The following is a 288,358-nucleotide window of genomic DNA, read 5'->3' as shown; positions in this document are numbered from 1 at the left end:
AAATTAGTTTGACTTGTTAGTGAATATGAAGAGAAGTATAGTACCAGTAAATGTTTTAGTGGAAGACATGGTTGGAAAATTCTTGTGCAGAACTCCTAAGGCTGAAAAGCCAAAACTAGAAACCTTGCTTGAGGTTTATGAGAAAACACTAAATTGGGTGGTTATGTGTATAAGCCATCTGAAGATAAAAATTTAGATTACATTACACCCCAAGAATACATAGTGGAGAAGGAAGTCCTTGGACTGGCTTTCAAAGTCATTGATATGAAGATTCTAAATGTAGGCCATACCAGGGTCACCAATTGCATTTAGAAAGATTGGAAAGAGAAGAAAGAACTATAGTAATCCATTTTCTACTAGAAGAATATATTCACACTTTACATAATGTTGAAATAGAAGTTCAACCTCAAGCCAACCCTATGGCCGATGTAACTTTCCCTACTAATCAATAATTTATTGACCAAGTGAAAAGAGATAGGTCAGTCTCCCAAGCATTGGATGAATGGATTGAATCTGTGGTCTCTCGCAAGGTTAGCTACATTGCTTACCAAGTTGAAACAAGGTCAAAGGTCAAACAAATGATAACCAATCTAGAATCAAAACTAAGTGTTTGGGTTGAGGAGAAAGAAAAATGGGATGAAGTTATCATTCATATAACCAAAGTCTAGGAATATGGAACATATAAGTTTCTGACAGAAAAACAAAGCTCTAGCACCGATGTAGATTTCATGTACATGTTCAATATTAACTTGGAATGGAGAAATATGGTAATCAAGCAATGCTTGGACAAATGTTCATAACTTGACAAGGGGTTAGATTGTTTGAAGCAAATTCTAAACAACAATGTATAATGCATCAACGTGGAAATCATGGGTAATAAAGATCAACCCAATAAAGATTTGAAGGAGATTAGGGTTGCATGCCAACATAAACTATGGGCCCTAAAGGACATCAAAGAGTTCTCTATTAAAAACTTCATCATTGCAGCCCAAGTAGATTCAATGATCATAATTAGTGATGATCATCTAATGATGCAAAACAAAAAATTTGAACATGCTCTCAGAATGATCGCTATCTTGTAGTTGAGGACAAAACATATGGAGATTCTATAGCAAAAAGATATTGTCGACTTTGAGGTTGCTTATAAAGAATGAAAAGAGGCAAGAGGTAATGCACCTATAAACCAGGGATAGCAAAACAATCTGGTCAATGCAACAAGTAGCTAGCTTAGAACTAGGGGTTGCGGCCAGTAGTTATTTTAGTATCTAAGTTAGCTTTGTTTAGTTCTAAGTTAAAACCTTAATTACTACTTATGGAGTTAGTTTTAAAAACATTTTAAGATTCCTACATGACTATATATGTTTTTATTTTTAATAATCTTGGTATGGATACTCTAGGTATTTTTGTTAAGGGAAAAAATAAGTTAGTTAGAATATTGGTTTTCTTGAATATTTTGATGTCTTGTTTATTGGAATGACTAAATAAAAATAAAATCTTTTGGTTCGTATGATATATCATTTATGAATTGAATTCATATGGTTTTGAGTAATCTCAATTCATTTCTTAAGGAATGTTGTCTTGGTTGTGATGAGTGATAATATATTTACTCTATGAATCAATCTGAAATAAATTATATTTAGCTAAATTGATCCTTTTCATTTTAAATCTACATTATTCATTTGATAAGTCTTAATGCTTAGTATTGAACCACCAATAATTTTGCAATGCTTTTACATAGTTATGGAAAAGTCTTTTTATTGCCTTAGTTCTTCATAGTGAAAAGATCACATGTTATTTCATTCTTTGGAAATAAAAGAGATTATTATTTATCATTTAAGGAAGGAGCTTTGCCTTTAAACCCGGAGAGTTTTTATAAGGAGAACTCAATTGTGGTGTAATAATTTTTTTGTCATATAACTTTATTTTCCTAATGTTTGAAAAGGAAAAAAAAATCACTAACACTAGCAACATCATGCCCTTATCCATATGTAAGAAGCTTGGATTGGTCCTCACACCATCAAAAGGTGCAACTTAGTGCATCTTGATAAAATAATCATCAAAATGGTAGACAAGCTAAAGAATGTTTAAATCTAGCTCATGCAAGAACCTTGGGTGTCCAATGTTATTGATATCCAAGTGGCAAACATCCCTGAAACATAAGGGATGCTATTAAGTTGAAATTCGTCAAAGGCCCTCAACAATTACATCTGTACGAACTTTTCCCACTTATGGCTTCTCTAGAGAGGGGAAGAAAACTAAATCAAAGTTGATAGTAAACCTTGAATGAAATAGACCCTCACTGATTACAATCAAGTAAGTGAAGTCGCCTATGATCAACTTGAACCTGACCTTTATTGGGTCATGGAGACCGTGGATCTAAATTTCATTCCAAGAGGGACATTCCTCGATGAGGACCCAAACATCGTAGAAATGATTCAAGACCTCATTGTATGATTGAAACATGAAGGCCCTCATACAAAAACATGACCCAAAAATGTGCCCTACCACCATGAAGAGTGTGACATTCAATGATGTCACTACAACCATTTTTCGTAGAAACGTTGAGGATCCTCCCTTCCTGTTCAACATAAAAATCTATGAAAAAAATTTGCACAACTATCAGGCTGACTTCAAAGCTTCTCACAACATCATGCCCTTATCCATATGTAAGAAGCTTGGATTGGTCCTCATGTCATCAAAATATGCAATAGTGCAACTTGATAAAATTATCATCAAAATGGTAGGTGAGATAAAGAATGTTCAAATCCAACTCAGTAAAAAACCTCAGGTGTTCATTGTTATTGATATCCAAGGGTAGACATCCCTGAAACCTAGGGGATTTTGTTAAGTCAAATTTGTTCAAAGACCCTCAAAAGTTACATCTCTATGGACTTCTCTTACTTATGGATTCCTTGGAGAGGGTAAGAAAACCAATAAAAGTTGATACTGAACTAGAGACAGAGACCAGTGAATCCCTTGATTGAGCTCTTGATTCATTAAGAGGTTCAAAAGATATTATCTAGAAAGATAATCTTTCTTGTTTGACATAACACATGGGTCTACTAGTCCTAGTCCAGAAGAAGAGTAGAGAAATTAGATTATGTATAGGATTCCAAAACTTGACTAAGCCATCAATGAAAGATAATCATCTATTGCCTTCACTTAACAAATTCTTGCATATTATAAACTGTGCACACATACATGATGTCCTTCATGTATGGGTATTTGAGTAATGTTAGTTTGTGGTGATTGATCAAGGAAGTACTATACATACTTCATAAATTCTTTGGGGCTAAAATTTTTTGCGCCCTATTTTATTTGGATTTTGGGCCAACATGTAATTATTAATTATAACCCTAAAGCGATAAAAAATACTTGTATAAAAGAGCTTAGGGTTAGGGATTGTTTCATTGTGGGTGATGAAAAAATTGGTTCTTGCAGCAGTATTGAGCTATAAGGGATTACAGATTGTAATTAGTTTATAATCACTAGATTGTAATAATATTGGACTTGTCGTTTGGTGGACCTAGCCCAAGGATTGGGTGAGCCACATTAAAACTTGGTGTCTTGTGTTCTTTTCTATGTGATCTATTATTTTATAATATTGTTTATATTTGCATGTAATTGTTATTTTTGTCTAAGTTTAATCCTAACAAGTGGTATCAGAGTGAGGTTGTTTTTCAATTATCTTCTGTAGGAAAGTCTCACAGTTGAGTGGGAGTCTCATGGTTGAGTGGGAGCAATGGCAGACAAGGGTAAGCTGAGGATTGACAATTTTAATGGGTAGAACTTTTAGTTATGGAAAATGAAAATGGAGGACTATCTCTATCAGAAGGATTTGTGGAAACTATTGGAAGGAAAAACCAAGAATTAGGGATCTATGTCAAATGACGACAGGGATCTTTTAGATAGAAAGGCACTTTAAAGCATTTGATTATGGCTAGCACTATCAATGACATTTAATATTACAAAAGAAAAGACGGCAGAAGAGTTGATGGAAACCTGAAAGAAATTGTATGAAAAGCCCTTCGCTTCAAACAAGTTATTTCTCATGAAGTGTTTATTTAGTATGAAAATGATAGAAGGTGGATCTATTGTAGATCATTTAAATAAATTTAATACTATTACTAGTTAGTTATCTTTTTTGGGTATTAATTTTGATGAAGAAATTAGGGCTCTCTTGGTTTTGTGTTCTTTGCCTAAAAGATGGAATGGCTTGGTAATGGTTGTGAGTAATTCTATTTCTAGAGCTAGTACCCTAAAATATGATGATTTGATTAGTGTTATTTTGAGTAAGGAAACTCCTAGGAAAACCTTAGGTGGATCTACATCAGAAAGTTCTTTGAAGGCACAAAATCAAGGTAGAATGACTGAGAGAGGAAGTAATTCTAGATATCGTGGGGGAGGAGGTCTCAATTAAGAGGACCAAACGACTACTAGTACTATGGTAAAACAAGGCATAAAAAGAAAGATTATTGGACTCGAAAGAAAAATGAAGGAGGTAAACCAGAGGGAGACAAGGAGAGAAATTTGGTAAGTAACAACTCCAAAGAGGATGCTTTGCTTATGTCTTTAGAAAGGGTTGATGATTCATGGGTTTTAGATTCTAGTGCTTCATTTCATGGTACACCTCATAGAGGTCATTTCATTGATTATGTTCAAGGGGATTTTGGACTTGTTTAATTGGGGGATAATGAACCCTGTTAGATTATTGGAAAGGAAAAAGTTAAGATTAAGTCGCAGAATGGGAATCATTGGCTATTACATGAGGTAAGACATGTTCCAAGGCTGAGTAGGAATTTAATTTTAGTAGGGCAACTTGGTGATGAGGGTTGTGTAGTTACTTTTAATGATAAAAATTGGAAGGTTTCAAAGGTTGTAGTTAAGATTAAGTCGCAGAATGGGAATCATTGGCTATTACATGAGGTAAGACATGTTCCAAGGCTGAGTAGGAATTTAATTTTAGTAGGGCAACTTGGTGATGAGGGTTGTGTAGTTACTTTTAATGATAAAAATTGGAAGGTTTCCCTTATAGTGGAAAAGGTGTGAAAGTAGACACCTTATATCTTTGTATAGGTCATATTGTTCCTTCTACTTTAATTGTTTTAGAGAAAAATGAATGTTCAGGAACAGTTGTTGCAGTTGAGCAGGGAGAACAAATAGTTACTATAAGTTCTGATACAACGCTATGGCACAAAAAACTTGGGCACATGAGTGAGAAAGGTATGAAAGTATTTCATTCAAAGAAAGTTTTACCAGGTCTCAAATGTGTAAATATGGAAATCTATGAAATTTGTCTGTATGGAAAACAAAAGAGCGTGAGTTTTGTGAAGACTGAGAAGAAAAATAAAAAGGAGAAATTAGAGCTTATGCATACTGATGTATGGGGACTAGCTCAGGCATCTTCCCTTGGTGGCTCTAATTATTATGTTGCATTTATTGATGATGCAACTAGAAAAGTATGGGTTTATTTCCTTAGATAGAAATCTGATGTATATCAAACTTTTAAGAAATGGAAATGCTTGGTTGAAAATGAGACTGGTAATAAATTAAAATGTCTTAGATCTAATAATGATGGTGAGTATTGTAGTCATGAATTTGAATATTATTGCTCCATCAATGGTATTCATAGATAGAAAATTGTTCCAAGGACTTCACAAGAAAATGGAGTGGCTAAACATATGAACAGGACTATAATGGAGCGTGCAAGGAGCATGAGGTTGCATGCTAGGTTGCCCTTACACATGTGGGTGGATTCTATCAATACAGTTGTATATTTTATTAATAGAGGTCCTCTACTCCTTTGAGTTGTGGTATTCCAAAGGAAGCATGGACTAGTAAGAAGGTGACTTATTCTTTTCTCAGAACCTTTAGTTGTGAAGCATTTTCTCATATAGATTCTAAAAATAGAGCCAAGCTAGATGTAAGTCAAAGAAATATGTACGTGTTGGATATGGCATTAATGAATTTGGTTAAAGGCTTTGAGATTTTGAAAATCATAAAATTTTAAGAAGCAAGGATGTCATATTCAATGATAAAGTGTTGTACAAAGATCTGTTGCAGCAACATGAGAAGAAAGAAAATGATTATGTAGTTCTAGATGATACTCTAAAAACTAATGTTCTAAAAATTCCTCATAATGTGCAACAACTACAACAATAAATACCACACACACCAGTGAATGTTAGATGGTCAACAAGGATAAATAGAACTCCAAAAATATTTTCTCCCTCTTTGTGTTCTATTTTATTTACTGATTCTGGTGAACTTGAATGTTATGATGAAGCTACGCAAGTGGATACTAAGATTTAGTGTGAGTCTATAGTGAAAGATGAAATAGACTCTTTATTGAAAAATAAAACATGGGATTTATGCAAGTTTCCTGTAGGTAAAAGGGCTTTACAAAATAAGTGGGTTTACAGGATGAAAGAAGAGGAAGGAGGTAAGCAAAGATTTAAAGCTAGGTTAGTCATAAAAGGATTTGCACAGAAAAAAGGCATTGATTTTGATGAGATATTTTCTCTTGATGTTAAAATGACTTCTATCTTGATGAAGGAGCATCCAGAGGTATAAGGGCAATCCTGTGTCACCCAAAAATGTACCTAGACTTAGTTTCTGTTTCATGTCTTTTCATTTTTGGATACCCATTTGGGTCAAATAAAGTTCCAACTCTCACAGTTCCACTATCAGTGCATTTGAAAATCCTGAAAAAATAGGAGCATGCAATTTGGCCATCATTTTGGTGACCTAGAAGGTGTGAATTGACCAGATAAATGTAATTGTGATTTAGAGTGTTCTAGAAAAAGAATTAGGTCAAAAGGCCCCACGGTTTGAAAGTTATTGCAATTTCTTGGGTTTTGGAGACCCCCTAAGAATGCTTTGAAGTCAGGTTAGGGGCATTAAATGACCTCAAAAAGGGCCAAAAAATGGGGAATATGCATAGATTGTCCATAGGGCTATAGAGTGCTTTGAGAGCTTTCCAAAAATGTAAACGGTTCGTCAATCGGAGCTACGGTTCAAAAGTTATGCCTCCCGAAAGTTCGGTTACCGTTTCTGGATTCTTCTAGAATTGCACCGACTTCTAACGCAGCTTTCGGAACCTTCTATTTGGTCGGTGGATGCCTACTAGCACTTTCTAGAATGTACTCCTAGTCCTTAACCCTCTGGGGTCTATTTAAGGAGATTTTTGGCATTGTAAAAGGCAGTTTGGAGTGGAGTTTGAGAGGAGGTACTGAAAGGAGAAATTATCTCCATATTTATGCTATTGTAAGCCCTTAGGGCATGTTCTGAAGTTTATTTTCTCTGCACTGTTTGTACTAGCTTATTTTCTCAATTAATATAATTTTCCCTTTCAATTGGTTCCATTCTATTCTTGGGTCGTGTCCCCATCAAGTGGTATCAGAGCAGGTTTTCCTGAGTGTGCAGATAGAGCGCCGACTGTGAGGCAGTTTGCACCAAGACTATGTGGTTGTGGGTTCAAGTTAGAAGATGCCTCCATGAAGAGAGCGTGGCAGAAGAGCTAGAGCCATTAATCCTGAGGAGGTTAGAGCCCTCCAAAGGCAGGTGCAGGCATTGCAAGAGGAGCTCCGTAGAGGAGTAAATATTGTCGCTCGTGACAACAGTGAGGATGACAATGAAGAAGAAGTAATGGGACTAGAAGAGGAATTTGATGGAGAAGTTCTAAATCATGCAGAGGAAAGGCATTTTAGGGCCATTACTAAGTTTGGTAAAAGACCCACAATTGAAGTGGGTGTATTTTCAGGAAATCTGAAACCAGATGAGTTGATCGATTGGATCAATGAACTGGAAGAATACTTTGAGTATGAGGATATCAAGGACCCAGATAGGGTTAATTTTGCAAAGGCCAAACTAAAAGCCCATGCCAAAATCTAGTGGCAAGAGGTTCAATTGGAAAGAAATAGAAGAGGAAAGGAGAAGATCACAAGATGGGATCGCATGGTGGACAAATTGAAGAAGCAGTTCATTCCTGTAGACTACGAGCTAGATCTGTTTAAGAAGATGCATGCGTTAAAGCAAGCAGGATGATCAATCCAAGAATATACAGAGGAGTTTTATCGACTCTTGATTAGAGCGGGGCATGCAGAAGCAAATAAGGAGAAGGTTGCTCGTTATATCAGTGGGTTGCGACCTAGCATCTAGGAGGAATTAAGTTTGGTAAGAATGACCAGCGTTGAAGAGGCATGCCAGTTTTCCCTACGAGTTGAAGAGAAGCTGAATAAAAGGTTTGAAGGAAGACAAAGAGGGCACGATCAAGGAGGAAGGGGAAGCGATAGATCATTTGGAGGCTGCAATGAAACCCAAAAGAAAATGAAGATGTGGGTACTAGCAGGAACCAGAGGAATGAGGGTTTCAACTGCTCCCATGATCAAGACTTTGGAAATCAAAGAGGAAGAGGTAGAGGACATGGACAAGGAAGAGGAGGCTTTCGTGGAACCTGTTTCCATTGCAATGAAGAAGGTCATCGTGCCTCTGAATGCCCTCAATGACAAGGAAGGATAGATAGGAGAGCTGAGGGCCAAGCTAGGGTTGCTCATGTGGATGAGGATGCACAATCATCACATTCAGAGGATGCAGAAAGAGGAGAGACCTTGGTAAATGAAAGAGTCCTACTAAGTGGTGAGAATGAACCAGGACAATGGAAGAGTTTGTTTCGTACCAGATGCAAGTGTGAGGATAAATGTTGTGATGTGATCATTGATAGTGGTAGCACTGATAACCTAGTATCAGAAGAGATGGTCTCTAAGCTGAAGCTCAAGAGGGAGAAACATCCCCAGCCCTATCAGATTTATTGGGTAAAAGATGATCATAAGGTCCTGGTAAGTGAACAATGTTTAGTAAAATTCAAAATTGGGAGTTACCATGATGAAGTTCTCTGTGATGTTATTTCGATGGATGTTTGCCATCTATTGTTGGGTAGACCATGGCAATTTGATAGACATGCAATACATGATGGACATGCAAACACACACTCTCTGACAAAGGATGGAGTTCACCACAAATTGAAGCCCATGAAAAAGGAAGGTGAAAAGGTATGTAGCAGTGCTAGGATTTGTATTGTTGATGGAAGGAAGTTTTTAGATGGCATGAAACATCAGCATATCTGTTATGCTTTGATTCCTAGGAAAGATAAAGAAGATAGTAGTGAAATACCATTTGAAGTTTCAGATTTACTAGGGAAATTTGGAGATATTATCTCTGATAATGTTTCAGATGGATTGCCATCAGTAAGGCAAATCAGTCATCAGATAGATCTGATTCCAGGAGCTAGTTTGCCGAACAAGGCTGCTCACAGGATGACTCCTACTAAAATGGAGGAGCTAAATAGATAGGTTCAAGAGCTGTTGAGGAAGGGTTTGATTCGAGAGAGCCTAAGTCCATGTGCAGTACCTGTAGTACTCGCACCAAAGAAGGATGGAGAATGGAGGATGTGTACAGATTCTCGAGCTATAAATAGGATCACCATCAAGTACTAATTTCCTTTGCCAAGGATGGATGATATTATGGACTGCTTGAGTGGAGCTCAGTACTTCACAAAGATAGATCTGAAGAGTGGTTATCATCAGATACAGATTCGAGAAGGAGATGAGTGGAAAACAACCTTCAAGACCAAGGAGGGTCTTTATGAGTGGTTAGTCATGCCCTTTGGATTGACGAACGCCCCAAGCACCTTCATGCGGCTCATGAATGAGGTACTTAAGAAGTTCTTGGGAAAAAATTTTATTGTCTATTTGGATGATATCTTAATTTTTAGCAAGATTTTGGGAGAACATTTACTGCATGTTCGTAGTGTCCTTGAAAGGCTAAGGGAAGAGAAACTGTTAATTAATCTGAAGAAGTGTGTCTTTGCAAAAAGGGAGTTAGTCTATTTGGGGTTTGTTATATCACCTGAAGGTCTCAAAATGGATCCAGAGAAGGTAAAAGCCATCTTGGAATGGCCTACTCCAAGGTCTGCTACTGAGGTAAGATCATTTCATGGTCTGGTTAGTTTTTACAGGAAGTTTATTAAGAATTTTAGTGGCATATGTGCACCCCTAACAGATACAATAAGAGGGGATAGAAAAGATTTCAAATGGAGTACAGCAGCTGCGAGAAGTTTTGAATTGCTAAAGAAGAAGGTAACAGAACAGCCTGTGTTGGCACTTCCAGATTTTAGAAAGGTTTTCCAGGTGGATTGTGATGCTAGTGGCAATGCTATTGGGGCTGTATTAAGCCAAGAAGGTAAGTCTATTGCATATTTTAGTGAGAAATTGAATGATGCAAAGAAGAAGTATTATGTTTATCATCAAGAGTTCTATGCAATAGTTAAGGCCTTAAAGAAATGGAGGCACTATTTATTGCCAAAGGAATTTGTTTTGTATACTGATCATCAGGCATTACAGTACCTAAATAGCCAAGGTAAATTGAATCAGAGGCATATGAAATGGGTAGAGTTCTTGTAGAGCTATACATTTGTGTTGAAGCATAGAAGTGGAAAATCTAACAAGGTTGCAGATGCACTAAGTAGGAGGCAGTTGTTGCTTATAGTAATGCAGGTTAAAGTAGTTGGATTTGATGAACTCAAGAATTTGTACCCTGAGGATCCTGATTTTGCTGAAGCATGGAAAGCTTGTAAAGAGCCTGTTGTTGTAGATAGAACAAAGTGGTTAGATTATTTGATTCAGGATGGCATGTTGTTCAAAGGTAGTCAATTGTGCATTCCAAGGAGTTCCATGAGGGAAAATCTGATTAAGCAGAAACACAGTGGAGGGATGGCAAGACATTTTGGTTGAGATAAGACCATTTCCATTCTTAGAGAACATTATTTTTGGCCTCAAATTTCACAGGATGTGAAGAAGTTCGTACAAAGTTACCAAGTTTTTCAAGTTGCCAAGGGGTTTAGTCACAATACGGGTCTTTATCAGCCGTTGCCTGTTCCATCAAGGCCATGGGAGGACATAAGTATGGATTTTGTTCTTGGATTGCCAAGGACACAAAGGGGTAATGACTCAGTATTCATGGTGGTTGATAGGTTCTCCAAAATGGCACATTTCATTCCATGCCACAAAACTCATGATGTTGTCCATATTGCAGACTTGTTTTTCAAAGAGGTGGTAAGACTACATGGTCTTCCAAGGAGTATAGTTTCTGATAGAGATACTAAATTTGTGGGGTATTTCTGGAGGACATTGTGGAAGAAGTTGAGGACAGACCTAAAATTTAGTTCCACGCATCACCCGCAGACTGATGGTCAAACAGAAGTGGTAAATAGAAGTTTGGGCAACTTGCTGAGATGTTTAGTTGGGGATAAGCCCAAGGGATGGGATTTGATTCTACCACAAGCAGAGTTTGCTTAAAATAACTCTATAAACAGGAGTACTGGAAAATCACCATTCCAAATTGTATATGGGAATAGCCCAAGGACTGCACCAGAATTGAGGAAGATAGAGCAAGGGGAGAGGACAAGTGTTGAAGCGGAAGAATTTGCTGAACATATCAAGCATCTACATGAGGAGGTTCAAGCACACATTACCAAGATGAATCAAGAGTATAAAGCTAGGGCTGATCAAAGGAGAAGACATAAGGAATTCCAAGTAGGGGATCTAGTCATGGTGCACTTACGAAAAGAAAGATTTCCAACCGGTACTTACAACAAGCTGAAAATGAAGAAATTTGGCCCCTGCAAAATTTTGAAGAAACATGACTCAGGAAATGCATATGAAGTGGAGCTTCCAGATGGTATTCACATTTCTCCCATTTTCAACATTGCAGATTTAACAGAGTATCATGATGGTACAAATGATGAGTTGGTGTTAGAGCCATGTCCAATTCCTGCTTCTAAGAAGGAGGAGATAGAAGACATTCTAGATCATCGTGTGGATAGGAGTACCAAAAATAGGCAATATGAAGAATATTTGGTCAAATGGAAAGGACGACCGATCGAGGACTCAACTTAGATTTCAGTAGGTGAGGTTTCCCATTTGGGATTTCCTCTACCATCCATAAAGTGACAGCGTCACTTTTCAATCTACCCTGGGTGTCTGATGCAGGAGCATCCAGAGGTATAAGGGCAATCCTGTGTCACCCAAAAATGTACCTAGACTTAGTTTCTATTTCATGTCTTTTCATTTTTGGATACCCATTTGGGTCAAATAAAGGTTCCAACTCTCACAGTTCCACTATCAGTGCGTTTAAAAATCTCGAAAAAATAGGAGCATGCAATTTGGCCATCATTTTGGTGACCTAGAAGGTGTGAATTGACCAGATGAATGTAATTGTGATTTAGGGCATTCTAGAAAAAGAATCAGGTCAAAAGGCCCCACGGTTTGAAAGTTATTGAAATTTTTCGAGTTTTGGAGACCCCCTAAGAATGCTTCGAAGTCAGGTTAGGGACATTAAATGACCTCAAAAAGGGCCAAAAAATGGGGGATGAGTGTAGATTGTCCATAGGGCTATAGAGCACTTCGAGAGCTTTCTGAAAATGTAAACGGTTCGTCAATCAGAGCTACGGTTCAAAAGTTATGCCTCCCGAAAGTTCGGTTACCATTTCTGGATTCTTCTAGAATTGCACCGACTTCTAACGTAGCTTTCGGAACCTTCTATTTGGTTGGTGGATGCCTACTAGAACTTTCTAGAATGTACTCCTAGTCCTTAACCCTCTAGGGTCTATTTAAGGAGATTTTTGGCATTGTAAAAGGCAGTTCGGAGTGGAGTTTGAGAGGAGGTACTGAAAGGAGAAATTATCTCCAGATTTATGCTATTGTAAGCCCTAAGGACATGTTCTGAAGTTTATTTTCTCTGCACTGTTTGTACTAGCTTATTTTTTTACTTAATATAATTTTCCCTTTTTGTTGGTTCCATTATGTTCTTGGGTCGTGTCCCCATCATATCTATATTGTTTTAAGTATTGTGGCTATTGAAGATTTGCATTTGGAGTAGCTTGATGTTAAAATAGCATTCCTTCATGGTGATTTGGATGAAGAGATATATATGGCATAACCATAGGGATTTGAGGTCAAGGGTAAGGAGAACTTAGTGTGCAAATTGAAGAAAAGTTTATATGGCTTAAAGCAAGCACCTTGATAATAATATCTCAAATTTGATAGTTTTATGCCTAAGCATAGATATAGCAAGTGTCATTCAAAACTTTAAGAGGTTGGATGATGATAGCTACATTATTTTATGTTTATATGTTGATGATATGCATGTAGCTAAGTCTAATATGGATCGTATTAAGGGGCTAAAATGCCAGTTAGCACATGTATTTTCTATGAAGGATTTGGGGGTACCAAAACAAATCCTTGGTATGAAGATTTGTAGAAATAGGAAGAATAGGAAATTGACACTATCTCAGGCTGATTATGTTGAGAAGGTGTCACAATGTTTCTCTATGGAGAATGCTAAAGTTTTCAACACACCTTTACCTAGTCATTTGAAGTTGACTAAGGAGATGTGTCCAAAGACACAAGAAGATGAGGCTAAGATGTCTAAGGTACCCTATGCTTCATCTGTAGGAAGCTTAATGTATGTTATGGTATGTACAGGCCAAATATTGCACATGCAGTGGGAGTCATTAGCAGGTATATGAGTCATCCAGGAATTGAGCATTGGAATGCAGTCAAATGGATTCTCAGATATTTGAGAGGAACATCAAGTAAAATTTTACACTTTGGGGTCTCTAATACTAATTTATAGGGCTATGTTGACTCAGATTTGGCAAGGGATATTAATACCAGGCAAAGTACTACAGGTTATGTATTTATTGTTGGTGGGGTAATGGTGAGCTAGGTTTCAATGTTATAGAAGGTTAATGCTTTATCCACTACAGAGGCAGAGTATGTTGCTACTACAGAGGTAGTTAAGGAGATGATATGGCTTTAGTTCTTCTTCAAAGAATTGGGGCACCCTCAAAAGGATAATTATTTGTTTACAACTAGTCAAAGTTTCATTTAGCTTGCAAAGAATTCAGCTCTGCATTCAAAGACAAAACACATACAATTACGGGACCATTTCATTCGATCTATTTTGGATGATGGACAATTAAATTTGGACAAGATACATATAGATGACAATCCAATAGATATGTTTACAAAGATAGTGACAAGGGAGAAGTTGATTTCCTCTTCAGCTTTGGTTGGTCTTCTAGACTAAACAAGAATAAAAGAACAACAAAGTCCAGGGTGGTTTGATCCAAAGGGAGTCCCATATGGTAGCGGTATTGCTACAAGATTAGTATCCAAGTGGGAGATTGTTGTCTAGTGTGGAGTCTGATCAATCTCCAAGTGGGAGATTGTTAGTTTGTGGTGATTGATCAAGGAAGTATTATACATACTTTATAAATTCTTTGGGGCTAAAAATTTTTGGGGCTTATTTTATTGGGATTTTGGTCTGACATGTAATTATTAATTATAACCCTAAAGTGGTAAAAAATACTTGTATAAAAGGGCTTAGGGTTAGGGATTGTTTCATTGTGGGCAATGCAAAAATTGGTTCTTGCGGTGGTATTGAGCTGTAAGGGATTACAAATTTTAATCAGGTTGTAATCATTAGATCGTAATAATGTTGGACTTGCTATTTGGTGGACGTAGCCTAGGGATTGGGTGAACCACATTAAATCTTGTTGTCTTGTGATCTTTTCTAAGTGATCTATTATTTTCTAATATTGTTTATATTTGCATGTAATTTTTGTTTCTGTTTGAGGCTTAATCCTAACAAGTAAAAACTAGATCATGGTTGAGTACAAAGATCAACTCAAGACAACATTCACCACTAAGTGGGGGACGTTTGCCTACAAATGAATGCCCTTCTCATTGATCAACGTCAAGACTACATTTTAGAAAGTGATGGACATGACTTTTGATGGATTAGTTAACAAATGCATAATCATCTACATGGATGATCTAATAATCTTTTTCAGGGACATGCATGATCATCCTACTCACCTTGCCAAAAATTGTGAGAGATGTTGTTGATTTGATATCTCCTTGAACCCCAAGAAATGAATATTTGGGGTTACTAAAGGAAAGTTATTAGGAAATATCATCTCTGATAAGTGTATCACCATTGACCCTAAAAGAGTAGAGGCTCTATTGAACTTAGAGATGCCTAAACACAAGAGGGAAATGAGATCTTCATTGAGAAGATAATATTTGAAATTTCATCATAAGACTTATAGAGGCTTTGAAACCACCAAATGAGATGATGAAAAAGGATAGTAAAATCAAGTGGAGCCCAAAGGAAAAGCATGCCTTCACCTAGATAAAATGGGCTATAATGAAAGCTCTAGTCTTGGGTAGTCTAGACTATGATCTCCCATTCTATATCTATTCCTTCACTTATGTATTAAACCAAAAGTTAGAAGGAGAGGAGAGAAATGTTGAACTGTGATATTCCACCCTTAAGAAACAAGAATTCACCCTTGTTCAAGCAGTAAATAAATTGTGACACTACATTCTCTGGAGAAAGGTATACACAATTTTGTCAGACCAAACACTTGAATCATTCTCATTAGAGTGAACTCGGTGAGAGATGAGGGAAGTGGATGGGCATCCTTCAAGAATATGACTTAGAAATGTAGCCCATGTGACTAGTATGTAGGCAAGGATTATCAAAAGATATGGCCTACACAAACCTACAAATAGAATGTCAAACTTACACCACAGAATCTCTAACTCAAGTACTGTGGTTTGTAGATTTGGTGTACCTATTGCTACATAATAAATTTCTAGAGGGACTCTAGCTCAAAAACATCAGGAGCTCTAATTATAAAGTGCACATTTCATGATTAAGGGTTGGACCCTATTTTTCCAAAACATTGAAGGCATACAACTCTGGTGCCTTGAACAAAAGCAGACAAGAAAGATAATCAATGAGTTCCATAGACAATTTAGAATTAGACATGGCTCTATCGATGCAACTACTCATTAGATCCTCAAGGTTTATTAGTAATTCTTATTCTAATATCTCTACAATAAAGTGAGGAAATTTCATACATGTAAAACTATTGCTTCAAAAGAGAAGAATCCTACAATGCCCCTTCAGCCTCTTTTTGAGGCTAGACCCTTCACTTAATGGGTATTTGATTTTATCAAGGAAATATGTTGGCATAACTGATCTACAAGTTGTTGATGAAGAAAGGAACTTATGGATTGCATGTTCATTAGTTATATTGTTTGTCTTTGATGTCAAAAAATTTGGCATATTATTTTAACTTGTTACCATATCTTTAGATGGTATATTATTAGGGGCACCAATAAAGAATAGTTAAAACGAACCTAATTAGGTAATAGTTGGAATAAACAATGGAAGCGATGTTAGTGATTAAATGTCTTATCAGACTATCATAGAAGAAAACTTATTGTAGAAGTGAATCTCTTATTAGAGTAGCGGGACAAGTCAAATTAGCATTAGGTTAAGGAGAGGAAGATTTCTCAAGAAGTTTCTACATGAAAGGATGTTATTGTGATCATTGGATCTAGGTTTAGGGTTTGTGATATACTTAAAGAAAAGAAGAAGACATCTAGAAAGTATGATGACTAGAGGAAATGTGGTTGGAAAAAAGGAGAGCTAGATAGAGCTATCGGAGCACAAAAGTGGTAAGTGGGTTGTACTTATATTAGAGAATAAATAATAGTATGTTATTGTATTAAAGATCTTTAAAGGATATGATATAGCAAGGTAGTATAAATTACATATCATTTTGTTTCTAATAACTTATTATTATTGTAACAATTGAAATCTCTTAAATGAGTGGCCTTAATTAGTCTATTGTAAAAAAATTAATAAGGTAGCATTCTTAGATTAGAGTGTTGAAATCCTTTACCAAGGTGACTCCTAGCAAAGTAAAGATCCTAATAGATCTAGAAGAGAATCCTAAAGCAAGGTATAGTTGACAGTGTTTTGTAACCCTTAATTGAGCATGCTCCTAAGAGAGCATATTCCAGAAGAGTATAACATTTGTGGGCATCATTCTCACATTGTGGTTTTCACCAAAAATTGGGTTTCCACGAGATAAATATTGGTGTTATTATTGTGTGAATGTTATTATTGTTCTATGTGATTATAATAGGCAAAATTGAATCTTATCATTCAACATTATAGAAAGTCATTAAAAGTTTTGAATTTGGTGAGTTGGGATTCCCCTTACCCCCACCCTTATTAATCAATCCTATACCTACAAAATAAACCCCAATTCATCTATTGGACAATGTTGCATGCTAACAATGATAGATTATGAGGCCATTCCATGTAAAAAGAACATGAGAAATGTAGTAATCCAATTAATTGAGGAGAACATTGCTACTAGATTTGGGATATCTTTCACCCTCATGTGCAATAATGGTGCAGTGTTCACCTCCACCCAACTCTTGGAGTGGGATTATGACAAGAATGTTACCTTGAAATATTTGAGTGATTACTATCCAAAAGGTAATGAAGTAGCAAAATCAACCAACAAGAACCTCTTAGAGGTTACCAAATATTTGCTAGAGATAAATCCCTTGGACTGGCATCACAAACTTAGGTTCGCCCTTTGGGCAGATCATATTCAAACTTTGGCAGCCCTGGGAACTTGTTTGTTATGCCTAGTCTACAACCAAAATCTAGTATTCTATGTGAATCAACAGATTCCAACCCTACAATTCATGAGGGAGTTTGATGAGAGGGACAACATTGTGGAGGTTGTCCTCCTCAATCTCATTCATCTTGAAGAATAGAGGGATGCAACATTTGAGAATTTTATTATACCCCAAGAAGTGGTCATATGGTGATTTGACAAAAGAGCCCAATACAAGGCCTTTTGGGTTTCAAATCTAATCCTCCTCTAGGACAAGGCCCACAAGAAGAAATAAAAACACACCAAGTTCAAATAGATATGGCTTGGACCTTATTAGATCTTGGAAATGTATGGGGCTAATACCTACCATCTCAGTTCACTAACTAGAGAGTATGCCTTATTATTCATCAACAAACAATTTCTCAAACATTACTTTGAATGAGGAGATTGGACAAGGGTGTACATTCCCCTTTTGTTGTACCATATGTATAGTTTCTTCTAAGTCTCACTTTGGTGTGCCTCCAGGTTCACCCTGTAAATTTGTTTTGCTTCTTTTTGCCTTTGCTTTAGTGACCCTTGTAAATAGTTCGATCGAGTCTTGGTTTTTTTTTTTGGGTCTTGGTTGTTTGTTCTTTTTGGGGGTTTAGGTTCATCTTCCTCCAAGCAAGATGCTATTTTTTCCATGACACTTTGGAACTCAATGGAAATGTGTTTATATCATTAAAGTACTCATTTGCTTACCTTGTGAACTCCCTCTTGCCCTACTTTTGTAATTTAAAAATTGCAAGTATGAACTCAAGGAACAACCAACCTTCATCAAATTTGGATAACTATACTCTTGTATCAAGATAATTTCATGACCAACTAAGTTGCCAAGAAAAGGGGAAGAAAAGAATCCTAATGAGAATGAAATGAATAGATCGATAATGCTCAAACTCGATAAAATTGAACCCTAACTGATATCTCAAGAAATATGTATATTTTTCCCTCCAAGAAAAATGAGAAAATGCATAAGGATGGGATGGTGAAAGGAGTACCCCAACATGAACAATTTAAATTTGATGATTCTAGAGAAAAAAGTGTTGCCTCTCATGCCTTGAAAATACATAATAAGAAATGGAAGAAAGAGAACCTTGGTTCTTGAAATTGCACAATATCTAATAAAAGCATGTACAAAATTTGGTGGGTTGGTCTAGTTTTAGTTAGTGTTTGGACAAATATGGGTCCCAGTACTATGATAACTGTACAAGTTAGTGTTCTAAATTGGTGTTTTGCCCCTTCTCTTTTCTTTTCACTTTTCAGTTCGTGATTTTCTCTATTTTTTTGTCATTCATCCTTTCCTTTCTTTGTGCTTTTAGTGTCCTTTTTATTTTCTCATTTTGCCTTCTTGGGCATTGTTTCACTAGTAATTATTCAGTTTTTTCCTATCATTATTTTGCTTTCCATCGTTTGTTTATCATCGGGCAAAGTTTTTTTGGCTCCACCCTCTTTGGGTGTAGGATAAGTTTTTGTTTCTTCCACAAAATGTGTTTGGTAGCTTGAATTATGGTCATAGGTTAGTGGTTCAAATTCATGGTGCAAGATGCATTCCATAGTAAGAAGGTTTGCTTGGCTATGTTGTTATCTTTTCTAGGTTATGTGGTTTAATGGTGCAAGTTTTCTTCTTTCAATTATTCTAGGTGTTGGCCCTTCTAAGGGGATACTTTGCATCTTAGACACCTTATGGTGCCCATTTTTATGTTTGGTTCTATATGGGGTTAGATCCCCTAGGTTGAGTTGGTTTGTTTGGCTCAGCCAAAAAGTGTAAGGCACACCTTCATGGGTACCTAGGTGGTGGCTTCAACTTTGAAAGTTAGAGTGGGATATGTTATCACTATTAAAATCACACATGTGACCTCAATTCTGATGGGTTAGTGGTGACTCATTGACACTCCACTAGCATTCCTTTTATGGTCTTGGGTTACTGTAAGAGGTGGTTTTTCCCTCTTATCATCTAACAAGATGCATCACCCATCCTTAGGCTAAGTTCCTTGTGTCATTAAGAACAAGTTGGTTGGTATTTTGAATTCAAATGATTGTGTATCATGTATCACATGAGTGAATATTGAATAATAGTCTTGTCCATTGCAAAAGGACAACTCAACATTGTAATCCATGTTGTTGGAGTCCTTATCTGGGCAACACAATTTATGATTCTAACGAAGAATGAATAATGAATATCTTGCAAGTTAGAAACTATCTATTTTGTGCGTACAAGTTTAAATTTTGCATGCTTTTAGGGTTCAAGGATTTCCTCTCCCATGACCGTTGAGAGGTAGTTTTCACACTTCCAAGGTATGGATTACAGATACCATATTTTGTCTTTTACCATGAGTTACTTCAATTGTTTTTGGCTTTCAAGTCTTGTGTTGTCTCCCATATAGCATATTTATCTTCAAAGGGGATAGAAGAACATAAGGTCTTGTATTGTAAATCTTAACCCCAATAAAAATTAATGTGCTTCAAAAGGATTATGGTATCAACGCATGTTTGGTTCTCATAGGTGCTAATGGGTACTGGCTTTAGAGGATCAACAAAATTGTTTAGTTATTAAGGTAGGACAAGAACTGGTGTAAATTGCAGAAGATGGTTGTTTCTTTATATAATACCATCTTCGAGAAAAGACATGAAGATTATTTCCAAATGGTTTTAGGCCAGTTAGAATATCCTCACTAACTAGGTTAGTTAGGGATAAGTAATACCTGCAAAATAATGGTTAGAATGACAATCATAATAAAACTAACTATATTATTGTACCCTCTAATTTAACCCCAATCTCAAGGACATCTCCAGATTGGTCTTCTTAGTTCATTGCTACCTCATTATCTTTTTGAGAGTGCACCCCTTAAGATTCTTCTTGGATAGGAATCCTCTATCCAATGCCAATCACATATGCATATGTTGACATCATCATAATATTCTAGCACATTGATTCTCAGCCATGGTGGATAATGAAGATCTTAATATCTTACATGTTCCATGCTTTGAGTCCACATTAATTCTCAGCCATGGTAGAGAATGGAGATCTTAATATTGTTAGAGTAATTAGATATTTTCTAATTAACTCTATTCTACTTAAGTTAAACTTTAGGCATATGATAATTAATTCTTTTATTAATTATTATGATATTGCAACCTAGGTTAGACCTTTTTGGAGTTTTGATCTCCTTTATAAGGATGATCTGTCTTTGTAATTATAAACCAATTTGTTGTTGATAATAGAATTTTCTCTTTTTGCTCATCAAGAATGTCTCATCTATGGATCTGGCAATTCCAGCCTCCATAGCTTTTTGCTTCCCTCTTTTGTGATAGGTGTTTGCATGTAGGTGATTCCTAGGAGCTGTGGGGTTGATCTTTCATCAACTTCAACATGGTATCAGAGCTCCAAATCTTCATGCCCCCATTTTGTTTGTAAGAGGTTTAGCTTGGTTTTCAGATTTTTGTTTTTCTCTTTCAGAGGGTTTCAGTTTTCAGATTTATTTTGTATTAGATCTGGCGGACCTATTTTTTAGAGCACTATGTACCCAAACGGACATCATCGTTGAGCTCAGAGTGCTCAAAAATTCCCATTTCCATATTAAAAAAAAATCTAGATTGGATGCTATTGAAATTTGAGGCAAAAAAAATTTGCACCTAGGTCGTAAATTGACCTAAGCATGCAAATTGAGGCAGCTATATTTTTAATATATGTTTATTAAAAATATTATTTTTTCTCAAAAATCTTATCACATGTGAATTATTTTTTTGTGGACAAGGTTGCCCACGTGCCTATAGCCTCCTATCATGGGCCCTGTGCCTTTAACCTACACAAATATTTTCTAAAAATATTGTACATGTTTTTTTTTTTAAAACTTAAAAGTGGGTGTTTGGCTATTTGTGGGGCTTGTGCTATTAGCACTAGTTAGCTGTCATAGTAGGATGCATTTATTACAAGAGGCAGATACAATCATGTATGAATTGTCGATGGGCATTATAATGGTTGTTACATTGGTTAGAGTGTCCCTCCATTGTATCATGCAGTACCATTGCTTTCACCTTGATTGAATCCTCATTTCTCTTCTTACTTCTATTGTTTGTGTAGTTTTTATGTTTCCTCTTTGAAATGGACTGAACTAAAAAAAAAAGGTTTCTTTGTGTGCCCATGAATGTGCATTGATTAGGGCCTGGTTCAATTTGTGGGAGACTTTTGGTGGTGAAGCCTTGGAGAATGGCAGGCTTTGTGAGCTTGGATTGTGTTGTTTTAACCTCTCATATGCATCTTCCTGACCTCGGGATCCACATGGTGATCTTTTCAGTACTCCATCTTTTTTTCATGCTCCAAGTTGACTAGTACAAGAGTGGTCTATAGTCTTTGAAGTGGTTTCCAACCCTTTGGACTTTTTTGGCCTCTTCTAACGGCATTGGCTGTGAGTTTACCTTTGAAGCAACTAGTAGTTTCTTTCACAATTGGTGGTTGCACTTTTTTCCATGTGTTTTGAAGGAAAATTTGTTATGAGTAGACTTGTGTGTGGATTGTGGAGTGGATTTGGTCAGGGCAATTATGCCAATGCAAAGGCATTTTATTTACCTTTGATATATGGGTGGGTTTCCATTATCACCCTCCTTTGCATCTAAAAACATGATTGTTTCATGGGGTTTTTGGGGCCTTTCACCCTCTGCCCAAGATGCCACGTTGGCCTTCCACACGCCTTTTTAGGCACCCTTTTTCATTTGCTCAGTGGAATGAAGTATTTTAGAGGCACCTCTAATTATGTTGACCTTTTGTGATGCACGACATTTATTTTAAAAGTTGTGATTTGATTGAACACATGAGTTTTTTGCAACATTTTTTGGAGATTTCCCCACATTTAATGGATAACACATGAGTTTTGTGCATATTTTTTGGGCTTGGTGGTTTAACACTCCTATTCAGTGGTTTGATTTTGAACAACATAAGATTTTATGGGCATTATTTTATCCAATGAAAGTGTTTCTGCTTACTGTACTTTGAGGCATGGTTTTTGGACTTCCACACACACAAGTGTTTATGTTTGTAATGATGGTATTACCTTTTTTGTCTCATCATGATGTGTGTATTTGAAGGCACTTTTTTGAAGTCTTTTAAAAAAATAAAAATAAAAAATTGACACATACTTGGCCACCAAATTTGTTTTTCCAACACTGGCCCTTTGATCTAGCGACAATGATTTTTTCATCATCCTATTTTGTTCCCGGTGGATAGATTTTTTTCTGGCAAGGGTCTTTTTTCAACCATTTTTTTGACTAAATGACCATTTAACTGTCAAATTTGGACTCGTCACTTGCTGATATCAACACCATATCAGCACTTCATCATCAGCCTATTTGCACTTCAAGCTCTTTTTGGACCTACCTTTGCACTTTTGCTCATGTCTCAAGCATAAAGACTCTATTTTCTACAAAAGAGATATCGCCAAAAAGTTGGTTCAAAGCCCGTCATAATGGTACAAGTGCTTTTCATTTTTTATGTCTTTTAAAGGCTTATTATGCTATCAAAGTTAGGAGTTCCATTTTGCACTCCCAGAGACATATCTTGAGCATCCAAACTCTGATTTGAGAATTCTTTATATCCTTGGAAATGTCTTTCAGAGCTTTTTTGAGTGATGTTGGTTGTTTTTCTAGATTCTTCTCTAGGAACATTCTATTCAGTCTTTTCATTTTTGTATTCTAGTGGGGGATTAATTTCGTTGCTTTAGATGATTCATCATGACTTGTACTATCTACTATATTAGTCTTATGTCTCTTCTTGTCCATTTAGACATCATTTCTATGCATTCTTGAAAATGCACTAAGACGAAGTTTCATCTTCCATTTGTATTTCTTTTTCATTTGTTTTGCTCTATTTTTCCTTATGATTCAAGAAGTTTCATCTGAGGAAACTTGTACAAATTATTATATTCTTGGGATTCACTGTATCTTGTGCCTTATTGTACATGCACTACTCATGATTAAAGTGTCATGGAGGGTTAATTTTTTTCTTATGTTTATCATTTTCCTTTGTCTAGTGGGTTTCCCTTATGTGACATTAGCCACATGACATGTCTAAGAATGATCACGTTAGTATACACATATGTACTCTTTTGTGCATCTTGATTGTGGTTCCCTGACATGTAGTTCTTTTGGCCTACTTTTCCAATTGCATTTCACCCCACCCTTGTCTACATTAAGGGGGGTTCTTCTATTATTTCTCATGCTTCCTTGGTTCAATAAAGTGAGCTATGCATTCAGTTTTTGTTCCTATGTACTAGACAGATGCAGTGAATGGATACCTATGCATTTTGGTGAGATGGACCATTTACCATATAGACCTCTTCTTTTTGTTCCTACTTTGGATGCAGTTTGCCATGTTCAATTGATCAGCTCTTCAAGTTTTGGTGTTTCATGTCATCTATATCTTTGAGTTTAGTTGTTTGCCTTTGTGTGCCTCCTTATTTGATGCAGATTACAGTATTCACTACTTGGTTAGGTTCTATTTCAATAGAGGTTATTCAAATCAATAGTTACTTTTGATAGAATTTGCAGTTTCTACATGCTTCAATGGTGTTCTTCATGATCATCTTTTTTTCCTATCTTCTGGGACATTCCCTAGTTTGGAGGCTTCTTCATTCCTTCACTAGTTTCTTTCAGCATGTTTTCCATCTCTTTTTGGAGTAGGATTTTTGCCATGTGGTTTCCTATATTTCTCCTCTTTGTAGAGATTTGGTTGTACTTGGGGACCTCATCAAGCCTTATTGACGAGACCCAAATCTACTTCCTGTAATAGTTTGTAGGTTTTTAGCTACTCCCTAAGTTTATCTTAAGGAGGGGAGTTAGAGTAATTAGATATTTTCTAATTAACTCTATTCTACTTAAGCTAAACTTTAGACATATAATAATTAATTCTTTTTATTAATTATTATGATGCAACCTAGGTTAGACCTTTTTTAGGTTTCAATCGCCTTTATAAGGATGATCTACTTTTGTAATTATAAAGCAATTCATTGTTGATAATAACAATTTCTCTTTTTTCTCATCAAGAATGTCTCATCTATGGATCTACAATTCCAGCCTCCATAGCTTTTTGCTTCTCTCTTTTGTGATAGGTGTTTGCATGCAGATGATTCTTGGGAGCTATGGGGTTGATCTTTCATCAACTTCAACTAATATCTCACATGCTCCATGCTTCGAGTCCATATTGATTTTTGTCCATGGCAAACAATGAAGATCTTAATATCTCACATACCCCATGCTTCGAGTCTCATTAAGCTCCATGGTGTCACTCCAATGGACAAACATAATATTATCCATTTATCATCTGTCCATTCATACAGGGTTACTCATCTCTTGCACTAGCATGATAGCCAATCATACAAGGATCTCACTTCCTACACTGACACTATGAGATTTTATTTATTACTCATCTAATCATTCTTATAGAGATAATATCAAACTCTATACTAACACATATCCATTCATATAGAGATGATTTCCAACTCTACACCAACACTATGAAACTTGATTAATTATTTCTCTTTAAGAATTATACTAATTAATTATTCTTATAATCTCAAATCTTTAATTATTCATCTTTTAAATCAAAAGTTATTTTCCTAACATTAATAAGATAAACACAAACTATCTTCAATAAATCTTTATCCATCAATATACTCATATACACACACACACACACACACACACACACACACACACAAAGAAAGTCATGTAATAAAACTTATTTAATAAATAAGGCAACCTTCTAATTAATAGAATCACTTAACTTTGCATTATGTACCTTTCATGCACTCCTTCCTACAATTTTGGGTTTTAAGGCTCCATAATTTTTGGTCTTTATATTATATATATCTTCTACTTAAGTGGTGAAATAACATAAAATATAGTATACCTTTTCTTACCTTATATTCCTTCATTCCAAATTGTTTTATTTCTTTTCAAGGTATAAAAGAATTATACATTTGTCTTCTTTCACATTCTCCTTTAGTCTACATAAATGGGATATTATATCTCAACTTATTTTATTTTCTATTGGCATAGTACCTTTGTGCTTTTGCAAATTTGAAATCCATGGTGGTGAATGATAAATGGCTCTTTGTTGGTTATACCAATTTGTTCACCTTTTGTTATTTAGTAGTGTGTTGACATATGTGATATAGATATAATGGGAATATCAATCGTTGATATTTATGAATAAGTTTATTTCATTATGCAATGGGTATTTTTCTTCTAATATTTCCTTTTTCATTTGTCATATCACATATTTTGATGTAACTTTGTAATCTACTCGAATATCCTTATTCTCTTCTTCAATGTCTTCTATACTCTTGGGTGCAAGCTTTTATATGTCTAAACCAATCAACGGTCATGACCCAATGTCAATGTGGTGTCTTATTTATGATATGGGTCTTTGTATTAAATAGTGATATTAATATTTATTTATTTCTTCATTTATTAATCTATAGTTATTAGTTCCTGCCAAAGGTAGTATACTAATGGAATCATTCAATGCATTTAAAAATTATTATTATATTACAGTTGGCCAATAAAAATAAAGTATTTTTTAGTAGACTAACTTTATCATATAGTCTTGATTTTTTTCATAATTTTTGAGTTCCACAGATTATCAATTATTTCAAATTCTATTGCTTATGGTGAAAAAAGAAAGAAAGAAAATAAAATTTTGAATCAAAAAATTAGGAAAAATAAATTGAAATCGCCTGATATTATTTTTAAGCTTGTTCTTCAAGGCTCCTTGGCATATGGCTTGTTCTAGAAGCCTCCACATCTAGAATAGGTTCATGAATGATGGTATTTCTTGTTGTTATTGATTAATGTTATAATGGTTGAATGCAGACAGAATGCGGACAACCCCCTGGTTTGTAGCTTTTTTGACTTTAACAAGGGCTTTTCTGTTGCTTAAATTACAAATTCTGACACATTTTTCTTGAATATTTTTAGAAGATTTCCACAACTATGACAAACCATCATTTGAATGGAAAATTTGAACATTACTGTGGGAGGACAATTTTTTTAATTTGTTTACTGTAATAGTACCTCAACATACTCTATTTTGTGGGTTTCTATATGCTCTAAGATTTGCATGATTTAATATTTCAATTTAGGAAAACAAAAGATAATCATAATACCCACCCATCAAGTCCTAAAATATAAGCTGTCGTCTTTTAGAAAAAGAGAATAGAATCAAAATATTTATATAGAAAAATCTTGTTAAAAGAATAAGAACACATGCGTTGATGGAGGGAGTAAAATGGTCATTGAAAGTTTAGGCCTACGGTGAATCATTTTTCTCTCAAAAGACAATTATTTTTTGTTAGAAACATGTTGTGGCTTTTATGCCCTCTTTTAATCTAACACATGGTAACGACTAGCCTCTATCCCATACTCTTTGTGCTGGTAAGTATTACCAATTTACATCCTCACTTTTCACTTTGTAAACAGAATTCATAGATTTGGTTAATGTTTTTTTACTAGGCGAGGAGTTAACAACTACTACGACATTGTAGCTTCTTGCATTGTAGTCTACATCGTAAACGTATTGTGAATGGGATCTAAAGGTCACAATACCCTAGATAGATGTTAGGACATACTCCACTGCTAGACTTGAATCCCAATTACATGATTCCATTGAATGCAATTTATTTCAAGCATTATGTCAAAATAGTCCAAATTCCTTCTTTGTCCTTCCACATTTTGCATATGGATGTCCTCACCCTTAACCAAAGCTCTAATCTTATTAGTGGCATGAATTTAAAAAGCCCATTTTTTGTGTATCCTCATCCAACATCCAAAAACACACACCCCTAACTAATCATTGAACATTTTATATATATCTAGCTAGTGAATAAGATATTATAATTACATATATTCAAATCAATATTACATTCATATGCAGTTGTAAATGGATAATAAAAAATGCTGATGAATTCTTAATATCAACACTACATCCATAAAAATATGTATACATATATCATTCAACTTCTTCCTCCTCCCAGTCATAAGGCTCTCAATAACCTCCACCATCAACACAAATAGATGCAAGCTCAACTATGGTAGCATTAGCTGTATCATACCAAAACCTAGAGCCATCAATGCTTTCTTCTACATCTTTCTTTGCCCTTTTATCTTCCTCCATAATAGTATTCCTATAACTATTATTACTAATACTAGATACCAACAACTTCCTTTTTCCTTTCATATTGGGACTAGAGAGTAGCTATAATTATTGGAGTTGGGACTTCTTGCAGTACCATTACTATGCCTCAGACCAACCTACTTCTCAAACAAAGTAGGTTGGGTACCATCTGAAGGATAAAAAACACTAGGACTCCAGCCTTGGCAGGCTACATAGCAGGAGCAGGAGCACCAAGAGATGACAAATTCAACACATTACTTGGGCCTAAGCAACTATTGTTGCTACCATCATTATTGTTGATTCTTAGAAGGTTACGAAGACAACTAGTATTACTAAACATAAGACTCAATATGCTCAAATCAAGACTATAACCCAATTGGATTGCCAAAATAAAAAACTAGGAAGACTCAAAATACTACCGGAAAAATGCATGTTCTTATATTTTTATTAAAAAATAGTTACGAAAGACTAGAACATCAAGATGAAAGATCAAAGGTTTTAATGATTGTCCTACAAATCTTTATCATCTAAGAACAACCTATCCTTTATCATATATCTCCAAAAGAATACCACTACTTCTTCTCAGTTTTTATTTTTGAAGCACTGAAGTTTGGAAATGATATTGTATGTATTGTATAAAGTTGAATAGTAACAAAAAGAGAGGAAGGGAGGTGACATGTGCTACTATTATTTTCTACATGTGCCAATCTTTCCTATTTTGGCTACTTGTCCACCTGCGGATGCCAAAAAGATGGAATTTGGTGTTATGCATGTTACATACATATGCTTGTAAGGTTTTGGTTAATCTCAAGAACTTGTTTATATGCACCCAATCCTATATGTTCGTGCGTTCTCTCCAAAACCCCAATTATTTTACTATCAATATTTTCAAGTTATTGAAACTAGTGCCTAAGAGTGTGTGTCTAGTTTCTTTTCAATTATTTTAACAAGCCATTTGGTTCACAATTTCATTAAATATTGCTATGTGTCGATATTTCAAGTTTGAAAAAATCCTTATCTAATAAAATAATCAACTCTTCTTTTGTCTATAAAAAAATTAACTATAATCCAACTTGTTGTAGACACCTAAATTTGATTACACCACTTTGGTAATCCTATTTAGTTATCTCTAAAGGCATCATTAATTAAATTCCTATTTAATTAATCATTTTCATCCCCTAGCTAATTAATTTAATTAATCATCTATAGTCCTAATTGATAAATCAAATAACCTATTATTTATCAATTAATCATATTCTTCTATCTAATTTCAAAATCCTCATTTATTAAATAAATCTATTTGATAAATAAAGCCCTCAAATCTAATAACCCCTAAACTATCCTAAACCCCCTTTTTAGCCTAATCCACCCCATACTAACCAAGCTTAGCCACTAACTCACCGACCCTCATTGAATGTCATCCACTTGCATATCTCTAACAAGCTTAGTCTAATCCTAAATCACCTCTAATCCTCTCCCTAACCTTGTCACATTCCCTAAGTAAGCTTAAGACTTTCCTAAGCCAAGCAAAGTCAACAATCTCAACTCTCTCCAAAATATCCCACCACTAAGCTTTGAATGCTCTTACAAAGGCCATAAAGACTCTTACAAGCCCATTCATTGCTCTTACAAGCCATTATGAAGGGTCTTTATGAAGATATTATCCCTTGAGCTTTCTTTGTTGACTCATCCATCCCCTTGCCTCCATCCACTCACCCTGTGACATGTGTCATTCCCTGGTTGGTGCTAAACAAGCACAATCCATGTGCTCCCCTTTGAGTGCATCATAGCCCTCCTTAAGCTTTCATCTCTCCTTGCATCTTAACCCTCCATCCCTCAAGCCCTTAGCCTATAAATTGAATCCCCTCCCAAGCCATTTCGTCACAACCTTTAAGCCAAAGTTATAATGCTAGTTTGAAAACCAAAAGCCATCAACCATACCCTTATAATGCCAAATTGAGAGCTCACAAAGCTACCAATTTTCCATTTACTCATCCCCACGATTAAAGCATAGAGCAAGTTTGAGCATACATACCAATCTTTTACTTAGACTCATCCCTAAATCAAGTGACCATCCTCATTGGGAGAGTCATTCTATGGCTCATATTCTCATTTGAGGGTTTCACTTTGTCTCTCATATATGTTATGATTTTTATGCTAGTTAATGCTTTGTTATCTTAATAGATTAGTATTTCTTGCTAACATATTTCTCATATACATTTTGGCATGCCCAGTGGTACCCCACTATGGGTCATTTAATCATCCATTTCTATCTATATGTTGTTTTTTCTAATAATCTAATGTTTCTTGTTGTTTGAGTGAGTTGTAGGGTGTTTCACTTATTTTTACAGGTTGAAGAGCACACTTGGGAAGAAGACATACCCTCTAAAATCTGAAAACAACCAAAAAATTGGAAAAAATTGGAAAAAATTAGTGCATTTTAGTTTTTTTCGCGCAGTGTCGTCTCTGTAGATTGGCGTCTGCTCCTGTAAACTATCGTCTCCGCAACCAAACTGACGTCTCCACAGTTTGGCGTCTCCACCTAGTCTTCTGCTGTCGACACCACCACTAGACTATCGTCTTCGCATCCTTAACTATCATCTCTGCAGATCAATGCCTCCACCAGATACTCTGTCATCTCCACCGTCGCCTCTAAGTCTTCTGTCGTCTTCGTCGCCGCTAACCTAAACAGTCGTCTCTGTAACCTAAACTATCATCTCCGTCGCCGCCAACCTAAACTGTCATCTCCACAGATCAGCATCTCTGCAGTTTAGTGTCTTCGCCCATTTTTTTATTTTCTATGCCTCCAACCTAAACTGTGGTCTCCGCAGTTCAGCGTCTCCGCCTTTTTCTTTGTCATCTCCACAGATCAGTGTCTCTGTAGATCAGCGTCTTCGCGATTTGGTGTCTGCGCCTGATGAACTGTCGTCTCTGCCTGTCTTTGTTGTATTTCTGTTTTAACATTTTTGTTTCTGCACTTTGTAGATTATTAAAAAAAAAAAACAAATTTTAAAAAAAAAAGTATAAATCAAATTTTAACTTTTGGTGGTTCTATAGAGTAGAGGTTTTTTTAAGCATTTTTACACCTAAGAAAAAGAACAAAAAAAGTTTTAAAAAAAAATTCATAGTTAAGCTTTCCTTCTGGAAGATTTTGGGTGACTAATCAAATTGCTTTTTTGTCTCATTGCAGGTTGGAGCAACGAACCTAATCATGTTTTTTAAGTTTTTCTTGGAATAAACTTGCATGGTTAAACACATTTTTCTTTGAATGAATGTTGCTCAAACATAATCTTGAATGCCATGGATTAAAATCAATTTTTCTTGAAATGCATGACTAAAACAAACAAACTCAATCTTGAATGCAAAAGATCAACTAACCATTACAATATCTCACACTTCAATTTTTGGGCATAAAAAGAACCTAACTCCACATTTTAGAAAATTCTTAAGTTATAAAAACTATTAAAGATGCTTTGAGTGAGTTTGTAGTTGGACTCACCATCTTTAATCACCCATCAATTTAACCATTGGTTGCAATCTCAGCGCCATCTATGGGGATGGGTCTACCTAAGAAGGTTTTAAGTGCTCCACGCAAAATCAAACTCCACTCACTTGGGTTTTTAGTGATTTTTCTAAGTTAGAAAATCTCTTGAATGAAAGTTAGTCTCACTAATACTTCATTTGGGCATTAAAATTTGAACAAATCTTGAAGTGGAGGGCCTCCGAGCGCGTGCTTGAAAATGAGTTTTACACATCTTTGTTTTAGGCTTAAAATAAAATCACACCAACTCTTGAATGCATTAAAGGAAATTAATCGATACTTGACGTGGAGGGCCTCCAGGCGCACGGGTTTACTTTCTTGTTGACCCTAACTCTTCTTCTTGTTCGCATTCTTCGATCAATTTTGCTTTATTGGCGCATTTCAAAGTTGGAATTGAACATTGTCTCCTAAACATGAGTGCTTGCAAAGTCTAGATCAACACACATAAGAGTCAGTTGGTAAAAGAACAAACGTGTTTTTTAGTGCAAGGTCATCCAAGTCTTCTCTCCCCTTGTCGTCTTTTGAGGCCATCTTGGGTGCATTAGATTAGGATCCAAAACCTTGTTTCTCTTTTTAGGAGGCCTGCTTGGGGATTTCATCACCCCTTGGATGACCTCAACTCCAGCGTTCTGGCGGAGTATAAAAATTAGGAGGTGAATCCAAAGACCTCTCTTGGAATCAAGATTTTTGTCACTTGGGCTAAGCCTCAAAGAACTTTATACCCTTGAGAAGTGAAAGAGGAGAAGTGGGTTACCGCTCCTCTCGGCTGTGTGACATCTTTTTTGTTTCATCTACGGATTTGGGCCTCACGTACCTTGGGTATATCAAGGACACCCTAGCTAAACCAACTGTCAGCCTTGTAGACAACCATCTAGGATGTTAATGTGTTTGAAGTGACTGATCGAAACATTTGTAAAACATACACACTCCTTGGCGTAAGTATCACATTCTGAGAATCAAAAACTTCTATCTGGTTGTTCCTATCTATTGCTTGATTTTTTTATTTGTTGAATGAATGTTTGCCAAACATGGTCAATCCTAGCTTAGGGCACACTTACCGTAGTCACTGCCTATTCCAGAAGTTGAACGAGTTGAAGCAAAACAACCAAGATCTCTCAAAACTAAGAAGATTTAGGAATTCATGTCAGAGCAACCCAAACCCAAACAGAAGTTTCACAAAGTCAAACTCAAGCCATCTCAGGCATACCAAGAACTCTCAGCCAAGAGAAAGGAACTAACACCAAGCCCTCGAATTGCCAAACTCCACAAAGCAGAGGACAAAGCTACCGATAAAGCCCTTCAAGATGCCTAGTTAGATCTCACCATCCAACTTAACCAACATCCAGGAGTTAACTCTGCTTATGCTTTAACAACTAGGCATGATTTCTATAATTAGACCCCCTTGTTTCTCCACATCTTCTTGCATAAGCTTCGCTTTAGAGTCATCTTTGTAGGAAAGCCAGCCATCTTTAGTCCTCCCCTTAAGCATTTTAGCTCATCCATCTCATTTAGAACCAAACCATCTAGCCAACAATCTAAAATCTTCACATCCAAGCTTTCAAAATTGTTGTCACCTTGCCAAAAGTTTGTCATTCCTAACATCTTCCAAATCCACCAGCCTCACCAAGGTTATCCCTTTGACAGAGCTTTGTCTAGGGTAATCTAGCTTTGTCACTTGTTATCCCTCATCACCTTGAGCTAAAGGTTGGGATCCACAAGTGGTCAATCTCGTGTTCTTCCTAAAGGATCATCAGTCTATCCTTAAGTTGACACAATCACCACCAAGCTTGCACATAGGAAAGCAGACCTTTCATAATTTGGCAACATATCTTTGAAGTTAGAATCCCCAACCCAATCCTCCTTAGGTTTTTTAATATAGCTTTTCCTCAACCTAGGAAATCATTTGCATAGAAAAGCCTTCCCCTTTTGCATCCATCAGCATTGTTGCATCTCATCCCTAGGAAACTTTCTACATTTTCATGCCACCTATCACTCGCTTAGTGAAGAAGAAGGAAACAATGGAGCCCTATCATTTGGATCAAACAGCATCACTCCCCTTGAGAAGTCAACCATCCTTTAGCCCAGAGAACACCATACCATCACCTACTGACATTGAAGCTTTCATGAACCAACTAGGAAATGCAGTATTGGTGAACGCCATTATAGACAAAAATAAGGAAACAATCATGGCTAACTTTCAAAGGGACAACATTGGAGCCTTCGACTTTGGAAGACCTCCTCCCCTATTAGAGCCATCTCACCCATTGTTTGGACAACTCCCACCACCCATAGGCTCTTATGATTCAAATTATCCTCAATATGTGCCAAAAGAAGAGCCTCAACCCACCCCATATGATCCAACAGACCCAAACATACCAGCCTCCACTCAAGTTGAAATCTCCCTTCCCCAAGCCAATCCAGCCACCACCACTCCACCATTGGTCCATACCACTCCATCCCAAACCCCCTTCACCCAAAACACCTCACCATTCACTCCCTTCACTATTGTTGTTGCTGCTCTCCAACACAGCCTTCCAAATCCACCCATCTCCCAAATCAGTGCTAGCATCTTTGGCCAACCTCAGCAATATACAACCCGGATGCCACCCATGGGGCCAAGTAATCAACCCTTCATCACCCCCAGCTTGTTTACCTCAGCTCAAAACATAATTACATCATTTCCACTAGGTCCTTGGAGCTCAGTGCCATCAGCCACAAATCCACAAGCTACTACCCTCACTCCACAAAGTTATCAAACCCCACAAGCTACTACCAATGTTCTGCTAAGCTCTCAAGTGACCCAAGCTCCTTCCACCACTCTACCAAGCTTTCAAATCTAGCCACCAAGCTATCAAACCCCATCAGTTCCATTCCCAAGCTTTCAATTCCCACCACCTCCACCACCAACTAATCCATTACCTCCTATCACCAACTATTTTTCTATGCCACTTCTAGGAGGAAATCCATCACCACCAACCACTAATTACTTGGCCTCCTTTTCCATGCAAATACCTTCCCAAATGGGGGCACAACCCACCTATATTGGTTAAACTCCTCAAATCCAAAGTCAAGTTCCACAAGCTCCTCGATCCTTCCCTCAAGCTTCACAACCATCTTATACCTTACCTCCACAAAGCAATCCATTTATCCCATAGCCAGTCTATGTTCCTCAATCCCAACCTCAAATCCAATATTAGCAGCAAGCCTCACAACACATGCAGCAATATGTGCCACCTCCACCTCAACAACCCATCATCCACCATTCAGTTGCCCAAGCCATGTACAATCCCTACCAGCCCATACCTCAAAGCCATCCATATTCCATTGCCCCATCTAGCACATACCTACCTCAGGGCACTCCTACATTGGGGGCACCCTAGCCATCATCCATTAATTCAAAATGGGAAGCCATGAAAATAGCTTTGAAGAACATCCAAGAGGGAAATGATCCAAAAACCTTCAAGTTTAAAAATGTGTGTCCTTACGCATTTGATAGAGCCATTACCATGACACCATTTCCCAAGCATTTTGAGACACCCAAGTTTGACAAATTCAGAGGAAAAGGAGACCCTATCACACATATCAAAGAATTTTACATGCACTGCTAAGAAGTGGCATATGATGACGTCTTCCTCTTGTGTCTCTTTACCAAAAGCTTGGTCGGACCAGCTCTTGAATGGTTTTATAAAATCCCCTATGGAAAAATTAAAAATTTTGCTGAATTGTCTGAGGCATTTGTAGCCCAATATGCCCATCTTGTTAAAACAGAGCTATCAGTAGTTGATCTTGTCCACGCTAAGAAAAAAGGTGGAGAAAGCCTTCCTGAATATCTGCAAAGATGGAAAACCCTTACCACCCACATATCTTGCACCTTGCCAGAGTGCCATTTGGTGAAAATGTTTATTGATAATGACCATCCTAGCTTGGCTCACCACATGACCATGAACTGTTTGTAGACCTACAAAGATATCAAAGAGAAAGGAATGATCCTTGAGCAAGGACTCATTAAAGATGGTGTGGTCAAGATTTACAAAGAAGCCAACTCAAATCAATCACATTCCAATGACAAGTCTAGGTATTGGAACAAAAACAAGCATGTTGCAATAGATGGCGTCACTGACACCAGACATGTGAATATTGTTGGTCCTTCTCAAAACCAGTCCAACCCACCATATCAACCAAACAATCAACAAGCTATCAACTACCAATAGTAGAATAACCAAAGTTATCAAAACCACAATCCAAGACCCAACTTTCAAGGGTCTAGCAATGAAGCTAATGCCATCAATGTAGCTGCAGGACAAAAGCCCAGATTCCAACCTACACCTAAAAATTATACACCCCTTGGTGAGCCATTGGATGTCATTTTTGAGAAATTAATCAGGGAAAACCTCATGAAATTTCCTCCTACCCAGCAAATTGACCCAAGCCAATCCAAAGTTGCATGGTACAAAGATAATGAGTACTGCAAATTTCATAGGGTAAAAGGTCACACCACCCTCAGATGCATGAAACTGAAAGATTATGTGCAGGACCTCATTGATCAGAAAGAAATTACCATTGGTGCCCAAACCTCTCCCAATGCAAGCTTACAGATCTATCAAAATGCTTTTCCTCCTCACAACAACCAAAATCTTGGAAAAGCACCTATCCAAGCCAACAACAACAACACCAACAACCACCAGCCAAACCAACAGCATGGGAAGAACAATTACCACACTTCATCCTACATAGACTATGGTAGCCTCATCGGTTGTATATCTGAAAAAGAGCCTTCTGTCAATGTTATCAATATCCAAGGCCCAAACAATGAGTGTGCAGTCACCACTCGAAGAGCGTGATTTAACATCGCAGGCCTACTAGTTTCACCAACACCATCAACTCCATCAAAAAGCCAGTACAATATCTTGGAACACCTTGGGAACATGGCAGCCCAAATCTCCATTTTAGACCTTTTCTGCACCAGTCCTGTGTACAAAAGCATCCTTGACAGTGCTGTCATGGAATCCTGTGTCCCTTCCGATATCAACGCTACTAATTTTTGTAATCTCGTTGGACACCTTTCATCCTCATGTGCCCTATCTTTCAAACCCACCAACATACCCGTGGTCGAGCCAGATCACACCCTTTTGCTTCACATCGCCATCATGCTATCTAATTTTTCCATAAAAAGAGTAATGATAGATAATGGATCAGCCTTAAATATTTGCACCCTAAAATTCATAAAACAAGCTGGGTATACTGAAGCAGATATCATCAATGAGGTTATCACCATCAAAGCTTATGACAACTTGGAGAGAACCACAGAAGGAACTATTTTTCTGCCAATCAAGGTTGGGCCAGTCATCCAAGAGACACTCTACCATGTTATTGATCTAAACCTACCATTTAACATCCTCCTTGGTCGCCCATGGATTCATGCCATGAAAGTCGTTCCATCAACTTATCATCAGTGCGTCAAATTTTTGCATCAAGGCACTGAGGTAACCATCCATGCCGATCCAGAACCCTTTGCTTACTGCAATGCGGTTGAAGCTTCATATACAAACCATTGCCCTGGAATTGATATCGGCACATCCATCGCCAGCTCATCGCACACTTGTAATGACCCAGAAACCATCCTCACCTCCACCATGTTGACCGTGAAGATCAATAACAAAGGTTGTGGAGAGTATAGTATGTCAGATGCATTTTCTATCAGGGCACTCCCACTTGATCCACATGCCCATGGACGATCGACATATCACAAAGCTAAGGAGATTCCACCTCCTCGATACAAACAGTTTGGCCCAAAAACCTTTGTATCCTCGAAAATCCCTCTTCATGAGGAGCTCACTCCAGATATCAACAATTGGTTACATAAGGATGCACCTCAAAGAAATCAAGCATGCCTTGATCACTTCAGCCAGAAGTATCCCTAAGAACATAAGCTCATCACTGACAAATGGAACTATCAGGGTGGTGGTCTAGGACCAGAAGAAAGAGGTATGCAATGCCCCATCGACGCACACAAGTGGGAATCGAAGTCAGGTCTTGGCTTTGGCATACCCACAATTGGGGCCACCAATACGGACGGTTACGCTTTTTTGAACATTCACCACGACCTTGTCGAAATCGAAGACATTCCTGAGGAAGTTGAAAAGAAAGCCTACGACGATATCCCAAACCAAATCTCCCTCTGTTCTCCAAGAACTATCCATCCACCTCATTGACCTACCACTCGCTCATCCACAACTCATAGATTGGGACCAACCAAGCATCATACACATTGATGAGTTCACATCAGAGGAAGCACTTCTGAGATTCATGGGAGCCGAAACTCCTCATAAGCAAACAAAGCTAGATTCTGCCTATATCTACAAGCTAGATCCCAAGGGGTATTTTGGAGAAAATCCCCAACCTAGTTCCGATACACCCAAAACTAGAACTAAGGTGAATCCGAGACTAGCTAAGGTAGTGAAGAGAACCCCTCAGCAAGAACATCCAGAGCCACAAGTAGAACATGAGGATTTAGCATTACCTCCTCAAGATAATCAACTAGAGGTGTCTTCTATTCTAATTGAGGATACTAGAGAAGTCAACATCAGTTCTTCAAAGATCCCTAGAATTATTCACATTGTTGCATCCCTATCACAAGACCAAGCTAACCTCCTCTTTGAGATCTTAAGAGAGAACATTGGCTGATTTGCATGGTCATATCAGGACATGCCAGGACTTGATCCAAAGCTTGTAGTTCATCATCCTGCAGTTGATCCAAAGATCAAGCCCATCAGACAAAAGCTTAGAAAAATGCACCCCAAGGTGGCATTACTGGTCAAAGGTGAATTAGAAAGAATGTTAGCTGCTAATGTTATCCGACCTATCGACTACTCAGAGTGGATCTCCAACATGGTCCCCATCACTAAACCTTCCGGTGACATCAGAATCTGCACTGATTTCAGAGATCTTAACAAAGCTTGTCCAAAAGATGATTTTCCCTTGCCCAACATAGATATGGTTGTAGATCTTACAGCTGGACATGAAATTTTGTCCCTCATGGATGGATTTTCTGGGTATAATCAAATCAAGATTGCAAAAGAGGATCAGCATAAGACAGCATTCACTACCCCTTGGGGAACCTTTTGTTACAACATTATGCCTTTTGGCCTAAAGAATGCTGGGGCTACCTATCAAAGAGCTATGACAGCCATTTTCCATGATCTTATCCATAACATTTTGGAGGATTATGTGGATGATATCTTGGTTAAATCTTGCACCTTCATAGATCATCTTGCTAACCTGGAGAAAGTCTTTGATAGGTTAGCCAAATATCATCTCATGCTAAATCCCAAGAAATGTGTCTTTGGGGTCACATCTGGCAAGCTTCTAGGCTTTATAGTTTCTAAACGAGGTATAGAGATCGACCCCAAGAAGGTCAAGGCTATCTTAGACATGCCTCCTCCTCAGACACTGTGACAGCTTCGCTCTCTTCAGGGAAAGCTTCAATCTGTCTAGCACTTCATATCCCAGCTTGCAGATAAGTGTACACCATTTGCACATTTATTGAAGAAGTATGAGAACTTCAAGTGGGATCCTTTATGTCAACACAGCTTCGATCATCTCAAATAGTATCTCACCAATCCCCCTATCTTGGTTCCACCAGTTCCTAGTTGTCCCTTGATCTTGTACATATCAGCAACACCTACTGCTCTAGGGGCACTTCTAGCACAGCTCGATGACTACGGTAGAGAAAGAGCCATCTACTACATCAGTAGAACCCTAGTTGGTTATGAACTCAATTACACTCCTATGGGAAAAGCTTTTTTGGCAGTTGTTTTCTCAACTCAAAAGCTTCGCCATTACATGCTAAGTCATACCATCCAACTAGTTTCCAAGATCGACCCTCACAAGTATATGCTCTCTAGAACAGCACTTACAGACCATTTGGCCAAATGGGTTATGCTCCTTAGTGAATTTGACATCCAGTATGTGGATAGAAAGGCAATCAAAGGGCAAGCTATAGCAGATCACCTAGCTGATGCACCTCTAATAGATGCATATCCTTTGATCATAGAATTTTCATATGAGCATATATGTCTAATTGAAGAACAACCCCCATGGAAACTTTATTTTGATGGCTCATACACATCTCATGGATTAGGGGCAGGAATATTGTTGGTCACACCTCAAGGAGATTACATTCCAAAAGCCTTCAAGCTACAATTCCCTAGCACCAACAATATAGCTGAAGATGAGGCTCTCATAACAGGATTAAAGATAGTTGCAGAATGGAACATTGTTGAGTTAAAAATCTTTGGTGATTCTCAGCTCATCATCAAGCAAGCCCTAAATGAATATCAAACCAAAGATGAAAAGCTATTACCCTACAAAGAGCTAGTTCATCAACTAACCCAGCATTTTACAAGGCTTCAGTTTACACAAGTGCCTCGAATACAGAACAAAGCCACAGATGCTATGGCTACTATCGGCTCGCTTTTGGAAATTTCCCAAGCAGCTACATAGTATGAGTTTTTAGTCAAGCAGCTCCTCACACCTACCTATGCGAATGAGGATTCAAACCATGTTTGTATCTTGGTTGGTCCCCAATCCCCTTGGTACCATGAGATTCACGCTTACCTTAACGATGGTATCATATTCGCTCACCTCACACATACCCAACGCCAGAACCTCATCTAAAAATCATCCCACTATGTTATCATAGCCAATACCCTATATCGTTGGGGTTATCACGATACTCTCTCTCGATGTTTAGATGAAAATGAGGCCGCGATGGTGTTAAAAGAAGTACATTCTAGACTTTGCGGTGCCCACACGAGTGGTATTGTCCTAGTGCAAAAAATCCTTAGAGCGGGCTATTATTGGCCTACCACTAAAGAAGACTCCTATGACTTTGTCAGAAAGTGTCTCCCATGTCAGCAGCACGCAAATCTTGTGCATGCTCTAGCACAGGATCTACAGCCTATTGCACCACCTTGGCCTTTCGCTTGTTGGGGCCTTGATCTAGTTGGAACTATCACACCCCTCTCATCTGATGGACATAAATGGATAATAACAACTACAGACTATTTCACTAAGTGGGTGGAAGCAGTCCCCCTAGTCTCAGCTACAGGAGTTCAGGTCTCCAAGTTCATCTTTTACCACATTGTTTGCCGCTTCGACATCCCATCCACCATCTTCACCAACCACAAAGGTAACTTTGAAAATCTCAACATGGAAGAATTATGCACTTCCCTCCGCATCCATCACCACTTTTTTAGCCCATATTTCCCACACGGTAACGGCCAGGCAGAGGCAACTAAAAAAACCCTCCTCAAAATCTTAAAGAAAGTTGTCAACGATTCCGGCTGCGATTGGCACCTACAAATAAATCCAGCCCTATGGGCCTATCAAACCTCCCTTCATACATCCATAGGAACAACGCCATACTCCCTAGTCTATGGTGTCGAAGCGGTACTACCTATAGAGGTTGAACTTCCCTCCTTACACATATCTTTGCAAGGGCAAATTTCAGATGAAGAATATAGAATAGCTCGGCTCACCCAGCTAGATCTCTTAGATGAGAAGTGACAACAAGCCTATGATCATCTCACAGTCTATCAAACTCGTCTCAAAAGAAATTTCAACAAGAAGGTGCTTCCACGACACTTTCAGCCGGGTGACATGGTCCTCAAAGAAAACATGAAAGTCCAAGCTGATCGAGAAAAGAAAGGCAAGTTTGAACCTACATGGCTTGGTCCTTATGTTGTCATTGCATCCTTTGGCTCTGGAGCCTATCAACTATCTACACCAAAAGGAGAAGTCTTGAATGATCCTACTAACATCATTCATCTCAAGAAGTTCTATGCTTGAACATCCTTGGTATACCCAGCTTTTGAAAAATACAAAAAAAAATTGTAAAGAGAAATAAGTGTCCAATGGTGAAAACTTGGCAATTCAAGCGCCTTGGATAGGTACCTTGGTGAAAACCTGGTAATTCGGGCGCCTTGTGTACTAAGACTAATCCATTATCTATCACTATCCTATCCCTTATCCATTTACCCACCATCCCATAACATACCTCCTTGTTCCCTTGGTGTTCCAACCAAATATCCAAAATCTAGTGAAGCTTGTAAATACCTCCTGTACAGCTTGTAAATCTTGTACCTCAGCTTGTAAATCTTGTACCCCAGATTGTAAATCTTGTATCATCTCTTGTATCATAGCTTGTATATCCAAATCTTGTCCAAAGCTTGTACCATATTCCAGCTTGTAAATAAGCTTGTATCCTAGTTTGTATCCTATCACATGCACACAAAGATTCCCATTTTCCTTAAGCTTTTCTCAAACCATCTACCTATCCACCTATCAATTATTGCAGACATCCCACCCTTCACCAACATTTCCATCTCACAAAACCAAAACATGAACAACCTTGTACTTTTGTAACATATCTTGGTCTGTCAACTTGTACATCCTCCTTAGCTTAGTACCATTGTACCTATCCAGCTTTCCTGTCAGTTCCTCCTTGATTAGCATCTTGCACACATCGCACAACCCTTGGTTAGCTATTCCAATGCATCCTTTAGCTAGATCTCCTATCGCCAAAGTGTTATCCTTCTTAGTTCAGCTTGCCAGATGCATCACTCATCCAGATCCATCAGCATAGGTGCTCTCCGATAGATCCTTGTAGGATATAGCTTTCCTCATGTCTGATCTTGGTTCGTTAGTACCTCGTCCTACCCATCTCGTTGGCAAACAGCTCTCTTTTGGATTTTCACTTTCTTTTGATTTGGAATCTTTCCTTTTGGATCTTGAAGTATCTTTTTCAAGCAATGTTTTTGTTCCCTCCTCAAAGTTGCCACGATCTTCCATATCATGGTATGCTGCGAATGGGGTAATCTAGGCGTAAGGTCTTGATCAAGTCTTTTGTTTATTTTTCTTTTCTGCTTGTGGGTTACCCAGTGTAGATTCCACTTTGATTCTTTCGAGATTCATGTGTGATGCTGGGGCAATCCTTGCATGTTTGTTTTGAGTCAGTCCGTCAGTCCTCTAGACAGTTGGTGAAAAGGCCTTGATGTTCTTGGTAACCTTGGCAATTAACCAACAGTCTTATAGAAAATCTAGTGCTCAACTACATGGTGGTACTTCTCTTTGAAGTATCCCCCCACTCAAAAAGCTTCAATGGATTCCCTTCATCTCCATTATCCCCCATCCATATCTAGCATCCATCACTCCTACCCCAGCTTGTGCAATCGTATCTCTCAGAATCAATCATCACTCTTAGCTTTAGGGATCCACAATCCTAGTCTTAGGGATCCACCAATCCAATCAATCCACCAAGCCTCATCTTTCGAGATCCACAATCCTAGTCCTAGGGATCTCTGAAACCCATCTTCCGCTAATCTGACTCTTTGAAATCCTGTTGCATCAGCTTTTATAATTCCCTCATCCTTCTCCCTATCCTGGATTCCTTTTTATAGCGCTCCGCTCCTTCATCCTCCCCCCAATCCTGAAAGTCTTAAGTTTATTTACTCTTGTGCCTCTAATTTTTTTTCCCCTTTATCATTCTCCAGTAGTGAGAGTTTGAGCTAATTTAGCCTCTTCTCTTAAGCCACTCTTCGTCCTCCCATCTCGGATTTTTGTATTTTTCAAGAAACCGTCGAGCCTCATTTTCTCTCCCCGTCGCCTTCTTGAGGGTGCATCTCTATGTCTAGTCTCTCCTCTTCTTATCTGAGACTGGGTCAACCTTGTTGCTAAAACATCTTCCTCGTATCTTCTTCATTCGAACTTTTTTGAAATAGTGTTGTCTCAACACTATGTCAAAGAGGGGCAAAATGTAGACACCTAAATTTGATTACACCGCTTTGGTAATCCTATTTAGTTATCTCTAAAGGCATCATTAATTAAATTCCTATTTAATTAATCATTTGCCATCCCCTAGCTGATTAATTTAATTAATCATCTATAGTCCTAATTGATAAATCAAATAAAAAATTATTTATCAATTAATCCTATTCTTCTATCTAATTCCAAAATCCTCATTTATTAAATAAATCTACTTGATAAATAAAGCCCTCAAACCTAATAACCCCTAAACTATCCTAAACCCCCTTTTTAGCCTAATCCACCCCATCCACCCATACTAACCAAGCTTAGCCACTAACTCACCCACCCTCATTGAATGCCATCCACTTGCATATCTCTAACAAGCTTAGTCTAATCCTAAATCACCTCTAATCCCCCCCCTAACCTTGTCACATTCCCTAAGTAAGCTTAAAACTTTCCTAAGCCAAGAAAAGTCAACAATCTCAACTCCCTCCAAAATATCCCAACCACTAAGCTTTGAATGCTCTTACAAAGGCCATAAAGACTCTTACAAGCCCATTCATTGCTCTTACAAGCCATTATGAAGGGTCTTTATGAAGATATTATCCCTTGAGCCTCCTTTGTTGACTCATCCATGCCCTTGCCTCCATCCACTCACCTTGTGACACGTGTCATTCCTTGGTTGGTGCTAAACAAGCACAATCCATGTGCTCCCCTTTGAGTGCATTCTAGCCCTCCTTAAGCTTTCATCTCTCCTTGCATCTTAACCCTCCATCCCTCAAGCCCTTAGCCTATAAATTGAATCCCCTCCCAAGCCATTTCATCACAACATTTAAGTCAAAGTTATAATGCTAGTTTAAGAACCAAAAGCCATCAACCATACCCTTATAATGCCAAATTGAGAGCTCACAAAGCTACCAATTTTCCATTTACTCATCCCCACCATTGAAGCATAGAGCAAGTTTGAGCATACATACCAATCCTTTACTTAGACTCATCCCTAAATCAAGTGACCATCCTCATTGGGAGAGCCATTCTATGGCTCATACTCTCATTTGAGGGTTTCACTTTGTCTCTCATATATGTTATGATTTTTATGCTAGTTAATGCTTTGTTCTCTTAATAGATTAGTATTTCTTGCTAACATATTTCTCATATACACTTGTATCTAAACAAAGTTATATTGTGAATTTTACTTTATTGTTAGATTTTACAAAATGATTTATTTATCACTAAAATTATTTAAGAATGAAATTAAGATTAAAATTTTAAAAAATCAAAAATTTTAATAACATTTTTTTAATAATGTAGATAAGCCATTATAATTTTATCCTAGTCTATCTATCACATTTCTTGAAATTTTTATTTTTGAAATGAAGGAGGGGTGAAAATTTATTCAAGCTGAAAGAGAAACAAGTACAAATAGAGAAAGGGCATTAGACAACCCTATCAAGATCAACCAGGTGATCAAGTTGATGGGACAAACCCATCAAAATTTGAGTCTTATCAACAATGTTCCAATTACACATATGGTCAAAAGCCCACTTCGCCAAACAATTAGCAACACAATTCCATTCCCTGGGAATATGAGTGAAAGTAATAGACTCCAAAGAAGCACACAAATTATGAATCTGGTCCACAATCAAAGCTATCTTCCAATTGACAACTTCAAAATGTTGCCAATTCAATAAATGTATCACCACTTGTGAATCAAATTCATAGATAAGCCTTCTCCAACCAAGGTCACAAGCATTCTTCATAGCATACAAATCAGCTAAGGCCTCCATTAAGTTGTTAGTGTAATGACCTTTATAAATAGAAAACACAAACTAGATATCCCCCTTCCTATATCTACCGACACCACCAATGCTAGCAAGGCTTGGATTTCCCTTGGAAGACCCATCCGTGTTGATTTTAAGAATACCCTACAGAGGGGCACTCCACTTCCCCACCCTATTAATCTTTCGCAAGGGATGTCTACACATCTTTCTTAGCAAATTTCCATGTGAGGGGGGAATATTTAGATGATTATTAAAAATATCCTCCCCTGGTTCCATGGCCTCAGAAGTGTCACATTTCTCAGAAACAGTGTCCCCCAAAGAATGGAGAATTTTCCACCATAAGTGAGGAACCTCTAAAAACTCATCCTTAAAGATACAACAGTTCCTTTCCAACTAGATATGCCAAATAATAAAGGAGGCTCCAAGAGTCCAGGCAAGTTGAAGAAATGAAGTCTTGATAGGAGCCTTACTCTTCCTAGCAAAGAATTATGCCAGTGAGGAAACATGCCAATAGGATTGGTTCCACACATTCCACCAAGAGTGCCAAATATGTCTACTAAAAGAGCATTGGAAAAAGAGATGAGAGATATTTTCTTCAGTAGTCAAGCATAGAACACACATTGAGGGTCCTTGGAAGCCACACTTGCATAAATTATCCACGTAAGACATCACCTATGGACCACCAATCACATAAAAAAATTACATTTGGGCCAAGAAAACTTGTACCAGACTTGCTTCTACTAAGGCATTTGAATGTCCCCCAATGTCTACCAAAGAAGCTTAACATATTTTGTAGACACTAAATATTTTCCAAACAAATCGTCGTTGTTCCAAGCAAGAATATCATTACCAACCAAAGTAGTACACTCACGAGACTGGAAAATCTAAAACAAATCCTTCCTATCCTCCTTAGATCCTTCTAGAGGCCATTCGAAAGGGTATTTCCAATGAAAGGAAGGAGCCAAACCTCTAACACGCGCTATCTTATAAGAATTAACTATGTCCTAACTAGCAACACTAAAATTTTGATAGAGAGCATGTAGCTGAGGATGAGCGGTAAGAATAGGAGGGTGCCCATCCCAAGAGTCAAGCCAAAATAAAGCTTGTGATCCCAAATGACAAATCCAAAAGAGACCATCTTTAACCAACTAAGCTCCAAACTTTAGTGTATTCCAAATCATGGATCCTCTCACTTCCAAAGGAAAGCAGTGAACTTCAACCACATCAATATCTAGAAAATACTTATGGGTGAGAATATGAGCCCAAAGTTGATGTTGGTTAGTACACCAACGCCAATAAAGTTTTGCAGCAAGAACCTGTCCATTTAAAATAGTTGATTGTAAGCCAAGGTCACCCTCCTTCTTAGGTCTACACACTATTTCCCATTTAACCAGACTCCATTTAGAAGTTGAAAGGTTCCCACTCCAAAGGAATTGATGGGATAGAGCATCAAATTCCTAAAGAAAATACATGGAGCAGCATGAACAAAACACCTGTAAATAGGAAGGGCTTGAATAATCAATTTTAATAGAGTCAAGCGAGAAGCAATTGATAACAATCGATGAGTCAAATGATTAACCTTTTGTCATAGTTTATCAAACAAAACTTGCCAGGAAGATATAGGATGTCTGCCAACAGTAAGAGGAATACCCAAATAAACAAATGGAAGATACCCAATCTGAAACCTCAAAATAGCAGCAATATGCCTTTGAATAGTCTAGGGAGTATTGAAGAAAAAAATAGAGGATTTTTTCTCATTAACTTTATGTCCTGAAGCTGCAAGATACACATCCAAAGCCTACCTAAAAGAAGTAGCTTCCTAAAGATAGGCCTATCCCATAAATGAAGTATCATCCACAAATTGAAGATGTGAAATAGGAGGTAAGCCAGCACCCCATTTCCACCCATGAATCAAACCCTAGTGAGCACGAAGCTTAAGAAAGCATCACAAACCCTTAGCTAGAATGATAAAGAGATAAGGTGAAATAGGATCCTCGTGGTGAAGTCCTCTAGAGGCACCAAAGGGCTCTGAAGGAACACCATTCACTAGAATGGAAAAAGAAGCTAAAGTAACACAACTCAATAAAACTCACCCACTATTGGTAGAAACCAAAGGCCAAGAGGATTTTTTGGAGAAAACTTCATTTGACTCTATCATAAGCCTTAGCCATATCCAACTTAATGAACATAGCTCGCTCTTTTGATGTATGCATAGAATGAATAACTTTAGAAGCAATAACAATTCCATCAAGAAGTTGCTTACCAGCCACAAAACTACCTTATTACTTTGAAATCACAACTAGAATGCATATCTTGAGTCTATCAAAAATCAATTTGGGGATAATTTTATACACAACATTACAAAGAGAAATGGGATGAAAGGAGTCAAGATCGTCAGCACCTTCTTTCTTAGGGATGAGAGTCAATAAAGTACAATTTAATGTACAAAGAATTTTCTTATTCTGAAGGGATTCCTTAACCACCTCCAAGAGATCCATATTTATAATTTCCCAAAATTCTTGAAAGAATTTCGTAGGGAAGCCATCTGGGCCTAGAGCTTTACCTTTATTCATCCCAAACACAACCTCTTCAAGTTCAGATACCAAAATTGGATGAAGAAGAGAATCATTCATAGCATTGGTGATAAGAGAAGGAATGCATGAAAGAATTAAGTTCTCCTTCTTAGCTGTAGGCTGAGAATCCTCAGTAAAAAGGTTAGAATTAAATTGAAGGGCTTCCTTGGTCATAGTAGACTAAGAAGAAATCTTAAGTCCTTCAGTAGTAACAAGAGAAGAAATATACCCTTTATTACAAGGAGCCTGAACAAAATGATGAAAAAAAGTAGTATTTTTATCCCCTTCCTGCAGCCAATCAATGCGAGCCTTTTGTTTCTAGTAAATCTCTTCCTGAAGTTCCCATTCTTCCACATCTTGCATAGCTTGGGATTCTTCCCTGCCAAGAGCCTTTGTAAGCCCAGAGTCCCTAAGTTGGCAAGTAATCACTGCAAGATGATTTAGAGCATTCCTCTTTCTAGATTGAAGTTTCCCAAAGCAAGAAGTATTCCATCTCAAAGATGATATTCAACATATTTAAGTTTTGTCTCAAAGATGAAAATAGTCATGCCATAAGCTAGGCCACCCTCTCTCCACCACTTAGCCACCAAATCATAAAGGGACAAGTCTCAGGGCCACATAAGCTAGAATCTAAAAGAAGGGTTCTTAGGGAGTGCAACAGGAGAAGAAGAGAACTTAATCAGCCAATAATCAAAACCTCTCCAATCAAGAATTTCAGAACTCGTAATTAGGCCACCACCAACCCAATAACATGAAACAAGAAACCTATCCAAACATTATGAGATAGCTTCCTGACCACTCTATCTTTTGTTCCAAGTGAAAAACCCATTTGAAAGCTTAACATCAATAATAGAAAGAACATCCACTTGGGCTTGAAAAAGATCAAAGCAGGGCCAAGCCTAGGCCAACCTCCTCTTTTCTCCTCAAGATTGAAAATAGAATTAAAATCGCCTCGTAAAATCCAAGGAAAATAAGGAGCACAAGAACGCACATACCAAATGTGATCCTAGAGATGAATCTTCCCATGAATATCAATAGGGGCATAAACATTTGTCACAAGAATAGTCTCACTAGAGTCCAAGGTAGTAGCCACCATAGAGATTGAGTAATGATTAGAAATCCACCAAAGGGGAGAAATCATAAGAGGGTCCTAGAATAGAACCAAACCTCCAGAATTCCCTTGTGAACCAATACTTTGATAGTGACCAGCATACCAAATGTGTGGAGCATGTTGATGCATAACCTTAATAGAAACCTTAGTCTCTTGAACACAAAAGACATATGGGGAATGAATTGCAATCAAATCATGAATAGCTTTTTGACGACAAGTGTTATTCAAACCCCTCACATTCCAAGAGAGAATGATCATTGAGGGGTTTGAGAAAATTGAGCATCAATAGGTTTAACAAACCCAGATTCCACCAATAGATCTCTAGTCATTTTTATCTTTTCAAGGTCTGTCTTCCACCCTTTTGAGGAGCTATAAATAGGACTTTTCTTAAGGGGTCATTTTTGTACTCCCAATCTATGAGATGAACCCTTATTATTTTGAGATGAAACTAAAACTTCTCTAGCTAAATCTGCCAAAACAATGTCATCCTGAATTATTTAAAGTCACTTGAGCCTCTTGTTGTCCCTGAATAGCTTGAACTAGTTCTAGTTCAAGAGCTGTAACAACCTCCATATTGACCCCAACACTATTAGAAGTGATCACATGTAAGGCCTCTTCTTCCACAGCTAAATTCTCCAATACCTCAAACCTGTTAAAGCTTACATCTATTTGCCTATCCTTGAATGGCCTCTTCTAACCTCGTCCTTTAGCCTTAGTTTTAACAGGTACTAATCCTTCCTTGTCATGTCCCTGAGGTTCAGCCATCATGGGAGCTTTCTGTTTGTCCTCTTTACCTAGAGGAGGAGGTGCCAAAGAGGGGGAATGAGCATCCTTATGAACTTTAGGGCAATGTCATAGGAGATGGCCATACTCATGACAAAACCAACATTAAAAAGGTAGAGATTCATAATCTAACTGTTGAATCCATGATGAAGATCCCAAACAAATTTCTATTGAATCTGGGAGAAGATTATTTAGATCTATCTCAACACAAATTCGGGAAAAAGAAATCACCTTTTTGTCAAGGGTTTGTGTAGCAACTGTCGTAGGCTTTCCCAAGAGACTAGAAATTTTATGTAAAATGTCTTCTCACTAAAACTCTAGGGGGAGGCAAGGTAGATGAACCCAAATAGGAACTCAAGAAGGCATCTCTTCAGCTGAATTAAAACCTACATGCCATGGTTTAATAAACAATACACCTTGATTATAAAAATATGGGCCACCTTCAAAAACTCTATTGTGATCTACGATATTCAAGAAAATAACCCTAAAATAGCTATTTGCCACAATCATAATGTCCATATCTCCTTCAATCTGTTAGGAATGCTAGATCCAAGCCTCAAGAGTCGACAAAGGAATATGAATACTAAGAAACTTAAAAATTAGAGCATTTCTACTCCAATATGAGACATCTTCTTCCACCAAATCAGGAGGAATGACCTAAATTAGGTGATCCAAGGTTCTAGGAAGACACCCATTAGCCTTCTTCATATTCGGGCCAACACTCGTATAAAATGTATCTACTTATTGAGCAAGCATGCTTGAAGAGGACCCATTATGAGCCTTGTCCATGTGACAAAGATCCACAACTGATGTCATAGAAATCTCTACCATGCAAAGATTGAAACTAGGAACACAAACAAAAACTAGAACAATTGCCAGCAAACTGAAAAAGTCCTCATAGACGCCAAACATAAACAACACACACTGCAAAAAACAAAAAACTACTCTATTGTTGAAACACTTCCACAAAACCCACACATGCAAACTTGCAACCAAGCTAGGGCGCCTCCATCTCACCTCCAAAAATGCACATTTTTTAGTACTTTGAATCCATCGTTATGACGTGTCTCTAGCTTTAGAATAGCACTGACTTTGGGTTACAGACATGCATTCTCATAGGATTTGCATTCATGGTCATGTCATCTATTGGAGGATTGTTATTCACATTCTGGTACCTCTCTTTGAGCTTCTTATTTCTAGGATCCCTTGAAATTTTTATATTATAATTGTTAATTTCTATAAATTATAAGAAAAACTATTACTAATAATATAATTATATATTGATTTTTTTTAAATTAGTAATTAATTTTATTTTTTAATTAGTAATAGGTCAAAGAGCCAAGGTTAATTGTGTTTCAGGGTCCTTGTCTATTGATTAAAATAAAATTAGTAGTTATAACAAAATCAATGAATTTATAATTAGATTTGCACATACACTCCAAATTAATATTACTTGTAGGTTAATATTTGTTATTTTAAAATTTTCTATACTCTATTTTTTCCCTAAGCTATTGGCAGGAACTTTGATGCATTGTGTCTCTTGTTTATTTTAATTATCATTATTTAATTACTTATTTTTAAATAGTTAATAAAATGCTTCAATTTTATTTAATAAATAGTTTATCAAAATAATCATTTTATACTTTGATTAATTACTTCGAATAGGGACGTCGACTATTTGTGATTTATTATAAAATATCAACATTAGAGGGGATATTACAGTTCTACCCTTCCAAAATTACTTGTCCTCAAGCAATTATATTTTATCACAATTAATTCATGAATCTCATATGATTATTTAATTTGAGTTAAAGGATATAATTGATAGTTTGAAGATGGAACTAAGTGTGTGCTTATATCGAGTTGTATGAGAGATTCCATGTTAATCAAATTGGCGATCATAAGATTGATTCTTATTTAGGTGATTGATATACTTCAGAGTGTTGAGGTGGGTGAAATATCCAACTTATTCTAAGCATAACTGGATTGATTATTTCATAATTAAAATATATGATATGGTTGATCTTCATAGTTTCAATGTCTTTTTGTCATAGTTGATAACTAGTTTAATAGTCTCTTTGTGGAACATCAGTATGTATCAAAACCAATAGTTACATGATTGCTCTTAGTCATGTTTCCTACTTACATGGCCTCTTTTGACTATGGAAAATTTCATTGTCACACCGTGCAAGATACTCATCTACAAGTAGGCTCCCTCAAGGCATTGTGACTATATGTTTGTACCCATCTTGGACTCTTACCTTAGAGCTTTTTGAATCATGTTCTTAACTATCTTGCAATCTTTCCTCAAGGCATTCAAACCATGTCCTCACCCATCTTGGAATATTTCCTCAAGGCATTAGAACCCCATGTCCTCACCTATCTTGGAATCTACCTATCTCGAGCGGATTTACTCTACCTCTCCCAACTTGACAATAAATCACTTGTAAGAACTTATATTCATCATTTGTATACTTATGGTTCCAGGTTCATTACCACTTACATTTAATAGTTTCATCATTTTATTGATTGAAATATTTATATTTATACTCACCCTACAAGATGACAAGTTCATAGCTCTTATACCACTAGAATATCCCCACTATCTAGGTTAGTTAGGGATAAGTAATACGTACAAAATAATGTTTAGAATCACAATAATAATAAAACTAACTATATTATTCTAACCTCTAATTTAACCCCAATCTTAAAGATGTCTCCAGATCAGGCTTCCTAGCTCATAGCTAACTCGTTGCCTTCTCGAGGGTACACCCCTTAAAATTCTTCTTGGATAGGCATCCTCTATCCAAGACCAATCATATATGCATATGTTGACATCATTAGAATATTCTGGCACATTGATTCTCAGCCATGGCGGACAATGGAGTTCTTAATATCTCACATGTTCCATGCTTCAAGTCCACATTGATTCTTGGCCATGGAAGAAATAAAGATCTTAATATCTCACATGCTCCATGCTTCAAGTCCATATTGATTCTCGATCATGGTAGACAATGGAGATCTTAATATCTCACATGCTCCATGCTTCAAGTCTCATTAAACTCCATGGTGTCACTCCAATGGACTGACACAATATTATCCATTTCTCATCTAACCATTCATACAGAGCTACTCATCTCTCGTACTAGCACGATAGTCATTCATACAAGGATCTCACTTCCTACACGAGGACTATGAGATTTCATTTATTACTCATCTAATCATTTTTATAAATATAATATCAGACTCTATACTAACACATAACCACTCATATAGAGATGATTGTCAACTCTACACCAACACTATGAAACTTGATCAATTATTTATCTTTAAGAATTATATTAATTAATTATTCTTATAATATCAAATCTTTAATTATTCATCTTGTAAATCAAATTTTATTTTCCTAACATTAATAAGATGAACAAAAATATATGTGTGTGTGTGTGTGTGTGTGTGTGGTCATGTAATAAAATTTATTTAATAAATAAGACAACCTTCTAATTAATAAAATCACTTACCTTTGCATTATGTACCTTTCACACACTCCTCCCTACAATTTCAGGTTTTAAGGCTCCATAATTTTGGTCTTTATATTATATATATCTTCTACTTAAGTGGTGAAATAACATAAAATATAATATACCTTTTCTTACCTTATATTCCTTCATTCCAAATTGCTTTATCTCTTTTTAAGGTATAAAAAGAAATTATGCATTTGTCTTCTTTCACATTCTCCTTTCCTCTACATAAATGGGATATTATATCTCAACTTATTTCATTTTCTATTAACTTAGTACCTTTGTAATTTTTCAAATTTGAAATTCACGGTGGTGAATGATAAATGGCTCTTTGTTGGTTATACCATTATGTTCGCCTTCTGCTATTTAGTAGTGTGTTGACATATGCGATATAGATATAATGGGAATGGCAATTGTTGATATTTATGAATGGTTTATTTCATTATGCGATGGGTATTTATGTTTTGATATATCCTCATTTGTTTTTCATATCACTTATTTTGATGTAACTTTGTAATCTGCCCAAATATCTTTATTCTCTTCTTCGATCTCTTCTCTACTCTTGGGTGTAAACTTTTATCTGTCCTTTTAACCAATCAACAATCATTACCCAATGTCAATGTGGTGTCTTATATATGATATGGGTCTTCAAATAGTGATATTAGTATTTATTTATTTCTTCATTTATTAATATATAGTTATTAATTATAATTATCATTATTTAATTAGTTTTTTTTAAATAGTTTTTTTTTTTAATAAAAGGGGTAAAAACTTTATTGAAGATCAGAAAACAACATTACAAAAATAGCAAGGGACTGAGGTCCCAAGTAAAAGCAAAAGCATCAGACCATCAACATCAACTGTCGCCATTCTTAGCCTTATCTTCATCAAGAATATTCATTAAATCAAGGTGGATCTCCTAGGGAACCAATTCCCACTCCTCAATTCTCCATCCCTCAACATGCTCTAAAGCCCATTTTGCCAAACAATCAACTGCCCTATTCCCTTCTCTTCGGATATGGACAAATGTCACCATTTCCATCAAAGAACTTGCTCGTAAAATTTGTTGCACAACCCTAGCCAACTGCCAACTAACATCAGCCACTTTCTGCTCAATAAGAAAATTGATCAAAACCTGTGAATCAGATTCACAAACTATTCTCCACCACCCCAAAGCATGAACTCTCTCAAGAGCAACTAGAATAGCCAACCCTTCCACCAGGTTGATGGTTCATATTCCTTTGTATATTAAAAAGAGGAAGATCATTGAGCCTAGGGAATCCCTACCTATCCCACTAGTACCAATTGGATCCCACCAATACCAATCGGACCCAGATTGCCCTTTGAAGAACCATCAGTATTGATCTTCAAAACACTATAAGGAGGAAGTTGTCATTTGTCATTCCTATCAATTTTTTGTTTCTCCCGACACCTTCTCTTAGCCCTAGTCAAGGCCAAGGGAGAGCCCATAATCCCCAATCTTTCCACCAACTTCATATCCCATTTCTCGAAAGGGAATTCCACTTCACATCTAGCTCCCACTGTCTCTTGAACCATACCCAATAACCTTAGCCAAATTTGTTACACTAGTCTCTATTCTCCCCAAAAAATCCTTCGGTTACATTCTAGCCAAATCTACCACAATAAGAAGATAGGTCCCACAAACCATACCTCCTGTAAAAAGGATGCCACAGAAGGAGGTTGGCCCATCCCCTACCAAAACTCAATCAAGGAAGAAGCATGAACACAAGGCGTTGTCCAAACATCCCACCAAAAATGCCAAAGTTTTAGGGCAAAGGAGCAACAAAAGAACAAATGGGTAGAATCCTCCTCACTAGCCCCACACATAACACAAATTGAAGGACCGAGGAAACCTCTCTTTCGAATATTATCCCAAGTCAAACATCCAAGCAAAACAATTACATTTTGGCCAAGAAATCTTGTTCCATACCTTCTTCCACCACTGAGTTTCAGGCCCAACTAACTGCTGAAACAATAACCTATTATAGCCAGAGGCTACAATATAGATCCCCATAGGATTAGGGGACCAAGCGAGCATGTCATCTCCCTAGAGAGAGAAACATCTTCTACTAGAAAGGATATTTTGCAACACAACACATTCCTCCTGCAAACTTGCAACTAGCCACTCATTTGGGGACTTCCAACTAGCCAACACCAGCTGACCATAAGGGACAAAAGATTTAAAGTCACTCACCCATGACCAACCAACCTCTAGGAATCTTTGACAAAGAGCCAATAAGTTGGGAAACTGAGAGATAATGGGAGGAAAACCATCCCAAGAATCAGACCAAAATTGGGCTTCCGACCCCCCCCCACCTACAGATCTAAAATAATCCATACTTAATTAGTTTAGCCCCTTTCTTAAGAGTGTCCCATATCACAGATCCCTTACCAACAAGGGGTACCTAGAAATTTCAAGTTGAGGAATCCTCAAGAAAAACTTATGGGAGAGAACCTTGGCCTAGCTCTTATCCCGCTCATTACACCACCTCTAATAAAGTTTAGCAACCGAAGCCTCCCCAGTCACAACCGACTACCTCAAACCTAATCCACCATATTGTTTCGGACTACAGACTGCTTCCCATCTCACCAAACTCCATTTGGAGGACTCCAAGCATCCAACCCATAAAATTTATCTCACCACAGAATCAAGATCTTTTAGGAAGCCCATAGAAGCAACTTGGAGCATGCATCTATAAATGGGCAAAGCCTGCACAACTAAATTAATCAACTGGACATGACCAGCAAAGGATAGCCAACGATGAGTCCAATGGTTAACTTTCACCTAAAACTCATCCAAAATTATTTTTCAAGACTCCTTGGGAGGTCTCCTCACTAAGATGGGAATGCCAAGATAAGTCTATGGGAGGTTACTAATATGAAATCTCAAAGTACGAGCAATCCTTTGCTAAATAGGGCCCAAAGTGTTAAAAAAGAAGATGGAAGATTTTCCTTCATTAATATGTTGCCTAGAAGCAACCAGGTAAGCATCCAAGACCCTTCACAAATTAGAGGCCTCCCTCATTATAGTCATCCTCATCAAAGTAGTATCATCCACAAATTGCAAATGAGTCTATGGAGGTAAGGTGCCACCCCATCTCCAACCTTGAATGAAACCATCCTCCACATTCTGTTTAATCCATCTCCCCAAGCCTTTAGCCAAAAGAATAAACAAAAAAGGGAAAAGAGGATCTCCCTGACGAAGCCCCCTATAAGCCCCAAATAGCTCAGAATGGCTCCCATTAATAAGCACTGAAAAAGAAACTGAAGTTACACAACTCCAAACACATTGAATCCATCCTTCTACAAAGCCAAAAGCATTAAGAATCTGCTGAAGGAAGGACAACCTCACTTTGTCATAAGCCTTAGCCATGTCCAACTTGATAAACATTGCTTTTTCATTTGAGTTAGCCATAGAATGGATGACCTTAGTTGCAATTACAATCCCATCCAGAATTTCCCTACCCGCAACAAAACCACTTTGCTCTTCAGAGATCAAATCTACAAGCCCCTTCTTCAACCTATCCATAATAATTTTAGCAATAATTTTATAGATAATATTGCATAAAGAGATGGGCCAAAATTGGCTTAACTTATCAGCCCCCTCATTCTTGGGAATAAGAGAAAGAAATGTAGCATTTAGAGCCCTTAACATCTGCCTATTGTGTTGAGACTCATGAACCACTACCAGGAGATCAAGTTTGGTGATATCCTAGAATTCTTGAAAAAACTCAATTGGGAAGCCATCTGGACCCGGTGCTTTCCCTTTCTTCATATTAAAAATAACCCCTTAAAAATCTTCAAGCAAGATATCCCTCATGAGTTGTTGATTCAAATCTCCAAACACAAGAGAAGGGATACAAGAAAGAATTTGAGCTTCCTAAAGGGACCCCCCTTACGGGTCCTCTCAAAAGAGAGATTTAAAGTACTGCACCGCCTCCCTAGACATTTCCAGAAAGGAAGAAAGACAGTCTCCCCTATCATTCACTAGTCCAGAGATAGAGTTACTGTCATGTCCCCTTTTCAAATAATTAAAAATAATAATCTTTGCTAAGGCAAGCAAGCTCAAAAAGGTGAAGTTTTGGCAAAAGGGGCTAATCTTTGGAAACTAATGGACTAATAAATAAAAATTATTATTAAAATATGTTTTATTAACCCCTCTTGATCATGAGTTAGGGTTATGCCCTCTTTTAAAGGGATTTGGAGGCATTTTGGGCTCATTCCAGAACTTGATTTTTGCTCATTGCTTTGTTGTTCTGCAGAGGTTGCCAAACTTGTGGAGAAGGAGACCCAAGGATGGGAGTTTGCAAGTTTCTAGGAAGGCTAAGGATGGGAATTTAAATCCATTCCATGTGCAAGCTCACGCAGAGTTTGCCTTTGTTCTGAACAGTGCAAATTTGTGGATTTTTGGGTGTGTTTTTTTGTAAGAGTTTGTTGTTTCCGGTTGAGTATTTCATATCAGTTTGGGTTGCTGTTGTATTTTAGACATTTAGATGTTAAAATAGAGCTGAATATATGTATTGGGTCATGGTTATACTTCTATTATAGACTATTTGTTAGAATCTGATAAGATTAATAACCCAGAAAACTAGTGCAAAGAGTAAATATCTAAACTATGAATGCAAATGATACAAAATCAAAATAGCATCATAGAGTTAGTCTCCAAGAGAGTAATGCAAATGCTGGAAGCAAAATAGCATTAAGAGGATGCAAAAACAACAGATGCAAATACAAGCCAGGTAGCATGCTTATATAGGCTAGGAAGAGGGAGGAGGTGGCAACACTAACCAATGAGGAGCAACCATCTATCGGACTAAAGATAGCAAAGTATCTTCCCAAGATAGCTAATGGATGCTCATATGTAGGAAGGTGACACCTCACAACCATTCACCTAATAAGACATGCTTTATTAACCTAAGCGAGATCATTAAAAGTGTAGGAAAAACCTAGCAAAATAGGAAAAATAAAAAACTACACTAACACCCCCCCATAAGCGAAGCTTAGGTGGATGCTAACCTAGCAAAGCTATGAGAGCAGGAAAATGGGTCCCGGCAACAAGGCCTGATCAGGTACCCAATACAAGAAAAAGAACTAGATGAAGGAAACTAAGCCTCAAATCTAGGAAATGTCCCAAAGAGAGGAACAAAAAAGAGCATGAAGCTGCAAACACTATCAGAAGAAACTGTTGGAACCCCCACCGAAATAGTGCATGACCAGGTAGAGAAGACAAAGTCTGAAGAGCTGATCAATCGAAGAGGTGACGTCCAAAGGTAGGAACGAATGAGTGTCTATATAGTAGATGAACCATCTCACCGAAATGCATAGGTGCCTAGCCACTGCATCCGCCTAGTACATAGGAACAAAAATTGAATACATAGATCACTCAACTGAACCAAAGAAGCAATAGAGCCAACAGGTGAACCCGCCCATAATGCTAAACAGGAAGAGGGGTGACAGGAACACTAAAATGCAATGCCAAAAACATCTGCAAGAAGAAGAATTAGGAACACCAACAGTGCAATAGAAGTACAAGCACAGGATAAAGGGCAGTGTCATCAACACACTGCATGGGCTAATGTCGTGGAAGAAAAATTCACTTAACAAAGGTGGATGAGCACAAAATGGCAAAACATCATGACCCCCCATGGCACTTTATAACTAAGTGCGAGTACAAACAAACACAAGGTGTACAAGATCCCAGATATGCAAAAGCAGGCACTTTATCTCAGTGTGTTTACAGGAAAAGGAATGCAACATAATAGAAGCATACAATGCTCAAAAGTCAGAAAGAAGAGTGAGCCAAAAGAACAAAAGAAGAGATTTCAGGACTTGTAGAATCCAAGTAATCCGCCAGAGTGCGAAAGTGCAAAACTCGAAGGAGAAAGAACCTGGAGCAGAATCTAGATAAAAGACCTCTACAACTAAATAACTCACAGAACCAGCTTTCCAACGATATCTGGTGAGCCCAAAAAAGAGTCTGAATGAGCAAGATATGGCTCCCGAAAGGCAAAATAAAACATCTGGCTTTGACTGCCAAAACAAGCAACCAGACTATAGCAAAAATCAAAAACACCTATACCATCATCTTCGTCTCAGAACCAGCTTTCTGACGCATTTTTCGGATGGAAAAAATACGTCCGTATGCCCAAGTTACGGAAGAAAAATTGATAAGGCCTCCTCATGAAGAGCATATGCTAAAAGTGAAACTTGGGCACAATAATCAAGGAAACATATAGCACCACTGCGATCTACTCAAAAAATCATGCACTTTCAAAAAAAGAATCGCCTCGATACGAGGTCGTATGAGAAAGTTATGATCCTCCGAAGTTTTCAAAACGAGAACTGTGCACAGTCACGGCTGAGAATCTGCAATTTTTGAAGAATTCGTGCATGAAAATCAAAAAACAACTCGACTAGTGGATAGAGCACAAAAAAATAGCCAAGTTCATAACAAGAATCATCAAAATCGGAGTCCGTATGAGCAAGAACGAGACATTTGAAAACTCCATTCAAATCTGCGACTGCCAATGGAGAGGGGTATGGTTGTAGCTTTGCATGCTCGATTCTGCAAAATATACAGCTTGCATGCAAAATCTAAAAGATACCCAGATGATTTTTCGAGGCTGCGAACAAAACTCAAAAAGCATTTTTCTTTCTGATGCACAGAAGATGTTGCTGTAGTGTAAATTAGATGCTTTTAACAGTAAAAAATGGCTCCAAAAATCAAAAAAGACCCCAGCAACCAGAATATGACATGCAAATGCTGGATCAGCTTCCTAAGTCCATCAATGGCATGCTGGAACCTGCAAAACTGATTGAAAACTCCAAATATGCAAGTTGGTTGTCAGATTTGAGATTGAAACCCCAGAGAAAAATCGTTTTTGTCAAAACTTTTTTGATTCTTAAGATCATCCAAAGATGCAAGAGAAGAGCATACTTCATTTTTCAAAAAACTACAATAAATTTATTAGCCCCCCCCCCCTCAAATAAGAAAACTAAAATCTACTCTTGCACATAGAAAAGCTCTGATACCATGTTAGAATCTGATAAGATTAATAACCCAGAAAACTAGTGCAAAGAGTAAATATCTAAACTATGAATGCAAATGATACAAAATCAAAATAGCATCATAGAGTTAGTCTCCAAGAGAGTAATGCAAATGCTAGAAGCAAAATAGCATTAAGAGGATGCAAAAACAAGAGATGCAAATATAAGCCAGGTAGCATGCTTATATAGGCTAGGAAGAGGGAGAAGGTGGCAACACCAACCAATGAGGAGCAACCATCTATCGGACTAAAGATAGCAAAGTATCTTCCCAAGATAGCTAATGGATGCTCACATGTAAGAAGGTGACACCTCACAACCATTCACCTAATAAAACATGCTTTATTAACCTAAGCCAGATTATTAAAAGTGTAGGAAAAACCTAGCAAAATAGGAAAAATAAAAAACTACACTAACACTATTAGTGTTTTTGTGGTGTTTTCGAGCTATTTTGTGTTATTTTCGAGAGCCCGATGAGCATTGTTTTTGTCCTCCGTTTGGGAGTTGTGTAAAATCTATACAGATCTAGAAATGTCATTTTTTAGGTTGTTATGCTGGTGAAATTTCTATAAAAATTTCTCCTTTTAGATTTATTAATAATATGTGAAGCAGTGAAGTTTTTGGGCACTATTTCGGGCATACCCGATTTGGGTTTTATTGAGAAATTGGTGGATCTTTGAAATATTGGTTGTTTGATTTTAAAAATCTGATTAGAGGCTTTAAATATCATATAAAATTAGAAAGGGGACATTTTAGTGGTATCAGAGCTATGATCTTGCCAGCTTGAGGGTTTGTAGAAGTTTGCATGCAACTAAGTGAAAGAGAAAAGAGATATTCGCAGCGAGAAAAGAATAAAGAAATTTTGATCAAACCTCCAGTTAAAAGTAAAAGTACAAAATCCAAGGAAGCAAAAAGTATGGCTGACCCAGATGAGATGGAAAATAAATTCTTCCAAGACATCCAGAATACTCAAAAGCAAACAGTGGATACTTTGGCAGAAACTAGAGAGGCTTTGTGAATATTGATAAAAAAACTGCAAGGAGTTGCATCTACTAATGAGAAAGGGAGCACTTAAGAGGAGCCAAGAAATCTGAAACCCACACCCTCTAAATCAATAAAAACTATTTTCCTACCTACAGATGAGCCACCAGTACCAAATCCAACCCTTAATCCCATGGAAGAGGTTACAGGTAACTTGATTGCATTAAGAGCTACTTACAATGGCTTAGATGATGACTTTCGCAATTTGGTTCCTTTTAGAGAATATGTGGATATGATGAACTCTTTGATGCCCAAAAAAGTGTACAGGAGGGAGCATGACATAAGTGGAAGAGAGCTCAAAAATAAAATAAGCAATTTTACAGCACCTACTTTTGATGGAACAAATAAAATTTCAGCTAGAGCATGGCTACAAAAATTACAGACCTTCTTCACACTTAACCCCATGAAGGAGAGTGATGTTGTTCAACTTGCGAGTCTACACTTGGAAGATGTAGCCTATGATTGGTGGTATCATGGAATGACTACTCAAGGTCATGATTAGGTAACTACATTTGATGATTTCAGTCAAAGAGTGATAGATAGATTTCACCTCAAGGATGATGAAGAGTATTTTAAAAAATTGTCAAAGTTGAAGTAAACCAAATCAGTTAATGAGTATATAGAAGAGTTTCAAAAAGTGGTTGTTATGGTACCTGATGTGAGTGAAAAGAGGATTATTTATCTTTTTCTTAATGGTTTGGAAGATTATGTTAAGGGTTTGGTTAAGGCTTTCTCACCCTCAACCTTATAGGAAGCTATCAAAAGAAGCTTGCAACTTGAAACTTGCGTGCCTATGAAACCAGTCACTAATTCAAAACCCTCAAATATTTGGCAACATAAGAGGAATTTTTAGAAAAAGACTTTTCCAACGCTACCACCGGAAGATGTGATAAATGTGGCAAAAAAGAAGGTAGATGAAGAGACTAGGAGTGAATTATGAAGGAAAAAGCTTTGTTTCACTTGTAGAGAACCATGGATTCCAGGAAACAAATGTTTGGGGAAAGGTCAAGTGCACTATCTTGAAGTTGCTTCAAAATCTGATTCAGCTGAGCATGAGGAATTTCATGACACTAAGGAGGAGGAGGAAGAAGAGAAAGAAAAATAAATCAGCAAGGATGGTACTTTAGCAGCATTATTAGGAGTCCCAAGATACCATCCCTTTTGAATTCAAGGGGTACTAGCAGGGCAAAGGTTGACAGTTCTTCTTGATAGTGGGGCAACTCACAATTTTATTGATGAGGGATTTGTCATGAAAAGAGGGCTTAAAGCAGAAGATTTTGAGGGATTCAATGTCACTGTAGCTGATGGATTCACTATGCCTTGCACACAGGTGGTGAAACAACTCAAGATGAACTTAGGAGATTATGAGTTATGTGATGACTTCTATGTTGTTGGCATTGGGGAGACAGATCTTGTATTGGGTGTTCAATGGTTGCACTCTATTAGAGGCTATTACATGAACCATCAAACTATGGAGTTTAAATTTCATTCCAATGGGAAAGAAGTCTTATTGGGAGGCTTATCAAATGGAGCACCTAAGGTGGTCTCTGCAAAGAGGATGGAGAGGAATTTTCGAAGACAACAAGTAGCATGGTCAACAGGAGTCATAATCCATCCAACACACTCTCCAAAGAATCAAGGTAATTTTCATTTTGAAATTCAAAATATTCTTGATAAGCATAGTATAGTTTTCAATGACTTGCCTCCAGGATTACCACCAGGTAGAGGTTTTGAGCATGTTCTAGAGTTAGAACAGGGTGCCAAACCAGTTATAACAACCCCATACTGCCATCCAAGAGGTTATAAGGAAGAAATTGAAAAAACTATTAAGGAACTCCTGGACATGGGATTCATAAGGCCTAGCTCTAGTCCATTTGCATCATCTGTGGTACTTGTCAAGAAAAAGGATGGTACAATGAGAATGTGTATAGACTACAGGGCTCTAAACAAGAAGACTATAAAAAATAGGTATCCCATACCACACATAAATGAACTCATTGATGAGTTACATGGTGTTGTATACTTCTCAAAAATTGACTTAAGATCAAGGTACCATCAAATCCGAATGAGGAGTGAAGATGTGGAAAAGACCGCCTTCAAATGTCACTATGGGCACTTTGAATTTCTTGTTATGCCATTTGGCCTCACTAATGCACCCACAACATTCCAATCTTGTATGAATAAGTTATTCAGTCAGCATCTTCAAAAATTTGTTTTGGTATTTTTTGATGATATCTTGATTTACAGTAAAACATGGGAAGAGCATCTAAAGCACATAGACACCATTTTGGGAATCTTGGAGCAGCAATCCTTCTATGCTAAGCTATCTAAATGTGAGTTTGGTTTGACAGAGATCCTATATTTGGGACATAATATAAGTTCTAAAGGAGTACAGGTTGATCAACAAAAAAATCAAGCAATTTTGGATTGGCCTCCACCCACTAATCTTAGACAGTTGAGAGGTTTCTTTGGGTTGCGTAGCTACTATAGAAGATTTGCCATGGGATTTTCTCAGCTTGTTGTCCCCTTGACTGAGTTGACAAAGAAAGGAGCTTTTGTTTGGATAGAAGAGGCACAAAAAACATTTGATAAGCTTCAGGAGGTAATGAGTTCATGCCCTGTGCTTGCAATTCCATATTTCTCTTTACCTTTTGTTGTTGAATTTGATGCTTCTGGAGAAGGTATAGGAGCTGTCCTAACTCAAAGGGGACATCCAATAGCATTTAAGAGTAGAAAATTAAATCAATCAGAGAAAGGTTACTCCATCTATGATAAAGAAATGTTGGCAAGCATGCATTGAATTCATAAGTTTAGACAATATTTGGTATGTAGGAGATTCATTGTAAAGACAGACCATAATAGCCTCAGGTTCTTCTTGAACCAAAGGGATTTGAATGATCGTCAACAAAAATGGGTAAGCAAATCACAAGCTTATGATTTTGATATTGAATACATGAAAGGAAAGAATAATGTGGTTGTTGATGCTCTCTCAAGAAAGCCCACTTTGTGTTCCTTAACATCTATCTCTGTTGATTGGAAACTCTCCATAATTTCAGAGTATGCTAAAGATTCCTTTGCCACCAAGATTTTGGATAAGTTAGTGGATGATAACAGGTACGAGGTTGTTGATGAATTGATTTATTACAAGAACAGGATCTTCTTAGTGCCAGGATCAAAAACTAAGGAGAGGATATTGAGGGCCTTTCATGACACACCTTTGCCTAGTCATCAAGGATACTTCAAGGCATACAAGAAAAATCAAGAGCAGTTTTCATGGAAGGGTATGAAGGAGGATGTCCTTAAATACATTAAGGAATGTATGGTATACCAACAAAGCAAGAGTGAGCAAAATTTTCTTACAGGGTTGTTGCAGCCACTTCCTATTCTTGAATAAAAATGGGAAAGTATTTCCATGGACTTCATCACTGGGTTGCCCAAGGTTCAAGGTAAGGATTGCATATATGTGGTGGTAGATAGACTAACTAAGTATGCACATTTCTTTCCTATCACATCTGATTTCAAGGCATCACAAGTGGCTGAATTGTTCTTCAAGGAAATTTTTAGATTACATGGCTTGCCTAGAAACATTGTTAGTGACCGGGATAGTAGATTTCTCAGCTCTTTTTGGAAGGAGCTCTTTCATTTGGCAAGAACTGAACTCACTCCCACTACTAGCTATCACCCTCAAACAGATGGACAAACATAGATAGTTAATAAATGGATAGAGGGATATTTGAGGAACTATGTTTCAAATCAACAACATGCTTGGGTGAAATGGTTGCACCTAGGGGAGTATTATTACAATACATCTCATCACATGTCTATTGGTATGCCTCTTTTCCGTGCTCTTTATGGTTATGATGCCCCTTCCTTTGTTGATCTAGTACTTTTAGATAGCAGAGTACCTATTGTAGACACCTAAATCTGATTACACCGCTTCAGTAATCTTATTTAGTTGTCTCTAAAGGCATCATTAATTAAATTCTTATTTAATTAATCCTTTTGCCATCCCCTAGCTGATTAATTTAATTAATCATCTATAGTCCAAATTGATAAATTAAATAACCTATCATTTATTAATTAATCCTATTCTACTATCTAAATCCAAAATCTTCATTTGTTAAATAAATCTATTTGATAAATAAAGCCCTCAAATCTAATAACCCCTAAACTATCCTAAACCCCCTTTTTAGCCTAATCCACCCCATCCACCCATACTAACCAAGCTTAGCCACTAACTCACCCACCCTCATTGAATGCCATCCACTTGCATATCTCTAACAAGCTTAGTCTAATCCTAAATCACCTCTAATCCACCCCCTAACCTTGTCACATTCCCTAAGTAAGCTTAAGACTTTCCTAAGCCAAGCAATGTCAACAATCTCAACTCCCTCCAAAATATCCCAACCACTAAGCTTTGAATGCTCTTTCAAAGGCCATAAAGACTCTTACAAGCCCATTCATTGCTCTTAAAAGCCATTATGAAGGGTCTTTATGAAGATATTATCCCTTGAGCCTCCTTTGTTGACTCATCCATCCCCTTGCCTCCATCCACTCACCTTGTGACATGTGTCACTCCCTGGTTGGTGCTAAACAAGCACAATCCATGTGCTCCCCTTTGAGTGCATCCTAGCCCTCCTTAAGCTTTCATCTCTCCTTGCATCTTAACCCTCCATCCCTCAAGCCCTTAGCCTATAAATTGAATCCCCTCCCAAGCCATTTCATCACAACCTTTAAGCCAAAGTTATAATGCTAGTTTGAAAAACAAAGCCTTTAAACCATACCCTTATAATGCCAAATTGAGAGCTCACAAGGCTACTAATTTGTCATTACCCATCCATCTCCATTGAAGCTAGTTTTGAGAACCTTGAGCATACATACCAAATCTAAGCAAATAGACTCATCCCTAAATCAAGTGACCATCCTCATTGGGAGAGCCATTCTATGGCTCATATTCTCATTTGAGGGTTTCACTTTGTCTCTCATATATGTTATGATTTTTATGCTAGTTAATGCTTTGTTCTCTTAATAGATTAGTATTTCTTGCTAACATATTTCTCATATACACCTGCAGCAAGTGATTTCGTCAAGCAAAGCCAAGACATAATAAGGTCCCTCAAGGATAATCTACATCATGCACAGAACCAACAGAAGTTGTATGCTGATAGGAAAAGGACTAAAAGATTTTTTGAGGTAGGAGATTTGGTATTTGTCAGGTTGTAGCCAAATAAGCAAAGCACCTTGAAGAGGAGTGGGGCAGAGAAGCTCAAGCCAAGGTTTTATGAGCCTTATAAGATCATCAAGAAGGTAGGAGAGGTAGCTTATGAATTAGAGCTCCCACCAAACAGCAAAATACATAATGTTTTCCATGTATCTTGCCTAAAAAATGTTCTAGGCTAGAAAACCATAGTATCTACAAAATTACCACCTCTTGATGATGAAGGGAAATTAGTTTTGATACCAGAAGAGATTTTGGATACAAGAGAGAAAAGATTGAGAAATAGAAGTATCATAGAGCATTTGGTCAAATGGAAAGGATTACCATTGGAGGATGCAACCTGGGAAGGAGCACATATTCTTGCGCATTCTAACCTTCAATGCTTAAGGACAAGCAATATTTGGGAGGGGAGGACTTGTCATGTCCCCTTTTTAAATAATTAAAAATAATAATCTTTGCTAAGGCAGGCAGGCTCAAAAAGTTGAAGTTTCGGCAAAAGGGGCTAATCTTTGGAAACCAATGGACTAATAAACAAAAATTATTATTAAAATATGTTTTATTAACCCCTCTTGGTTTTGAGTTAGGTTTATGCCCTCTTTTAAAGAGATTTGGAGGCATTTTGGGCTCATTCCATAACTTGATTTTTGCTCATTGCTTTGTTGTTCTTCAGAGGCTGCCAAACCTGTGGAGAAGGAGACCCAGGGATGGGAGTTTATAGATTTTCAAGAAGGCTAAGGATGGGAGTTTAAATCCATTCCATGTGCAAGCTCATGCAAAGTTTTCCCTTGTGCTGAACAATGCAAATTTGTGAGTTTTTGGGTGTGTTTTTTTGTAAGAGTTTGGTGTTTCCGATTGAGTATTTCATATCAATTTGGGTTGCTGTTGTATTTTAGACATTTAGATGTTGAAATAGAGTTGAATATATGTATTGGGTCATGGTTATACTTCTGTGATAGACTATTAGTATTTTTGTGGTGTTTTCGGGCTATTTTATGTTATTTTCGGGAGCTCAATGAGCATTTTTTTGTCCTCTGTTTGGGAGCTATTGTGTAAACTCTATAAAGATCTAGAAATCTCATTTTGTAGGCCGTTATGCTAGTGAAATTTTTGTAAAAAAATTCCACTTTCAGATTTATTAATAATATGTGAAGCAGTGAAGTTTTTGGGCACTATTTCGGGCATACCTAATTTGGGTTTTATTGAGAAATTGGTGGATCTTTGAAATATTGGTTGTTTGATTTTAAAAATATGATTAGAGGCTTTAAATATCATATAAAATTAGAAAGGGGACATTTCAGTTACCATGGCATCTGGCTTTCACAGAGTTGAAGAAAAAAGCTATATTTTTGTCCCCTTCCTGAAGCCACTCAATTTACGCCTTTTGTTTCCAATACAATTCCTCTCGCAGTTCCCACTCTTCCAATAATTTCATAGCCTGAGCCTCATCTTGAAGCAATTCAACTATTACCCCATCCTCCCTTATCCTTCTTGTGACACCATCCAAATCTGCCTAGGCCAATGCCTTTGCATGGAAGACATTCCCATAGTGCAAACAATTCCACCTTTTGAGCTTAAATTTAACATATCGAAGTAGCTTAGCAAAGACATACATTGAAGTGCCATAGCTGGTCTACCTTTCTTCCACCAATTAGAGACCAAGTCATTCAAGGATGAGTCTCGTAACCACATAATATGGAACCTAAAAGAAGGTTTTTGAAGCATTTGAGCTGACTCTGTAGAAAGTTTAATAGGCCAATGGTCTAAACCTCTCCAATCCAAGATTTCAAAGAAAGAAGTCCACATTCCTCCAACCTAGTAACAAGAAATTAGAAATTGATCTAACCTTTCTGCAATACAAAACTCTCCAACTCGTCGATTGTTCCAAGTGAATTGACCATTGCTAGATTTGATATCCACAAGATTCAAGGCATTGATATTGTCTCGAAGTAGTAGTGCAGAAGGATCCAATCTTCCAATTCTGCCACACTTCTTAGCTAACTCACAAATAGCATTGAAATCTCCAGCCAATATCTAAGGATGAAAAGGCAACATGCTACAGATCAACCTGATGTGGGACCACAAAACTTGTTTACCCTGAAGATCAATAGGAGCATAAATATTGGAAAACAATATAGCATCCCCTGTCTCTAGGAAAGTAGCAATCATAGACATGGAGGCTTTATAGGAAATCCACCAAAGAGGCTAGATTTTTTAAGGATTCCATAAACATGCCAGACCCCCAAAAGCTCCTAGAGCTCTAATGCATTGACACTCCCTACTTCTCCACAACCTAGGCATCAAACCTTGCATACTCTCAATAGATAACTTAGTTTCCTGCAGTAAAAAAAACATCAAGACCTTGCCTTCTAACTAACTCATGAACTGCTTTTTGTCTAGGGTTGTTGTTCAAGCCCTGTACATTCCATGATAGAACAATCATTTCAAGGGGCCTGAAAAAATAGAATCCAGAGGTTTAACTGCCCCTGACTCCACCAAATTTTCACCAACTAATTTAATCTTTTCCATATCCTTTTCTCTGCCAAGTTTAACAAATTTCTCTACCCCACCCTTCTTGATATCTTTTTGCAAAATGCCCAATTTGGGAGGAGGCTTAGTCTTTGCTACCAAGTTTGAGCCACTATTCCACCCAATAGACGGGGAATCTACTCCAACTATAGTAACAATGGCCAAGGGTTCCTACACCTCAAAAATCCCCCTTTGTTGATCCACTACCAGTTGCCGACAATCATCCCCAAGTGGATCCATTGAAGAATCAAGAACAAGATCCTCTTGAGCTAAGCCCACTAGCCCTTGATCTGAGTTGATCAAACCCGGGTTAACTTCTTTTTGGCTAAGCTCATCCAAAATCTCAAATCTACTGAAGGTACCATCATCATGCCTTTCTTTAAAAGGCTTCTTTTGACCACTATTTCGATTGCGAGCCCTGACCAGAGAAAATCCATCAAAAGTACCTACCTCATAAGGAGAAATACGCTTCCCTTTATCTATCTTAGGAGGGTTGCTCACAAGCTATGAAGGTTGGGATTCCTGAGGCATATACCATGGGCATCGCCTCTGCAAATGACCATATTCTCAACACAATTGACAATGAAAAGGAAGAGTTTCATAGTCCAAATTTTGTACCCAAGAATAAGAACCTGCACACATCTCTATTGCATCTGGTAAAGGCCTACTTAGATTAATTTCAACACAAATGCATGCAAAAGTCATTACCTTTTTACCCAAGGTTTGGGATGAAGTCCCTATAGGATTTCTAAGCACTAAGGCCAGAAGGTGCAACACATCCTCTTAACAGCATTCCACCAGGAACCTCGACAAGTGAACCCACAGTGGGACACAATTTGGAAGCTCCTCTATAGGGTTAAAACTAGCATGCCATGGCTTGATAAACAACCTAACCTTATTATGAAAATAAGGGCCTCCCTGAAATACCCGGTTGTGATCTACTATGCAATTAAAAATAACCATGAAATAGCTATTTTCCAACAACATTATCTCCATTTCCCCTTCTGGCTCCTAAGTCCTCTGAGCCCAAACCTCAAAAATTTGCAAGGAGACCTTCATCCCCAAAAACTTACAGTATAAGGAGTGTTGTGAATAATACTCCACATCTTCAACAATCATTTCAACCAGAATAACCAGTTTTGTCCTCTCCTTGCACCTCTCGAGACATCCATTAGTCTTTGTAATCCTTAAGCCATTCGATAACCCCAAATTAGCAATTCTAGATTTCAAAACAAACAGATTGTTGTCAAAGGTCTTCATCCCTTGATTTGAAAACTTAGGGCCTAAAGCCACCCAAAAATCCAATTGAGGGCTCCTCACAACGGTCTCACCCTTGACATCATCCATTTTTTGACTACCAAAAAATGGGAGAGGGAGTCTTCCCCCACCATAAATCTAATCTCCTCCTAGTTCCAAACCTGCGCCAACGATCCTCCCATTCCTCACAATGGAGAATAGACCAAGGCCATGGCCAAGCAGATCTACCAGAAACAGTCTCGACTTCCCACACACAACATAGAAAAAACAACATGCACAATAAGCCACCTACTCATAGCTCAACACTCAACCTCCAGAAATATGGCCTAGTCCATGACTCGGTAGGAAGAGCCACCCACTCCACACCTTGCAACCACCAAGCTCTCACATTCGTAGCACTAAGAAGAAACCAAATAGAGCTAGGGCTAGCTCAAGAAGTGGCTCGATCGCCTGTCGCTCATCATTTTAATCATTCATTCGTTATTTTTAAATAGTTAATAAAATGCTTCAATTTTATTTAATAAATAGTTTACCAAAATAATCATTTTATTCTTTAATTAATTACTTCGAATAAGGATGTCAACTATTTGTGATTTATTATAAAATATCAACATTAGAGGGGATATTACAATCAAGTCCCAAGATCCTAATCATGGAAGGACTAGTTGTCAATATAGGATGAGATGCATCCAAGAACGGGAATCTAGGGAAGCAACAAGTTAGCAAATAGAAAGGTGCTCATATATTTGAAACCCCGTAACAAGGAGTCCAAAACATTTATCTTTTTGGATTGATGAGGCTTCCCCTTCTATATCAGATACATCTTGTACTATGACAGAATGATGCATGATAAGGGCCCTACTACATACACAATTTTTAGCATAGGGGGATCCTCTTGGTTTGATTCAACACCTGCTCATAAGGAGCTTCACTTGCTTTCTAAAGCACCCAAACTCTATAATGGGTTCAGGATTCCTTCTTCCCTATGAACTGATTTGGCAAACTTCCATTTCATGGTAGTCGGTTCTCAAGGGTCCAAACTTGAAAGTCTTGGAACTCAAGTCCTTCTACAACACAATCGAATGTTTTGAGATTCGTTCTAAAGCTAACCATCCTTTTTTGTTGTTGGCTTATAGACTTATCAATGATGCAACAACTAGTTAATAATGACAGATAAAGTCCTTTCTGACTATGTGTTTCCCCGTGTACCCAATGCATTTAAGGTTGTCAAAGAAGTCGAGTGCTCTTATCAACTAGTGGGCATCTCAAGGAGATAACTAACAAAGATTTGATAGGAAAAGCATGTAAAGTTCACCATTTAAGATCAATTTTCCCTTAGGAATTCCCCTCTTTCCCTTCCCTGCTCCTTTTCGCCCCTTTCATGGCTATGATTTAAGTTATTTTATTATGAAGATGCTCCTATGTGAAGATAGTAATAGATTGTGTTAATTAAGGTGGCATATGAGTTAGTTAGGGCTAGAAGATATTTTCCTGCTCGAATTATAAATGACTATTTATAAATAAGAGAAAGATCAACCATTCTAGGGTTGGTAAAGTTGATGATTTTATTGCCCATAGTATGGTAACACCTTACTTCATGAATGAAAGAAGTACTATCTTTTATGGAAAATCTTTTTTTCACCCAGTGCTTGCTAGTATTTATAAGTCATATTTTGAGTAAAGGGACCTCAGAGTGCTTATTATGGGATTCATTTACCTTTGAAAATAGTGAGATCTTTCTATTTTGTTGCTATTATCTTCCTTGGCTTGGATAAAACTCAGACTTTATTTACTTTGGTACTAGTTTCATTTGCAACAATTATACATGTGTTAGATTGATTGATTGAGCATGTGTTTAAGTTACCCTACCATTCAAGCATGTATTGTTGATAATAATAGTGCAAAAGTAGAGTATAGGTTGATTAAATTTCTAACCATATAAGCTATTAAATTTTTAGTTATTTGTTTCCTTGGTTTCATCCTAAGATATTTTCCCAACTTTGTTCAAGTGATCCATTGCCTAACCAAACATATAGGAAAATGATGAAGCTTCAACCCACCTTATTAAAAACCAGTCACCTCCTCATCCAACTTTGCCTATTTCTTCACAACCAAGACTTAGTCTACAGGGATCTTGGGAGTGAAAACTTTTTCTTCCCATTCCTTCAGGTGATATTGGTTGAACATTCCAATTTGGTGATAATTATTACCCTGTTGGCTGGATGCAAAACAAAGTCCTATTAAAACTATCCACATCTCTTTTGTCCATATCTATTATCCTATCCACATCCATTTATTCCATGTCGCTTATCTTATCTACATCCCTTTGGTCCATATTGTGTATCTTATCAAAACCTTCCATCCAAATCCCTTACCCTTAATCTTGATTTCCTTATTCATGTCCTATCACTATCCTATCCAAATCCTTTTCTTGATCTTGATTGAAAATAAGGATGTCAAAATACAAATATTTTCTCAACATTCTCTTGATATGATCATTCTTACACCACATGCCAATAAATACACAATATCTTTACCCTATTTTATGATATTGCATCCCTAAGATTGGAAAAAAAAAATTAAAAAAATAATCCCATCTTGTGGATAGTCCCTGACACCCAAATAGATTCCAGACATACTAAGTGAACCTAAGCCTTCATCCATGTACTCATCTAGTTCATCCATCAATCCATATTTTCCTTGCCTTGCTAGACATTAGGGGAAATCTTAGATGTCATGAAAAAATAAAAACATTCAAATAATCATCCTAAAAAACATTCCAAAAAAGTCAGAAAATATCATGAAAAAAAATCTCCAAAAACATTTGAAAAATGTTATGAAAAAAAGCAATCTTCAAATATATTTCGAAAATGTCTTGAAAAAAATCCTAAAATTTTCAGAAAGACCTGAAAATTTGATCAAAAACATCATATATGGTTATGAAAAAATTCTTAAAAAATCAAAACACATCAAAGTCTTTGCAATAAAATATCGCTACATCATGACAAGCAAAAAAATGTGACAATCAAACATCAAATCAAATCAATCAATGAACTTCATAAATTAACAATGGACTCATGAGACCCTCAATTAATCAAATCAAAAAATCAACTCAATCCAATCAATGATCAACAAGGATGTTGAAAAAGTCCTTTAGGTTAGTCTATTTTTTATTTATCTTTCATGATTATGTTCCTATACCCTCAAGGATACCATTGAGCGGTGAGAGAGGCCAAGTTGGTTCATCATTTTTTAATATTTTTTTTTAAGTGTTTCAATAAAATTTTGGGGCAAGGATGATGTAGGGTGAATGTGATAAGAACTATCACACATTTGGCAACCACACACACCCATGATTTGAGATAAGCTAGAATGATATTGAATTGTTCCCTTTCTATTTTTGTTTGTTAATCAAAGATAGTAGTGTTATCTAGATGGTCAATATATATAGATGCACTTCTACCTCTTTCTTTTGAATAAAGTACAATGATGAAAACTCTATGAAAAATATTTAACAGTGACTGAGTACATCACCAAATTGTGACTCAATATATCATCCAAATTTATAGCATAAGTTCAATTCTTCTAAATCATATTTCTTGATTCATTCTTCTAGCTAGTTCATGCTTCTCACTAACATTTCTCGTATCAATTAAATCAGCCAATTCATCAATTTGTTAATTTATCAAATCATTTTGTCAATCAATGATTGTGTGTCTTATACAAGATATATCTTTCATGAAACAATATGTTGTCACTTTTCTTATATAGGGTATATCTTCCCTAAAACTAGACATTGTCACTAGTCTTATATATGATGGGTCCTTCATGAAATCAAACAATATTCTTGTTAACAATCTCTATTAATCAAATAATCATCATTATCTACTAAGACTTCACTTATTACTAACTATTCTTCTCTCTCATCATTTCATCTAATATTTTATATATTTCATCGAGATATCATTCATGCCTTTCTTGCACAAACAATCTCTCTGAGGGGGGATAAGGTCCACTTGCTATCGTTGGGACAAGACCTAATATGCAATTCTTTGATACAATGCGCATAATCACATTATATTGAAGATGGGCAAATGTAAACACCAAAAAATGGACATACTAGCGAATATGCACTTAATACACAAATTATTCTTCCATTAATTAAGGGTTCTTAAATTGTTAATTATCATCTTATTTCTTTTTTAAAAATGAATCTTTACATCATTTAATCTTATGGAATATTAATTAAATAATTAATTTTATTAAATTAATTAACCTTTAATTAATTGATCATTATTGGTTAATTGAATTGAATTTCTAATTTTCCATAGTTTAAATATTTATAAATGATTATTTAAGTTAGCTAATTTATTCCTCTTTATTAAATTAAATTCTAAATTTCATTTATTTTTAAATTATTTTCATCTTAATTTCCATCTTTCTACTTTTATCTCAAGTAATTATTATTATTTTTAAATTGAAAAATCAAATTTATGAGGAAGCATGAGTTTTGAAAATTAGAAAATCCACATAAACAGAAAAAACAAATTTTTGAAAATCCAAAATGCGAAAATATCTAACTTCCCTTTTTCAATTTTTGGAAACTTTATTTCTCCAATATTTGAAAATATCTTTAGATTTTATCCTTTATCATCTTCAATTTAAATTTGGAAACTAACCAATTATTTCTCCAATCTCTTTCATCCTCATCAGCCAATCATGATTTTCCTAGAATAAATTTCAACTATTTGTGGATTTCATAATTTTCTATATATATAACCATCATTCCTTCATACTCTCTCTCTCTCTCTCTCTCTCTCTCTCTCTCTCTCTCTCTCTCTCTCTCTCTCTCTCTCTCTCTCTCTCTCTCTCTCTCTCTCTCTCTCTCTAACTTATGCAACTCTTAAATCAATTGAGTATCAAACCTTTGTCAACTGTCAATTTTCCTATCATTTGGAATCATATCTTTTATCATAGTTATTAGAGCTCGAAATCGAAGTGTTGCTAGAATCACATTTGAGTGCACACTTTATATGAACAAAGAGAAGCAACATAGGATTGAAGGGTTTATTAGTTTGGATGCATTGGTTTGTTTGTATTTTATTTATGATAATTATGCTTTTATTTATGTTGCTTATAGGGTTAAATAGTTTTTTAAGTTTAGTATTCTAATTTAATCAGTGGTACTAACTAGTTTGTTTGAGTCTTATAGATTTCCGCTGTACAATTTACTATTTTGATTTTGTCTTATCGTAATTAATAATATGGCCTAATATTTCGACAATGTAGACTATACATTATTTCAGTGAGAATAATTGAGCTAATCCTTGACTAACGACATTAGAAAAATTGTAAAGTCAAAAAAGAACTCGAGCATATTAAACTTGACATAAGGAGGAAATGTATTCCTGTAAATGTACTAGGAAATTCACAAAAGGATAAACTATACCCCAAAAAATTGAAGTATATAGACTACAACATCATAGAGTGAACCAAAATTATTGTGCCAAATGTAGAGTGGAAACAAATGCATATAAAGATGTGACTAACTTATAAATCTTGACCTTCCAATATCAATATACCTTAATAGAACAAACAATAAAAAAGGACAATCAATGAAATTCAACAATAATTCTACTTTCATAAGGGTTGCAAAGGATTTAGAAAATAAGGCTCAGACTCTTCCCATCCTTTCATTGGGTAATGAGCACTTAACTGATTTCAAGGTGGAAAAGAAGAGAGTTAGACCACTAGGTGTTGAAAAGAGATTGTTTGAAGTGTGGAACCTATCATGGAACAATCATTATTTTGTCACTGATGTCAAACCTACTACTTGTTGGTGAGACATTTGCTTTTTGGTTTGAATGTTATCATTTGATTGATTGATGAAGAGGATTTGAAAAGAAAGCATAACAAGAGTACCTAGTGAAAGGTTGAGTTATATGGTGTATAAAAGGAGCACTAAGACCAAGTAAGACATTGATGATATAATGTATTATTGATCTACTTAAGGCTAAAGTGAATGGTTACTTTAGCTAAGCTAAGAAGAAGTGTTTTCATGAAAAGTGTCTACCAAGCCAGGCCGAGCAAACTTATTTCAGGCTGAGTAAAATTCACCATGTGTCGAGTGTTAGAAAATATAGTAGGTATCGAGCATCAGTAAAACTTAATAAGTGTTGAGCATCAGGGAAATAATAGTGGAGACTGAGCGAGGAAGACTTAGTAGATGTCGAGGAACGTAGTGTCGGCCTAGTATTAGAAGAGTGTTACTACCAAGTGAATAGTGTGGATGTTGGGTAATAGAAAAATGATTTTAATCAAAGATTTGACATATTTGAGCCAACAAAGTTGATTTCTTGAATTATGCGAAGCATGTGGAAGATAAGATTGATGAGCTAGAGGCACAAAATTCAAACTAAACCATTTTGAGGCGAATCTAAGGAAGATTGTAAGAGACATTTCTAGAGGGATCAAAATGGAAAGAGGGAGGATTTGATGATTCTAACCTAGCCCTAAAATGGATGATTGTGATTAAGTGGCAAAAGATCATAAGTCTCTTTATAAGGGAATACAAGGCCAGAAGTAATGAGTGCTACAAAGAGTTTGAAGGTGTTGCTTCATATGGTGGCCAAAGGGATGAATTTGCAAATGACATATAGAGCAAGAAGGCTTAAGGAGTTTAAGGCTTGAAGGGTGAACAAGCTATCAGAGATGAAGGGTATGAATGACAAGCATAATAGAGGATTGAACTAGAGATCTATAATTTGCAAGTGAGTTGTATTTTATTATCAAATCAAGTCCTACGGTTACTTTCTAACTATTGTATTAGTTTGGATAAATCCTTTGGATTAAGGTTGACCTAATAGTCATTTGTAAATCCTTTAACCATGTGACATTCTAATGGAATGTTCTAAAGTCCTCTAACAAGGTTCACTCCTAACATGGTGATATAGATCCTTTAACCAAGTTACATTTAAGAGTGTATATTGTAACCTTTGATAGAGTTGGCTCCTAATAGGGCTCACTTCAGAAGAGTTAAAATTGGTAGCATGTTATTGGTGGTTTTTTTCAACTTGGGTTTCCACATTAAATCCTTGTGTCAAAATGTGTGATTGATTTTGTGGTGTTTAATGTTTATATTTTTGCAAAGTTATTTTGACCTAGGACAGTGACCTAGTAAGTTATGGAATTATTGGATGCATGCATGATATGGATTTATGGATATGAATCTATTAAGTACTAAAACATTTTATTTTTACATTTGGACCTTGGATAACTAATTCACCCCCCCGTCAGTTACTCTAAACATTGCACAATTGTTATTAGAGCTTTGGTGCTTGTGAAAAAACAATTAGAAGGTACTAGAAGCTAAAGATCAAGATGTCCAAAAGGGAGGTACCCAAGCTTAACAAGGATAGTTTTCTTCCAAAGTTTGATGAAGTTGCACCTAGGAGGCCTTGGAGACTTTGCACTATCAACTATAACTATTGAGTATGTAGAAATTACTAGAGGTATGACAACAAAAGAACTGAAACAAAAGAAAGAACACAACCACACAATGTTGGAGATTGCATCTACCCTAAGCTATTATGATTTTGATGACATCAAAGGGTGTAATACTTCTAAAAAGATGTGGGGTGCCCTATACAAGATCTACGAAGGAGATAAGAATGTGTTGAGAGCCAAATATGAAAGTCTTAGAGGTAAGTTCAATGAAATGAGAATGCAAGAAGGTGAGAATATAGTTCACTATTGTGCTAGAGTCAAGTATATTGTTAATGCCATCAGAGGATCAAATGGAATAATTGAAGATGAGACTATGATTAGAAAAGTGTTGAGAACCCTATTGCCTAATTATGCTATTAGAGTCTCTGCTATACAAGAACTGGGATGTACTCCTGGTAATGATTTGACCCTTTAAGGATTGGTTGGTAGACTTACTGCTTTTGAGCTTTCAAATTTTGATAATTTTAAAATAAAGAATATTTAATCTACTTTCAAAGCTAAATTATCACTGAAAGAGCCCAAAGATAAGAAAAAGATTAAGGTTGAACATGTTTATAGTGACAGTGATGTAGATGAAGATGATGTAGAGGAGCTTGAAGCATTATTTGCTAGGGGATTTCACAGAGGCAAAGAGAAATACAAAGGTAAGTTACCTATCATGTGTTTCAATTGTAATGAGGTTGGTCATATTATTGCAATGTGTCCAGAGAATAAGAACAGTAGAAGTGGAGATAAATACAAAGGTAAAAGAGATGAGAACAAAAAAGATTATAAAGACAAAAGAAAGAAGGCTTGCTACATTACTGAAGAGGAATCCAATGAAGATTTAGATGATGACAATGATGAAGTTGTCTACATATTGAAATGAAAGATGATTCAGATGAAGATGAGGTAATTGTTGGAAATATTCAAGATATGATAGGTTACTGAGAGGGGAGGGGTGAATCAGTAACTTCAAAACTTTAAACCAATTCAGCACTTTAATCATATATACTATTCACCATTCATTCATCTAATCTACTGCATATATGAGAGAACAAACATTTATAACAAATGTACATAGTGATTTGGTGACCCAAAAACCTTCCAAATAGAAAGTAAAACTGGGGTGGGGATGATACCCACAAAACTTCGTTACTACAATATGAAGTTGGCCTATTAAGACTTACATTGACCACTTTTGGTGATCTGCCCTGTTGGGAGCACAAAGGACTGCTAGGTCCACCTTGTTAGAGGATTTATAAACATACACTGAAGTATGCACTCTGTTAGGAGATTTATACAAAAGACTGTTAAGTCTACCCTGCTAAAGGATTTACAAAACTGATTCACCTGTTAGGATGAAATAGTGGATCTACTTACAAACTTGATTTGTTGATTAGATCCTTGAAGTATAGATCACCTCTTGTGACTGATGAATCTTTCTGCTCCTTGTAGACCTTGCTGAATACTCTGCTCTTCTACTAATTCGCTTTCATTCTTCTCAAAACATTACATGTCTCTCTTTTATACTTCCATCCATACATTGTAAATGATGTAATACATTACATATATATACCATTCCAATAATTACAATTGCAAGGTTGGCTAAAACACAAGTGAACAAAACATTACTGAGTCGGCCAAATAGTAGAAAACTCGAGTTCTTCAAGCTGAATTGGTGACATTCTAATACTCGGCATCCACTGCATTACTCGACATTGTCATGCACTCGGTAGAAGTAGAAGCTCGGTCCATACTAACCACACATCGTAGGTTGGAACTCGGTAACCATTGGAGACTTGGTAGATATAATGTCACTTGGTAAGAACTGAATTCCTTCGTTTACCTTGATTTCACTCGGTAAACATTACACTTCGATCACTCGTTAAACATTACACTTCCATCACTCGGTAAACACTAGATTCCCATGACACAGTTTGACTGTTTGGTAGATACTGAGATACTCGGTGTAAACTATGAAGTTTGGTAGATACTGTTGGGCTGCACACCCACTCGGTAGCTTCATGAATGCTCGGTATGAACTACTTAAGTGATGAACCTACAAGGTAACCACTGAATGCTCAGTATACGCTGTAGACTGAGTGATGCACTCGATAATCATTCAAAATTGAGTAAGTGTTGTCACTAATGGCAATAATAACTTAATGCCAACATCAACTACATTAGTGTCTTGTGTGAACAAGAGTGACATATGGATCATTGACAAAGTAAGTTAAACTCTCTTGTGCATTATGATTTAAATAGTGTTAGATTTGGTAATGATGCACCCTATTTGATAAACGGAAAAAGATCAATACAATCTAATAGATAATACCATGTGTGATAATTCTTACTCAACTATAATTTTTTGACTTTGTCGCAATTGAATAGTTTAGGATGCAAGGTTGAATTTGGAAACAAAAAGGCTAATATTTATGATGTTGATAGTGAACTCATTGGTAGTGGTGATCATACTAGAGGTAATCTATTTTATCTTGACATGAATGAAGCTACTTGTCTTGTTATATTATTTAATGATGTGTGGCTATGACATAAAAGACTATGTCATGTAAATTTAGATAATTTGGTTAGTATCAATAAGATGAAGAGAGTCAGAGATTTTCCAAAATTGAATAAACCAAATAATGTAATTTGTAAACAATGTTAGTTAAGCAAGATGACAAAGTCTAGTTTTAAGAGTAAGACTCCTATTTCAAATGCAATTTTGGAATTAGTTCATACTACTCTATGTGGACCAATTAGTGTGCAAAGCTACAAAGGTGACAAATACTTCATGCTATTTATTGATGATTATTCTAGAATGATGATTGCTATGTTTTTAGAGAGAAATCTAATGCTTTCCAAATGTTTAAGTGGTACTTGGCTAGAGTTGAGAAGGAAATTGGTAAGAGTCTAAAGTGTCTAAGATCTGATAGAGGTGGAGAGTTTAGATCAAATGAATTTGAAATTTAATATAATGATAGAGGAATCAAGAGGCAAACTTTTGCACCTAGGATCCCTTCATAAAATGGGTAGCTGAAAGGAGGAACAAGTCTGTGATGGATTGTGCTAAAACACTGATGATGGAGAAGAATGTTGCTTTAAAATACTGGAGAGAACTAAGTACAAGTGAAGAAAGGCACAAGCATTACACCTTTTGGGTTGTGGTATGGACACTCACCCAATGTCAAGCATTTCAAGGTATTTGGAAGCAAATTTGATGCTAAAAGTGAAGAAGGTATATTCCTTGGTTATTCCACAAGAAGTAAAGCTTATAAGTGTTTCAATACTAACACTAACAAAATTTTGGAAAGTGCCAATGTGAAAGTTGATGAATATACAAAAATACTTGAAGAAGAACAAAAGGAGAAACCTGAAGATTACAAAACTTTTGTGTACTACTATGAAGGCATGACTGCTAATGATTCTGTAAATCAAGTTGTTAATCAACCAGAATCAGTGACTTTTGAGTCACATCTAATGAATTTCAAGTTGCATTTAGAAGCCGAGCTATAGTATGATGCTAAGATCAGATTATAAGAGAGGAATGTTGAGTTACCTGACAGAGATGTATACATGAGTGAACCCAAGATTGAATTTCTTGAAAGACCTATTATTGAAGAAAGAATAATAGAGCCAAGATTGTCAAAGTATGTCAGAAGACATCACCCTACTGAGCAAATAATTGGTGGAAGAGAAGATGGACTAATGACAAGGAATAGACTGAAAAATGATACATGCTTGTGAAGCATACATGAACCCAGAATTGTGAAGGAGGCATTAGAAAATGAAGACTGGATTAAAGCCATGAATAAAGAAATTGATTAGATTGAGAATAACAAAACCTAGTCACTTGTGCCTAGACAAGAGAACAAGAATGTTATTGGAACCAAGTGGGTGTACAAAAAAAAATTGGATGAGAATGGTGAAGTAACAAGAAATAAGGCAAGGCTAGTTTGCAAAGGTTATGCTCAAAAAGAAGGAATTGACTATGGAGAGATAATTGCCCTAGTTGCAAGACTGGAAGGTGTGAGAACTCTGTTTACTTACTCTGCATACAAAAGATTCAAAGATTATCAAATGGATGTTAAGTCAACATTTCTGAATGGTATTCTAGAAGAAGAGGTTTACATTGAACAACCTGAAGGATTTATTGATCCTAACAATAAGAACATGGTATGTAGACTGCACAAAGCTTTATATGGTTTAAAGCAAGCTCCCAGAGCATGGTATGAAAGATTGCATGATTATCTTGTGAAGATTGGTTTTGAGAAGACTGGTGACAATAATAACCTATACTTAAAGACTAAAGGAAGTAAAGGAATTTTACTGGCTAAATTTTTTGTTCATGATATCATATTTGGAGGATAAAATGCATTGTGTAAGACATTTGTAGATGAGACGATGAAAGAATTTGAGATGTCTATGTTTGGAGAGATTAAATTCTTTGTTGATTTGTAAGTTTATCAAATGAAATATGGTATTTACATCACTCAGTCTAAGTGTGTAAAGTAAATTTTAAAGACTTTTTGTCTAGAAGATTCAAAACCAGTTAGCACTCCCATGGTGACAACACACAAACTATCTGGAACTGATGATTATGTTGAGGTTTATCAAACAATGTACAGGTCTATGATTGATAAATTGCAATATGTAGTGCATAGAAGACCTAATATTACACTAGCTGTTGGGATTGTTGCAAGGTTTTTTGTAAATCCTAAGGATAATCACTTAATGGCTATCAAGAGAGTAATGAGATATCTTTAAGGGATAGAAGACTATGGTCTGCATTATAAGAAAAATGACAAATTTGAATTGAGAGCCTATACAAATGTTGATTGGGTTGGAAATATTGATGACACAAAAAAATACAAGTGGTGGAGCATTTTTCTTAGGAAAGAGACTAGTTACCTGGACTTGTAAGAAGCAAAATTGTATTTCACAATCTATTATTGAAGCTGAATATGTGGTTATTACAGTGAATTCTACAAATGTGGTATGGATTAATAGTTGCTCAAAGGTATGAAAGAGGAAATCACTAAACTTGTGGTAATCTACTGTGACAATACAAGTGCTATAAACATTTTTAAAAACCCTGTGCTACATACAAAGACAAAGCACATTGCAATCAAATAACATTATTTGAGAGAATTGGTTTAGGACAAAGAAGTGAGAATAGAATATGTGAATACAAAGGAATAGATAGTTGATATATTCACAAAGGTTGTGCCTAAGGATGCAGATGAATGTCTAAGAAGTAAGCTAGGGGTGATACCCCTATCTCGAGCTACTTGAGAAGAAAGAGTGGTGCCCTACATCAATTGGGTTGAATGTCATATTTTACAACTTGGTGCAATAGATCTTACCTTAGGATTTGCCTAAAGTAATCAAGGAGTTGACAAAAAAGACTTATAATCACAAGCAAGGTGAGAGAGGGAGAACCTGAATTAATAATATTTGCATGATAAGATGATAAGTCTTTATCAAAGAGGGAGAGATATACATTGAAACAAATAATCTTAAGAGAGGGAGATATACCTGCTAAGGGAGATATACATTGAAACATCTTAAGAAGGAGAATATGCTGATAGAGATTAGAGGGATAGATACATTGAAGTAGATTGACAAAGTTCACATTACCCAATACAGAGGAAGGACACATATTGATAGAGGGAGAGTTTCAAAGGTATCAAGTTTCTTTTTGGTATTGTTGTTGGTATTAGTTTGCCATCAATGCCAAAGAGGGAGATTGTTGAAAAGAGATTGTTTGAAGTGTGGAACCTATAATGGAACAATCATTATTTTGTCACTAATGTCAAATCTGCTACTTGTTGGTGAGACAATTGCTTTCTAGTTTGAATGTTATCATTTGATTTATTGATGAAGAAGATTTAGAAAGAAAGCATAACAAGATTACCTAGTGAAAGGTTGAGTTATATGGTGTATAAAAGGAGTGCTGAGACCAAGTAAGACATTGATGATATAATGTATTATTGATCTACCTAAGGATAAAGTGAATGGTTACTTTAGCTATGCTAAGAATAAGTATTTTCATAAAAAGTGTCTGCCAAGCCTAGCTGAGCAAATAGTGTAAGCTGAGAAAACTTAGTTCAGGCTAAGCACAATTCAACATGTGCCAAGTGTTAGAAAATATAGTAGGTGCCAAGCATCAAGAAAATAATAGTGGTGATCGAGCACGAAAGACTTAGTAGATGTCGAGCAACCCAGTGTTGGTCAAGCATCAAAAGACCATTATTTCCAAGTGAACAATGTGGATGTGATTTACAACAAAAAGTGTTTAGTTGAAGATTTGATAGATCTGAGCTGACAAAGTTGATTTCTTGAATTATGTGAAACATGTGGAAGATAAGCTTGATGAGATGGAGGCACAAAATTCAAGGTAAATTTTTTTGAGGCAAATCTAAGGAATATTGTAAGAGAAGTTTCTAGAGGGATCAAAATGGAAAGAGGGAGGATTTGATGAATCTAACCTAACCCTAAAATGGACAATTGTGATTAAGTGACAGAAGATCATAATTCTCTTTATAAGGGAATGCAAGGCTAGAAGTAATGAGTGTTGCAAAGAGTTTGAAGGTGTTGCTTCATATGGTGGCTAAAGGGATGAATCTGCAAATGGCATACTGAGCAAGAAGGCTTGAAGGGTGAACAAACTATCAGAGATGAAGGTATGAATGCTAAGAAAAATGGAGAATTGAACCAAAGATCTCTATTCTACAAGTGAGTTGTATTTTATTATCAAATCAAGTCCTATTGTTACTTTCTAACCATTGTATCAATCTGGATAAATCCTTTGGATTAAGATTGACCTAACAGTAATTTGTAAATCCTTTAACTAGGTGACATTCTAATGGAACGTTCTAAAGTCTTCTAATAAGGCTCACTCTTAACAAGGTGATTGAAATCCTTTAACCAAGTCACATTTAACAGTGGGGTGAACCCACAATAATGGGTTCCACTTTAGTGGGACGAACAAAAATGAAAAAAAATTGCAAAATGGGAAGTTGAGTTTACCATATGTTCACGCGAACATACTTATTATGTTCGCGTGAACTTTTTTTTAAATCATGTTCGCGCGAACATATTTCGTACGTTCGTACGAACATATGTGATAAATATGTTCGTGCAAACATGATAAGCATGTTCGCGTGAACATACGTTCACTCGAACATGGTAAACATGTTCGCGCGAACGCCATGTTCGCACGAACATGGAAAATCACAAAAAAAAAACCTTTTTTTCTTTCTTTTTTTGTTCTTTTGACTTCCATAATTGTAGGAGAATGATCTTCTACTGTAAAATAAAACATGTCAAAATGTGCTGCTCGAAGTAAGCTTTCCAATGACTATAATTTTAATACATAATTTAATCATTAAGACTTTCAAATATGAGTTTAACTCATTATAGGTTCATTACCAATTGAACATCAACCAACTTTGACACCTTGGGAAAATTAGTAAATTAGGTCAATTTTTTTTTGAAAAATATGGAGGAACTGGCTTATTGAGATACCTTTCTATTCAAAAAAAAAAAATGGTTTATGATAAATTGACTTCAAATTATCTGTGTCAAACATAACGTATGTCTGAATTACGGTTCATGTCACTTCAAAACTTCATAAACTATACAATAGTCAACCAAAATAAATCAAACCAAATGCATCCTCTGGATATTGATGTTACAAATCTAGCGTTGAAAGAATTACTTCATTATCATTTCTAGAAAAAAATTTATGTGTGTCAAACAGACTATCACTTTTTATAATATTGAATTTTGTTATGTACCATTTTTCGGAGGAGATAAAAAAAATTGACCTAAATAATATTTTTTTTTTAGATTAAAAAATATGGTTACAAAGTAGGAACAAAGTACTCAAAATCACTAGTTTATGTCATCTTGAAATTATTTATAGTTTTGGAGATATAGTCACTTGAGTGTGACATTTGTTGCAAAAATATTGATTTCAGTGTCAAAATTGGTCAAAAAGTGGAACCCATTATTGTGGGATCACCCAGTGTGTATTGTAACCTTTAACAAGGTTGGCTCTTAACAGGGCTCACTTCAAAAGAGTGAAAATTGGTAGCATGTTATTGGTGCTTTTTCCCAAATTGGCTTTCCACGTTAAATCCTTGTGTCAAAATGTGTAATTGATTTTGTGGTGTTTAATGTTTACTTTTCTGCAAAGTTATGTTGACCCAAGACAATGGCCTACTAAGTTATGGAATTATTGGATGTATGCATGATATGGATACGAATCTGTTAAGTACTGAAAAGTTTTATTTGTACATTTGGACCTTGGATAACTGATTCACCCACACCTCTCAGGTGTTCTAAACATTCCAACACTAGGTTCTAGTAATTTGAAAGTTGGCTAGAGAAATTTTTTCAAAACATTGTCTAGGTGTTATAAGAGTTTGTAGGCCCCCATAAATACCTACTCATGAATATAAAGTTCTCTTCTTACAATATGAGAGGACTAGAGTCCTTAAATAGGAAATATAGAGTGAAAAGGTTTCTAGATCTCCATATAGGTATGAACCTCCTTTTTTTACAAGGGATCAATATTTTCCTCTTCCACCTTGATATCAATCCTAAGTATATTTGGTGGGACATTCTAACATTCACTACTAAGCATTGTAAAGGTAAAGGGTGTGCTACCATTTTGGTTGGGATGAGATATAAGAAGGCAATCTCCAATTGGGTTTTTTCTCCATGCAACATGGTAGTTTGGGAATTTCTATAAGTCAAAGACATCTCCTTTGGTGTTTGTTCCATTTATGCCCATACTAATTACAAGGACATAATAAAATTTAGGATGTGGGTCTCACAACTTGAGGACTTACCTTGCATCATTATAAGAGACTTTAACATGGTTGAGAGGCCTCAAGACAAAATTGGAGTTTGAAAATCTGGTTGGAAAGGTGGTGAAAAAATCTTTTGGGACAAAATGATTAACAAGGTCAATTTATGGGATCCCAATGTTGGAAATAGAGTTGATAATCAAGGATTTTGGTACACTTGGTGTAGCTATCAGTAAGGGAGGATTAAAGTCTATTGTAGGCTTGAATGATTTTGAAGACACAAAATTATTTAGGTTTAGCAAGAGAACATGTGGCAATTCTACAAAATTTTCTCTTTATTCTCTCTCTAATCATCACCCTATTATGGTTGAGATCACTCATAAGGATGATGACTTTTCATTAGGACTAAATTTGATTCCTTTGTCTTGATTGTGAAATTATTAGAGTGTGAAAAAGTACAACACACTGTCTATATTATTAAGCAATTCAATTCATAGTCATAATTTCAAAAACTTGTTGACATCTAGCATCTAGACACAGTATCTTGGAAAAGATTCTTTCAAGTTGTACAAAAGAAGTTACCAAGGATGATATTATGATTGAGTCGATACTTAATGAAAAGTTAGTGTTTGCAAAAGAATGCCTACAAAACAATCCCACCGATTTTTTTTTTATCGCATTAGACCTTGCTCATGTGCTAAGAACACTTTGAGGATCATCCAAAACAACATTATTCATGGGGTAAAATAAGGACAAGGATTAACTAGATTAATCATGGAGAAAAAATGATCTAAATAATTTATCCAATCATTAAAGAGGAAGGAGGTCAAGGAAATGATTGATAATGTATGGGAAGAGGGCACCAATATTCGATTTCTTCTTTCAAATTTACAATAAATTATTTTCTGAAGAGGCAAGGAGTAGATATAGGAAATGGTAGAGAACAAATCAAGTCTATTATTCCTAGGAAAATTAGAATGGAGGAAGTTCAGATGTTGGGAAAATATAGTACTCCAAAAGAGGCTAGTAATGCAACCATAATTCTAGGAAATGACAAAGCCCAAGGTCCTGATTGGTTGCTTGGAGAATTTCATAAACAAAATATTGTATAGGAAATGAACTTCTCAAAGTTTACAAAGAGGATATTTCCAAAGTGGTGCACGTCTGTGACAGGAAGACAACCTACAATATGACTAAAATGCAGGGCACAAAGCAAATATCAAAAAGTTTTGAGTTTAAAATCTAAAATTTGAAATGTTTGTGTGTGTGAGTTTAGAGTTTTATGTTTTAAAATAAATGTCCTTTTTTTTGTGGTGGAAATGTTTAGGTGGCATTCTTATAAGCCTACCCAACATTATTCACTTAGGACTTAGTATGAGTTTATTTTAGATTATTTTGGGTGTGTTAAAGGTTTCTAATTTTTGAAAATGTTTATGGGAAAAATCAAAAGGAAGAAAATGATGAATATTCCTAAAGCACCATGTGTAGGCATTCAAAATGTAACCGCCACAAGAAAGCTATGATGGATTTTTGGGAGTTACATTAGAAGATGAATATTCCTAAAGCACCATGTGTAGGCATTCAAAATGTAATCGCCACAAGAAAGCTATGATGGATTTTTGGGAGTTACATTAGAAGGTTTTTCAAAAAGAGAAAGAGTGCATATTGTAAGAGAGATTTTTGAAGAGAGATTTTTGGAGAGAGATTTTTTTTGGGAGAAAGTGAATAGAATGAAGTTCTTGAGTTTTCCTGTTACAGGAAAACCTAGTTGTAATGCAGATTTGAATGGGCAACATCTTCATGTGTTGACCCTCATTTTATTAAATTTCTATGCATTTGCTGAAATTTGCATTCATGCATGTGAAGCCTTAAGTCGTGCATTTGATTTTCTAAAGGTTCTAAAATCCCTCTGCATCACAATCAGGGTTTGGAAAAAGATAGATATATTTTAGAGAACTCGATCACCTGTTGGGAATCTATCAATTGGGTGAGGGATTCTCAATAAAAATCATGCATGATGTTAATATACTACGAGAAGGCTTGTGATAGAATTGAGTGGGTATTTATCTTCACGATGTTGGATGGATTAAGATTCCTTGAGCAATTTCAACATATAATCACAACTCCCCTGAATAATGCTAATGCTAGAGTTGATATTAATGGCTATTAATCTAATCCTACAATGCTTCCTAGGCCCATTAGGTAGGGATTCCCTCTAGCCCCTTCTCTATTGTCGTTGCAACATATGCTCTCTTCTACCTCTTAAGCGATGGTTTTATACGCTTGAAGGTGCAAGGAATTAAGTTTCCTAATGGATAGGACCTCGTTAATGTTCAATTTGCTGATGACACTGCTATATTCTTCTTCTTGACAGAGGATGCTAACCTTAAAAGGTTGATGAATAAATTGAATTTATTTTGTCTTGCCTTTGACAAGATCATCTCCATTTCTAAATCAATCCTTTTTGGATGGCATGACAATCTTGTGAAATATATTGATAGTGACAAACGAAGAAATTTAACAAAAAAAATTATGACATCCAAATTCACACAGCCCTCTCATTAAAACAAATATCTCCTCACAATTTTTTTTTATAGTTTACTATTTTGTATTTTTATTTATGTATTAATAATCTTCCAATATATTACCCAAAACATATTTTAATATTAATATAATAACAAGTGCACCTTGTTGAAATTGAAAAAGTACTCAAAACAAACACATATCGTCAGAAATAATCGTGCCCTCTCGCCACGAGCGTAGTTGCTATTTTGCCAAACCTTGGCCTGAACCCTAAACCCTTGTTTTGGATATCTAATCCAATTAAAAAACCGTGAGGTTAAAATCTACTCATGGTAGCAAGAAACGTTTTAAGAACTTATTAAAAAGCAGCACTGTTTTCATCTGGTCAGGAAGGGCGTTGACACGGATTGATGTTAATCTGATCTCACACGACCAGGTATAATTGGCCCTAATTCTGTTGACCCAAATTTTCTCCTAAAATTGTTTTTTCCCTCCGAAGCATTCGAGTGCCAAAATCTACGGTCTCTCTGCAAGTATGTTCAGAATTTGCCCTAAAGAATTATAGAGATGTTGGGTGTCATAAATAATCGAAAGGTAAGCTTTGGCTGATTTCGGTGAAAATGGCAGCACGGATACATATCCAATTTTAAAAATAAACTAAATAGTAATGACATAGATTTTGTCTCCTAGGATTTGTCCATTAGGGTTTGGATGAAAATTCTTTCAATTGACGTGAAAAATCCCGGCGCTAATTATTCTTTAAAAACAAATACGTTGGGTTTGGTGGACATTTTTCTCCAATTGAATTGACGATATTGTTTGTGCGTTGAATTGAAATTGCAGAGGCTTATTGCGGTTGGAATGTTGGTCTTTTTAATCGTATGAGGGGCTATCGTTTTTTAAAACCAAGTAAGACGTCATCATTGAGTTTATTCTTTAGTGGTAATGTAAATGTTTTTTTTCTGTGATTCCTTTTATTCCTTTTTACAGATTTTCAGAGGTACATATGTATAATAATTTGAATATCTAGAACTCCCCCAGCTTCTGTCATTTCTTCGTATTGCCAGAAATTACACACATTCATCTCAATATATTGTTGTACAAAGAAATAAGAAAACCAAATGCGGAAAAATAAATAAAGTTTGGTTTATTCTTTCTTGTAATTGATACTATCTGAGTATTAATGCCTAAATGAATTTATATGCAGAACAGAAGAATCTTAACATGAGATTTATCTTACTTTGAGAGATGTTGGGAAGCGTGGAAGGGAAGGTGTGGGCCATAGCCATTGTTGATTCATAACTAGTAAGATATCAGGAGTGAAAAGTATTTGTAGAGAAACTTGCCCAGTTCAATGCAAAAAATGAGTTATGATACGCATAGCGTCCAAACCAGCAAACATCTACCAAGGCAAAACCTGCCAGCAAAACACAAATTGACAAATTATCCATCAACAACATTGACAAAAATAAGATAACGGTAACATCTACCAGAAGGGCTGCTCGTTGAAGTAGCTGGCAGGGTAAGCACATTTGATATCGCCAGAAGTTGATCATGCTGATTGTCCGTACAAAAGCCAAATCCTATTATTAGATATTCAATCTTGCAAGCTTTATATAGAGAGTGAGTCTCAGAATCTGTAGCGCTGGCGTCTAGCTTGCTGATGAAAGCCTCCAAGATGGAGACCCTGGCATGAATCACAGTTTTGCTCAATCCATCATCCCCCAAATTCTCTTTGATGTATAAACACAAGGGATGCAGATGATGACCGGAAACACCACCACTGTAGGGTGAGACCCTAGGGGAATAGTCATGATGCATCTTGCAGAGTGTGCCAACTCTGAATGCAATGAGATAGCATGCAGAAATCTTTAGAGCATCACACAAATCAAACAAGCCAATAAAATAAGTATTTCCATCGTTTAAAGGAATGAGAGAGAACAAACACTAGGAATGATCAATTTTTCAGAAAAAAGAATCTGCCCAATGTAGAGACAAAATATATTCCCTAATCTTTAAAGAGATTGCTTATTTTAATAGAGAAAGGATATTGACCATTACCCACTTTTGCCAAACAGTCAGCCACCTATGCTTTGACCAATTATTTATGCTTCTTAACAAAATTTGAGAATTATTAGGCATCCCTTAATGATAGTAAAGGAAAACTCCTTCACCTTCCAGTTTCTTACAGCAGATAGCTACAACCATCTTGAGACCTTCATCATCACTAAAAATTCTGCATGATTGTTCAATTTTGCAATCCTGGAAAAAGGTTCCTCTTCAAAGAAAGAGGTCTGAAGGGGAGTGCACTGTTATGTTTTATGCCCAGAAATTAGATAAACAGCATAATAAAACTAAAAATAAAATGTACAGAAGACACAAAAGATTTATCTTGGAAAACCCTTCCACTGAAGGGAAAAACTCAGCCTCAGCAGCAAAATATCTCATTTATTGATGATAAAAAATGTACGAATACAAATCTCTTCACTTGATTGAATTACAATATACCAAGCAATCATATAAATAGATTGCATAAGACTCTTCATCTTACACACGAAGGTCTCTTTGAGTCCCAAACATAAGACCCTTCATATTTCCACATATTCAACATTTCACATTTCCATTTGCATGCCTCTCCGCATGACGTATGACACATGTCTTTTTGCATAATATTAACTTAAATTTAATCACAAATATTTCTTTCAGCTGAAGGTGATCATAACAGTCATAACAAACATATTTCCATTTAAAAGAGCACTCCCTCTTAGCAAGAGAGAGATCTTTAGAAGGGCAAACACACATAGCTGCAACCAAAGATGATAAATTCACATCACATAAAACATGTTATCTCAGCATAACATAATTCACCATAGTTACCTCACAAGAACATAAAATGAAGTCACACATATGACTTCCATGATGCCTACTAGGCTTTTACCTCAAAACTTCTTTTGGAGAAGAATACATTTCCACCATGCCTACTTGCAGAGGGTGGTCCACCATACCTTCTCGCAGAGGGTGGAACGAAGGCGTTCACCTCAAACTTCTCCGAGAGAACTACTTGCAGAGGGTGGTCCACCATACCTACTCGTAGAGTGTGGAATGAGGGCTTTCACCTCAAACTTCTCCCAGAGAAGAATATAATAATCATTGAGATTTTCTCTTAACAGACTCCCTCTCAACAAGGACAACTTTAAGCACCATAAAAGGAAGTTAATTCCTAGTGATTTACTGACACACAAGCTTTGAAAAGGGTTAGACATCTCCCTCTGCTCTGAAGCTGAATAGTCTCTCTTTAAGCATGATCTTCCTCTTTTTAATGAAGATAATGTGCCACCAATTTAGTATCAAAACTGCAAACAATGTTGCAAAATCTCTTACTATCCCATTGCTCCCAACAACTAAAAGAGATTTATAAAGACTCATAAGATCCACTTATCATAGAGATCAAAGCAAAGATATACTTTGTTTTATAAAGATTTGCAACATCAAGTTAGTTTAAGATTGCAACTAGCATTCTCATGTTCATTAATCTCCTATAATCTTGATGCTTTCTATAATTAAAATAGAGATCAATGCTCTATATTATTTCTAGTGATATAACAAAAATTCAAGATCTATACACAAAGAAATAAACATAGATTACTTATCTCCTTTGAATTTGTCCAATTTTCTTCATTGTCGACAACAACCTCTTGCTATGGATACTTTTTCAATTGGACATGTACAACTTGCCATTTAAGGCACACCCGACCTATGTTCAATCAACTTAATCCAGAGACGTCAATCACCTTGAATCTAAAAAATGAACTTCTGACTTCAAACGATGATCACTTTTATATATTTCCAAGTCGTGGTTGGTAATTGCACTAGCAGGTATCAAATTCATCACATGCACCGTTGATAGTTGCATGAAAGTCTTAGATTATTTGACATTGTTTTGATTTCTCCTGAATCCTTAACCCAAGAAGGAGGCTCATATGCTCCTAACAAAAATGAATCCATCAAGGTTCTTACCATACAATTTAGTGCCTTGATTAGAGCGGTGCATAGCTTTCTGCAATACTTGTTGGAGGTGTTCATCCTTAAGCTCAACAAACCATCGACATGAGCCTTATTAATATTGGGAAAATCATGGACAGCTTGTATGACACATTGAATCGATCCTCATTATTGAGATAATCCTCTACATTCATAAAATCCTCTCATTCGAGCTGAAATTCAGCAACTGGAGTAGCATCACGATGAGGATGATTCTCAAAACTTATCCTTCTCAATATAATGGTGCTCCCATTTGTGGTCATCTCCGAGTGTTCACCCTGCAATGCAATGCCCTACTGCCACCATTGTGAGCTTCTCTTCCATTCCAGATGACTACGAGAGCTATCAAGCCCAAAAGTAGATATACAGATGGGGCCTTCATTCTATGCAAATTTCTCTTTGCTTTTGTCTATCTTTGGTACCCCAAAATGTGTAGTTCTTTGAGTTATTTCAAGGAATGGTTTCAGAGGAGTTGTGATTAATTAAAGAGGGTCTGTATGCATGATTTATCCGTTGACGAGAGATAGATGAGTGTGCTATTGAATCTCAGATGTTGCTGCAAGATCTTCTTTCCTTAGCTTCAAGTGGTAAAAGGAGGAATTCCCTAGTTATAAAAAAAAAAAAAAAAAAACGATGATTTTATGTCATATGATGATAGGCACAACAAGACGAGCAAAAGAGGAAAGAAAAAGATGCACGACTGTAGCTGAGAGAACGAGAAAAATTACACGTTGATAGCACCTACGAACAAAATGAGAATAAACAGAAGATTCGAGAATGCACAGTTGTGAATATTCATAATGGCATAGAAAAGAGAGGCCACCTCAATACAAAGACTTCTCAATGCATTTACACCAGAGACGATGATGCTTGACGACCAACATCAAGAGAAACAAAAAGTTTTTCGACAAGAATCAATCAGCCATCTAACATTGAACCTTCTGATAATTGAAAAAATCAACCCGTCAAATAGAAACCGACTTTGCTCAAAGTCCAATCAACATAAGATTGAGTGGGTGGCACGATTGAGACATCGCAATATATACACACACACACACACACACACACACACATATACCATGGGTTGAAAGATCCACACCGATTCTATTATTTGGGGTTTATTATGGTTTTTTAGCAACATTGCCAATTGGTCCGACCCAGATGTATTTTATTTGATCAATGTTAATTCAAAACAAAGGCATTGACAACAAAAAAATTGTTCCTGTAGGGAATTTGATTTAGTGGTTCTTTTGTGGCACAACTGGTGGTCTTCTCATCCATATACGTAGCACCTATTTATGCGAGTATTTGGAAACCCCATTTGATGACAATCATGCTTGTTCCTGTTCTATTTTTTCGTGTTTATCAAAGAGCTTTGATTCAGAGATACCCTTGGCTTCAAAATCCGACATGTCTCAATCGTGCCACCCACTCAATCTTATGTTGATTGGCCTTTGGGCAAAGTCGGTTTTTATTTGGCAGCTTGATTTTTTCAATTATCAGACGGTTTGATGTTGGATGGCTGATTGATTCTTGTTGAAAAGCTTTTTGTTTCTCTTGATCTTGGTCGTCAAGCATCATTGTCTCATAAGATTGAGTGGGTGGCATGATTGAGACATTGCAAGATATATATATATATATATATATATAAAATGAAAATCACATGCTGAGACACATAAGCAAATGAATAACTTTTGAAAAAGACGAAGAGCTAAACACAAAAGCAAAAATCCCAATTCATTGCTGATATCTAACCTAGCTTTGATACCATGTTAAGTTTTATGCCCAAAAATTAGATATACAGCATAAGAAAACTAAAAATAAAATGTACAGAAGACACAAAAGATTTATCCTGGGAAAACCCCTCCACTTGAAGGGAAAAACCCAGCCACACCAGCAAAATATCTCTTTTATTAATGATAAAAAATGTATGAGTACAAGGCCTTTTCACTTGATTGAATTACAATATACCAAGCAATCATATAAATAGATTGCATAAGACTCTTCATCTTACACACAAAGGTCTCTTTGAGTTCCGAAAGTAAGACCCTTAATATTTCCACATATTCAACATTTCACATTTCCATTTGTATGCCTCTTTGCATGATGTATGACACATCTTTCCGCATAATATAAACTTAAATGTAATCACAAATATCTCTTTTAGCTGAAGGTGACCATAATGGTCATAAAAACATATTTCCATTTTAAAATAGCAGAGATAAAGATCTCTATCGCAGCTACAATCTTCAACATGCACCACCAATTCAGCGGCAGCTGAGCATGGGTTGTTTCCTGGGTTGCGTCTTGCAGTGCCACTGAAATGGTTACCAAGAGGCAGCTTGATGGTGGAAAAGTTAATTGATTATGTCATTTAATTGGAGAGGAAGCAGTTCTTTAATCAATATTAGCTGAGCTTAATTACTGAAATGAATAATGGTTAGAGCCAGAGGTCTCCCACTATAAAATTAACCTTAATCTGAACATTTGTGGGAAGAAAACATGGTTACAGATGTAGGGTAATGGGTGCAGGTATTGGGATGGGGATGCCAGTGAAATTAAGGTTACATGAATAAATGAATAGAAGTAGAGGTATGTCATTTGTAATTGTAGTCACCAAAATTGTGAGCGTGGGGATGGGGATTTCATATACTGGAGCTTCGGGTAACTAGAATACATTGTTGTTGAAATGAAGATTTATTTTTGCAAGAAGTAGTAGCAGTTTCGCTATAAACATTTAATTCGAAGAGTACTATGTTTTGATCAGTATTCTCTTTTATATTTCTATCAATTCATAAAGAAAATCATTACAATTTCACACTGATTTTTATCAAGCCCTACAACCTTAAAATCCCGCTCTGCGTGTGCCATTTCCCTGTGTCAACAGACAGCAAAAACCAACTTTTGAAACAAAACTTAAAATCCCGCTCTGCATGTGCCATTTCCCTGTGTCAACAGACAGCAAAAACGAACTTTTGAAACAAAATGCCGAGTGTTTATAAACCAAATCCTGGACAATTCTTTGGCATGTCAGCCCCCATATTGCGAAATATATTAGCAATTTTTGTTTTACCCCCCACTACATAACCAGAGACTATCAAAGGGGGATATACAAAACTGCCATTCAAAATGGGCAACTTTTACAGTAACAGAACCGAGACGAACAATTGATATTATACCATTAAAACTACATTTACCTATGACAGAAAGAAACTATACAGAACATTGAACAAGCCCTATTTTTTCTCCTTTGCTGGCTTGACTGGGCTGTCACCTTGGAAATCCCAGCTTCAAACTTTGGTGCCTTTTGATGTGAGTTTTGTTTGACTACAACATGCAGAATCAAATAGCCAATATTTCGAGATGAAACATCATTTACTCAATCCTCTCTTAATATAAGGTCATCTCTCATGCTAAGCTGCAAAGTACGATAACAAAATGACTTCAAGGTTCTCTTTAATAATTTAATTGCAGGAACTTGCTCTTTGAAATAATGTGATTTGCCGGTAATCACATAGGATACATACATCATTCATTCAATGGTTATCAACTCTTGCGCTTGTAAAGACTTAGCTTCACAATGTGCAATGACAATATATTTGGTTTTCCAATCTCCACTTGAACTTAAACTTAAAGTTCTACTTATAACTAAGAATGAAATTAAGCATGGATGACTTGGACTTTACAAAATGCAATCTCGGCAGCAACTCCACCCATCTTGTCTAGGCTTCTAAGGAACACTCAAATGGTTTTCAAATTGATATCTCCTCCCCAATCACATCCAATGGTTGCAAACTAAAATATTAACAACAATTGAAGTTAAGTGCATTAAATCACTGGCTTACCACACAAGACAATCCTACCATCAGCAAGAGGCTAGATAACTTTCATCCAACTAACTACTTGAACATGGAAATAACTCTAATCCAAGCCAAAGATTAAGGAAACCATGCAACTCCCCAAAGCAATATTAAGTAATCTACCATGAAGAACCAAAAATGAGTTATCCCTTACGTTGATAGCAATCAGAGCAACAATTTGATCAATTCTCTTCCTTAGCTATGAACAACTTCTAGCGTAGCTCTCTTGCTTCTATTCTCCTCTTCGAATGATTCTAACTTTCTTAACCCCTCACAAATGAGAAGGCCTTCGCCTTTTATAGTAGTCCCAATTACAATGAAGCCCCAAAAGCAATTAAAGGTCAAGGGCCGAGCTTCATCCCTACAAACCCTAATTAGGTTGCCAAATCTACAACCAATTATAAGAGGGTTGCTGGTGCTTAGAGGTAGGGAAGTTTGCTGCCAAACAAGATGTAATTTGCTGCCCAATTATGAGGAATTTTGCTGCCTAAACCTAAGACTTTCGCTCCGTTATTCTGACAAATTTTCTGCCTTCTAGAGCAGAGAAGGATGGTGTAGATTTAATGTTCAAATGATTTGAGGAGGCCTCCCTATATAGGTGATTTTCTAAGTCCTAAAAGTTGCATCTTTTAGAGGGCCGACCTGGCTATTTGGGCACAAAAAAACAAATATTCAACCCCTTCCTAGTGCCAACTTGCCTTGGTTTTTCTTAGTTTCGAAATGGCTTGCAATCTAGGGCGCAAATCATGAAGTTTTGGTTCCACCTGCTCTTGGGCAGTGCTTTCAATCAAAAGCTTAGAATTGCCTCCATTCAATTTGATCTGCAAAGCAATTAGTCTGGCTCCTCTTAGTTTTGGAATAAAAATGCAGTTAGAGACTGAATTTGGGATGGTTTAGGAGGTTGGAAATTGTGGGAGTTTGGGAAAAATTGTCCAAGGAGGGTCAGATTTTGACCCTTCTTGGGCAATCCTTATCAAATGGAACTTCAATCTACCTGTCTAGACTTCACCAATCAGAACTCAAAACAAATCCACATATAATATTTGGGGCAAAAAATGCAATCAATACTGAGCTTAGAACCAATTTGCATGTCAGATTTCTTGGAGTTTTGTGGATTAATTCTCAAAACAGGTTGGATTCTGACCTATCTTGGGCAATCCAGCCCTCTTGAAATTTCAAAGTCATCAAACCCCTCAAAACGCTTCATTTTCTAAGTCACTTTTACCAAATTTTACCAAGACTAAGGTAGATTTCTTGAAACCTTCATTTCTTCCGTTAGGCCTGCATTAAATGCTACTGGCACCTTAGATAATCTGTGCACCATCTGATTGCCTCCTCTTAACACGTGTAATTCTGAACTCTTTAAAGTTTTTAAAAATTTGTAAATTTATTTAACGTGTTTATTAATGTTCCAGCCAAGAGCTTCTCCTTTAATTACTGCATTGACAATAATCAGTGAATCACCTTCCAAATGCAACTGTTCTACTGATAATTTCCTTGCTGTGTAATAGTGTATACAGCCAATGCCGCATGCACCTCAGCTTTGTTGTTTGTTCCTTCCTGAAGTTTTTTGGGTCCAATTGCCACTATACTCCTGAGCTGTTCCTTTTCACAAACCCCACTCCAGATGGCTCTGGATTGCCTTTTGAGGCTCCATCGAAGTTCACTTTTATCCATCCCTCTTCTCGTTTGGCCCATTTCAGAGACTGGATTAACCCAGCAAGGCGTGTTAACAGGCAAGAGAACTATTTTAATTCATGACAGATATGTTGAAACACAACTACCTTCAGTATAATATACCCGAACATTCCATTGCACTTAGAGAATCTTGTCTCATCGTGATGTGGGCTGCTGTAATTATTCTATTCAGCGGGCAATTAATCTTGTGGGACTTGAATGTAAGTCATTATCATGGTATTAGCCTCATTTTTTGTGCTAGACCATTTCCTGTGGCAAAATTTCAAGCAAATAGTTGTTTTTATCAGATGCCATATTATTTTTTGCTGATCAGAATATCAGAAGGACTACACTGTGGCAGTTACAACATGTAAATCTTTAACAGATTCTAAGATACCTTAGAGAAAAGAAAGTGAAAAATACTTATTCCAGGCTTCTCTGCCAAATTAAATATCTAAGAAGCATGAGTTATAAGAGATGATATGAATACTTTTTATGGAGATCACTGTTATCTTCACTGCCCTTCTACAAGCACCTTGTTCAAAGTGCTTCCCAAGTTGGCTTTAGTCTATAATGTTACTTGAAGTTTCTACAACTTGGGAATGGAGGGATGCACCAGTGGGATGTTTAGAAAGTTTTAGGAGGATCTCGGGACATAAGTGTTTAGTTACTCTGAACTTTGAATGGTACACTACTAATGCTTTATAGGCTGACTGAAACCAGTTCTTTATCGTCTAAAAAGTAACATGTACTTGGGAAGTAGTTTACAATCCAAGTTATTGAGCAAAATCCTAAAGTACCTATCGTACACAGAAGCAACAGATTTTTGTTGATTTTGGAGGATGCTGCAAATGTATTTGCACTGCCATGTTTTTGATATGTGTGTTGTAAATAGCAGCAACCTCTAATTTATAATGAGCAAAGCCTAAGAAAAGACACATCCCTTCATTGGACATGTCTATTTGATAATTAGATACTAATATAGTAACAAATAATAATATCTCACATAATAATATTTTATATTCGATAATTAGATATTAATATAGTAACAAATAATAATATCTCACATAATAATCTATATATATATATATGTATATCTGCACTTTAGTCTCATAGTTTATCCAATTGAAGCTACCAAACATCAACACTCCCTCTTAGCGAGGGAGGATGAGCACAAGACATATATTACATCATTCGTAATATTTGGAATGCCAAATTTTGAGGATATCTTTGATCAGAAGATATCCACCATTTTGATATCACATTTGATATCATGAGCATTGGTTGTCTTCCAGAATATCAACACATGATATTCACCAAAAATGTAATGTCCTCTTTTTGGGACATTAGAGGATTTTCAGATATACCCTTTTAATATTAATTTTTTTTTATGAGAGTTGGAGTAAAATGGAGCAATTTAATATTATAAGGGGGGGTTGTAATGTTCCTGATCCACTATCTGTGCATTTGAGAAGCCTAATTGAATGCCTGTTGAGTTTCTGCCCTAGCAATATGAAAATAGCAGATTTGAATGGCCACCGTATGGTGTAGCTAGGTGAAATTACAAAGTTGTACGGTAATGCTTTGATGCTGTACAGTTTAGTCAAGAGTCTGTACCATAGTGAATATGTATGCTGAGGGAAGAATCAATGTTGAATTAAATATCCAAATGCAAATGCACATAGATAATATAGAGAAGGTATGCCAAACATGAAATAGTACTTATGTCACCATGAATTATAAATTGAATTTGTAGACAAAGGTGGTGCTCGAACTTGCCAAAGTTGAGCTAAGTAATACACCAACGGAATAGGGTGAGGGCTACATCCCACTGAAATTGGAGAAGCCAAGTAGGGAAGATCTTTCACTTCTGAAATGGCGAACAATATAGAACTCCAACAGGAATTCGCAGAACAGAGAAATAATCCAAATCGCATCCTAAAACAACTTACAAGAAGGCCTTATAAAGGGCTTTGAGGAAACTTCCCGAAGGATTACAAAAAAGCCGACAAGCCAATGAGTTAATATAAAATAAAATAAAGAGCGGCCCCTTTATTAATTAAATCAATTAATTAAATAAGCTCTTGTGATATTATAGGACCATTTAATTAATTAACCTAAATAAATATTTTATTAAAAATTGGGGACATTACAGGGGGCTAAAGGTCAAGGAGGAATAAGATGAAAAGCTAGAGGTAAGTTGAAGAGTCATAGGGGAATAAGACGAAAGCCAAAGGGGAGTCAAAGAGTCTCAGTTCGTGTATTAAAAAGGGAAAGAGGCTCATTTGATGCTTGATTTATTATTCAGATTTCACTTTCTCTCTTGAGAGAGTATTTGGAAAGCTTCAGCATTCAGCTAGTATGAGGATGTAGCCCCTGATGGCGGCAGACAATGGAGCAAACCCATTGTCCTTGGAGACGTCACATCAGGTGTGTTGTATGTGCTTACAGGTTCTTTTCTTAAGTTTTCCAATCTAACTGTAAAGCTGTATTTAGGATTGGATTTTTGAACGTTGGTTATTGTATTGCTGTTGTATAATGCAATAACATGTTTGAAGGAATTTAATGAGAGTTTACTTGTTTAATTCTGTTCGTATGTAATGTATATTCATATGCTGGTATTCTGAATGTTATTTTGGGTAAGAATGAGTAAATATCTGTTAGGGATATTTCAGTGGTATCAGAGTTGGTTTTTCCTGCTAGCTTGAATGGGTTATGCATAACAAACATTTACAAAAATTTAGGAATTGATTCATATTTCTAAAGAAGCAGTGAATTTTTTTGTCAGCAAAGGTTGAGAAAATTTGTTTGTGCAAAGAAAATTGATGGTATGGTATTCTTGGAAGATATAGTTCCGGGGAATTAAAGATGCCTATTTGTCATATTCTTAACATGCAGGGATATTTCAAGTAAGGCAAGCATCTTGTATTTTCAACCAGAGTAAATCGGCCATTCTAGCAGGTATTGCAGAATCTAAGAAAGAACACCTCTTTGAACATGAGTTAGGAGAGAATAAAAAATGGGATTTCTAGTTCTACAGGAAAAGATTTTGTGGAGCTTCCAAAGTCGAGTCAAGTGGAAAAGTTGAATGATTTTCAGACTGACTTGCTCAGAGTGGAGGATTAAAATGTAGGAGTAGATTTAGACAAGAGAACCAAAGATATAAGTCGCATTCATTCACAAATAGATCTAGTGGAGTTTTTTTTAACTCACTTAAGAGGAGAACATGGGGATTTTCTTAGTTCTAGCACCGTTCTTCCATAAATGCAATTAAGAAATTTCTCAAATCATTTACGGTAGTTTTGAGCGCAAGTGCACTGGTTTGATATTCTCTTACACTTCAAGTTTCGACTATATCTGAGGAAGTAAATTATTGGAGTCAATACATTATTTACGGTAGGGTCAGAAGAAGAAAAATAAGACAACAGGCATTACCCTATAGGTTCGATTTGCATTTATATGATTGTCGTTTAACCAAGGGTTGATATCGGGATACAAGAGGAAGACATTCAGGTAGTTGCGACGGCCTTTCTATAGGAAGCATTGGTAGTATGGGGAAGTTCGAGTCTCTCAAAGACTGATTGGAATAACTAGGCCTTTTCACGGGATTGACTATCACAGCAACTAAGGCCTGACGTTGCCGAGGGATGATTGAAGGTTTGCACATCGCCCATTTCTATCTATCAACAGAGATTAGCATCTATTAGGTTTAACATTGAAGTCTGACTGTCAAAGCAGTGTGGGAAATATTGTTTGAATATATTTCCGTAACTCGGGTTTTGCAATTCTCTTGAATATTGACATACCAACATTTAAAAGCTTGCAAACAAATAAATCCAATATGTGGAGCCGATACAAATTATAAAGAGTTATTGTGCCCAGCTGTTTGGACGGAGTGGTGAATAATCGACAAGTTTTAAAAAAGAGCCACGATTCACTTTTTCAAGCAGTTATTTGCCGCGTGGGGGTCTATAGGAGTGGGAAAGTAACCGATAAGAAACTTGTCAATAGATGTTGGTTGAGGTGCTCTATAGAATGACAAGTCTCAAAGTTAAAACACATAATCAGGCATAGGGAATGCATATCACGACTCCCACTTTAAAATTGACGGATAATAAATTTTAAGGCAGACTTTGTTAGAGGATTGGAATTACATGGTGGGAAGAGGCTATAGGGTGTTGCTGTGAATGCAACGAACTCCATAGACGTGTTAGTAAGGACTTTCTGTTTAGTTACAGGTCAGGTGTAACCGTAGGTTTGGTGTCCCAAATTGCAAGACACGTGATGTGTGATTAAGGTTAGTGACTTTGTCTTGCACATTGGGAACTTGATGGCGATCTTGCTGTGAAAACAAGAACTATTGGCACATTTGGGTATTTGACATCGAAATATTGCCCAAAACAGTCAAAATATTGAGAAAGTGATTGGGTGGGCTTGGAATCATTATCTATCCAGCTATAGCACAACACCTGCAGTAAGTGGTGAAAGTCTTTGTCTTCCTCAGGAGAGTCTAGAAATTGCTCTCTCAAAGCTAAAGCGGAGGAGTTTTATATTTGAAAAAACCAAGCTTGCCTATATTGGGCTCTATCTGGAGTTCAAAAAGGACAAAACATTCTACAATACTTTATGGTACCAAAACCAAAGTAACGAGAATCGGAATTGTATCGGAATCGGCATGGCCGAATCGAATCGTGAATCGGGGGTGAATCGCCAGTGAATCGGCGATGAATCGGCAAATTTGAAAAAACCCTTTAAATGTAGAGATTTTAACAATTTAAGACTTATTTCATGCACCCTTTATTGAATATAACTTAAACACACTATAACATCATCAAATAGAAGTTGAAACTTAACATATATAAACATGGAAGTTTGTGTTTACCACATGGGGTAAAGAGTTTTTATAAGACAGCTTCACATCCAACACCTACTCCAAGTGCTTCAAAGCATATCACCCCTCTCGAAAGGCTTGCTCTATTGTTCTCTCCACCACAGACACTCCATGCCTACAACAGCTTTAGGTCTCATCAACTAGCGAGACTTCCCACGACTGATAACTGCAGCGACTGGGGGTCTAGGGGGCAACGCCCCTAGCGGGGTCGAGGGGCAGCGCCCCCGTCGCCAAAACCAAATTTGCACTCTGAAACCCACACAAAACTATATGGAACACGGTGTTTTTGTGATTTTCTTTTGATCCCACACTCTTTCTGGGAACCGCTAATGTTTTACTACCTGATTATGTCTTTCCCTTCCCTTGGGCATCATCCGTTATTCATTCTAAACATTTTTTATTTGTCGTCGTCTTTTTTTTTTATTTTTATTTTTTTATTTATTTTAATAACCTATGGTTCTTCTTTTCTCTTCTCCTCTCTTCTAGTCATGCTTAACAATTAGAAGGCCCTTTAGGGTTATAACAAAGAGGAAAGGTAAAAAAGAAAGCAAAAAACATAAGTGATTTTTTTATTATTTCCAACTAAACATGCATGCTGTTGCCAGCCGATTTTTGGCGATTTCTAATGGCGATTCAGGCGATTTTTTGAGTGAATCGCCGATAGATGCGATTCAGGCGATTCACCCGATGAAATCGCCGATCACGATTTCCGACTCCAAAAAAATCGGGGTGCATGAATCTGATCGCTGAATCGGCGATTCATGTGATTTCAGCGCGATTCTCGTTACTCTGACCAAAACTATTCAGTCAAAAAATCAAGTGAATATTGTTCCAATCGGGTACATGTGTTCATAAACAAGAATATAATTCGCTCCAACGTAATACGATACAATTGAAGAAATTATAACATTTGTAGTTACCTAGTCATATGTAGCCACGAGAGATTAAAAAGAGTCAAGTAAATTGTTCACACAACACTAAAAGTGGCCTCGAAAGGGAATATTTGAAAGTTCCCTTTTAGTTTTGGGGATTCATCGCATGTTGGGACAGACACCCTATATGTGTGTCTCTGCAGGCACCAGTTTAGAAGCAAGATTGTTTGACATTTTTCATTCAGAAGTTTTGCACCTCACCTATAGCAGAAAGTTCTTCAGTTCTTGTTAGCGTTTAGTATTTGTGGGGGTTTGCCAAAGCCATCATTACAGTTGGGTGATATTCAATTTGGAAGGATTGATGAATTTCGAAAGATTGCTGAAGACATATTCCTCAAGATTTATTAAAGCTGATCACAGTCCTTTTCTAAGATGTTTACAAAGAAGTGTTATTTTTTGTAATCTGGATTAGATAACTACCCCAACTTTGGATATATTTAGTATTCAAAATCCATGAAGTCATTCTGGGTGATTAGTGAGTGTTGGGATTCATAAATATCATTGTGATTCTAAGTTTATTAGATAACATTGTGGAGTTTAGATTCGAGAAAATGGAAAATCTAAAAAGAAGTGTTTTTTTAGAGGAATTCAACAATACATTCAACAATCCTTCGTGAAGAAACTTGTAGAAAGAAAAGCCATTGGGTCGGCTATACGTACTTGGGTTGCAATTAGAATGAAAGAAGTCTCCAATGATGTTCTCTCCAAATTGGAATAGAAGAAGCTTATTTAACCAAGGTGGAGCAGGCAGATTACAAACTATTAAATTGGACCTTACAACCTGCGATGGTGACCTTGGTCCAGCCCAGGTTGATGGAGCATCTAGATAAACAAGTTAACCTTGTGGTTGCTTCTTGCCTCAATGAGATTATGCGAATAACATCTCCTATAACAGCTTACAATGATGTGGTAATGACAAAAGTTTTGAAGTTGATAGCAAAGAACTCGAAGGGCTCACAAGTTAAAGGGATTCCTATGAGGCAGGTACAAATTTGCTCAACCCGTGAGACTAATGGTACACCCAATCCAGTTTGTGGGAACCGTAATGACGAAGAGGAGGCTAAAGAAATTCAGACCAACACAAGGAAAAATGTAGATAAGAGGATTTCAGCTGTAGATGATGTTACGCAGGGTGTAAGTTTCTATGTTGCTGAATGAGAGGTAACCATTGACGAGTAGGTTGATGAAGTCGGTTGCACACAGGATAGGGACTTTGTATGACTTGTCTTTATGTGCAAATGATAACCTAACAACACTTTGGCCTATGCATGCAAGTCAAGAGAATGGAGGAAAGAAGGCCTATGATCTTGATAGGTGTGATGAACCATGTATTTCTTATGCCCATGACATAAAATTAGAGGAATATACTGAGTTGAAATTGCAAAATGATGAACCACTTCAAAAGGACAATCATGAAATGCATACCTTAAAGAACTAGTTGAAGGTTAATGAAGATAGAGTTGCGACATCTTTGGTACATTATGACAACACTCACAAGATGGTTGAGGATCTCTACAGGAAGGCACAAAGGGAAGAGAAAGGAGATTGGCCTGTTGCTAATCTGCAGGTGGTCAAAACAACCCTTGAATCTATGAAATTAGATTACTTATGTTTGCTTTTCGATGGGGATTATACTCTCAAGGATGTTGGATCCTATATCGACCAATTGAATAAAGAAATGAATGAGATTAAGGAGCTCAACAAGGAGCTTAAGTATGTTCGTGAGGCATTGGTTGATACTCAATTTTCTCTTCAAGAAGCGGAAAATCAGATTCAGAGCACAAATCATTTTAGGGAACATGAGGATAAAGAGATGCAAGAATTTTTCCTAGAGGTAATTGATGAACTTGATACCATTCAATAGACATGATTTGGATAGTTGCCCCAAGCGACCAAGTTTCAAAACTTCAAATCACATTCAGCTTATAGACAACCCTTTGTTTGAGGTAGATGCTGTTTGGATTTCCAATAACCCACTTTTTGAGGTAGAGGAGAGAGTTCCCACTTTTTGAGGTAGAGGAGAGAGTTCATCTTGATTTTCGGGATGAGGATGACCTTGACTTCAAAGATTTGGAGCAAGCTACAGTTCTTAATAGCGAGCCTTGGTGACATGATTGGTGTGGTGAAGTGACTACTTCTGCCCCTCTCTCGTATAACTTTTACATGGTTTCGAATTCAAACTTATATATAGGTTGGATGGATTTCTTATTTCAGCAGTTAAACAGGTCTTGGTGGAGGTTTGAGGAGAGTTATGTGTTGATCATAGGGAATGCTTTTTCAGCTTCATTCTTTCTCACGACCCTTATGTATTTAGGGATTCTTTTGAGTGATGATGGCAATATTATCTTTTATGCGCCCTTGGTGTTGATTTCAGTTTTTGGGCAGCTCGTTTCCTACATCATCTATTTATGATGCGTCGTCATCGCCTACTGGGGTATACATAGCTTCTTGATACATTTTTATCTTATCATATCGGTTGGTTATGACAAGAAGGTTTTGGGATCCGGGTGTTGATAGTATGCATTTATTGCTTATTGAGGAGTTGGTTATAGTTCTGCTCAGTTTGAGACTGGATGTGAGGATGGTCAGAGTTGTACAGTCTATAGGTACAGTGATATTTCATAGGTTTATAGGGGATCTATGGATCTGGTTGATGGATGGGTTGCAGAGTGACACCTTGCTTCGCAGTGTGGCCAAAATTGTTTTCAAATTGGGCTACAAGGCTACCTATAGATTCGTATGGGATCTTGGTACTAATTGCTTGAGGACAAGCAATTTTAAGGAGGGGAGATTTGTAATGTCCCCTTTTTGGGACATTAGAGGATTTTCAGATATACCCTAATAATATTAAAATTTATCCATGAGGGCTGAAATGAGATGGAGCAATTTAATATTATAGGAGGTGGTGGGGGGCGCTAAAGGTCAAGGAGGAATAAGATGAAAGCCAGAGGGGAGTCAAAGAGTCTTAGTTTGTGTTAAAAAGGAAAAGAGGCTTATTCCTGGGGATGCTTGATTTATTATTCAGATTTTAGTTTCTCTCTTGCAAGAGTATTTGGAAAGCTTCAACTTTCAGCTAGTATGAGAACGTAGCCCCTCGTGCTGGCAGACAGTGGATGCAAACCCATTGTTCTTGGAGACATCACATCAGGTGTCTCGCATGTGCTTACGGGTTCTTTTCTTAAGTTTTCCAATCTGATTGTAAAGCTGTATTTAGGATTGGATTTTTGAAAGCTAGTTATTGTATTGTTGTTGTATAATGCAATAACATGTTTGAAGGAATTTAATTAGAGTTTATTGGTTTAATTCTGTTTGTATGTAATGTACTTTAATATGTTGGTATTCTGAATGTTATTTTGGGTAAGAATGAGTAAATATTTGTTAGGGATATTTCACCAAATAATCTTGAGTAATGTTTTGCAAAATATCAACACTTGATATTCTCCATTTGAAATCACATGAGTATTGCCCTTCTAGAATATCAACATATGATATTCACTAAATACTTGAGTACTGGCTTGTAGAATATCAACATATGATATTCAACATGTACTCAATAAGTTTTGATATGACATTTGATATCACGAGTATTGGTCTTCCAGAATATCGACACATGATATACACTAAGTACTCAAAATGGTTTGGTATCATATTTGATAACATGAGTATTGGTCTTCTAGAATATCGACACATGATTTTCACCAAGTATTGAAAAAGGTTGGATATCACATCTGATATCATGAGTATTGGTCTTCCAGAATATCGACACATGATATTTACTAAGTACTCAAAAATGTTAATAAGGTATGTGCACACGCATTCTCATAATGCGTACCATATAAACATCCACCATGCAAAGTATAATCTATCATGATTTGTATAGACATTGTAAGATACCCAACATAATAGAAAATTAAGTTATGGTAAGATCGTCACTTTTCAATAACTTTTGCAAATACAAGTGATAATCATTTGGAAGTCGTCACTTCCTCATGATGTATACATGGGTTAGGCCCAAATAGTCATGAAGTACATTCATGAATCACAGTTCTCTTGACTACTACAATTTATTGATCACTGCAAAATCCATCCCAACATGGTCTACTCCCTTTGAATCAATACGACCAAGATCAATGAAGGTTGATTGAACCATATTCTCTATTTGCTCCTGTTCTTTCAAGGTTGGTTCTAATGAAATTTCAATCTCCCTCTATATCTCAATCTCCCTCTTCTTGCAATAACATACCCGGATGAAAAGATCAAGGCAAATAACTCTTATAGCACATATAGAATTTCAAATAAGAGGTTGACAACAAAAAGTAATAAGGACAATACTGCAGATGTAGTAAAAATACTTATCTGATTATTTTTATTATTTTCAATATAACTTATCATTATCTCCTTATACCATGGTTACCAGGAGACCCGTCTCCCCCCTAAAAGTTGTGTCTCAGAGACTTTTCGCATCTCCGGAGACCTCAAAAAAGGTTGGAGACATGAAGTCTCCTGAAGTCTCCCTGTCTCCTAAACCAAAAACTGAAGTCTCCCCGAAGTCTCCTGATAAAATATAAATGTAAAATATAATATTAAATAATTTTATATATTTTAGCCCTCATTTTAATGTTTATAATGCAAAAATTAAGACCATTGACAATTTAAATGATTAAATCATTTAAAATATTTTATTTAATAAATTAATAACTTTAAAAACATTAGAAACACTTTAAAAAAATTATTTTTATTCGACAATTTAAATGATTAAATCATTTAAAATATTTTTGGAGAGATGATTTTTTGGAGAGCATGATAGCTGAAGACCTTGAGATGGATGATCACAACCTTGTGGAGTAGATGATAGTACCATCAACATACTAATACTAGATATATTTCTGTTTTTTGTTTATTGTACAAAGTGTTCATTTTTGTTTGCATATCGGCAATTCAGCATCAAACTATACTTTTTTGAATTTAAAATTTGAATATGTAATGATAATCTCAGCGATTATCAATCTGATATGATGGTGATCATATGCAATATTCGAAAAACAAATATGTCTATGAGATACAATATTGTGATCATGTGAGTTTTGAAATCTTTGACTCTGAGTCTATTTTAATTTTTAATGTGACATTACTATTATTATTTACTTTAGTCTTACAGTATGACTATTTTCAAATTTTGTTTTTACTTTTAGTATTAGACTCTTTAAACTATTAAAAAAAAATTAAAAAAAATTTGCCGTCTCCAAGTACCCCCGTCTCCTATTTGAAAAATTGCCGTACTGGTACCAGTACCAGTACCAGTACCAGTACCGGAGACCTCGAAGTCTCCCCGTCTCCCGGTGATCTTTCCTTATACTAAGTTCTACTTAATATCCTTTAGAGGTAGTATCTCTAGAAATGCAAAACATAATATTTCATTTATATTGAAATGCAATCATAAGAATAAAATAACACATACATACCGTATACTTACCTTATCCCGCAAGAATTATGTTTGACCTATTCCAACCTTGGTCTTTCACATGCAACAATAAGATTTTTCCTTTTTAAGTTCATGTCCCATCCAATTCTTGTCTGCTACCCGCTGATGTCAAGGACTATCAGTGCTACTTGGTTGTTGACAGGTTGAACTTACCCTCGTCCTCCACGCCATCTCCAACATGCCTTTTGCAGGCTTTCACTACACTCCATGGTGGTAGTATATAATCCATGTCCAATTCCTCTATTTGTTTTTGGGCGGACCAATAAGATCACCCGTTATAACTTAACTCCCTCCTTCACATATTATGTGTGGAGGCTGTCATGGTCAGAGCAATGGGATTTCCCCATTTTAATTTCATTTGTGATTGGTGTCCACGTAGATAGTTGTCCCAATGGAAAATTACTATCTCTGATTGATGTACCTATTATATTTGTATGCCTTCCATCCTGAGCTTTGCCATAGCAATACATTGAACTATTCTTAAAAATGGAACCAGTCAACAATTACTTCATGAGAGCTTTGTATAAGACCAAAAGTAATTGTATTATTTCAGGAATTTTAATCAGCATGACAACACTATAGACCTTTGCAAATGATCTCTCTGGCTTCTAAGTCTGTGAGATTGAAGTTTTGTCTAATACTTGATATCAGTTACTTCAACCTATATGTTATCCATATCTCAGTCTTTGTATATTGTTTGAAATACCTTTATTGTATTCGGTGCTAATAACTCTATCTAGTTTCCAACATGAATATCCACCTAGGTTATTTATTTCAATATTGTCTTTATTCTTTTGAAACTATCTTGTAGCAGCAACTTATGTGCTTGACATCGGAGGTCACCCAACCAACCAAAGGGTCTTTCTTTGTCAGATAGGGATATTGATGCTACCATATTCATCCTCTTTTATCCGATTATTGTACGGTCTTTCTATCACCCTCCATCAAGGTTTGTTTGACAATTTTAAGAGTATATTCAATATGTATTTTATTACTCTCCTGTTTGATCCCTTACGAATCAAATGGGTCTTACGTAAACTTGTGTGGAATGCTGAAAGGTAGTTTCTTTCATAAACTCATACAACCATGCTATTTGAGGAATTAGATTCCCAGAGGTTCGAACTTGGCTCTGATACCATGTTGATTTTGGAGGGTTTTTCAAATGTATTTGCACCGCCATGTTTTTGATATGTGTGTTTTAAATGGCAGCAACCTCTAATTTATAATGAGCAAAGGCTAAGAAAAGACATGCCCCTATTCGATAATTAGATATTAATATAATAACAAATAATAATATCTCACACACACACACACACACACACACATATATATATCTGCACTTTAGTCTCATAGTTAATCCAACTGAAGCTACCAAACATCAACAATTTTCACCATCCATAGTTAAGAAGTATATAAATGAGCTTTTGGTGAATGTTAATAGCAGAATTTAACATCAACTTGTCAAATCATACTCCATGATTTGTGATCTAAGTTGCCGATTTGGGTTCAAGAATTGGACTCGTGGATTTGTGATTTTTTTTCCTATTACGATTTGTAAGGATTCATGGGCGTGTGTGCACGTGTTGTGTGTATATATATTATATATTCAAAAAATAGAAGAGAATCATACATAATTCTAAAACTAAATCATTTCATACTATGAATCTATGATGCTTGACCATTCATTAATGCCAAATGTCTAAGATCAACATTATGATACAAAAGAGAATCATTACATCGAATTTATAAAAATGCTTTTGACTTATAGTTCAATAATGTTTGAAACATGATTCAATAATCATGGAAGTGTTCTCAATCAGCAAATGGATTATCTAAAAATGTGGATCGCTAGGGTCTTCAGTGGCTGCAACTAATAAGTCCTCATCATCATTTGAACGAAAACTGATTCCACTAGCAGTAGAGGGTGCCGTGTCATCCTTATCATCTACATCAAGTGGTGTGGCTTTAGCAAGATCTTGAATTGTCATATCCAAGTCAACAGATTCAGGTGCCACATCCCTAAGCTTCTCTGCCCCCTTGTATTTTTGGATCCTTACGTGATAGGAGGTGCAAGTTGTTGCGAACAACCATTAGGTCTTTAGTTTTTTTTGGAATCTAATTGGTTATGCTTCACTAAGTGGATAAAGAAGTATGTACTCCAATTTCACTCAATGGCGGAACAACTAGCAACTTAGAAGTATGTACTCCAATTTCACAGTCCCCTCTCATCCCGCCTGACACTGCCTGCACCCTTACTCGCTTCCGCTACCCTGACAGTGATGTTGAGCTCTTTTCCTACCATCTTAGGAGACTTTTGACACTTGCCAGTTTTAGTGATTCATTTGCAGCCTCCGACATGTTTGATACACTGGCTTCTGCTATTTGGGAGTCCACTCTCCTTTCTATCTCTCACTGCTCTCCTCCTTCTCTAAGGTCTAAGCGTCGGAGTACTTGTCCTGTGAACCAGTGGTTTGGTGTTCCATCACTATATTCACTTAGCTTTTGAGATTCAGTCCCTTGCATTCACCCACCTCCGTTTCTCCTACGTTCGTTTTCTTCGCCATAAGAAACACTCGTTTGTCGCTTCTCAGTGTAGATCCCTTTGCTTCATGCTTATCCAAAACTCCTAGAACTTTTGGCGTACCCTTTTCTCTCGCAACCCCCCTTTTGTCCTTGGCTTTCACTCCCTAACCTCCCACACCACTATGCTTTACAATATTCCAGGGCAGCCACCTCTCCATTCCACTCCACCTCCCTTTTGTCCTCTGTTCACCTCCTCCAGTATTTATGAGGCCATCAGATCCATGAGATACAGTCGGGTGGCTGATGAAGAAGGTTTCTAGGTAGAACTTTTCAAACTTGGTGCTTTGGTTCTTGGTTCCTATCTTCCTACACTCTTTAATAGAGTTGTTTGTACTGGATTTCTTGAGTCCTAGTTGCGACATGTGATTTACCCTATTCATAAGTCTAGGATTGCTTCCGACCCTGGCAACTATAAGACTATCATGATCGGGCATACTTTTGCCAAACTTTACGCCACTGCTTTGAACACTATGTTGTCTAGAGAGCTTGATCGGAAAGGGTGCAGAGCTAGAGGTTAGGTGGGTTTTCGGGCGAACTACCAGATTGTGAATCATGTTTTCACACTATGGGCTATTATTGAGGAGGCTAGACATCGCTCCGAGAAGGTCTACTGCTGTTTTGTGGACTTTCACAAGGCTTTTGATTTTGTCCCTAGGATGGCCTTATTCCAGAAACTCATTGATTGGGATTTCAGATATGTTGTTGACTGCTATTATGCGCTTGTATGAGAAGGTGACTGGTTGTTTCAGGACTCCAGAGGGCTTTTTTGTTTTGATTCAGAGCACCATTGGGGTGAAACAGGGTTGCCCCCTTTCTCCCACACTTTGTGGGTTATATATTGACGAGCTTGAGGATTTCCTTGCGAACTCCTTACAGCTTGGGGATGGATGCTATCTTCATCAAGTTTTGATTTCCATTTATTTGTTTGCTGATGATGTTGTTCTCTTGGCCTCCTCCCGACAGTTTGTAGAGACTCCTTGATAATTTCGCTTCTTCTTGTCATCAGCATCAACTCGTAGTGAATCTGGCCAATACTCGGGTCATGATCTTTAATTGTTTGAAGACCTCTCACCTTCATTTCTTCTTTTAGGGTTAGGAAGTTGAGATTACTTCTTCTTACATGTATCTCGAGGTGAAGTTTTCAAGATCACGCTTCAGCTCGAGACCAGCTATTTAGTCCAGAGTTGCTAAGGGCATTAGCTCTTTGCCCATGCTTGAGAGACACTGTTTCAAACACCATTTTCAGGACATTTCATTCAAGTTGTCCCTCTTCGACTCCTTGGTTCGGCTGACTGTTCTCTATGGCTTGGTGGTTTGGGGACCTCTTATTGATTCTCATTGGGCCTCTATTGAGCGTGTTCAGACCTTGCTTTTACAGCGTATCATTAGATGTCATAGACTCATCCCCCACAACATTGTTTTGGCGAAATTTGGAGCTCATCCTTTCAAACTTGCGGCCATTTTTGACTTGATCTGGCTTCTCCATCAGCTTTGGGGCTTTGCGGATTTGGCTGTTGACTGGCACAGATATTCTTATTTGGCTTATTGTTCTTCTGTTAAGGTTATGACACTAGCACTAGATCTCGCTGTTGGTATGTGCAGACCACCTCTCTCTTGAGTTTGATTGGGATTGAGATTGATCGTCTCCCTCCTTACCAGTTTTTGTTGGATGCTCTGGCTCACCTCCTTCGTCAGGAGTTGAATGAACATGTTAGACAAGATATTTATGGATAGTACATTATTACTACCTAGCGTAATCCTCTTGGCGGATTACGTCCGAAGATGGCGTTCTATTTTGAGCATTTTCTTGAGATCCAGAATGGTATTATTGTTCGCCTTGCTTATCTTTGTCAACGTTGGAGTTATGCTTTGAGATTTTCTTTGGGCTCTTTCAGAGTTGGCTCTCACCATCTTCAGTTCAGATCAATCACCATATTGTTAGAGAGAACCACATCTGTTGACTGTGTACTTTATCTGAGGTGGAGACCGAGACTCACGTTATATTTCACTACCCTATCTACTACGAGATCAGAGGGAGGTTTTACTGCCTATTCGGAGATTGCTTTTCTCTTTTAGCATTCTTTACTTATATTGACCAGCGGTGCCTTGCACTTTACCTACGAAAGGCCATCCAACTCCGAGAACATACACTGCAGTCACTCATACCTTAGGGCCATATTTCTGACCAGCTCATCACCGCCTTTTTCTCTCCCCTGACTTCTACACGGGGTGCGAAAAGGCCTTCCAACACTATTCACTCCAAATCAGTCCGACATTGTACCAATGTCTCCAGAGAACAACACCCATCTAATTGTTACCGACATGGATCCCTTCTGATCGTTTATGGCTCTACCCTTTTGTGGCTGACTTCTTTGTACCAAGCAAGGATCCTTAATCCTTACCTTTGTTTTTCTGGTTGTGTTTAGTGTTATGTTTCTTGTTTGGCACTGTTTGGTGCACTTGCTTTGGTCATCTCTTTTGTTTTAATGCTCAGTCCCATAAACCCTTATGGTTTTTTGTTGGACATTAATATCATTATCTTATCTATCTTATCTTGTCTTATCTTAATGGTTGTTAAAAAATAAACATGACACAGATGGTAGTATTGAGAAATATAAGGCTAGATTTGTTGCTAATTTTTTTCACAAATGGAAGGCATAGATTATGAGGAAATCTTTGCACCTGTAACTCATTAGACTTCTATTAGAACAATTGTGGCTATTGTAGCATTAAAGGGATGAAAATTTCACCGAATGGATGTTAAAACAATATTTTTAAATGTCATTGAAGAGAAAGTTTACATTGAACAACTTGAATGGTTTGTAATCTATGATAGAGAATCACATGTGTGCAAGTTGAAAAAAGCGTTCTATGGCCTTAATCAAACTCCTAAAGCCTGGTATGAGAGAATTATAACTATCTCCTAAGTTTGGGTTTTCAAACAAATGCTGCAGATCCTAATTTGTACTTTCAAGTAAATGGTAACAAAGTGCTGATTCTTGTGCTTTATGTTGATGATTTATTCCTAATTGGTGGTGATGATCTTATCATTAAATGTAACAATGAGCTCTCTTCAAAATTTGAAATGAAAGGTCTTGGATTATTGTATTATTTCCTTAGGCTCGATGTATGGCAAAATACAAATGAAATTATATCAAGCCAAGGTAAATATGCACTAGATATCTTGAAAAGATTTGGTATGTTGGAGCAAATCAATGGTTACTCCCATGGAAGCAAATCTGAACAAATCACACGAGGATGCAACTGTTTCAAATTTGGTTGATCCTACTATATATAGGTAGCTAATTGGTTTCTTAATGTATTTAGTTAATACAAGGCTTGATATTTGTTATGCAGTAAATATATTGAGTCAATTTATGTGTGAACCAAGTCAAATTTATCTTGTAGCAACCACACATATTCTTAGATATGTTAGGATTAAAAATTTCATTAGATGTTGAACTGGTCCTACAAGGCTTCTCTGATTCAAATTAGGTAGAGTGTATGCCTGACAGGAAGAGTCCTTCAGGTTGTTGTTTCAGCTTGGGCTCAATGATGGTTTCCCAGTGCAACATGAAACAAAATTGTGTGGCTCAAAGCACTGCTCAAGTAGAGTATGCGTCATATCCCCATTTTAAGATATAATTCTAATGATAATTAGATAATACAATATTATTAAATAATTAACGATAATAAAGTTATATTAAAATATAAAAATAGGAAATAATAATTATTTAATCTAAATTATTAATTCAATAATATTTACTATGATATTTTAAATAATTAAAAAATAATAAAATTTTAATGAGTAAATAAAGAAATAAAATTAAATACAAGAGACAATATTGTAGAAAGTATGTTAACTTTCTAAATAGAATTCAGTAATAAATAATAAAAATTACAAATAAGTAAATAAATAATATAAATTAACTAAATCTAATGAAAAGTCTAGAGATGTTTAACAAATAGAGACGACTCCTTAAAATTAAAATTAAGACATCAAAAGGGAGGAGAGTTTATTTTAGAGAGAGGGAAAAAGAAGAGGGAAGAGAGGAGTTGAAAAAGGAAAAATGGAAGTGGACAGTGCTATGAAGAAAATAAGGAAGTGACGTTTTGGAAAGGTATCAATGATATTGAAAAGATGCGAACCTTTGAAAGAGTCATAATTATGAATAGTTGTGACTCTTCAAAAATATTTTAATTATAAAGTATTGGGACTTTTCCAAAGGATCTTAGCTATGAAATGTTGTGACTTTTTGAAAGGATTATAACTATGAAGTGTTGTGACTTTTCAAGGATTTGTATTATGAAAAGTTGTGATTTGGAAAAGATTAAACAAAAAAGTTTATTTTGTCATTTTCTTATAATTAGAAAAGGAAGAATTTTGGAAAGTAAATATAGAGTTGAAATAATCTAGAAGGAATAATTCATTGAAGGGCTGACTAAGGATAGAGCCACATGGACCAAGAAAAGAAGGTAAGAAAGGTATATTTATGGATTAAATATGTTTAATTATGTTTATGAATTTAAATATATCAATGAATCATACTTGTAGATAATATTGTATTAACCTATGGGGTTAGCACCATGGATATTAATGAGACTCAGCATGGAGCATGTGAGATATTAAGATTTCCATTGTTCGCCATCAAAGCATGGAGCATGTGAGATATCAAGATCTCCATTGTTCACCATGGCGGAGATTCAATGTGCTAGAATATTTTGACGATGTCAACATATGCATATGTGATTGGCCTTTTATAGAGGATGCTTGTGCGCTCCTAGGAAGATGACGAGTTAGTTATGAGCTAGGAAGCCCGATCTAAAGACATCCTTAATATTGGGGTTAAATTAGAGGGTGGAATAATATAGTTAGTTTGTTATCGTTGTGATTCTAACTATTATTTTGCAGGTATTACTTGTCCCAAACTAATCCTAATAGAGTGTAATAACCCCAATAGGTTATAACTTCTTCAAACACCAAAAAAATCTTTATACTTCAGTTGTTTGACATTTCGTCAAACACTTTGCAAGCAAGCTCTGATACCACTGTAATAACCCTCTTCAAATCTGCCCTCAAAAAATGCTGATGAAAGCTCAAGGAATTTTATCAAACAATTCACATGCAAGGGACGTATGACTGATATAGTTTTTCAGCTGGCTTTAAATGACTCTTTTTCAATTTGCATCAATGAGAATCTTGAGCTAGAAGACTCCAAATGGACTACACAATGGCTTAACATGAGTGTGCTACTAATTTTTGACAATATTCAGTGCATATATATGATCTAAGCATGAGAAATGAACACCTACAGCCAACTGACATTTTTACAAACAGTTGGTGTGCAAACTAACTAGCTGATAAATAATGATATTGAATTGCTTAAATGACACCAGCAACTATCATCTTCTTAATTTGCAATGAAATTTCTAATACAATGCTCATGAAATATGGCCAAGACTTTGGCATTTACATGGATTACAAAATGATAGTGCTAGTATAATGCACACTTACAGCTGAAAGCTTATAACACCCTAAAAAAAACAATACTAATAAAGGAACCTGGTTGTAGATGGCTGTAATAATTTTCTTCAATGCTGCCTCTTTTGTTTTGCTTTTCCGATTTGCTTTTTCGAACTGCTTTTTCGGACTGCTTTTTCGGCTTGCTTTTTCGGTTCCGCTTTTTCGGGCTGCTTTTTCGTATCTGCTTTTTTCAGACTGCTACCCTATTGAATCTCAAGACCATATCTTTCAACGGCGTCAAGATTTTCAGCTTGAAAGGATTTCGTCCTTCAAACTATTGAGACATAATCTCTAGAAAATTTTTCAATTTCTTTGATATTTCCAAGCATACTTAAAAGAAGCTCTTCCATTTCTTTTATAGTGTTCTCACAAGGGCTCCATCCTTCGTTTTCTCAATGTGGGATAAAACATAACTCCTTTTATGTAACTTATGTCTCCAATGTGTTATAAAATAAAGGGGACTCTTTTAATTTAAATATTTCCCACAAACTATAGTCTATGCATTAATAAAGTTAAATATTTAAATTTAACTTTATAAACTAGCTTTATCAATGCATAACAAATTTTATTAGTGATAAACAAGTCTTCTTGTCGATTTTAAACAATTACCATCAACATACCGTTGCCACTGGATGTCCGCCCATGCCCAAGATGACTTACTATAAATAGTAAGTATGCCCAAAGTTGCCTCAAAACCCCTCAGAAAGACTTGCAACTGAAACTATCTAGGCCAAATGGCCTCTAAGTCCCTTTAATGTCCTGGTTAGTCTACGGGACCGTGGGGAAATAGGCTAACGACATCATCATGCTATGAATGCTAAAAAGGGGACATTACATAGTGGAGGCATTACAGTGGTATTTTGCCATCTTGTAGGGTTAAAGAGGATCTAGAAGAATAATTTATATGAAAGGGCAATGTAGAAAGTTAATGACTATTAGAAAGCATTCAAACATATCCATGACAACAACCTAAGAATTTGGACTAAAAGAAATATATATTTCAACTTAACAAAATAAATTATTTTAATTGCTTGAGGACAAGCAATTTGAGGAAGGGTGGATTGTCATATCCTCATTTTAAGATAGAATTTTAATAATAATTAGATAATATAATATTATTAAATAAATAACGATAATAAAGTTATATTAAAACTAATACTAAAATATAAAAATATGAAACTATAATTATTTAATCTAAATTATCAATGAAATAATATTTACTATGATATTAAATAATTAAAAAATAATAAAATTTAAGTGAGTAAATAAAGAAATAAAATTAAATACAAGACTATTGTAGAAAGTATGTTAACTTTTTAAATAGAATTTAATAATAAATAATAATAAATACAAATAAGTAAGTAAATAAATTATATAAATTAACTAAATCTAATGAAAAGTCAAGATATGTTTAACAAATAAACACAACTCCTTTAAATAAGATATAGAGTTTATTTTAGAGAGAGGGAAAAAGAAGAGGGAAGAGAGTTCTTCAAAAAGGAAAAATGGAAGAGGAAAGTAATATGAAGAGAAAAAAGAAGTGACTTTTTGAAAAAGTATCAATGATATTGAAAGGATGCGAACTTTTGAAAGAGTCATAAATATGAATAGTTGTGACTCTTCAAAAATATTTTGATTATAAAGCATTGAGACTTTTCCAAAGGATTTTAGTTATGAAGTGTTCTGATTTTTCGAAAGAATTATAACTATGAAGTGTTGTGACTTTTCAACGATTTGTATTATTATGAAATGTTACGACTCTTGGAAAAGAAGAAATAAAAAGGTTTATTTTGTCACTTCCTTATAATTAGAAAATGAAGAATTTTGGAAAGTAAATATAGAGTTGAGATAATCTAGAAGGAATAATTCATTGAAGGGCTGACTAAGGATAGAGCCAAATGGACCAAGAAAAGAAGGTAAGAAATGTATGTTTATGGATTATATTTGTTTAATTATGTTTATAAATTTATTTATATTAATGAATCATACTTGTGGATAATATTGTGTTAACCTATGGGGTTAGCACCATGGATATTAATGAGACTCGAAGCATGAAGCATGGAGCATGTGAGATATTAAGATCTCCATTGTTTGCCATGGCTGAGAATTAATGTGCCAGAATATTCTGGTGTTGTCAACATATGCATATGTGATTGGCCTTGGATAAAGGATGCTCGTCCAAGAAGAATTTTAAGGGGTGCGCTTTTGAGAAGACGACGAAGTAGCTATGAGCTAGGAAGCCCGATCTTGAGACGTCCTTAAGATTGGGGTTAAATTAGAGGGTAGAATAATATAATTTGTTATTGTTGTGATTCTAACCATTGTTTTGTAAGTATTACTTGTCCCAAACTGTAAGAATTTGCCTTAGGGCAAAATAACACCAAGATTAAGAAGCTCAAGCACTAGCACAATATGGACCAATAATGTATGATCATAATAACAATAATGAGAATATCATATGTGGACATACACACTAGAAGTGCCTATATATAAAGCCATCTAGAATGACTAGGAGTTAGCAAAGTGATAAGCCTCACAACTACACACGTCCACCAACAGTGGATTATCCTCCATTGAGCACAAAAGTTAGTGCGATGATGAGAGGATAAGAATACTGAGGTGTATTTCATAAAGAGATGTTGTAGACACCATGTGCTTAATTAGAGTGCGGACAATTGTGTTGTCTACATGACAACTCAAATGATTATACAAACTTCTGTGTTGTCAACAAGACATCTCATCTAACTATGCATACTTCTAGGTGTCTATATTAAAATAATGCATTTAACCTAAGTAAACTTAAGTAAAGTGTAATAATAATTAATTATTTACACTAACACAAACTAACCCTAAGAGTGGGGACATTACAGTATGTTACAACTTGTATGGTTGCAAAGACGTTGTGTGGCCTCACAAATTACTTGGTTGTTTATTTGGACAACTTGCTGAACCTATATGGTTATGTGTGATAATCAAAGCTATGTAAAACTTTTAAATAATTTAGTTTTTCGTGACATGACAATTATTTAAGGGATATAGTTCAGAGAAAGGTTATTGAGCTTAAGTGTATCTCTACATAAGAGTAGGTTGTGTTGGTTCTTAAAACCGTAGATTGGAATCCTACGAGCTTTGCCTGCTCGATGCTGGGATATCCAACTGGTTAAGGCCAGCTTGATAGAACTGGATAATATAGTCCAAGTTCCCTGCACTTCCGGCTTTGCAAAACCAAGGCGGATGTACTTGATCCTAGACGAAACACTTATATCCTAGACACTTAAAGCAGATCAATTAGAACATGAGTACAGTAAAAGTTTTCCAAATGGCAAGAATTAGAGGAAAACTTTAAACTTGCAATTTATGAACTGAGAAGAAAAGTAAATGATTGAAGTAATGTTTAACTAAAGAATAAATATAGATTAATACAACATATGAATATATTAATTCCTCTAATGGAAAGAAATGAAACAATTGCCAGCATATGGATTATGAATCAGGAGTAAAAGACCAGTGCCTAATTAAATGGGCAATCAGAGTCAACATTATAAGCTGAGATGTACAACTTTATAAAGTTCAATATATTAAACTATAAACAATTTTAATAATTCAAATGCGATGGATCAATTATATACGCAATTTTAAATGACTCTAAAATGCACTTTAACTCCTGTGGAGACAAATTAGACATAAACATGGAAACAATAAAATATTTCACAATATTTACGTTTATCAAATTGAAAATGCAACAATGATCCAATCCACTTATCCAAATATTAAAATATTTATAGAAAATAAATAAAAAACATTTACAAAGGACACAACTTAATAATAATTTAAAACTCCGAAATATAAAATAAATAATAATGCCGAAATAAAATTACAATAGAGACATTCCTTACAGAAGATCCATCTATTACGAACATATCTGGACCGCACAAAATCACTCACTAACTCAAATCCACGGGCTTAGTTCAAAAGTCCATTTCTCCACCAATTGGAAAAATATAATATATCATAATGTATACAGTAGGTAAAACTTAAAAATATGAATAATGAATAATGTCATAAGTCTCCCTTTGTTTTGATTTTACATCATATATTTATAAGGCAAAAAGGGGTATCGGTTTCCTTCCAAAAATCGCACCCCTTCATAACAATTAACTAACCTATCATAAACACAAAACTTTAGTATAATTTCTGACTTAGCGATTAATGTTTGATGTGCTTTAAATGATGAAGAAGCTTAATTTTAATGGTTTAGCCACTAGTGGAACAAATTGATTTCCCGTGCTCCAAATCCGCGAGGGCTCCTTCTTCCAACGTGCATTTCCACAGACACTTGTTTCCTTCTTAAATGCATATCCATCAGCGCTGAAACGTGTAGTAGAAAATCCTTCGGTGTGTATGCAATCCAATCTCCTATTCCTCTCTCCCGCATATTCTTCAGATTTTTGTCTTTTATCGTTCTGTACATTTGCAATGCCTGGACTTTGATTCTTCAAATCCACGCAAGCTTTCTGCTATCAAACACGTCCTGCAACAAATGCATAATAACATTAGATAAAGTTTATGCAAATGATTGGCAATTGACACAGATTCTATGTTCAGGCGGCTATCCATTATTTCCAAATATCTCTCCTCATCTCAAGTACTGGCAGATATCGAGAGATGTATGAATGACGGGTTAACATTATGAGAAGGTTGCGGTCATTATTTTATGTAAGAACCCCAAATAGGCTCTATGCTGATCACTGTTTGTTTCCCTGGGTGTAATGATTGTTTTTGGTTTGTTTTTGAATGTTTTAAGCTGTTTTTGGGTTTTTGAGTTGATGAAAAGAAAATACAAATATTGAAAACTAATCTTACCTAAAATTATAACTCAAATCTGATTATAATGCTAATCAAATTCATTTATTCAGATGGCTCCTAATGTATGTACAATACTTATTGCTGGAAGAATACATTAAAAACATCATCATTAATAGTTGAAAACCTGATTTTTGTCTCCAATACGCAACCACGCTGCTGGTTGCTTCCTCTTTGGGCAGCGCCTATCAAAAATCGCAATATTAATTGTAGCTGCTGTTATAACCCCTTCCAACCTGTAAACAGATTCATCCAATTCTTTCCTACTAAAACACAATATTGACTCCAGAATGAAGTCAACTCACAGGCAAAATTCAAGTGATATTTCACACCCTCAAATTGCATCAACTCTGAAGATACTACGTTCTCCACAGTCTGAATTCTTCTCAAACTTGTAGAAACCCTTGTTGCCACAACTTCAAGAAATTTCACAAGGCAAAGTTTTTAAGCAATTCTCATAACCTGCTCTTGAAGGAAGACAAGGTTTGTTTATAAGGACTCCTCAACTCCAGAATGAGTCTCCACGCTCAATGTGGGATAAAAGATATAATAATAACATAAAAAATGTTATTACATTAAAACTTAGAAAACCTCTTTTAATTTTTCCATAAGCTTGGACCCACAATTAATTGAAACAATGACCCCTTTTATGATATCATGATCCTCACTTAAGTTATATATTATAACTTAACAATATAGGCTCAAAACAAATAATGTTTATTTTAACTAAATAAACATTAATATCTCCATTATTACTCAACATTTTTGAATGTCGTTTGGACTGGGAGCTAACATGATAGAACTGCATATGACCATACCCCTTTTCTAAAAATAGCAAGGGTCTATCTTTATAACTCTAAAACTGCTAAAAATAGCCTGACCAAGCCAAACTCAAAGCAAAACTCATCATAAACAAACTCTGGCAACCCAAAAGAGTACTCTGCTCTGGTCCTTGGAGGATCTCCACACCAAGGTGACCCTCTATCCAATCTTATTAGCCTACGAGGGTCTCTGATAGGCTAATCACCAGCTAAAGTGATGTCTCTAGCTAGAAGGGGACATCACAGTCCGCCCTCCCTGAAATTGCTTGTCCTCAAGCAATCTCAACTCTGGATGCTGTAAAATCTCCTCGCTCTCCCAAGTGGCATCCTCTACCGGCAAATCCTTCCACTTCACCAAATAGTCTCGGATGGTACGTTTCCTCAAGTTCCTCTCTCTAAAATCAATGATAGCCTCCGGTATCAAAACAAGTTTTCCCTCATCATCCAGGGGTGGTAGTACTGTAGAAGGCACAATATGATGCCCTAGCGCCTTCTTGAGGCGTGACACATGAAAAACATTGTGCACCTTGCTCTCCGCCGGCAAGTCTAACTCATAAGCCACCTCTCCCACTTTCCTGATAATCCTAAATGGACCATAGTATCGTGGCTTGAGTTTCTCGGCACCACTCTTCTTGAGAGTGGATTGACGGTAAGGCTGCAACATAAGATACACCATGTCTCCAACCTCAAAAGTCCGCTCAGTCCTCTTCTGATCTGCATACTGCTTTTGCTGATTTTGTGCCTTAGTTAGATTATCCTTGAGAGTCTTAACAAGGTCTTGACTGTCCTGTAACAAATCCCCTGCACTGGGCACTCTACTGTCACTCAAAAGCAGATCCATAAAATTGGGTGCCTCATACCCATACAGGGCGATAAAGGGTGACATCTGAATAGACATGTGATAAGTGGTATTGTAGCAATACTCACAGAGATAAATCCACTTTACCCATGCCCTTTGTTGCCTTGCTATATAATTTCTGAGACATCCCTCCACCCATTTGTTTACTATCTCTGTTTGACCATCTGTCTGAGGGTGGTAGCTAGTACTCGGAGTGAGCTTTGTCGCACACAACCTGAATAGCTCTGCCAAAAGTGACTCATAAACCTGCTCTCTGTCACTTACAATGCTCCAAGGTAAGCCATGTAATTTGAATATCTCTTTGAAGAACAACTCTGCCACCTGTGTAGCAGTGATCAGAAAGAAGTGTGCAAACTTTGTAAGGCGATCCACAATCACATATATGTAGTCCCTGCCTTGGGCTCTAGGCAGTCCTGTGATGAAGTCCATAGACAAACACTCCCACTTCCTATCAGGAATCAGAAGTGGCTGAAGTAAACCGGCTGGATAGGAGTGTTCTTGCTTATTTTGCTGGCAAGTGGGACACTCCCTAACATACTGAAGTACCTCTGCTTTGAGCCCTTTCGATTTGAATCGCTCTCTAATCTGTCGGTATGTCTTGTAGAAACCAGGATGTCCTGCCATAGGTGAATCATGAAAAGATTTCAAAACCACCCTCCTCACTACTGATTCTGGGACCAAAAATATTCGTCCTTTATAAATGATGAGCTCATTCACAAGGGTGTATCTGCTATCTGAATAGTCCCATCTATGAATCCAGCTGCCCAAGTGTCCTTTGCATACTCTGCAGGGATCAAGTGTCTCCAATACTCCGATATGTCTGTCAATAAGCTCAAATGGGGCCTACGTGATAAGACATCAGCAACTACATTTTGTGTCCCCTTAAAATATGTAATGTCAAATTCATAAGACTGTAACTTGCTCACCCACTTTTGCTGCCTATCATTGAGATCTCGCTGCCCCAAAAAGTGTCTTAGGCTATTATGGTCGGTTTTGATACAAAATTTGCTACCTACCAAATATTGCCTGAATTTGGCCAAAGCATGCATAATGGCTAACATCTCCTTATCATATATGCTGAAGCTCCGCTCTGGCCCTCTCAATTTCCTGCTCTCATAAGCAATAGGGTGCTTCTCCTGCATAAGCACCGCTCCAATGCCCTCTTCGAAGCATCACAATGTAGCTCAAAAGGTTTGTTGAAATCTGGTAATGCTAACACTGGACAAGAAGTCATCAACCCCTTAAATTTTTCAGAACACTCCTGTGCCTCAAGAGTCCACAAGAAAGCTCCCTTTCTCATCAAATCTGTCAAGGGTGCCGCATGTCTGGATTATCCATCCACAAACCTCCCGTAGAAACCACATAGTCCTAGAAAGCCCCTCAATTGTGTAAGGTTCACCGGTGAAGGCCACTCCACAATGGCACGAATCTTTTCAGGATCCATGCACACGCCCTCTGCACTGATGATGTGACCCAAGTACAACAACTCTTTCATGCCCAAATCACACTTCGACTCCTTTGCATACAAGGATTCTCTGTCCAATATACCCAGCACCGTGTCCAGGTGAACCAAGTGCTCCTCCCAAGATCTACTATATACCAAGATATCATCGAAGAAGACAAGTACAAATCTCCTCAATTGAGGATGGAAAACCCTATTCATTGTTGCCTGAAAAGTAGCAGGTGCGTTAGTTAGCCCAAATGGCATAACTACAAACTCAAAATGGCCACAATGATATCTAAAGGCTGTCTTCTCGATGTCCTGCTCTCTAACTCTGATCTGGTGATAACCTGATCTCAAATCTATCTTTGAGAAGAAGCAAGTTCCATGAAGCTCATCTATCAACTCATTGATCTTGGGAATGGGGTATCTGTTTTTAATCGTCTTCCTATTAAGCACTCTGTAATCAATGCACATCCTCAATGTCCCATCCTTCTTCTTTACTAACACCACTGAAGAAGCAAAAGGAGACTTACTTGGTCTAATGTGGCCCATAGCAAGTAACTCCGTTATGGTTTTCTCAATTTCATCCTTCAACCTCTTCGGATGCCTGTAAGGTGTAATCATGATGGGCTTAGCCCCCTCCTCTAACTCAATGATGTGCTCAATACCTCTGTCTGGTGGTCTACCTGGTGGAATGTCATTGAACACCTTAGAATGTTTAACTCTAAGCTCCTGAATATCAGGAGGATATTCAATCTTATGCTATCCCTCCTGTGATGGCATCAACATGCACTCTGCTGCCCACTCTACCTGATCATGTCGAATCAATCTAGCCATTCTACGAAAAGAGACCATCCTGAGATCACTGTCCCTGATTGCCTTAAGAATATGTGTCTTCCCATTCACTTTAAACCTCATCTCCATCTCCTTGAGGTTAAGAGTGAACTCACCAATATCGTGCAACCAACTCATCCCAAGAACTATAGTTGTATCTCCCATAGGTACAACATAAAAATCTGCCTTAAAGTCATAATTGTTAACTTTCAATGGGAGTCCAGTGATCCTACGATCACATTTGAGGACATAGCCATCCGCTACCCTCACTCTAATTCCCCCAAACTCCTCTGTTTGTATGCCACGCTTCTCCACCATCCTAGCATCAATGAAATTATGAGTGGCACCTGTATCAACCAAGGTTATGACTTGCTGTCCAGCAAGTACTCCTCTCATCCGGAATGACCCTTCTTGCTTAATACTAGTGAGACGAGCTTCCCTAAGGTGCCCATCTCCTTCCCCATCCTTGGACTCCATTTTAGACAAGTTTTCAGCCTTGTCTTCCTCTTTTTCACCATCTATTTCCTCTATATCGGACTGCTGATCTGAATTATCTGATTCCTCATAGTATGCCCACATAACTCTGTTAGCTTTTCCCTTTGGCCTAAGAGGACAATCATGGTTTGCATCATAAGGTCCCTTACAGTAGAAACATAATTTTTTCTTCCTCAAATCATTTAATGTTTCCCTGTCAAAAGGTGCTGGAGTTTTATCTTTAGAATCATTTTAAAAATCAGTCCTCTCTGGTTTTTTATAAAATGGTTTGTTATCCTTACTAGAAGATGCTCCTTTGGACTGAAATTTGTTTGTTGGGACTGCATGTTCCATGCTTCTTGCCTTTTTCATCGCTTCCTGTAAAGAAATAGGATCAAATGCCTTTATCCAACCTCTCAGTGGTTCGTATAGGCCCTCAATGAAAAGAACTATCAATCTATGCTCTGAAATGTTTGGCACCATGATTGCCAACCGCTGAAATTCACCAATGAAATACTCCAAGTTGCCTGTTTGTTTCAGTTGTGCTAAGTCCTAGAAGTAAATCTCTGGATCTTTCTTGTCAAATCTTTCAACCAACCTATCCACGAAGTCCTGGTATTCTGTCACCTGGTTATGTTGAAGTGTTACCATACCATGGTACCACCAATCATGTGCTATTTCTTCCAAATGCAAGGTGGCATATTTGATAGCTTCAATCTCTGTCATTGGCCTCAGTGCCAAAAATGTGTCAAGCTTATGAATCCAAGCTTGAGCTGTCATCTTACCATTTCCATCAAATGTAGGCATAGTAAGCTTGCCTGTAGCCCTCTTCAGCTCACTATTTTGACCTCTAGGCCTCCTATCTTGTCTGAGTGACCTGTAATGCTCTCTCCTCTGATTTACAAAGCGTTCAAAGGTCATCCTCTCCCGAACCTGCGGAGCTAATAATTCCCATCATCATTTGCAGCCATGAGTGCATCTGCAAATATGGGGTCTCCTGTCGCCTCCTCTACCGGAGCTTCTTCTAGCTCCTCCGGAACAAATGTAGGGCGTGTAGGCCTATCCGCTGTTCTGGAATGGGTCCGTTGTGGTCTCTGATTACCTGTAGCACTCCTGTTATCTCCCTGTTCTTCCGGCTCCCCATTTTGTCTAACAGGTGGGTTCATCCTTTCTTCCATAGTAGTGAGTGCCTGTAATGCCTGTGCCATCTGTTGCTGCCCTGTAACCATAGCACGGTAGAATTCTCTGGTATCCTGATCATCATTATTCCTCCTGTTTCTAGGTGGACTACCATCATGCCTCTCTTCCATATTTTCAGTTTCCTGTAACTGTTCTCTTTCAATCAGAGCTCTCTTACGAGTATGGTACCTGTGTGGTCCAATTTCCAGTGGCTGCATATGACTCCCCAAACCCTCAGGATGGCAGGAATGAGGCTCTGATACCAATTTAAGAACCCCAAATAGGCTCTACGCTGATCACTGTTTGTTTCCCTGGGTGTAATGATTGTTTTTGGTTTGTTTTTGAATGTTTTAAGCTGTTTTTGGGTTTTTGAGTTGATGAAAAGAAAATACAAATATTGAAAACTAATCTTACCTAAAATTATAACTCAAATCTGATTATAATGCTAATCAAATTCATTTATTCAGATGGCTCCTAATGTATGTACAATACTTATTGCTGGAAGAATACATTAAAAACATCATCATTAATAGTTGAAAACCTGATTTTTGTCTCCAATACGCAACCACGCTGCTGGTTGCTTCCTCCTTGGGCAGCGCCTATCAAAAACCGCAATATTAAATTTCTGATTTTTAATTCACTGTAGAGCTGTACTGTTCACAGCACTGTAGCTGCTGTTATAACCCCTTCCAACCTGTAAACAGATTCATCCAATTCTTTCCTACTAAAACACAATATTGACTCCAGAATGAAGTCAACTCACACGCAAAATTCAAGTGATATTTCACACCCTCAAATTGCATCAACTCTGAAGATACTACGTTCTCCACAGTCTGAATTCTTCTCAAACTTGTAGAAACCCTTGTTGCCACAACTTCAAGAAATTTCACAAGGCAAAGTTTTTAAGCAATTCTCATAACTTGCTCTTGAAGGAAGACAAGGTTTGTTTATAAGGACTCCTCAACTCCAGAATGAGTCTCCACGCTCAATGTGGGATAAAAGATATAATAATAACATAAAAAATGTTATTACATTAAAACTTAGAAAATCCCTTTTAATTTTTCCATAAGCTTGGACCCACAATTAATTGAAACAATGGCCCCTTTTATGATATCATGACCCTCACTTAAGTTATATATTATAACTTAACAATATAGGCTCAAAACCAATAATGTTTATTTTAACTAAATAAACATTAATATCTCCATTATTACTCAACATTTTTGAATGTCGTTTGGACTGGGAGCTAACATGATAGAACTGCATATGACCATACCCCTTTTCTAAAAATAGCGAGGGTCTATCTTTATAACTCCAAAACTGCTAAAAATAGCCTGACCAAGCCAAACTCAAAGCAAAACTCATCATAAACAAACTCTGGCAACCCAGAAGAGTACTCTGCTCTGGTCCTTGGAGGATCTCCACACCAAGGTGACCCTCTATCCAATCTTATTAGCCTACGAGGGTCTCTGATAGGCTAATCACCAGCTAAAGTGATGTTTCTAGCTAGAAAGGGACATCACATTTTCATCCTCCTCTTGCGTTTACTGCAGTATCATCCCTCCCTGGGAATTATTGCTTGATAGAGAAAGTCACAAGACATGGAGAGTCACGGCATAGATGTTATGAATTTTATTGCGTAGATATTCAATTGAAGGCTCCATCCTCTCATTCCTTGTCTTTCCTGCTGTCCCAACCTTATTTAAATCTAATTTATGCTCTTGCATCGCCCATACCTGCATACTTATTACTTGACTTTGTTGTTATTGCTTCTCTGTATGAGTCTTCACATTCGATACAGTCTCCTGTTTAATTACTGCTGCTATGAAGCCTTCAATAACATCTTTCTTTAATTTGCCACCGGTAAATGTACAGAGGGTGATGTACAGAGGCAATATGCTTATTTCATGAGGTTTTGTATATACAAAATCTGCAATACTGAGATGAAATCAGGAAACTCTCCAATGTCTGTGCTTGCTGCTGGGTGACTGGGAACCACTTCTAGATTGCTTGATGCATATTATGAGTATGAAAACTCTGCTGTATTTCTTTTTTACTGCTAGCTGTGACTGATGCAAACTGATTGCGAAGTCTGTAGTCTTCACTATCTTGTATATTTAGTGAATTACAAATCTACTTGAATATGTTGTGGAAGAAGATTCCATTCATCGTGAACTGGAATGATTTTTGATGCAAAGTCTTTGAAGCCTGTATATGAAATTTGACTATTTTTGCCTTCATCATTGTTTATCTGATATAAACTTTGAGATATATTGCATGACCTTCCCAGTATTGTAACTAACATCTTCAAATTGAATGCTTGTAATATGAATTACCAATAAAGAATATGCAAGAAAAGATTACTGAATAAATACTGAATAGAAACAGCAAGCCTGGATGTGTGAACATAAATTTCTGTATCCCCCTTGTTCCAAATTTTGATATCTGCTATGTCATGTTTTCTTTTTAGATTACTGGTTCACACAACTGGAGACTTTACACCATCATACACAGACCTCAACAGAGAAGCACCCTTGATTGCAAGGAGAACAGAGTGAAATCTTTTCTACGAAATAGGTTTTTGTATGCCAAGATATGCTTTTACAAACCTTCTTCAATCTCCAAACGTATTTTCTAAATGGAGACTCTAAAATTAGAGTTCCATCAGGTTGTAGACATTCTCAGCAAGCCATTTCCATGAGTGAAATTTGCTGCTACAAGGATACGCTTGGTATTGTGGAGAATGACACTCTTGCTAAGAAAGAATGTCAACTTCAACAATTCATTTTGTGCTTATTTCGCTCTCTGCCAGTATGCATGGTGAATCAACCCACTGCAAGTAGGTATGGTGGAAATGCATTCTTCTCTGGGAGAAGTCTGAGGTGTAAGCCCTTGTTCTACCCACTGCAAGTAGGCATTGTTGATCCACCCTTTGCGAGAAGACATGGTGGAAGTGCATTCTTCCTTCAGAGAAGATTGAAATGCAAGCCCTTGTTTCACCCTCTACGAGTAGGCATGGTGAATTCACCCTTTGCAAGTAGGCATGGTGGAAATTATATGTGTGATTCCATGACATAGCCTTATGTTTCACACTCTAGGAGTAGTTACGGTGAACTTTTTTATGAATTTATTTATTGTTATGATGAGATAACAATTGTTTATTGCTATGATTAGATAACAATTATCTATTGATGAGATATCATTGATGCTTATTTGCTGCAGCTACTTGCTTATGTCACGAGATGACACTCTGGAGATCTCTCTCTTGCTAAGAGGGAGCTGTTGTGATGTTTTTCATCAGTTCATATTGAACCTTTGCATATTCAATGTCGTTTTGGCATATATTTTATTTTGGCATCTCTAATTTCCTCTATCGTCTTGTCTTCGTATGTGTTGGTGCACTCTAGATTTGCCTTAAACATTTGCTTGCTCAGTCGACGTTATGGCATTCTATATTATTTGTAGTCTTTGGTGTTCTCCAGCTCATCGATATTTCACTCCTAGCAGAGACGACTTCTTACCTCTCAACAATTACATTTCTCTTAGAGTGTTGACTCATTTACAGTTGTGTGGTTTTGACTTATGTAACACATGAAATGATTTGAAGGAAACCAATATGTCTCTTCTTGATATATTGTATTGTGTGTAGGGTGTAATTTTTTTTTTATGGCATCAGTTGTCATCAATATTATCATTCAATGTGAATATCTCATAATTTTTTAGTTTTGCAAATTAGACGTTTTCTATTGTTGAGGTCGGGATCAAATACTAAGGGTTTATTCATTGTTTTTTTCTCTGCTTTATGTACAAGCAGTAAGCAAGTTTTGTTAATGTTTAGCTTGGAAATAATGATAAACAATAATAAAGAAAAAGAAAGACACAAGAACTTATCCAGGGAAAATCTTTCAACTTGAAGGGAAAACCCCAACCACACCAGAAAAATAATAAATGTTCATGTACAATGCTTTCCACTTGATGCCATGCCTAATCACACAAGGCATACATACATAGAATTGAAAGACCCTTCACTTCACAATCAAAGGTCTCTTCAATTTCCAAATACAAGACTATTCATATTTCCAATGCACAATGCTTTGTATGACAAGAAGCCGAACTAGAGTTATCAAGAATTCCTCCCTAGGTAAGAGGGAGTGTTGATGTTATCGAGCTATGAGCAGTCTTCTTTGAGCCAACATAAATAACATAAAGGTTTTGATGATGCAATTGATAATATGATTATGATATTGACAAAAATTATATTATATATATATTGTATTAAATTGAAAATATATTTGTTATGTTAATAATAATTTTATTGTATTCAATTAATTATTGATAATAATATTAAAATTATTATATTATATATATAATATATATTAAATTATATAATCATCCTTTAATATGATTATTATGAATGGTGGTGTCCCTTGCTGATGGGGCACCACCCACGTATATGAAGGAATTATTTTTTCCTCAAATAGGTATGATAAGAAAGAAAAATATAATCTGAAAATTTAACATGTGCCTAGAGCGGGCTCTCCAAGGCTTTTGTGGTTTCAGAAATATTCTACATACTATTAAGTTTCAAAAATTAATACTTGCAAATAACAAGATACATTCAGAATATTTTATATGTATGGAATAGACATAGCAAGTTATATTCAAAATATTTCATATCTATGGTATGCAATGTTTTGTGGATAGATAGTGGCTATTCAATATATCTTCATTGGCTGAAGGCAATGATGTCTTTGTATTCATCGATATTGTGCAAAATAATTAAGGAGTTCTATATTATAAGCCATGAATTAAGTATTGGTGGACTGCTGCATTATTTCAAAAATTATTATGAAGTTGAGGTTTGAGAGTATTTTATTATAAACAAACAAACCATCTATCAATTGATGATTTATTCTAAAGCGGAGGCGTGAATATTTATGAAATATTAATGCAAGGCTATGAAGATTTCAAACTATTTTCTTTGTGCTTACTTTAACGAAGATCTACATATTCGTAAATGTTTTCTAGCAGTTCTAGATTTGAAGTTCTAGCAGTGCTCATAGACACACATCCAAAATGTGGAATCATATGCAATGCCAAACTACAACATTTCTCATTCTCTTGAAATTGTGCATGAAATGAGTGGAAGTTAGGAAAGGCAGATGAAGTATTTGACAAAATGTCTCAAAAATATGTCGAAGGTATGCTCTCTCATGGGACACAATGTACCTAAATTGAACAAACTCAATTTTTTCAAATGACAATAGAAACTTTAAATCAAATTTAATCTTTAGGTATAATATTGGTTCATACTAGATCTTAACAACATACTTTTAGTCAGATCCAAATGAGAATAGCCTTGGAATAGGGTATGACCATCCATTGAGAGATAATGATATGCAAACTGAATGAACGTTACAAACTTTTAAGGAAGGCTATTAGAAATTTGTATTTCCTCTATCTTCACATAGATTTGTAGTCCACAAGGTGAAACGATAGTCTAGAAGATAATGACGAGCATATTAACAATCAATCTCCATTACTTGTTCCCTCTATTGCCATTACTAGCCCACGACAACCAGTTAAAACAAAGAATGAATGAAAGTCAAACAATCAGACTTTATGGAGCATTGATTGTATCTATCCTTCTATTATTTCCTCTTATGCTAAGAACTCAAGTATAAAGACCTGTATAAAACAATTGGACATTTGAAGAACTCAAGGAATATAAGAACCCATGGGATAAAAAAAGGAAGCTTTGGTTGTCGCATGTAGAACTTTGTCCAGCTACATGTTGATGGTTTTCTTGATAGATCACCTTGGGAGGTTCCGAATTCAACTGCTCGGTTTCTTGTTCATAATTGTTTATTGCTTGGTTTAGCTCTTCTTATTGTGGTATTTTTGGCACCGCTGGGAAAGTTGGTGTTGTTATTGGCATGTTTGGATTGATGTATATTGTAGTGCAACCCAAGCATAAGGACTCGCCTTACTTTGAAAAGGGTTATTGCACTGAAGGAGGAGGCCTAAAGGTAGACTCTATTGTTTTTGTAGTGGCTAGGAGTGATAGGTCGAGCAGTACTAGGTTCTTTTTTTGTCTCCATTTGTTGGCCGAAGGTAATAATTCAAAGATTCAATAGTGAACAACATTCTTAATTCAATTTGATTCTATAAAGGCTCAAACTAATATCTGAAGAAAACATTTCTATGTGGACGACATATGTGATATCTACTTGGCAAATCTATATATTTGAGATATGATTCATATTCTAAAGGGTATTATTATTGCCATATATGCCTAGCTGAAGGGTTAAATTTATTAAATATATGGACTAGTTGCCATGTAATCATTAAATTCTTGAGGTGTAATGATTTTGAATTAATTCTTAATGTGATATCTATTACAAGGTGTGCAAAATTATCATCTTTGAAGTCAACATATTGTTCCTAGCTGCTTAGGTTATGACCCTTGGATGTTGATGAGATGTTGCTCTTGAATAATGAGAGAAGTATTTTCATTGTCTTTTGAGTACTACTTTATTTTCTTGTTGCAGTCAATCTCTAATTTGTATCCCTATATGTATTATAAGAGCTATTTGTCATGTTCTTTTCTTTTGTCCCTAAGGATGATCTTGTAGGAAAAGAAGAATGGTGCATTAGGTATATGCGGAGGCGTTTGTGCAGGACTCGATCTTATGATAGTATCTCCAAAGTGATCTTGGATCTAGCACCTTTAGCTACATGCGAATCATGTCAGGTAATAAGAGACTCTTGGATGATTGGGACTATGTGAGTAAGGTATCTTTTTTGGCAAAGGGAGCAATTAGAGCATCTACTTCAGTTGACTTCTGAAGATCTTGATCATATTGGTTTAGAGTGAGTAGACAATGTTGAAATGACTTTTTTAGTGACTAGGAAATTGTAGCAGTCAGAGGAATATGATTCATGAGATGGAGTCTCATGTATGTAGGTTAAAATGTCTTTATGCTAACGTCTAGATCGGGATATTTCTAAATAGATGGTTACTTGTTGGATTGAGGATCATTCAAGAGAAGAGTTTGATGCATTGTGATATTGCTATTAGAATATAATTGTGTAGTTTTGAGTTAAACTCATTGACCCATGTTTCATGAGTAGTGATTCACACGAATCGATCTCTCATGAGAATAAATGGAACACTTAGCACTCATTAGATCTAGGTGATGCTCACAGAGGTGAAGCACCGAGATTTCTCGGGAGGTCACCCATCAATACTACTCTAGCTTGAGCCCGCTTAACTATGGAGTTTCCTCCATGGATAAATCCACTATCTTGCAACTCATTTGCAAAACTTTCACCAAGTGTTGTGCCTTATGAACTAATCATTAGAAAGCGCTTAAGCTCATCAATCAATAAGTACGAGATATTTTCCATAGAAAGTCAAATTGTGATATTGCTATCAGGATTTAACTGTGTAGTTTATGAGTCAAACTCATTGACCCACGTTTCGTGAGTTGTGATTCACTCGAATTCGTATCTCATGAGAATAAATGGAACACTTAGCACTCATTGGATCTAGGTGATGCCCATAGAGGTGAAGCGCTGGGACTTTGCGAGAGGTCACCAATCCTAGTACTATTCTAGCTTGAGCATGCTAAACTACAAAGTTTCCTCCATGGTTAAGCCCACTCTCTTGCAACCCCATTTGCAAAATTGTCACCAAGTGTTGTGCCTTATGAACCATTCATTAGAAAGCCCCTTAAGCTCATCAAAAGATAAGTAGAAGATATTTTCCATAGCTCAAATTGTGATATTGCTATTAGGATTTAACTATGTAGTTTTTGCATCAAACTCATTGACCCATGTTTCATGAGTAGTGTTCACACGAATACATCTCTCATGAGAATAAATGAAACACTTAGCACTCATTGGATCTAGGTGATGCTTACAGAGGTGAAGCACCAGGAGTTCCAGGCAGGTCCCTCATCCCAGTACTACTCTAGCTTGAGCGCGCTAAGTATAGAGTTTCCTTAATGGTCAACCTTGCTCTCTTGCAACCCCACTTGCAAAACCTTCAAGTGTTGTACCTTATGAACCATTCATTAGAAAGCCCCTTAAGCTCATCAATTGGTAAGTAGGAGATATTTTCCACAATACGTCAAATTGTGATATTGCTAGCAGGATTTAATTGTGTAGTTTTTGAGTCAAACTCATTGACCCATGTTTCATGAGTAGCGATCTACACGAATCCATCTCTCATGAGAATAATTGGAACACTTAGCCCATTTGCAAAACCTTGACTAGGTGTGGGACCTTATGAAGCATTCATTAGAAAGCCCCTTAAGTTGATCGATTGATAAGTAGGAGATATTTTCCACATCAAGTCAAATTGTGATATTGCTATCAGGATTTAACTGTGTAGTTATTGAGTCAAACTCATTAACCCATGTTTCATGAGTAGTGATTCACATGAATCCATCTCTCATGAGAAGATTACCACTCATTGGATCTAGGTGATGCTTACAAAGGTGAAGCACTAGGACTTCTTGGGAGGTCACCATCCCAATACTACTCCAACTTGAATGGGCTTTACTATGAAGTTTCCTCCATGGTTAAACCCACTCTCTTGCAACCCCATTTGCAAAACCTTCACCACTTGTTGTGCCTTATGCACCATTCGTTAGAAAGCCCCTTAAGCTCATCATTTATAAGTAGGATATATTTTCCACAACAAGGAGATATCTTAGCATGGAGGAAACTCCGTAGTTAAGCACACTCAAACTGGAGTAGTACTGGGATGGGTGACCTACTAGAAAGTCTCGGTGCTTCACCTCTGTGAGCATCACCTAGATCCAATGAGTGCTAAGTGTTCCATTTATTCCCATGAGAGTTGGATTTGAGTGAATCACTACTCATAAAACATGCGTCAATGAGTTTGACTCAAAAACTACATAGTTAAATCTTGATAGCAATATCACAATTTGACTTGCTGTGGAAAATACCTCCTACTTATCAATTGATGAGCTTAAGGGGCTTTCTAATGAATGGTGCATAAGGCACAACACACGGTGAAGGTTTCACAAATGGGTTTGCAAGTGAGTGGATTTAACCATGGAGGGAACTTTGTAGTTAAGTGCACTCAAGCCGGATTAGCAGTGGGATGGGTGACCTCCCGAGAAGTCTTGATGCTTCACCTCTATGAGCATTACCTAGATCTAATGAGTGCTAAGTGTTCCATTTATTCTCACGAGAGATGGATTCATGTGAATCACTACTCATGAAACACGGGTCTATGAGTTGTGGAAAATATCTCCTCCTTATCAGCTTGATGCATCCTGTGTGAAAGCCATGCAAGTTGAAGAATTAGTTGGTGAAACATGTCTAGATCAATTTCTTTGAAGAGGAAGAATTAACATTCAGAGAGAGTCTAGTAATCCATTAGAAGCAATACTGGAGGAGGAGGTTAGAAGGTTGATATCTGTTTTAGAAAGAGCCTGCTTAGTGCATTTCTTTGAGACAGAGAAATTGTGGTATCAACCCTTGTAATGTATTCTTTTTGAAGACTTGAGGTGTAAACCCTTGTACCACCCTCTGATATGGTTCATAGTGGATGTCATGTGTGTGACACCATGATAACACTACGTGAGAAAATCCGTGGGGATTTTCCTTGTAATTGTGAAATGAATATCCTTGTGAGGTAATGATCTCTCAACGATAAGACACTAGTACACTGTTACCTTAGTTGTGAGGTGATGATCTCACAATGATGGCTAATTCTCTAAATCCATTATAGTGGGTAACTGTAATGTCCTCATTTTTCCCAACATTGGAGTTTCAGGGATTAGCCTATTATTGTGATCCTCGCAAGCTAATTATTGTGGATAGAGGGTCTTTTGTGGCAGTGGCTTGGCTTGGGATGGTCTTTATCTTCTCCACATTTCAGTTAGCTACATTTTGGTCTTTGTTTGGCTCATATCGGAGTTTGTTTGGGCTTAGTTTTGTGGACTTACTATTTGTGGTAAGTTGGCGTTGATTGAGATGGATCCTTTATATTTTTGGAAAGTGCATTTGGTCACATGGAGAAATAATAGGTATGACTCCTGTTTCAGATGACATATTTAAATGATGATTATTTTGGGAGTTATTATATTTTTAGTGGCCAAATTATTATTAATTATTAAATGACTTATTATAAAGTTATAATTTAACTTTATAATTTCACTTAAGTTGAGAGTTGAGTTATCATGGGAAAGTGTCATTTATTAATTAGTTAAGCCAAGTCAAGTGAGAGAATCTAAAGGAAGCTTCTAATTAATGTTGTGCAGTGAAGCTTCTTGAGTGAAGACACATTTTGGCAACAAAAAAGAATTTGGAGGTTATAAATATAAACCCATTTGTTGAGAAAAGCACGCTTGAATATATATTTGCTTTTGTTGCCTTTGTGTCTTTTCCTGAGTTTTGAATTGTGAGCCCTTGCTGAAGTATAAGGGTTAATTCTGAGAAGTGGCAATTCACAGCCGAGGTATTGTGAATTAGATTTGTTAAAATTATTAATCTTCCATTTTTGTGTTACTGTTGCTTTGGATTAAGTCTTTGTGCTGGGAGTTGTGGCGGATTAAATTCTGAAAATTGTGAAGCTTGAGATTATTGGAGTCTTCCTATTGTATGATCTGTGGCTGGAAGACATCTATTGTGGGAAATTTAATTACATAACCGCCAGCAAGTTGCAAGTGTTTGATCTGAAATCATTGCGAGGAGTTCTGTTGTGCATATCGATGTGATTGGAAATAGAGGCTGATACAAATCACATTTGATCCCTGTGTTTTATAGACTAAAAGATTAATCTGAATTTGTGACTGGTAAATTTGCATTTGGGTGCCATATTTCTGCATGTTGTTGGCGTCTATTATAGCTTTGTCCTGGAGCATACAGCTTCTGTTTTTGGTGTCAAGCTGAAGGGTTTTTTTGAAGACATTGATTGATTTGTGGAGGAAGTTGAAGAGTCTCTTTACATTCTGTGAGACTGCAAATTGATTTTCGAAAGTGAGTGGGAAATATGCTGTTGCTTCCCACTAGTGGCGTTGGGTATTCTTGTTTGCATTTGTCAATTACTACAAGGCTGGGCAGCATTTTATTTTGAGTCTGTAATTAATAACAAGCTGTGAGGGTTTTCCTTTATCAGCCGCCGGTGAATTTGCAAGACAAGCGACCATCATTTTGTACTTGCAATCTAAATGTTGAATGAGCAAGCTGCCTGTTCTGATCAGCGTCCAGTTGCTACCACCTGCGATTTGACATCAAGGAAAGAATATTGCTTGATTGGCATTAATGCGGAGCAAAGGGGTGACTGAATATTTCATTCAATATTGTATTCTGCAAGTTGAAGATCAGATCGAGAATCTGGACTGGAGAACATTGCTATTCAGTTTGAAAGATCTATTGTATTGCCCTTACAAATCAGGTTTTAAGTGTTGCATTTTTGCTACCAGTATTTTATGCAATTAGATTAAGCAATCATTTTGACTTTCAAATAAGAGAAACATTGTTCAGTTCAATCAGCTTTCGGATAGAGACAAGTTCAGAATTCAATAAATTGGTTTGTCTTCATCATGATTATCTAGAAATTGCCTCTTATCTTTTAATATTTTGGGTGTGTTACTTTGGAATTGAGAAAATTGCGAATTGACAAACATTTGGAGTTCCTTAATATTGTTTGCTGAGTGTTTGACTAAATGCCAAATCTTTGATTAGTAAGGAAAGTTGATGTTTGTTTAAGCCATAACCAACAAGGGTTTTTACAGTAACACATGTGGTGATACCTGATGACATGCCATAATGGTAGATAACCTAAATCCATTATGGTGGATAATGCATGTGATGGTTCTTGACGAGATGCCATAGTGGTAGGTATTTGAAATCCTTTATGGTGGATTACACATGTGGTGGTATCCAATGACATGCCATAAAGGTAGGTAATTCTCTAAACCCATTATGATGGGTAACACTTGTGGTAGTTCCCGATGACATGCCATAATTGTAGATAACTTAAATCCATTATGGTGGGTAATGCATGGGTGTTACCTGACGACATGCCATAATGGTAGGTATCTTAAATCCTTTCTGATGGATAATGCGTGTGGTGGTATATGACGACATGCCACTATGGTGGATATCGCATAAGTTGATATCTAATAACATGTCTCCATCTAATATGAACGCCTCCCTAGCTAGAGAGGGAGTATTGAGGTTAGCTTCAAGAGACTGAAATATTTGATTTAGTATTCGACTTAGATATTTAGTATGACTCATCCATATATCTCTCTCATACCATATCTCTCTCTCTCTCTCTCTCATAAATGGATCACAATGATAAGACATGAAGACTAATTAGAAGTTATCAAGAAGGATTCCTCCCTAGCGGAGAGGGAGTGTTGATGTTATTGTAACTATTGTCGGACTCCTTCAAGCCAACATAGATAACATAAAGGTTGTGATGATATAATTGATAGTATGATTATTATATTGACAATAGCTATATAATATCTATTATATTAAATTTTAAATACAATTATTATATTAATAATATTATTTTATAATTATATTGTATAACAATTTTATATTATAATATATATATATTTTTAATCAGTAAATGGCTGAAGCCTAATGCTTTATATTAATAAATAAAAAGTACAATTTTCTCCATTCAAACGGGTACTAGTAGGAAAGAACGGAGAAGAAAATCTCTAGTCTTGCCCGGGACCTAGGTTCGATTCAATTTACATATGTAAAAGGGGTATACCTCAGTCTTTGATGAGTACAAATATAATCCCTATTTTACATCGACATTGCTTTGAACTTCATAACAATCCATCTTTTCACAAATACATGGATAGATCATTAATTTCTTCTTAATACTGTTTGAGTACTGTAGAAGGTCTTCCTTTCCTTTTATACCGATATCTGGTTTTGATCATTTGAGGTTTATTTGAAATCCGTTGTTGCCTTTTGATTTGTGATCCTTTCTTGATTCCCTGCAACTTAATATCACTTTCAAGCTCTAAATAAACGTCTGTCCTTATATATTAGATTTTACCAGCGAGTTTCATCTACCTTTTTTCAAAATTCATCAATTGAAATTTATTCTAAGACAGATCCTTAACATCGTCGAGTATTGATCGGTGTATGTGCTGTCTAAAACTGTAGTAGTTAAATCATATGCTTTGATTTAAAGTTTCAGATTGTAAATTTCTCCTAATATATGTGATTGTTAATTTAATGCATTGATACGGCTATGAAGTTTTAGTTTGGATTCTTCTTACCATTCTGTTGTCCTGTGTCTGAGTTAGATTAGATAAATTATTCAAAACTGATTAAAAGGTAAAATACAAAGGTATGTTAGCTTATTAACATCTAACTTTAGCTGTAAATGTGTTTAATACTTTTGAATACTTATTGAGGAAACTTAGTTCAGAGATAAAACTTGGGAGTTAAATACTTTACTAGATGGTGTTTCTACACAATCTCATACTGACCTGGTTTTATCAGGGTAATCCTTTTTACAATAAAAATCGGGTAATCCTTTTTACAATAAAAGTCAGGTCAGCTTTGTGGAGATGGAGTTCTGTTTTCCTCTACTTCTTCCTCTGGCAGAATCGCTAACTCAAGCAGACTAGCATCTAAAGAAGAATTCCCATCCCAGGCTTCAATTTCCTCTTCAGCTAAATATATACCCATCCAATTGTTATAATACTCCGGTCGAATATGAGAGAAGATAAACAGAATGGTAAGATTCCTTTTGACAATAGGAAACCATTTTACCAACCTGTTGGAATCAAGGGTTGAAACTTGACACTAATGGATAAAGTGGGAATGAGTTGCCAACTTGCCGCCGGTCAATAGGATTGTCATAATGACAAGGCCAGCATATAAATATATCATTTCTGATACAGGCCACGGCTTTGTCTATGTTTCCAATATACTCTGGCTTGAAAAGCCATTTACATAAGGATACAATATTGGATTTGTCTGATTCCAACAAGCACGTCATGGCAAGGAACAAAGCAGGAATGTATATCGCTTAGAACTTGATACCAATCAATCTTATTAACAAATTCCTTTAGTAAGACCCTGTAGACTGCTCTCTTAATCAGGAAGTGAGAATTCTGCAGAACAGTTGAAATATGCCATTCTGAAATAGGTTCGTCAAATGCAATTTGAGATGAAGGTCCTTCAAGTTTAATGATGGAGTTCATATTGGGAACCTAAGCCTGGGATTCATCGAAAACTGTTTAATAAAGACTCATGGCTATTAATATACCTCGAATATGAAAGATTGAGGAATAGGAAAGAATAGGGGAAGAGATTCTCTAGATTACTCATCTGATGCTATGCTTTCTCAAAACTAAACTTACCATAGGAATATGGAGCGACAGGCGATACAATTATCAACGTTTACAACTAGATCTGAATATTAAAAAAAACACTAAATTAATCTTAACCTGTAATTGGGATCCTCCGAGAACAAAAAACCGCAAATCCATGACTACTAAGCCAACATCAACTGCTTCTAAAATATATAAAGAATTTTCCATTATGAACTTAATAATCAAAATAACAGAATAAGCTAATTAAAGACAAACCTATCTGTTTGAGCACACAATTAATAAAATTTCCAAATAAATCTATGAACTTGAATATTCAAGCATATAGATGTAGCATACCGGTCAAAGCTTAAAACCTAAGTTGCCGGTTTGGATTCCGGTACGGATGCGGGTTCAAAATTTGTTAAATTTTTTTGGGTTGGGTTGGGTTTCGTTTTGGGTTCATCCATACAAAAACATGTTTTTTTAAAATATGTATGTGTGTATATATACAACAATGAATAAGTTCATATATCGCTATGCTAATAGTAAAGCAACATAGCAAAATACACCACCATATCTATACATCAGTTCAATAGGATATTAATTGCATCATTTAGCCATACATACAACATGATACACTTGCTTGATCACATGCATGTAACATATTTCCATATCAAGGGGATAGTTTGAGAATGAAAGGAATAGTCAAAAGATAAGCGCAATTATCGCATTTTTTATTTTGTATTGGTTAGCGGATTTCTAACTAGGCTAGATCAAAAGTTAAGATTCATATTTTAAGCCTTGGATTCAAATTTATCATATCTTTTTGAGGATTCGTTTTAGGTTCATCCATACAAAAACATATGTTTTTAAAAAATATGTATGTGGGTATATATACAACAATGAATAAGTCCAGATAGCACTATGCTAATAGTAAAACAACATAGCAAAATACACCACCATATCTATACATCAGTTCAATAGGATATTAATTGCATCACTTAGCCATACACACAACATGATACACTTGCTTGGTCACATGCTTGTAACATATTTCCATATCAAGGGGATAGTTTGAGAATGAAAGGAATAGTCAAAAGATAAGTGCAATTATCGCAATTTTTATTTTGTATTGGTTAGCAGATTTCTAACTAGGCTAGATCAAAAGTTAAGATTCATATTTTAAGCCCTAGATTCAAATATATCATATCTTTTTAAAAGCGTAAAAGAAATTCCTCTATAACTGTCAATTTGGATGTCACTATCATAAATTTGGATTTGCTCTATAAGCAAGTGTTCATTTTCATTCACAAATGCATAAATGACATATAGACCATCTTTTTTGGTCTTTTAAGTGGTCACTTTAGGGTTGAGAGGATCGAAATGACCAAATTAGCCATAACAACACTTCAAAAAAGTCCAAAAAAATGTTTTGATACAAAATTCAGCCTAGGTTCGGCCGCTGGGCAGCGAATTTGTAGTTCTGCAAGAGAATTTGACAAGGACCAGACTTTGTACAGAATCGAACCAGACTTGAGAGTTGCTGGAGAGAATCTGGTAACTTAGCTTAAAACAAATGAGTCAGAAAAAAGAAATTAAATTCCAAACCAGAAAGTTAAGATAGAACACAAGATACTACAGGACAAATGCTAGCTTAAAACATAACAAGCCACCTAAGGAAGAAGCAAAAAAGTAGACAAGAATCAGAAAGAAAACAGGAAATGGAGAGAAAGAAAGCCCAAGGCCAGAAAATCTTGGGAGATCAATGGACGGAAAAGATGAGGGACAGAGAGAAAGGGCAAAGTGAGAATTCTGTTGAAGCTAAACGCAAAAAAGACCAAGAGGAAGGAAATCGGGGAGAACGGAACAGAGATAAGCAAGCGATTAAAGACAATCAGGCGAAAAGAGATGTGAAACCAAAAGAAAGAGACCGAGCTATATAATTTACAATCGAAATACCAGGAAAAGAATTAGATTACATCAATAACTATATTATATTAATTGTATAATATATTAATTATTGATAATATAATATTAATAATATTAAATTATATAATCATACTTTATTATGATTATTAGTCCCTACTTTATTTATGTTCCTAGATTCCTATGATGCATTAAATTTGGGAATTCAAAAATCTAAGACATTAAGGTTTTAGGGCTATTTATTAAAAAGATAAGTTTTTTTTTCAGAAATTTAAATTTTCTGATTGGACTATAGCAATTTTCCTAGGACTTAATATGTTTTCCAGTCAGATAATATCAAAATAAAAACAAATTTCTGGAATGTTCTATTTCTTTTAAAAAGCAGCAGCATGGGTACATTTTGGAAGCAGTGGAAGCAGCATTGGCCAATGCTGAATCAAGGTAGGCTGAGGTTGAGGGACCAACATTAGCTCTGTATCAAGAACCTCCCACTTTACTTAAGGTGAAACTTGTTGAAGTAACTAAGATCGACTCTGCAAATGTATTTTCATTCCCATTGTAATTGATGATTTTCAAATGTAGATTTGGATCTCATATAAATATGAGAGGAGGAGACATGTCTCTATAGTTAATCACCATTTAGTATATAAATAACTATATGCATAACTCATCTTTAACATATATATAATATTAATATATTAACCATATATGTAATATAATATAATATAATTATATTATTATATAATAATATATAATACATAATATACATAATACATCTTATATTACATATATCATATATATTATATATATAAGATATATAATGCATAATATATAATATATATTATATATATAAGATACTTATCTTAAGGACAATTTATCATCAATGAGGTAGCTTTAATAAACTCAATCCAACAAAGGCTACAACAAAGTCATGTCCCGTAGCTTATTTAAGTCATAGACACACACACACACACACACACACACACATATTCTTATTATTAATATGAGACAAACAATGTTCATATAAATTATGAATACAAATACTCAATGTAATATCACTTCGACTGATGCTATACTTCAACACTCCCTCTTAGAAAGGGAGAAGTAACAAAAACATTTTATGAGACATCAGAATCAAGGATATCTATACACAACATATTATCTGACTTTAACACTCTGAAATAGTGACTCGTCAAATAAAGATTTTCAATTTATAAATACTATCATAAAGTATGTTATGATCTCTAATTGTTTGAAACAATATCTAGAGTAATAAAAATGTTATCTATGATCTCTAATTGCCCGAAGCAATGTCTAGAGATGTCCATAGTAATAACATGAATTTTTTTAACTCATGATCTCTAATTGCCCGAAGCAATGTCTAGAGATGTCCATGATATTAACATGAGTTTGTTATCTATGATCTCTAATTGCGTGAAGCAATATCTAGGGATGTCCATGATAACAGGACTATCATTTGTAAGATTGTCACCTTACAAAAAATTACCTTCTATTTGTTCATTATCATGGTGTCCGTCAAAATCTGGCCTAAAGAACCATGATAATAGGTCTATCATTTGCAAAATTGTCACCTTACAAACAATTACCTTCTGTTTGTTCGTTATCATGGTGTCTGGCAAAATCCAGCCCAAAGAACCATGATAATAGGTCTACCATTTACAAGATCGTCATCTTATATTGGTTACCTATTGTTTATATATGTCAATGAGAGATCGTCACCTTTCATTCCATATCATATGTGAAATAGTAACTACCACGAACTAAGTCATAGGGTGGTACAAAGGGTTTTCACCTTATATTTCTCTCTCATAGAAGAGAGCACATTATAAGGAATTTCCCTTAGAACTTCTCCTCATAGAGAAGATATCATCCACAAAGGATTGCATCTCAAAAATTTCTCTCTCAGAACATCGATCCTAGGAAGTCAGGTCCTCTTTCTTACTTCCTCAAAAACTCTCTTTACCCAGGGATACCTGTTAAACTCATCACTCCCTCATGATATACGTAGGAGTAAGCCCATCAACATCTTGTAGTCACCCACATGTATTTCTAGACTCCCTCTGAGTATCAATCTTTTAGGCTCTAGCATTGCCTTCAAAGAAGTGTCATACTCCCTCTTAATGTAGAAGAATCTCACAAATTTAATCATCAAAGATGTTCTCTTCAAGAGCCTCACTTTATCCATCTTAATCATCAGGGTCTTTGGAACTACTATCATTAGATTTAGTTTGCACAATATTTGGTAGCATATGTAAAGTACCAACCTTCTTTTCCTGTACGAATATCCTCAAACATAAAGAAAAATATCAAAGCAACTAACCTTTATATTTTGTATAGAATTACAAATAAATGAATATATAAATGTAAAAGATATAAGTACTTATCTTCCCATGAGGGTCATGGAATATCTCCTTTTCTAAGGATGGTTCAAGTGAGAATAAAACATTGTCTATTATTCCCCCCACAATGTAAAGTTACCACTCTTATATCATTGAACACTTTCATATCATATCAAATTTGACGATTTCTTTCTAAGTTCCAACTTGCACTTTCATATCATGTACACAAGGGGTAGGTCCATTAAGATCACATAGTTGAATGCATTATAGTCCTCTTTATTGTTACAATTTTATTGATCATTGAAGATTCTATCACAACACGATTTACTCCCTCTGAATCAATATGATCGAAATCACCAAAGATTGACTGAATCATATCATCTATCTGCTCCCTCTCTTTTAAAGTTGCCAAATAACATTCTTGAGGGAAAAGATCAAGGCACATAGCTTTTATAGTATACATAAGAATCTTAACATTAGTTAGGATTCCTACAACATAAAGTTATATTTCTCATTAATAATATCATGATTCACTATAGAAATAATTTACAATTGTGAGAAAATAATTTTACATTTATAAAATGAAAGTTCATAATGATCAAATAATGTATATAACATAATAATCTAAGTTAAATAGATTATCAAAATCATCTTTTCAATAATAATTTTAAATTATCCTTTGATTATATTTACATTAATTATCCTAGAAAAATATGTAAACATAATAGGAAGTAATCTTATAATTAATCATTGATGATATTAAATTAATCCCTATCTCATGGATCAATTATATGAGATCACTTAAATTATAAATACTCCATCCCCATCGTGGCATACTATCCATACACTTGCAAAATTAATATTCTAATTACGTTTATATTGACTTGCTCTAAAATAACACTCAAATAGCTGGTTCACTCTTACCTATATACTTACCTCGTACTGATGTTTATTGGATGGTCACCGTGTAGGCAATATTATATTTATTATTGTGCAGGAAACTTTAAACTCCCGCTCTATCCTTTTGTTTGCCATAATTTGTCTTGTTAGCACACGTCAAGAGGTGGATCTTATTCAACTCCCTCGTTAATACGCATAAATATTCATAAATTGCTTGGTCATATTGGATGGGGCCTGATGGATTAATAGCTTGTATGCTGACTGTTGTATGTTATGTCCTCTGCCCAGAGGGCTAACAATATCGAATGTAGATAATTATCATTCTTTTCCTATAAGTCCCCTCCACCTTTAAGCGTCACCAATACATTCACACCTTTGATGTTTGGACTTTGATGACCTTCCACAAGGAAATTTAGGACTTTGATAGTTACTGGCACGATAATCTCAACTACATGGTCTTTTTAGGAATTGTGTTTGGTGGTTACAACTCCCACTACCATTCATCAAAATTGAGATTGCGTTCTTCCTTGGTGAAGTCGAAGTACATGGCTTCACTGACAATATGGTTCATTGATGTTGTTCCTTCTTCTTTGAAGCCACTCTTGTATTTGCTGCCAACGTGGATATGTGAATGTCCACCTAACCATAGTGATTGAGATGAAAACGACAATCCAGTGAATCCACCAAAACTTACAACCCCGCTTGCACCACACCAGTGATTTTATTGGAACCCCTGAAAGCCATTAAATATAACTAACTTTGGTTCCATTCAAGCCACTACAATACCTCCAGATATTTAATATCCGGTTAATCCTGGATGTCTTCTCCTTCGTCTGATCATTGTTTCATCTCTTCTGGCTGCCGCTTCCAACAGGGTTTAATCGGCTTTCATCACCTCATCTAGATAAAGATGAATCGTGCTATCAATCCTCCTGCAGCTCCTCATATGAAAAACCTAGCTTTTCACTCACTCAGCCTCGATAGCTAGTTTACAGGTCATTTTTGTTAGGGCTCGAGTATATTTAGCCAATGTTTTTCTACAATTGAACCACTCAGAGAGACTTGCAGAAGAAAACCATGAATAGATCCGACTGCCTTGGCTAGGGAAATTATTGTAGAAACAGCCCCATCATTGCTTAATACGGCAAACATTAATTCTCTACTGATATATTCTCTTGTCTAGAATATGTTTGCAATATTCTTCCATGACAATATTAAAATTATCTTTCACAACATGAATTCACATCAATACAAGAGTCCAAATGAAATATTAAAAGCACTAAACAATCACATGCGTAGATTTATTCACATATTGTCAATCTCTGCCACTTTCAATCTTCTTTTCTACATTTGCAGTTTTGGCTCTGATACCATGTTGAAGTGACTAAGATCGATTCTGCAAATGTATTTTCATTGCCATTGTAATTGATGATTTTCAAATGCAGATTTGGATCTCATATAAATATGAGAGGAGGAGATATCTCTTCAAGAGACATGAAGAGACATGTCTCTGTAGTTAATCACCATTTAGTATATAAATAACTATATGCATAACTCATCTTTAACATATATATAAAGATGGGTATGCGGAAGGGGAAGTGCAGACCAATAACAGGAGGAAAGCGTGGATCAACTTCAATGTCAAAACAGCCAAAATGGGAATCTTTAGGGAGGCCATGAATCCCCAAATCCTCGTGGATAATCAAGAAGAGCAGCAACTGGAAGAATTAATTGATCCGGCGATTGTGGCTATTTCGGACAGGGCCAGGGAGACAGGGATGAACCTTTTAAATAATGCTCGCAACAGCATGATTGATAATTTCAGATCAATCAAATGGCTTTTCCATGAGCTTGAGGAGGTTAAAGACCAAGTGAAACACATTGAGGCAACAAAGAAAGGAATGGATGCCAACAGGAAGACGGATGCGGCTGATAGGTTCACTCTGGCGGAACAGAGGATACACAATCTGGAAAACTACAATCACAACCTTGCGAATCAAATGTTTTCCTTATTAAGTTCCATCAACAACAACATCATCTCTCTCATGGGCTGGATCAAAGACAGAGAAATGCACGATGATGAGGATGGAAATGACAGGGACGAGGCCAGAACGGAGGACGACCTTGCAAAGGACAACTCCACTCCTGCTCAAGACCAGGTGAATCAAAGGGCGCAACAGATGGAAGCAGAGGAGAATCAACAGGCCTTTGAGGCTGCTCAGGTGATGCATGATCTGGAGCGAAAGAACGAGGAAAAACTCTTGCTTGTTCTTTTGTTTATTGCTGTCTTTTGGCTTTTTGTTCTGGCTTTTGGCTGAGGCTTTGTTTGTTTCCTTTTCCTGGTCTTTTCTCAGTACTCTTTCCTTTGGCTGGGCTTAATGCTTATTATCAGCTTTTGAACTTTTACTTTTTTGGCTGGGCTGTCACGCTTGTTATCAGCCTTCTTATGTACTGACTTTCGGGTTTCAAGTTCTCTGTAAAACCTGTTTATCTAATCAAAAACATATATATAATATTAATATATTAACCATATATGTAATATAATATAATATTATTATATTATTATATAATAATAAATAATACATAATATATATAATACATATTATATTACATATATCGTGTATATATATATATATATATATTATATAAGATATATAATGCATAATATATAATATATATTATATTACATAAATTTTATATAAGATACTTATCTTAAGGACAATTTATCATCAATGAGGTAGCTTTAATAAACTCAATCCAATAGAGGCTACAACAAAGTCATGTCCCGTAGCTTATGTAAGTCATAGACATACATACATACATACATACATATATATATTCTCTTATTAGTACATAAACAGTGTTCATATAAATTATGAATACAAATACTCAATGTAATGAGTATATCACTTCGACTGATGCTATACTTCAACAAAACCAATGGCACATTCTTTTAATCATTTCCTGGTATTAAGTCGACTGTCACACAAATGCACAGGTTTCCCAGATATGAATATCTCATCCAGCGAATGACTAAAATATGTGAGTTCCTTCAAGCCCCTGTTGGATGGAGTGTGGGTTTGAAGTATATTTGTGTCAGAAAACATCGTAGAGTTGCAACCATGGCACCATACTTTCTGTAATTAATGTCTGCAAATGTTTTATAGAATGGAGGCAACTAGCAACCATTTCTTTTGAAATTGGATCATCAAAATGGTAGTGGAGTGCAGAATCTGATGAAAGTGGCAATTTATGATCAATATCAAAATTTTATAAAGGAGATGCTTCTCAAATCCAGTTTCTGAGATATAAACGTATTCTTCAATAAGCATGGAGTTGGGCTGGGTCCAGACTCTATAGGAGATGAGCTACCAGTAGGCAACTAGACAAGGATGAAGAGAGGAAAGGACGAACCTGCAGAGATGAGGTGAAGCTTATGAAGGAATCTTTATTGCTTGGGGAGGCAGATCCAATTCGGCTCTGGACTTAAGCAGTCAAGAGTTCTTCATAATTTTTTTCAACAACGAAAAATGAGCCTCTAACTGTGAGTCCAGAAACTTTCGTAGGGACTCCACAATGTGACCAATGTTCACAGTGAGAAATATGCCAGGCGCTAGTTGCTAAAAATTAGAGTTGGTTAAAAATAATAGCGACAGATCATATGTGAAGAGGGCTTAGCTTCTACTGTTCTGCACACAAATCCCACGTTAGATCTCAGCAAAAGCCCCCCAAAAAAGGAAAAATAGAGCATGGGAATGAGAATATCTACACGGTCTGGCTAATCCTGACCATTTCTCCAGATTGTTCCATTATTAAATGGAATATAAAATACAAACTTATATTAAATAAAAACAAATTAATACACGAATCTTTTCTAAAAATGTATTTAACTGTAACAATATAGTAATACTTTTTACTAATACTACCCTGTTCTATTTCTTTCTTTATTTTCATTAAAAATTTCGTCTTTGTTATTATAATGAAAATAATAATAATTATTTCATCGTATAAATAAAATAGTGAATGGTTATATATTATATGTATTTTTAAAATAATAACTATTGGTACATTTTAAATATTTTTCTATAATAATTATTTCATAGTTAATAATCTAATTCAATGACAATATTATATTTTTGAAATATTAAAAATGATAGAATTTTTTTAAAGGAAAATATTTAAATAATTTTTTGTTTTTAAATTTTAATATTGAAATGGTTATGTTAAAAGAGGAGTTATTTTATTTGCATATCAATTATTTTCGATGTTACACTAGTGCGGCAGTGCGGGAGGACGTCGGGACGAGTCTCGGGTGTGGGGAAAAAAAGGACTTTAATTTGGGATGGCAGGGGTGCAGAGGACGGGGGTGGGGATGTTGCATAGTATACATTTGACTGAAAATGCTAATTGTGAAATGATACTTCAATATAATAGCAAATATAGTTGAATATATATGACTGAAAATGCTAATTATGAAATGATATTTCAATATAACATACCAAATATTGTTGAATATAGAAAATTGAAATGTGATTCATGAACCATAAGTTCAAACTTGAAACTTGAAAATTTCATAACCATTACAAATGACCATTGAACTTAGTATAGTTATAAATACTAAAACTTTTAAACATAATAATGATAATGATAAATGAAAAATATAAACCATACATAGTACGTTGCCTCATGTAAGTCAAACATTAACTATCAAATTATCAAATGACAAAGATGAAAGATGAAAAATTCATTCTTCAAATATGAATAAAACAAGTTCTCATGTTAAAAAAAACAATTAATAATAAAAGCAATTTTTTTTAAATTTAAGTTTTATTTTTTATTTTTTCACTTTTCATGCAACATGACGACCACGCCCCTCTCGCACCCCCACACCCCGAACACACCCGCGTCCCACCCGAGTGCTCTGAATGGTGCGACAATGTTTTGGCCACGATATGGGTACTCGGGTGCGTGAAGTACCTGCACCTGGGTCATACGTGCACCCAATGTGTGGGGTTTTTGACTCAGGTATGCGCACCCGAGTTATACTGATTATTTTAGAATTGCAATAAATTTAAAATTTTAGATTTTTCTTTTAAAACCTTAAAAATATTCAAAACTTTTTTTAACAAGTATTTAAATATATCATTATCTATCTTTTAATTAATTATTAGTTTTAGGCAAAAGCCTACAATGTATTGATAAATTGCGATCCTCTTCTACTAGAGATTAACACATTATAATAAATAATCTTAACAATAATAATAAATGAATAATAAATAATCTAGGCTTAGACCGATTACCTATTAAAAAAAAAAATTATTAGTTTTTACTTTGTCTCTTAATTACTATTAGTTTTTACTTTATTTAGTTATAAAAGTACCAATTGTTGTCATTGTAGTTGTAATGTAAATAATTTTTGCATTGTTATATAATTTATTATTTGATCAGAAATGAATTTGCTAATAACATAACATGCACTTGGCAAACTAAGTGTCAAGTCCAATTTTCCCATCCCTTTCTAAAGTTCTATGCTTGATGTTAACAAAAGTTTACCTACCAATAATATCCATCTAGAACAATAATTAAGTTAATGCAACCTCCCTTGAGAAGGTAAAAGAAATGTCTCACAATCATAGACTATATAAAGTAGAATTATTAAACAATCTACATAGGATTTTAAGCCCTTGCTAGTCCAAAACTTTCAAATCTAAAGTTAAACCATAGTTTGATAACATACACCTTTTTTTACTATTTGATTATCCCAAACTACGAGTCGTAAAGGAAAAATTAAAGAAAAAGGAGGATTGCCATACAATTCTACTTTTATAATTTTATTATGATGCATAGAATCTTAACTCCTTTTCCACTACTCTTACACCTTAAATTTAAATTTTAAATTTATTATAAGTTATTTGATTGTTTTATTTGAAGTATCGGAAACTATTATCTTATTATTTAATAAATAAGTTAAATTATAAAAAAAATTAGTTTAAATAATAACGAGTCTTTATTTATTATTTTAAGTTTGCATATATTATACATATTCATCTCTAGATTCTCTATTATTTTCCTTAGCTTTAAATTTATTAATATCATCTTCCGCTAGAATATGACTAAATTTTTTTCTTTGTTAGTCCACATTTATTAATATCAACTTCCTCTATAATATGACTAAATTTTTTCTTTGTTAGTTGACTATACTTGTGAAATTTAGTGAGTATTCGTCTCTTCTACTTTTAGAGATCTATCCACTTTATAGTATCATTGGGTTTTCTTTTCCATTATTTACAATTATGATATTATTTTCTTAAGTAGGTTATTCCTTATTCTACTTTGCCTTTCCAAATATAATGAACATATAATTTTCCCATTAATTTATACTTACGTTTGAAATACAAAGTAGATCATATATTTCTCACCTTCATTAAAATGTCACTATATATTTCTTACAATATTATAATTAATCATTTACACATATGAAGAATTCATTTAAAGGAAAACTGATAAAAACCAAAAAGAGGATATAAAGTCACTACACTAAAATAGATGAAAACATATACAACTTGGAAAAAAAAATTGTATATTTTAGTTCTTTTTAAATAATTTGTATTATATATCTTATACAATCTAAATACTTGTAGAAGAATAAGCAAAGAGAACATAGTGAAGCTTGTCAAAATAGGTGAAATATTAATTCATAATACAAAGTGATCTAACATAAGAAATGGTGTAGTTAATATGCTAGATAAATAAGATTATATTTATAAATTTTTGTTCAGATCTCTTTAACAATAGAGCAAACCTAGCTAACCGTTTTTAACAAAAGTTAGGGACACTAGCTCGATCAGAGCTCTTGTTATGAATAGTGGTGTCCCTTAGTGACAGGGCACGACCCACATATATGAAGGAAAAATGTCTTCCTCTAATGGGCGAGATAAGAAAGAAAGAAATAATTGAAAATCTAACACCACTTGATTGAGGTGATTTATTTCTGATTGTGCAATTCAAAGCATTGAAATATTAGATAAGGTAAATCAATTGTTGGTATCTAATGTGTAATGTGTTGATTTATGTACAATTTGGTGGAAGTTTTTAATACATCTGTTAGTTTTTCTGAGAGGATCTGCTGCAAATGTATTAAGCACTGCCATGATATTCAGTATTTATTTTCCACTTTGAAACAATCTCTTATTTATATTGATAATAAATCAAGAGGAGACATGTCCCTTCATTAAAATCTATTCATTAAAATGATAACAACATAATATATAATTTATTATTTAATTAGCTACACACATAAATATATATACGTCTATATATATGTATCACATATATGTAACTTTAGTTAAATCTCAAAGTTTAACCAACTAAAACTACCAAACATTAACACTCCCTCTTAGCTAGGGAGGATAAACACAAGATATATATTACACCATTGGTAATATTAGGATGACAACTTTTAAGAATATCTTTGATTAGAATATATCCACCATTTTAATATCACATTTGATATCATGAGTATTGGTTTCCCAGAATACATGATATTCATCAATTACTCAAATATTTGACATCACATTTGATATCAAGAGTATTGGCCTCCCATAATATCAATGATATTCACTAAGTACTCTGAGTAATGGCCTCTTAGAATGTTGAGATGCAAGACATTCACCATATACTCAATGTTTGATCTCATAATACAAGTTATTGTAAGATCGTCACCTTAGAATAACTTTTGCAAATACAAGTGACATCATTTGGAAGTCATCACTTCTTCATGATGTATATAGGGGGTAGGCCCATTAAAATCACATAGTCACGAGGTATATTCATGAATCGCAGTCCTCTTGACAACTACAATTTATTGATCATTAGAGAATCCATCACAACATGGTTACTCCCTTTGAATCAATATGATTGAGATTGACAAAGGTTGACTAAATTCTATCACCTATCTGCTCCCTCTCTTTCAAGGTTTCCGAAAGATCGACCTCCCTTTGAGTCTCAATCTCCCTCTTTTCCTACAATAACATTCTTGGAGGAAAAGATCAAGGCACATAGCTCTTATAAAAAAAAAAAAAAAGAGAGAGAAACTACAATAATAAATAGTTTGCATTATGATATAAGATCATCCCAATGTAATATAGATAAAGATCTAATTTACAACTTATTGTAAGATCATCACCTTACAATAACTTCTGCAAATATAAATTGAACATATTCCATCTTCTATATGTACTTTTATCTATATTTTCAACATATTATTATTATCAACTCAATGGAAATTATAATACCAACTATAGTTTAATAACTAAGAATTGTTATTATTTATTTATTCGCCTTCTCAAATGCACGAAGCCCTTGCGTGGTTCAGTGTCTTTTCTCTGTCTTTGTTTGAGGGCATCATTGTATAATGTGCAAGTGATACATCTATTCAATGCTTTACATGTGGGTCACGAGGTTTCTAACACTGTAGATATTGGAAAATCTACACAATCGATCTCCTATGTATTGTTGGGTGCCCATCTCCTTAATACCCTTATTTTAGAACTTAGATCATACTCCAAACAGCCGAGAGAACTAGAAGGCGTGAGAAAATTTGTTTAGTCACATCTTTCTTTACTTATTGTACTCCATTACTCGTGGTTGCTTCAATAAAGAATTTTTGTGTTGTTTCTCATGACGACATCGAAGGCATCAAAGGCTCTGGTTGTAGGACAACATTTTCAAACTTTTCATCGTGCCAATAGAAAACCTTGATTTGATGCACTGCTGTCTTAGAGTGCTTGTGCTTGGGGACATAACACATAAATTTAAACAACTTATGTATTTTGAATTTGGACTAATTCCGTCCGTTCCCTTACATCCCGTAGTCATCCAAGGACTTAGGTCATTTGTTTGCAGCTTTTCTCATAACGAAAATGGTTTGCAAGTGACAAAGACAAGTAATCTATCGATCTCAAAAATTGTTCAGATTATGTATAGTCCATTTATTAACCATTACTATATCATTTTTGACATTGATAATGGTCTATTGTCATATAGATGTCCTCAATTCTTCATGTAATTTGTAGACTCTTCCTATCTCTTGTGCCCTTAACAATCCCCTCTACATTTGTAGAACATTAAATTAAATTGCAATTTGTGACCACGCCTATAATCTCCATTTATTCCATTATATATCTCCACCTTCTTAAGCAATATGTATTCCAATATCGTATTCCATACACAAAAGCAGATAATATAAAGGTTGCTACCTTGCATGTTATAATCTCTGTAATTTTGTGGAGTTGAGAAATCATTTATACAGTGATTCAAGAAAATGATCGTTCTCTCCTCTATCAGACCATTGCTATTGAGTACTTCATAGAGATCAACATTCTTCAGTTATCTTGATTCCGAAAAGATTCATCCTTCTCTGATACCATGTTAGTTTTTCCGAGAGGATCTGCTGCAAATGTATTAAGCACTGCCATGATATTCGGTATGTATTTTCCACTTTGCAACAATCTCTTATTTATATTTATAATAAATCAAGAGAGACATGTCCCTTTATGGGACATGTCTATTCATTAAAATGATAACAACATAATATATAACTTATTATTTAATTAGCTACACACACATATGTATCACATATATGTAACTTCAGTTAAGTCTCAAAGTTTATCCAACTGAGGCTACCAAACATTAACAACATCCTTTGCGCATTTCTTTTGCACAGTTTATGATATCGAAGGGTTCTACATGCTGTGAACCTTCTTTAATTCATGAAGTATTGCTGGCTGAAGTATTCCATTAGTTTCTGTGTTTAGGATGCTGCAGGGTAAAGGTCTGAATTCCAAGCTCATGATGTTGATTTTAGTGGACTTGGTGGCCTCTTAATTTTATCTTCCATCAATAGAACTACAATTGAGAACACAAACCAAAGTTAGAAGAGAAACAAACTATATTTCCAAAACTACCAATTTACCAATGGCTCCCTTTTATAATAATTTTAATCATCTTTATCTTATAAGAGACTTTCTATCCATTTCTTCAAGTGGTGAAATAGTTTTATGTGAAGAAACCATGAGGTTTAAATGGAAAGTAAATAATTTTATTTTGGAATTCTTGAAACATGCGTTGAGATAATTATTCATTGTCATATCATTTGCAACTTTAATAAATTAACTTGTTATGTTTGGTTAATATGGGTGTACTCAACTATGTATTCAACATTTGTTGGCTTGTGGTTAGTTGCTAGAAATTGGTTTCCAGTGGTTGTGTAATTGTCATGTTCTCAAAAAATGCTTGTAGTTTGAGAAGGCAATCTAATCGTATACATGATTCTTTCAGGTCGTGGATTGTACAAGCTCTACTTGGAATAACACAATTAATGCTATTCATCTACAATTACTTGGTATTTTCTGTCATGCTCTCTCTATATATTGCAATTGGTAGTGTTATTGTTTGCCAATGAACATTTGTTACTATTGCTTTTAGAGAGTTAGGTTTAATTCATAAAGAAACAACCTATTGATGACTGTACTAGAGATGGACAAACTTAATGCCATTAATCCTCAACAACAATACAAGAAGGCTGTGCGAAGTATTAGATTCTAGTAACCCATTTCTAAAATTACATTTTCAGAGTTTAAACAGAAGTTGGAGTCAAAGTATGAGCTGGATCTGTACTAGAGAATAAAGACATGAGAGTATTTAATTGATTACAAATGTCTCTCTTAACCGAAGAAAGTTGCATATAACTTGCTTATCAAGTTTGGTTGTAGGAAGAAACAATTGAATCACCAGGGTATACCCACCCCCTTTGGATTAGGGTACTTTTCATGTAAGGGCTTTTTTGGAGGACAGATTTGGATTTATGAGGCATCAAAATTTTCTGACTGAGTAACTTGAGCCTAAGATACAACGATAGAAGGTTGGAGTAGAAAGAAGAGAACATAAGAGCGGTAATATTAGTGTTCAAAACACTGAATTCTCTATAAGGATTGAGGATTTTGATGTGTTAATATATTATCTCCCTCATCATATGAAGATGTACAATTGGGAGATGGACATAGAATGGGAGCATGGAAGACAATATGTCCACATTCAAAAGAAAAAATTGATGAATATGACAACTTAGATGTTATTAGTGATCGCAAATTCGGTTAAGTGTAAGCATTTCAAAATTCAAAGAGATAGCAAAGGGGCTACAATTTATGGTGCACAAATTGTAAAACAAAGTGCCACACCAATATAAATTGAACTAAAAAGATGTTCTATGATATCTGTCAACTAATGAGTGACCTTATAATTTGAGAAGCAAGAGCATGTAAGATCTCTTTGCAGGGAGAGCAGTCTAATAATACACCACTCAAGTGGCAAAGCAACAATAGTTGCAATGATAAGAAAGAAAACTAAGGTTTACATCTAAAGTGTGACACACTTTGCCTTCTAAATCCTTTGTGTTTACCTCAAAGATTCCTTGATCTTCTCCTTCTATTCTAGCTTGCCCTTGTGAACTATCCTCGTTCACTTCTCTCACCGTTGTGGTTCTGCACCGGTCTGCTGTTTTGCTCTCTAATTTAGCTCTTTGTTCTTTACTACTCTCTCTGCAGTCACACTCTAACACCAACAACAACAACATCAACTTCAGAATGAAGTTTGTACAATAAATACACTCTTTCCATCTGGGCACCAAAACCCTAAATTATCCCGCTCAAATCTTGAAATCGAAATTTGAATTCCATAGAAGAGCATGTCATAGAATATCCATGACGGCTATACATAGGTGCGTATTAGTAGGCCTGTTCATCATCCTGCGAGTCTACATCTAGACTGTTGTCCTTGTGTCCTGCCACTTCTTCTGTGTTCCTGTCACATCATTCTCTGGTCATTCTTTCCTCTTGTCAGATCCTTGGTGACTCTTCATGGATGATGTGTTCTCTATTGTCTTTTGTGCCTGTCTTCCGCTAATAGCCTCAGCTACACCAATCTCCATGTCTTAAGCGATACACTAGTCTACTGGTGGTTCCACTGTCTTGTGACTCTCCATCCTTCAACAACCAGTTGCTAATCAATGACAACACTTTAAGTCTTTGTGATGCTAAGTATCAGTCATCACCTTTTGCTTGGCTAAATGCCAATGTGACTCTCTAAGTCCAACACGTTGATTGTCTGTAACTGAAAGTTTGATCAGCGTGATAACTTCCCTATCACGTTCATCCCATTCATCCTGACTTGAACCAGTTGAGTAGGACATGAGTCCTTATCTTTTGGATATCTATCACTCCACCTGTATGATTTGTTTGTATTGCCTACTTGTTTTTTTTGTTATAATTTCTTATTCTAGTCAGGCTGTTACATGTTATTTGGTTGAACCCATGAATGCTATTTAGAGTACACGGATACCATCATCCAACATATATATATGTAGCCTTGATCTACATTTTGATAGTGGAAAATATTATGATTTAATGTTCTCTGATATGGTATCAAAGCTAAAATGTTTCTATACCTATGGTTTTGGCTTGTGTATTAATTTTAGATGATACAAATCAGGCCTCTACATTGAATCTGAGTTCTTTCCGTTCATGACCCCTGCTGGCGTTCTCATAAATGATAGGAATAAGGCACATAGGATTGACACTCATTCATTGAATTTATCAGAGCTGAAGAAAACATGGCATAGATTAACCTTATGTATCGGAGCATTCCTCTGGATTGCAGGCATTGAACGACACACTGTTTTCAGACATTTATCTATATCTGCATTCATATTGCTGCGAGGCATTGAAGGTATCAGTTTTGATTCAATAGCCATTGTTGTCTTGTGTACATGTGGGAAAAAAATGCATTTGGTGGTTTTTTGATCAGCTTGTTTGAGAAACTGATCTTCATCTCTCCAATAAGACTTTGCCACCGTCTGGGATAACTGGAGACAACTTTTGATAAAGGGCCTCTCATTTTGTTTTGCTTGGACCTTCTAATTGGTCGGTAGTCATGTGATCTGGTGATAGAGGTTGTTGGAAAAATTAGCTAATTCGTAAAAAAATAAAATCCAAATGACCATCATCAGTTTATGCCTTTGCAAAGAAATTGCAATTGTAAATGAAGCGCAATTGGCACGTGCCATAGAAGATTTCGTTTGAGATGTTATTCTTGGCCCATCTGCAACACATACTCCTGTGGAGCACATGGACAAACCAAGTGGAGCCATGGCACAATTAGGTAGGCAAATAGGTGCAATTTCCTTATTGTTTGAAGAGGTCCTCAAAATGGTTGGGATTAACTATCATTTTTTATAGATTATAGTGGATATGTCATTTATAGTGATTATAGGCTATATTTCTTAATATATTGGACATTTGCAAGTATAAAGTACATCTCATGGGTGAGGAGTATTTTAGGTCAGAGTAAGGTGAAAAATAGTTGACCATGAGTTCTTATAAATTGTTTTTTTTTTGAAAACCACTTTGTAATTGAGTTTTTGTACCAAAGAGGAGGAAAGATGAAATCTTGCTAACAACATGGCAAGTAGTTCTCCAAAATTTCTTTTTCTAGATTCTGAGCTATTGCATTGTAATAATTACTCACTTGAAAAACCAAACTCAAAACTCAACTCGAGTTGGAGAAAGTATGGGATGTGGTCATTGGTACCAAAACATGTCACAAAATAGATGCTGATTAACAAAGAAAAATTGATCAGGCCAACAGAGAGGCCAAATTGGTCATTTTGTTCATAGTAGCTAATGAAGTTAAGCCCTTTATCCATGATTCGTCCACAACCAAAGATGCATGATATAAGCTCAAGATGGTATATGAAGCGAAGAATTAGAATCAGATTCTGAAATTGCAAAGTCAGCTACTGAACTTGAAGATGTAGAATGGAAAACTGTTGGAATCCTTTCTCAAAGGGATTCCGGAGTTGAGGTCTTCCCTACAAGCATTTGGAGACACAATTGATGATGCTTTCTTAGTGCCTATTGTTATACGTGCACTACCCTCCAGATGCAAGATATTTGTGACAACTTTGTATGTCATAGAGGCTACACCCACATTTGAGAAGCTTGTAAATCTTTGTCAAAAAGAAGAGTCTCTAAGCCAAGATCATGATCAGGATGATCATGCAATGGTTACACTTGGTAAAGGCAAAAGGCCTTTGAAGCAGTTCAATGGACCTCCTAAATCTGGTAATTCATCTAGACCACAGAAGAAGTGTCCAATTTATGACAAAGCCAGACATGATGGGAAAAATTGTTGGTACAACTCCTTTAACAAAGGATCATCCAACAAACTTCCTCCAACAAAGCCATTTCAAAGTGACAAACCATGATAACAACAAAAGAACAAGCAAAAACAACAAAGCAATGTTGCTGAAGCAAAAGATTCTCCAGATGAGAAATACATGCTTTTGATCCATGCTTCAGCAGATGGCTCACAATCTACTTATATTTGGTACGTGGACAAAAGAGGTGGTTTCATACATTGAAACCTCATCACAGTACGATTACTCTTGGAGATGATACCACCTTAACATCACAGGTATTGGCGACATCTCTTTGAATTTTGGCACACATAGTTTCAAGCTTGCTACTGTCTTGTATGTGATAGGACTTACCTAAAATCTTCTTTCTGTTCATCAGTTTCTTGACCATAATCTTAGAATTGAATTCGACACAAATTAGGATCGAAGGGTCTGCCCTATCTCCATAGGGCCGCATAGATTTGTAAAGGAGTCATGACACATAAGATCATTAGAAGATAAAGATAACGTTGCAACCTTGACCAGCATTTGGACAGGTTTGTACACTTGTGAAGGAGCATACTTTGGATGCTGGAATTGGAGTAAAGGGAATATTGGAAATATGGCCAAAAGCTAATGTACTATGAATAATTATTATAATTATTCATTATGGCTTAGAGGGGTCACTTTAAGCTATAACATTATCACTCTTAGCTGGTACCTTGGTGGTAATTAATAATTAAGTCTTGAATCTTGGAAATTATGTCTAGCCACCCTTCACGAATAATATTGATGCATCACAACTTTTTGGGAAGGCCTGGGTTATTATAAAGAGGGTAGATATGCATTGATAATTATTTTGTGTTCTTTTCATTGAATACTGAATTTTCTGCAACCCTCAGCCTTATTAGAGTTAAATCTCTCTATTTTTGTTCTCTCTCTTCTATAAATTTACTTCTATTTCTAATGGTGACTCCTCTTCTATGTTTCCATATTCTCTCTTTGTTTAATTTAGAAACTTTCTCTTTCTCTCTTCAGTATGAGGATGAGCGGGCGAGGTGGGTTCGTGAGCTCAATCTACGAGTCCATAGTCTCCCTCCCATTTTCGACCCTCTCTTTGCTGGACGCTTAGTGATCAGATTGGTCTCGCCAACATCATACTGGATAAATGCTGGATTGGCTATGGTGACATCCTTTTCATCCGGTTTCTCACATCTTCAGATAGGCTCTATGCTCTCAGAGCAAAGAGGAAGTTGGTCTCTCTCCCATCTAAGATTTTTCTAGAGGAAGATGTCATGAAGGCTCAGGTTGCAGAGCTGAAACATGCTCGTGGTATTGTGGTAGAGGCTAGATGGGCTGGTAAATGGGCACTACCAACTACTTTGGGACTTCAACGTATTTTTGATGATGCTCTTGGACGATTTTCTACAATGGTCGCCATCTTCTGTAGCTTTGTGAGTCCTCTGGACTTGTGATCCTAAACTGTCTTTCATGCTTTCCTGGATTTGAACTCTTTACTTGTTGGCCTTATTGTGGGGGTGCTAGTGTTGTTGACTATTTCCTCACCTCTCCCTCTTTCATCCCCTTCATCCATAGCTTCACCATCTTACACCATCTTACAACTTCACCATGCTCTTCTTCATATTCGCCTTTCTCCTCATTCATCGCCTCCTCTTCAATCTCCTCACCTCTTTCCTTCCACTACCCGTCTCCTTGTTTGCTTCTGCTTCTTCGACGGTGACAGTGAGCTCTTTTCCTCTCATCTTGCGAGACTCCTTAATCCTGTGTGTTTTACTGATTTTTGTGAGGCCTCATCCTTTTTTGATTTGTTTGCAATGGCAATTTGGAAGTTTGCCATCTTTTCCATACCTCACCATCCTTCACTCTCCCTCCGTAGTAAATGCCGTAATACATGCCCTATGAACCAATGGTTCGATGTTGACTGCAAAGCTTTTCATCGCTCAGTGCATTCCGCTTTTGCTCACCTTTGGTTGTCTTACCTTCATTTTTTTTGATGTAAGAAATGATCCTTTTTCGCGTCCCAGTGTAAATCCCTATGCTCCACGCTGATCCGCAATCCCGAGCTTTTTTGGCACACCCTATTTCCTTGCTGGCCCCCTTTGTCCATCTTTGATTTTTGCTCCCTAACCTCTCACACCATGACTCTTTATGACATACATGGGCAGCTTTATATCCACCCCATTCCGCCTTCTTTCTGTAACTTGTTCACCCCCTCTTTACATTTATGAGGCCATCAGATCGATCCATGAGATACAGTAGAGTGGCGGATGAGGAGGGGTTCCAGGATGAACTCTTCAAGTTTGGTGCCTTGATCTTCAGGCCCCTATTGCTCTATACTCATCAATAGAGTGGTTTGTATTGGGTTTTCGGTTTCTTGGTCCAAACATTTGATTTATCTGATCCACAAGACTGGTCCTACCTCTGATCCTTGTAATTACATGACCATTATGATCGGGCATATGTTTGCCAAACTATATGCTACAAGCCTCAATGTTATGTCATCCAGAGAGGTTGACAGGAGAGGTTGTAGAGCTAGAGGGCAGGCTAGTTTCCGGGCTGACTACCAGACCATGGGTCACATTTTCACTTTACGAGCTATAATTGAGGAGGCTAGACATAGATTGACAGAAGTTTATTGCTGCTTTGTTGATTTTTGCAGGCTTTTGATTATGTTCCGAGGATGGTTCTATTTTAGAGGCTTCGGGTAATTTGGATTTCAGAGATGTTACTAACTGCTATCATGAGATTATACGAAACTGTGGTGGGTAGATTCAGAACTACTGCGGGATTGTCAATTCCGATCTAGAGCACCATTGGGGTTAACCAAGGCTGCCATCGCTCCCCCACTTTTTTTGGTTTCGACATTGACGAGCTTGAGGACTTACTTTTGAAGTCCTCACTCCTAGGTGACGGTCGCTACTTACACTAGGTTTTGATCTCCATTCTTCTTTTCGCGGATGATGTGGTTCTTCTCACTTCTTCTCCAGAGAGTTTATAGAGGCTTCTTGATGGTTTGGCTTCCTTTTGTGATCAACGTCAGCTTGTGGTTAACTTGGGTAAGACTTGGTTATGGTCTTTGATTGACCCGCTTCAATATGAGACTGACAATACAATCCAGAGTTAGTAAGGGTATGGGTTCTCTTGCTATGCTTGAGAAATAGTGTTTCAGACACCATTTTCAGGATACCTCGTCCAAGTTATCCCTCTTGGACTTCCTTGTTCGGTCGACTATTCTTTATGGCTTAGTGGTTTGGGGGCCTTCTCTCCTTGCTTTTGATTGGGCCTCGATCGAACGGGTGCAGACATTGCTTTTACGACGTATCATTGGATGTCTCAAATTCACTTATAGTATCATTCTTGCTGAGTTTGATACTCATCCCTTCAATCTTGCGGCCATATTTGATTTGATTTGGTTTCTTTATTGCTTTCGTGGTTTTTTGGATTCTGTTGGAGTACATGATAGATACTTCTAGCTAGCGTATTGCTCTTCTGTTGCTATTGTGAGTTTTGATACTAGCTCTCGAGCTTGTTGTTGGTATGTGTAGGCATTGTCTTTGTTGAGCTTGGTTGGGATTGATATTGACCATCTCCCTCCTTATCAAATCTTGCTGAATGCCCCTGCACATCTCCTCCCATCACGACAAGAGTTAAATGAGCATGTTAGACTGAATATCTACAGGCAGTACATTATCACCATTTGGACTAACCCTCTCGGTGGCTTACGTCTGAGGATAGCCTTCTATGCTGAGCAACTTTTGGAGATCAATGATGGGATTATTGTTCATCCTAGTTACCTATCTCGACGGTGGTGTCATGCCTTGCGTATCTCTCTGGGGTCCTTCAGAGTTGGTTTTCATCGTCTTCAGGCTCAGACCAATCATAATATTGACTGTGGAGAACGGATCTGTAAGTTGTGTACTTTAGCGGAGGTCGAGACAGAGACTCACTTTATTTTCCGTTGCCTTATCTTTTATGAGATTAGAGGGAGATTTTTTTTTTGTTCCAGGATTATTTTTCTCTTTTAGCTTTCTTTAGTTATAGTGACTAGCGGTGTCTCGCGCTCTATCATTAGGAGGCCACCTTTGCTTCGTGATAGTACTTTATAGTTGCTACTTCCTTGCCAACATACCTTTGATCAGCTCATTACTGCCTTTTTCTCACCCTTATCTCCTTTACGTGGTGTGAAAAGGCCGTCTAGTTCTACCAATTCTACTGGTCATTCTAGGTTTGTTAGACCCCGTAGCAGTGTCTTACGTTAGCAACACTCCATGAGCTCACAGAGACATATTTGGGCTCCTGTCCACTCGCAGTCTTGTTCTTCTGTGACTGATTTCTTTTTGCCAAGGACTCCTAGTCTTTGTCTTGGCGTTTCTCTGTGCCTCTCCCTTCCTCTTCTTTTATATTGTTGTTTTCTTTTTTCGGACACTGTTTGGTGCTCCTGCTGTTGTCAGCTATTTTGTTGTAAACTCTCAGTCCCATAGACCTTTTTTGGTCTTTTGTTGGACATTAATATTATTATCTTATCTTATCTCTCTTTGTTTGTTATAGAAACATTCTTGTGTATACGTATATATTGATCATTCATTATCTCTATTTAATAACACATCCATTATTTTACCATAATATGCTACTAGAGCTATTTTATCCAAAAAAAACTAGGTTGCATGGGTATGCGTACCCACACCCTCTTACACATACCCAAGTACCGGGTTCTCAGTGAAGAGCATCATAGCTAAGGAACTTGATTAAGATTTTTTTTGTTTTGTTTTTTGTTTGCACATTAGCTTGTTGTTTATCAAGCCTAATTCAAAATGTAATCAGTTTGAAACTTTGATAAATTATTGTAAAAACCCTAACTGTCCCCTGACTGCAATACTGTTATTTGAACTACACTTTTACTTACCACCTTTTTAATTTTGGATGCAAAGAACTAGCTGGAGAGAATAACCAACATTTAACTAGAGCCACACCAAGGCTGATTGAAACATCATTGATTTTATTTAATAGCTTGCCCAATCCACAATGAACAAATTAAAGTGAACCTGGTTCCTTTGCAACATTGAAACTAATCTCTTGGCATAGACCCGGATTTGAATGAATTAAAGTATGTTGGAGCTACTCTATGGATGCGATTCAGCTCCTTCTTGCTCCATGTGAATGCCAAGAAGTTGTATATCAAATCGCAGCTTGTCTAGACTGGAACCTGATTTGTTCCAGCAAATCGTACTCACCAAACAGCCGCAGGTCTTTCCTTCTTGTTGGACATTGTGCTGGTACTGCACATGTGGGTGATTGCTAGCTTCCCACATGGCGTGGCAGTAAATGCAAAACCTGTTATGTATGCTGCCCAACTCTGTGGAGAGTGTATGTTAATTTCAAAACTCACTAAAGCCACCAGCTGAACCAAAACATTACATACAAATGTCAATCAGCAACCTCATACCCTATAACGAATTTCAGATTGCAATCACACCAATGTAATTAAACAGCTTGAACCCTTCCAGGCAGCAATATCAACAAAGATAAATATGTCAACAACCACCCTCACAAATGTAGATTGAGCAGGTAGAATTACAATTAAAATTCCAAACAAAGGCGTCTCCCATCAACAAGTGCAGCTCAAACCCTCAGCCAGATTAGAGAGAATATAATAATAAAGGTTGTTCTTCTTAGCTACAAAAAATACAGTAGGAGAATGTTGGCGAATTGTATACTTCAGCACAATTGCTAAGAACTTCTCAGATGAGTCCCTTATGCTTTAGCAAGGGCTCACAAGTTGGAAATCAGAAAAAGTCACAAAGGCACAAAAAGCAAATATATTTTTCAAGCGCGCCTTTCCCAATGAAATGAGCTCTCATTTATAATCCATCATTGGCCAAAGTTTCCTAAAAGACTCCACTTTAGAAATTGTGGAAGTTTCCCAAAAGAACTCAACACTAGAAACTTTCCAACACACTTTTTAGAAATAAACATTATTATAATCACGCAACTTAATAATTAATGAATAAATAAGAGCTCAAGCAATTATTAACTTAATTTACTGCAGGTGACGACCAACTGTCAAAGCCACCCACTGCATTGCCAAAAATAGAAGCTACCAAAAATAGACCTACTAAAAATAGAAAATCTGTAGCTGGGACCCCCAAAACACCCTGTCAGCTCACGAGGGTCGCTATGATGAGCTAACTCCATTAACTGTGTAGACCTGCCAATAACGGGGACATTACAAATACAGATTAATAGTAGTCTTTATCACTGTTCAATCAGAATTTTATCATTTGCAATATGTCATTGTTATATGATTTATCATCTTCTTGTTCATGTTTAAAGTCTGCCTTCTCTGTTATGCATCTAAACATTTATCATATATTATTAGTACAAATGTATAGCAAATCTGGAACTGAAAACAATACAATACATTTGCAAACTCCATCATTGTTCTTGTTTTGAAAAACCATTGTCATGATTCATAATTTCAGATTTTCTATATATATTAAATTATAATTAAGAAAGAGTTTGACATACCCTAGTACCCTCGTCTCCTAGATTGAAAAAGAGTTGTACTAGTACCCGTATCCTAAGTACCCAAGTAGTCTCTGTGCAACCTTGAAATACAATAATTTCATTATTGAGATTTTTCGAATTATTTTTCGAAATAGGTTTTTGAATTCTTTAATTTCTTCAAGGAATTTTAGACTTGAGATTTTCAACATCCTTTGCTTGGGTGTGTTCAAAGTTTTTTCTTTTGCAAGAATTTGTTTTTTTGTCATTTTATTTTTGTTTTAGCAGAGTTTTTTTCTGCAAACGACGCCTAATTCTTTGCAACCTGTGTTCTTTGTTATGCAATCGTTGTTCCTTTGCCTGGCAACCTGCAATCTGAAGTTTTTCTTCTCCAAATCCATGTGATTTCCGTCATGATTTCTGGTGTTGTTTTGGTCATGAGACTTGCAGATTTTTTCTTTTGCCGGCGCTCTAGATTTCTCTCCAAAATGACTAGTTTTTTGCCAGCTCGTTTTCTACCTCTCATTTGTGCAACTCGTCATTATTTTTCAAGAGGTATTTTTGCTTCTTTGCTTCAAATGACAACATCTAAGGGTTTGTAAAACCCTTAGTCTGTGATTTTTGGTAAGAAGTGTTTTTTATTTCCACCAATTTTTACGGACAAATTTGTAATTTTGAGTTTCTCAAAAATGGCTAGGGTTTCTTTCGAAACTCTCACATGCTTGGAAAACGTTTTACAGATTCTTGGTGGGATTTTACGAACCGAAATTGGGTTAGGCTCCATTTTTCTGGGTGCATCGTTTTCTGTGCCCCAATTTTCAAGCTAGCAGATTCAAAATCTAATTTCAGATTTTCTCTTGGTTTTTCAAGCTCTTTTTTGGGTGTTCTTTCATTTTTTCTAGGTCTTCCGTCAATTCACCTCAAAGTTCATGCCTTTCTAGATATTCACGTTATTTGCATAACAAGCGTGTCATGGCATCTCTGACCAATCTTCACTTGGAAGGCAGTCAAGATTCAACAGAAAGAATATATATATATATATATATATATATATATATATATATATATATATATATATATATATATATATATATATATATATATATATATATATATATAAGTACATAGTATATATATATATATAATGTATTCTTATATATATGTAGTATATATTAGTATATATTATATTGAATATATACTTACATATATGTAATATATATTTTACATATATATAAATATATATTATATATATTTGTATTAGAATTGCACATATATTTGTGTAATATATATGTTTATACAATATATATATATATATTACATACATATAGGTATATATACATATATAACATATACTTGTATGTATATATATATATATATATATACATGTATATATTATATACATGCATAGATAATTATATATATATTGCATATATATAAGTATATATTATATAGAATATATACTTACATATATATATATATACACACACCTAGATTTAGATCGCATTTCTTTCTTTCCTTTCTTTTGTTCTCCCCTTCTATTAACCTTATTACTTGCAATTGTGTGGTGCCTTCCTAGTTAGTTCCCCCCCCCCCCCGCTTTAGTTTATAGTTTATTATCATTTCATAATTAATTATTAACTTTGTTATCTTCCATTTGTGCTTTTATTGTGTATCATTGTTGTTATATCATTGGTTTAGTCTCCCCCTTGTTTTAGTCTTAATTTTATTTTATTTTTCTTGCTTTGGGGCGTGTGCAATCCCTCTCTTCTTGGTCTCCTTTATTTGGTGAGCCTGTGCTAAATCTGCAACTTACATTGTTTTACACCTCTTGCTCTCTTGTCTTGATGGTAAATCACGTAGTGTGATTCGAAACGTTGATGAAAAAAAACTTTACACAATCTAATCCAAAAACTCAGTACCATAAGAACTACAACACTTGGAAGCAGAGAATGATGACGATCTTCAAGTACTGTCGCCTTGAGGCACTTGTTTTGGGTATCGACACTTGTCCTACCACAGTCAATGCTACCATAGACCAATATTGCAAAACATACAAAGCAAATTCCATTGCAAACTTTTTTGTTTTGAAGTTAGATTGACCATTAAGGGAGGGTATTCGAGTTACATCTCTATGTTTGTTTCTCTTTCTTCCGTAGATTTACTTCTATTTTTAATGGTCACTCCTCTTCTATGTTTCCATATTCTCTTTCTGGTCAATATGGAAACTTTCTCTTTCTCTCTTCAGAATGTTTCTATTTCTCTCTCTTTTTGTTTGTCATAGAAACATTCTTGTGTATATAGATCATTCATGAACTCCATTTAATAACACATTCATTATTTTACCATAATAAGCCTACCTCAGTATGGTATCCCTGTGCAAGTTGCCTGTACGTAGCTCCAGCCAGCTATTGCTAATCACAGAAATTAACAGGACAATAAATTTAAAATTGAGAGTTATGGTGGAAATCTGAAGTCTCAAAGGGTTCCGTGTTTCTGCTTTAATGGAGCTTTTGATTGGTCTGTACTGAGCAATACATTATTAATAGAAGTCAAATTGTATTTAAGTTTCAGTGTTAAGTGAAGTAATAGAATTTGAACAGCTTATATGGAAGCAAACTCTTCATTACCTGAGATATGAAATAAGTTCCCACTGCTTGTAGCTGAATCGCTGGTTTTTTTTTTGTCCTTATTTTTCTTGATAATCTTAAGTTTGTGCTGGCTTATTTGATTAAAGTCATTGGTAAGAATATTTCAGATGCTGACACATGGACAATCTATGACACCTTGAAATGGGATGCCCACCTTTACATGTGAGGCCAAAAATGCACTGAAGGTGAAACCCAGTTATCTTCCAAATGGTTTGCGAGCTCTCTCACAAGAAAACAAAATCACTAGAAGACGAAATAACAAGTGCATACAAAGTTTTTTAAAACAAACATTAGGAATGCAAGGTTGAAACTTGAGATACTTTTTCCCAACACGTGTCGCCTAGGCAGGTATTGTTTAGGCATGAGACTTTTTCTGGCATTGGTGCAGATTGTTATGGACATTATTCAAGTTTTTAGAGTTTGTGATGTAATTTTTTTATGCAGTTGGGCTTTGGAAGTGATGGATGGCAACATGCAATCTATGTTGTAGTATGTTTCCTATTAACTACAACTAGGATGACAGAGGAAAATTCATCCATTAGTATTTTGGACAAGTAGATATGGGAATTATTATTGGGGACTCTAGAACAAGCTGTTTTATGCTTGCCAAGGATATACGAGTCTAGACCAATAATTTTCTAGAACTTAATTGATTAATGTCTTGCCTAATCTTGCACTACTCCATAGAATAAATGGGTCGAGATAGAGTGGTTTCTCGAGCTTTATCTTTAAGCTTTTTGCTAAGATCCATGTAGCACGGTTGAAGTCCAACTGAATAAATATGAAAGAATGTATTATCAAGTGGACAATGCTCCCTGTCATTGCTCTTAATCAAGATCGTTTGGAAACTATGAGGGTGTCCAACAAACCATGTTGAAGTTGCTGATATTCTTGCTGATTAGAGATTTGCCTAGCATCACAAACTTCTAGTGTGCATTGATAATTTCTCTCTTGTACTCCATATGCACATTGGTGGCCTTGGATAAGTACACAGTCAGCAAAATATCTGTGTTTAAGCCATAGCAGCAAAGTGTTTGGGAAAAAATGATAACCCAAAAGTATGACTTTTTGAAAAATCTGGGAAAAAATGGATTAAAAAAGCATAAAAAAATGTTATAAAAAGAGAGAAAAACAACCTCATTTAAAAAAAAACTTACATGGAATTTCCATAGCATAGATATATATAGAGAAAATAAAATAGAGTTTAACCCATGAATTGTAGAAAACATGATTTTGTTGTTTGTATTCATAATGCTGATTACATTGCATTGCACAAAGTTACTGCATAGTGCATAAATAATAACTAGATAGCTGCAGTTGACGAAATTCCAACTTCAATATAGTTTGTTGAAAGTCAATCTATAACCTTCCAACTATAATATAGTTTGTACAAAGTAAACCTCCAAACCGAGTACAAAGCTCTAAAAATTCAAATGTAGGCAACGATGCTTTTTACTACAAATAGGGCTATGCTAGAGCATTGCAGATTTTGATGATAAAGCTTTTGGTTTGAAGCCTCTTATAAATCATTCAACCTCGTGAGTATCCAAGTTGGCCTCCAGGATCTCAAATTTCTAGGCTCACTTTGCTAAGAAGAGATCATAATTCACAAAATGGAAATCAACTAGTTCATATTGGTCATTTAATAGTGCTTGCAAATTCTATAACAGTTTCAAAGAGAACTTTGTTGAGAGTTTGTAAGGGAAATTATGTGACAGAGGAAGGAATTGCAATGTTTAACTTAATAGGTTTCAAATCAAATAGCTTAGGACAGAGTAATAGGAAATGCTGTTAAAACAGAATCTTACATCTCAAAAGATCATAATTGATGTTTAAATGTTCTCATTGGTAACTATTTAGATAGATTTTGTAAAATGGTAAATGGAGTGTTAAGTGTTTTAAATTTTCCCATGATATAATAAAGACATGCTAGTATAAAAGAAGAGAACTGTGCGAACTACAATATTAGCTATTATTATTCAAGTTAATTTTGCCTGATTGTGTACAAGTGGATGGTGGAGTTAAAAACATTGATGTTTTTGAGTTGAGAATTTGAGAGATTATAGGTACAAATTTCAATGGGAAAATCAAAGCACAGGGGACCTTCCCTTTTAATGGGATAGTTGCTGCATAAATCTATCTGGATTGTTAAAGAGGAAATATACGAGGCTGGCTTTAGGAAGGACTAAGATAAGCATACAAGACTAGGGCATAACTTCTCTAATGGGATGTATTAGTTTTCCTGATACCTTTTTAACATTTGTTGAATGCTACACTAGTATGTCGTAGTTGTTTATGTACAATACACTATTGTTTTCCTTGAAGGCCTTATAAATCCCCATGTAAGTAGCGAGTTTCACTAATTAACAAAGTATTAAACTTGTGGGATGCATGGCAGATTTAAGTATATAACCAAAACAATCCTTATTTTTGATATAAAATATTGCTACAATTCTTTTTTTAGTTTTTATTGTTTTTTATAGGAACCATTCTTTCTCTCATTCCACAACGTCTATAATCTGTTATATAGACAGTTCTGCTTCCCACTTGATTACACTATTGTAACTACCCTACCTACTTATCATTAAAACTTGATGACTGCTAACAATCGTAGGGCGTGCATTTAAGCACCGAGTTTCACTAATTAACAAAGCATTAAACTTTGAATGCATAACAGATTTAAGTATATAACCAAAAAATCCCTCAGTTTTGATATAAAATATTGCTACAATTTTTTTAAAGTGTTTTTCTTTTTTATAGGAACCATTCTTCTTCTCATTCCACAATGTCCATGGACTGTTTTATATACACTTCTGCTTCCCATTTGATTATACTATTGTCACCACCCTACCTGCTTATCATTAAAACTTGATGGCTACTGTCAAATTGAAGCTCTGAATTATCACTTTTCTGTAGCATCTAAAAAGCCAATTTGTCTCAAAAACTTTGATAATCTAAACTGTTACAAATAGAGAATACTGGGAGAGGGGGGGGATTGAATTAGTATTCCAACACTTTTAGCTCAACTAAATATCTCAGTACTTAACCATAAACATGCACAAATGAGTAAACTGAAAAGTAAAATACACAACACCAAGAAACTCATAACACCATGATTTGTTAACTGGGGATAATCCCAGTGGGGATGGTACTCATAAGATATGCACTAATCTTAAAATTCTCCATAAGGAGAGTTGACTTGAGAAGTCTATTACATACATTTAGTACAGAAGTCCTTGTTAGATGACTAGACCTTGTTAAAGGTCTCAACCCTGTTAAGAGTTGTATTACAAAGGAGCTCATTGCTCATACAATGATATACAATCTATGCAATGAGTTATAGATACTCTACCAAAACTGACTGTATTGATATCTTCAATATCTAATTAATCCTATTGTATATTTCACATCTGATTATGCCCATGCAACAACAGATTGCATCTAACCATCAAAACAATAATATACCATAATACATAAAGCTCATGTTTCATATGCATAACATAACCATACTTTGCATTATCAAAGTTCCCTTTCTACATACCCTTCTGATTATCCTGTCTAGTCGTCCTTGAAGATGTAACGTTTTAAACACTTATCCGAAACATGTTATCAAAACTTGCTATCTGAGGGTTAACATCTATAATGTCATCCCTACATTGCCAAGTAATTGAATTGACAAGGCATTTCAATTCCTTAGGCCAAAATGCCCGATCTTTGTTTCATACTTTGTACTCTGTGATAATAACCTGTCTTCATATTTTTATACCAAAAATGCCAACTGATATACTAACACCAGCAAACATAATTACATCATCTACAGACTACATTCTACCATAGTAGAAAATTGTAGCCAATAATACTTATCCAGTGAACCTCGTTGACTAAAATAATACCTTAGCTGACAGTAATTAGATATTATAATTAGGCATTTTTCACATCCAACAAGAACCAAAACTATACTTAAGTCCATGCGACCTTATCTTCTGATAGGCTGCCATAAATGATAACATTTGGGCATTCACATCTACCAACTTGCCAACATTAACAACTTCCTTGGTAGATTGTTTACAATTGAAATGTTACTACTGTTTGAATAGTCAAGATCACAAGAATTCCAAGAAAAAAAATACCTCTCTAGGTTGATATCAAGCCAATAGAGTTTTGTCTCAGTTTAGTCTGGGTTTATGTATATTTAATTTTGGCAAGTATTCTTATAAGGCTTAGGATTTATATACATGGAAACATTAGTACGAGCCTTAGGCAAATCATAGTAGCATGGAATAATAAGAAAAAAATACACATCTTTTTATCATTCCATTTTAATGTCCATATTATCAAACCTGAAAGCTTACTAAAGAACGTATCTCTATTTTAAAATCCTTACCATCTCTTAAAAATATGCCTACTTGCAATTTGCCTTAGCAACTAATGAATTTGGTGAAAGCAATGTACTATTATATTGGCCCAAGGTTTTTGAAGATGTGAACCGGCTCAACCATCATTGCACTATAGATGGTTGCACACAATATGCATCATTATGAACTGTAACATCACCTGAGATAAGGTCCTTGTGCTGATTTTGACTCTGTATAACTAGATTTAGATTACTTACAACACCTTTAGCTTCATTTGTGGGTCGCATGGTGAGGGGCGACTAGGTGCTTAACTAAGGTAGCTGGGGTGTTGACCACAAGGCTGGAGATTGCAATTCAAAGTCTCAACATTGACAGTCACTTTCTTGTCATTTTGTAGGCCTTTAGAGCCCATTTTCTCCTTGAGTATTTTTTATGGCAACACAGCCCACTGGTCCTTTTTCTCAGGTTCTATTACCTGTTATTTCACAGATTTATAGAAAATTCATGTAAGATGACCAGTTGAATTTTTTAACCTTTTAAGTTCAAACAGACATAACTTTGACATATACAGATATTTCTTAGCAAATGATATGTTCAAAAGGCTTTGATTTTTCTTCAAGGTCTATTTTGTAGTTATTTGTCCTTGATTATTCATGCGAACATTGTTGACTTAGAATTTCTATGCATAGAAACTCCACATGGAGAATTTGTTGCTCAGTGTGTTGGTTCCCAAAACTGCAGATTGGAAATCTAAGAGCCTGTCACTTCTCCGATAGGACTTCTCAATCAGTTTTAGCCAACGAAAGGGAATACTTCTCGATTCCTCTACACTTCAGGCTCCGCTACACCTAGGCGGGTAAACCTTCACCTCAAACGCTGATTGTCTGGTTCAAGGCTTTTCTATAGTGAATTTAAACTTTTGGAGTTCTCAGGATGGCAAGGTCCTTGAACTCAATTAAAATGAAAACTAGATGCTGGACAATGGTTGAATGTTTTGTACGATTGAATAATAATTAATTTGATGCTTGTAGGAAGGAAGATATAGATTTTTTGACTTCAATAATAAAAAGACCAGTGCCTCTGCTCATCTGGGCAATAGAGTCAACTTCAGTGAATTTTCATGTACAACTTCATAAAGTTCTTGTGCACTTATACTTCCACCAATTACAAATATTTATGCAATTTTAAATTAGTCTAGATTGATATTCAACTCCTCTGCGAGACAAATTGGACACATACGGAAACAATTAAATATTTCACACTATCTGTGATGATCAAATTTAAATGCTAAATGGCCATGTCCACTTATCCTATATTTAAATTGTATACAAAATTCCAAAAATTAATTACAAAGGATGATTTATCCGCAGTTTAAATCTCCACACCTTTTAATAATAAACAAAGAACATTTTTTTTATTATAAAAATAAAATAGTAGAATTTATATTACAAAATCATAATGAAGTTCTTATCCCTCCGTACAAGTAATATAAAATAATTTCTCCTGAATATGAATGTTTTTCCAAATATTGGATATGTCTTGTTGCTTTACATTTCTCTCATTTTATATCTTAAAAATTAAAGAAATGTGAAAAGTCACTTCCTTATAAAAATAAATTACACTCCTTCCTTATTAGTCACACTAATTGATTAAGGTAGGTATTACCTTTGTTGTTTTGGCTTATGTTGTTATCCGGCCTTCCCCTATATCAAACTATTTCATAAACATTATCACAAAACATAAGTTATAGACTTATATGCCATGATCATTAAAAATCAAATTATGTTGTGCAAGGGCATTTGTTTGAAGCACTGGAAGTGATCAAACGACATCGCAACCTTATCTTTTGCTTCCGCAGGCGCCCAAGGGTGCTTCTGTACAGACATATATGTTTTTACATAATCGAAGGGTTCACTAGCCATGATAATTAAACTGGCGGCATTTCTTCATCTTCAATTCCTGCGATGAATCTTTTTAACAATATCCATATATGCTAGGTGTGTGGAGTGACATCTATTTGGAGCGATTGATACCCGTGCATCGCTATAGATTTTGAACTGCATCTCCATGTGAAACAATATCACCTACAAAAACACCTTTGATCATTAATTATCTATGCAAACCTGATCCCTTGCAGCACCTCCATACATGGTCGTCTTGAAATTTAATAGGGGTGCTTTCCAAATGTACAGCTTCATTAGATTTGTTCATGTGTTCAATTTATACTTGCTTTGTATTCATTCCTGCTGAAGTCAAATTCATACTCTTTCTTTGCCGTGTTTGGAAGTTGACTTCAAACTAATTGCTTATGCTTAGTTGTCCTCACTCTTGCCTCTATAGTAGTTACAGGCTGTGTATGATGTTTTTCGTATCACTGAAAGCTCCTTCTGTGCCCACGGTAACATAATAAAGCTATTTCATTGAATACTCAGTGAACAATACTAATGGATCTGTTCATAGGATCTTCTATGAAGTGATGTTATTGCTACCTTGTTTCTGTGATATCCCTTTGATGTCTATCAGTCTCCTATGCATCATTCATGATTTTATTTGAAAATATTGCAACTGTCCTTAAGGTTTTTGAAATTGGTCATTCACTGTTATCCGTAACTCTGTAACAATGATTTTTCTTCAAATATTCACCCAGGATAAACACATGTTTGAAAAGATCGATATATTATCTGTCAATTGCAGAGATTTCATTGAATCTTCTTAAAACATTAAATATAGCCAATAGCCCTACCACAATTGAATGTATGTTCCCCAGCCCTCTCCATAGATCAACCACCATTGATATGTATGCATTTTGGTTATATCTTTGACTCTTGACATTTTGACATTGATGATGATATATCCATTTCCAAAATTATAAATGGGGCTTGTTTTTTGCAAAAATTAAGGTTCCATCACAGTGAAGGCCTTAAGAGAATTGTTAAAGTCAACTGCAACAACAGTCATGAAGCTAGAGAGTGTATAGAAAGAGTTTATAAGAAAGCTTAGTTTTTCTTGATTTTAAGTTTCATTCATGAGGGTTATAGAGCCTTGAATGATATGGAAAAAATGGAAGGTTTATTTGGAAGTAAGAATAAAGCCATCTAAAGTAGACAATGAATAAGTTACATTCAATTGTCATTTTTTTTCTAAAATTGAGGACGCCATCTCTGTTGTGAACATATTTAGTTTTGTGTTAACAACAGATTGTGGGCCTATGCTCCAAAATAGGAAGTCTGTATTAAGTTTTCATAAACATTTTTTTTACTGTGGTGTTAACAATGGATCTGAACACACTTTTCAAGTCTGTATTTATCTTTTGTGTCTACACTTTCAATGCTACAAGATGTTCTAGGGAAAGCTCATTTGGCACCTTCAATTCTTTTTGTGTGCAATTGTAAGATAACATGGTATGTTGATCCATATTGGAGTATCTAATTATGGAAGTTATCATCATCATGAATTAGTATTTGACTGGAGTTCTAAGCCTCGGCAAGGCCATTGATGTGAAAGCTATAGGTAATTTAATTTAGTATATTTCTATTTTGGTTGTCAGTTAATGATTGTTTCTTTTAGAAACACTGTATTCATATTTCCTTACTGTTATGGAGCCCGTAGGTTAGTTTTCCATAGTTTCAACCTGGAATTAAATTCCAAAATTTATTAACTATTTTTCAATGAAAAACTGTGTAGAATCCTTGAAATTTTAAGAAGTTTTCTTTTAGGTTTAAAAACTGAGGGTTTTTGAAATTGATAATCTATGAAGGTTTCAAAGGTTTTCTTTGTAGATTTAAAAGGTTTTCCTATTGAGTGCCAGGGGTTTTTGTTTCAGAACTACGTTATTTTGGAGGTTTTGTTTGCCTTAGAGGTTTTCCTTGTGTGCTCATAAATAGAGGGTTAGCTGATTGTTTTTCCCCACAAAAAATCATGATGGTTTTTCATTCTTTTTTCCAAAAGAAAATCATGTAGACTTTCTATTTCTTTTTTGGGATTTGCTTGATATTGTCCACAAAAAATGTTATATTTTTGTAAAAAGATTTTTGCTAGATTGTTTACAAGAAATCATGGCCTTCTTTAATGTAGGGTTGCTGCATTTTTTAAATAACAAAGTGTGTTTTCCCCTTCTTTCTCTCAAAACGAAAAGTTAAATTGTGGTGTTCTGTTTTTTAACAAAATGTTTTGACTAATTTTTTCAAATTCATGGTTTCTTGCTGAGTGTTTTGGGTTTTACTTTTTGTTTAGAGGGCTGACGTTCTTGTAAATGTACTAATGTTTATGTGTATTGTTGCTTTTGATAATTTCTGGCAAAATTGTCATTTTTCAAAGTTTTGAAGCTTTTTGAAGCTGATTTCGGTGTCTTTGGATAAAGGAAGGGATAACTTTGTTACCCGACATAATGTTGGAAGGATTATGGTCAACTTGGTCATATCTGGATGTTTGGTAGCATCAGGGAGGGTCTCAATAGTGGACTTATGCCAAAGTGTTCCTATTGATGTGAGTTTTGTGATCACTCCATTGTTTAGGATAAAATATGAAGTATTCAATCCTCTCTTGAACAAGGAAATCTCAAATGCTAAACAGTGTAATAATTGTGTGGTCAAGTGAAGTGACCCCAAAGTTTATAATGCGGACAAGCGATGTGTTGTTGGCCACAACTCAGTTTTACAATGTGATTTGTTGGTAACCACAAAGGGACTTATGCTGTTCATTCAATAGAGTATCAACTATCTAAATATGAATGATTTTGCAATGCAATTGCTTCAACTACTTCTAATCAGAATGTTGGAAAATAAAATGCAAATGTGATATGAGTTTAGGAATCTTAGCTATTTCTATCTCTAACTCAACCAATGCAAGAAACTATTCATGGTGCAGTGAAACTAAACCAATCCTTGCTTTGTTAATTTAAACAACTACACAAGAGAAGGTGCATTTTTCTAAGGGTGCATTGATGATTTTCAGATTTCTTATACATATCAATACCATAAGACATGGGAGCTCACCACTTAGTGTGTTGGTTAAGTGGTGGTGGTGTTTTTGTCTCTACCTAGGTTCAAACCTTTGTTAAGCCATTTTGTGATTGTAGGCTAGTGCGTTCGTTGCTTCAATGTTCTCATAGGCTTGTGTATGAGATTAGGGGACCAGGATCCTCATTTGTGGCCTCATTGGTTCATAGCTCTAGGTCAAAAGCATTTCACATGAAGATAGATGACATGTCATATCAGTGTCACTGATTATGTTATAAAGCTTACCAAGCACTTAATTTAAAAAAAAAACCGGAAGACATACAAATAAATGAGGATGAAATGATTGAAGTTAAGTGCTTGAAATGAGTTCAAACTAATCTTGCACTATTACTTGCAATAAATAAGTACCAAAATAATGAACTTAATGTTTCATCAAGAACCAACACTAAAATCTTTCACCATCCACTCAACATTGTAAGAATTTGCCTAAGGCTAAGAATGAAAATGCCAAGATCGAGAAGTTCAATTGATAGCACAAATGAGAGAGACAAAACAATGTGATCAAATGATTGATTCAAATTTGATCAAATTTACAGCGAATTGAAAATTAATTGAATACAAAATAGATGTGCGTGTTCTTCCATGTCCAACATATTAGTACCTTCTTGCTTTAGACAATAAGTATCTTCATCATCACTTGGCCCACGCCATTCGCACAATAAGTGTACACTATCTTTCACATTCTGACAGTCTCTCCCAAAGTGTCTCCATTCACTACATTGTAGGTGTTGTATGATAGGACATCCTTTGGAGTGTACTACATTTGATTCCATCATTGATTTCCATAACTGCTTTGGGATACATTTTGAGGTTTCAATAGAGTGGGATCTCCTTGTGTGATGAGTACTTATACTTCTAGTCTTCAAATTATATGGACACTCCTTTAATAAATGTCCCGTCACCTAACAAATCTCACAAAACATCATTTTAGGACAACTACCGTTCATTGCCCCTCAATTCTGCACTTTGTACACCATTGCTCATTACTTTTTGGTTCCTTTGTTGGCCTTCAAGTCTTTCATTATTCTTATCATATCTTCTTGTAGGAACTAGATTGTTGTCAATTTGTCATCATCACTACCCTCGGTGTTCTTGTCATCCTCTGTCTTCCTTTGCTCTCTAAAGGATGTCTTACTACTATATCTGGTAAATCACATACATGAAATAACAATACGAATTGTAGTGCATATGAGATATAGGAGTATAATATATCTTTGTTTGCTCGTATTCATTACAAAGAAGAAGACCGGAGATAGTCAGCCAACAATTAGAGTTCATCCCACTATCCACCACTCTTTTCCTTGATGATACACAACACATTTAAAAGAACTAACAGTTGCCAAGAGAGACACAACTGGCAACCCAAAAACACTTACAACTACTTGAAAATCACAATCAATGACAATTAATACATTGACAAATAACCAATATTATCAAACATGACAATAGGTATTGTACATCGACTACAACAAAATTCTTGGGCATCTCTGAAGAGTATAAAATCCCAACCATGTCAACTTATGTTAATATAAAAGTCAATGTTCAAACTTTGAAGCATCACTCTCTATAAGTAGTATGTGTTTTTTATTTTGATGATAAACAAGTTTTCCTTGCCCAATGTTGTTCTTAAGATAGGATCTTAGTCACAAGGTTCAAATTCCAATTCAAGACAATCAATGACAATTTATACATTGACAAATAACCAATATTATCAAACATAACAATAGGTATTGTACATCAACTACAACAAAATTCTTGGGCATCGCTAAAGAGTATAAAACCCCAACCATGTCAACTTATGTTAATATAAATTCAATGTTCAAACTTTGAAGCATCACTTTCTATAAGTAGTATGTGTTTTTAATTTTGATGATAAGCAAGTTTTCCTTGCTCAATTTTGTTCTTAAGATATGATCTTAGTTGCAAGGTTCAAATTCCAATTCAAGTGCGACAAGAATAAACTTTGGATGAAGTTCAACAAGAGAATATTGGAAAAAGTATGACACTAAATTAGTCTTATATAATTTTAAAAAATAATTATGACTATTTAATGTAATCACTATAAAACAACATTAAATTTAATTAAAATTCTGAGTAATAATAATTTAAATATTTACACTTGTCAGTTTTTGAAATTGAGCAATATTATATTATATATAATATATTTGTTAAATTGAATTTAAATACTTGAAAGTTGTTAAATTTTAATTTTTTTTAGTTTAAATGCAAATTGAATATTTCAAAATAAGACATTTTAATTTATTTAATTCTAATATAAAAAATGAAATAAGTTAATATTGAATTTAATAATATTAAATGCTAAATCTTGTAACAAAATATTAAAATAAAATATTATTTGACACTTGCTAAAGTTATAAACTTGTATATTTAAAAATTAAAAATACATATTTTTTATAGATAAATAACAGCCTAAAAAACAAATACCTCATAAAAGGCAAATACCCGATAAAATTTATAAATGAAAGATTCTAAAGAGAATGAATAACAGAAAAAAATCAAAAAGAAATTTGTTGCCTCTTTGGACGTCTAAGAGTTGAGCACTAAAAGAGTTGTCACATGGCAGAGGTGGTAGGAGCTGCACAACTTTACGCTGCTCTGCTTTTAGCATTGCTAAATTGATGATTAGCAGTATTTACTATTTTACAAAACATGACAGCCCAATAACAATTTTTTTTTCCAAAAGCACTAAAACATTGCTTTCTAAGGGCATTATTTCATTAAAAAAATATACCTCTATGAATGTCAAGGTAAATTTTACATAATAACTAATATTCACCTAAGTTGTAATTTCATGCTTGATATGTATTGGACCTTGTGACTAAGGATATTATAGTCTCTTAGTGTACACAACCATAGAGAATGATTGGTGTTACTAGGCTATAGACCAATGTTCCTGTCTTTTCAAAATCCCATTTCTAGAACATCCTTGGAGTTGTTTGCTTGGCCGAAACAATTTTTTTTTCTTTTTCTCGCTAATAGATTTGATTTTATTGAAATGAAAATGGAGGTATATTCTGAAGTAAATAAAATCATCATCTACCACAACAGTTAAACATTTTATTTGCAAACACCCTGACCCTACCATCATCAATCCCTTTTACGACATTAATAGTAACATTTCAAGTTTGACAAAATTTTTAGAAACACAAAAATTGGCATTTTTTCATGTTGTTTAGCCCCGACATAACTACATCATTTACAAAAGCCTAAACCCTTCATAGACATTTGCTTTAACATAAAATAAAAAACAAATCCTACACCAAAGTTGAGATTGATCACTGGGGCCCTTGTAATTTGCTTCCTCAGCTGGTTGGTGCCTTGTGGTGCTCGTTCTCAGAGCCACTTGCCCATTTCACCTCACTAAATTTGGATCCTCCAGCAGCATTTTCTTCACCTCTTGCTTCTTTGTGCATTTGGAGCCACTTGTTCATCTTCACATCAACCTCTGCTATCCACCCACCTGTCCTCATTTCTGCAATATGTTTGTCTAACAAATGAATCATCATCACTAATTTAAGTGCTAACCATCTTTTAAGGGCCTCCTTGAAATTTTGTCTCCTGCGATTTTCATCAAATTTCCACACAAACAGGGCATATTTGGTTCCTTGAATTTTTCCAAGACCACTTTGTTTATCAGCCAAGTTTATCCCCAAACTTGGAATTGACTTCTCAAGTATTTCATCGATGCCTCCAAGGAGTTCTCATGGAACAATGGTCTCGATTACTACTCCAATTATGTCTTTTGCATCTCCAGCTGTAACCCCCACACTGTGATTATTGAAAACACATTTATGTTTGTTCTATGATGATTCTCCACTTAATTAAACATCTCCCCCAAAATGATCATCACACTGTCTGTTAGTCTCTTATCTTCAAAGTTGAACATCTTGTCTATCCATTTCATTGTCATCTGTCCATGAAAAGGAATTTGTTTCTTCGGGAAGGTGAAAATGAAAGCTGCCTCCATTCTTTACTCTTAAGCTAGAACACGTTTTTCAAATAACTCAATAGCTTGTGAGTTATAAGGTTGCATGACGCTTTATCCACAATCGCTTCACTAACACAATATGATGCTGCCAAATAGACAGTCTCTTTTAATGCTCCTGCTTGTTCCTTAAGAATGAAGAGAAGTGTACCCATCTTTTAGCAACTCAGTGGAGTTCTTAGCCTTTACGTTCTCCAAAGGCATAGTGGAGAAATAAAAAATTAATTTCTTATAAAGTCATTAAATAAATTAAAATTAAAAGGTGATTTTATATATAATTAATTTAATTTTCTAGAAGCACAATTAATTATTGTATTGCAAGAGAGGAGTTTTTAGAGTGTCTTAATTATTGGAAGGGGGAAGCTTCTAATAAATGCAATTAATTAATATTTTATTTCCTTTTAGAAGGGTGAAGGAAAAGTATAAATAGAGGTGGGAGCTTCATTGTTTAGCATGGGATTATTGTGAATTGCATTTGGCAAGAGCTTGGAGGTGTGAGTTATAGATTTGTTCTTGGCATTAGAGGACGTCTATCCTCTCGTGACATTCTAGACATCATTCCCTTGGGGTTTGGCCTTTGGAATTCATTGTTATGTATTTGATTTTATTAGTTTGAGAACTAATATTATTTCAGTAGTAGTTCAATCTTCAATGTGCGTAAATTCCCTCTTGTTCATGTCATATGGTTTCAAAATCTATGCAAAAACATTAGAATCTTTATCAGCAGTTGGTTCAGTTTTTGGGCATTTCTAGGGTGCCCATTACAGTGGTATTAGAGCTATAAGTCCTGCCATCCTGTGGAGGTCTTATAGGGAATTTGGGAGAGTCAAATAGAGGGAAAAGTGTTTGACAAAACGTTAAAACACTGGAAACATAAATTAAAAAGGCTAAGCATTTATGTTTGAGCATGCGACAGAGGCTTTATAATTTCCGCAATACCAAAGCAAGACAAAGTAGGAGTTCAGACTTGCAAAGCAAACAAGCCAGTTCATCCGTGCAGAGGGACATACAATCCAGTCATACAAACACAGAGGAGATATTCTTTGAACAAAACAAGAGTATGGGTGACCGAGATGATAGGGATACAGGATTAGGCGGAGGTAGGAATATCGGTTTAGATTAGGATGTAATGTTTAGACAGTTCTTGGGTATTTCCACAGTGCCCATTACAGTGGTATGAGAGCGGTTTCCTGCCATCCTGTGGGGTAGGAAAATATTAATTATTGTCAGATTTGCTGTTGCATTTGGTGTGACCAGCACTCTAGCATTTTCTAGCCATGGACAGACATAGGAGGACGGACAGTTCTAGAAGTCAGTGGAGTAATGATGAAGTTAGTGCGAAGATGAATGCTTTGCAGGAGAGTATGGAGAAACTTGAGCTTCATCAATAGAAATTGAGGGAGAGCTTTTTGGATCCAAAAACAATTGAAAGTGCAGCGAGGTATATGGTTTCTGCTTTTAGAAGGCAGAGATCGAGGTTGCAGCGAAGGAAGTTTGAGTTTTCCGCAACAGGAGTCCTTGACACAAATGTATCTATATTTAGTATGACACCTGCTAGTCCTATCTACAGTGTTGACGACGGACTTACTTTACAGAGACATGTGGTTGTGTTAGTGGCAGCAGAGGATAACGACACCAAGCTTCAGTTGGTTGAGGTGCCCAGAGCTCTTGCAGAGATAGTTGATGCAGCTGTTACCCCTAATATTTTTGACTTTCTCGAAGACAAGATTATTATTGGAGATTTGTATGTGAGATCTCATGGTGTTGCTACAGTGCAGGAGGCAGTTGCTTCCTTAGGTGGGTTCGAAACACATATAGAGCCACCCAACTATGATGTTGGTGATGTGGATGTTCCAATAGAATCAATAGATGTGGGTTTATGCTCTAGTATTATTGATTCGAAATATGGCGTTGAGTCATGTGTGCAGAGTTAGGAGTCCACATATGAGCCTTTGTCAAGGGATGGTGATGCAACAATAGTGGGAAATAGGAGAATGCGAGGATATTGTCATATCAGCAACCACTTTCGTGTTAGTTGAATCATCCAACGAGGAGTTGATCAGTATGTGTGCAGTTGTTGATGTGTGTTCTAATGATGGCACACATGTTGACAATTATGAGTTTTCATCAACAATAGATCTAGTTCAGTTTTCTGTTGTGGCAGTTAGTGTTGTTCCTATGTCCACATATTTTGATGTGGCTACACCTATTGTTGATATAGTTGGCATGAGTGCATATGGTTCGCTGGTAGCTACATCTTTTTCAATGCATGTTGGTGATGATTAGGACTACAGTGCAATATATATTATGTGGGTGGATTTAGGGAAGAAGAGGTTTCATAGATCTTTTACGGAGTTGCCTTCTGGTGACATTCTGACTTCTACATCATCAACGCAAGTTTTGGGTGCTAGGCTGCAGGACATGTGGTTGGTCCTGATGATGCTGGTTTGCAGCTGGTTTAATGTCCACAGGGATATCACATACTACTTCATTTGGGATCCAGGTGGAGGTTGGAGTTCATTGTGTTGTTGGATTGCTTGAGGGCAAGCAATTTCAAGGAGGGCGGATTGTAATGTCCCCATCTTTTAGCAACTCAGTGGAGTTCTTAGCCTTTATATTCTCCAAAGGCTAAGTGGAGAAATAAGAAACTAATTTCTTATGAAGTCATTAAATAAATTAAAATTAAAAGGTGACTATATTTAATTAATTTAATTTTCTAGAAGCACAATTAATTATTGTATTGCAAAGAGAAGCTTCTAGAGAGTGCATTTATTATTGGAAGGGGGAAGCTTCTAGTAAATGCAATTAATTAATATTTTATTTCCTTCTAGAAGGGTGAAGGAAAAGTATAAATAGAGGTGGGAGCTTCATTGTTTAGCATGGGATTATTGTGAATTGCATTTGATAAGAGCTTGGAGGTGTGAGTTATAGATTTGTTCTTGGCATTAGAGGATATCTATCCTCTTTTGTGATATTCTAGACATCATTCCCTTGGGGTTTGGCCTTTGGAATTCATTGTTATGTATTTGATTTTATTAGTTTGAGAACTAATATTATTTTAGCAGTAGTCCAATCTTCAGTTTGCGTAAATTCCCTCTTGTTTATGCTATATGGTTTCAAAATCTATGCAAAAACATTAGAATCTTAATCAGCAGTTGGTTCAGTTTTTGGGCATTTTCAGGGTGCCCATTACAAGAGGGTAATGGTTACTAAATTCAGCCTTCCTCCTCCATCACTAAGTTTCGAAAAGCCTCAATTTGAAAGTGTGACTGCCTCTTTATTCCCTTGTTTTCAGACTCTGTTATTTTGGAGTCTTCTAGGGGTGCCAATTCCTCATTGATTCGATCTATGTAATTTTGTAGATGCAAAGCATGCATGTCTCCTAATTATTGCATGTGTACATCTCTTTCTACATGAAGTTTTCAAACTCCCAACCTTTTTGCTGCCCTAACTGCTTGTCAAGCCACTTTTGCTTAAACAACATTATGTGTTCCATTTACTAGTCTTTCCCCCCACATGCAATTAGATTACCATCCCAATATCAAATGATAACTCTTGCTCCCGAAGGCCTTGGGTTGGCTTTAGAAGTACCATCAAAGATACATTTCCATTAACCTTCTATTGGGTTTTCCCACAAAGCATCACCAACTATCTCAAATGATGGATTAACCCATCTAATCCCATTTACAGGTAACAATATTTCCTATTTTAATGTATGTATGTGTGTGTGTTGTGCTGAGTTTCTAGTACGAGAGAAACAAGAAAATAGTTTTTGATGATCGATTTTTAAAATTTTCCATTATAGGGGATGAAGGGGATGATACAGGGGACAACTATATTAAAAATAGGGAAAATTTTAAGATAATAGGGAATCCTAAATATTCATATGAGAAAAATGGATAAGGCATGCTTATTTACATCGTACAACCTTAACATATAACTTTTGTGTAAAATAATTCAAGTTCAGAGTTTACATTGTAGTCGAAGTCAAATAAATTATCAAAAACATTAATACTATGGAAGAGCACAGAGACATGTTTCCTAGATTTTGGGATAGGTTGAATTATGTCATAGAATAATTTCTTTTTTGTATAAAATTCAATAAATGAAATTGTGTATAAATGTATTTTTATTTGTTCTTACCCTGGATTTTAGCAATGTTTTTCTTTATAAATTGATGTTTGGATGTATAATTATTAAAAATAGAACAAATTGCATTAACAATACACACAACTAAGTGGAATTTTACAAATGTTAAAAATTACATGAACTAAAAAGCAAGGTTGTCCAAATAAAGACATCTAAAAATAGATCAAATAAAGAAAACTAAAAAGTAAGGCTAAATGACCATTAAGTAAGGTTCTAGAAGAACTAGCTAAATTTAGCAAGAATGTTTGTATACTTAAAATAACCTAGTACCTTGTCTTAATTGTAATTTTGTGAACTACCTTGTGAAGACAATACATATCTTGTAGTTATAAACCCTTCAAAACATTGTGTTGCTACTTAGACCCTCCCTAGATCTACAAAATGTCAATCACCAAGAGTAGCCAAACAAATAGAGAAGGCTCTCCCCTTCTTTAGAATGGTTTGCAAGAAGAGACGAAAGACTACCACAGACTCAGTTACTGAGATGAGTCTTCTGCTAACCCTCTCAAAATCTATAAAATCTTTGACCAAAAATCATCACAAAACATCCAACCCGACGTTGGATAACTAAGCTCCTCTTCCTTGTAGATAGAGACAAAGACTGAGAGAAGATGCCATGATTTTGAAGAAAAAATGGTAAACCCTCCAAACTATTGCAGATGAGCAAGGTGTCCTAAAACAAACTATAAGATACCATGATTTGAAGTTTACAAAGCATTCTTGTTTGGAGAAAATAGTAAAAACCCTAAAATAGATTTCACTAACCAGATGATCCTAAGCATATTTTTTTTTGTAAATTACTGGAACCATAAACAATTTTTGAGGAGAAAAATTGACCAAAGCCAAACACAATTTTTGTGGTGAAAATTGATTAAAATCAAATAACTCAATTAGAGAATACAAAACAAATAATTTTTGAGGAAAAATTATTAAAACCTAATAGATAATTTTTGAGAAAAAATTCTTTTACTAAATTATCCATTTCTCCCCTTACCTTCTGGATCAGGTGAACTTCAGATTGATCCTTCGTCTTGGTCTTAGTTCTCCTGTGTGTTTCACTAGGGTTCAAACCTAGTCAAGTTAGTTCCTTTAGGTTGACCCTAGGTCAAACTAGGAAGACCAAGATAGACCAAGTGTGAATCAAGTATAGTTCCATTGAGGAACATTCTATAATTTAGTTCATAAAATAATTATTATAGAATTTCGATAGGATATTTAACATTACAAAGAAATTTTTTTTGAAGTTTATATATGTATTACATCAAATTAAATTATAGACCTCAAGTTTTCTTCTTGTAAATTTTTTATATCCAATTGTTGATAATGACCCTTGTCTGATTAATTGGAAGCTCTCTATAGTGTTAAATCATATTTTAAACATTAAACAATATCTCCAATGCGCGGAGGGAGTTGCAAGCTATTTTTATAACATTTTAAAAGTAGGATGTTAATTACAATCAAACAAGCTCTCTGTACAGTAACAAGTAATAAGCATTTGAGGACTTGGGAAGTGAGGATGCTATTAGTGCAGCTGATACGGATCGACATTGGCATTGGTACTGTTTCTAAATCAACTTATGCCTTTGAGGGAGAAGAACATGAAGATTTAGAAAATCCGTTATATGATAGAAACTTAGTATAAAGTTCTAATTGTTGAAACTCAATACAACGATACTTGAACTCAATAGTAATTTAATATTTTGATGGTTAATAATAGAGATGATGCTATGATTACAAGTTTATAGTGTTTTTGTTGTTTTTCATGATACTAGTGGCATTGTAATCTTAATTCATGTTTTAAATGTTTTTGTACTAACAAGCCCAAACTCCATTGCAAAATTTTGCCATATGGGCGAACTGCTTCTTCAAACCCGAGTTTGAACCCTAACTTGAACAGACAACTTAGATATTAAAATACTCCCATAAGATGAACTGATTAGAATGCATAGGAGGCAAACTCGTTGTCATCTGAATGTGGAGTGGCTAGGGCCTTCTACTATGACCCTTTCTGTAAAGATTTTGCGGTTGCCAATCGTTTCTTGTAATCATTTTAATGTGACCAAACTTTTGACAATAATTGTATTGAACACTCCTTTGAAGACGAAGAGGTTCACCAAATCCATTCTTTTGGTAGAAGTGAGGTGTATTGTGTTCTTGTCCAAGGCTTGCACTGAGAAGGCCAATTGTTTAGAAGAGGAAGAACTTGCACGACTTCCAAACTATTGCTAACATCTATCCTGCTGCAAAAGCTTGGTGCAAAGATCAGAGAATGTTAGAGCAATACTAGGAGAAGTGATATTGAGCATGTCTATGAAGTGCTCATAGGATTGGGGTAGACATTTTGGTGTGATCAATATAATATCTTCTTCCATCTTGTAGAGAATAGTCTGGAGTTGGTTATGTATATCCTTGATTTTTGTAAGATGTTTCTAGAGAAGATTGTTCCCATCATTATAGAAAACAAAATATTCTTCAAAAAGAAAGTGTGACTCTTGTCAAATGTCTCATAAATATTCCTTCAAGATGTCCTAGATCTCTTTAGCTATTTTATCGGAAGGCACTTGAGGGAGGTGATCATTTGTAACTGAAAGTTTGAGCACCATGGCAACTTCCCGATTACTCACTGTTACGCTTGATGGGAACTAAAGTTGTTACACCATGTTTTGTGCCCTAAGGTTAGCTAATCCTCACACTCAAGATTCATGCTTAGCCACTGAGAATATCTTTGGGCTTAAATCCCTCATGGTTTACATTGTAAGAGTAATAAAGTATTTTCTTATTAATTAAATCATGTTGATTTAATTATTAAGTCACTTATTATTTCTAGTTTATTGAAGCTAAACTTTAGGCATATAATAATTAATTCTTTTATTAATTATTATCATGCAATCTAGGTTTTACTCATTAGGGTTTTGATCTCCTTTATAAGGATTGATGTCTTTGTAATTTATTCATTCACTTTTGATAATAGCAATCTATCTTTTTGCTTATCAAGAATGTCTAATCTATGGATCTGAGAATTCTAGCCTCCATAGCTTTTGCTTCTCTCTTTCTATGATAGGTGTTTGCATACAGGTGAATCTTGGGAGTTATGGGGTTGACCTTATATCAAGTTCAACATGGTATCAAAGTGCTAGACCTTCATGGCTTTGTTTTTGTTTATGAGAGGTCGAGCTTGGCTTCCAGATTTGTGCTTTTTCTTTCAGAGGGTTTCATTTTTCAGAGTTATTTTGTATTGAATTTGGGGTGTCGCTGATTTTCGGGACACTTTGAGCCCAAATGGACATCACTGTTGAGCTCGAAGTGCCCCCAAAACCCCTATTTTCATATAAAATTTGTCCAATTTGGACACTTGGAATTTGAGGCAAAAAATATTGCTTCCAGATTGGGCACGTTACCGATGCGACAATTATCTATTTTTGCACATTTCCAGAGGCAGTGATTTTGGGTTTGAAAATTGAGATTTTTTTGGATGCGCAAATCATGATTTTTGGTCATGCAAATCAAGATTTTTGGTCATGCAAATTGAGATTTTTGGGCACACAAATCAAGATGGTTTTGTACGAAATTGACACTTCCCAAGGTAATTTTTGGTGCTAGAGGGCATGCTCTTCGATACATTTTGGCACGGATCCCAAGGCGGTAAAATTTTCATGTTGCCCTTCTAGCGTTTTTTTGACCTACATGTGGTTTTTTGGCCATAACTTGCTCATCCAAACTCTGTTTTTTGCATACGAGATATCACTGGAAAGTTGGTTTTGAGCCCCTCGTGATGGTGCAGTTTATTTGGACCTTTGATTTTGTTTGGTTGCTGGGTTATGCAGTCAAAGTGTGAAGTTCTATTTTGTACTCTAGGAGACATATTTTGAAACATTCTATTTTTTCAGATTCTGCTCTAGTCACATCCCATTCAGCTTTTTGCTTTCTTGCATTCTAGTGGATATCTTGGTTGTTTCAGATCCAAAGATCAATTTTGTTTCTTACGATGATTTTTCAGGTTGTACTATCTCTTGTATCAACCTTATGTTTCTTTTGATCTTTGTTGACATTCTTTTGTAGTATTTTTTGCAAATGTACTAAGATAAAGTGCTATTATTGCATTTTGAGATTTTGCACATCTTTGTATTTTGTTGTACTCTCACTACATTGTAAAGTTTCTTGGGGGGTTTCATGTTGGCCATATTCACCATCTTCCTTTGTCAAATGAGTGTTCCTTCCACGACATTAGCCTTATGATGTGTCGATAACACGTGCCATTATAGGTGTATGTACTTCTTTTGCGCTTTCGATGTTCTAGGTTGTTCGTTCTGTAGGAGATATTGCATTCAGTTTTAGTGTTCATGTCTTACCTCTCAGCATTATAGGGGGGTTATGTTGGTTTTATTGCATTCTTGGTTTGATCGAGAGAGCTATGTATTCAATATTTGATCCTATGTACTAGGCAATTGCAGTGACTGGATACCTATGCATTTCGGTGAGATGGATCATTTACCATATAGACATTCTTTCATTCCTAATTTTTGGAGGCCATGAAGATACCTTCCATCTTTGATTGATCAGCTCTTCAGACTTAGTGTTCTCTACATAAGCATGTTCTACACAGTGGAGATTTTTCAGATTAGTAGTTTGGCAATGTTTACAGCTTCATGCTTCAATGGTGTTCTTCATAATCGTCCTTTTGTTCCTATCTTCTAGAGCATTCTTTCCATCTCTTTTTGGAGTAGGGTTTTTCTCGTGTGGTTTTCTCTATTTCTCTTTTTTTCAAAGATTTGGTTGTGCTTGGGTACCTCATTAGGCCTTGTTGCCGGGACCCAATTTTCATTTCAGTAGTAGTTTGTAGGTTTTTAGCACCTCCTTAAGTTTATCTTAAGGGGGGTGTTAGAGTAATAAAGTCTTTTCTTATTAATTAAATCATGTTGATTTAATTATTAAGTCACTTATTATCTTTAGTTTACTTAAGCTAAACTTTGGGCATATAATAATTAATTTTTTTATTAATTAATATCATGCAATCTAGGTTTTACGTGTTAGCTTTCATTAACTTCAACATACATTACTTGTATCATCCACTAAGAATTGCATTGTATCCTTTGCTTAATAAACATTATGACCATAAATTGTAGTGCATAAGAAAAAAATACAAAAAAATATGCCACTTTATTGGATAGCTAGCTAGTGACATCATTTTCTCTGTCTTCATGTGACCCTTCTATCTTGATCAAACTAAGCTTGGTAGGATGTGCCTTTGTACCCAGTGTTGGAGATTGTAACAGCGATAGAGATCTTTATCTCTTGAAATATGGACATTATTATTGTTATGGTCTCCTTCAGTTGAAGAGGACACTTATGATTAAATTGCAATATTAAATATAAAGACACGTGTCATTCGACATGCGTTGAGACATGAAAATACGTAGAGTTGTAGTTGAAAAGAAAGAATTATGTTTTTGGAAATTAAAAGAGACCTTCTGCTAGAATGCGAAGGGTCTCTCTTTATGTTATATATATCACTTCAAGCGAAAAGCATTGTACACTTGAATTTAATTATCAATAAAATAATCTTTTGTTGGGTGTGGCTGGGGTTTTCCCTTCATTCTTGAAGGGTTTTCACATAATATTTTTGTTTGTCTCTTGCATCTTTTGTGGTTAATTGTTGTTGTTGTTTATCTAATTTTTGGGTTAAAATCCAACATGGTATCAGAGCCACGTTTGATATCTACAATAAGGGAGTGTTAAATTTTGGAGGCAACAAGAGAGATTCTTCATACAAGTGTTTGATGCTCAGTGTTCTCCATTCTATTTTAGTATGAATATTGAGTTTTGGTCTATGATCATTCTTTTCTTGTATGCTTCCTTATTTCTCATTAGAATAGTCTACATATTATTCTAGAAGGCATTACGTTTTGGCTAATGACAAAATATGGCCAACGATCATGTCTTCAATGTTTGGATCTAAAATAGTGGTGTCACTTATTTGCCTGAAATTAGATATCGTTTTTGGTGTAATCTCCATTTTATTCGATAGAGCTCCTTTTTAAACTTTACAGCCTAAGCTTTGGTTAATGGAAGTTTTTGTGTTGAGCTTGATATATTATAGAATTTTGCTGGAGGATTTTCATATCAATTGCTTGATTGATTCAATCGGATCTTATTTGTTCATATCGATTGTATTACTCTGTCAAATTTAAAGACAATGTTTATTTATGAAAGATGTGATCGGGCTAGACCACCATGGTTGGAGACAAGAAAGCAATCTTACGATCCACTCCAGATGGTTTGAATGCTTCTCATATGGATGCTCTTGGATATAGATCATAAATCCAGATGGCATATTTTATCAATGATCAGTTTCTTAGCAGACATGGTAATGGCTTTTGGACGTAAAACACATTTCTTCCAAGCTCTTTCATAACTGATGTCATTGCCTTCAATATGAGTTCTTGGTAACTAATGATGAGTTGCGATGAATATGACAAGAAGTTCGTCACGCACAGAGTTGCGGAAGCAAAGGTTGGACAGGTCTGTAATGTCCCCTTATTAGCATTCATAGCATGATGTTGTCGTTAGCCTATTTCCCCACGGTCTCATAGGCTAACCAGGACATTAAAGGGACTTAGAGGCCATTTGGCCTAGATAGTTTCAGTTGTAGGTCTTTCTGAGGGGTTTTGAGGCAACTTTGGGCATACTTACTATTTATAGTAAGTCATCTTGGATATGGTCGGACATCCAGTGGCAGCGGTATGTCGATGGTAATTGTTTAAAATCGGCAAGAAGACTTGTTTATCATTGATAAAATTTGTTATGCATTGATAAAGTTATTTTATAAAGTTAAATTTAAATATTTAACTTTATTATTGCATAGACTATAGTTTGTGGAAAATATTTAAATTAAAAGAGTCCCCTTTATTTTATAACACATTGGAGACATAAGTTACATAAAAGGGAGTGATGTTTTATCCCACATTGAGAAAACAAAGGATTGAGCCCTTGTGAGAACACTATAAAAGAAATGGAAGAGCTTCTTTTAGGCATGCTTGGAAATATCAAAGAAATTGGGAAATTTTCTGGAGATTATGTCTCAATAGTTTGGAGGACGAAATCCCTTCAAGCTGGAAATCTTGACGCCATTGAAAGATATGGTCTTGAGATTCAACATAGTAGCAATCCGAAAAAGCAAGTACGAAAAAGCAGTCCGGAAAAGCGGAATTGAAAAAGCAGGCTAAAAAAGCGGATACGAAAAAGCAGTCCGAAAAAAGCAGGCCGAAAAAGCAGTCCAAAAAAGCGGAACCGAAAAAGCAGGCCAAAAAAAGCAGTCCGAAAAAGCAGTTTGAAAAAAGCAAATAAAAAAGGGCAGCATTGAAGAAGATTATTACAGCCATCTACAACCAGGTTCCTTTATTAGTATTGTTTTTTAGGGTGTTATAAACTTTCAGCTGTAAGTGTGCATTATACTAGCATTATCATTTTGTAATCCATGTAAATGCCAAAAGTCTTGGCCATATTTCATGAGCATTGTATTAGAAATTTCATTGCAAATTAAGAAGATAATAGTTGCTGGTGTCATTTAAGCAATTTAATATCATTATTTATTAGCTAGTTAGTTTGCACACCAACTGTTTGTAAAAATGCCAGTTGGCTGTAGGTGTACATTCCTCATGCTTAGATCATATATATGCACTAAATATTGTCAAAATTAGTAGCACACTCATGTTAGGCCATTGTGTAGTCCATTGTAGTCTTCTAGCACAAGATTCTCATTGATGCAAATTGAAGAAAAAGTCATTTGAAACTAGCTGAAATACTATATCAGTCATACGTCCCTTGCATGTGAATTGTTTGATGAAATTCTTTAAGCTTTCATCAACATTTTTGAGGGCAGATTTGAAGAGGGTTATTATAGTGGTATTAGAGCTTGTTTGCAAAGTGTTTGACGAAATGTCAAACAACTGAAGTATAAAGATTTTTTGGTGTTTGAAGAAGTTATAACCTATTGGGGTTATTACAAGGTCTCAGAGAGCGAATGGAGACTATTCATATTGCAATTTTTATTTTTTGACGAGGAAGCTCAAGCTATGAATTGGGTTTAATTCAAGATATCTTGTCAGTTAAATTTCCATTAAATCAAATGATTGTTAGTAGGCTTCTATTTTTTTCTTCATTTACCAGAAATTTATTCAAAGGTTTTGTATAATGAAAATAATAGAATCTTGTGATGATATACATTAATGGTATTATTATCTTCTTGTATTGACCAGGTTCGAACTGGAGAAGAAATCTTTTGAATATAGAGACACTATAAATGCGTTCTTGTATTGACTAGGTTCGAACTGGAGAAGAAATATTTTGAATATAGAGACACTATAAGAGCATATGTTTGATCACAAATCATTGAATATCATTTTATGATTTCCCCGTCTGTCAATTAGAAAATATTTGCTGCCTATGCATCAAGCTCGTCTTCTACGTCGTCGGATTGGACAGGCCTGGTGCTTGCGGTTTCAAAACTTGCTCATCCTGTTATCTTTGGCACTATATCTGTGGTGTAGATTACGAGAGTATGAAATTTCTTAGTCAAAGGCCATCTCAATTGTGCACACACATATACTATGCAAATTATAATCGGGTCTTAGTTTTTACTAGGATGAACTTTTGACCTTTGCACAATCATGAATTGAAGTGTTCAAGAAATTATGAGACAATCGATGGGAGACAAAAATTATTGTCTTTGCTAGATTCATCAGGTCATATCGGTTCATCACATCAATTTGGTGCAAATACTTGATGCTACTTTAGACTGTAGGCATGGTATATTTGTTAACCCCAACAAATAATGTAATTAATAATGCTACAAATGTATGTAAAAGAGTCATATTAGTTGTTATGTTGTCATTGATGTCAAAGTCTTGGCTAGACATTATATTGAGTAGAGTGCCATATCAATTTGATTAATGAAGATGATATGAAGAAAGTATGATGAAGACAAAGTTGATAAATATGGTATTCAATGGGCACTTAAATGAGTTGATGGTGATAATGTAATGTTGGTTTGATTGTTTTACAATCATGTAGTGTTGTAATGCATTGAGCTATACAAGCTAGACCAAGTTACAAGGTTAACACCAAGCAGTTGGCTAAGCAAGAGAGAGTCTGGTATTGCCCGAGTAAGTTTAGTATTGACCGAGTGCTATATTTCCCAAGTGAAATGTTATGTTCACCAAGTAAAAGTAAGAACAAATTTGAAAAGATGTAATTTGAGGCCGACTCTTGATCGAATTGAAGAATGTTCAAGAAGTTCAAAGGTGCGAATCAAAGTTGGTTAGAAATTCAACCTCTTGAAAAATGCAAGGAAGATCTAATGGTGGAGATTGAAGAAGGATAAGGATGGACGCAAAGTTCTATCATCCGAGTCACTAGTTTTGTTGTATTTGTTATGAATTTGAGATAGATGATTACGATTAAGCGACAATAATTGGAAGAATATGAAAGCACAAAGACTACTATTTAAGAAGAAGTTGAGCAAGTTTTTGGTTGCTGGTTGGATGCTGATGTTGCTGATATCGTTGATAGTGTTGCTGCTAAAGGAGATCAAATTGCAAAGTTGTTGAAGTTGAAAGTTGAGCCGGTGAACTGAGTAGAGTTGAAGAGGAAGAAAGAGAGAAGTGAATCAGCTAGTCAAGAGAAGAGAGTAAAGAGATCAGAGGATAAAGATCAAAAAGAGACCAAGCAAAAAGGAGATTTGAACAAGCAAGGTAGTGCTATAACTAACATATCATTTGTACAGTTACTTTCTAATCATTGTAGCAGAAAAATCTCTTAATCGAGTGGACCTAACAAGTCTATGCAATCCTATATGGTAACATCGATTAGTGGTGTTTATAAGTCCTTTAGAGAAGACTACTCTTTAGACAAGATCAAGGAGTGGTAAGGTTTAGATGATATTTTGGTATAAATTCTCTAACAAGGTCACATTAAAAATGTGTATGTAAACCTTTAACAAGATTGGCTCTTAGCAGAGCTCACTTCAGAAGAGTAAAATTTTTGGATTACTGGTCCTAGGTGGTTTTTCCCTTTACAGGTATTTCATGTTAAAAGTTTTGGTGTCAAATGTGTGATTGTTGTTATGTTGCAAGTTGATTTACATCTTATTTTCATTTTATTGCTACTCGGTAACTAAGTTAATGGTCGGTAATAATTAAAGTTTATTGTTGTCAGCCGGTTATAACAGAAAAGTTAATAAATAGTTTGGAGTCAAGTGATTGAGTGAGTTAATTGATAAGTTGGATGAGTAGATCGAGTGAATGCTTATGATGATTATGAAGTTTGTTTGCTACTGAAATTGTTTGAAGAGACTGTAGAATAATTAAACATAATTGAATCCTGATTCACCCTCCCTCTCAATTTCTCATTATGGCAAGACAAAATGAGACTACATTTATCTAGAATTGGAGACAATATTACTTACTGGTTGGATCATGAATATGTTGCACCTCCTGCTTCTATGACAGTGGAACAAATTACATAGAAGAGGTACTGCAATAGTTTGATGATTGAGATTGTATTTGCTCTTAATGATGCTAAGTTTGATGATACCAAGAGCTGGACCAATGCAAAACAAACGTGGGACAAATTGACACTCGTACATGGTGGGGATCCAAATCGAAGAAGAGCTAAAGTTTAAAATCTTAGAGGCAAGTATGACGATATGAGAATGAAACAGAAGGTGACAATGTTGCACAGTATGCGAACCGAATCAAAGAAGTTGCAAGTGTAATCAAAGTTGGTGGTGGAATTATCAGTGACTTTGAAGTTGTAAGTAAAGTTCTCAGAACTCTTCTACTTGTTCCTGCTATTAAAGTTTCTTTAATTCAAGAAGTGAGAGTCATGCTTGGTAATGTTTTGACACTTATAGTTTGGTTGGTCGGTTAATTGCATTTGAATTGAGCAATTTTGACAATAGTATGGTTGCAATTGGAAATGCTTTTAAATCTTCACTAACCATTGAAAGCTCAAAGAAAGAAAAGAAAAGTAAGGAAGAAAGTGAATATGAATCTGAAGATGATCTATATTAAACTTCAAGCATTGCTTGCAAGAAGGTTGCCAAGAGGTAAAGGTAAATACAAAGGTAAACTGCCTCTGATTTGTTTCAAATGTAATGAAGTTGGTCATTTTGCTGCTAAGTGTCCTTAGTTCTAACAAAAGTAAGAGTCATAGAAATGACAAGAAAGATTATAAGTATAGGAAGAACATGGTTTGCAAAGACAGGGAAAAATTCATGCTATATTGCTAAAGAAGAGCACATCAAGTTCCAGTACTAATGAGGAGAAAGAAATTGTTGAGATGGTATATATTGCAATCGAGGAAGATCCTAATGGTGAAAGTGAAACTGCCCTAATTCACGTGTTAGCAAGAATGATTCATGGATTATAGATAGTGGATGCTCACATCACATGACTAGTGATTTATATAAGTTTGATAAATTTGAAGAAATTGATGATGGTGGAATTGTCAAGCTAGGTAATGATTTTCCATGCCCGGTGAAAGGTAAAAGATCTCTAATGTTGAATAATAAGATCATATGTGATGATACATACTGGGATAATAATCGTTTGACTGTTGCTTAGTTGAGTAACTTAGGTCACAAATTGGAATTTCAGATTAGAAAAGTCAAAATCTTTGATGATGAAGGAAATCTGATTGGAACTGGAATGCAAACAAGAGGTAACTTATTTTATCTCGATCCTACTGTTGAGACATGCTTATTTGCTAAAGTTGAGGATGACTCATTATGGCATAAGAGGTTTTGTTATGTAAACTTTGAGAACACGGTAAAGGACAGTAGAAAGAAAATAGTTAGAGGCTTACAAGATTTGCAAAACCTGAGAATGCTGTGTAAAGAATGTCAGCTCGGTAAGATGACAAAGTATAGTTTTACAAGCAAAATACACACTTCTAATGATATCCTAGAACTGGTGCATACGAATGTATGTGGACCAATAGGTGTTGACAATTATTATGGAGACAGATATTTCATATTGTTTGTTGATGACTATTCTAGAATGATAACTTTTATGTTCATGAAGGTGAAATCACAAGCTTTTGATATGTTGAAACGGTATAAAGCTAGAGTTGAGAAAGAAATTGACAAATTTTTGAAATGTTCAATATTTAGTAGAGGTGGTGAATTTATGTTTATTGAATTCACTAACTTTTGTGTTGACAATGGTATTAAGAGACAATTATCTGCATCGAGGACACCATATCAGAATGGTATTGTTGAAAGGAGAAATAGATCAATTGTGGATTGTGCAAGGGCATTGATGATTGAAAAAGAGGTTTCTTAGAAATTTTGGAGAGAAGCAATTAGCATTGTTGTTTATACTCTCAATCGAGTTCAGTTGAAGAAAGGAACAAATAAGACACCCTATGAACTTTGGTGTGGTCATACACCAAATGCAAGTTATTTCAAAATCATTGGAAGTAGGTGTTATATTCACAAGGATGCAGGGAATGGTAAATATGATTTTAAAGGTGTATTCCTTGGCTATTCATCTAAAAGAAAAGCTTATAAATGTTTGAACAAAGCTACCAGCAAGATGATTGGAAGTGCGAATGTAAGGATTGATGAGTTTGCAGAAAAGAACAATGTGGAAAGCTGGAAGGAACCCAAAGATTACAACAAGTTTGTGTATGTGTGTGAAGAGGCACTAACCACACTACTTGAGGTACAGGCAAGAGCCACTGAGCATTAGACGGTATCACTAGAGTTACAAAATGCTTTACCCGAGCATCAAACAGTACAACCTGAGCATGAAGTTGAACCCCTATTGAGTGGAGAAAGTGTTGAAAGTCAAAGAACTGAACCTGTATTGGCAAAACATGTGAGGAAGAATCATTCCCCTGAACAAACTATTGGTGACAGAAGTGTTGGAGTACATACAAGAAGTAAACTAAGCGTCGACACTTGTTTGATTGCTGCTTTTGAACCAAGAATAGTAAAGGTTGCATTGGAAAATGAGGATTGGAGAAATTGTATGAATGAAGAGATTGATTAGATTGAGAAGAACAATACATGGACATTTGTACTGCGACCTGTAGACAAGAATGTGATTGGAACTAAATAGATTTTCAGAAATAAGCTGAATGAAAAAGGAGAAGTGGTGAGAAACAAGGCAACATTGGTTTGCAAAGGTTATGCACAAGAAGGAATTGATTATAGTGAGACTTTTGCAGCTATGGTTAGATTGGAATGTGTAAGAACATTGTTAGCCTATGTTACATACAAGAAGTTCAAATTTTATCAAATGGATGTCAAATCTTCATTTTTGAATGAAATACTTGAAGAGGAAGTCTATATTGAACAACTTGAAGGATTCATTGAACTTGATCAAAGGAACATGGCTTGCAAACTAAACAAAGCATTGTATGGATTGAAACAAGCTGCAAGAGCATGGTATGTGTTACATCCCAATTTTTGATCCAATTTAAAATGTTCATGTAGCCGTTGAGGTTGACGTGAAGTCAATCGACAATTGAAATTTGTTATAATCATGAGAAATGGTAAGATGGTTAGTCGTTATAATTTCATATGAAGATAACATGCTAGTTAACCATTACGATGATATTTTAAAGCTATTTCAAATAGTTGGTTATTTATAATGAATTCATGGGAATTGAGAAGGTGGTTAGCCATTATGATCATTCATGATTAATAACTTGTTATGGTAATATGATTTAATTGTGGAGAATTTCCTTGTAGGGAGCACATCAGAGGGGTGGGAGCATTGTTAGAGAAGAATGGGGCACAGGGGCACCACCATCAATGGGCAAATAGGTATGAATCTTGAATCACCATGGCTAAGGATAAATGACTAGGCAAGCAAGAGTGTATGTTGGACAATACCATGAGCTATTTGGACAATCAATAAAATATTAAATATTTAAACATAATCAAACTTTGTACCTTTAAATGGTTTATGTTGGCATTCTCATCATTTCAATATATATATATATATACATATATATATATGCACACAAGTATAAAAGTATGGTGCCTCTATAGTATTAAAATACTTAAAGCTCATCTTTATTAACATATGTATATATAAATATTCGTAAACATTAAAAGGATATGAAGATAAAATAATCTCCCAAGTATACACGTATTTAGACACACATATCCTAATAGGTATAAACTTGGACAAAATAATAATACGATGTCACCATTCGAAATAATATATATGTGCATATATATATGTATGTATGTATGTATGTATGTATGTATAATATTATAAATTATTCTTTGATTAGGAGACCTTCAAAATCTTTCTTCATAATTATAAGTCTCTATAAGAGATGAGAAATACACTTGGCATCTCTTTTTAAAAAAAAATGGTGAATCGAGAAGCCAACTATTTTTTATATAACTGCTACTAAGAGCCGCGACTTCTTCCAAGCCTCTATATTATTTCTGTTTGTTTTCTTGCTTGAACAGGTTTGAGAACCAACCCCGAATTTTGTAGCTCCACCTCCATTCCCTTATTTCTTCTCTTTCCTTATTTCTGCCTCTAGCATTGAAGATGAATCAGAGTTACTGATTTTGTCATTGAATGGTTTTTGATTTTGAGCTCTGCATTTTGAAACTCAAACTTCAAGAGCCAGCTGTTTGAAGTTAAGCAAAGTTCCATATCTTTTGTTGTTCAGGTTATGTGATCAACTTTCCCTAATCTTATTTGATATATGTTATGGATTCGATAGTATAGATACAAGGATAGTATCAATGATTTCTAATATCGATGCTTGATTGTGATATCGAATAACACATTCGATGAAGCTATCTCACTGTGTTAAGTCAGTACCAATTACAAATGTCATGCTAAGATTACCTCTTTGTTTCAGTTGGTTTTCCAGATTCAAGTTTTAATTCTCTAAAGTTCCTTAAGTGAAGTTTTTGAGTCCTAAGAACTGTATTGTGACAGTACTGATTTTATATTATTTTTCCCATCAGCTGAGTTTCAGCATTAGAGACCCAAGACTCATGCAGCTGGTTGGCCAAAAAAGAGGGTGAAGAGGTGAGAGAAAGTTCTGCAAGAATAAGAAACTAGAATCAGATTTGATATAATAATTTTATTACTTTTAAACAGCCATTTAATAGCTCATGTTGTCCAATTCATATACTTTGTTGTCTAGTTGAGTGGTGGAATTAAGTACCAAGATGCTCAATGGTTGGACAAGGTGTTCCATGTCTATTCCGGGTAGGGAGGGCCTTTCTAATTAGAGAAAGTGCGGGGATAAGTTTATGGTCCGTGGTTGGGAGGTTAAGCTCCTAACAATGTTTCCCCTCTTCACAAGATGTTAGGACATGCATCAGACAAAGATAAGTTAAGCATTCAAACATTTATTGGTAACAGGTAATTTACTTTTATTGTGTTTATTCAAGTAGAAGATAAGATGGATTGATTTATATCATTGTTTCAGTTATTTCTTTTAATGAAAGCAACTCTTATCATCAATGTAATTGGCAACCTGTTAGATCGGTTGATCTTCCAACTGGACATGGAATATATTATATGCAAAAGATAGGTTTATCTGATGGATTGTTATTTTAATTTTCCATTTATTTGAATAAGGAATATGAGTGTATTTTCCTAACTGAATGTTATTGCCATAGCTAGCAATGGAAGGAGAAGAGATGATACAATGGTAATTCATGCTCTAATTGATACAGTGGTATGTGATGCCCTAAATGATACAAAATTGATATAGTGGTATTTGTGTTAGAGTAAATAATTAATATTTAATTATTTATTCTATTGCTTAAGCTTACTTAGGTCATGCATTTATTTAATACTTTTGTATTTAATGCATGTAGTGGTTAGTTGTTGACAACTCGGGAGTTTTCTCCTTTTTTAGCATATTCCACTTTTTGTGGATATGTGCTGAGTTGTCAATCTTATCTTCCAGCTTGTTCTACAAGCTTCCATGAGCTCTTTATATTCGAGCTCTCCTCATTGTATTTTCATATCATTGTAATATCATCTCTTATTTTTGCATCCTCTTAATGCTATTTTGCTTCCAACATTTGCATTACTCTCTTGGAGACTAACTCTATGATGCTATTTTGATTTTGTATCATTTGCATTCATAGTTTAGATATTTACTCTTTGCACTAGTTTTCTGGGTTATTAATCTTTTCAGATTCTAACATGGTATCAGTCGTCGCAGCAAAAAAAGTGCCACGTGGCATAGCCACGTGGCAGGTACGAATGATGACGTGGCAGTCAATTTAAATCCTAGGATCTGCTGACGTCAGCATGACGTCATCCCTATGTCATCAACCTTGCATGCACCTCTCCTGATTCACTTTTGGACCTACTTGTGGTTTTTTGGCCATAACTCTTGCATACGGAGGTATTTTTCCGATCCGAAAGAAGCGCCGGAAAGCTGGTTCCGAGACGGAGATTTTGGTACAGGTATTTTTAGGTTTTGATGCTTTTTTATTGCCTGTTTTTTCTGTTGAAGTCCGAAGTCCTGTTTTTGACTCCGGCCTGCATATCTTTTGCGTCCCATGTCTGTTTTTGGAAAACTTTATATTTTTGGAAAGCTGGTTTTCTCGTCTTTTCAGAACTGTCATCTTTTTTCCTCACTTTTGGCCTCTTCTCTTTCTATCATAGTTTTGGCGTTTTTGCTCTATGGTTGATATTTTGAGTATTTTAGGCCCGAGGATTGTTTTCCTGGCATGGTTTGCTTTCTTTTCGGCTGTACTTTCTTTTGGTTCAGCTCTTTTTCATTTCTGATCATTGTAGCTATATTTTTGAAGCATTTTTCATTTTCGCACTGAGACAAATTGTCACTTTTGCCTTCTAGGAGTCATGAACGTTGTTTTGAGTCAGGTGTACTTGCACTATTTTCATAAAGCACCATGGGGGGGATTATTGTTTGCTGTTTTAGGCATTCTCCCTTTGTCAAGTGAGTGTCCCTTCCACGACATTAGCCCATGCAGAGTCAGTTAGACCGTGTCTTTATCGGTGTCTGTACTTCTTTTCCTCTCTCCTCGTTCTTGGTTCGTTTGCAGAAGATTTTGGCTCACCTTCTCAGTTGCCTGTCATCACACCCCGTCTGCATTAAGGGGGGATTATGCTGTGTTCTAATGCATCCATGGTTCGATGGTTCGATAGTGTGAACTATGTATTCAGTGGTTGATCCTACATACAAGGCGATTGCAGTGGCTGGCTACCTATGCATTTCGGTGAGATGGATCATCTACCATATAGACATGCTCGGCTCGTGCCTTCTTCTTCCATGGAGGTTTCTTCAGATCAGCAGTTTGACAGATTTGCGGCTCTTCATGCTTCAGTGATGCTGCTTCTTCATGATCATTCATTGTTCCTGTTTTAGGGGACAATTTCCCTAGTTGGAGACTTCTTCAGCTCTTCACTGGGTTCTTACCTCTTTTTAGGGGAGGGTTTTTCCCATGTGGTTTTCTCTCTTTCCCCGTTTACAGAGGTTTCATTTCTTCTTGCATTGTACTTGGGTACCTAACATGGCTTCGTTGCCGGGACCCATTATGCATTCATCTTAGCTTTGTGAGCTTAAGGCATTTCCCTAAGTTGCACTTAAGGGGGGGTGTTAGAGTAAATAATTAATATTTAATTATTTATTCTATTGCTTAAGCTTACTTAGGTCATGCATTTATTTAATACTTTTGTATTTAATGCATGTAGTGGTTAGTTGTTGACAACTCGGGAGTTTTCTCCTTTTTTAGCATATTCCACTTTTTGTGGATATGTGCTGAGTTGTCAATCTTATCTTCCAGCTTGTTCTACAAGCTTCCATGAGCTCTTTATATTCGAGCTCTCCTCATTGTATTTTCATATCATTGTAATATCATTTCTTATTGTAAATACATTTCTTCTTGTGTTTGCATTATGATGGCTCTCATGTCCGTTTAGGGTTTTGCCCATGCTCCATGCTTTTCCCCTTCTTGGCTTCTCTTTGACAGGTTCGCATGCAGGTGATCTTGGCGTCTTCGGAGTTGGCTTTCCTCAACTCCAACAATTTGATGCCCTAGATGATACAATGGTAATTGATGCCCTAATTGATACAGTGGTATTTGATGCTCTAAATGATACAATAGTATTTGATGTCCTAAATGATACAATGGTATGTGATGCCCTAATTGATATAGTGGCATCTGATGCCTTAAATGATAAAGTGTTATAGCTATTGTTCTGAAGCAGTGTTTATGGATTAACCTGGGTTTTGTAGAAGCATCCCTAGACAGATTTCGGTGTTGAATCCTACAATATGTAGATTTTAAAATTTCGTGTTAAATTCATTAATGGTGTCTTAAATTGTTAGTTATGAAATTTTCTGTTTAACTGATTGTAACCATTAATCTCATTCACATGAACATAAGTGATATAATTGTCTTCCGTTGAATATTGAGTAATAACTGCATTTCTTTGATATGCAGGTTGTTAGTTAAGACTCGGGAAAAGTGGATGTTACATATAGTATTTGGGCTTCAATGTAGAGGCAAGCAAATGTAGAGGAGTGGTCATTTTGTTCCATCTTTCTATAACAATTAACAATTGCTCGTAATTGTTTGAAGAAGGTCTCTTGAGGATGTTGTTCCTTTTCATTTACAATTTGCTTGATCTTCTTAAGCATTGAGTCTATGCCATCATAGATCTCTCCAAGGAAAGGCCTATCCATGTCTACGTACCTAAGCATGATCATAATGGGTGCGGTGAAATCTATGAGATATTCCACATGTTCCCACCAATTTTCATCCAATATCCCCTTCCTTATATTGGTTGCCCTCTCAGTGTTGCTTTGCCTCCATATAACTCAATTGTTGCTGATTACAATATTGTAAGTGACTCTTTTACTTGCATAAGTCGTCTCAAGACGATTACATTTGATGCAAAACGTGTCTCAACAACTTGTAACATAGAGCGAAAACAATACAAATTGTTAGATACATACTTGATAAAATAATACACGTCATTACATAATCAAAAAATCAGAAATTGTAAGATACTATTTAAAAAAAAATTAACTAACTTGAATTCAAGTTTACTTACCTTCAACAACTCCAAACATGAGAACATTATGAATATCCTTGAGTCGCATAATGGTTTGTGATGAACATCTGGATTTCCTCAGCTTCTGCATACACCTCCTTGATCCACTAAGTATTCTTCCCAATCTTTTGTATCATAAGATTGATTGGATGAACTGCACAAGGTGTCCAAATAATATGTTGGTGTCTCCCTTCAACCAACAAACCAGCAGCTCTACAATTCTTTGCGTTGTCCGTTATGACTTGGACAATTGCATCCACTTGTTCAATGGCCTCAATTAGGATATTATCAATAAATGACCCATCTTTTACTTGCCCCTCACAATCCATTGATTTCAAAACATTGCCCCTTTAGGGGACACTTCCAAAACATTGATCAATGGATGATTTCTAGCATATTTCCAACTGTCTGAAACAATTGTAACCCATGTCTCAATCCATGAATCCTTGATGGGCTTTAATCGCTCATCAATCAACTTGACCTTGTCATCCAACAAGGTGGTTTGTACTCTCTCAAAATCGGGACTTGAATACCCTGTAGGTGCTTTATTAGTACTTCTCAACTTTTGCTTGAAATATGGAGAGCAAACAAGATTAAAAGACAACCCATTTGCATACAAGCATCTTGCCGTATCAATATCGGTAGTTACCCTACTCTGATTTTGAAATGCAGTTTCAAGTGGTCCCTTTCTTTTGTGTCCGATGGGTATTCCATTTTGAGAATCAAAGGCAAATGATGTAGTATAGAAGGGGTGATTTTCTATTACAACATCTGGGGTGGATTTCATTCCTTTTGCTCGTTTCTTATTTTTTATTGCCGTCAATGGCATTTTGTCTATGTTCGTCTCTCTTTTCAGCTTGCTCATGCTTTTCAATATATTTTAATACCAATGAATTTTGGCACAGGTGTACTTTTTTTCCAAGAGATTTCTTCACTCTTCTGCTAGGGTACTCACACTAATGACCCACCACACAATAATATGAACTGTTTCTTTCTACATCACAACCTTGACATTTCCAATGGAAGCCACCACCTCTTGGAAGAGATTTTATAATATCCACATACTTCCACAAAGGAGAATTAGATGGGGGGTTCTATTCTTTGTGGGGTATTGGCATTGCCTACTGAGGAAGCTGAGGAAGATGTAGATCCCTTTGAAGCTCCTTTTCCTATGATAAGAAATTGTGTACATATTGACATATTGTTATTGAGAATAAATTTTTAGGGAATATAATAGCTAGATCTTATTGGCCATGAACAACAATTAAACAAAAATAAAAAGATTAAACAAAACATTGAAACAAAAGCAAAATAAAACAAGAACCTACCTCTTCCTGCCATTGTATGCTTGCAAAGATGTAGCAATGAGACACAAACACTTCAATATAGCTCATAATCCAATCTTCCAACTGCTTGCTTAAATTTACTTTCGCTCAATCATCTATTTCCTCAAAAAATCACCTATTCGAACACCACAAATGATGTTAGAAGCTAAAATAACCTATTTACATCCTCTTTTTAGTGTTGCGGAACTCAAACCATTATCAATTTTTTAAATAAAAAACAACATAAAGTCGTCCAACGCCGCAAATTTGCTTGGGGCTTGCCTTAATTTCGATTTGGGTAATGAAATTCACCTGGGTTCAATTTTTTAGAATTTGGGTTTGAACCACCCCCAGGGAATTGGAACCTTATTTTGCCTGAACCAAACCAGTATTTCAAATTGGTTTCAACTCAGGCAGGCTTCTCTGGGCAAAACCACGAACCTGGGTAACTAAGCTAGAACTGAACCAATAGTAGAAATTTAAGGGGTGCACATGACAATGACTGAAACGTAAGAGGTTACCCTGACAAAACTTGAAACGGAGGAAAGCCCCGAGAAGAGTGAGTGATTTCCACTACAATCCACTATGCGCTAGTCAATTATGTATTTTGGCAAATACTATCATTATGTTTATATGGCTTGTGAAACACTAGAATGGTGTCTGAAACCTCCAAAACCCTGCTCTGCATTAACAAACTTTGCAAAATGAGCTTCCAATGAGGATGCCAAGATGGCTAACCGCTGCACAGGGTGTAAAATAGTTTTATGTAGAACTCCAATGTTTCAAGAGTGGCAAAAATGTGGTTTCCCACAATTTGGAGTGCCATGTCCTATCCTTGTACTGACAAAATTGTTGCATGGGTTAGGAGGTGATTTTGAAAAAGCTGTGGGAAAGGCTCTTTAACCTCTTTCCAAAATTAATGCAATTGATGTAATTTTTTCACTTGAATTTTTTTTGACAATCTCTAATGCCCTTGCAAAATCACTATTAAAAATTATTTGTGTGATCCTTTCTCTATCAACCTTCTTTGACTAAGTTGAGTCTACCCATGGTTGACTCACAAACATATGCTTCAAGGGAGTCAATAAACTAGTAATGTTAGAAAATTAGCTGCAGACTTTGGAGCACTAGATTGCGCAAGCTCTTTCCTCTTGATGTGATCTCTAATGAATTGAACAACTCATGGGTATATATATATATATATCATATCTTGCATCTTCTACAATTGTTTTCACAAGTTCAGTGCCTATGTCCTCAATTTAAAGGTCAGGACAATGACCTGTACAAGGGGTCTAATAAAGTGTTCAAGAAGTAAATTTTCCAAACATCACATATGCTGCTGGATTGTCTGTATTAACTTGGACAACATTCTTTATGCCCATGTCTAAAACAGCCCCTTCGAATATCAAGCTCAAATTTCTGCATTCTTTGTTATGTGAGAGGCATCAATTGACTTCACCATTCAAAGCCACTTAAAAATTGATGTGTGTGCGGCTCCTTCAATCTATCTGCCCAACTGAAAGAATTGAGCATCTGAACCTTCACCATTCCACAATTGGTTTGCATCTATAATAGTGTTGTGAGGTCTTCGCACCATTGCTCCATTCCAAGTGGGGACCCCCTCTTTTGTTAATGTTGTAGCTTCAGTCGGATTGAATTTATCTAGGGTTAATCTCCTATGGTTACTAACTAAATATTACTGCATTTAATTAATTTTCAATTAGACACACACAAACATATATTATTGTTGTTAATAATGTCTAATAGAAATTAACTTACAATAACTGTTATTGATTAAGATAGAGACATGTCTCTTCTACTCCTATATATATATATATATATATATATATATATATATATATATATATATATATATATATGCATCTGGATCTGCAATTGGAACACAGAAATAATGGCAGTGTTATTACATTTGCAACGATCTTTTCTCTCAACATGGTATCAGAGCTAGGTTGCAGATGTGAGAAAGTGTTTGAAAGCTGAGAGAGAATATTACTTAAGGATCTCGGTATCAAAGGCATGGTCAGAGCGGTTAATAAGTTGTATGAACTCATCAAACTATTCTCTGCCCCTAGGAAAGCCCTGACATACATCACTAATCCATGCTTGCCATGAGAATCACGAGTTTGAGTTCTGCTCTGCTGAGAATTCATGCCTATGTGCAATTGGACTCCTGAGAGTGCCAATGATAATGAAGCTGAGGCAACTGTTTGTTTTCGGTTGCACTCTATAAGATGAATAAATGGAAAGATACAAACAAGTCAGATCAACTGCACGGATAAAAACATGGGATGATCACAGTCAACAAGGAGGATAATCGATGGGAACATGATACACAAGTCATTGATTAAAGAAACATTCAATCGACATATGAGTATCTAACACAATCAAGAAATCGAACGATCAATAAGTCATTAGGTAAGTAGACATCATCATTTGTTAGTCAACAGACACATTCAATTTTGGACAGGCAGCATGTAATCAGAAGCTAATTAGAGAAACCAATTCCATCGGCGACCCAACATGCATGGATGCCCAACACCAGAGTTTTTGATCATTGACTGTAATAGTATGTCTGCAATATAAGGTTATTGCCGAAGCAATAATAGCTTGTCGAAATAAATATATTGCTATTAGAAGAGAACGATATGAATGGGGAAAAATTAGAACCAATGGGATTCTATTATCAATAAATATTTGTATTTTTGTCAGGCTCCATTTTCCTATGTTTGGCGGTAGTTGCATTAGCATGGAGTTTCATTGGAACATTGGCAGGGAGAATCAGTAACACATATTAATTGTGGAGCTTTCAGAAGAAGTGTTTGCCAAATCGAGGATAAGGTTTGAAGAACGAATGTTGGCAGCAACAACCTCATTCTATGCTTCTACAATGGGAGTGATTGTTTCTGATTAGGCAAAGTCTTCATTTTGGTTGCTAACTATCCAGGCAGTGACAACATTCCTATGGTGACTCCAGCATTGTTTCTGCCAAGCTCTTGATATCGGGTCCAAAGGATACTTATGGATTGTTGCTCCTTTCAGACTACTGGTCATTCCAAATTCACAATAAAGGTAATGGTACATTAGAAATATATCACAGAAGTCAGTGGTGCAAAGAACTCTTCAAAAATCACTCTGTACCTCTTAAAGACAATGATATCAGGGCGATAGGTAAAAATATTGTGCAAACAAATTCTGATGTTGATATGGTCACGAAGAACCCAGGGAGGGAAATAGCTATACATGTCATTGGTTGCATATAAAATTGACAGTACAGTATATGACAGAAATGGGAAAGTTGCGGTGATAAAAATGAGTGGTGGATGATTGAGAACAATACATGATTATTCCTTTGTTGAAGATATATGGTTCATTGCACCTGAAATAGCATTGGAACACCAATATCAGTGATGTATTCAGTAGCTTATATTCTCTAAAGCTCTTTCTAGCTACATGGGTTTACCTGATATCTGCAGATATAGTCTTTAAATATGGCGCAGAGACATCGATATCTAGGAGTTTGGAACAATATCATAAATTCAGTGATTAAGATTCGTCGATTCCAGTGAGAAGCCCATGCGATGCGGATATCAAAATTAAAAAGAAAAAGAAAGGTAGAAAAATAAATAATTTACACATTGAGAAGGAATTCGATATATCTTTGCAGATGATGTACCGAGTCATAGAAATATAAAATACGAATAGACACAGTAATTGATTATTATCGTTGTTGTCTGCAAATAAAATATATTATTAGAGTCTATTTAATATGTTAATGAAATGGATCAATTTGTAAGGTTTGGCGAACCGGATAAAATATTTTGAATAAATGATTTAATTATTTTGGTGGTGAATATGTATGGAAAAGCATTTCTGATGGCTCAATAATAACATTTGATGATGTTAAAATTTCATTCCAGCTATTCGTATTGTCAGCAGTCCAAAATAAGATGTTTGAAGAATAATTGTTTATATTGGTGCTACAATGTTCACCAGTTATTCTTACAAAATATTGGGTATATAAAGATTGGTGCATGTCCTTTTGTGCATACAATTATAGGTATGTAAATCTTCTCTATGTCTGCGATCTACATGGACATATCCGGAATGCAGGGTGTGCAAAATCTATAGGAGTTTTCTGGAGATATGGTTGAAACTGAAAGGTGAATGAATATCTTGTGGCTATAATTAAATCAAACATCTTTCCCACTAATGTTGTTGAGAACAAACAAGTACTACACCATATTCTACTATTGGACATCTTGATGAGTGACATTTAGCGATTTAAGCCTGGAGATCAGTATTGTGAATCATGGGATTCAGAAAAGCATTTTCATGACATCTCCGTAGATGGTTCATTTTAAAGGTGTCAAGAACTAATTTTAATTTATTGTGATTAGAGAATTTGCATGAGCTTTGGCACTCTCCATTTTATAGTAAGACAAGATGAGAATGGAAAATTTATTTTCAAGCCACCAATGGCGAGCTAATGGTAGAAATTGTTGTCAGGACCAAGAATAGTACATGCAAAGTTTAATTTGTAATTGAATTGATTGGAGTAGCAGCCTCATAATAAACTCTCTTCAATGACAATATGATCTTCTTGAGCCCCCCCCCCCCACCCCCCAAAACTTCTTGGTTCATTGTGATTGAGTTCCTTAAAATTTATAAATGGATGATTATCTCTTTTTGGGCTTGATAGTGATTGTAAACTCTATAAAATAGATTATGTGGGAATTTTACGTTGTGGGGGGAAATAATAACCAATGTTCTATTCCCATTATTTGATAAATGCTTACATGGAAACATTTTCTAGTTTGATACATATGGGCCCTTGTTGGAACAAATTTCATCAAGGATGTTGATGTGTAGATAAGTATTTATTATCCTTGACTATTACATTTTTCTACTCATTTTAGTCTCTCTTATTTGGATACGCAATATAAAAGCTATTTGCCTTGATCTTTTCCTTTGTCTCTGGAGATGTTCTTGTAGGAAAAGAATGTTGTTACAGATGCTACCAAATATTTTGCAGATTTCAAATCTTATCTAAAGGAGTTTTGATGATCATAAAGTGAGGCTCTTAAAGATAATATTTTTTATGATTGAGATTACAAGTATCCTTCTATATCAAGAGGGAGCATGATAGTTCATTAGAGGCAACCTTGAACAAAAAGACAGAGTGAATAGAGGATATGTTTCAGTTAACCCGAGGAACTCTGAAATTTGACACTTCATTAGAGGCAACTTTGAATGAGGAACTCAAAAGTTGATATCAGATTCAGAGGGACTTTTGACACTTTTCTTGAAGTAACCTTGACAAAGAGGTCAAAAGGTTAGTTTTTCTTCGTCGAGAAGAACTTCCAAGTGCAACCCCTCATAATGGATTCTTCTATGTAAGAGAGAAGTTTGAGGTGAAAACCGTTGTTCGACCATCTAGGAGCAGCTATGGTGGATCCACCCTCTGACATGGATCATCTTGGATATCATGTGAGTTACTTGGAAAACATCATGAGAGGTGACTATCTTTCATTGATGTGTTTGTAAGGTCGCTATTGTAAGGTGATGATCCTAATAATGGCTTGACCTGTTATCATGATGGACTACATTAAGTTGTCTTGGAATGAGTGAGAGATAATGATGACAAATGTATCATGATAGACTACATTAAGTTGTTGTCCTTGAATGAGCCAAAGATCATGATAACGAATGTATTATGATAGACTACATTAAGTTGCTATCCCAGAATGTGCAAGAGATCATGATACATGTCATGATGGACTACTTTAAGTTGCTGTCCTTGAGATCATGACTGATATCTGATAGACTACATTCACTTGCTGTCCCAAATTGTGCCGGAGATAAAATAACACATCCTTCTAGGATATTACATTAAGTTGCTGAGATTATGATTATTATCTGATAGACTACATTCAATTTCAATCTCGGAGTGTTGCTGGAGATCAGATAACACATATCCTTTCTAGGATATTCCATATTCTTTTGGTAGGCATCATGAACATGATGCTAGTGCACATACCAAGAGAATATAAGTATGATGAATATCAAATGATTGATATTTCTTGTTGAATCATACTTCAGATGATATCGAAAGATAATGTCTAATTTGATGGATATATGTTGATATCGTTAAATATGCCATTCAAGAATAACATATTGAGATGATATCTCTCTATATAGTTGAGAGCATAATGTGTTCTATAACAATCCTCCCTAGCTAAGAGAGAGAGTGTTAATGTTGTAGCTTCAGTCGAATTGAATTAATCTAGAGTTAATCCCCTGTGGTTACTGATTAACTATTATTGCATTTAATAAATCTTCATTTAGACACACACACACGTAAATGTGCACACGTGTGTGTGTATTATTTTTATTTTTTATTGTTGTTAATAATGTCTAATAGAAATTAACTTGCAATACCCATTATTGATTAACAAAAAGACATGTCTCTCCTACTCTTGGATCTGCACTTGGAGCACACATAATAATGTCAGTGTTATTACATTTGCAATGATCCTTTCTCTCAACATCTTTTGGCTTGGCTGTAGGAGTAGTGGTCTTAGTGGGCTCTGGTTTAGTGGCAGTTTCCAAGTCTCCAAGTCAGTGAGATGAGGGTTCGAGCAACTCCTGATGAAGGCATGTCTTCTTGAGAGTCATGCCACATGAAGAAGAATGAAGTCATGAGCAAAGTATCTAGCAATCAGTTAAGTGCCAAAGTAGGATTGAGTTCAAGTCTAATGAATTTAGAGTCTTATTTGACGTTGGCCAATAAGGAGAGGTTCAGGTTCTCACCATAAGGAAAGGTTCAGGTTCTCACTGATTAATTTTTTAACAACATACCAAAATATAGTTTTCAATTTTAAAAACTAGAGTAAGTGAAGAAAGGGTGCAAATTTTCTTGTCTGCAGTTTATGGTGAAAAAATATTTACCTAGGACTTAAAAAACTACTTTAAGATTTTATTGATTTTTGCTGTTCTATTGCATCATGTTTTATGTCATATTACTAAGATTTGGTTGATTTCTTAGCCTTAAAATGTAGTTCTCTTATCCATCTCATTTATTGTCTTGTTTTGATCTCCCATTTTTAGTTGCATAGTTACCAAGTATGCCTATGGCTTGAATGTTTCTTCATACATTCCCCACCTCAAATTTTAATGTATAAAATAAGCTTTGTATTCAAGTCATCGCACTATGGAAAGAAACAAGCTAAATCAAATAAATCAACATTAAAAGAAATATTGATTGGATTCACACACAGTGTCTGTGTTCAATTAGATTCACAAACATATTGCTCAATGTCAAAAATAAACCACAACCAAACTAAATGGTTTCTGGAAAACCATCACAACCACGCTTTGTCCTTATAAGTTGTGTGTTTATGCCTTTGTGAGGTCATTTGAACTTGCAGGACTTTTAAGGAGAGAAACTCATGTCCAAATCTACTCCAAGTTGCATCATTAAAAATTCTTTCCACTACATCAAAATTGCGTGTTCAAAGCATGTGAATGGCATTTTTTCCCACATTTGTATTCCTCACAAGTTTGGACAACGTTAGAGCGAGTTTTACAAGGGTTTTGGGCAAGCTTTCAGTTGTTTATCCCTTGCAAGTTAACCTATGAGTTGATCATGCCTGTTGCAGACCTGCGAGTTACTTGCCGGGTCTTCAATATATGGTAAATTCATAAGGATGTATGCAGACACCAAAACTCTGAGCAAAATTGAGAATAAGAAGAAAGATGCCAATGCACAAGGTCTGGAATAGTCTCAAGCATATACCCAGTATCTCTAGTATAGTCGAAGAACTTGAATTCACCTAAACCCAAGAAAAAGAGCATAGCAAAATTTCCAAAAATTTAGAAACACATTATTTGTAAGATGGTCTTTAATTTTACAAATGTCATAACTAGTTTCCCCTCCATTTCTAGTCCAAAGCGAGTTCAATTCCTATCATAATGTCGTGTGATAATAAATTATGTATCCCTATTACTATTTAAAAAAAATCCTATGTAGAAAATATGGGCCCGGCATGATTCTTTTTTGCTTTTCAAAATCTGAAAGCAGGGGTTGGACACAACACTCCTATTGTAATACAGGGTGAAGTTGAGTACCGGAGTCCTCGCCACCAAACCCAAATTGAGGCCTCTGGGACCACACAAGCCTGCATGGAAAATGCTTAAATGCTTTAAACAAAATTAGCAACTACACTAAAATAATGATGAAAATGACCTTTTTATTGAATGGGCACTCTTTATTTCAGTGTGACCAATTTTTTTATTGAAACTCATGAGTTTTTTGCAAGTGGGCTTCTTGTTTTACTTGTCTGACCTTTGAACACTTTCAAGTTTGGTGAACTATTAGTGATTTTTTCAGCTACGACCTCATAGAGTTACAAAATTGGCTTTTTACATGCCGGGGAGAAAGGAACTGCTCTTTTTGCATAGTGATGAAATTTGATACTCGATTTGGGATGCAGTTTTGAAAAAGCTACAAAAAAGATATTTTTGCAGCTTTTCTCACGAGGCATTATTAAAATCACCAGTGTCAAGGCAAATTTACTCTCTTGTGGAAACTGATGATGCTGTCATATCTCAAAAATTACTTGTGTTGCTTGGGTTTGCCCTTGTCAACATGCTTTTGATCACCTCAAGTCTTCCTCTGCCTTGTAGGTAAGCTTTGGGCACCTTTGACACTGATTGACATTGATCTCCTTATGATTGAAAGTCCTGAAAGTTCTCTCTGCTTTAGGTCCACCTAATCAACTGCATGTTGAACAATGGTCTGTTTTGCAATCTTCAAATTCATGCTAAATTTTATAGCACTTATTTTCAAGATAATGAAATGGTGCCATGTTTTCTTTATTGTAAGGTAAATTTATGTCCTCACTCATTTAAAGAAAATAGTGACTGAAATATATATTCTAGTTTCTTCATGACAATTGGAACATTATTCTTTCCATCCGTCACAAAGGAAACACCCCAAAGCCATAGGCTGCAAGAAGACATGTTCTGAAATTGCTTGGAATATTTTTGTGGTCTATATTTAGGTAAAACCTAATTTACTGAACCTAGTACAGGTGCATGTACCAGGTACAATGACATGGGATTTGTTTTCCTTGAGAATGGTTATGGGTTCAGATCCACACGCACATACACATGTATCTATATGTATAATAAATATATTAAATGATAGAAAATTATATAATATAAAAAGGTGATACTTGTAAATTTATGGTGGAACAGATTCTACATTGAGGAAAAGAGAGTGCATAGCAGATGTGGTGGAGAAGGATGGCAGATGTTTTGGCTAGGTGTTGGAAGAGGTGTAGGAAGAAGTTTTTTATTTGCCTAATGTGATGATGGAATTTACTGCAGGTTTTCACAACTTGAAAGGGCAGTTCTATTATTGGTGTGTTTGATGCAGGAGCATCTTGACTCAAGCAATCTTGCATCACCAAAAAAAGAGAATATTTTATTTTCATTTTTAATTTTTTAGTGTTGAGTGGACCTTCAAGAGCATATTTTGGAGTGTTGAAGGATAAAATGTGTGTTATATCACAACTTGGATTCCATTTAATAAATCAGAGACAAATGGGGTGATTAATGTGGCTTTAAGAGATATTGCACAAATTAAAATTTTTGAAGTTTCAAGAGATCCATTGGGACACTAAATAATTGAAAAAATTGTTTTCTTTGTTTTAATGTCTAGATAAATTTTCACGAGGCAAATTACTTTTGGCATTCCATTCTTGTCTTATTATTTCAGTTCAGGTACCTTGAATGGAGGGAAAAACTGGAGAATATTGGGAAAATAATTAATGGTTTTCTAATTTCCAGTGAAGCACAACTTGGTTTATGATTTTATTCATTTTAAAAATACATATACAGCAGTAAGGTGTTGGATATGGCATTTCAACATTCATGCACATTTTGGAAGCAGAAAGCTATATTTTATTTCATGTTTTATTTGGAGGAATTTAACAGTCAAGGGAAATGAAAGAGCAGATTTGGGTGCCTCACAAAAGTGTGGAGATATATAAAATGCAGTCTCTATTGGTGCTCAGAGGCAGCAATCCTCAGCATCAAGTTCGAAGAAAGGATATGCAGGTAGTTGGAGTGGATTGCTCTAGAAAAGTGCAGGAAATCAGCTTGCCAAGAGTAAGGGAATAGATGACAGAGAAGAATGAGTTTGCAGGTGTTGTTCAAGGCAGTCATGAGAGCTGTAGGATGAAGAAAAAATGAGATTTCAAAAAAGGACTGCAGCCAGCTTGAAAATTTGAAGACTTGTAATCATGACTTATTTAGCAAGCCTTATTGGTTTCTGTATAGTGGATTGGATGACAGAAGGCTGCAAGATTGGGTAGTTTAATAAGATCCCCCAATCTTGTTTGCATCAAGCCATGTCCTTGTTGTGTACATGAACTCTATAAGGTATTGATAATCATAGTGTTTGGAATTCCAAATCATTGAAAATGGTGAAATATTCAGATTGTGTCTGTGAAGCATTGGTTTTACTGAGGTTTTCTAGTATCCCCTGCCACTGGTTGAGTGGCTCTCCAAGTCTCAAGTCATTGAGATCACAATCCAATTTATTTAATCACATAGTTTTTCTTCTAGATGGTGAAAATGAGCTGGCTGAAGTTATAAATGACAAGCCCTATCTGAAATGAGTGTCATTAAGCTTGTCTTAGGATTTGGTTTCTCCTTCTGTGATAGATAGGTTTTGTTTTCTGAATCTGTAAGGTCCCGCCATGCGTATTGAGATGAGATTTGCAAAAGAGCGTGCTGGTTCGTCGTTTGTTGTCTGCACACATATAGATGGCCACTTTGAAACAAAGTGTTTGTAGTTTGTTTTCTGCATGTATATAGATGGCCACTTTGTAAAAGTGTTTGTGGTTTGTTGTCTGCACATATATAGATGGCCACTTTGTAACAAAGTGCTTTGATCTCGGAGGTCATTACATCTAATACTTAGTGCAGTAATCTTCTATGTTTGCCATTTCTTACAAATGACTTTAGTTGCTAGGAGTACCCTTGCATTAACATCTCTTTGGTTCTATTTGTAATCAGAGATCTCGAGTTTATGTGCTAGACAAAATTTTCATTTTCACTGTCTATCACTGGCTCCTATCTCAGCATCATATGATCCACGATGAAATTCTCTCGCTCTTCTGGGGATTGTCATGATTCCTTTAGATTAGGCCTTCATTTTCTGTCATAATTACATTAATTGGGTACTGAATTTCATGTGAAAAGCAAGATATGATTTTATCTGGTTACTTGCACTGTTATACAACTGGTTGCAGTATTATGAGGTGAGGCAAAATATGAAAGTTATCAAAGGCTTGGGAAGAGGTAACAAGTTCCTTCAGGGCCCGTTTGGTTGTAGGCATACGAATTGAGTATTAGAATTAAAAATGAGAATGGGTATAGGAATGGGGAATGGGAATGGAAAATATGTATTCCAGTCTCGTTTGGTTCAACTGGAATTTATTTAAGAATATGTTTGTTTGGTTGTGCAAAATTAGGAGGAAGCAAGGAACAAAGCAGATGGATCAGCAGATAAGAAGTAACTGTGATGAATTCACTGTGATGATGTTCAGCAGATAAGAATTTGGTGCTTCTGTTGGGATGGTGTCATGAGAAAGGAGAGCTCCTCTTGTTTTATGAAAGTGCACTGTATACCTAGCAACCCCATCTGAACCCCACAGATAAAACTCATGCCCTCGGACTTAGCATTGATCCTAGTCCGCTACATTCAAATCCCCATGGCTACCAAAATCTCCTCTCAAGTAGAGTGTCTCGCCGAAACGCTTTCCTGGCTGCGAGGCATTTACATCCTCTGCAATGATTCTGGCATCGATTTCATTGAAGCCATCATAGCCAACCTCAGTGTTGTGGATCTCATCAAAGAGAACGTTCCGCTATGCAAATAATCCTACAGCCAGAAATCATTAACAAAAAAACAAAAAGGTTGACCAGGTACCAGCGGGAAACCATTAACGGGCAGCAGAGAAATGGCGGACAGAGACCCTGGACCTCACGGAATCATAAAATTTGATTAAGTGAGAATGAGAATAGGAAGGGGCCATTCCAATTACAAGTATTTTTGGGATTAGATAAAAGCTCATTTTGGGCTATAATGGGAATATGTAATACTATTCTCCATTCCAATTCCGCCAACCAAACAAAGAATTAAAAACATATTCTAATTTTCAAAACCTATTCCTGTGGTATTCCAGCAACCAAATGGGCCCTCATAGCAATTACAATATTGCATTGAATGTCTTGATGACTTATCTTTACAGTTCACCTTATGTTTAAGTACAATACATTTTCCTCAATCATGTATTCGATCAGAAATTGATTTTCCTAAACTTATCCCTTAGAAGCACAATTTCACTTTATGTACAACCCCTACCAATGATAGTATGTTGGCTGGTCATACTACTGTTTGAATTTTCCTTGTAAGTCATGCCTTATGAAGCTTTTGAAATCAAACTTTATAATGTGTTCTTAAGGTCTCCTATTTTCCAGTTAATTTATTCGTACTACTTAATAAAATTTACCCTGCTTTTCCAGTTTGATAAATCCTGCCAAGAAACAATTGCAACGTCCCCATCCACAACAAAACCTAGGGTTTAGAGTTCCACCCAGTCAAATAAGTTCATATCTTTGACATCATTTATGTTAACAGTTAAACAATAAAAGAAATGTCTAGAAGTTTTGAAGTTTAGAATCTAGACTTCAAGTTCTAATTTGAGAAATCACTTGGCCATCAAAGCCTCCCCTCAACAAGAAAGGACCCTTCGGTAAGCAGCTTAAGATACCTTACCAAGGCAGTTAACAAAATTTCTTTTTTTTTGAATGCACTTATGTTACCAAGACTGTTGAGTGTTGACAAATAAATTTTGCACCATTTTCAAACAAAAAAAATTCAGACAGCTAAAAGCACCATATCCTCATATTGTACAATGGCTGTATGATGGGGGAAGTCACATTTTTTTAATAAAAATTTAAATCAAATTTCTACTTTATATTTTTAAAAACTGCTTTCACAAATTTATATATGCTGGTGGCAACTCATTCTCATCATCTGAATGCCATTTCCTGTTTGCCTGGGCTAGTTTTTTGTATTGCCCGGGCTTGTTTCTTACACGTAGAATGTCTGATCACTTTCTGTTTATCCTGGACACTAACAAATAACTGTATCTCATTTTTTTGAATACTATGTTTATCAGATAAACCACACATTGCTGGTTGTTTGTAAACTGCTTTTCATTGTTACTTGGCTACCTTCACTTTCTGCAACCAATCTCTATTTGTAGTGCTTCGGACTTACCTGTTGATAAATTTATCACTCATTGTCTCCTATAGTTCCTGTAATATCATTTGGACTGTGCTCAGCAGTTTTTAAATCTCCCTCCAATCTTTTATCAAGTCCATTATTTTCAATTGTAAGTTACAGCTGGTGTAAATAATTTTTGACAACAAAACTGTGTACATGGTAGGTGCCAATGAAAGGACATCTTTCCCAACAAAAAAATGCTAATTGCTCAGTTGCCACTGTTCAGTGTTCAGGTTTGAATCCTTCTTATCAATGCAAAACTCTCTTTCGCAGATTGTTTGTGGAAACACTTCATGCTAACAACTTAACCATCTCTTGCATCCTTTATCTGTCTCTTCATTAGTACACTCTGTCGCAAAGGAATCTACTTGAGCTTTAACCTATGGATCTTTGAGTGTAGGAAGATTAGCAAAGTCTGGATTATTACCGAGCTTTGGCCTCTGGAGTGGCAGGGTCTGGATTATTCCTAAGCTTGGGATGATAATTTTTTATTTTAGCGGTGCATCGTTCCTGTAGAACGATGCATACAGTTGCATGATACATATCCTTAACCTTCTGTGATATTCTAGTGCATGCAAGATCTCGTCTTCGTTCCAGTTTTCAGTCTCCTTTAGGATGATAAGAATATATGCATGCAATGATTTTAGAAGTAGACCAATACAAATACTGTTCGATACTGTGTTAGTAGGTGCTTATTCCAATCTTATATTCAATGTGATGGCCTTGGTTCCTGCACCATCCTTGCTGCCTCTCTTGTGCCATGAAGGCTAGTATTTTTTTTATTATTAAGAATGTCTCTATGCAATTTATATAGATAATATAGCATATTGACTCATGAATCCTGGTTTGCTAGGTGCCAATAGGTGCTTTTCCAATCTTACATCCTCTATGATTGCCTTGTTTTCTGCCCCATTCTTTGATCATTTCATGCTCCCACAAGGCTCATCTTTGGGACATTCTTAAATCCTCTTGAATTGCTTTAGATCTTCATTTAATATGCAGTCGGATATTATTTTTTAAATTATTTGTTTTGTTCATTGCTTAAACATTGAAGACATAACACACAAGGGGACCGGTGCATTACTGAAACCTTCTCCCACCATTTGTTTCTCATGATTGTAGATGTGCATATTGGCACGAATGACAGACTTTGAGTGCTTAGCTGATTTTGGGAGGCACCTGGTATTGTTACAGACTATTCCGTAAATTTCTTTTGAAAAATTAGATTTGACAATGGGCACTATTGTTTTTTATGCTAATGTTACATATGATTATCATGATCTTGAAAAGGTATATGTATGATAGAAAACTACTATAATTGTTTTAAAAAATAGCTTAAAATACATTATTGATGCTTAGAGGCTTGTATGCTACTGTTCCTTATTGTATATTTTTTGTTAATATGAGCAGTGTGTGATATGCACATTTAAATAATCAGCTATGAAGCATATCCTTTTTATACTTTTGGTGTTTACAGAGAAAAGTTAGGAAGACATTCAACTAGTTAAGGCTTGAATATTCTGGCAACTAAGTCTCGTACATGTTTTTTTGGAACAGGTTATTTGTGAATCATATGCTCTGCATCATTTACTGAGCAAAAGGTGCCAGAAACCTTAAAGTTCAGTTTACAGTTTTTCAATAGCTGCATTGGTTACCTTCTTGCTATGACCATTAGAAATTGCTTGCACACATTGATGGGTAAGTGTACAATATCAAAAGAAAAGAGCCTGGAATTTTCTAGATGCATTGCTGTCATTGGAAGCAAGTGGTAATCAGTATCTGGTACAGAACCATCATCGACATTATATGATTAAACTTGCTCAGAAACTGTAGGTATGTCTGGTTTGATTGAGGGGCTTCCAGATGCAGTGGCTCTTCAGTGTCTAGCTCGTGTGCCATTCATATTGCATCCTCAACTCAATCTTGTTTGCCGTGCTTGGCGTTCTGCATTAAGTAGTCCTGAGCTTTTCAAGGTGCGTGACAATATAGGAGTCACAGAAGAGCTTCTCTGTGTAAGTGCATTTGAGCCAGAAAATATATGGCAAATTTATGACCCTGTCCGTGAAACATGGATGACTATTCCTCCACTGCCGTCTGAAATCAAGCATCTGACAAACTTTGGGGCCGTGTCTGTTGCTGGGAAGCTGTTTGTTCTGGGTGGAGGTAGCGATGATGTTAATCCGGTGACAGGTGACCATGGAGGTATCTTTGCAACTGATGAGGTGTGGGCATATGAACCTGTGTGTAGAAAGTGGATCAGACGAGCTCCAATGTTAGTTGCTCGAGCAATGTTTGCCTGTTGTGTTCTTGATAGGCGTATCATTGTTGCTGGTGGATTTACAAATCTAAGAAAATCCATTTCCAATGCTGAGATATATGATCCTGACAAAGATGTTTGGGAGCCCATCGCTGAACTACAACATACTCATAATTCTGCATGCTCTGGTTTTGTATTTGAAGGAAAATTACATGTCTTGCATAAGGGCTTGTCAAAGGTACAGATATTTGAGGGCTCTGAGCAGGGATGGATAGTGGAAGATTATGGTTGGCTTCCAGGGCCAATGGCAACTGTGAAAGGAGAGCTTTATGTAGTCAGTAATGGTTTGATTATTCGACAACATAAGAATCCAGAGTCGAGAAGATATATTGCTTCTGCACCTTCTCGTTTGCATAGGATAGGGTTTGCAATGATAGGTATGGGACATGATCTGTATGTAATTGGTGGAGTCATTGGTCCTGGCCGATCAAATCATGTTATAGAGTTACTTTCTGATGTTGATGTTTTGCGCATAAAAAATGAGCGACACGTATGGCATCAAGCAACACGTATGAACCGATGTCGTGGCACCATAGTTGGATGTACTAAATTGAGAATCTAGTTTCCAAAGGAGCTGAGAGCGTCTTCAAGATATAATGTCCACTGTAATATTGGATTTGTGAGTTTGACTTTCAAGATATTCCAGATAGTCATTCATATTCAGTATATGAAGCACAAGATATAATGTGGCCATTCATACAGTGCCTGGAAAATGTAGGTCAATGGGATTTGCATTTGAAATTTCAATGAAGTCTATACAAAGACAAAAGATTTATCTGTTCGAAGTTTCACCTTTGGTATGTATGAACGTTTATACTTGGGTATTCAAGAGGGGAGAATTGTCAGTTTTGCCTTCTTCCAAAGGTTGAAGTCTCACCTCACATCTTCTTGTGTGGTGTTTTTGTTGTCAGTACGTTAAATCACAATGAAAATTATCCAGATCTTGTAGACATAATTTGAATTTTCTAATGACCTTTAATGTCTAGGACTTAATCTTTTAGTTCTTTTCTCTAATATGAGACACTGTACAGCCTTGAAATGCTTTATGAAATCCAACTTTTGCCAACTTACTTTGTTCCTCCTCGACTCATCTATGGGGGGGGCATGCAGTGTACTTAGGTTAACACTTATTATAATTTCAAGAAGATGAAAGTTGAAGCTTCCACACAAGAAAGAAATGTGCTGTGGTTTTGGGGTGCATGATATGTATCAATCTGTACTGTGAAATTTGGAATGGCACTCTGGAGTGTTCTTGTCATGCACTTTTGAAGAGGATTATACCTTTACTAAAGCAAGTGCCCCACCAATCTTAGCCAATGCAAGGTTTATTATAGGTTGCATGATTTTTTTTATGCATCATGTCTGGTGACAATTCCATGGAGAGTGTTATTGTTAACATCCATTCCCACAAAAGCTAGATCAGTTGATTAGTTAAACTTCAAGGGTCTTTATGGTAATTGCATTTGCAGCATAGCAAGCGCCAATTTATATGGGGTTCTCTCTTAACACTGCATGGAGCCACTAATTTTGGTGGTCTGAGTAAGACTTTTAAAGCATGTTTCTGGTTGTGTGGTACTTAAAATGCTCTGAGGATTCAAGGATGAATTCTAATATATTGGGGATGAAAATTCCCTGTTTCAGGCCATGTGTTGTAAGAATTCCCAAATTGCTGCTTGATCATAAAGGGAAAGATCAAGTTTGTGGGGTACAGTGACAGGGAGATTATGTTCAAGTATCTGCAATATATCTGTGTCTCCTATGCTTTGGGAATTTGGAGTCTCAAATAGTGTCTTTCTTCACATTCCTAGTAAAGCAAGAGGGAAAACAAAAAAGAAAACCATCATATAGGAATAAATGTGTGAAATACAATTCTTAATATGCTCCTAATCCTTTTAATTGAGTTGCAAGATTAGATTGGTTCCTTGGTTTTATTTATCTAAATATAACCAGTTGTGAAAAATTCATTTATATTAAAAAAAACATGCATAACAGTTGGTGCTAGTAATTTTATACGATACATTTATTTGTTAAGCTTAGATCTCAATTTTTCTTCTTATGCTGTAAAAAAAACTGACCAACTTGTATGTTAATCATTTACATTCAATCTCTGAAAAACAATTTCACCTCACCGATACTGATAATTTTTTCCTTAATTTATGGCCCTTCAATTATTTCTGATTAAACAAACTTCAATGGATTGATTCATTCGATTGTTCCTTCCGCCTCCCCACCCCCAGTCTTTTTTTATAGAAACACACCGGGTGAGAAACCATATGTAATGGTGCCCCCTTACCCTTATAATAGTAAGGGTAGAGTAGCCATTATAAATGTGATTGGGAATAGATAGGTGAAAATATGTGGCTTTACTCATTTATATTATTATGGTTCCAGTCATGAATAAATAATGATTGCGAAATCAGTCCCTTCAAATAATAGGGGGCTCTGGGGAATCTGCAAACAAGCAAGATAAGGTGATGCGTCAGAATGATGTACATAGGGAGATTCCCCTCAACCTAGTTGAACGGTTGAGGAGGCTGAGCGAGACTTCCCACTAATCCAGTTTTGAGGTGGCTACTATAGTGGATCCAGGAATTCCAACTTCAGATGTCTATTTTATGATTCATTTTGTCCGGGTGTCCAGATATTATAAGAGGCATTAGTAAGGAAAGTATTCATGTACAGTTGAATCCCTGTGTAAAGAAGTAATCTTAAAGAGTCTGAATCATACGCATCGACAGTGATCAGCAAGCTAAACTGCCTGAAAGGCTACTTCAGTGGGCTTTCGAATTTGAAGGGCAAAGGCCTCAGTAAAAAAAAATTTTAAATTGTGACAGATGAGAGTGCAATGGTCACTGCCCACATCCAATTCCATCCCAAAGCACAGTTGTACACCAAGTTTTTCAACAATATTATACATTTCTTTCAGGACTGGTGGGAAGAGGCTTCAAGGTTGCTATGGTTTGGAGCAGGGAATATGGGATTCTTGAGCAAGGAGATATGGGGTTTCAAAGAGTTGCAAAGAACTACGGTTTTGAACCTCAGAGACAGGTCTCGAGCAGGAAACAATGGATTGTTAGGCAAGGAGAGTCGATTTCAAGCGGAGGTTCCAAACATCTAGGGTTTTGAGCTTCAGAAATAGGTGTGCTCTATATATTTTTCTTTCATAGTATTTTGGTCCTAGTTTTTTTGTTCTTTTTGCCTCAAATCTGGAACCAGCAAAAATTGTAAAACATAAAACAAAGCTGCAAAAGCTCTGATGCTTTCTGTATTGAAACTCAATACAACTCTAAACTATCAGTAAACTTCTAACTTACCTAGTCACAATGGAGGGGGATGATGATAAAGACACACCAGAACCTGGTGAGACTCAACTAATTGAAACAACAGTTGGGCACAACATATTGGTAGATTAGACTGAGAAAACTGAGCCACAGACAGGTATAACAGACGTTACAAGAGAATAACTAGAAACTAGCACGAGAATAATATGCGCAGAGAACAGGTACAAAAATTACAATTTATCATGGAAAAGGGTGAATGCGATTTGATTTTAATAAGGAAGGTGGAGGAAGAGATGAAGACGACGGTAGAGCTCACGATAAGGAGCAAAAGTGAGACATCCACAAATTAAAGAAATCCAATCTGAAATGGCCAACATGGAATTAAAAGAAAATCAATTAAGAGAGCAAATCGAAGACGTCCAAGTCATGGATCCAAGTAGTAAGGGGGCCAAAAAATGCAGCAAGCGAGATTGCAGAAAAACAAGGAGACATTTTAGAGGACATCAATGAAACAAAAGCAAATATAATCTTTGAAGGGCTAAAAGATCACGGAGAACATAAGAATATAAAAAAGTTAATAAGAAACATTCTCAGAGATCAATTAGACTGGAATGTAGTAGTTCAACAAACACAAAGGATTGCAAAACATATGAAAGATAATACGAGTAGACATGTTAGGGTTACTTTGAGAAGCATAGACAAGAAAACAAAAAAAAAGACATGTTAGGGTTACTTTGAGAAGCATAGACCCAAAAAGAAAAAAGCAAAAAGGAGGAAATAATGGAAAAAGGTAAAAGCAACAAAAGATAATGGAAAATGGGAAAGCCCAAACTACCAATAAAATAACACATGAGAAATACGAACTCCCCCCCTCCCCCCCCACATGGTTGGTTGGAATTGTGGGGGTTATCTGTTGATATTTGGTAGCTTTAGTGATATATATATATAGAATCATTTGTTAGATAATAATGGATAGACATGTCTTATGAGGAGACATGTCTCTCCATATCTCTATCTTAATATAAATAAGAGTGATATCAGTACCATTGGAAAATATATGCTGTGATAGGCAATTCAAATACATTTGTAGCGATCACTGAAAACTCAACATAGTATCAGAGCCAACTGCAAATGTATAAAGAGTAAGGTTGAAACTGTGGAGAGTTCATTATCAAATTCCTTGACAGACGCTCAACAAGTGTGGATGTTAGAAAAATGAGTCGGTTGTACTGTTGGTTAACAATAGCAAAAACTGAACTTGACGTGCAATTTCCAAAGGGACGCTGGTGAAAAGATCATAAAGAGAGTAACTTTGATAGAGGAGATAAATAGACATAATTGTGGATTACAGTGAACACAAACTAATCCACAGTGAACACATAAACTTAAGTCTTCCAGCCATATTTCATCGGTGCATTAATAGCTCTCTACAGACCATTATTTATATTGTGCAAGTCAAAGATATCAATCACAATTATTCCCCAAAATGGAGATGACTACAAAAGTTATATTGTGAAATGGATATGACTGCAAAAACTATTATTAAGGCCCAGTGAGACACTATGTCGAGAAAGGACGAGAACAAGAATGTCTGCTTTACTCTATTATGCAAGACGTGCTCTAAAAGCCTTGTGGAAAGTTGTTTCCTATTTGAACATGGGGCTTGCTAAAATTCTCTCGGGGCTCCCTTAGCATTTATTTAAAGCAATGCCTATCAAGCTACACATGTGCCTTGCTTCCACTTCACAAAATATACCAAATTAGAGAAAAGATGAAAACACGAAGGAAAGAGATATGATATGATATGATAGATTTTAATGACGTCCACGAGACTAAAGTAGTCTATGGGACCCATGCAATCGCCCTCCCGAGTCAGGAGCCAAACTAGTCAGTTGCAAAGTTTTGGTTAACTTGTCTCTTCTTCTCTGAATTTTGATAATCAACTCCGCTGTTCTCTTCACTTGATCTTCCTCAAATAAATAGTTGAAGTCCTTGTTCTGCAAAATTTTTGTATAATCAGATCTGATGTCGTTGTAAGCCAAGCATTCCATGACAAAGTGTTGCTCTGTCTCCACTGTTCCCATATTGCAAAATAAACATGTTCTGTCTGCCCACTCTTCCTTTGGAACTTGCCATCTACCAGTTTCACATCGCAGCTGATGTGAACTAGTTCTAATTTGTGCCATCGACATTTTTGCTTTCCAGTTAATAGGTGCCCTTATATAGGCCTTTTCATCATGACTAGAAGTGGGATTAAATTCTTTAATGTAATAAGATTTTTTCCTCCCTATGTGTCTTGTCCATAGAATATTGCGAAATTTTTCATTGACAAACTTTTTTATTTCTTTAATGTTATCCGGGCAAGCTTGGATGTTGATATCCCATTTTTGCATCCATTTGTCATTTTGTTTCATCCATGTGCTTTTCCGCCTCACAAGTTTTTCCTCTATTACCAACTTGGGCCAACGATGTGTTTCTAGACCTTGGGTTTTCTTTAAATAGCTTAGCATTCGGGTCAATGCGACGGCTTCTAATGGAAAGGAACCCACCTCCGCCAAAAGGATTTCATACGGAACTGTGGTCTTGACTTTAAGATTGCATGTGAGAAGATTCAATTGTAGAAACTCCTACTCGCAACGAATTGCCAATTCCCGTGGTCTCGAATTTATTCTCAGCCGGAGTTAAATTCATTAATACAAAGTCTTTAGAGCATATGACATCGGTACCTTCAAGTACAATAAGTATTATCCATCGACCATCGACCATCGATGATCTTCATTGATCGTCAATTACAAACTATTATCATCACTCAAGTAAAAGAGCACATAATATTTTCAGTATACATTGAGAGTTGTAAATTGCAAAAATGCCCTGTATGATAGAAGACATTCGAGTAAAATTCTTGGAAATGGTATGTCACGCAAATATGAAGGGACCAACCAATATGAGAATCAAAGACAAGGGCTCGGTAAGTGATGGAAAGATTAAAGATCAAATAGTGAACAAACTCTGCATAGAACATGGAGGGTTGCCATGTGATTAGGGTCTAACATCCCATAGATGGACTAGCATCACGATGCCAATCGATATTATCTACGTAAGTTATATCGTAAGGTATGGAATTAATGTTTAGTGACATTTCAAAAGTAATGATTTGAATATTCAAAATATTATGTTATATATAAGGTAGTCCATGTTTTGATTATTGTAAATGTTATTGTTTACAAATATTACATTGTTATGCATATTTAAATGAGGGAAAATATATATTAAAAATAGATATTTATTTGTATTATACTAGAATGATCTTATATCATTATTCATAATTGTATATTATCTTTGAGAATTATGTTAGGCTCTACGTATTTGTATTTTTCTATTTGTATTATAAGCATTATTTTGGCTTCATCTTTTTATTCAAGAATGTCTTTGCATTAAAAGAGAGATTTATTTTAGACTCAGAGGGAGTTTGACATCTCTTTAAAGGTAACATTGGATGAGTAGTTATGAAAATTGACATTTAGAAGGAGTTTGAAAGTCCATGTGGGTGACTACATAGTTCTAATGGGTCTGTCCCTTGTGTGCATCATGAAGAAGTGATGACTTCCAAATGATTATCACTTGTATTTGCAAAAGTTATTGGAAGGTGACAATCTTACAATAATTTAGCTTTCTATCATGATGGATATATTACGATGTTTATTCAAATAATTATAGATTATACTTTGCATGGTGGATGTTCATATGGTAAGCATTATGAGAATGCTCTTGCACATATCTTATGAGCATTTTGAGTACATGGTGAATGCAATGCAAATTGATATTCAGGAGGCCATTACACAGAGTACTTGGTGAATATCAAATGAGTTGACATTCAAGAGGCCATTACTCAAATTATTGGTGAATATCTTGCAACACAACATTCACGAGGTCATTGCTCAAAGAGTGCATGGTGAATGTCAAATGAGTTGACATTTGAGATGCCATTACTCCCAATATCCTTATATTACATTGAGGTAATATATGGTCATGTGTTTACCCTCCCTAGCTAAGCGGGAATGTTGATGTTTGATAGGTCCAGTAAGATAAACTATGAAAATAATTGCATATATATATATATATATATATATATATATATATATATATATATATATATATATATATATATATATATATATATATATATATATATATATATATATATATATATATATATATATATATATATATATATATATATATATATAATGGATAATGTCTTACGAGGAGACATGTCTCTCCATCTCTACCTTAATATAAATAAGAGTGATATCGCTTCCGTTGGAAAACATATATCGTAATAGGCAATGCAAATACATTTGCAATGATCACTGAAAACTTAACATTATCCCTGGATAAGAGGACTCGAGTTAGAACCTATTGGTTCCCAAATCAACATGTTGGAAAATTCTAAGAGTAAGCCTATCTCTATGTTTAAGACTTCCAAATGACTTGGCCAACAAACAAGAACAAATAAATTAAGGTTTTGACTTCCCCTACACTTTAGGCTCTGTAGGACCTAGGTGGGTACACCTATTCACCATCTTGATCTTCAAGTTGATGTTTTGTTATAGCAAATTGTCTCTCTTATCTATATTCTAGTACTAATCTCTATCTCAAATTGGCATACACTTTTCAAATGGATTGATTCTTTTACTACTTGATTTCTCACTTCTTGGTTATCTTGTTTTTACTTCTATTATTTTTTAAAAATTCTTATAATGGATAGACATGTCTTATGAGGAGATATGTCTCTCCATCTCTACCTTAATATAAATAAGAGTGATATCGTTGCCATTGGAAAACATATATCATAATAGGCAATGCAAATACAGTTGTAGCGATCACTGAAAACTTAACATCATCCCTGGATAAGAGGACTCGAGTTAGAACCTATTGGTTCCCAAATCAACATGTTGGAAAGTTCTAAGAGTATGCCTATCTCTATGTTCAAGACTTCCAAATGACTTGGCCAACAAACAAGAACACGTAAATTAAGGTTTGACTTCCCCTACACTTTAGGCTCTGTAGGGCCTAGGTGGGTACACCTATTCACCGTCTTGATCTTCAAGTTGATGTTTTGTTATAGCAGATTGTCTCTCTTATCTATATTCTACTACTAATCTCTATCTCAAATTGGCATACACTTGAGATCAACCATTTAGCTTGAGATCAGCGTTCAACCTTGGATCAATAAAGGGATGGGTTCCCTTGTCATGCTTGAGAGATAGTGCTTCAGACATCACTTTCAGGACACATTGTCTAAGCTATGCCTCCTAGATTCCTTAGTAAGACCTATAGTGCTCTATGGTTTGGTGGTTTGGGGTCCTTCCCTTTTAGAATTGTATTGGGCCATGATCGAGTGTACCCAGACTCTGCTCCTCCATCGGATTATTAGATGTCACAAATCTACTCCCCACAGTATTATTTTGTGAGTTTGGAGCTCACCCATTCAGGCTTGCAACCATTTTTGACTTGATCTGGTTTCTCCACCGTCTTTATGGTTTTGTAGACTCAAATGAAGGCCAACATAGATACTCTTACTTAGCCTACTACTCCTCAATTGCTATTGCAGGCTCCAATCTAACTACTAGAGCACACTGTTGGTATGCTCAGGCTACTATCCTGTTGAGTTCAGTTGGGATCAACATTGATCGTCTCCCTCCCTACTAGTCCTCATTGGACGCTCCTGCTCATCTACTCCCCTCTTGGCAGAAGTTGAATGGGCATGTCAGACTTGACATCTACAGGCAATATATCATATAGACCTGGGTGGATCCTCTAGGGGGACTATGCTCCAGGATGGCTTTCTACACCAAACACTTCTTAGATATTCAGGATGGGATTATTGTATGCCCTGAGTACTTACACAGATATTGGACACAAACCCTACGTATCTCCCTTGGCTCCTTTAGGGTGGGCTCTCATAGAGTCCAGATCTAGGTTGATCACCATATTGCTAGATTGGATTGGGTGTGTACACTTTGTATCTTAGCAGAGATAGAATCTGAGATTCATTTTCTTTTCAGATGCCCCATATACAATGAGATTAGAGGGAGATTTTATTGTTTGTTGAGAGATTGCAGATCCCTCTCGGATTTTTTCAGGTACATAGATCAGTGTTGCATTGCGCTCTATCTCAATGAGTCCTTACAACTTTGTGACCATACTTTACATCTATCATTTCCTAGGAGTCAGACCCAAGCATAGCTTATTACGACCACCTTCTTGCCCTTAACTCCAGCTTGGGGTCTGAAGCAACCGTACAGTTTTCCTAACACATGCCATTCTAGATCTGTGAGACCCCGCAGGGGACCTCTTTGTCAATGACACTCCTCTTGTAGCACTCAGTTTCGTCACATGGCCTTTGGTAGCCAGATAGATCAATCGTTGGACATTTTCCTTGTGAGGACAGATACCTAATCTTTTCCGTGATGTCTTCTACTTTCTTCTTCTTCTGTTGTGCTTGTTCTTTTGTGGATATAATTTGGTGTTCCGTTTGTTTGCTTTTTTCTTGGTGTAAGCTTCTAGTCCGATAGACCCACATCGTGGTCTTTTGTTGGACATTAATAATATGATCTTGTCTTATCTTATCTACAATTATCTTAGTTTTTGATTAGTTCTTGTTTCTATCTTCCTCCTAGTGCTACTTCTTTGATTCTTGCTTATATTAGTTTCTACTTCTACTGTGATCTGATTGTTATGAATGTAGTTGTACAAGATGGTGCAACACCACCTTCTCTATTGGGCTACAGAATCCCCCTTTCTAGGCCTTATGTATAAGTTGTGAGACAATTTTAAACTTCTCCTTGTGGATGCATTTGTCAACTATCTAAGCCTCAATATTGGATAAATATATATCACCAACACGATTAGTCTAGTTGAATTTAACTTTTCGTAAAAGACCAATTAGATAAGGAACAAATGGATAGCTATTCTTTCAATGACTCGATGCTAAAAAACTATCATCACAACCTACAATATCTCCATACGTGGGTTTAAGATAACAACCATTACCTTGAATGAAATCACTAAGAGCTAATTCAATTAAAAGATTTTTCACAACACAAATGAGAAGAAAAGAAAATGATTGTATTAATCATAAAATATAGTAATGCTTCTAGAAATGGAAATAGATATGTCTTGCTCCCTCTCAAAATATTTCAATTTGAACTTTATAATATATTAAAGTTAAAAGAGGTCATGCTTCTTCATCATGTCTTGTGAGAAACATAACTAGATTAACTAACACAACACATAAACAAGATGAGACTAATCTTCATCCAACAAAGATAAATTGTTGCTAGGTGCTCCTTGTACTTTTGTCCACATGGGTGTCAATATCATAAATGATGTTTTTGGTTTCATACCCCTTTGAATAATCTTCTCCACATGTTGGCAAGATCCATAGCGCTAGCCCCTTGCTTCACACAGTGTCTAAGGTGTTTAGCATTATCTGCTTGCATACTTTTAACCAACAACTCTTTATCTTTTAAGCTTCCATCTTTAGCACATAGTCTAGGCAATCCCATTGCCACAATTCTATCAAATCCTTCATTCTTTGATTCTAAAGCTTCCAAATATTTGCCATGCTTGACAATAAATTTTTCAGGAAGAGAAATCGAAATTGTGTTAGAAGCTTGATTGAGATGTATATCATGCATTCTCATGTCCATTCAATTTTTACCTTTTATGAAGCAGAACATACACTCTCTAAAATTTATAATTCTATGTTTGAGCTAACTATGGCTGATGCTCATCCTACAACTCTACATATTGGATTTTTAACTCTACAACATTTCCACAGGCAATTCCCATGTTATTGTCACTTAAAGTAACATTTTCTAATAACAATCTTTCATTCTCCAATTTGAAAGCATTCCTTTCTTTTACCAATTGTGTGATTTGATCTTTGTATATCTTTGTTATGTTTATTCCAATGTCTCTTGTTACAATTGGACCAATCTACCCAACCTGAGTGTCATTATATGGTAGAATGTTGTCTTAATGTCAATTATCTTTGGTCTTTTGTGAGGGACACAACTATATGCCCTATAAAATATACATTAAAAAATGTGGAAAACATAATGGATTTTCCTAACAATTTAAGAATATCATATTCATGATCTACATCCTTTGTATTGTAAATATGCCAAAAAAAAGTTGCTAAAAAATAATGTGTTCTCACTATCTTTAGATTTCCTTGAATTTTTTCTTCTTTGTCTTTCAATCTTGTTGGGATCTTAGCCAATGTCTTTTGTGAGGAGGATGTAATGCCCATATGATCATAGATTTTTCACTTGGGTTGAATCTCAATCCAATATAAATTTCCTAATTCCTTCAACATTTAATTTATATGGCTTGTCATTACTATGTAAAATGCTATCAAACACAACAATCACACTTATATCCCACCAGGGGAAAACCATGATTCCTATCCCTTGTAACAATTGCCTTATCCTATCTGGTGATATAACACAAATCTCATGTTCTATATCCATTTTAATTCTTTTAACCAATATTACCCATTATTTGGGATATTAGTAGGGATTAAATACCCTAATTTTGTGATCTTAAAATTATATAAAAATGCTTTGAATTCTTCCAATTTCACGAATTGATCATTAGAAACAAAGCACTCCTAGGCCTTAACCTGGCATCCTCATCGAGATTCAACTACTTAGCTACCTTTTCCCTCTATTATGGATTTTCAAGTACTCATCAACTATCATCCTTGGACCTTGTTGAAACTATGAATGTTTTTCACTTTCACCAGTAGATTCCTCACTAGATGAGATGTATTCTAAATTTTGTATTTCTTTCTCTTTTGCTCTTGTTCTTGGTTATATTTTTCCAATGCTTCCCAAACTTTCTGATATAAAACATTTTTGAACTAGGGTTAGAGATTCATTTTCTAAATGTTAATTTTATAGTTCAAATTGTTTGGTATTGGTTTTATAGTTTCATTTTGTTTACAATTTTGATTAAGTAAAAATAGGTTTTGAAAGGACCTGAAACCTTGTACAAAGGGACAAGAAAGATATAACAATAAGAATCTTAAAACAACTGTGGAAAACCACTCGACAAACTAGAGGGACACACTAAGGTTCCCAAAAAGAGAGAAAACAACCCAAGAGACCACAAACCATCAACATTTACATTTTGGTCCATTCTTTTGAGAACGTAAAGACATATCAAATGAATGTTTGGAGGATTTGCATTTATTTCCTTTAACTAAAGTCCAACCATCCTCCACCTTCCCTGCAACTTTTTGTCAATCCCCACTAACCCCCAAAATGCCCACAACAGGAGAACCAACAATAGTGTTCTGAACAGAGTCAACAACAAAATTTTGACTCAAAGTTGTCAAAGGAACAATAGAATCAACAATAGGAAACATATCAGCAACAACCTTTTGTGTCAAAACCATCATAGGGACAACATGCAAATCATTAGAGACATCAACAAAATCCTCATCCAAAGTGAGATCAATATGAGATGAGCTATCCAACCCATCCACACCCAAAGCAACTTTTTAAATCATAAAGTGATCATTTGAAACCCCCAACCATCAAGAAGGTGATTTCTTCGATCTAACCTTATCAGAGGAGCATTGGCCAACAAGATGACCAGTTTTATGACATTTCCTACATCTGAAGGGAATACCTTCATAATCAAGAAGCTGAATCCAAGAATCAATTGAGGAAGCCAACTTCAACATAGTAGGAGCCCCTTAGAGATATCCATCTCCACAAGGATACGGGCATATGTTGTCCTATAGACATTGGAGGAGACTGTATCAACCAATAAGAAATCCCCAAGGGCTTCCCTCACAGCCTCTAAGACTAAGTCCTACCACATGTGAAGGGGAAGATTCGACAAACTAACCCATAGAGGAATCTTATTTAAGGACTTAGTAGTCAAATTAAATGCTAGATACCAAGGTTTGGCCATTAGGAGGAACCTTTCCTCCCAAGAGAAACCACAACACATGATGGCATTCCTGTCATCAACATTAACAAATTTCATAATAAAAAAACCCCTTGCCACAGGGTAGATTTGAACTAAATCCAAAATTATTGGTTCCCAAAATTTGGAGAACCAAGCATGCACATCCGAGAGAGAGGGCCAAAAAATTCTAAAGCAAAAAATAGCAACAATAGCAGAGAAATCATCCACATATGCATTGATCTCGTCAACAATGTCATATTCAAGATTAAGCATCAATAGATTACTTATAGGAATAGGCACAACCGCACAACTAACCATAGTTGGACGAGACCCCTTGCTCAGACAAGAGCATTAGTACCTGCTTCAAAAGTAGCCACATCTGCATAAGAGATAACATATCGATCCATAACAACTTGAGATACATTAGGAAAGGCATCCACGATTGGAGCATCAATATTAGATCTCGTAACAATGATCTTAGCCACAATAGGAAGGGGCACAAGATTCACCCAAACGGAGGAAGCCGCATGAGAAGATGTAGCAGAGAGCTAGGTCGTAGTACCTCTTGTTGGGTACTATGGTGTGTCCCTCTAGTTTGCTGGGTGGTGTTCCATAGTTGTCTGAAGATCCTTCATTGCTATATATTTTCTTTCTCTTTGTACCAGGTTTCAGGTCCTTTCAAAACTTGTTTTTACTTAATCTAAACATTGGTATCGATTTAAGCTTGTCGAGCAAAGTTTGACCTTGATAATATTTAAGGTTATGTTTTAATATGGTTGGGACCTGAGTTGATTCTATGCAATGCCAATTTGTTTGGATTAAGGGAACAACAAAAATTTGACATTTATTAGGTTTAATTTCTTATAGAGTTTGATTAGGCTTAGGATTAGGGTTTGACTTACTTTAGTGTTCAAATAGGATTTGTGTTAGGGTTCAATTTTTCCTACTATAAGGTCAAGGTAAAATCTGGCCTAAGGTTACTATTTAATTTATTTTGATGTTCAAAATTAGTTTTATTATTAGGTTTGAACTTTCTTTACTAGGGGTTTGATGTTACGATTCAGAGTGCCTTAGGTTTAGGGTTTACTTTGATTTATTATCAACAAATAAAGTTTTAAGTTTTTAAGTGTCGAGGGCAAGCTTTTATTTGGTTGGAAGTTTGGATCCTACCTTTGTCTACTATTGGGTTTAGGATCCATTTTAAGTTTTTTAGTTACATGATTAATGCTTTTGTTTAAAGATTATAATTGCAATAGCTTCATAGTTAATGTTGGTATTGATTTTATCTTGTGAAGCAAGATTTGAGTTAGACAATGTTTAAGGCTATATTTTAATATGGTTATGATTTGACTTGATTCTATGTAATGTTGATTTGTTTGGATTAAAGGCAGACCACAAATTTGACTCTTGTTATATTTAATCTCTTACAATGTTTGATTAGGCTTAGGCTTCGGGTTGAATTTACTTCAGTGTTCAAATATTATTCAGGTTAGGGTTCAATTTATTGTACTATAAGGTCAGGGTGAAATTTGGCCAAAGGTTAGTGTTTGATTTTTTTTCATGTTAAAAATTAGTTTTATGATTAGGTTTGAGCTTGATTTAATAGGGGTTCAATGATATAATTTGAATCTCCTTAGTTTAGTGTTTACTTTTGTTTATTGTTAGTGAACAAAGGTTCAAGTTTTTAAGCATTAGGCGTAGGGTTCCATTTGGTTGGGGGTTTGGTTCCATTTCATTCCATTAGGTTTAGGATTTATTTTGATTATTCTTAGTTGCAAGATTAATACATTTATTTAAAGATTATAATTAATTTACCTTCAAAGTTCACATTTTCATTGACTTAAGCTTGTGGAGCGAGGTTTGTGTTTGACAATGTTTAAGGTTATATTTTTATAAGGATTTGATTTTGATTCTATGTAATATTGGTTTGTTTTGATTAAAGGAACAACACAAATTTGACACTTGTTATATTTAATTTCATATAATGTTTGATTAGGCTTAGGGTTAGAGTTGAATCTAGTTTAGTGTTCAAATAAGATTTGTGATAGGTTTCAATTTGTTGTACTGTAAAGTTAGGGTAAATATTTTAAAGGTTAGTGTTTAATTATTTTTAATGTTAAAAATTAGTTTTATGATTAGGTTTCAAACTTCTTTACTAATGGTTCAATGTAACATTTCATCTTGCCTTTGGTTTATGATTTCCTTTTATTTATTGTCCTTGAAAAAAGTTTCAAGCTTTTAAGCATCGAGTGTGGGGTTTCATTTGGGTGTTTGGATCTACCTTTTTCTACTATTAGGTTCATAATACATTATTTATTTATTTATAGTTACAATATTAATACATTTATTTAAATATTATAAATACATTGGTTTCAAAACTAATGTTGCTATTGATTTCATTTTATGGAGAGAGGTTTGAGTTTGACAATGTTTAAGGTTATGTTTTATATGGTTATGATTTGATTTGATTCTATGTAATGTTGATTTTTTTTGGATTAAAGAACCAAGACAAAATTAATATTTTTTAAATTTTATTTCTTATAGTGTTTGATTAGGCTTAAGGTTAGGGTTGAATTTACTTTAGTGTTCAAATAGGATTCATGTTAGATTTTGACTTGTTCTATTGTAAGGTTGGGGTAAAATTTGGCGTAAGTTTATTATTTTATTTTTTTGATGTTCAAAATTTATTTTATGATTACTTTTGAACTTTCTTTACTAGGGGTTCAACATTATAATTTGACTCTCCTTAGGTTTGATTTAGGTTCACTTTTTATTATGGTTAGTGATCAAAGTTTCTTTAGTTTTGTGGGTGGGGTTATATTTGTGACAAAGAGAATAATTGTAAGGATGACCCTTCACCTTACAATAGGCATGCATGCCTATTCTTCACAAAAATGTCAATCACAAGCCCTAGAAGTATTCTCACCCTTCCAAACTACTACCTTAGCATGTCAAGGTGTACTCACAACCCATTCAATGTGTAAGTCCACAAAACTCACTTTCTAACCTTTATAAAGTTGTAAAAAAGGACATCTTAGGGATTTGATCACGTACACCCATTCTTTGACAAAACTTTCATTAGGTTTGGTTTATAGTGGCCAAAAATGTCACGAAATGACATGTTTAAGGACCCCAACTTTTCCTGAAACACTTGATCTTATCAATTTTTTTATTAGATCTATGAACCCCCAATTAGGCCTCCTAATTCACTTTTTGACTCACAACTCCAACACAACTTGAGATTTCTCAAAGTTAACACTAGATTCTAGTACCCTTTTGGCTTTTTTTTAATCAAACCTCCAAGTTTTAGGTCAGGGTGACACTGTTTCATTAGGTTTTCTTTTATATGGTACCATTAGTTACATAGGGTTGCTGATGAACCTTTGTTCTTGACCATTCAACTAGTTAATATGATATTGTAAACTCTTTTAAATAGGTCAAATACAACACAAAAAATCTTCTCAATATGATCAAACCCCTTGATCTCATTCTCCAACCTAATTACCTTACTCTGTTATATATTTATGCCCGTCACATAGAGATGCTAGGTTGCTAGGGCTTGATCTTAGAATTTACCATGAGAAGTGGCAAAAAAAACGACTTTAGTATATTATAGTACATACATGGGCCCTACAATTCTCTAGGTTTTTTTTTTTTTTTTCCAACCTTAGATGCAAACCCAAATCCCATTGTTTGTCTCCAAACCCTAGGTATGAGGGTTTTACAACAAGAAATGGAAAAGTTAAGTTTTCACTCCTATCCTATCACTTCAAACCTTCAAAATTGATGTGAAATGAAGATGAAACAAATTCTTAATTAGATCTATAAATTTTTTTAACTTGCCAATCCCATTGTATATACTACATGTACAAAGAACACAGAAATTGATTCATTGGAATTGGACTTGTAAACAAATGGAATTGGTGATGGTAGTTGTCAAGAAACATTTCACAACTTTTTTAGCATTGCTTCTTGCTTGTGTTGAAATGGGAGTTTAGGAATAGGGTATGGACATCAAGCATAGCATAATGGTTGGTGGTGGAAGCCTTCCTCTCCAATGGTCTAGAATGGGAAGACCTCTATAGAAATTTGACATATAATTAGCTCATATTTAAAACAATATCTAGATTCCAGAATGTCCCCAAGTAGGACAAAATAATTCTCCACATTTGAACAAAATCAACATCTAGAATAAATTTAGAGAGTCCAACATTTTCTCAACATCCAAATATTTCCAAAAAAATAAATTATTGACTACAACAGTGAATCAAATTGTCCTAATAGACAACACAACAATTCTATCACCTTCACCTCAGGACACCTAAAAATGTGAACAACCCTACAATATAACCTATTATATATTATCTGGTGCATACACATCCTCAAGGAAATCACTATACACATATCTTACATCCACTAAATCTTCATCTCTCATGCATTTTTCAAATAGTTTTAGGGCCTTATGCATGCTCTTACATTTTGATGCCTTCTATTTTAGTAGCGATTACATATTCTATAAAAAATCACTTTTAAATTGTAATTTGATGAATGCTACCATGTCATAGAGCTCCCATGTAGAGGATGTGTTAACAAAATGTGGAAGGCATGCACTTTATTTGGGGATGTGCATATTGACTTCAGATTATTTTAATTTTTTATTATTTATAATATTTGATAAAACCAAATTTGTACATAAATAGTATGTGTACCCCTTGAAACTACAATAAAACTATGCAAAAATACCACCAATTATTCCCTAAGAACACTGTAACCCTTGTCACATTTTACTAGCACAATTTGTGGCACCAATATTTTTAGGGTGACTTCCTATCCACACTAAGCTGTATCACAAAAATGACCCTCTTTCCCATCGATAAACATTTACTCCCTATTAAAAGTGTAACTAATCACCCCAACTAGTTCCTAAACTGATTGCAACCAACTGACAACCTCTTACAATCTGAATTTAACTAGTTATATCATTTTTAGAATGTTGTCAAGTTGACAACATAGTTTTCAAATCATCAACTACTTACTGGTACATTATGATTTCAAACCATTAGTCACTTTTTGTTCTTTGGATTCCCTTATAAACCATTTTACATGATTTAGACACTAAAACTTTAGTCTTCTACCCTATTAGCCTTCCTAGTCCTTATTGTTAACTTATCACTATAGGGTTCCTTATGAAAATGGTGAAACCCCCCACCCTGACATATTAGGTCCAAATTATAATCTTAGGCACTAATGGGCTCCATTACACAATTTTAACTCCCCCTAGGAATTTCATAACCTTCAAATGACCAAGCTCCTAATTCACTTGACCCTAGTATTGTTCCTTAGCCTCCTAGAGCTCCAAAACCATATTTGATGTCAAATCAAGTTTAGTTATCCAACATATTTTTGTATCACTTTGGTTTCTTAAAAGGAATATTTGGATTAAAATGGAATGATACTGAATGAACTGCACCTTAAACTATCTTCCATCTTGCAACATTGACATTTTCAATCACATTATTAGTACTAAAATGTTCATTAAATAAATAGCACAAGAGCACCTAGTACTAGAGAAAGGCATAAGAAAACATTAAGGCATGGAAGAGGCAAGGTAGGAACACCAAGTTTAAAGTATGAAGTTATGAAGCCCTTTATGACAATGGGATTAAGGAATTCAAATTTAATAGAAAATGTTTGAATGATTAATATACTATCTTGAGATCTTAAGTGAATTCACTTTGCAAACTAGTTCTGATAGGGTCAACACTAGAGTATGAGAAGATTACGAAAAAAATGAATTGAAATTAATCTAGGAGAGCTTGATGTAAAAATAGTTACCATAAACTCAAATCCAAAGAGAACATGGAACAAGCAATAGGAATGAACGACCACCAATGAATCAACAAGAGGAGACACACATTTTGGAAGGAGAAAGAAAAGAAAACCCCTTGTGAATAATATGAATGAGGAAAAAGCTTAAAGAATTAAAAAGAGAGGAGAAGAGATGGAGCCATTGACTCATTACAAAAACTACATAGTGAGTGTGTGGTGTAAAGAATGAGAGATGCTAATATCTTATATAGAGATGAGATGAGGATTTCTTTGGTAACTCCCATGTGAATGATTTCCACATTCATAAGTGTGTGCATAACAAGTGTCATAATCCTCTTAGGGAGAAATAAACTATTTTCCTTAATAAAGGAATTACTAAAAATGACTTGCCTTCACACATGGACAGGAGGAAAAAATACATAAGGGATACCTCAGATTATCCCATTTAGTAAATACAACCAAGGAAAGATTGCTCCTATGAACATTCATGTTATCAATTAGTGTCCAAAGTAGGTTGATCCGTCTAACAAGTATTGGTCAGTGAATATAGTTACTGAGCCATACTATATTGACCAAAATAAGTGAAGTGCAAAGTATGAAACAATATATACTGAGCTATTCTATATACACTGAACATAGAAATCACCAAGAATATCAAGCATAACCAAGTAGAAAAGTCACTGAGCGACAAAAACATTACCAAACCAAAGTATAATATTCACTGAACTTCACAAAGGATACTTAAAAGTGTAAAATCACACATAATCTTATGTGTAATGATTCCACCGAGTGGGAAAAGAGATTTTTATAGATCAAAGAAATTATTTGGTAAGATTCATTAGTAGGTGTAATTTGATTGTTTATGACTCTAAGGTAGAATGAAGGCCAACAAAATAAAAGAAAGAAAATTATGGAACAACGGGTGATTCTAGATTGTCAATTTCAATCTATGATATATTCAAGATGTTTCCTAAATCCTAATTAGGTCACTAATTGTAAGAGGCAAAAGATACCTATTTAAGGAGCTATAAGGTACAATTTAAAGTATGATGATGATGATGTTGTTATTGGTGCTTCAAAAATTGTGAAGTTATGAGAGGGTTGTACAAGATGTTTTAAGAAGCAAATACTACTGCAGATCAAAGTTCTAAGAAACATAAGGAAGGATTTGTTAAATTAGTCACTAGAGGTGATAGATCATTGAGTAGAAAGAGGGATCTGATCAACAAAGTAAGTTTCATGTATACATATCAATTTATTATTATTCTTTAACTATTGTAGCAAAGAAAATATGAGAAAATCCTTTTACAAGGTAGACTTAATAGTCTTATTGTGAATCTCTTAATAGAGTACACACATAGTATTATGTTACAAAATCCTTGAAAAAGGTAGATCTTTAGAGATCCAATTTTAATACTCCTAACTAAGTCACCAGAAGTGACACTCCATTGTAGCCCTAACAAGGCAACCTCATACTGAGTAGTGAAGGATTTGTGGGTACCATCCCCACTGCAATTTTTCCTCTAACCAAGGGTTTTTGTGTGACCAAATCACTGTGTTATATGATATGTGATTGATTTATGGTTACATACATATGTTGTGATGTATTAGTTTCATCTACTTTCATTTCAGTATTGAAGGAATGTATGTGAATGTTTACCAAGTGAGAAATGTACTAAGGGCTAATAAGATTTAAAAGGATATAAAAGTTTTAGAGGATAATGATTCAAACCCTCCCCTCTCAATATCCTATCCTAAATAATCCAACAATTGGTATCAAATAAATTTCTCTTATTAAGGGGTTTTACCACCTTATAGAAAAGACCTAAGATGTGGAAAGGTATAGGATTGACGAGTCCATTGAGAATCAAAAGATGGAGCTTAGGATGACCTTGAATAAAATCAATAAGATAAAGGAGAAATTGAAGGAGTTATTGAATATAAGGAAGAAAATTACTCAAGAAATGAATGAAATAACATATCAAGAGGAAGTGACTGAGGAACTATTTGATGGAAACATTTCTAATTACTTTGATGCTACCATAGATGATCCGATGGAGAAAATCATAACTTTATCGAGCGAATGAAGTCACTAAAAAGAGAACATGAAGTGCAATCTACAAGGATGTGTGAAGTGCTGGAACAAAATAGACAAGTTGGAGATGAGAAAAGAATGATTGAAGAGGAGAAGAGACAAATCACTACAAGACTAGATGCCAAGGATGAATAAATCATTAGGTTGACCTAGAATCACTATGATATGGTTAATCGACTACACAGTGCAAACCATGAAATATGACAAAATATGGAAGAAATTGTTGAATTGAGAACTGAGAATGAGAGACTAAATATTGAAATCACTTTAGATAAATATGTCAATGAAAGGTTGAAAAGATCAAAGGAGAATATAAGAAAACTGGATGAACAACTAAAAGGATAGGGACGACTAAGTGATACTTTAAGAATTGACAATACCAAAAATTCTACCACCAAGAAAGGAGAATCATCTAAGCAAGATGAACAAAGGAATGTCTACACAAATCCAAAGCCAAAGAAGCCTACATGATATCCTAGTTGAAAACATGGGCACACAACTAATGCCTATAGGAGAAAAACTAGTAAGGTAACTATTACTCCTAAATTTGATGGTTATTGTTACAACTGCAATAAGTATAGTCATCAAGCATATGAATGTAAATACAAATTTAGTCAGTCTCCTAGGAAATATGAGTTTAATGGTTATTGTTATACTTGTAATAAGTTTGGACACAAGTCACAAAGTGTAGATCTCAAAATAAGTCCAATCAGGTACTTAATAGGAAAGGTAATACTATTAACTAGGATTATAGCACAAACATTACCTACACTACATGTGGAAGACATGGTCACATTAATGCTAGCCATATGAGATTACATTTTGGAGGTAGACCTAGCAATTGGAGAAACACAAGAATGACATTTCATCATTGTCATAAGGTTAGTCACCTAAGAAAAAATTGTAGGTACTAAGTATTGACACCTAGGGAAGAAGACACCAAAGGAAAGGGCAAAGTCAATGCTAATGAGATTCATGATTAGATGGGAAATACCTGGAAAAGGAAGATAGAAGAGAGTGGATCATCAAATGTTATAGTTGATGGAACCTCATCCAATAGATTAGGTGAAACCTCTACCACCAACTAAACCATGCAAATAGATATACTTTGATCAGTTAATGACATGGCAATTGCCTTGGAATTGCATTAATATTGTTATATCTGAAATCGGTTCCTTAAATTGCTGAAATTAAGTCCATATCAATAGAATGCATGATGCAATAGGACAATAAAGAAATAGAAGATTATTTAATAGATATGAAGGGTAAGTTTAAATATGAACAAATAGAGATAGGGAATATGATTCTCGATGAGCTATATAATAAAATTAACAAAATATGGCAATATGCATTGATTATTGAAAAATAAACGAGACAAAGATCACTTGCCACAATAATTCTAGAATTTAATGTTACTGAAATCAACAAGGAAATGAAAAAATAGAAGCAAGATTTGTTAAGAAATGAAGAGCATTGTATATTCAGATAGGACAACTACAAGACATTAACAAGGATGGGAAAATAATTTGGAAACAAATCTACAATATTAAGGATGTAGAGGAGGAAACACAAGAAGAGAATACTGAGCACATTGACCTTGATAATCAAGACGATGAATATGATAGTGTTTCAACCCAAGACTTTGTAGATGAAGTACACAATATGGTGAATGATATCATTGGTAAAGAAGAAAATGTTACTATTGAAGATGTTACAGAAGAAGATCTAGGTGAGGATGTGAAAAAGAATGAAGATATTTGTAATACATAAAATTTTACATCAGCTAAGACAAGTCATGCTCATATACTAGGGTACATTCATGTTATTGAACATATTAAGGAGTATACAAAGCTTGAGATGCAAGCCAAGTTATCTAAGGAAAATACTATTCCTATTGGATCCTTACATTCTATTGATGATAATATGCCAAAGGAAGCATATATAAATCAAATAAAAAACCAAGCTCAAACAACTCAAGGAGAAGATATAAATACCAAGAAACCAAATAAAAGTGTTGAAGATGGTAACAAAATAACAAGTGAAGAGAAAAAATAAAACAAAGAAGATGATTCTGCTACAGGTACAAGGCCAGAAGCCCAAGGACCTTCTAGTGAGGGAATTCTAGGGCAAGGATAGATCACTCAACCTAAGAAAGGTACACCAAATCAATGGGAGAAAAATGCATTAAAGCAATTTGATGTTACACTCAAACAATTTTTCACTATATACTATTTATGCCTAAGGAAAGTAAAGCCACAGAAAAGAAAGACAATGATCATGAAAATTCTACACCAAAAAAATATAATGTTATACCTCATGTGGCACAAGTGCAAACTATTTTACTCACTACTATTGATCAAGGAGACAAGAAAAATGAGGATAGAAAAGATGATGCACCTAAATAGATAGATCAAGAGAACAAGGATCCACTACCACCTAAGCTATCGTCGAGTACCATTAGTATAAGTTCCAAGGATAAGAAGAAGAAGAAGGAAATATTGACAATAGTTAGAACCAATTCCATTACTCTTGACGAGGTAATAATCATACTTGATTGGAATAGAAAGAAATTAGACTTCGATGCTCTAGCTGAATATGGAGCACTATGTAGTAGGAAGATTGAGAAAGAAAAATTGAGGAAGGAGAAAAAAAATAAGCTCTATATGACATCAAATATATCTTACTAGATGTTGTTCATGATGTTACTCTTAATGAGAAGACCCCAATACTGGAACAACTAGTACACATTGTTAAAAAGTTGCATGAGCTTGATGTGGATATACATGCAAAGTTACCAAAGAGATCAAAAAAGAAGTTTCAAAATGAGGTATTGGAAAAAGTTGCAACTAAAATTATAGTACAAGTGGAACTTTCCACCAATGTTACCAAGTTGGACACAATAGTCCAAATAATTCTTATTTTATTTAAGAAATTGTGTGATATACCACAACTCACTAAGGACATCACGGATAAATCGCACACAGTTGGTGAAGATATGAAACCAAATGTTGATGTATTAAATGTAGATCCTATTACACCTTTAGTTCATTACTCCTAGATCATATTTCTCACAAGACTTCATTATGAAATTCTACATGAAGAAATAAAAACAAGAGCTTAGATCAATGAAATGCAAGACTTACTACTATCTCATCTTGAGGTAATGCAATGAGATATAAACAAGGAAAAGGATCTCATTGTTGCCCCCCAATTGATCCATTGCAGACCACATGATTGATTTAGTAGCATAGTTAAAGGTGGAAATACAAACTTTGAAGTTATTGCAATAAAACTAGGATGCCACCATGAAAATCATGATGAAGAGAAATCAATTATTTTTTGATCACTTTGGTATAAGATTCAAGCAAATATTTTAATTTTTGAAGTTTTTGACATAAGTATCAAAAAAGGGGGAGGTGCATATTTGTAAGGGGAGTTACATATTTTTGCATATCTATTATGAGTATTTATTAGGAGATATTAGAAGATATAAGGATTGAAAACACTACCTACAAAAAGTGTTTTAAAAAAGATTTTGCAAAACTCAAAATTATGTTGATCTATACGAAGGACATATGTAGGGGGAGTTCTATAAATTTTCATAGAGAATTTTTTTTTTCAATTACTATGAATAATGCTTTTATCACTAATGGAAAAGGGGCAAAATGTTACTCCTATGAACATTCATGTTGTCAATTAATGTGAAAAGTAAATTGATGAGTGCAATAGGTAATGGTCAGTGAACATAGTTACTGAGCCATACTATATTGACCAAGATAAGAGAAGTGAAAAGTATGAAATAGTATACAGTGAGCCATTCTATATACACTGAGCATAGACAACACAAAGAAGATCAACCATAACCAATCAAGAAAATCATTGAGGGACAAAAAAGTTACTGAGCCATAATATAATATTCATTGAGCTTTATAGAGGATACATAAAAGTGTGAAATGACACAAAATCTTATAGTTAATGATACCATCGAGTGGGAAAAGAGATTTTTATTGATCAGGGAAATTATTTGGTAAGATTAATTGATAAATGTGATTTGATTGTTTGCAATTCCAAGGTAGAATGAAGGCTTATAAAATGAAAGAAAAGAAAATTATGGAATAAAGGGTGATTCTAGATTGTTGATTTTGATCTATGATATATTCTAGATGTTTCCTAAACCACAATTAGTCAAATGATCGCAAGAGGAAACATATACCTATTTAAGGAGCTACAAGGTACAACCTAAAGTTTGATGATGATGATGATGATGATTTTGCTGCAAAAATTGTGAAGTTATGAGAGGGTTGTACTAGTTTTTTAAAGAAGGAAATACTATTCCAAATTAGAGTTCTAAGAAGCATAAGGAAGGATTTGTTATATCAGTTACTATAGGTGATAGATCATTGATTACAAAGAAGGATCTAATAGGAAAAGTAAGTGGCATGTATACATACTAGTTTATTTCTATTCTTTAACTTAATAGTAGATAAAATTCTTTTACAGGTAGACTGAGTAGTCTTATTGTAAATATCTTTAAAAAGCACACACATAGTGTTGTGTTGTAAAATCCTTGAAAATGGTAGATCTTTAAAGATTTCATTTAATATTTGTAACCAAGAAAGTCACCATAAGTGATACTACATTGAAACCCTAGTAAGACAACCTCATACTATAGTAGTGAAGGATTTTTGGGTACCATCTCCACTATAGTATTCCCTCTAACCAAGAGTTTTTGTGTGACCAAATCACCATGTTATGTGTCATGTGATTGATTTATGGTTACATGCATATGCCATGATAGATGAGTTTCATTTATTTTTATTTTAGTATTGAAGTAATGTATATGAATGTTTACCAAGTGAGTAAACTACTAAGGGTTGATAAGATTTGAAAGGATATAAAAGTTTTAGAGGATACTTATTCATGAACCTCTTAGGATCCTACCTTTCCTAAATAATCAAATATTTCCTTCTAATCCTAAACAACTTATATCAGAATCTAATACCAAAGATTCAAAGTTCAAATAACATTCACTCACAAAGGAATAATGTAACTTCTCAGACCTATGTATTATGACAATAAGACAACTTCTATATCTAACAAAACTAGAGATGTTTCAATCCCCTTCCTATACCTTCTAAAGGCTATATAGAATTAATTTTTTTTTTACTCAAATGCTACTATCTCTTTAATATCAAATATTTGTATTTTTTTAAATCCATAGAATAACCTATGGATACAATTATTAATATGTTGCCAAAATTTTAGTCTATCCCTGTTAAGCTTCTAGCTTGAAGAGTTTTCAATGCAATTATGTTCAATTTCTTGTTTAGATAGCCCCTAGGTGGTTCTCTTCTCATCAAACATCCTAAGGTTTTCCTTTTGTGTCCTTTCCAAGTGTTCCCTTCTCAACTTCCCCCTTATACCTCATGTGGGATTCTTGTCATTTCATTGCATTAAGGTCTTAAGTGATCTAGGATTGGGAGGGTTGATTGGTTGAGTGATTTCTTGATGAGAAGAAAGTCATACTTTGGTACTGCAATACATTACCTACCTCAAGCACTTGTTTGCTTTAGATTTTGACCCTTTCTATTTGTTCTTTGTTTTTATCAAACTTGATCAAGTGAGGTCCTGAAGAATGAACAATGATGGTATTTGTAGGTGTATATCCAGTCAATTCATGATGAAAAGATCAAGAGAAGAAAAGATATAAAGCCAAGAAACTCTTAGATTAAAGATCCGAAGTTAGAGTTTATTAATATGTAGAGAAATAGAGCTTCATGTGTTTAGTTAATCACCCTCTTGAAGCAAAAATCTTCTAGTCTATTTCCAAACACTAAGATCATATCCTGAATGGTGATGCTATTTTAGATCAAAGGATGTAATTTACAAATGAATAGCTATGAGGATAAAGAAAGAGAATTCATACTCCATTTAGAAGACTCCACATATCCAAAGGACCTAAGCGCGATATTATAAAGAAGTTAAGCTGGGCCCTTGATATGCATTACTAAATGATGAATCCATGATCAATGATTCATCTTGAGGATATATAAGGAAAAGTGGAAAAAACAAAGGGAAATGTTTGTAAGTGTTTTTCTCTTCGGAAAGCGAAGGTCTCAATGGTGCTTTTCCATTTAGTGGAAACATTCAAAGCTTCTTTTCTGGAGGACAAGGAAGGTAAACAATCCTAAGGTTAGATATAAGGATATTCTACAGAGATGCCAAAAAGATGATTTTGATAGAGTTAGTTGCAAAGAAGAGCTTGATATGAAGGAAATAAAGTCTTCGTGTGCTCAAGATGAAGAATTCTTTCTGTGACTTTCATAAGATAAGTTGAGAAATCAAGAGAAAAAGCCTTGTGTAGATGAGAAAAAGGTAAAGTACTCAAGGCAAGAAAAGAGTAGTTCGCACATTGGGCCCTCAAACCAAAGGAAATCAAAGGAAAAGGTAAGTCTAGGGAAAAGCAAGGTAATGCTCCTTCCCCCACACTTAATAGATTAAAGTGCAAGTTTTCTCTCTAGATTATCAAATAAAGAGGGTAGTTCTTAGTAAGCTTAAGTAAAAGGATCTGGAAAGGAAATAATCTCGCTACTACAAGAGATTAAAGTAGATTTTATGGTGGTTAGATTTATGAGCTATCATCTAGATGGAATATGTTTTAAATAGTCATTGATCTGCCTAATTTATTACAAATCTAACTATTATGGTTGATAATTATACATCACTTCATTTGTGTGGTGCCAACTATCCAATTTTTGAATCTATATGATCAGATTTTTTCTAAATGAGGTCTCTCATTCTATAATGGCTATTTTGTTGAAACAATTTCTTTCTTTGTGTGAAGTTATAATGATAGTTAGGGCTATTGGGTCTGATTGTTTAATTGGATTAGATAGTGATCTAAAGAAATTTTTAGATACTTCTTTCAAATTTTATGATATGGGCGACCTACATAGAAGGCTCAATTCCTAGCCCATTCACCCAATAGCCTAGAAATTAAAGGAGAGTAGGTTGAGGCTGCTAGATTTCCCATGGCAATACAGGCTCTAGAGTTAGTAACTTAATGTATTGAAATATACAACCTAGAAACCAAGCAAATCATTTTCCTTGACCAATCTATTTTTCTTTTGGTGAATAAAGAATTGATGCAGTCTACTTTCATAATTCTAGTGAAGGAGTGCTATTGTGGTATTGATTATTCTTCTTCTACATCAATGTTCAATGAAAAGAAGACTTTGAGAAGAGAGGACATGTAGAGAACTTGGTTCCTAAATCTCATTCCAAAAGGAGTAAAATGCCAAGAACCCTTTTTAAAACCAACTTAAAAAGGGAAATTGTGGATATCTTTGCATTGTTGCTAAGATTGAAAGGTAGGGAAGAAATCATGGATTTTTTCTATTTAGTTTAGGCCATCTATGCTAAGGATCTACAAGTTGATTGGGCCCAAATCATATGTGAAGAGCTAGCCTCCTGGCTAAATTTGACAAAATTATTCAAGCAATTTTACATGTCATCAAACCTAATATATGCTTTAGCCATGCATCATCTATGGATTGGTCTTCCTAGCATTAAAGACTATGATGAGAACAATAGGGTATATGAATTCTATTCTCATCTACAATTGGAAAAGAGCTTTGAATAATATGTAAAGGTGAATGATGCCTTCACAATGAAGCTATGTTGAGAGTTGCAAGGGTGCCTTGAGTAGAGATTCTCACTTGAAGCCATATCAATAGTGAGCCAGGTTGGATGCTATTTGATTCAATTTCCATCATTCCCATACTTGAGGATTGGTTCATTTGATGGTTTTCCAAAAAGACTCCCCATATATCTTGAAGATAAAGTAGTTCTTGTTGAATTATCTAGAAAAAATCTAGATGTGAATACCTTATGTTCTAATGTAAAGAAGATATCCGACATCCCTTTCCCAATTGTGGTAGGACCTTATTCTTGTGGCTCTAGGTATGATACCTAGAATTTGGTGAAAGCCTTTGAGAATAGTGTTAAATTGATCGACTTGAAGTTATAAGGCCCCAATATGATCCTATTAGCTTTGTCAAAGATCATTTAAAGCTAGGATATTCTTATAGGCATGTCTTGAATATTGAAGACTCTTGGGCTAGATGTTTTGTTGAGTGCAAAGCTAGAGAGAGGTACTAGTCTAGGCCAACTCTTGGTGAAATTAAGTTATATAATGATAAAATTGATGTTAGTGATATTGCAGATGATGGTTCTTATCTAAGGCCCTTCACTTATGAACAAATCAAGGACACTCCTATGGTGTCAATTTTGCCTGATGGTCCTGTCATTGATACAATGGAAATTCTCATGGATGACATCATTAAAAGGATAGATAAGTGGGTAGAATGGACCATAGAAAGGAAGAAGAGAACTGGAGCCACTAGTTCTGCCAGTGGAGTAGCATCTGGCACAGCTTAGTCATCCCCATCTGCTACTTCTACCATTGTTGACACATCAACATTGTAAGGAAACTCAAGTTCAAAAACAATTTCCTCCACTAATCCCTTAAGGAAAGTATTGTGCAAATTCATATTAAATCCTTACAACTTTATATTCAATATTATGTAAACAATAATATTGCAGTCAACCATGGATTTAACAAATAGATAGAGAAAGAAAACACGTAAACAGAAAGATATGCTGGTGGGGAAAAACCTTTCGATAAAACAACCCCACCCCTCCAAAACTTGCATAATGTATTATCTTCAACACAAAAGGTTATAATACACTTGCAATGCAAGTTCTTTTAGGACACAAAAGACCAATGCAGTAGCAACATACCATACCAACAATACGCTTTCTCTTTCTCTCCAAATTGCAACCTTAAAAATGCTTATATCACATGCTTCCACTTTTAGGGAAACTTCCAAAGAACAAATGTATTAGGATTTTACCATTCTTCAAAAAAATAGGAACCCAATTTTTTTTGGGGTCGATGCCCCGAACCCTATGCATGAGTTGGATACTCGACTGTATAGTACTCAATGATTAATTGCCACATGTCTTAACATCTTCACCCATCATCAAATCTTCCAGAGATAGCTCTTACGCATCGTAGGAATCCGTCATAACCACTTTAGCCATGATCGCATTATACACAATTTATAATGTTGACACATAAAAGTGGAGTGACGCATCAATATGCCAACTAGACAAGTACACTCACACTTAATTACATTATTTGCAAGAAAATACATTTACAAAACAAATAATAAGAATAGGAATTATCCAAGGTTGAGACACCTTATTCCTAACAAATATCAATTGAACCAACACAATCTATTGGTGGAGGTGGAGATCAACTTCATGAAAAGAATATACAAGTCCCTCCAACCTATGGAGGAGGATCTCTTCCAGACATTGGAAAAGTAGGAGATAAAGAGGCAAAGAAAGATATAGATAAAGAGAAGAAGAAATCAATAGTCTAGGACTCGTCCTCTGTACTAGTTATCAACCTAGATGGTGATTGAAGGATTTGATCAACACAAATCCACAAAGCCTTCGAATACCTGCATGCAAAAACCTGTCACAGAAGAAAAAGACAAGAGGAGGCAAAGGGTTTTGCTCTGAAAAATATGCTAATGTATTTTCAAAAATGGAAAAGATTACAAAATACAAAGGAGATCAATCCTTATAAAAGGAGATCAAAACCCAAAAAAGGGAAACCTAAAAAGGAAAAGCTATTTAATAATTACTAATTAATTATTAAATAGAGATGCAAAAGGTGTATAAAGTAAAATCTTAAGAAGGGAGTAAAGTGAATTTAATAAATGAAATTAAATCAACGCTTTACTCTAACACCCCCCCTTAAGATGAGAAACAATGCAGCTACAAAAAATGCAAAGCTTAAAGAAAACTTGGGTCCCGGAAACAAGGCCTGATGAGGTACCCACTAACAACTAAATCTCTACGAAATGGAGAAATAGAGAAAACTTAGTGGGAAAAACTCTACTCTAAAAAGAGATAGCAATAAAAAGAAGGAAGGAATGACTCATCACTGAGATCCCCCAAGGACAACTTCCTTCTTCCCAAGCATAGAATACAGCTGAAGATACTGCGGGGATGCAAAAGGTTTAGTGAAGATGTCTGCAACCTGCTTAGCAGTAGGAATGTACTCCAAGCTCAAAGCACCATCATGAATGAGATGCCTGATGAAGTGCATGTGAAGCTCAACGTGCTTGGTTTGTTGATGCTCAATAGGTTTGCGTGAAATGTGTATAGCACTCTGACTGTCACACCATAGAAAGGTGGGACTATCGGGAGGAAATCCAAACTCTATCATGAACCGTCGAAGCCACAAAACCTTCTGACTAGCTAATACAACTGCCCTGTATTCTGCCTCTATAGATGATAATGTGTAAGCATGCTATTTTTTGCAAGACCATGTGATAGGACTAGAACCAAGACAAAAGACAAAACCAGAAGTAGACTTGCGATCATCAATGTCACTAGCCCAGTCTAAATCTGTGAAACCAACAATGTGATGATCCCCTGATGTGTAGTGAATGCCATAACATGGTGTACCTCTAATATACCTTAAGATATGTTTGGATGCTTGCCAATGACTCTCATGAGGATCATGGGAGAATCGAGAGACAAGTCCAACCGCAAAGGAAATATCAGGATATGTGTGTGTCAAGTACAACAAACTACCCACAAGCTGTCTATATAGAGTGGAATCCACTATAGGAGTAGAGAAAGTGGTAGATAAAACAACACCTGACTGAAAAGGTGTGGGGGTAGGCTTGCAATCAAGCATGCTGAATCTTTGAAGCATATCATGAGCATACTTCTACTGGAGTATGGCTATCTCGTCTAAAGATTGAACAACTTATAGGCCCAAAAAATAGTGCAGAAGGCCAAGATCTATCATCTCAAACTGCTCTCTCAATGCTTGTTGAACACCCTGTATCATGGAGACTGAGCTTCCTATGCTAATGAGGTCATCATCATAAAGCACAAGTATCAATAAGTCAGCCCCATGATGCTGAATGTAAACTATAGGATTAAAATGACACTGTGTGAATTGGGAAGCAAGCAAGAAGGAATCCATCTTCTCATACCAAGCCCTAGGGGCTTGTTTGAAACCATATAAAGACCTCTGAAGCCAGCATACCAATGAAGAGTCCTGCACAAAACCATGAGGCTGCTCCATATAGATCTCCTCATGTAGGTCTCCATGTAAAAAGGCACTCTTCACATCCATCTGAAAAACTGTCCATCCCTGTGAAGCTACTAGAGAGAGTACAAGGCGAATAGAGTTCATCTTGGCAATAGGGGCAAAGGTTTTAGAGTAATCAATACCCTCAACTTGTGTGAAACCCTTTGCAACAAGACATGCCTTGTACCTATCAATAGAACCATCTGCAACATACTTGGTATGGTACACCCAATGACACCGAACCAAATTTCTTCCTTTTGAAAGAGGACACAGATCCCATGTGTGGTTCTTCATCAAAGAAAAGTACTCCTCATCCATAGCCCTATCCCACTCTGAGTGTCTTGTTGCCTATGAAATTTTTTGAGGATCATTAGAAATGGCATCACTCAAAAGGCCACTACCTGCAGTCTGAGAACAAGTACGACGAACATCTATAGGATCACCTACCAGAGGTCTAGCTGCATCAACAGTATCACGAGCTCACTTGGGCACTCGTGGAACATTTGGTGGAGGAGGCAAAGAGGGATCAATCTCAAGATCTTCCTCAAAGGAGGCATAATCCTATAGATAAGTAGATGAAGAACTGGGTAGTGAAGAAGAAGCTGAAGATGGAGGATCCATAGAAGGAAAACACTCATCAAACTGAACATCTCGTCAAAACAAGACATCTTTGGAATCAAGATCAAACAACCTGTATGCTTTCACATCCTCATAGTAGCCAAAAAAATGAGTGGTCGGCTCTTCTTCTCCATGGCTTTCTACTAAGCATCTAGAATAAATGCCCAAGCCTCACTACCAAAAATGCGAAAAGTAGAAACATCAGGCTTGACATGAGTATAAGCCTCCTCAGGAGTCATGTGTCACAATGCCTTATGAGGCATCTGATTCTGAATATAGTTGGCACAATTGATAGCCTTAGCCCAAAATGAAGAACTCATAGCACAAGACTGTATCATACAATTGGCCATCTCCCATAATATCCTATTGTTTCTTTTAGCAACCGCATTCTGCTAAGGTGTATGGGGAACAAAGAACTGATGTTGTAAACCATGCTCAGTACAAAAATCTCTAAAAGACTGATTCACATATTCCCCCGCCCCCCCCCCCCCCCCCCCCAATTGTTAGTGCAGATATGCCTGATTGAAAGACCAGACTGCTTCTCCACAAAGGTCTTAAATATTCAAAATGAATCAGAGACATCAGACTTGTACTTCAAAAAGTACACCCAAGTGCATCTGGAGAAGTCATCAATGAAGGTGAGCACATATCAAGCACCTAAAAAAGATGGAGTGGGAAATGACATAAGATCACTATGTATCAAATCCAATGGTTCCTTAGCACATGTAGATCAACCTGCTAGAAAAGGATCTTTGTGATGTTTGCCAAGTGCACAACTATGACACACACCATCAGTACAAGAGATCTAAGGTAATAAAATCACTAGCTCTTGTGTACTCATCTATTGTAAGTATTTGTAGTTGACATGGCTAAAATGCTCATGCCAGAGTTTGCTCACTGTGTCTGCATGAGCAATGAGAGAAACACCTGTAGAGTCAAAGCTCTCAAAGCCATCGAACTGATATAAGTGAGACTGAAGATCAACACTCCATGTAGCAATAACCAAATCAGGATCATGGAGGCCTTGAATAACCACATCATGTGGTGACAACTCAACTGTCTTTCCAGAGCCTGAATGAAAAATTTGAAAGATAGATAGGAGGTTCGTAGAAATGGCTGGAACCAAGAGAACATCCTGTAGTGAACCACCCTCTAAAGAGATAGTTCTTGAACCTGTGACTAAAAGCTGAGAAGAGTCCCCAACTACAATCTGTGTAGTAACACTTTGAGGAAGTGAGGTAACCAAATCAGGTGAGTGTGTCATATGATGAGAAGCTCCAAAATCAAGAATCCAAGGAGCTAGAGAAGATAATGCGCATGTAGAAAGAGCATGTCCTTTCCCTGTAGGTGGAGGTGGAGGCTTCAGAGAAGCAATACTGGACTGCTACATGGCCTCCTCTAATGCTTCAAGATGTTTCCAACACTTGGAAACTAGATGTCCTTCCTTGCCACACAAATTGCAAGGTTCACCTGTATACTTATTAGTCTTGGAGGAAGACTCACCAGACTTAGAAGTATTAGCCTTTTGAGAGGGTTTTTGAGCATCTGATTTGGGAGGAGGCTTAGAGGAACTTTCACTGCCTGCTAAATCTCTCTTATGCTTCAATTTTAGCTTTGACTTTCTTGTAGATGTCTGAGCTACCAATGCCTTTGTCTTAGAACCAATCCTAGTATCCAACTGTGTGAGTTTTGACTTCTCTCTAGTCAAGCGATCACAAAAGACTTGAAAAGAAAGCATAACAAATCGATTCCCCAAAGCATCTTTGGTGGAATAGAATGTGGAAGAAAATATCTAAAAATTCCCTCGAAGCTTTGAGAGAATCAAATAGATGCACTCAGTATGAATCTTCTTATTTCCACAACTCTGCAACAAGGATCTCTGTTGAGTAAACTTCATCAAGAAGTCATCAATAGTCGGAAAGGAATTCAGTGCAAGTGTTGTAAGCTCTATCTCTATCTGAAGTGCCCTGAACTCATTCACAATACCAAACAAGCCTTCAAGCTTGGTCCACATAGCCAAAGGAGTATTACACCCATCCAAATGAAACTGTAAACTAACTGATACCTGTAATGCAATCAATTCAATTGCCTCATCCATTTTGTTCCGATGTTGCATGACCTCAAAAGGCCTTTGAAGAATAGGCTAAACAACATCTAAACATGACCACAACCCTTTTGACCAGAGAAGCCGAGTCATCGAGGTCTTCCAGGTGTGATAATTATGAGGGGTCAGAAGTTCTAGAGAAGAAGTGATCTCGACCATTTTTTTAGAAAGGTTTTTTTTTTTGTTTTCTGATATACTAATATAATAATAGAAAATAATATAAAAATGCCCTCCACAATGCAATAAATCGAACCCCAACTTACAAATAGATTGTGTAAATGAGATAAGAGCAAAAAGGCTTCAAATACTAATAAAAAATACTTGGTACCAAATACTAGTGAAAAGACTAAGAATTTGGAAAGTTCTCGAAAAGAGCTTTTCGATGCTTTTTTCGGATCGAAAAATGAAGCTATAACGAAGAATTTATGCCCCCTGAAAGATAGAAGGCATCAACAGACTTCAAATGCCAAAATAGGTATCAATCTAGAAAAAAAATCCAAAAATTCCTTCTCCATCATCTCCGTCTCAGAAGCAACTTTTCGATGCTTTTTTTGGAATTGAAAAAGACCCCCGTATGCGAGAGTTATTGCAAAAAAATGACAGGGCCCCCCATTGGCAATAAAAATTATATATATATATTTTATTAAAAAAAATAATTAGAAAAGAACAAGCCACCACAGGCGGTGGCAGAGTGGAGCAGCTATGGCCCTAAGGTGGAGCGTAGCTGGTGCAACACTTTGACAGAGGAGTGGCAGCCCGGAGCAGAGCAGAGGCGGTGATCGGCGGTGGTTTTTAGTGCTGTTGCCAAAAATATGAAAAAATGCCGCCGAAGCCCGCTACCGCCAGTGTCTCAGCCGGGAAATTGGTCTGCCATGCCGAAGGGCTAACAGGATGGAAAACTATTTTTTGTGCATATTTTTTATTTCTTTTAAAATTTTTTTTGATAAAAAAATCACCTCGTAACGCGTGCAGAGGCTGTACGGCCCTGCTGGGCAATTTTTTTTGCCTCCCAGATCAAATTTGCCCAAATTGGACAAATTTTATATGGAAACAAGGGTCTTGACACCTTCTGGATCCATCCATGATGCCCGTTTGGCCTCAACCTGCTCCAAAAATCAGCGACCCCCCTATTTTCTAAAAAAATACCCTAAAAATTCCAGATCTGTTCTAACAAACCCTTGTTCTCCTTTTTCTCCAAATAATGAACAAGCTACAATAGATTTGGCTTTGATACCATGAAGGATTTGATCAACACAAATCCACAAAGCCTTCGAATACCTGCATGCAAAAACTTGTCACAAAAGAAAAAGACAAGAGGAGGCAAAGGGTTTTGCTCTGAAAAATATGCTAATGTATTTTCAAAAATGGAAAAGATTACAAAATACAAAGGAGATCAATCCTTATAAAAGGTGATTAAAACCCAAAAAAGGGAAACCTAAAAAGGAAAAGCTATTTAATAATTACTAATTAATTATTAAATAGAGATGCAAAAGGTACATAAAGTAAAATCTTAAGAAGGGAGTAAAGTGAATTTAATAAATGAAATTAAATCAATGCTTTACTCTAGCAGTGATAACAATCCTCTAGATGGAAAGGAGAAAGATACATCTCAACAAGGTAAAAATCTAGCCCCTTTAATTACTAAAGAAACTACCTTTCAATTTTCTAGTAGGAGCAAGGTGACACCCCAAGTAGTGAGGAAGCTCTTTGATCCTACATCCATATAGTCAGCACTCAATGTCCTTTCAATCGAATCTTGATTGGAAGATACCATTGATAGAAAGAAGAAGAGATGTGAGTATAGTGCTCCATCTAAAGACCTCATTGTGCAAGCAACTCATCCTCAACTTGTGTCAAAGGAGGAAAAGAAGTAGAAGACCATTCTAGTGTTGGCAATAGACTCAATTTATAGACCCTTGCTTCTGGAGATTGCATAACACCAGAAGAAGGGAAAGTTTCATGAATTAACTCCTAATGATTTTTAGATCAAGACAATTGACATGGAAATTCTAGTTCATGACTCTATGGTCAACATGTGGAAATTAATTAATACAAAGATAAAAGATAAGTTGGAGGATTCAAGGTCTGAGAAAGAGGTACTAAAGGCCTCAAACATATAATTGATGGATTACATTAGAGCTATACTTGGAAGTACACCTTAAAGTACATTTGATCCAAATGTAGAGGAGAATATGAACTTATTACTTAAGCTACAACAAGAGAGAAATTTGGTCAAATTGGTCATGCCTGGATGATGAATGCAAGGCCCATGTTTCTCTCCTCATTGAGAACCTTGGAGCTCTTTTGTTAGACATAGATATGTTAAGAGAAACTTTGGAAAATCACTAGGACTCAATGAAGAAGGAATTAAAAATCTTAACAAAGCAATTGGCTTTGTTACAAGGCTAATTGACATGAAGACCAACATGGCTGTAAATCACAGGATACTTAAAGCTTACCAAGAGCCATTGCTTCATTGGAAGAAATCTTTGGATTTCAAATATGAGGGTTTAGTGAAGTCTAATAATGAATTGAAATGTATCTATGATTTTGTGAAAAAGGAAATGGATAAGCTATTTAAATATTTAAAGGTTTTGTATACTGAATCTTATGTCACCAATAACCACTAGCTGGTGGATGTTGAGTGAATGAAGACTAATTTTATAGCATTCATTGAAGAAACTTCTAATCTAGTAAACTTCCAAGTGGCAATGCTTCTGGAACTCACAACATTGGACTGCATCTTGAAGCGTGCAAAATAGAAGCATGCAACATAGATGCTCTACAATGTAATCATAAAATGTAATTGGCCATTTCTAAGAAGGAGTATAAATGTAAAATTTTAAAGAGTAAAAAATTTTGAAAAAAATATTATGTGGGAAAACCCCTATAGTTGGGACTACTATGTTAGAATGTACATCTACATCTTGATTTTGGTGTTCATTTAGTTCTTGTATGGTACTTGGAATGAAATGTTTTATTAATGAAAGACACAAGTGTTGACCTTATGGTCACATCATTTGTCTATTAGTGACTTAGCACTTAGTTAGTTGATTATATTACTATCGAGATCCACAATTGCTATCGAGATTATCATACTACTAGCAGTGTAATTCAAGAGTTTCAGTTGCTATCAAGCTAAGCAGTCAAACTACAACTCATGCTGAGCTTCATAGTGTCTACCAAGCATCTGAGACAAAAAATAGTATTTGCCAAGTTTTATAATGTCTACCAAGATTCTAAGGAAAAGTATAGTGTTACTTGAGCATAGAAAAGTATACCAAGCTCTCCAGTATAAGTGATGAAGGATATAGTGTTAACTGATCCTTGTAGTGTCTACCAAGCTTGCAATGTTAATGAAGTGAATGAAGATAGTGTTGAACAAGCCATGCAGTGTCAATTGAGCAATTCTATATCTACCAAGCTCTTCAATATTCATCGAGTCATTCGGTAATGATTAGTTTGGGCTACTCCAAGTGATTAGTATAGAATGGGATTCAATGTCAATTGAGTGCCAGAGTTTGCCGAGTGTTGACAGTGTTTCCCAAGTGTCAAAACATCACCAGAGTTGTCTTCAGGACCCAAGTTGTAGCAGTGGGTTGACTTAGTAGAGCTTATTGAATTTGGTATTCTAGCCGACTCTAGAATGTAATTAAGTGGATTGGTATATATGTAATGCATTATATCATATATAAACAACAATGTGAAAAAGTTAAAAAAATCATGAGTGCAAAATAAAGAAGGTTACAAGAAGTATAAGGAAAATTAAAGACTTATCTATTACACCAAGGTGATCATTATTATTCAAAGGAATTTCATTCAGAAAAATAGAGTTGTAGATCATAGATCAACCACTAATTCATCCTTTCAAGTGCATCAGTCAAATCCTCTAACAAGGTGGACTTAACAGTCTTATTCCAAATCTCCTAACCTAGTGCATACTTCATTGTATGTTGTAAATCCTTTCATAAGGTGGACCTAATAGTTATTATTGCTCTTAATAGGGTAGATCACCAAAAGTGATAAATTGTAAGCTTTAACAAGCTAACTTTATAATATAGTAATAAAGCTTGTGGGTATCATCCCCACCCTAGTTTTACTTTCTATTTGGAAGGTTTCTAGGTTACCAAATATCATGTCAAGTGTTATGAATGTTTTATTGCTTTTATTATTTCATGCATGCAATTAGATTAGATTATATGGTGGTGATTTAATTGGTGAAGTAAAGTAAAAGTTTTATTGGTTCCTAATTCACCCCCCTCTTAGTCACCTAGTCTATACTACATTTCCAACAATTGGTATCAGAGCTGCTACTTCTCACATCAAAAGTTTAGTAGCTTGAGAAAAGGTTAGAGGCAATGAAAGTTTATAAACTAGATAAAGGTATTGATAATGAAAAGTTGGATCTATAATTGGCCATGAATCAATTCAAGAAAGTGAAGGAGCATCCTGGGTGTAGGAGAAATCTTGCATCACCCCAAAAAAATTTATATTTCACTCTTTTCTATTTTAATAAGGACTAGTAGATAGGGTGGTTACTATTTATGGGAACTTGCTATTTTTAGTAAGTTTTTCATATGAGCTTAGAATGTTCTTATTTTCTATAGAAAGGTTCATTTTAGAGTTGTAAGCCTACCATAAAAATCTAATTGCTTAAGCATAAGTATCAAAGAAGTTATTGTGGATTTTCGGCGGAAAATATGTAGAAAAGTCTTTAGGCTCACCATTGGAGGCCTTAGAGTGCCCAAATGAGGTTTGAAAACCCAACAAAAGGGTACTAGCATAGCTTTGAGCCTATAGATCAGGAGCTAGCATTTCCAAAAAGTGGTTATAATAGAAAATAGGAGAAATGGTTCATGAGTTATGGCTTTCAAAGTTGGGCTACCCGAAATATCTAAAATAATTGTTAAAGATGTATTTGGCTGACTCTATATGTATTGTTAGGGTTTGTCGGCCATAGGTATTAACTTTCAATGTTTAGAACCTTCCTGGGTGACATAAAATTGCCTATTTAAGAAAGGCCTAAACCTTGTCTAAGACAACTCTAGGTGATAGTTTGCAAGTTGTCTTGTAGATTTTTGTAATGAAGATGCCCATGTGGATTAGCATATTGTACTTGAGGATTCTATAATTCTGCGTTTGCAGTGCAAATAAGAAGTCCAAATTTTGTTCTCGCATTGGCTATTTCTTTGTTTTTGTTATGAGTTTATGGTTTGAAGGGGAGCACCTTTCATAAAAAGTTCAAATGAAGTTGATGCATCAATCAAAGATCTACTTGAAAATAATCTTACTCTTCATGAAGAAGTCAGAAAACCAAGAAGAGAAATCCAATTAATCAAAATGTGTGAAAATATAGAACAAATAGACAGAGCCAAAGAAGAGAAGATATTTCTTACTGAAAAGATAGAAGAAAAGAACAATGAAATTCATCAACTATCTCTTCAACAAGCATATTTTGTTGGTCAATTCAATGATGAAAATCAAGAGCTTATCAACTTGAGAATAGAGAATGAAAGATTGTAGAATGATCTCAGCATAGAGAAGAAAAGCAATGAGAGGATGATGAAATCACAAGAAAGCATTAATCAAATGAATGAGAAAAGTCAATTTACACATAAAAGGTAAAGGTGGATCAAGATACATAGAAGAGGTTGAATTTTCTTAGAAAGGATCTCAAAAGAATAAAAGGCTAACTTGTAATCATTGTGGAAAGATAGGGCATACATCAAACATGTGTTTTAGATTAAGGAAAAATCAAGTTTTGAAGGGACCCAAAACCCTTTACAAAAACTAAAGATAAGCATTTAGCACTACTAGGTTTTATAAGGACCTAAAACCTAAACTTTTAAACAAAGAAACTAGGTTTTATAGGGACTTGAAACCAAAACTTTAAACCATATAAAGCAACCAGGTTTTATAAAAACCTAGAACCTAAATTTTTAAATAAGATGTAAAACAAAAAAAAAAAACCAGTAAAACTACCTGGACCAGCAACCAACACACACACTCTGCAACTAGTGCCTACAATAGCTCTTTGATGATATCCACCACCTCTTTACCTGCTTCTATAGTACTTTGGATAATGTCAACTAAAGATAAAATATGAGCCTCAAGAACTTCAATGGCCTTTTTCCTTGTCCTTTGCCTAGTTCTCTTACTAGGTTGACCTAAACTCCCCAACTCCACATTACTTGGAGACATTATCTCCTCGTTACTCTTCTTACCTAGACTCACCGCCGCAACACACAGACTAGAAGTGACCTATTCCATTATTTGACTACTTTTCTTAATTAAGTAATGGAGCTCTTGCTCATATAATTTGATTTTACCAGGGATATTACCAATTTGTATTTCCATTTGAGCTCTCATGGTGCATTCATAATCTATCTTTTTCTGTATAACCCCCATTTTCTTCTTAAGAACCGTAATTTCATTGTAAAGCCAATAATCACTCTAAAGGGAAGCCTCCACTTTAAGGTTAGTAGTGTCAAGAAAGGATAATTTAGCCTCATGAGAATCTTCCTTGTCATCAACAACATCCCTAATCTCAGAATCAATGGTAGTAGTAACTGTATTGATCTGGATATCAGGATTGATATCCTACATCTCTGTCCTCTCCTTTTTTTCCTCTTTACTCAGGCTATTGTCCTTAGTAGCAAGGTCTTTATCCTTGATTTCCATACCAAGTTCCACCTCCATTTTCTCCTTGTTAACATTCCTCTTTGGGTGGGTAGGGTGAGCACTCTATTTCTCTTCATCCTCCTTGAGGGCTTTTGACCCAACATTCGAGTAAGTAATTCTATCCTTACTACCCTCCACATTATCTTTACCAATCAACACCTCTTGGCTCCTAGAATATCCATCAAAATTGGAACCAAGTACATCAAACAAGTGTTGGAGTAATGGGGAATAAAAGTTTAGTGGAAAGTATTATAGTTGCAACAAACCAGGACATAGAGGAAGTGCATGCAAACAAAAAACCAAATTTCAAGGAAAGTGTTTCAATTGCAATAAACAAGGACACATATTCACAGAATGCAAGACCAAGAAATGGGACCTAGTAGGAAAAATTGTGAAAACTATATTTGGTTGGGATTAAAACACATGGTGCAGATGTCACTGCTATGGTGAGTTTGAGTACATTGGAGTAAATTGTATGAAACATCACACAAGGAAGAGAGACACTACAAAAAGATGTTTTGTTTGTATAGAAGTTGGACATCTTGCTAGGAACTATATGAACTAAGAAAGAGTTGAAGATGAAAAGAAAGAAAAGGCCAAAAATATAAAAAATTAGATGAGGCAACAATGGATAAGGAAATCTCATGAGGATGCAAGTCAGAGTCCTGAAATTGTTGACACCCAAGTCAATAAGTTGGGTGACTCAACCACTTCAACCTAGTTCTTTATGGAGATCACTGGAACTATCATTCTAAGAAGGCATCTCATACTAGTTCTAGTAAAAAAGAATGTGATCCATATCAACATTCTAGATACACAAGGATAATTGAGTTAAGATGATAGCTAAAGACCGTACTGAGCAAGGTCGGGTCACAGGACCTTACTGAGCAAGGTTAGGTTGAATAACTTTACCAAGTTAGATGTAGATGCTAAGTTGGTGACTCTATTGAGTACCAAGTTTAGACTGAGTAATGATGTTTCCTACCAAATCAAGGGACCTTACCAAGTTGAAGGTGTCCTATGAGAGATGAAGACTTAGCTGAGTGGTGGACAATCTGTCATTGAGAAAACTATGGTATGATGCATTAATGGAGACTGGAAGATATATTTTTTGTTAAAAAGAAGAAATTGAATACTTTATTTCACTGCAAATTTCTAGAGCATAGAGAGAAGAGAATTCTAAAGCCCCTGAGAAATTCAAATAAATTGTTGTTGAAGTTTACTCTTGTGTTTGAAGCATTACCAAGCAAGAATGGCATCTTCTAACAGAAAGAAAAAGAATGGTTCATAAATGTTGATTCAAGGAGCTGATTGTAAAGCCCCAACATTCAAATTGAGTTTGAAAATCATAGAAGAGCTTGACTCCATTGGAGTGCAATCATAGATTCCTCCCAAGGTACTTCTCATTCATGATATATGGTCATATTATCACTATTCAATCCAAGAGCTAGGAACCCTAGAAATGAACTAGGTGTTCAATGAGTTGTGTGTGGATGTGAACTTGAAACTTGAGCACAAGCATTTGGAGACAAAAGGTTTAATGCATATCCTACATATGCAGAGGGATTTCCAAGGGAAATGGATTAGGTATATCTTAAGATAAGTCCACGATATGCATTTGTGGTTGGATCATCCAATTGCAATCACCAAGAAGATGATTCACAAAATTACAAGGTTTCCAATCCTTAATAAGGTGAAGACTATAGAAACCCTAGGTCATGTTGAACTAGCCAAGAGAACTCTTATCGAGTGGGATGGCAGAGGGATGAAACTAAATGGAGTTACAGACATGGAGATAAAATTTAGCATCCATGTGATTGCACATAAGATATACAACACAAGCCATCTGAACAATGTTCCATGTCAAGTTGTTGATCTATCCTACTAGGTGGTGAAGAATAACCTATCCTTCGACCTTGCCAAGTTGTTGTTGAGCTAGTTCAACAAAGATATGGAGAGCATCCAAGTTTCAAAGAGCAATCCACGTAAGTTTGGATCTCTATTGACTTGTCTATTCTTTTATCTACAAAAGTTTTTTCCTTCAAAATGTACTATGGTGTGGAAGAAGGATACACCAATTTTGTATCAGATTAATGAATTCATAGCAAAATTGGTTGATAATTTTGATAGTATTATAGATGCCTACTTTGAGTCATTTAAGGAGAAAATGCAAAGTAGATATAGAATCCCCAAGAAATTGATGGAAGAGTATGAGAAAGATATCTATTTTCTTTTTGATTGTGACCAAGTTCATATTCAGGTAGTAAGGCCAAGGGTTTCATGGGTTAAGCCTCTAGGATATGAGGTTAACATTGATGACATAAGGAATATTATTGAAGTTCTTATTAACGAGCTAGTATACATGAAGGCATCATATTTTGACACCTATGAGGAAGCTAAGGTGCTTTTGAAATGAAACTTCCTCAAGCCATGAAAAGGGGAAGAAAGAAAGTGGAGAAAATACTTAAGGATTCTAAATCATCCAACTCTCCTCTTATGCCAACTGAAGGAAAAGGAAATGATCTTGAGGAAGAGGAAGATGATGAAGTAAATGCAAATGAAGAGGAACCTAAAGAGGAAGAGCCTCCCAAGAAGAAAGGGAAGGTTATCATAACTAAGCCTAAAAAATTCTCCCATGCTATATTTAATAGGAGGACTGCAAAACCAAGGAAGAAATTCAAGTTAGGGGATGATGAAGATGAAGATGAAGTAGGATGAATTATATTTTAGAAGACATCCCCTACCTTGGAACAAATACTGCAAAGACTTCAAGAAGGAGGAGGTATGACATATTTCAAGTCTCTGAAATATGACACTAGGAGTACACATGAGAAGAAACAAATAGAGGATACCCTAGTGGCTAAAATGAAAAAATGGAAGTACTCTCCTAATGAACTAACCAAGAAAATTCCTAATGTCATTCTAAAGGCAATGGTACTTGTATGGTAAAATGCATCAAATGTTGCATTTAGAAGATAGAGTAAATTGCATTATAGACGATAGATGAGTTTAAAAGTGACTCATGCACATTCATATCTAAGGAGGTTGTGAGTCATCATCTAAAATTAGCCTAGATTTCTTGAAGTGTAAAGTAATCTAGATATACTTCTCCTTCTCCTTGGTTAAGAGCATACCCCTCAAAATCAATTGATCTACAAAAAATGAATTCCTTGCAAATCTTTACACCACTAGGGAGATATACCTTTCAATTCAAGGGTCTCTGATAGACTACTACATTGACCCATTCTGCAATTAACTATTTTATTTTCTACCACACTGGGCATATTAGAAGTCAAGGTATAAACCAAAATCCAAGGAAGACAAACTGTTAACCAACAATTTTTGTTGACTTTATTGGGGAACCTTTCAAAATATCTAAATCACATCTTTCTTGATATTGAAAGATAAAATCTTGTGCCTATTCTTCATTATCTAAGTTATCCTCAATAAGTCTGTCTATGGCTGCATTGGAACAACTTTGAATCCCATCCTTATCGACACTCACACATTTGTCAAGTCATGCCTATTGACCCATGAGGAAAAATGATGTTTCCTCACGAAGGTCAAACCCTGCAATTCAACTTAGCCTTGGCTTTCAAGACAAAAAAGAAGATATAATCAATTAGTTGAATACACTCATCTAGAGAAATAGAAAATACTTAGATGAGTATAGAAGAGTCATCTTTGCATTGGAAAGAGAAGAAACCAACTTTGAGTACTGGGAAGGTGGTTTCTAGCAAAGAAGATTGAGGCAAGCACACCCATTCTGAATAGAATTAGTTCACCCTAGATCCCAAGTATTCCAAGAGTGTTCATGATCAAGGAAAAGTCAATCTAGTATTTGAAGAACTTAGGAAAGATGATTTTCCAATATTAGAAGATCCCTTGAGAAGAGGGAGAGCTTACTCAAGGGACCCTATGTTTCAAGGTATCTATGGGGCTCTATTTCCACCACCCTATCCTACTTCCTTAGGACATAGTTATTTCTCTTCCCCTCCTATCTTTCACACACAAATTCCATCATTGTGTAATTCTCTCACCTTGCATGGAGTCATAGGGCCAATTGTTGTTACCTTCTAGCTAGTACTAGTTATTCTTCCTGCATCAATGGTTGTGCCTTGGGGTAATGCTATTGGCCCTCTATGAATTGTTGCTAACAATGACTTACCAAGAGCCTCCCAAAAGAATTTCCCTAAATTCAATGGTGATGTGAGGTCTTTGCAGATGAAAATATCACTTCTTTCTTCACAACCTATAGTATTGTATGCCCTCAACATGAAGATGTGGCTATAAGAATGTTCATTGAGACACTAATTGAAAATGCAACTAATTTTATTCCAATATTTTCCTATTGGGTGCATCACAACCTGAGATGACATACATAATTGATTTGAGGACCGCTATAAAAGTACAAAAGATGAACATACCTTATTGTCCCAGCTCACTCAAATCAAGAAGGAACCAAGTATTCCTATGAGAGAGTTCATTGCAAGATTTAACAGGTTGGTCAACCAAATTCCTATTACGAGTAGGTCAATTACTGATAACTAGAAGATGTTCTTCATTAGTTCCATGGCTCTAGATATTAGCTTTCAAATCAGAAGAGCACATGTGGTAAATCTCCAAGGTGCTCAAAATTTGGCAATAGAACTAGAAGACAAATTGATAACAACCAAAAAATGGAAGAGAGAGGTGCAAAGTGGGACTTCCACAAGAACTACAACTGGTACAACTAACAACATAGAAGCAATGCTTCAAAAGTTGTCAAATGAGATGATTTCCATGAAAAGGCAAATGGATAAGATAGTTCCTTCATTCTAGAAACCTTACCAAGAGCTATCTAGAAGGAAACATGAAGGAAAGCCTTACAATTACCATCTACTCAACAAAAAATTTCCATTGAAGAAACTCCTAAGAAGCAAAGCATGTGCATATTCCACTTAAGAGAAGATCATGATGGTGACTTTTTCCCTAAAATGAATAGATACAAGCAACTCAATGCAAGTAATGAGATAACAATGGAATAGCCAAAAAGTGAAGATGATTCTTCTGCCCCTGGTGACTCTGGAACATTTTACTTGGAGTGTGAATTAGATTAGGAGAAAGGAGATGACTATTTTTCCACCTTGGATGGAGAAAAAATTATCGTAACAACAAGAAGTGAGAAGAACAAAAGTCCAACAAGCTCAGTTCCTATTCAGAACAATGCTCCTACCACTTCACCAACCATGGCTATTACATCCACCTTCTCTACTTCAAGGAGAGAACAATAAAAAGTGGATCCAAGTGGTAAGTCTAACTCCTCATTTGATATCTTCTAATATTGCAAGGATGCTCATATTCAAGATTCTACCCTACATTACTTAAAGTCTAATCCCACCAAAATGCAAAAAATAGTTGATTATTTCAAAGTAGAGACTAGTAATAAAGCTCATTCCAATAGCAATACTACCATTAGTAATGATCAACCTAGTATCAATGCTTGATCCCCAATTGATGAACAACTAGTCCTACCCATGCTATTCAAGGAAGAAGAATTTTTAGTCCTAGCTACCTCTCCTAGCAAAAAAATGATCAATTCCATGTGTCCTTATTTGTAAATGGTCACAAGTTGAGTATTTTCATAATTGACTCTGGTGCCTCAGATAATGTAATGCCTTTTACTATTGCTCGTGCCTTAGGATTTCCCTTAACTAAAACCATTGGGTGTTGTTACTCTATGGATGCAAAAAAAGTCCCCCTATTAGTTCAAGTTAAGGATGGCCAAGTATCCTTAGTTGCACACCCAACAAAAAGAATGAAATTGACCATCCTTTTGGTTGACATCCCTACCAGTTATGGCATGTTAATAAGTAGGAGTTTTGGTAGGGATATGGGAGGTGAAATTAAACTAGATTGGTCTCATGCTATGTTTCCTGATGGTAATAAAAAGGTCAAGCTTGAACTTGAGGAGAAAACTAAGTTTACTATAATAAAATATGATGATCCTAAAATCCAAATCTTGTATAAAGAAATGGAGTATGAGAACTACATGATGTTTGATAAATTCAATACTCAAGAAGAAGAGTTAGCCCCTCCTAATGATCAAAGGATTTGGACCTTAGAGTTTGATTACAGTTGTGCAACTATTAGATCAAGAGTAGGTGTGGTGCTCATTTCCCCTAAGGGAGATTTGACACAACTTTCTTACAAGTTTTAGCTCAAAAAAAAAAAAAAACATAACACAGTATGAAGAATTACTATTGGGTATCACTGCTGCAAATGAAAAAGGTGTGAAAATCTTAGAAGCCCAAGGCAATGTAGAACCAATAGTAAGACAAGTCCAAAGTCAATATACTATGAACAACCTAAGACATGGTAACTATAGGAACAAAGTCTAGGATGAATTAGAAGACTTGAATGCCTTCTCTATATAATCTGTTACAATGGAGCAAAATGTAAGGGCAGATATGTTAGCTACCTCCTCATCCCTTCTGCTACCTCATCCAGAATTGAAAGAAAAAGAAGTCCTCTTTTGACCTAATGTACTTGACAATGTTGAATCATGGAAAGCCTTCACTAGTGATAAGAAGATTCAGTGTTTCCTAGAAGGAATCGAGCCTTTGACTGACCTATACTTTGAAGGAAGTGAAAACCCTTGCCAAGACTTCTCTCGTGATAGTAAAAAATATTTGAAGCTTGGTGTTGAGGAATGAAAGGGTAACAAAATTCCTAGTCATCTAATATCTTTAGAAATTTTTTTTAATAGACATGATGGATATATTAGAAGAGAAAGATGTTGGAAAGGTGGAAGGAGATTTTGAGGGAATGAATATAGGCACTTAGTTTAAGCCTAGAATCATTAATATTGGTAGTAGCTAGTCTAATGAATAAAGAACAAGGGATAATTGTATTCTTACTAAATATCAAGATGTTTTTTCCATGGGAATATGATGATTTAAAAAATGGTGTGTTTAAACATAAAATTCCCCTTAAGCCTGATGCAATTCCTTTTAGACAAAAGCAATGCAACTACAACCCAATGATCTCAGATGCCATCTTTAGAGAAATCCATATGATATTAGAAGCAAGGATCATCTATCCTATACACCATTAAACTTGGATAGCTAATGTTGTTCCTATCTAGAAAAAGAGTGGGGAAATTAGAATCTGTGTTGACTTTAGCAACTTGAATCAAGCTTCTCTCAAAGATGGCTATGCTCTCCATAACATGGACCATTTACTACAAACACTAGAAGGATATGAAATGATGTCTATGTTTGATGGTTTCTCAAGCTCCAACTAGATTGAAGTGGATCCAGATGATCAATTTAAGACAATGTTCACCACTCCTTGGGGAACCTTTGCTTACAATAGGATGCCCTTTGGACTAATTAATATTGGAACTACTTTTTAGAGAGCAATGAATTCATCCTTGTAGATTTAAAGGAAAATATTAATATCATCTATTTGGATGATTTAACAGTATTTTCCAAGAAAAGAGAAGGTCGTGTAAAGGACTTGGAGAAAGTGCTAAAGAGATGTAGGGAACAAGGAATCTCCTTTAACCCCAAGAAATTTATCTTTTGTGTTACAAAGGGAAAGTTGTTGGTCACATATTGTCTCAAGTAGGCATTAAGATTGATCCTAAACATGTCAAATCTATTTAGTAGCTCAACTTACCAGCAAGCAAATCTAGAATTAAGTCCTTCTTTGGGCAGGTAAATTTTTGAAGGCATTTTGTTCCTGATTTATCTAAGATTACCAAGTGTATAATTGATATGATGAAGGTCAGTCATACATTCAAGTGGAATGGCTCTAGAAGGAAGGCTTTTGACAAAATCAAAGCTACAATAGCCAAAGGTTCGATCTTGGATTGATCTAGATTATACCAAAGAGTTAATTTTTTACTGCTATGCATCAACCCATACATTATTTTCCATACTCTTGCAAGAAAATAAAGAATGAATTCAAGAACCTATTTATTTTATGAGCACTCCCTCAAGGAGCATGAACTAATGTACTCTCAGATGGAGAAGCACACTTATGCTATAGTAAGAGCACTTAAAAATTTCAATTCTATTTTTTGCACTCACATTCTATTATGCATGTTCCTGATTCAATAGTCAAGAGCATCTTGACTCACAAAGAGATAAGATGCAATACCAAAGGAGCTTGGATAGGAAAAGTCCAAGAGTATGACATTGAGTTAAAATCAACAAAGCTGGTTTGAGGTAATGGATTGTGTAGAGAAATTGCAAAAAACCAAGAGGTAAGTAAAGAAGGTGAAACCTCAAGAATTTTAATGATAAGCCTCCAAGATTCTTGGTTTTAAAATATTGTTTATTTCCTTACTTATGGAGAGTTTCCTAATGGATTGATGTACAAGTAGAGTAGAGATCTTAGGACTAAGTCAAACAAGTATGTCAGTTATGATGATCAATTGTATAAAAGGGAAATTGATGGAACCTTCCTAAGGTGTGTAGATAAGCCTCAACAAGTGAGGTTGCTCCAAGCATTTCATAATGAAGCTTGTGGTGGGCACTTCTCTTCTTCAATAATAATGTATAAAATTATGAGGCAATGCTATTATTGGCCTAATATGTTAAGAGATACCTATAAGTGGGCAGCTCAATGTGACAAGTGTAAGATGTTTTCTAGAAAAACTCAGTTGGCTGCCTTACCTTTGAAGCCAATAGTAATAGAAGGCCCCTTTCTACAGTGGGGGATTGATTTCATTGATCCAATCAACCCCTCTTCCTTTACTGGTCATTTATACACTATAACTACTACATACTACTTTACTAAGTGGGTAGAAGCAATCCTACCAAGAGAACCACCTCTAAAGTCATCTATGAATTTATTAAGGAGAACACCCTTGTGTTATTTGGTGTCCCATTGAAGCTAGTCATGGACAATGCTGCATACTTTTCTTCAATGGAGATTGTGGATTTCTTCTACAACAATAGTATCCATCTAAGTCATTCTTTTGACTATTTCCCCCACGGAAATGTCTAGATAAAATCAAGCAACAAAAATCTGGTCAACATTATGAAAAAGCTTGTCTCTGATAATCAGAAGGATTGGTTCAAGAAGCCACATAAAGCTCTTTGGGTAGATAGGGTAACACCTAAAAAGGCCATTAGTATTTCCCCATTTGAGCTAGTATATGGAGTTGAGGATAGTTCTCCCCATCCATTGGAGCTATCTATTTTCAAGTTGCAGCAAGTAATTAAGGATTCAATATTTCAAAATGGTTTTGAAAAGTTAATCATGTACCTGACTAAGCTAGAGGGGGAGCATGAAAAATTGGTTGACCATATCACTGAAGATTAGAAGCATATGAAAAGCTTCTTTGACAAGAAAGAAAGGCCAAGAAGGCTCATGAGAGATGATCTGGTCTTGTTGTATGATAAGAGATGTGAACCCAAAGATATGCACCATAAGTTTGACTCTTTTTGGAAAGGCCCTTTCAAAATTGTGCAAGTAAATCAGAACTATTATTTCATTTTTTCCTATCCCACTGGAGATGTTTTGTCATTTTCCTACAATGGCTAGAACCTAAAGCTATATCAATCTCACAATTTAAAGTAGGTAACCCCTACAGTTAAGGGTTAGTTTAGGTAGGCTTTAGTTTCCTACTTTCTTAGTTTAGTTTCCTATTTTCCTAGTTCAATTTACTTTCTATTGTGTGCTTAGCTTAATGGTTTCCCCCCATAGGTTTTCCATCCTGATTGTGAAAAACTAGAGATGCTAGATCGCTTCTCAAAAATTTGGATGCCTAAGTCCTTAATCAAAGCCAACTGTTGCTAGACTTTCAATCTATCCTTGTTAATCTTCTATCTTGAAGAGTTTTCAATGAAATTATGTTCAATCTCTTGTCTAGATAGCCCCTAAGTAGCTCTCTTCTCATCAAGCATTCTAAGGTTTTCCTTTTGTGTCCTATCTAGGTTTTTGCTACTTCACTTCCCCCTTATGCCTCCATGCAGGATTCTTGTCTTTTCATTGCATTAAGGTCTTAGGTGATCTAGGATTGGGAGGTTTATTTGGTTGAGTAGTTTTTTGATGAGAAGAAAGTCATACTTTGGTCTTGCAGTTTATTTCCTACCTCAAGCACTTATTTTCTCTAGATTCTAACCCTTTCTTCTTATTCTCTATTTTTAGTGAACTTCATCAAGTGAGGTCATGAAGAATAAATGATAATGACATTTGTAGGTGTATATCCAATTGATTCATGATGAAAATACTAAGAGAAGCAAAAATATAAAGTCAAGAAGCTCTCAAATTGAAGATCTAAAGTTAGATCTTATTTCTGTGCCAAAGAAACAAAACTTCACATGTTCATCTATTCACCCTCTAGAAGCAAACATCTTCTAGTGTGTTTCTCAACACTATGATCATATCCTAAACATTGATGCCATTTTAGATAAAAGGCTATGATTTACAAATGAATAGCTATGAGGATAAAGCAAGAGAATTCATGCTCCATTAAGCAAACTTTGCGTGTTCAAAGGACCCAAGCATAGTATTATCATGAAGTTAAGCTAGGCCCTTGATATGCATTAGTAAATAATGAATCCATGATCAGTGATTCATCTCGAGGATATATAAGGAAAAGTGGCCAAAGCAAAGGAAAATGTTTCTAAGTATTTCTCTCTTTGGAAAGAGAAAGTCTCAATGGTGCTTTTCCATTTAGTGGAAACATTCAAAGATTCTTTTCTAGAGGACAAGGAATGTAAAAAATCCTAAAACTAAAAATAAGGAAATTCTACAAAGATGCCAAAAAGATGCTTCTAAAAGAGTCAGTTGCAAAGAGGAGCCCAATACAAAGGAAATAAAGCATTCATGTGCTCAAGACGAGGACTTATTTTCATGGATTCCCTGAGATAAGTTGAAAAATTAAAAGAAAAAGCCTAGTGTGAAAAAGAAAAAGGTAAAGTAATCAAGGCATGAAAATAGTGGTTCGCACATTGCACCCTCAAACCAAAGGAAATCAAAGGCAACGATATGTCTAGGGAAAAGAAAGCTAATGCTTCTCTCCTTGCACTTAATAATTTAAAGTGATAGCCTTTACTCCAAATCTCAAGTAAAGAGGGTAGCTCTCAATAAGCTTAAGTAAAATGATCCAAAAAGGAAATAATCTCATTACTATAAGATATTAAAGTAGATTTTATGGTGGATGGATTTATGAGCTATCATCTAGGTGGAATATGTTTTAAATAGTTGTTGATCTACCTAATTTATTACAAATATGACCATTATGGTTGTTAAATTTGTGTCACTTCATTTGTGTGGCACCAATGACCCAATTTTTTAATCTATATGATTAGATTTTTTCCAAATGAGGTCCCTAATTTTGTAATGGCTATTTTGTTGAAACAATTTCTTTCTTTGTGTGACATTATAAGCTAATGGTAGTTAGGGCTGTTGGTTTCGATATTTAATTGGATCAGAGAATGATCTAAAGAAATTTTCAAATACTTCTTTCAAATTTTATGATCTGGGTAGTTGACACAAAAGGCTCAATTCCCAACCCATTCATCCAATAACCCAAAAATTGAAGGAGAGAGGGTTAGTTAAGGCTCCCAAATTTCCCATGGTAGTGCAAGATCTAGAGTTGGTAAAAGAAAGTATCGAAAGATACAACCCAAAACCCAAGTAAATATTTTTCCCCAACCAATCAATTTTGCCTTAGGTGAACAGAGAATTGGTGCCATCAACTTTTAGAATTCTAGTGAAGGAAAAGTACTATGACATTGAATTTTCTTCTTCTATATCAATGTTCAATGAGAAGAATACTTTGAGAAGAGAGGACATGTAGAGAACCTAGTTCCAGAATCCTCATTCCAAAAAGTGTTAAATGTCAAGACTCCTTTTTGGAACCAACTTAAAAAGGGAAATTTTGGACATCTTGGCATTATTGCTAAGATTGAAAGGTAGGGAGAAGATCTTAGATTTTATTGAGCATCACTTCTATTTAGTTCAAGCCATTTGTGCTAATGATTTGCAAGTGGATTGGGACCAAATCATATGTGAAGAGTTAGCCTCCTAGATAAATTTGGTGAAAGCATTGAAGCAAATTTACATGTCATCATACCTAATATATGCTTTATCCATGCATCATCTATGGCCTAGTCTTCCCAACATTAAAGACTATAATGAGAACACTAAGGTACACAAATTTTATCTTCATCTATAGTTGGAAAAGAGCTTTGAATAATATGTAAAGGTGAATGATGCCTTCACAATGAGGCTACGTCAAGAGTTACAAGGGTGCCCTAAAAAAAGATTCTCACCTAAAGCCATATCAATAGTGAGCTAGTTTGGATGTTGTTTTATTAAATTTCCATCATTCCCACACCTGAGGATCAGTACATTCAATGGTTTTCTAAAAAGACTCCCTAGGAATCCTAAAGATAAGGTAGTGCTTGTTTAATGATGTATGAAAATTCTAGATGTGAATACCTTATGTTCCAATGTAAAGAAGATAGCTTACACCCCCTTCCCAATTGTGGTAGGACCTTATTCTTGTGCCTCTAGGTCTGATGCCTAGAATTTGGTGAGAGCCTTTGAGAATAGGGTTAAATTGATTGACTATGAAATTATAAGGCTCCAATATGACCCTAATAGCTTTGTCAAAGATCATATAAATCTAGGATATGCTTATAGGCATGAAATGGATATTGAAGAATTTTGGGCTAGATGTTTTGATGAGTACCGAACTCGAGAGAGGTACTGGTCTAGGATACCTCTTGATGAAATCAAGCTATATAATGATAAAATTGATGTTAGTGATATTGCATATGATGGTTCTTTTATGAGACCCTCCACTTATGAACAAATCAAGGACACTCCTATAGTGCCAATTCCGCTTGATGGTCCTATCATTGATACAATAGAAATTCCCATGGCTGGCATCATCAAAAGGATAGATAAGTGGGTAGAATGGACCTAAGAAAGGAAGAAGAGGACTAGAGCCACTAGTTATGCCAGTAAAGTAGCATCTAGAACTACTCAGTCATCACCAACCACTACTTCCACCTCTACTACCACATCAACATCAACTTGACCAACACAATATTTTGGTGGAGGAGGAGATCAACCTCTTGAAAATAATATACAAGTCCCTCCAACTTATGGAGAAGGATATCTGCCATGATACTAGAAAAGTGGGAGATAAAGAGTTAGAGAAAGATAAAGATAAAAAGAAGGAGAAATCAGTAGTCAAGGACTCCTTCCCTTTACCAATTATCAACCTAGATGGTGACAATAATCCTCTAGATGGATAGAAGAAAGATACATCTCAACATGGTAAAACTCCAGCCCTTTTAGTTACTAAAAGAATGCTTTTCTATTTGCTATCAGGAGCAAGGTGACACCCCTAATGGTAAGGAATCTCTTTGATCCTACAACCATACAATCAACACTCACTGTCCTTTCAAATTGGATCTTGGTTGGAAGATACCATTGATAGAAATAAGGAAAGTGCTCCATATAAAGACGTCATTATGCAAGAAACTCAACCTCAACCCGTGTCAAAGAATAAAAATAAGTAGAAGACCATTTTGGCATTGGCAATGGACTCAACTTATGGAAACTTGCTTCTAGAGATTGTTGAACCCTAGAAGGAGTAAAAGCTTCATGAATTAACTCCTAATGATTTTTAGTTCAAGACTATTGACATGGGAATTCTAGTGCATGACTCTATAGTCAACATATGGAAATTAACTAATACAAAGACATAAGATAAGCTAGAGGAGTTAAGGTCTCAAAAAGAGGTACTAAAGGCCTTTTTGGTTAATAGTTTATTCTCCAATTAGATTTTATAACCTAACTCTTTGATACCCATGTTTGAGAGAGACAAAATGATATTTACTAACAAATGGGTCAGTGTATGTATTCTATCACTACCATTTGAATTACTAGGTACAATTCCTAATGATTTGGAATGATATGAAATGAATACATTTTTTATGAAATTGGAAGTTTTGACATTATAAGCTCTTAATCTGAGAGCAATAAAGGATAACCAAATTGTTTGTAGGCACAAAAAATCTAGGCAAGATGGATTTGAATAACCTATCACACTCAATGGAATAACTATAGTAGGTTATCTTGATATTTCTAACCCTTCTATTCTAAATGAAGATTAACCATTTAAATTTAGAAGAGGAATGAAAAAATATGCACATGAGGGAAAATGGAATTTCTTTCACTATCAACCTTGAAGGAAATGGAATCCAACCAATAACTAATAGATTCATACACATTTATCTTTCATTTCCCAATGAAATAATTTAACGTGTTATGAAACTAACAAGAGAATAAACATAACCATATATGAAGAAAGTAAATGGAATCACTATACCTACAAACATAAAAGTGTAATGGAATTCATCTGACCATTCATATAATCATACATATTTTCCTTTCAACTCTTAATGCAAAAAGTAATCTATGCATGGGCCAAAAAATATGACCAGAACATTGGGTAAATGGAATTACAGGCCAATTCACCATCAAGTTTTCCAACCTTTGTATTGTCAAATGAGGCTACATTTATAGTTTTCTATCATCCCCCAGTTCTAGTAGAGCAATAGTCACAATATAGAAAGGAAATAAAATATGAAATTATCCAGTGATATGAACATGTGGTATCTTCTCCATCAATGATTCTAAATTTGTGGTGCTTCTAAAAATATGTGATGACTATTCTGCTTCATGTAATCTCAAGAATCATGTAGAAAATCTTTTTTTCTTCATCTTCTGTTGTTTTGCGCCAAGCCTCTGTATTTCATATTCCAATGGTCACTCTATTTTTGAATTATGACCATCAATCTTAAATCAATGATCATGATTAAAACATAATATAATTATTTATTTTTACTTTGTAATCTCCTCCATGGGTCCCTTCATGTACATGTGTCGAATCATTGTTATGTCACTAAGATTATTTTCCTTGTAAATTTTTATAGTGACATAACGATGAGTGTTGATCTCCTTTTGATCTGACACTGGTGATAAAAAGACATTAACCCTTTATTTATTTTTCTTTATGGGTCCACTTTCTAGCTATGCACATTGTGGAAAATAGGTGGCACTATTTCATTTCATGGAGAATCTGACATTGAACTTATTTTCTTACTAGCACTTTGTGACTAGGTTTTGACTTTGTCACCTGGAATGTGATGGGCCCAGCAAGACATGTGTTGCATTGTTTGTATGTCACCATAATTAATGATTGAGAAGCTTTTTATAACAATATAGTGACAACCATCGATTGATCTAGAGATCAATGGTGAAAAGAAAATCTTAAGAACCTTGACTCTTTCTTGTAAAAAACCAATCAAATAAAGACACTTGTCACCTTATTTGACACCAGACCAATCGCAATAGGAAATGGCCCATAGGGACACGCTATAATTAATAGTCAAGAAAATTTCCATAGAGATATAATGACAAGCATTGATTTCAAGTCTAGTCTTTGGTGATGGTTCTTCTAGAAATCTTACCTTTAGTTAGGTTCTATAGACAAGTGTTAACTCGTTGCTATGTCATCATGATTATTCTTCACACAATTTTCCATAGTGACATAAAGATGAGTGTAGATCTTAGAAGATCTAATGATCATGGAAAATGTCTTATTCTAAGGTGACTTGACTATTCAACTCGATGATAAGGATGTTCTGATGTGTTTTGGACCATTAATTTGATTTCAACTTAGTCTTTGCCACCTTTGACTATGTTCTTCATCATTTTTGCATTCAATTTAACTGATATTATTTTTGGCTTGTTCTCATGATCTTTTAGCCTTAGTCTTTGATGTTCTCCAATACACTCGTATCTAAATATGCATGTGATCTCTTTTAAATGTATCCTTCCTTTAGATAGATACATTTGATTACGTTCTTTCACCCTTTCTAATGATTTATTTGCTTCTCTTGCATTTTATCTTGATCATCTACAATGTCTTTCATGAAAACTAAAACATAACATGAACCTTTGTCTCCAAAATGATTAAGAATAAAGAAAAAAGGATCATTAACATATCTAGACCACCTTCTCATCATGGAAATGCATAACAAACCCTCCAAAACCTAATCACCTAGCCATTGGAATGGTGCATGGCTCATATGATTTCCTGTATCAGGTTTAGCTCAAAGAAATGATGAGAAGAAAGACCATCCTATGGGAAATCTAGACTCAGACTCAAGACATTGACACTTGACTTGACTCAAAACCCTAAAGAAAAAAAGATATGAGCTGAAACTTGGGTAAAAACTAGTTTTGTCTGGGGATTTGAGCATGATAATTCTTGGAATAACTCTAGTAGTCTCTCGTTCCACACAAAAGGTGATAACTTGGAAAGAAAAAGAACCAACTAAACTAGGAAAAAAACAACAAACTATTGGAATTTACAAGTGGAAAATATACTTCTGAGAGGTAGGGGTGAATAAGAAGTAACAAGCTTTAACCAATAATACTTTTCAACTTAAATCAATTCATGCATGTAACATAGTTAAATAATATGAAAGTAAAAGCATGCATGAAAATAGTTAACACTAGATTTGATCACCTAGAAACCCTCCAAAATGAGAAGGTAAAACTAGGGTGGGGGTGACACCCACAACTTATCACTGCAACAATAATGTAACTTGTTAAGATTACAATGTTTAACCTAGAGCCATGGTCTACCCTCTGAGGGGCTTGCCCTGTTAAAGGCTCTTACACCCTATTAAAAGTGTACTTGTCTAAAGGATTTACAAAAAATTCACTTGGAATGTTACCCTATTAAAGGATTTATACAATGGCTATTAAACCAACCTATCTCCATGGGATTTCATTCTGCTAATACAATTGTTAGAAAGTATAGTAGAATGTTTGACTTGATCACTTGCAATCTACTATCGCTGATTTCAGATCTCTATTCAATCCAATCTAATCCTTGTTGATTTGATATAAAGTTTTTTGTAGTACTGATACTCTGTTCTTCTAACTAATCTTGCAATCTACTAAGTCACCTTGTATGTCCTCTTAACATCTCACCCCTTGTTCCTTCTATTCTTCACTCACTCACACTTTTCACACTCTTGAATTATGGGTCTTTGACCTCCTTAAAATGGTTTTCATGACTTAGGGTTAGGTATGAATCTACGATTGAGATTCATCCTTTTTTCCTCTTTAGCATTCCATTTTCCTAATTGGTTGCATGTTGATTACATAGGGAATTAAATATATTCGATCATATCTCTAATCTTTGAGATCTATCCTTTAGTTGGCATGCAAAGTGGTTTACATATTAGTCTGTGAAGGAAAACGCATATGTTGATTTTGTGTTACTTAGCACTTGATAAAACTATTTCTTCGCACATACGAAAGTTTTGTCTGGCTGGACACCTAAATATGCTCAACATCTATTGTTCACTTAGCACACATACTTGCTCAATACTGTCTATTTGCTCGGCACCTGAATGACTCGACACTTACTGTCTTGATAAGTAGGAGATAATTTCCATAGCCAGTCAAATTGTGATATTGCTATCAGGATTTAACTGTGTGATTTTTTTGAATCAAACTAATTGACCCATATTTCATGAGTAGTGATTCAACATGAATCCATCTCTCATGAGAATAAATGGAACACTTAGCACTCATTGGATCTAGGTGATGCTCACAGGGGTGAAGCACTAAGAGTTCTTGGGAGGTCACCCATCCCAGTACTACTCTAGCCTAAGTGCGCTTAACTATAGAGTTTCCTCCATAGCTAAACCCAAAGCTTGCAACCCCATTTTCAAAACCTTCACCAAGTGTTGTGCCTTATGAACCATTTATTAGAAAGCCCCTTAAGGTCCTTACTATCTTTTTGACTTGGCACCTATTGCAATTTGGCATGAACTTAGCAAATAGTTAAAGTGTGTTGACACTCAATCATCAAGACCATTCTAAGATCAACAATATCCCCCTTTGACATGAGTGTCAAAAACACTTATCTATACATGATGTATCTAACTCCCTTAAGTATAATATAACTTTAGTTTGGCATATATACAAATTTTCAAAATTTGTTCAAAATTTTGTGAAGGTCTATATACCTCAAAATTTGTAACTCCCCTTGAGTTGATGTGCCTTTACTATATCCAAAACTTCTCATAGTGGATTTGTTTCATGTTGATACTCTTTATCTGATGTGCTCTGTTTCTAAACTTTTGTTGTTCACTCCCCCTTTTTGTTTTCTCTTTTCTTTGTTTTGTTTTGACTCCCCCTTTCACATGAATCCCTTGTAGATTAAGTCTCCTTCTAGCTTGACAATTTCTAATCTTCCTTTCTTTTTAATTTCTCCCCCTTTTTGACATTTATGTCAAAGGGCTATACTCTAACTGAGTATTTTTCCAAGAAGGTTTTATTTACTTCTATTACAATCCTCAAAGTAGTATGCTAGTTGTGTAGTGCAACTTCTAGGGATTTTATTTGGATAGCTATCTTTGCTGCAAGGTGAACCAAACCATCTAATGTAGAAATATTTGGATCTTTCTTTAACACATTTTTTGCATAGGCTAGTTCTTTTTGTAAAATATCCATGTGAGGGGTTAGGGCAGATTGAATTTGAACTAATTTGGCTCTTGTATTAGCCTCATCTACTGTTAGTACAACTAGTTCTTTCTATGTATGAAGCATTGTATGAAAATGCTTCTCACTTTGAGCTAGATCTTTTGGCAGTTGCACGCTAGATATCTTCAAGTTCCTTTCCAAGCTCATTATTCTTTGGCTAGCTTCCTATGTGAAAATGGAAGGACCACACAATTTTAAGTACAATGAGAAGATATTCTCAAGTACTTCCTTCACTTTATCTATTTTCTTAGCCAGTTCTACCTATGAAAGTGCTACCTGACTAGATATTCTTTCATTTACCTTTGCTTGAAACTTCTTTTCTGACCACTCCATCAGTTTTGCATTGGTATCATGGTCTTCAGTTTGCACCTGGTCCAGTATTTCTAAAAGTTTCTCCATAATGGGCTTTAGTTCATTAGGTGATTGTAGGCTAAAGGCATCTAAGAAGATGTCCTTGATCTCATGTAGTGCCTACTTTTATTTATACTCATTTCTGAGTATCTCTTGCTTCTTTTTCCTCTCCAATGCCTCTTGCATTAGGTTAATTTTTTGAAGAGTAATATTGTCATAGTCATATTTGGGAATGACTATTTCTTTTTCTAATTTTGGGTCTCTATAATGAAGTACCCTTGCTACTCTTGTGGAGCTCAAGCCTAGTACAATGATTTGTAATGGCATGGCATCGGTGCTCGGTTTCTAAAGCATTGTAGGAGTTCCAATGGTTGGCAAATTTTCCAAAGTTTGAATTGCCTCCTACTCCTTTTCTTTTGGACTTTCTTTGTCCTCTTTTGATTTATCTTTGTCAATCAAAATTATTTGGGGTGCACCTTGTTCTTGTATTGTAGAGATAGAAGTGTCTATCTTCCTTGTTTGATCTTTTGCAGGCTCTATATCTTCTATATTTTGAGTCTTGTGCTCAATCATCAAGATTTTAACTATGGAATCAACCTTGGTAGATGTTTCTATACTTGTTTTCTCTATAGGTTGTCCACTTGTAGCTATAGGGATGTTAGAAGGTGGTTCTTGTGGATTCACCTTATCTCTTGTCAAGTCAGCTACAACTTTTTGTAACTTTTTCACACTGACCAAAACTGGGTTGTCACACAACTTGGCTTGTAGAGTTGATTGGTCAAGGATCTTCTTGAGATCCTTTATAGTTAATGGGTTTATGTTCTGACCAGATTTGTCAGGAACATCCTTTATAGTTATTATGTCTATAGGTGTAGAGGTGTCATGTAGAGGGCTCAAGGGTGGCAATTGGGTGTCTAACACACTCTATTTTGTTTGTTGCTCCTCAGCAGTTGCCACTTTATCTATTCTTTGTTGTCTCCTCCACTGTCTTGTCTCTTTTCTCTTTCTCTATTTCTTCTTCTTTGTCATTCTCCTCCTCTTCCTCACCATTATTTCCTTCAAGAGGATCTCTTTCTCTTGCTTTAACTATTGTTAGCCCATATATTAACTTCCACATTTGAGTGAACTTCTTAACAACATCTTCAATCTTGCTTTTAAGAATGTTGAAGGTTCTATATTTGGGTACAAATTTGCTCCCGTGCTTCTTGCTAGCCTTGGTTATTTGACCTTTTGTCAGCTCTAGCATAACTCGAGCTAATGTAGACTCTCTTATTTCTTTCTCCATGTTTAGGCAATAATGCCATTTATTTTCAATAATAGAATACAAATCTTTTGGTATTGAACTGTCAAGTTGAAGTGTGGTGGTCTTGAACTTGGCCATCATGGTATAAATTGATTCTTCAACCATGTTCTGCTCAATTCTACTTAACTTACTAAATTCAATATTCTTGAATCCATTTAAGTTAGCATTATCTTTAACATTGTCACAAATGTTTTCTAAATCAGATTTTAATGCATGACTTACCACTCTAAATTGGCTTGTGTCTTTTGACTCTGTTCTCTCTTCATTTGAGTGAAGTTGAGCAACATAATTTCTTCTTAGTCTTTTCTTTTCTAGATCTTGTTGCTTAGTTGCCCGTTTCTTTTCTTTGGCCTACTCCTTGGCCTTTTGAGTGGTAGCCCTTGTGCTTGCTCTTGTAGTGGGCTTTGCATGGCTTGGCTGAGAAGCCTTCTATTTCTTTGACTCTACTACTGGCTTTGTGCTTGCCTTTATTTTCTTAAGCTCTAGTTTGTTTGGTGCTTCCTTGGCTTATTTCTCCTTGGCACTTTCTTCCTCTTCATCTTCTCCCATGCCCTATGTCAAGGCAAGTGGCCCTTGGCCTTGTTCTCCTTATGTTGTTCCTTCTCCAAATCTAGCCTTAAGTTTCTTGACCAAATTTTCTTTCTTCTTTATTGTGGATGCAGTTTTCAGTTCTATTTCCACTTTTGACTTTACAACATCATAAGTACCAAAGGGTTTTGCACTTTTGTCAATTTTTTCTGCAAGAAATGCTATGATTGTTGTTGAGGCCTCATTTGTGTTTATCTCATATCCAAGTGGCCTTGGCCATCTAATTCTTGGTACTGCTACTTGGATGTAAGTGTAATCAATATCAACTAAAAATAAAATGTCATTTATGTGTTTCTCTACAAGGGAAACTCGTATTTTGAGCCTTTACTTCATTGACTTTTTGAAGTCTTCAAAACAGCTTGTCATGTTGGTTTCAAAATTTGCTCCCATCTGCTCTATATACTCATTAATCTATACTACTATAGACATATTTTTCTTCCAACCTATCTTGCCAAAAGAAGGAAATTTATTATGAACATAAAAGAATGTACATATCAAAATTGATCCAAACTTACATTGAGCACTTTTTGATCTTCTGATGGCTCCCAAATTTTCCATTATCTGTTGCAGTTGCAGCTCTGCTAGACCATCTGTATGATTTTTCTTAACAATTTTATAACCTACATCTACTGCAATGCAAGGTACACCGTTCAATTTGCTTGATTGATAGAATTTGTGTGAGATGACTCTTATAGAAAACTCTATGAGTGGGTCTCTAATTGTATCTATTGTCATACCCCTCTTATTCCATTATGTACTAGTGTTTTTATTAATGACCTCCTTGGAGTCACTTCTTAGAGTCTTTGGTGGATCTAGGGTTGGGTAACCTGTGACTCTATGGATGATTATTTTTGTTATTTTGACAAGACCACCTTCCAACCACAAGCAACCATTGTGAATTCTACTCAATACT

The 288,358-nt window shown here is 35.6% G+C and overlaps 1 protein-coding gene across 12 annotated transcripts; it reads left to right on the top strand.

Moving 5' to 3' along the window:
- Window positions 1–88,989: 88,989 nt before the first annotated feature.
- LOC149545962 (Galactose oxidase/kelch repeat superfamily protein) lies at window positions 88,990–225,901 on the top strand. Of its 12 annotated transcripts, XR_016353630.1 has the most exons (6): window positions 88,991–89,401; window positions 89,651–89,716; window positions 158,135–158,198; window positions 176,293–176,407; window positions 203,729–203,792; window positions 203,911–204,233. XR_016353630.1 is itself a non-coding variant. In XM_089790906.1 (5 exons), the coding sequence occupies exon 5, from the start codon at window positions 224,354–224,356 to the stop codon at window positions 225,395–225,397; it is 1,044 nt and encodes a 347-aa protein (XP_089647032.1). In that variant the 5' UTR covers window positions 89,014–89,243; window positions 89,651–89,716; window positions 158,135–158,198; window positions 176,293–176,407; window positions 224,076–224,353; the 3' UTR covers window positions 225,398–225,901. The 12 variants fall into 12 exon arrangements, 8 of the variants coding, with proteins under 8 accessions (XP_089647032.1, XP_089647034.1, XP_089647033.1 ...); XR_016353631.1 differs by lacking the exon at window positions 176,293–176,407 and having other exon boundaries at window positions 203,911–204,242; XM_089790906.1 differs by lacking the exons at window positions 203,729–203,792; window positions 203,911–204,233 and adding an exon at window positions 224,076–225,901 and having other exon boundaries at window positions 89,014–89,243.
- Window positions 225,902–288,358: the final 62,457 nt, after the last annotated feature.

This window comes from Cupressus sempervirens, chromosome 7 (genome assembly GCF_028749045.1).
Source record: "Cupressus sempervirens isolate cs-2001-9-10 chromosome 7, ASM2874904v1, whole genome shotgun sequence".
Lineage (NCBI taxonomy): Eukaryota > Viridiplantae > Streptophyta > Pinopsida > Cupressales > Cupressaceae > Cupressus > Cupressus sempervirens.
This window is presented reverse-complemented; position numbering and strand designations above follow the sequence as displayed.

Coding starts and splice junctions, on each gene's coding strand:
- LOC149545962 (XM_089790910.1), top strand. CDS start 224,354: ATGTCTGGTTTGATTGAGGGGCTTCCAGATGCAGTGGCTCTTCAGTGT.